General features: G+C 47.6%; 1 protein-coding gene, 1 long non-coding RNA gene and 1 pseudogene across 8 annotated transcripts; 1 reads left to right on the top strand and 2 right to left on the bottom strand.

Moving 5' to 3' along the window:
* Positions 1–89363: 89363 nt before the first annotated feature.
* Plb1 (phospholipase B1) lies at positions 89364–227844 on the bottom strand. 7 transcript variants are annotated; one of them, XM_063261536.1, is made up of 59 exons: positions 227507–227844; positions 212325–212545; positions 199318–199373; positions 198064–198136; positions 196982–197040; positions 190537–190583; positions 189999–190042; positions 187240–187333; positions 186884–186935; positions 184189–184275; positions 178986–179048; positions 178369–178448; positions 175950–176025; positions 175018–175116; positions 173849–173905; positions 168231–168302; positions 166548–166622; positions 164719–164782; positions 156997–157055; positions 155038–155111; positions 154367–154410; positions 151250–151358; positions 148858–148909; positions 147352–147432; positions 144707–144772; positions 144340–144440; positions 141772–141853; positions 141323–141427; positions 141129–141224; positions 140909–140980; positions 139895–139933; positions 139414–139474; positions 137380–137438; positions 136181–136254; positions 132001–132044; positions 131313–131421; positions 129696–129747; positions 129257–129337; positions 128674–128739; positions 127738–127838; positions 125976–126057; positions 125032–125136; positions 123535–123630; positions 122511–122582; positions 117969–118034; positions 114147–114207; positions 113635–113693; positions 111393–111460; positions 110836–110879; positions 110505–110604; positions 105911–105962; positions 104920–105000; positions 103767–103832; positions 103278–103372; positions 101814–101892; positions 100661–100765; positions 100076–100171; positions 93017–93091; positions 89364–91893 (listed from the first exon to the last, which is right to left on the bottom strand). In XM_063261536.1, exons 2-59 carry the CDS (start codon positions 212383–212385, stop codon positions 91729–91731), a joined length of 4353 nt encoding a protein of 1450 aa, XP_063117606.1. In that variant the 5' UTR covers positions 212386–212545; positions 227507–227844; the 3' UTR covers positions 89364–91728. The 7 variants fall into 7 exon arrangements, with proteins under 7 accessions (XP_063117606.1, XP_038967692.1, XP_038967688.1 ...); NM_138898.2 differs by lacking the exon at positions 227507–227844 and having other exon boundaries at positions 91527–91893; positions 212325–212420; XM_039111764.2 differs by lacking the exons at positions 156997–157055; positions 164719–164782; positions 166548–166622; ... (14 more) ...; positions 212325–212545; positions 227507–227844 and adding an exon at positions 156022–156044.
* Positions 95155–100388, top strand: LOC120103485 (uncharacterized). Its single transcript, XR_005505728.2, has 4 exons — positions 95155–95293; positions 96551–96706; positions 97334–97427; positions 99298–100388. It is a non-coding gene; the product is annotated as an uncharacterized LOC120103485 (long non-coding RNA).
* Positions 227845–259859: 32015 nt separating the features above from the next.
* Positions 259860–288358, bottom strand: part of Pym1-ps2 (PYM homolog 1, exon junction complex associated factor, pseudogene 2) — a 36056-nt pseudogene continuing 7557 nt past the window's right edge.

Below are 288358 nucleotides of genomic sequence, written 5' to 3' on the forward strand. Positions count from 1 at the left end.
ATGTACACAGGTAAAGAACAACTTAGTGGGGTTGGTCATCTCTTTCTACCTTTACATGAGGTCCAGGGATTGGAACAGCAAACACCTTTACTAAGTGAACCATTTCACCCCCAACACATGTGATTAATTGAAATAACCTGTGGTCTTTGTTATTTACAGAAAGCTTACAATGATCAGACTTTAAAATTAAATGTGTAACGGACCAATTGAACATTAAGAAACTGTGTTTAGGGGCTGGGGATTTAGCTCAGTGGTAGAGCGCTTACCTAGGAAGCGCAAGGCCCTGGGTTCGGTCCCCAGCTCCGAAAAAAAGAACCAAAAAAAAAAAAGAAACTGTGTTTAATTTTACACTGAAGGAGATATTTTGGGAAAGTCAGTGATCACATGAGGAAAAGAAAACTAAGCTCAAATCCAACTAAATTGAGTTGGTTTGGAGGAAAGGAATTGGCTTAAAGGTGTGAGACCAAAGAAGATGAAGGACTAAACTTGTGTTTCTGACTCGTGGTGTTATTATCTACGAAAGGTTTCTATTACTAAAGTCTTCAAAGCACCTTTGACTTCTGAGAATTATTTGATTCTAAGGCTCACAAATGAGGCCCATATATACAATATAACAGTGTACAAAGTGTCCCCAACTTAGGAACTGGCTCAACTCCAAAAGGTCAATTGTTTGGAACACAGAATATATTTTTCCACAGAGACCATGATGAATTTCCAGATTGGTCTGCAAAAACCATTTTGATATTTAATGCAGTTATAAGGAAAAGTTGATGGCTGTGCAGACTTCAACCAGTCTCTGAAACATCAGTGAAGAACATTCCCCTGGATTCTAACTGGCCACGGCAGAAAACACCTCTCAGGGGTTTCTACTGCCCTGCATAATAAGTATGAAGACTATTCTCTTCCAACTTCATATGGTCCTAGTCCAAAGCTTAGCGTTGTAGACTGAAAAGGCAGGGATGCTTTGATACCTCGGAGCCTACCCTAGGGTGGTGAACTCAGCAGAGCCATGGTGTCCAGGGATTTGGTTGCTAGGAAGAGGTTGGCTTCTGAATGGAAGGATAGGGATGGAAGGACAAAAGGGAAACGGCAAGTGAGCAGACTATGCTAAGAAGTTAAAAAAGAAAAAAGACGCAATTATTTTTAATTAAAAGTTGAGGTCTATAAAGGTTAAATCTCGCTGACATAATCTTGAAGCTGGAACCTGCTGCAATCTGGACCTTGCTGTTTCTACTCTTCTTTGTCTCTCAAGGATTTTAACACCACTCAAGGAACTCCTCTTTTCTGCGTCTCTTCTTCCTGCTCTGGGACCTTAGAACCTGGCATCCCCTGCCTGCCCACATTCTTTGTTTTTCAGGACAACCAGAACAACTTTCCTTTTGTCTCCATGGTTCGCTTTAATACCAGCAGCCCAGAGGATGCCATCCCACTTGCTCACCAGAGGCTGCTCTGATCTTTGCTCTTCCACGGAAAGCTTGCATAATCCACCTAGAGAGTGTGATGAGCAACCCAAACTCTAGCACTCTCACAGGGATGCTCTGGGTCCCAGTGCCCAAACCACACCCATTGTTCTTTTATTAGACGCCATAGGCTGGAGATGCCGAGTGCTGCTGGTTTTGTTGTTGTTGTTGTTGGGGTTTTCTGTTTTTGTTTGTTTGATTTGTGTTTTGTGGTATTTTGTTTTGTTTTAGGCGAGGCTTCTCGTAGTTAAGGCTGCCCATAAGCTTGTTATACAGCCGAGGATCATCACGTCACTTCTAGCCTCTAACCAGTCTACCTTTGGAATACTAGGATTACAGGCGTGCTCCACCACACCCAGTTTTATGGAGTCCTGGAAACTGAACCCAGGCTTGGTAAGAGCTCAACCCGCTGAGATACATCCCAGGGTCACAGGCTGAGAATGCTTACAATAAGTAGTTTTCCTTTCCTAGATTGGAACTGAAGGCTGAGGGGCGTTGATTGTCTCAAACTGCCTAGGGCTAGTTAGGTAGCAGCTCTGGAAGCTATAGTGAGAGGAAGAGGAATGTATAGGGACGACCTGGGGCTGTGGGGGCAGCCAAGTGGGTGTCAGCTGAGACTCACAGCAGAAAGGAATGCAGGCAATTCAGACAGTGAAGGTAGCCCTCTAGGAAGTGAACCACAAGAAGGATTCCAAGCCCCCTACTTGAAGAAGGACAGGAAGTCTCCTGTCTTGGCATATAGTTCCCTGGTCAGATCAATACTCACACAAGAGACCTTCATCTAGCTGGACAGTGGTGGCACAAATCTTTAATCCCAGCACTTCGGATGAAGAGGCAGACAGATCTCTGAGTTCGAGTTCAACCTGGTCTACAGAGTTAGTTCCAGGACAACCAGTACTACACAAAGAAACCCTCCCTTCAAAAACCAAAACTCAAAACAAACAAACAAACAAACAAACAAACAAACAGAAAAACCAAAACAAACCCAAGAAGCCCTTCATCTGTCCTTCTTTTGTGCAAATCCAGCAGGACTGCTTTGAGAGGTGTGAGTCAGTTCCTGAGCCTTTTTTAGAATTCCAACTAAAAAGAGGTCAGGGAGGTCAGGAAGGTCACAAAGTCTTCAGAGCACCAATGCTGAGAGAGAGGATTTGACCTGGCATGTGAAACACTGGGCCATTTAGATCAGCGACTTGCAGTTAGAAGTGGCTACTGTGTTTGCTCTGGTGGTCTACATTTATAACCCCAGCACATGGGAGGCAAAGCCAGTCCTATGGGGTGGGTTCAAAGCCAGACTCGACTGCAAAGTGAGATTGTTTCAAAACCAAGAATTACTTAGGGAACTTTCTCCACGATAATCAATGTTGTATTTTGAGACATTGCCCCTGGAAGTCCCCTCACAGCACTATCTATTCCCTCCCCAACTTCTCACGGATGTAGATTTCAAAAACCAAGCAAGAGGAAGCACAACAAAACTTATTAAAAAGACTCATTCTGGTAAGGAGCCGGAAAGGGCTCTTCACTGCCCCCGGTGAAGTTTGCACAGTAGTGGGGAGGCTGGACACCCCGGAGCAGATGGTGTTGTATAGGACTAGATAACAATCCTGAAGGACCCGGGATATGAAGGCAGGGGAACTGGATGCTCTTTGACCCAGGAAATGATCTGGGTGTGTTCATTTCATATGTAGTTATTGGGTATCCACTATGCTGGGAAGACAGCAAAGTCAGGTGGTTTTCCTCACCAAGCATCTATGGCTGGCAGGAGAAGGATAGTGTCAATTCATCTTCTTGAGCATGAACACTGTTCCAACTGTGTTTCCTCCTCGTTCCTCCGACTCACACTTCACCGGAATAGCACAATTGCACCATTTACCAGCTCCCATCCAGCCACTGCACTTCACCCTTGGGATAGCATCTAAATACCTAGCTGGGTGTACCATGCCTTGCCCAATCCAAGGTGTGTCTTTTGCCTTTTCTACATCTTGCTCTCCCTGATCTGGCCCTGCCCTCTGCTCTTTGCCCTTGCCAAACCTATAATTTCATGCTTCATAACCATGGCGGGTCTCCCCACCATCTATCCATTATTGGCGTTTTAACATTTCTATTTATTTTTGGTAGTTTAGCAGGTATCTGGTGATAGGCTGATGACATGTTAATTGTTTATTTTAATGAGCTTTATTGTGTTTACGATTTATGAACTTCTTGTTCACTTTTCTCAAGTACTTAAGGACGATGACTGGACATTGGCTATTCATACTTAAAACTATCTATTTGTTTCTGTTTCCATATTTTGGGTGGCATGCTGCTTTTCCTACTGCTGCAACTAATCAAAGCAATAAAGGAGGAAGGTTTATTTTTTGCTCACAGTTCAGGGTACAGTCCACCATAATAGAGAAGTCATAAGGGCAGGAGCTGGAAGCCACTGTTCACACTGCGATCAGTTGCAGAGGGAAGGGAATACGGATGCTCGACTTCCTTTCTCCTTTTTATTCAACCCCAGTAGCATTCCTTACTTAGGTCAGGTCTTCCCACCTTAATTAACTTTATCTAGATAACCATTCACAAGGCTATCCAGAAGCCTGTCTCCTAGGTGATTGCAGGTTCTGTCAAGCTGACAAGCGATGTGAGCCGTCACAGATGGGCAACTCCTACCATTTATGTTTAACATATGTATTTCCATAAGTCATTCTGGGCTTTCCTTATATAGGCTTTGGTTGTTTCAACTCTTCTATTTTGACCCCATGAACTTCATGAGCTGCATGAAGTGAAATAGTGAGATGTTAGAAGTTGGGGGGAATCTAAATGTCAGGACCCATCTCCTTGTTTCCCCCTTTGAACTGCTGGGGATTGGACTGAGTCCTAGCCCTGCCTATGCCATCGAGCTCCACCCCCAGCCCTTGGTTTTGATACAGTGATTCACTATGTAGCTCAGGTTAGCCTTGAACTCACAGTAGAGCATAGGCTAGCCTGCAACTGGCGGATATCCTGCCTCTGCCTCCACAGCAGGATTACAGGTGTGAGCCACCCTGTTGGGCTCCTTATTCTACGGCCTATGCCATAGAATATTAAAAATCTGAGAAACATGCCAAAAAATGCCGTTTTTAATGGCAGTTAAAAAACAAAATTTCTTCCGCTCATGGGCTGAGTAGAACATTTTCTAGCCTTTCACTTTTAGGAATCTGGAATTTTCTACATAGAATAGGTTTTGTGTAAGTCATGAAAAATGTCTAATATAATGTTTAGTCAGAAAAGAAAAAAATGTTTAAAATGGTTTAATCTTTTGCCAACCAAGAATCCAAAAAATTGTTTCTCTCCCTCTCTCCCTCTCTCCCTCTCTCCCTCTCTCCCTCTCTCTCCCTCCCTCTCTCCCTCTCTCCCTCTCTCTCTCTCTCCCTCTCCCTTTCCCTCTGGGGGTTGGGGTGTATGGGTGAGTGTGTAGGTATGTGAGGCTGGTTGGGTGGGAGGTCTTGTTTTTTTCTCCTCAGAAGTGTTTTCTTGAGGGGTTTGGTGAGACGGCTCAGTTGGAAAGTGTGAGCTGCACAAATAGGTCTTGGGTCTGAATCTCTGTCACTCACATGAAAACCTAGGCACAGTGGGTGCATCAGTAAATCCAGTGCTGAGTTAAGGGTCCACAGGTGATAGAGTCCACTCTAACTAAATGGACGGGCTCTAGACTCAATGGAAGCCCGTCTGAAAAATAAAATGGAGAGACACTGAGGAAGATGGCTAATTTCAACCTTTGGCCTGCATACCCATGCGCACACATGAGCTTGTGCACTACACGCACATATGCAAGCACCTACATGAGTGTATACTTACACCACACACGGGCACACATATGCAATCTCTTTTTAAAGTCTCTTTCAGGGCCAGGGATATAGCTCAGCCATAGAGTGTTGGCTTAGCTTGTGCAAGGCCCTGAGATCTGTCTCCAGCAGTATACACATTTGCACACATACACGCACACATACATTGCACATGTGCATGTACACAGACACATCCTTTTACACAGCAGTGCTTTTGCTCTGAGATAATTTGGAATAATTACTCTCTCCAAATTTCCTGTAAAAACAAACAGTAGAAACAAATGCCCAGTGTTTAGGGATGCAGTTAATTATGGTATTTCCATATAGTGGAATATATAACTCATTAAATGCAATGTTCTAGGAGAATCTTTAAAGACAGTTATGCATACATTAACACTAAAGTGAAAAAGGACCATGGTAGCCATAAGACTAAAGAAACAGAGCTATACATCACACTCATGTATAGGACCTGGGAAACACAGTATCAAGAAGTCCACCTAGGGATGGACATGGTGGCACACACCTTTATCAGAACTGGGGAGGCAGAGGCAGGCAGATTTCTATGAGTTCAAAGCTACTTTGATCTATATAAGGAGTTTTAACAAAGCACTTGGGATGTGAAGGCAAGAGAATCATTGGTCAATAATATTCTGACATTATCTAATCTTACGAAAAGAGTTTTGATCTCTACTTTATAGCCTGTGAAAATTACCTTGGAGTAATTTTTATGTAGAGTCCTACATAACAAAAAGTACAGCTTGTGAGTAACAAATCAGAGGATATATTCATAACTTTAGGGCCATCAAAGTTTCCTAAACAGTGAAAAAAAAATACTAACTATGAAAGAAAAGGCTGAAAACAAAAATTTAATTTAAAAAATAAGAACTTTTTAATCCTATTTAATTATTTATTTATTTTGGCTTTTGGAGACAGGGTTTCTCCAGCCCTGGTACTCACTGTGAAAACCAGGCTGGCCTCAAACTCACAGAGATCCACCTGCCTCTGCTTCCGAAGTGCTGGGATTAAAGTCTTGTGCCACCATGCCACTCCTTTCTTTATTTTTTAAATTAAAATATAATTCCATTGTCTCCCTTTCCCTTTCCTTCTTCCAAGCCCTTGAATGTACCTTATCTTGCTCCTTCCTAAATTTAAATTCATGACCTCTTTTTGTTTAGTTGTTACACATAATAATATAAATTATATTATTATACAAATAATGTAACCTGCTCAATTTTATAATTTATAATTCATCAATTGTATGTATATGATTTCAGGCCTGGCCGCTTGGCATTGGATAGTCACAAGGGACTTCTTCCCTAAAGAAAATGTGAGTGTGTGTGTGTGTGTCTGTGTGTGTGGGTGTGTGTTTATGTGTCTCTGTGTGTCTCTGTGTGTGTGTGTGAGTAAGTGTCTCTGTGTGTGTGTGTGTCTCTGTGTATGTCTGTGTGTGTCTGTGTGTCTGTGTATGTCTGTTTGTCTGTGTGTCTGTGTGTGTGGGTGTGTGTGAGTATGTGTCTCTGTGTGTGTCTGTGTGTATGACTGTGTGTCTGTGTGTGTGTCTGTGTGTATGTATGAGTGTGTGTCTCTGTGTGTGTCTGTGTGTTGTGTGTGAGTGTATGTCTGTGTGTGTATGTCTGTGTCTGTGTGTGTGTGAGTGTATGTATGTGTCTCTGTGTGTGTCTGTGTGTCTCTGTGTATGTCTGTGTGTGTCTGTGTGTGAGTCTCTGTGTGTGTGTCTGTGTGTCTGTGTGTGAGTCTCTGTGTGTGTATGTGTATCTGTGTGTGTCTGTGTGTCTGTGTGTGTCTGTGTGTCTGTGTATGTCTGTCTGTGTCTGTGTGTCTGTGTGTCTGTCTGTGTGTGTATGTGTCTCTGTGTGTATGACTGTGTGTCTGTGTGTCTGTGTGTCTGTCTGTGTGTGTATGTGTCTCTGTGTGTATGACTGTGTGTCTGTGTGTGTGTGTCTGTGTGTGTTGTGTCTGTGTGTGTGTCTGTGTCTGTGTGTCTGTGTGTATGTTTGAGTGTGTGTCTCTGTGTCTGTGCGTGTGTGTTGTGTCTGTGTGTCTGTGTGTGTCTGTGTGTATGACTGTGTGTGTGTGTCTGTGTGTGTATGTCTGTGTGTCTGTGTATTCACATATATATGCATATGTACATTCAACAACTCAACTCCTAAAAACCAATGAGAAAAAGTAAATAACCCAATTTAAAAACAGGAACAAGGATTTTACAGAGGATTCTAAATATTCATCAAGTATCTAAGAAAGTACAGAAGACACACGTCAGAGAATGTACTGAAAGCCACAACTTTGCTAGTGTTAAAAGACAGATAACATCAAGTGTTGGCGAGGATACAGACCACTAGAATTCCTCACATTGATAGTGAGAATGTGAACTCATATGGCTACTTCAGAATATTGGTACCATTCTGAAAACTAGATGTGAGCCGATCCTGTGGCTTAGCAGTCCTAGCCCTAGAAGGTATTGAAGAGAAATGAGTGCGTGCAACCACTAAAAGGCTCACTTTCGATTTTACTGTAATAACTGCCAAATTGGAAACAAGCTAAGTGCCACACAGTGAGCCCGTAACAAAACCACAGCAAGTTCGCACGGTAGATTTCCGCACAGTAAAACCAAACCCTACCTACTACATGTGACAGCACAGACGAATGTCACACTCGTGTAAAACTGGTGAGGGGCAGAGTTTCATTTGCATGGAATTTAAAAACAGGTCAAACCAAGCTGGGCACCTTGGTGCACACCTGCAATCTCAGCATTCGGAAGGCAGAGGCAGAAGGATCGAGAGTTCAAGGTTCCCCTCAGCTACACAGTGAGCTTATGGTTAGAATGACCCACGAGAGACCCCTTCTCAGAGCACCAAAACCAGACCAACAAGCCTTAAATGAAACAAATATCATGAAATTAATGAAAAGTCAGACATGGGTTTACTTCTGCGGCACATTGTGTAGGAAGGGGCAAGGGAGAGCTTGGTTTAATGCTGGAGGTCTTACTAAGTTAATGTGAGTGGTGATTAGGCAAGCATACACTTACATGCTTACACAAAAGTTCTTATGAAGAGTGTTGGCAGCATGTCCGGTTACAGGGCATTTCAGTTTTCTTCCTTTTGCTGTTTTCAATATGTGACCTTTCCTCTTGGCACAGTTTTTTAAAAAAGAAATCTACATTGAAGGCAATATCACTTGTAATGAGAGGAATAAAACAATTTGAAGAGCTGTGTTGTGTCCGTGTGTGTGTGTGTGTGTGTGTGTGTGTGTGTGTGTGTGTGTGTGTCCGTGTGTGCCTGCGCATGTGTGTATTTAACTAGATCTAAATCTCAGGTACCTATCTCCATTTATTGCCCTGATCTCTGAACCCAGCTAAAAATAGTTCAGAGTCCTGCCAGCTGGGAGCTGAGCTATGTTTAGCAGAAACTGAACTGGAGTAGAATGGGGTAGAGCAGAGCACACGCTTTCTGTCTGGTAGGGCTGATTCTCCACAGCGCTCTTTAAGCCAGGTTAGACCAGCCAAACGGAACCCCAGTTGTTCTAGTCTGGCCAGTATCACAGTATAGGAGCTCAGTTACTGGGAGGTGGGGGGTGAGGGAGGGACAGGAGTCCACTGGAAAGCAGACATACATAAAAGATCTCAGAGTAGCTAGACAAACCCCGGCTATTCCCCCAATATACCAGCCATACTTTCCTTTCCTCCTCCTGGTGAGACTAGCCAGTTTTTGTTTTTGTAAAAATAGATCAACTCTTCAGGAGGTCCCGGTTTTTTGTTTGTTTGTTTTGTTTTTATGTATGTGCAAGTATGTGTGTTTGGATACCGTGTAAAGGCCAAAGGACAGTCCTCAAACACTTTCTGCTTTAATTTTTAAAACTATGTTATCTATCTATCTATCTATCTATCTATCTATCTATCTATCTATCTATCCATCCATCCATCTATCATCTGTCTGTGTATGTATCATCTATCTGCCTACCTATGTATGTATGTAGGTATCTAAATATCTATCAGTCTATCATCTATCCCATCCATCCACCCACCCACCCACCAATCTAGTGTGTGTGTGTGTGTGTGTGTGTGTGTGTGTGTGTGTGTGTGTACCATGGCAGCACATGGTATGGAGGTCAGAGGATAACTTTCCAGAGATTTTTTTCTCCTAAATTTTAATTTAATTTTCTCCTAAAATATAATTTTAACCTCTGAGTCATCTTACCAACCCCTATTTTGTTTTCCTTCCTTCCTTTCTTGACAGGGTCTTTTACTGGTCTGTAGTTCTCCAGGTAAGCTGCTCTGTCCAGGCACGGGGCTCCAGTCATCTCCTTACCTCCGTCTCCCCATTGCCTGGACTACAACTGTGCACCCGGCCAGCTTTTAGGCATGGATCCTAGGGATTGAGTTCCAGGGGTTGAACTCAAGTCCTTGTGCTTATAAGACAAGCGCTCAATTAACTGAGCCATCTTCCCAACCCCCAACAGCTCAGTTCTAAATCTTATGCTGACATTTGGGGAAAACAGGTGCAGAAACAGTTGCCTTGTAGGGACAAAAGGTTGGCTGGGTGGTTTTGCTGCCGGCTCAACCAGGTCTAGGAATTTGCACCACTTATCTTCTTCCCTCTTTGGTTGGAGTAATTATCCAAGTCACAGCGATGCTTTGAGGCCTAATGAGAGTTCATAAACGGCTTTGAAGTGTTCCGATGAAGAGGCAGCTCTCCCTTCAAAGTCCGGCTAGGTTGGAAAACGCTGTGTGGCTCGCCCTCCAGCTCTGCTTGCACAGGACCTCCCTACCGCCTTCTGATTGCTGATCCTCAGCCAACGACAGGACTCTAATTTTAATTTTTGCTCGTTTTTTAAGGATAGTGTGAATCTAACATAGTGTGTAATTAAAGCATTTAGAGGCATGATTCTAAATAAGTTGGTATGTGGTTGAAGTCCATAAGGAACTTCCAGCTTGCAATTGGGAAGACAGCTCAGTCAGTGCAGCGCTTGCCTTCCAAGCAGGAGGGCTTGACTTCTGTCCTCAGAACACAGAAAGAACCTAAGCATGACGGCCTGTGCTGTTATTGTAATCTCACTTATGGGATGGAAGTATTCCTAGGCCTCGATGGCCGGGTAGCCTTACTTATCTGATGAGTTCCAGGCCAGTAAGAAACTCTTGTTCCCAAAAACAAGGCAGGGCAGGCATAGTGGTGCATGTCTTTATAAAGTCCCAGCACTTAGGAAACAGAAGCAGGCAGCTCTCTATGAGTTCAAGGCTATTGGAACCTGAAGAACAACACTTGAGGTTAGCCTTTGATCTCCACAGGAACACACACACACACACACACACACACACACACACACACACAAGAAACTTTCAGCTCAGAAATAGTATACCACTCATCTTCTAAGGCAGGGCAAAATATGTCAAGCTTTGAGGTCAAAGGTGAACGAACTTTAAGTCAAACTCTGTGGCGACTGCTAGAAGTGCGGTTGGAAAATGGCTTAGGGCACTTATGCCATCTTGTCCAGCCTTAAGAATCATAGCATTGAAATATTAATACAAAGCAATTTGAGAGACGATACTAAGAGTCGGACAAGAGTGTGATCTCTTGGTACTGTAACCAGTGAACTTGGGTGTGCTTGATTTTGAGAAACTCAAATTTGAGTGAACAGAATTGTGGTCGCTGAATAAGGACGTGAAAAACGGCAGCAAAGGAGGTCATAGCAACAGCAGTGAGCGAGCGAGTGCTATACTCTTAGCTCATACATCCTTTGATGCCCGAAATAATCCTAGAAGGCAGAACCTGCTGCGTTTCTGTTTTACAGGCAAACCGAGGCTCAAAGGAGTTTAGCAACTGCTTCAAGGCTATACATCTTGGCTACTAACAATGACTTTCTGAACATAAATGTTCACTATAGTCCTTCAGAGAACAGGGAGAAATGGATATTCCCAATCCAAAACCAGACGCTCTGGTTCAGAAGTAGGATAGAAAAAATGATGAATACACATTTACCTGCGGCTGTTTGTTTTTGGAGACAGTGTCCCACACCACGGCTTGCTATGTAGCCTAGGTTAGCCTAGAACTCTTGGCTGTCCTGCTTCATTAGCCTCTCCAGTGCTAGGATTACAGGTGTGGCTTAAAAGTCATCCTCCAGGCAAATGAACTGTGAATGACCTCTAGACTAGCTTTTGGGAATTGGGGTGCAGGCTTAGAGAAAAGACTGAAAAGAACACTTTGCCACTGTTTCTCTGGTACTGGCTTTCCCTGTCCAGATGAATTGACTGTCATTTGCCCAACTGGAACCATATTCCCTTGTTATGAGATTGGTCCCTCTCTCTTGGACTTGGGTGGCCGTTGCCTTCTTGAGTCAGAGCATCTATGACCGTTTGATTGAGATCCTCGTGAGATCCGACCTGTTAATATTCCCTCGTGGAGGGACTGGGTGAGGCGGGCTCTCACAAGGCTTACAGGCTCAGCAAGATTGGTAGTCTTCATGCGTTCCTCACAAGGGTCCCTCCCCCCTGAGGTTGTGTAGGTAGAGGCTGACTGCAGGTTGAACCCTTCAGTAGCATAGCTTCCTTTGTGGAGGGCTCGCCAGTGCTGTGACTGACTGTAAGCTGACCGTAACTGTAAGCGTTTTTACCTTTAAGTAACCTGTGTGCCTATCGAGCAACCCCGATAAACTCTAGAGTTCTGGACTTGGATGGAATCTTGTCTTGGGTCTATTTGAGCTTCTTTCCATCACCCCAGAAAATGATTGTCAACGTTCCCCATGATGAACAAAGGATGCATCAGCCTTCTATTGCTTGATGGAAATGCTCTGTAACACCAACGCTGTTCAGCTTGGTGGTGGTGATGACGATGACGACGATGACGACGACCATATCCCTACCAAAATTTCCCCTCTCCTCTCCTCCCTGTCCCTCCCTGCTACCTCCCCTCTGCTCCCCTCCCCTCCCCCATCCACTCCTTTGTTTCTCTTCAGAAAAGGGCAGGCCTCCCACGGATATCAACCAAACATGGCACATCAAATTGCAGTAAGAGAAGGCACCTCCCCTTGTATTTAGGCTGGAGGAGGCACTCAGTATAAGGAAAAGGGTCCCAAAGCCGCCATAAGAGTTAGAAACAGCCTGCTCCCACTGTTAGGAGTCCCACACAGAAACCAAGCTATACCGCTGTAACATATATGTAGAGGGCCTAGGTCAATCCAATGCAGGTTCCCTGGATGGTGGTTCAGTCTCCCATAAGCCAGGTTGATTCTGTGATTTTTCTTGTGGTGTTCTTTTTTTTTTTCGGAGCTGGGGACCGAACCCAGGGCCTTGCGCTTGCTAGGCAAGCGCTCTACCACTGAGCTAAATCCCCAACCCCTCTTGTGGTGTTCTTGACCCCTCTGGCTCCTACGATCTTTCTACCCACTCTTCCGTGGATTCCTCAAGCTCCACCTGATGTTTGGCCGTGGGTCTCTGCATCTGTTTCCATCGGCTGCTGAATGACCCCTCTGTGATGACACTTCAGCTAGGCACCAATCTTTGAGTATAGCAGAATATCTAAAATTTCAACTTCTTTTCAATTTCAACGGGAAATCCATTCCTCTTTTTCTCCTTTGCCCCCATCCCCACTTTTTTGGAGACAGGTTCTGGCTATGTATCCCAGGCTGGCTTTTGACTGGCTATCCTCCTTCAGTAGCCTCTGAGGTATTAGGAATACAGGGAGACGCCTCCTTTCTGGCCTTAATTTGGTTTCCTAACTCCATTGATCTAGCTGAGTACAGTAGTACCTGCTTGTAATTCCAGTTCTGGAGGCTGATGCAAGAGGATTGTTGAGTTTGAGGCCAGTCCACTTAGTGATTCTGTCTGGAAATACAAAATAAAATTAAGGATTGAGGTGTAGCTCTGTGGTAGAGTGCTTATCTGCCCTGTACTAAGTCCTGGATTCAGTCCCCAGGCCCTCCCACAGCCATAAATCCTACCACTGAGAGCCTGTGCTGAGCAACAGATATCAATAATGAATAAATGATATTGTACTTATTAGTCAGCTCATCATAATCTAATTAATGCTAATCATCTTTTCAGAGCCAGCTCTTTCTTAAATGAGCTGAGAGCGATGGAATTAGAAACCCTTGACCTCAGACCAACATACTACAGAAAAAGAATGTATTATGGGCGCATGTGTGTGAGAGTGTGCCTGTGCGCTATGTGTGCATGTGTGCGTGGAAGCCCCAGGTTAACTTTGAGTGTTGTTCCTCAGGAGCCAGGGTTGAGACAGGGTTTCTCACCGAGACCCGGGGCTCACTGATTTGGTCAGGATGGCTGGTCAGCGAGCCCCAGTAATCATCTTTGACTCTTCAGGCTGGGCTTACAAGTTTGTACCACCATGCTTTGCTTTTTCACATTGAGCTCGCGTTCTCATATTTGCTCAGCAAAGATTTTACACCTAGAGTTCTCTGCTTAGCTCCCCATTTTCTTTCCTCTACTTTTTCATTATCTCTCTCTCTCTTCTCTCTCTCTCTCTCTCTCTCTCTCTCTCTCTCTCACACACACACACACACACACACACACACACACACACACACACACACAGTCTTATAACCTTGGCCTTGAATTACCTTGAACTCCTGGCAGTGCTCCTGCCTCAGGTTTCTAAGTGCTGAGGCACATGCCTGGATCCAACACACATTTTAAAGCAAGCTCTATATTTCCATTAATTTGCACATGCACCAAATGGGAAGAAACGTAGAAATTCAGAATTCTGATGCTTCCATCCTTTCGGGGGCAGAGAGGGAGTTTACTCAGCTTACGAGAACTGTTCAGCCGGAGTCACTCCCCTGGGTCCTGACTTTTTCCCTTCTGCTTTTCAACACCTATGACCTCTGAGACACTGAGGCCCATGTCGACCCAGTTTAAACATCCCTACCCTTTTGCTTTTCCCAGCCACTTGTCATGGTTGGCTTGAGTCATACATAGCCTTGTAAATTTGGAAAAGATACACAGTGAACTTGGCCAGGGCCAATGTCATGAAGGCTGAAATAGCCCATATGGTCCACTCCTCCTTCCTTATCACACATTTTAAAAACAGGGCAAATAAAACAAGGCAGCATAAAGTAATCGCAGTGACCATGGTCTCTAAATGAGGAAATTATGGGTGGTGTTTGCCACGCACACATTTTATAGCCTCTTAATGGAAGATTGTTCCTCTTGGTCTCCTTCTCCTCCTGTCTTTCCCCAGATGGCCCCTACTGCTGAGCTCTGTCCTGACCTTTGCTGCCCCTGACCTCCTTCCCATCCTCATTCTCCTGTAATAGCACCTCCCTGCTCCCTGTATTGGGTGGGGGGAGGGATTAGCTCCTCTCTTGTCATTTAAGTTTCATCTAAAATGCTACCCTTCAGAGAGGCTGTCACTGATGACCTCATCTAATTACTCTCTAGCATATCCTTTAGAGTCCAAGCCTGGTTTAGGAGGCTCAGGGATCAAGCCCAGGCCTCATGTATGCTACATAAGGTCTTTACCAATTGAACAACATCTCCAGCCCATCCATTTTGTACAAAAGTCTGTCTTTCCAAACTAGAAAATAAATCAGTGTGCACGCGCGCGCGCGCACAGACACACACACACACACACACACACACACACACACACACACACACGTATATATCTTATCTATCTATATATTTTTGTTTTTGTTTTTTGAGACAGGGTCTCTCTGTGTCCCCCTGGCTGTCCTGAAACTCACTCTGTACCCCAGGCTGGCCTCTAACTCAGAGATCCATCTCCCTCTTCCCTCCATCTTCTTCTTCTGCCATGCCCAGCAGAACCAAGAACTTTTATAATATTATATTTTCCCTGTTCAGACTCCCCTAATGTATGGGGAGGAGAGAGAAAAGTAGAGAGTAAAAGGAAACAAAAGGGAGAGAGATTCGTCTGGCCTGAGACATTAGGGGCATCCAACTATTTCTTTGCTTAAGGGCAGAATTTTTTTTTCTACCTCCTTTGGATTTCTATCAGAGATTTTAAAGGTGTGCTGAGTACAAAGCTGACGAGTTAGACAAAGGCTCTCACCCAGTGTTTGTGAGCACTCACCCAGACCCATACTTTATTGCCATGTGAAATCAGGCAAAGACAATCTAAGTGCTTGAATTCAAGTAGCTGAGTTTAAAAAGCAGAGTTAAAAACACTTACACTGAAGTTGTTTTTGTTGGCAGCAGATGGGGTAGCAAAAAATATTTTCCAAAAAGGCCTGGAAATAGGAAGTAAAGTTACCTTCTGAGAGTTAGATCGGAGGAGGTGGGGGTGGGGGTGGGGAGAGAGAGAGAGAGAGAGAGAGAGAGAGAGAGAGAGAGAGAGAGAGCTAAGAAAGTAAACAGATGAATCACAAGGAAATCACTGTAACTTCAGCCCCAGTACCCTGAGGGTTATTCAGGTTTCGAGCACAAGAATGTTCTTATTAACTGCGAGAAGAAGCCTGGAAGATTGTAGGGGGTAGATGGGGCAGGGAGTTGTCAGCCTGAAGCCTGGGAGGCCTCACCCTAAGAAGCAGAGAGTTGGTACAGGCATTGCCTAGAACTGCTCGCCTAGAACTGCTCGGGAAGGCACGAAGCCCAAGGGCTTGAGCAACCAGATCTCTGAGTTAAGGCCATTCTTTGATAAATCACAAACCTGCCTCTTCAATCAGCCTTCATGCTTTACACACCGCCTGGGGACTCAGCATGGGGACTCAGCATGGGGACATACATACCTGAGGTCTCAGTCTGTCTAGAGGAAGCATGGGCCCTCATACAGTTACTTGAAATCTGTTTGTATTTACTGTTTGGAATGGGCTTGAGTTCTTGTGGTATAATAGTCTCTTTGAACTTGGGTTTGAATTCGTCTACCTCTGGATGTAATGTTCCAGTGACTTGTACCTTGCATGGGGTCCATGTCACTTGTCAAAGGGTAGACTAGAATTTACACGACTTATATAACCAGTTGACTCCGCCGAGGACTGGTCTAAGCTCAGTCCCTTCTTGAGCATACGTAAGCATCACAGTATCTACAAGACTTTGGGTATGAGAAAGTGAAAGGTCGGTAGTGATTATAGCTGAGCTCACCTCCGAGAGCTCATGCTGACCCGAGTATGCAGGACTTGAGACAGCTTTGGCTGTAAAGGGCCAGATAATAAACATAGTAGGTATTTTAGGCTACACGTAGCCACTGTTGGATTTTTGTTGTGCCTTTTCCTCATTCATTCATCCATCTATCCATCCACCCTTTCATTGTGGTGCTGGGAATCCAACACAGGACCACACCCCTTGGTTATTATTATCACTTGTTTATTGTGCCATAAAAACATAGGGGGTTGGGGATTTAGCTCAGTGGTAGAGCGCTTGCCTAGCAAGCGCAAGGCCCTGGGTTCGGTCCCCAGCTCCGGAAAAAAAGAACCAAAGTAAATAAATAAATAAATAAATAAATAAATAAATAAATAAATAAAAACATTCTTTGCTCTTAGTACAATAGTAGGCTCCCGATGGGGGGTTTCAATTGATAGCTGTGTAGTTTGACAAGCTCTGCTATAATCCTGAGCTGGCTGCTCATGAGTGGGGAGGCATGCTCTCTCTCTCTCTCTCTCTCTCTCTCTCTCTCTCTCTCTCAGTGTGTGTGTGTGTGTGTGTGTGTGTGTGTGTGTGTACATTGGTGTTTGGCCTACATGTATGTCTCTGTGAAAGTGTCAGGTCTCCCAGAACTGAGGTTACAGACAGCTGTGCCCAGGTCCCCTGAAAGAACAGCCAGTGCTCTCAACCACCAAGCCATCTCTCCAGAGAGTCTCCCAGACAATGAATTTATAAGCTGCCTATTCCTGTCCAGGCTCACGCTGAGTACCTTTGCCTGTCTGTGAGGACAGATGGTCTCACAGTGAGGAGGAACAAACTGGGTAGGAAACTCTGAAGAAGCTGGGGGTATGAGTGTTGTGTGCTGGCAGGGTGAGTGGAGGCCAGCCAAGGGGACAAACAGGTTTGAGGTGGCAGACTGGAGCTTCTGTCTTACCGAATACTCACAAAAACAAGGCTACAGGAAAATGCCCCTGGGTTGGAACAACTTTAGCTCTGGCTTTTGGCATCCCCACGATAGATCTAGCAAACACACTTCTCTGTCTTCATCCTGACAAAGGCAGATGCCCAGCAGTTTGTATAATAACTGAATTGCACCCCAGTGCGTATGCAGGGAAACCGGATCTTCCAGACCAAGCAACAAATGGTTTGCATCATTTCCTTCACGGGTGGGGGTTGGGGATGGGTAACAAGTCTTTCTGAAAGAATCCAATTCCACTACCTTCGAAGCCTTTGTGTGTGTGTGTGTGTGTGTGTGTGTGTGTGTGTGTGTGTGTCCAAGTAGTTACAATGGTTCTGGAGGGTGTCCCTGTTGATTTAGAAGTGGCCCACAGAAGAGCCATAGAGGAGCAAACGGTTCTTGAACCAACAACCCTGAGCTTGGCTGCATCACAGGAGAGGCCCGACACAGTGCTCTATAAGCCACTGGCCAGAGCAGGGCTTCTTCAGCTTCTGCTCATGAATTTTTTTTTCATCCCCAGTAACTTTTGCATGCCTGGGACTATATAGGCTGCTCTAGTCCAGGTTCTGTTGCTATGATAAAACACTGACCAAATGCAACTTGGAACAGGAAAGAACGCATTTGACTTAGAGGTTCCAGCCCATCGCAGAGGGAAGGAAGCCAAGACCAGAGCTCAAGGCAGGAAGCTGGAAGCACGATCGGAAGCAAAGGCCGTTGAGGGGTGCTGCTCCCTGGCTTGCTCTCCTTGATCTGCTCAGCCTGCTTTCTTACACAACCCAGAACCACCTACCCAGGAGTGGCCCTATCCACAGTGGGCGGGCACTCCTGTGCCAATGGTTAAACTGGAAAAATGTCCCACAGACACGCCCAGAGGCTTATGTCATGGACGCAGTCCCTCAGATGACTCTGGGTTGTGTCACGTTGACAAAAACTAACCAGCACATAGGTATCTTAAAAAAATCTGTGCAAATCAAACATTTACCGTTAGTCAATTACAGACAAATTTGTCCCAAAACAATTCTTTGGTTTACACATAATTTTACCACTTATAGAAGATTGAAGGAAAACTTGCACACTAGTTTTTGCATAATGATATTGATATTCTTTGTTTTATGACTTTACATAATATATTTATATATAGTTCTATACAAATAAATACCATTTACTTAAGTAAAATTATTTATGGGATATAAGTAATTATGTATTTATACAGTAGGTAACATAAATGTTAAAATATTTATTTTATTTATGGGGGCAGGCACATCACATATATGCCACAATGGGGGTCAGAGATCAGGTTGTAGGAATCAGTTCTCTCCTTCCACCATGTGGACCCTGAGGATTGAACTCGGTTGGTCAGCAAGCACCCGTGCCCTTGAGCCACCTTGCTGTCCCTTCTCCTTCATATTTACACATATAATTAACTCACGACTGAAAATATGCTATTGGTGAACACAGAGTGTCTTCAGTGCGTCTCAGAGTTGACTGATATTTTGATTTTATAATAGTCACCATTGAGAATGCCATTTAGTATCAGGACATGGCGCAGGATGCTACAAATATCTGCAGGCCATTGTTGGAAATTTTATCCTAATACCAAGCCAAGTTAATTTAATAATTTAAAAAAAAATAAAACACAAAGTTAGCAACCGTAACAGAAAATTTGAAAATCTAACATAACATGATAATATAATGCAATACTTTTATATAATCCGCTATATATAATATATATAATTTATTATGATATAATTTAATACTTATAATACTGAAGAATGATGGTAGGAAAACATTGCTTTTGCTTTCTATATTAAGCCATTTCTCATTGCCTCTACAGTCATGTGACCCTCACCTAGGGTGGAAACCTACAGTTGAAGAAGCTGGGAGTTAGGGCCTCTCAGGAGGAATGCATCTCAGTCTTGCTGAGCGTTCATTTCAAAAGGATCAAAACATCTTTCAGAACTTGAATCTGGGGCAAGTAACATGTCAGCTGATAAAGCCATTCTTCAACAAATGAGGACGGATTGAAGGCAAACCCATGACTTCGCCTTCTCTAGTAATAAAATGTAATTGTGGACTTTTGTTTTTTGTTTGTTTGTTTGTTTGTTTGTTTTGTTTTGAGACAGGGTCTCACCGTGGAGCTCTGGCTGGTCTGGAATTCACTGTGTAGACCAGGCTGGCACTGAGTTTCCAGAGATCTGCCTGCCTCTGCCTTCCTAATGCTGGGGTTAAAGGTGTGAGCTACCACCTGGCTCAGATGTGAACTTTAAGTAGGTCAGCAGTATCAGGAAAATAGAGTCGTGCCTGGAAAAGACCAGGACTCATATTGTCAAATATGCAGTGCAAGTACTTTATTTTACACCATCTCGCTGATGGACACTGTGTTTGAGAGGATACAGTGATAACCAAGAGTCCCCACCAGAACTGGAAACAGTTCAAGGTTTTGATAGACCCTAGAGAAACTGACCATGTGGTCTCTGACCATAACCACCTGAAACATGCCTTTGTCTCTTCAGAAGTACATCCAGTGAAGTATGCTGGACAGCCTTAAGTCAAATCGGCACAAGCTAAAGTCACCCCTGAGAGGGGGGAACCTCTATTAGGAAAATGCGCCAATAAGATCAGGCTAGAGTCAAGTCCCTAGGGCATTTCCTTAATTAGTAACTGATGGGGGAGGGCCCAGCCCATTGTGGGTGGTGCCATCCCTGGGCTGGTGGTCTTGAGTTCTATAAGAAGGCAACCTTAACAAGCCATGAGGAGCAGGGCAGTAAGCAGCACCCCTCCATGGCCTCTGCATCAGTTCCTGTCTCTAGGTTCCTGCCTTGTTTGAGTTCTTCTGACTTCCATCACTGAGGGACTACCTAAATTCAGAAGTATAAGCCGAATAGACGCTTTTGTCCCCAGCTTGCTTTTTGATTGTTGTATTCTATCACGTCAATAGAAACTCTAACCAAGTCACAGAAGAAGCTAAATCTATGCGCTAAACGAAAAACGTTGTGGGACAGACTAAGTCAGTAGCATTTCCCGATGTCCCTAGAGTAGCACAGGGCACAGATGGAGGGGCACTCATACATCTGAATTCTCAATCTCAATCTTCTCCCTCTCCTTTCCCCATCTGTCTGTCTCAAGGTCTTATGTAGGCTTGAACTCATCATGTGGCTGAGGATTACCTTGAGCCTTTTGCCTCCATGACCCATCGAAGACTGCGATGATAAGGATGTTCCGTTACACCTTGGCCTTCCTTTCTCCTCCATCCTTGCCTCTTGCTCTCTCTTCCTCCTAGGGTCTCATTAATAGTCCTGGCTGACCTTGAACTCATGATTTTCCTGCCTTGGCTTCAGAACGCTAGAACACTACTATGGTCTGCTAAAGACCACGTTTTGCAGCTTCATCTCCTAACCCAGTACAGCGTCTGATAGTAACTGTTCGGTGCCGTTGCTATAGCAAGCAGGAGCACGAGTCTAAATTCCAGCGTAGTGGTTTCCCATGTAGAATGAAATCTCCTTCTCAGTTCTTCCAGGGCATGGCGGGCAGAACCGTGCAGAAAGCAGAAGCAAGCTTGCTTTCCTTTTGTAAGGTGAATCCTCGGGTACCCACCCATCAAGTCAGTGTTGGGCGGATAGTTGTGCTACTCTTGCTTCCTTCCTGGTTACCAGCCACAGTGCCTTGCTTGTTGGAACAGGGTGTTAGGATGAAATCACTTCCAATGAAGCTCCCCTATTTAATTACAACAGAAGTAAAAATTAGGTAGGGGAAGGACTTTCATTCGGGTATTGCGGAAATAGTTTACTTTTGGAGTCTGGACTATCATGGGTCGATAAAAACAGCATCTTGTTTGGGGTTAAAAGTATGGGTGATCTCGGGTTGGGGATTTAGCTCAGCGGTAGAGCGCTTGCCTAGCAAGCACAAGGCCCTGGGTTCGGTCCCCAGCTCCGAAAAAAAAAAAAAAAAGAAAAAGAAAAAGAAAAAAAAAAAGGATGGGTGATCTCATCCTGAAAAAGGTGGGGTGTCATTCTATCTACCTTATGGTTATTGTGGTTCACTGGATCCAATAGCTGTTGGGAAACAGTCATCTAAATTATTTGGCTCTTTTCTCTGAAAAGACAAAAAAAAAAAAAAAAGACAAAAAAGAAAGAAAAAGAAAAGAAAGAAGAAAAAAAATCACCACAAACCTTTAACTCCCATAGCTCAGAGAGCTGTGTTATTTATAACCAGCCAGAGGACAAGAGAAGCCACAAAGAATTAAATGTCATACTCTCTTAAGAAATATTTTCTTTCAGTATTACATAAATATTCTTGTGTTCTTTTGTACTTTCCTTTTTAAATCGGGCAACCCCGTGACGCTTCAGAGTGAAATTACCACACACAGTTTTGATAGTGAAGAAGGATAGCGTTTGCTTTTTTTTTTTTTTAGAACCAGTATAATTAACCACAAACGACGCATTATTCATTGTCCTCTGACCTTTACGGTTTAATTTCATATTCTGGAAACATTCGCTTCTAAATTTAGTGATGAAGCTGCAGGATGCAATGGCGGCTTCTCACGCTGGAGGTTACGGTGGCGTGTGTAGTTAGCAAAGTTTTCTAACACGGATGCTAAAACAGCTATGTTGTATATCAGCTTGGTCATGTGAAAGGTTTGATAAAAGCCCAATCTTTTTTTTTTTTTTTTGGTTCTTTTTTTCGGAGCTGGGGACCGAACCCAGGGCCTTGCGCTTCCTAGGTAAGCGCTCTACCACTGAGCTAAATCCACAGCCCCTAAAAGCCCAATCTTAAGATACACCGGGAAGGGGGTTGGGGATTTAGCTCAGTGGTAGAGCGCTTACCTAGGAAGCGCAAGGCCTGGGTTCGATCCCCAGCTCCGGAAAAAAAAAAAGAACCAAAAAAAAAAAAAAAAAAAAAAAAAAAAAAAGAACCAAGATACACCGGGAAGACCCTGGAGAAGTCTACATAAACCTGGAGAGTTCAGTTGCCTGGGGTGGGCCCAGATCAAGGAGACTGACTGCCTCTGAGATAGTAGACAAGAGGCAGGGATTGCTGAAATCTTTGCTGAGCACCGCCCCCCTTTCTGACCCTCCCACCATCACTTCCGGAGACTAAGAGGTGACCCCCAAAGTCTTCCCAGAACATCTTTGACTCCTGAGGTGGCCAGTCTACGTTAGCAATTTAAAACAAGTTGTTATTCATTTGTATACTCCATTTTCCTAAAACAAAACTCCAAACCCTTCCTTTTGCTACAGCGGTGTGGAAGGGGCTTTCTGGGGTCCACATGTCGAATAGGTGGAAGGTCAAACCTAAGGGCTGTGAGGAATGAAGTATGGTACTCCCTGCTCTGATGTGCCACTGTTGGAGCTTATGCTACCTGCCCTCCCCAGTAGGACGGCCCCAGGTTAGGCCATACACGTTCATGACAGTGCAGGTTCTGTCCTGTGCTGGGTAAGAGCCAAGGGGACGACTAGCGGTTTGAACTCAGTTCCCAGGCGACATACAGCCGCCTCCTCGAGGAGGAGAAGGCCCGTCTGGAGTTTCACCTGCTCTGTGAAGTAGGGTTGTCTGAACTAGTTTACAGTCAGGAGTCAGAGATGCTCTGGGAAGACTTTGGGGGCCCTTCTTATCTTCCAGGTTCTGTGCATTGCTTCTGCCTGGCTGAGGGTCCCAGGGTTGACCCTAAGGGGTACTGTTACCAGGTCGTCAAGTCTTCTGTGGACCCACGTGAGGGAGGCTGTGAGTGGTTTCCTTAGCACCCACTGGAAAGTGTGAGCACTGGACACTCTACTGTGGAAACGAGTGTAGAATCTGGGTGCAAAATGTCCGGCCCCCAAGCTCCTCTCCCAGTTCCTCCCTCTGCCCATTCACTCCAAGAAGACCCACAGATACTTTCTTCTTAGGTGGAGTTTCGTTTTAAATTAATGTTTGTTTGCCTGTATACATATGTGCATACATGAATATGTAGCTATATATGTGTAGGAGTGAAAGTGCACATGTGTGTGAGGCCAGAGATCAACATCTCGGATCTTCTCCAATTGCTTTCTAGTCTGTCTTTTGAGATTTGGTATTTTACCAAACCTGGAAATGACCAGTTCAGTTGGAGTCACCGGCCAGTGAGCCCCAGGAACCTCCCTGTCTCTTTTTGCTGGGCACAGAGTTACAGGCTTGAACCGCCATGGCTTGCTTTTTTTTTTTAAATGGCTTTTGGGAGATCAAACTAGGCTGCCCATGCTTCACCTGCAAGTACTTTCCTGACTGAGATATCTCCCTAACCCCCGGCTTTACTTTTTTTTTATTAGATATATTTCTTTACTTATATTTCAAATGTTATTTCCCTTCCCAGTTTCCTGTTAAGTGTGACTACCCAAAGAGAAATCTAGAGTTTTAATTCTAGTTCTGGTGAGAAAGGTAAGGTAGTCTTTGGGCATTGACTAAAAACTACAACACAGCCCTTCGATTGGCTAGCTTCCCAACCTGGGGCTCCCTGGGAAGGAAGGCTGCATTCCAGCACAGGCAGAGCAAGATGTAAAGTAGGCTGTGTGTCCATCCGCATTTAGGAATTCAGGAGGTAGAAATCAAATCTACAATGTTCAATGGAATGCCCCACACACTTTAACATTAGCAAATCAATGACGTCCTCCACAATCATGTGTAAGCTGTTTATACGACACTTATATGGCATAAAGGTGTCTTAGTTAGGGTTTTACTGATGTGAACAGACACCATGACCAAAGCAACTCTTCTAAGGACAACATTTAATTGGGGCTGGCTTACAGGTTCAGAGGTTCAGTCCATTATCATCAAGGCAGAAACATGGCAGCATCCAGGCAGGCATGGTGCAGGAGGAGCTGAGTTCTACATCTTCATGTGAAGGCTGCTAGCAGAATACTAACTTCCGGGGCTGGGGATTTAGCTCAGTGGTAGAGCGCTTACCTAGGAAGCGCAAGGCCCTGGGTTCGGTCCCCAGCTCCGAAAAAAAGAACCAAAAAAAAAAAAAAAAAAAAGAATACTGACTTCCAGGCTGCTAGGAGGAGGGTCTCATTGCCCACACCCACAGTGACACACCTACTCCAACAAGGCCACACCTCCAAATAGTATCACTCCCTGGGACAAGCATATGCAAACCATCACAAAAGGTGTCTAAATGATGTTTATAGGATATAAAGGAGTCTGTATGATATTTATAGGATATAAAGGTGTTTGTATGATTAACCCATGTAAAGTAGCAAAGTGACTGAGTTTAGCTATTGTAATTTGTGTTCAGTTGACAGAACTCATTGGTTAAAAATAATTAGGGTCAGTCTAAAAGACTTAGCCACCAAGGCCTTTGCTGTCAGGCTGAGTTCTAAGAAACAGCACTAAGAAATGAACAATAACAAGTAACAATAAGATAGAACAGGTGTACTAAACCGAAAAGAAGGGGTTGCATTATGACACTCGCATGCACATGTGCCATGTGCTTTAATCATGTGGTCCCCCAACACCATCTCTTATCTGGCCTCTTTCACAGTCCCCTGTATCTTTCCAAATAGTTCCTCCAGAGTCTCAAGCAGTTCAGGCTGGCTTCATGCTCACTCTGCTCCTAAGGAGTCTTGAACTTCTGATGTTCACACCTCTACCTCCTGAATACAGGAGTCCCAGGCATGTACTGTACCACCGTGTCTGTTTGTGTAAGATACTGAGGATGGAGACTACGGCTTCAAGCATGCGGGGCAATCACTCTACCCTATATGTTTTCAAAATGATGTTTATTTATTCATTTGTGTGTTGATGTGGTATGTGTGTGTGTGTGTATGTTGATGTGGTGTGTGTGTGTTGATGAGGTGTGTGTGTGTGTGTGTGTGGTGTGTGTGTTGATGTGGTGTGTGTATGTTGATGAGGTGTGTGTGTATGTGTGTGTGGTGTGTGTGTTGATGTGTTGTGTGCGTGTGCGTGTGTGTATGTGTGTGTGTTGATGTGGTATGTGTGTATGTGTGTGTGTTGATGTGGTGTGTGTGTATGTGTGTTGATGTGGTGTGTGTGTGTGTGCATGTTGATGGGTGTGTGTACGTATGTGTGTGTGTTGATGAGGTGTGTGTATGTGTGTGTGCGTGTGTGTGTGTTGATGTGGTGTGTGTGTGTGTTGAGGTGTGTGTGTGTGTTGATGAGGTGTGTGTGTATGTGTGTGTGCGTGTGTGTGTATGTGTGTGTGTTGATGTGGTGTGTGTGTGTATGTGTGTGTGTTGATGTGGTGTGTGTGTATGTGTGTTGATGTGGTGTGTGTGTGTTGATGTGGTGTGTGTGTGTATGTGTGTGTGTGCGTGTGCATGTGCGTGTGTGTGTGTGTTGATGTGGTGTGTGTGTTGATGAGGTGTGTGTGTGAGCGTGCGTGCGTGTGCGTGTGTGTTCACTGTCACAGGGAACAGACGGAGGTCAGAGGACTTCTTTCAGAAGTTGGTTATTTCCTTCTACCAAGCCGTTTGGGGGAATCAAACTCAGAACGTCACACTTGGAGGTAAGTGCTGTGGCCTGCTGAGTCATCTCACTGCCCAAAACCACATGTGCTTTTGATTTGGTTTGTTGAGACAGGGTTTCTCTAGGTATCCTGTCAGTCCTAGAACAGGTCAGCCTTGAACTGACAGAGATCCTCCTGCCTCTGCCTCCGGAGCACCTCTTAGATGGCAGACAAGAAGCCTCTCACCACCAGCTTCCTTATTTCCTACTTTCCACTCTCCATCTCCTCTAATTCACACTGCTGGATTTCTCCTCAACATCCAGCCACATCCTTCCTGTTCTGGGAAAGTGTGGGCCTCTCTCTGGAAGCTGGGCTGGCCCCTCTGCTTAACACTCCAGCAGCTGTTCTTGCCTAGGATCCCTCCCTGCCTATATTCTGATCTCAGCCCAGACGAGCTTCCCCGCTGGCTCCCTGGAACAGCTGGGCTGCTTTGGGGAGGGTTCTCAGCATCTAGGGCAAGAGAGGCCCTGGCCCTCTGTGAATCTTTGCTGCATTGAAGCAGCTCCGTGAGCAGCCCTGGGTTGCATAATCTCTGCCATTCTGTGTTGGGCAAGAAAGAAGCTAAAGAGACAGGCAGTGGTGGCTCACACTTTTTAATCCACACTTGGGAGGTAGAGTCAGGCAGATCTCTGAGTTTTGAGGCTAGCCTGGTCTACAGAGTGAGTTCAAAGACAGAAAGGGCTACACAGAGAAACCTGGTCTCAAAAAGTCTCGGCCCCATCCCACACACACAAAGGAGTTAAAGAATGAACAAGGAAGAAAAGCTCTCAAGAGAGAACCAGGCACCTTTCAGGACACAGAACCAAACCCTTAGTTGGAGAGGAAGCAAGGAATCCAGGACCAGTAAAGACCGGGCTTACTCAGAAGAAATGGATTTTGTTTGTTTAGTTTTTTGGTTCTTTGAAACAGTTTGTCACTATGTAGCTCTGGCTGACCTGAAACTCCCTATGTAAATCAGACTGGCCTTGATTTGAGGCCCTGCTTGTCTCTGCTTCCTGCCACCGTGGCCAGTTAAAAGAGGCTGTTTTGAGGGACAATTCCTCCATTACTAGTCTATTCTTCTAGTCTTCCCATCTCGGCTTTCAGTTGTTGTTCCCCAAATAAAAACAGATTACATGGGCATCGATTCCCACTTCATGTTAAATAACAGGACAATCACTTAGGTTGGAAAAAAAAATCTGAGACACAACATACCTGCAATTTTGTCTGAAAGGATTAAAAAAAAAGAAGAAAGACAGTAAGACAGTCCTTTCCAAAGTGCTCATTGCCTTCTCAGACTTCTCCGCTACTCTCTAAGGTGTTTGCTCATAATTGAGTGAATTACCCGTCACGGTAGAAACCAGCAATGTACAAAAGATGTTCCAGCTCAGAACCCCATTGTGTAACTAACTGTTCATCATTTCTTTTGTCAAACTGGATCTTCTGCTTCCTTTGCCAACTGCAAGCCAACGCATTAGGTCAGAGCACTACCAGGGAATGGTCGCTGCACTTTTTCTCTCCCCTTTCTTCTCTTCTGTGTGTTACACTCGCCAAGTGAGATTGTCATTAAGTGAACGAGAGAGACAGAAGGAGGCAGCTTGCTAGCACCTGAGAGGCTGAGCTAGGTTTCTCTTGCTATGCAGACCTCCTGCTGACAGCCAAAAGGTCTTAGTCATGTGATTGTTCAGAGTGTGCAATCGTCTGAGACCAAAATGACCTCACTGGAGTAAATGACACAGAACACAACATACCTGTCATGCAGGATTTGCAGGGGAGAAGAAACTATTTATTAAGTTTCTGTCATTCTTCCTGACCACCCCCTCCCCCATTCTGTAGTGATGATGCTCTGTATGGAAGGGGAACATCTTCTAGCTCTTCCTAGTGTCGTGGCTTCTAGGGCTGTGCGCGTGTGAAATCATCGCTACCGTTTTTCTTTTTCCGTATAGTTAGAGCTCTGCCCAGGCTTCATGGCCTCACCACTGGCTTTCAGAGTGGGATGCTTCCTTGGTCCTCTCCCCTCTGCCCCTATGTGCCTGGTTATTTCTCCATTATCCTTCAAGAGCCATTTCAAATGGCTTCTCCTAAGTGATTTTTCTTAACACCTGCCCCCTCCTGATTTGTGAGCCACCTGGCATGGGAATTGAACTTGGTCCTCTAAAAGAACGGTGCATTCTTTATTCATTTCTATAGCTTCCTTGTTTATTTTGTTTTTACTCCCCCCCCCCCCCCATTTTCCATTTTTTTAAAATGTCCATTGGTGTTTTTCCTGCATGTATGTCTGTGTGAAGATTGGAACTCTGAAACTGGAGTAATGGAGACAGTTGTGAACTGGCCCGTGGGTGCCGGGAATTGAACTTCGGTCCCAGGAATTGAACTTGGGTCCTTTGGAAGAGCAGCTAGAGCTCTTTTTTTTTTTTTTTTTTTTTTTTTTCGGAGCTGGGGACCGAACCCAGGGCATTGCGCTTCCTAGGCAAGCGCTCTACCACTGAGCTAAATCCCCAACCCCTCAGCTAGAGCTCTTAACCACTGAGCCATCTCTCCAGTCTGCCCCCTTGTTTTCTGTTTCTGTCTTTTCCCCCTTTTGAGATAGGGTTTTACTATGTAGCCCAGGCTGTCCTGAAAGTTACTCTATAGCCCAGGTTGGCCTCCGATGCATGCCATTCTGTTTCAGTCTCCCGAGTGTTGGGGTTACAAGAGTGGGGCACAACTCCCAGTCTTCCCTGAGTACTTGGCCTTTTATCCAGTCTGAAGCATAAGTAAAAGTGTATCAAATTCAGATGATACACTGTTGAATGCTAAATGCATCTGAGTTGGGAGTATGCTGTGGCTCTGATTCAGGGGTATTGTACTTGCTTAGTGTGTATAAGGCTGTAGGGTTGGACCCCAGCACTGAAAAAAAAAAGGTTACAATTCTTGCACCTCTTTGATGAATGAGAACTTCCATTAAAATATACAGACTCATTTTTATCCTAATAATGCCTTTTGTTTCTTCCCCTCTCCTCTGCCCTTAGTTGAGACAGGGTTTTATGACACAGCCCACGGTGGTCTAGAATCTACAGTTGTCTTGCTGAAGGCTCCTGAGTGCTAGGACTATAGGTCCATGAACTACAGGTCCAGGAACTACATACTTTTCATCTTAAACTCACTATTGGATAGTAATAATAGCCACACTAGCTAGCTTTTAAGGGGCCATTTACCAGCTCAAATTTCCCCCCTTATATTTCTATTTTTTAAATGATTTTTATTTTTATTTTATGTACATGTATGTCTGAATGCACGTGTCAGGTTCTCTGAAACTTGAGTTACAGACAGTTGTGAGCTGCCATGTGAGTGCTGGGAATTGAACCAGGGTCCTCTGAAAGGCCAGTCAGTGCTCCCAACCACTGAACCATCTCTCCACCCTCCCCCTTATTTCTGTTTCCTGGCATTTTAGTCTTTAGATTCTTGTAAGACCCTTATATAAAATATATAGCTGGCTTTCTATGTTTTGTTTGTTTGAGACTTTGAGACTGCTTCACATAGACCAGAGTAGCTTGTAGCCTTTATACATACATACATACATACATACATACATATGTTATCTTTGAAATCTAACCTTTTATCTCCCCAGTGCTAAGCATGCCATGCATGGTATGTAAATTCATTCTCTCTCTCTCTCTCTCTCTCTCTGTCTCTGTGTCTCTGTCTATCTCTGTCTCTCTCTGCTTCTCTCTCTCTCTCTCTCTCTCTCTCTCTCTCTCTCTCTCTCTGGTGTTAGAGAAGGAACTCAGGGCTTTGTGTATGCCAGGCGAGTGCCCCAACACTGGGCTTTCCCAACACATCCTCTTCCATTGTTTCCTAATGCTAGACCACACATTTCCTTTTCCCTAAACAGGTCTGGACTGTTGCTTATGCGGGAAGATTGATGGAAACTCTCTTGTCTTGTTTCAGTTCTTTTCTTTCTTTCTTTCCTTCCTTCTTTTCTTTTCTTTCTTTTTTTTTTTTTTTTTAATGAGACAGGGTTTCTCTGTGTAGCCCTGGCTATCTTGCAACTTGCTCTGTAGACCAGGCTGGCCTCAAACTCACAGAGATCCACCTGCCTCTCTGACTTTTGGGATTAAAGGCCAACGCCACCCACGTCTCTGTTTTGTTTCTTAAAGTTTCTAGAAATTGGAAAAGGGGGAAGATTCCAGAGGTATTTATAATTATCCTCTGTGTCATCAGGAAAGAGGAGTAACTAAGGGAAGGGAAGGGAAGGGAAGGGAACGGGAGGGGAAGGGGAGGGGAGGGGAGGGGAAGGGGAGGGGAGGGAAGGGAAGGGAACGGGAGGGGAAGGGAAGGGGAGGGGAGGGGAAGGGGAGGGGAGGGGAAGGGGAGGGAAGGGGAAGGGGAGGGAAGGGGAGGGGAGGGAAGGGGAGGGGAGGGAAGGGGAGGGGAAGGGAAGGGGAGGGAAGGGGAGGGGAGGGAAGGGGAGGGGAAGGGAAGGGGAGGGGAAGGGGAGGGGAGGGGAGGGGAAGGGGAGGGGAGGGGTGGGAATGCTTTATTTTATAACAATTCCCACTGGCCACCAAGGCAGTCTGGTAGCCAAGCAGCAGGTTCTCCAAATGATGAGTCAACAAGGGGTGAAACTGGATCCAGAAAAATGGAATCTGTAGTTTCTGCTCCCAGGGGGGTGGGGGGTGTTAAGCCAGGGGAAGGTTCTTATGAGCTGCTGTGTGGGGCAAGACTTTAAGAGGAAGCCATTCTCCTGTGACTTGTCTCTGTTTACTGCCAAACCTTCCTTAATTTGCTGTGGCATGTAGAAACCGACTGTGAACAAACACAAAAGAAGGGCGGGGCATATCGCTCCATGTTAGACCACATACTTGAAGCCCCATTATTGGGGGGAAATATATAGATAAATAGGAAAGAAACAGGCACAGCATGTATGATGGTTAGTGCTTATAATCCATTCCTTGGGTGTAGGGGAGCCTGAGGGAGGACTCCTGTGAGTTTAAGGTTAGCCTGGACTACATAGCAAATACATACCCAGACACACACACTTCCCTTGGAAGCTTGCATGGAACCTTCTGACAGCATAAAAGCCAGTCCTCAGTCAAGTCAGTTCTAGCTCAGAGGCCTCCAGCACAGGATGCCTGTGTTTGACCAATTTGGAATGATTAATAAGAGACTAAATACAAGTGGGTGTGTTGATGCAGGTCTGTAATTCCAGCCCTTGTGGCAGAACGTGAAATGCTGTTACTTTTAAAAAATATTTATTTGTTTGTTTTAGTATGTATGTGTGTGTGTGTGTGTGTGTGTATGTATGTATGTATGTATGTATGTATGTATGTATGTATGTATAGCCTTCAGAGGACAACTTGAAGGGGTCAGTTTTCTCCTTCCAACATTTGGATTCCAGGGACTGAACTCATGTTGGCAGGCTTGGTGGCAAACGCCTTGACCTGCTGAGCCATCTCACAGGCCCAAGATAAAATAAAAAAGAAAAGATAAAGATGGTTTACACCTTTAATCCCAACACCTATGAGGCAGAGGCAGGCAGATCTCTGAGTGCAAGGCCAGCCTGGTCTACAGAGTTCCAGGACAGCCAAACCTAAACAGAGAAACCCTGTTAAGAAAAACAAACAAATAACAAAACGAACAAAGAAAAAAAGAAAAAAAAAGTAGATGTTGTTCCAGGAGTAGAGCTCTCGACTGGCATGAACAAGGCTCCACGGCTTCATTTTCAGAACTTAAACAGACAAATAAGCAAAACTACTACTGAAGCCTTAAAGACTCAGTCTCTATACCAACCTCTATAAATAGCATGTTTTCCTATGGGAAATGCATCCACAGCTCCAAGCGATTGCCCTATGACTAAAACACAGAGACGTGAATGTTAGGAATGCAGGGCGACATTCCTTCTCATGTCACTGTTGGAAGAGGAAGGGGACTGCCCAAAGGACAGGAACAAGTGTGCACTGTGAGCTTTTCCAAGCTGGGTGACAGCCAGCACAGGGAAGGAGTTTTTGTCCCAAAGAGCAGCACTAGCTCCTTCAGGACCACCGATGTCAAGGACGTCGGATCAGGTTTGGTCCCATGGCCACTCCTAAACCTGCACAGTCTGGATGCTTTATTGTTCCTTGGAGCAATTCAGAGGAAAAAGTCTACCTTTCTGGCCAGGGCTTTCTGGAATCCTAAATTGGGCTAGCTAAGATTAGCTTTCCAAATTCTCTTAGCCAGTCAACCTTCTCAGTCAGTCTAACCTCCGGCGTTTGAATACTCTAGGTAGGGATGCCTCATCATGGGTTGGTTGACACAGAGATGCTAAGAATCCACTGTTGTTAAGGTTTCCTCTAGGCTGTACAAAAGGCAAAAAAGACAGAATCTGTGCTTTCAGGGAATTTACACGTTAGTTTGGAGAACCATGTATCCTACACATTAAAACATGGGGCTCAGGGGCTGGGGATTTAGCTCAGTGGTAGAGCGCTTACCTAGGAAGCGCAAGGCCCTGGGTTCGGTCCCCGGCTCCCAAAAAAAAGAACCAAAAAAAAAAAAAAAAAAAAAAAAACACATGGGGCTCGCCGGGCAGTGGTGGTGCACGCCTTTAATCCCAGTGCTAGGGAGGCAAGAGGATCTCTGAGTTCAAGGCCAGTCTGGTCTACAGAGCGAGTTCTAGGGTTATACAGAAAAACCCTGTCTATAGACAGATAGACAAACAGACGGATAGATGCAAGTCAGCCAGACATGATTTAAATCTGCCATCTCTTAGCTCAATATTTTGAAGGTTTTGTTTGTTTGTTTGTTGTTATTTTGTTTTAATCTACAAAATGGGAATGAGGCCTCTGTTTAGAGTTGTCCTGGATATTATATCACATGATAAAGTACTTAGTACTCACATACAATAAGTGTCCAATAAATGTCAGCTCTTGCTATCACACTCAGGAAATCCAAAATGGGATCACGGACAGTCTGGGCTGTGAAGGAACTTGATACCACTCTGCTTCATTGTGTTCTTGTTGTGTTTGCTTGCTTGTTTGTGGGCAAGGAGGGGCAGTCAGGGGAGGTATTTTGAGATGGAATCTCATTGTATTGCCTAGGGTGTCCTCAAACCAAACCCAAGATTTTCCTGCCTGCTCTCAGCCTTCCAAGTGCTAGGACCAGAGGCCACCATGCCCAGCCCTACTCAAACCTGGAGGAGGAAACACTGCTCTCTGGGCCACAGAAAAAGCTGAGAACCGCTTAGAGGGGCTTTGGGGGCACATTAAGCATGCTAAAGGCATACTACTCTGCCTGTCTTGGCTCAGTTATGTACAGAACTCCTAGTTAGGTTTGGAAACCGAACAGCTGGGGCTTCCGCTTTAAAAGAACTCTCTAGAAAGACGATTCAGGACAAATGCAAGTTCTTAACTGTGAAGCTTCATGCGGGTTTGCAAGATCAAAATGATGCTTGTGTGAGAGACATTAAAAGCTAGACATGCATATTGACAAATCTGAATTATGGACTTTTTTTTTCTTGTGATAGGATCTCACATAGCCCAGGTTGGCCTCTCTCATGTAGCCCAGGTTGGCCTCAAACTGAATCACCAAGGATGACTTTACTGATTCTCCTGCCTCCACTTCCCAGGCATGAGCTAACACAGCCAATGTATGAAGTGCTGGGGGCTGAACTCGGGACCTCATGTGTTCTGTCCAATGGAACTACCCTCTGGGCCTCTGAATTTAGTGAGATTTCCTGAATATGTAAATTCTGCCTACAGCTCCAGGGGGGTTCTTCTTGGTGGTTGGCTAACAGATCCCTTGGTTCTTTGCGTCTGTCTCTTTCCCGGAGAAACCTAAACGAGCCAGTGAAATGTACTTCTGAATGCTGCCAAGAGCCCCAGGAGTCTGGGCAGAGCCTTGAGGGTCCCAAGGCTGGCCCATTTGAATGCAGGCACTGGTGAACTTGTACAGCCCCAGAGCCTTCCCTTTACGGCAGGGACGACCGCGGATGACTCCTAGCTGGGCTTCCGCTTAGGGTGGGGTTTACTTTGCAGACTTAATGACAGGGCAGCTTTCTGGACTTGTCCTAGTGAAAGATTCAGACAGAGGTCACTGTCAACCTCTTCTCTGGCAGGGCTGTTCCAGCTGGCATCTTGAGAACGGTGTCACTGAAGTTGAGATTTGTGTGTGAGACTCGGCGCTTCTCAGAAGACCAGGTTATATATAGTATAGTCAGCCCTCCGGACTCAGGTCTTTGGGACAACAAGTCGATCTCCTTGCCGCGTCTCTTAGTGGGTTACATAACTGTGGGGAAAAGACATAGAAGATGGAAATCGTGGCCGAGGGCCAGCGAGATGGCTCGGCTGGCAAAAGCGCTTGTGGCACAGGCTTGACTGACAACCTGGGCTTGAGCTCTGCAACCCTCAGCGCACAGAGAACCAACTCTACAAAGTTATCCCCTGACTTGGCATGGCACATGCGTAGGCTGTAATACACGGGCACCCTCCTGCCCCCCATATTACACAAACACTAAGTTTTTATGAAATTCAAAAAAGACTGGGATTCGTTTTCTCAAAAATGTTTAAGTTTCTGGGTTTGTTTATTATGTTTGTGGTGTGTGTGTGTGTGTGTGTGTGTGTGTGTGTGTGTGTGTGTGTGTGTGTGTATACCATGACATTCAAGTGGATATCAGAGGGCTATTTTTTAGAGTCAGGTCTCTCCTTCTACTCCATGGGCCCTGGTAACTAAACTCCGGGTCATCAGGATTGGCAGGAAATGCGTTTGCCTGCTGATCCCTACTACCAGCCCATTATTCTCATTTTAAAATGTCCTCGTGGAATGTGTAGGCACCTCGGAAATTACCTGTAGGTGGGAGAAACTGATACCCAGGGAAGATAAACATCTAGTCAGCACCACCCAGCAAGTGTGTATTTGGGCTGGGACTGGAATCCGGAATCCTGGGGTCCTGCTGGAAAGCTTTCACTGCTATTAACCTGTCTTCCCACAGTTGTGAAGAAGTCTTTTTCTCTTTCGTTGAGTCTTGCTTCTTTGCAAAACCAGGATGATCCAGGAACCTTTGGGAGTCTTGATTCACTTCCAAAGGCAGTTTGTCTTCTGCTGGCCGCTACATCAACTGCTTCTTCAATTAAGGTTTTCCACATTTCAAGTAAAAATATGCAAATTACCACCGACACTAAATTAATCAGTTTCAGTATCCAGGGTTTGTACATGCAGAGCACTGCCCCTACCCCTTCCCCTAACTCCCCCCACCCCCAATCCCAATTGCATTAACACGCATTCTAAAGTAAAAGATTTAGATGTGTGTTTTGGTGAAATCTTTTTTTTTTTTTTTTGGTGAAATCTTTAACATTTCCCTTTGCCTACATTTTAGATGGTGATCCTCACTGTGATGTTCTGTGATTATAAATCCTTTGCAAACTCCACACTATATTGATCTTGTAGAGAACCAGTCACAACGTTTCTAATGAGGAGGGGAAGGAGGGAGCCTGTTGGACGAGGCAAAGGAGGCTTTGGAAAACATGGCCCGGGCATGAGCGAGTGTACAAGCAGTGGGATATTTATGTGGCGCTGTGGGTGTTTTGAACTTTCTGGAAGCTGACAAGCTCCACACATGGACTTGATGGAAGTCCTCCAAACTTTGGACAACACAGAGGCCTTTCAGAAGTCTGAACACAGTCCAAGGCAAATTATAGCCCAGTGCAATGGTGTGAACGAGAAGCTGGGGAGATCAGAGGAAATAACACTGGTCCTGAACCCCAGGAGGCCAGGGCCAAGGGTTGCTTCTTCCAGGAGAGGTTGTTCCCTTGTCTACAAATAGCTTCTACCTCATGGGGTTGCTTTGATGATAAACATAAAACGTTATACCCAATGTCTTAAGCACAGGGCTTAGCATATGTAAGTGTGTGAGCACACACACACACACACACACACACACACACACACACACACACTGCTACACACACACACACACACACACACATTTACACACACCATTTATTGTATGAGATGCCAATGGCCTTCTGGAAAAAGACACGCAGGAACTAATGTCCCAGTACCTAGAAAAGGCCCCTCCTTGGGCAGTGAGACAGCAGGGTTGCAGCCACAGGCTTTGAAGTTAGCAGGAGCCGTGTTTAGACTTCAGCTTTAATAGTTTCTAGCTGTGTGATTGTGGGCTAATGTGACACAGCCCAGGTGGAGCCCCTGGCTCAGTGCGGGGCACGGAGGGGGTGCTGGGTAAATGCAGGCTGTTGGTTCCAGCTCTCAGGGAAAGGGGCTGTGAAACCAGAGGACGGAGGAAGATAGAACAGTAATTCGAGTAAGGCAGATAGAAAGCGAGTTGAGCCCTATGGGGCCTGTACGGGTTTCCTCTGGCTACTGCAGCAAATTGCCAGGGACTTGATGGCTTAAAACAAGATTTTATTCCCTCATGGTTATGGAGGCCAAATGTCTAAAAAACCAGTATCATCACATCAAAAGCAAGGTGTCCCCAGGGCCATGTTCCATCCGAGGCTGGAGGAAGGGAGCTGCTTTGTGTCTTTCTAGTTTATGTCGGCTGTGGGCATTCCTTGGCTTATGGTTACCACACTCCCTTGCCTTAGGTTATACAAGGCCCTCTCTGTGTGTACTCATCTGTGCTTGTGAGTGTGTGTGTGTGTGTGTGTGTGTGTGTGTGTGTGTGTGGTGTTTGTGAAAAATCTCCCTAATTTTTTAACTGATAGAGTCAGGATTATACTTATGTTTTATCTAAGACAATCTTGCCATTACTCTCTCTAATTAAAAGGATCTTAATTTTTCTCTCTTCTTCTTCCCCCTCCCCTGTCCTCCTTCCCCTCCTTTCCTTCCCTATTCCCTTCTCCCTACTCCTCCTCCTCTTCCTTCAAGGCAGGGTCTCATGGTGCAGCCCAGGCTAGCCTTGAACTCACTGAGATCTGCCTGCCTCTTTCTCCTGTGCACATTATGTGTCCAAAGCCTAATACTGGGGCAACCATTATCCTGGGAGAGAATTCTAGTTGTTTGGTTTTTTTGTTTGTTTTGTTGTTGTTGTTGTTTTTGCCTGAGTGATGGGACAGGACAGGACAGAAGAGTGATGAGGAGGAGAGAATAGGTGTCACCAGGGCAATGTCAAATCCAAGCCACGGCCAGCCTGTATTGTCAGAAACAAAGCAGGAAAGACCAGGGAGATATACATGAGGCCGGTGGCACTCTCACAGGCAATGTCTAGGGTGACATCAGAGGAGCTGTGACACAATGGAGCCCAGCAACAGTCTCTGGTCGGGGCATGAGGCTAGCCTGAGTACACGGGAAGGGCTCAGGGGAAAGGTGGGGTGTGTGAGAGGCCCAGATCCCCAAGACCTTGCCTAACCTTCCTCCCCTGGGCTAGGTTGCCCCACCTTGTAATAAGACGCTGTCCCTCCGCTGCCATCCACTAGTTGAAAGGCATTGGCTAAACCACTTCAGCCCCCTGGGCCCCATTTTCTTATCTGTAAAAGGAGGGCAGGAGCATCTTCCTGAGAGGATCTGTTGGAGGATTAATAATGCAAAGCAGATAGTCTGAGAACCTAGCTGCTCAAATAAACATTGACTTCTCGTCTTCTTAATAGGTGAGGCCGTTCGTCTAGCCATGAAGGGCAGTGTGCTCTTTTGCCCCAGGGTGAGACAACAGTGCTGTTTGGGACACAGGGAGAGGAAGGGTTGGCTACCTTACCAGAAATAAGGCTCCCCTGCCACAACTCTAAATGTTATTTCCTCATTCTTGCTGTCCCCTGAGCGCATGGGAAAACAGCCCGAGGGATGCTGCTTTGTTCCACTCTTTCCTTGTCGCCAACCTTTGTCCGACTGAAGTGGTTCAGTCCTAAATAGAAAGGTCTCCATGAGTGCGGTGGGCCTGACCCCACCCTCACAGTTAGCCCCCAACCCCCACCCCCACTGATCCCCCATTGCAAATAACCACCTTTGACTTCCAGGAAGCAAGACCAGCAGCTACCCACCCTCCTCACCTCTCACAGGCTCTTGGCATACAAACCTGGGCCAAGTGAAAGGTTACTTAAGGATCTGTTGGGAGCTTCATAGGAAGGGCTGTCAGGATGGGGCTTAAGGCAAACAGGAGCCTATCTTTGAAGTCTTAGTTCTGCTATTTGACTTTTAACTTCAATTTCTCTTTGCAAAATGCAGAAGTAATAGTACTTATCATAGAGGAAAGTTATCAGAGTTAAATAAGACACTTATTAATGACACAGCACAGCAGGTGGCTATTGTTAAGTAGATTTATTTATTTATTTATTTATTTATTTATTTATTTATTGTCTCAGATAGTCCGGGCTGGCTGACAATAACGCTGAACTTCTGATCCTCCTGCTGACACCTCCCAAGCAGATTGTGGGCCTGTGCTACCACCTCTGGTTTATTCTGATGTGGGGATCGATCCAGGGCCTTAACATACTAGATGAGCACTGAATTATGTCCTTGACCCCTATCGAGAGAAGGCACCAGGCAGTGTTGGCACACTCCTTTAATGCCAGCATTCGGGAGGTTATGAGTTTGAGACTAACCTGGTCTACCAAGACAGTTTCAGGACAGCCAGGGCTGATGTACAAGAAGGGAAAAGGTAAGTGACAAGGAAGCAAAGGTTATCTGTAAGAGATGGGGAAATAAACCAGAGAGCATTTGAAGCTTTCCCACGAGTCCTAGTAAAGGGGAAATAGGCATGAATCCCCTGAGAGCTACAAGCTGAAGGTAGGACTTCAGGAGAGTCCTCTGTCTTCTTTTTTTTTTTTTTTTTTTTTTGTTCTTTTTTTTTTTTCGGAGCTGGGGACCGAACCCAGGGCCTCGCGCTTCCTAGGTAAGCGCTCTACCACTGAGCTAAATCCCCAGCTCCTTTTTTTTTTTTTTTTTTTTTTTTTTTTTTTTTTGTCTCTGTCTTCTTTAGGGGCCTGGAAGGGCCTGGAATTATAACCTCTACACCAGCATTTCCCAACCTGTGGGTAATGACCCCTTTGGAGAACATTGCATATAAGATGCCCTGCATATCGGAAATTTACATTGTGATTCCTAACGTTGCAACATTGCAGTAATGATGCAGTGACAGAAATAATTTCCCATGAGGAACTGTATTACAGCATTAGGAAGGTCGAGAACCACTGCCGTGGCTAGTGACCCTCTGAGCAGGCACCCAAGTCTCTGGGCACTGTCTACTACAACAAGGAAGGGAACACAGTAAATCAAAGCATTGTTTCCTCCTAATATTTAACATCTCAGCGCCCATGGGAGGGAGGCATGGTGCAGTGGAATGCTAGTGAGTTGTAGCGAGTTGAATGTGAGTCCACAGACAGAAGTCAAGCTCCTGGGAGCTGAGAATTTGGAAAGAAGGTCTGTCTGCATACACACAAAGGTTAATCATCTAGAAGTGAAATTGCTCTATGGGAATTTCTGCAGACCCTAGAAATTAAGGAAATAGACCACCAGGGTGGGTGTTGTTTGTTTCTGTCTTGGTGTTTTAGCGGCTTCTTGATCCGGGACCTTCACGATTCCCTTTGTTCTGCTTCCTGGCTGGCACTACTTGAACAACTCTATTGTGCCATGCCCTTTTTCCCTTGATGGATTTAACTGTGAAGCCATGGGCGAGACAATCTCTCTTTCCTTAGGTTGTTTCTGTCTGGCAGTTTGTCCTGGAGACAGAAAAGCTAAGGCAGAGAGTGTTCTCGGTTATTTTAACAGGGTTTAAATCCGACGGAAACAGCTTTCCAAAGAGAGACACAGGGAAAAGAGGAGAGGACGCAGAGGAAAACCAACCTGGGGTCGGATGTGTGTGTGGGGGGTATCACATGACAAAAAACTTGGAGCCGTTAGAGGCTGGCACGAGCAAGAAAGGTGAGCTGTCTGGGGCAGCACAGTAGAGCTGGCCCTGGTGGTGTGTGCATGAGAACTGCTGACCGACTCAGTTCCACCCAGGCAGATCCAGGGCTTTGGGTTGGCCCATCCCAACACCCACCCCATCTATGAACTGGAGTGCACAAAGGGGCCGGTCCTGCAGATCCAAAGTTGCAGATCTCTATGACACAGGCCAACAACATGATATCTGAGAGGAGTCCGAGTGAGGATCCAGAACTGGAGTAGCAGAAGCCAGAGACCCTTGAACCAGACCAATGACTTACTGCAATGAACATTTGCCAGTAAAGATGTGTGGACAAAAGGGGTACCGTGTGACACACAGTGACACACTACAGCTTCCATGATGAGATTTTGTTTTTGTTGTGCTTTTTGTTTGTGTTTGAGGGAGAGGTTGCAAGGGCAAAGGGCAAACATGAAAGGATAGAGAGTTCAGTGGAATTGGGGTAGATGAAGTGAAATTCACGGGGAGTCAATAAAAAGTAAAAACAAAAACACAAAACAGGGCAGGGACCTGGAGGCAGGAGCTGATGCAGAGGCCATGGAGGGGTGCTACCTACTGGCTTGCTCCCTATGGCTTGCTCATACTTTCTTCTAGAACCCAGGACCACCATCCCAGAAGTGGCCCCACCCACAGTAGACTGGGCCTCCTCCTCCCACTCAGTAATACCTGGCCCATAGACTGGTCTGCTGCCTGGAGACATTTTCTCGGCTGAAGTTCCATCCTCTCAGGTGAGTATGGCTTTTCGTGAGTGGACAGAAAGCTAGAGTGTGCTTCTCAGTCATAGTTCTGCTTGCTTCAGCTTCAGCTTCCCTGGTCCAAGGTTGTCTTCCCTCAGCTGCCCTCCCTTTTCCAGGGCTGGCATTTGGCTCCCACTGTTGCCCACCTAAACATACAAAACCCAGTACCATCCATCCCTTAAAAACATCAATAACAACCTGTAAATACACAGAGCGGAATCTTGACGTCACCTGCCATGGCTTCTCGCCCTCTCCCTCCTCTCTTCTCCTTTCCGTTCCAGTCTCCTCCTCTTCCTTCAAACTTCTTTCCCGCCCATCCTTCCTTCTCCTCCAATGACAGGCCTCCTTCTATCCTGTACCTGCCCCTCACCTATGTTTTACAAATTCAAGGGGAGAAGGTTCTGGTGAAGTCACCTGAGTCCTGAGTACAAGACTAGGCAGCTGTCCTTGGGGCAGTGGAATTAGCATCAAAATACAGATAACTTCAGGGCAAACCACAACATCCCACCACAAGCCTGTCCCAGGCTGGCATGTCTGGATCAGTTGGTGCCCACGGTTCCATTTAGAAGCACGGTCGGGAACATCACCCCCAGCTTCCCATTCTGCTTTCTTTTCCTTTCTTTTTTCCTTGTTAACATAAGTTTTGTTTTGCTTTTTGTTTTGTTTTTGAGACAGGTGCAGGCCAGGCAGGGCACACACTAGACCTGTGTTGGAGGATATCCCTGAACTTCTGACCCTCTTGCCTTCACCCACCGAGAGCTGTTTGGGATTGAACCCTGAGTCTCTCACATGCTGGGCAAGTACTTCGTGTCCCCTGCCTTTCTGCTTTCTAAAGGAGGCTCAGGGTATTTGCCTTCCAAGTGTCGTTTCCCATTTGCTCATTAGACTTCTATCCCCACTTTTGCTCTATTAGTGTGAACCCAATATTCAGAGGCTGTCAGGAATACCCAGTTACTGGTCTGTCCCATCTGCCTGGCATCACCCAGAGAAGGTTAAAGGAGGCCATAGGGGCTGGGTAAGTATCTCTAAGTTATTATGCTCTTGAGATGAATGAATACCGACTGTGTGCTACCTGTCATAGACTTCTGAAGGAGATGTGTTTGCTGGGCCTTTCTTACTCATTGTAGCCGTGGTCAGGTTAATAATTACGATAGGGTAGACCATAAGCAATCTCTGGCCAAAACACTGTGTTTTGGTGTGTCTAACACATGACAAGCCCCACTCTGCGGCTAGCCCTTCAGGGCATCTTTCACGCTGTCTTGTCTTTTTTGTATGTAGAGAAGGGTGATTCTAGAGAGGACTTTAAGAAAGGACTATATCTAGGTCAGTTAGTGACCACACGCGTCTTGTTTTGGAACAGGTGGCACTGACAAATGACCTTTCTCCTATTTCTCTGCACAGCTTTGTAGAAAGGCGGCGTCAATAAGAGGGAGGAGCAGGGTGGGACACAGGAACTAAACAGACACCCGGTAAATATTATCTCATTTAAGGCTCAAAACAACCCCCAGAGTTGGGAACTATTATGTCATTTTCTAGATGAAGCCACTGAGGCAGAAAGGTCATGACCCCCTTAGGATTGGGGGTGGTGGTGCCTGGAACCCATACGTTAATGTAAGCGCCTAATACAGATGGGACGAAGCAGTCATTTGAAACCAGGTAGAAGAGTTGCTGAAACTGTGTTTCAGGCTGGGGCATGTGACCTCTGTGCTGGAACAAGGGCTGGCTTGGGCCTTAGAAGCCATTTCTTTCCTTCTTAACTTGCATTCTTTTTTTTTTTTTTTTTTTGGTTCTTTTTTTTTCCGGAGCTGGGGACCGAACCCAGGGCCTTGCGCTTCCTAGGCAAGCGCTCATTTCTTTCCTTCTTAATGGAGAGTGGTAGGTAGGAAAGAAACTGCCACTGGGAAGAGAGGGAGTCGCTTGCAAGTCTGCTGTCGTAGGGTAGGCGGTGTCTTGTATTAATTAACATTTCCAAAGCTCTTGGAGATACAAAGGTGAGAGATGTGAAGTGGGCTTGAAGCCTTTGATGGCTGAGCAGGAGATTCCAGCCATCACAACAGCCACGCTCTTGGGAGGTATTGGTGATCATCACTTGTACCTGAGTGGGAAGGAATTCCAAGTTTGGGATTGGCCACAGGGAAGAAAGGGGAATGGGAAGGCCACCACAATTTGCTTGGGGCACAAAAATAGAGCCATTAGAGGCAGGCTCTGTCCAAAGCCACTGTTTCCGCTTGCGATTGGACCTTACGATGAGATAGTATTACTTCCACAGGAGGCATAGAAGCAGCCTCAACTACAGACGAGGAATTGGGGTGGGGGGTAGTCACACAGAGAGACAGGAACTTCCAGGGAATGAGAGTAGAAGCACAAGGGACGATCAAGGCGCAGAGAGGTGTTTTAGAAGCAGATGGAGCAGGTGAGTCCCTACGACAGGGGATGGAGCCAGGAGAAAGCAGCCAAGGTGGTCACAGCTGCTGGGAAGAAGGCTTAGAACGATCTACTTTTTCTTTTGTGGTTCCGGGATTGAGCATAGTCTCATGTATCTCCCTGCTGAGGTATAGCACCTCATGTGAGCCCAGGCTGGCCTGAAACTCACAAGGTAACCAGAAATGACCTTGAACCTCTGACCCCCCTGCTTTCCCATCCGAAGTGCTGGGATTGCAGACACACGCCATCAAGCCCATTGCAGGGTACTTGGGATTGAACCCAGGCTTTTGTGGGTGCCACATCCCCAGCCCCAATCTAATGATGTTTAACTGTCTGCTCCAGACACAGAATTACTGTTTCCCTTCTGGTCGGTGACTTCGCTGCCATTTGGACACTACCCTCAAAGGTGGCACACATTACCCATTTCGCCTGGTGAGGGTGAGAAGGTGGGGGTGGGGAGGAGTTGAGACTCCGAGGCAAAGCTGGCACGTCCGAGGTTGCATAGCTAGCAGTGAGGCCTGGAACCCAGCTGTCCAGAGCCCGACTTCACAGTTTGAACGTCGCTACCTGTGCACAACGTTTCTGAGCTCCCCACACATAGCACAGACCTTACCAGGAGCTAAGGGACATGAATTCGATACACCAAGCTTTAGGCAGAGCAGACCTGAGTCAGAATCTTGGCTTCGACACATAGTTGTGTGGCCTTAGGCAGGGATTTGGCCTCCTTCGGCTTCATTCCATTTATTTCACGCTTCGAGCATAAAATAGGGAGAAGATGGCAGTGATTCTGATAGAAACCCCGGCTAACATTCCTGAGTAATTCACGTGCCAGATACTGTCCTAAGCACTTCGAGGCCATTTATCTGCTTAATGACTGCACCAGAGCTGTTAGAGAAACCCCTCATCTTATTGATGAGGAATCAGATCCACCGTGAGGTTAAGTCATATGGTGTCCCCAAGATACCAACTGGCCAGTCACATTCTCTAAGAGAGGGAGGTTCAAGGGGTCTCTTTGGGCTTGAGGAGATCTGTAGGTCTGACGAGGTCTGACTTTGGGCCACTCTTGTGCCTTTCATGGTTACACAGGGTGGGGCCCGGTGGGCATTGATGACCATTTCCTCCTCAACCATCTGTGATGACGAAAATATCTCCTACATTCCGAGAGACTGGAACCTCTTAGCAGAGTTAATAATACACCCAAGGTCAGACTTCAGGCGTCTGCCCTACTGTGTGTTCAGCCTTCTGTTTAACCTGCCTTCAAGGGAACTGTGTAAGAACCAACCTTACCTGCCTCGGGTTTCCCATGGAATCAACTTTTACAATGTAAGCTGGTGCTTGAAGTCACGTTCTCTTTCATGCCCCTGACTCAGAACAATGCATGCGTGTTCTTTGCTCACCGCAGCAAACACACAGACGTTGAAAGCAATTTTCTTAATTCTACTGCAAAGGTAAAAAAAAAACATCCATTTATGGTTCTTGGTTGACAAACAATGGTGTTTGTAGTACTATTTGCTTTCCGGGTCAGTTGAGATCAGTCAGAGCCAGTAAAACTCTTTTAATGACTTCCCGTTTCTTCCGTATGTATGTGGTGCTTTCTGTTATACAATAAGGTTAGTCCCCTTTGTGAGGGACAGACACACACAGTCACGTAATAGAGACACAAGACAGACATACGGACTGTCAGAACACACGGATGATACAGTCACACACAGGGACAGACAGATTCACAGGCGCCCTTCAGGCAAACAGACCCAAACTCATGCGATAGGAAGAGAAAGGGAGAATTGAAATCTAGACTCACTCTTGGTTAAACGGCTCCAAGGGGAAGTACTTTACTCCTTTCCCGATGCATTAGCAGCAACTCACAGGTCTATAACGTGCACAACCACCCAGCGTGTCCCCTCCCGTCTCAGGCCTTGTCAAGAGACACTCATCCCATCACTGCTTCGCATGGTAGCTGTGACTCAATTGACTTTCCATGTTAAGCCTCTTTCTTCACATTTTTATTGTCAATTACATGACTTTCAGCCATTCTCCTGCTTCCACCTCCCGAGTGCTGGGATTACCAGCATGTGACACCATGCCTGTTTTTAGGGAGTGCTGTAGGTCCAGTCCAGGCTTCATGAATGCTAGGCAGACACTCTGCTAGGTGAGCTATATCCTGACCTCATGGTAGCCATGTTTGTTAGACAGGTTAGTGGCCTAAAGCGCAATATTATGTGCCTACAACTACCATCAAATTCTTTTCTTTTCATCTTGGGAAATGGAAGAATTCTCTCCTTTAAACAGTAAGCCTCCCCTCTGCTCCCTCCTTAATCCCTGGCAACCACTATTCTACCTCCTGTCCATTGGTTTTGGCTACCCTAAGTATCTCACACCAGTGGATGTGTATAGTACTCGTCCTCTTGAGATCAGCTAACTTCGCTATTGAGGTACTCAAGGCTCACCCCTATTATTGCATATATCAGAATTGTCCCCCTTATTGAGGCTGAGTAATCGCCTATTGTGTGCATTTAGACATTACCTGCTTATCCACTTAACCATCGACAGATGCTGGATTGTCCTGATAGTTTAGCTATTGCGAATGAAGCTGCTCTGAACATGGACACACAGGTATCTCTTGGAGCCCTGCTTTCCATACTTCTTCATAGACACGAAAAACTAGATCTGTTGAGGGTATAGCAGTTCTTTTTGACCCACTACACTGCAAGATCTCATTCAAGCCTAGATCTCACCATCCTTACTGTCCTGGCTTGCACTCCACTGGTGTCCCCATCTCTTCCCCATCCTTCTTAGAGGCTGACCCTGGACAGCCATCTGCATCTCCTTCAGCAACCAACACTTTGCCTCCGGAAGCCCTGGGCCCAGAGAGACCTGGAGGAGCTTGTAGGCCTGACTGCATGCTGAAGTAGAAGGTAGGAGGCTTGATGCAGGTGACTTTTAGGTGGCTCTCTGTAACATCTATTTGTCTACAGCACACCCAGAACTTGCACGTGTGTGCACACGTGTGCGTGTGTGTGTGCATGTGTATCCATGGTAACAGAGTTGAAGACCCGGAGGCCACTAGTCCCAGAAAGTTCTGAACCCCAACACATGCACTGGGGACCACGCGGTGTCAAACTCAAATCTTTGTGAGTGGCACAGCCATCCCTTCACTCATTCTTGGTCTAAGAAAGCAAAATGAGTAACCGTTCCTGGACTCCTTATCACTTAGCTCTCCTCATAACATTGATATGAATTTGCTTTAAAAGCTACATTAAACAAAACACAAAACAAAACAGGAGCCTGGGCAACATGGCTCCGTGGGCAAAGGCACTACTGCCAAGCAGGGTCACCCGAGTCCCATCCACAGGACATGCATTAGGAGAGCGCTGATTCCCCAAAGTTGACCTGTGAAATACGATGTTGCACATACATGCTTCTATCCCTGGAATAGGAGTTACAATATAATCAACTGGGGTGTTTTTGTTATGTTTTGTTTTTACAAAGCAACTTTGTTTATACGAGGCAAATCCAGAATACTAGAGAGCTAGAAAAACCTGTGGTCTAAACACACATTAGAAGAATGACTGGTGAGCCAGGTGGTGCTGTGCACACCTTTAACCCCAGCACTCAGGAGGCAGAGGCAGGCGGATCTCTGAGTTCGAGGCCAGCCTCCTCTACAAAGTGAGTTCCAGGACAGCCAGGACTACACAGAAAAACCGTGTCTTGAAAAAGAGACAACTGAATGAATGGATGGATGGATGGATGGATGGATGGATGAATGGATGAGAAGTAAATGAGAGGGTGAATGAATGAATGCTTTGTACTTTCTACCCCAAACAGCAGAAGGGTCCTGTGCTACTGGCCTGAGATGGATGCCCAGTATCTTCTTGTGTAGCCTTGGTAAGTTGTATGCCCAGCTCACCTACACATCTTTAGATTCGAGGGCTGCCTGGGTTTTTGGTGCTCCATCCTGAGGATGTATGTATTTCATGCCTTTGAGGCTCAGGCCTCTCCCTGCTGCTGTCCTGTGCTACATTGCGTGGTTTGAACCTGCTGGCTTGGCCTGGAGGTAGAGCAGCACTCCCTCCCCACCCCACCCCCCTCACCCTCCTCATCATCCTACCTAGGGTGAGGCTCAGGGATCTGGGCCTGGAGGAGGAAGACTTGACTGATTGCACTGGCCTCCCCCAAAGCTCCTTTTAGCAATGAGCCAGTGCAGGCTGTTCCGCCTTCCTGTAACCTAGCAACTCCAGCCCCTGACAACTGATTTATTGGAAAAAAGCTTAACTCTCCCCAAGCAGGTTTGTTTGCTTTTTTTCCAGCTTTCTTTCCCTCCCTCCTCCTCTCACCCACCCCCTTTAGCTCTCATCCCCCTTGATTCTTCTTTCAGTCTTTGACTGACAAGAGGGAGGAGGGGCAATCATCTCGACTTCCCTCCTGTGATTACCACGCCCATGCTCCCAGCTACCACCCTCAGGTGGCATCTCTGGTGGGGTAGACAGAGCGACCTTGCTAATAACGCTCAGTTCTAATGAGCTTCCTACTATGACCAGTCCCCCAGATTCATGCGTTTGCTCCTAACCACCAAGGTGATCGCCTGGGAGGTGGGATGGGCAAATAATTGAATCCGGAGGGGAGGAAATAGGAGGAAAGAGAAATGAGACCCAGGAGAGCTGGCTTCCTCTTTCCCAGACAACCTGTGCACAGGGAAACGGTTTCCTTCAGAAGGGGTATGGGTCTGTTAGTGCCTCTGTGTTGGGTTTCCGGACTCTAGACCGTCGAGAGCACAGTGCTCTTGATTATTGACCACCCAAGTTATGGCATTTTGCAATAGGAGCTGGACTGGCTGAATATCCCCTGTGTCCATGTCTGTCCCTCTCTCTTCAGTACTGAAGACGGAACCCAGAACCTCACACACTCTTCACAACCACTGAGGTACATATCTAGCTCCCCCTTTTCCCTTTGAGACAGGGTCTTGTTTCATCGCCAGGCCAGCCTTGAACTCTAGAGCCCAAGCAGGCCTTGAGGTTTTCATCTACCTGCCACAGCCTCCCGAGTAGCCAGAATGACAGGCCTCAAGCCTTGACACACTCACATCTTGTGTCAAACCTTTAGCTCCCCAAAGAAATATCCTGAAAACCCTTCAACAACTAAGCTGCCTTTCCATTTCATGTGCCCCTCCCCCTCCTCACATTCTTACCCTCTGCCTGTTTGGTTGTAGTCCCTTTCTTTGTCCCCATGCCTTTGTGCATATTGTCCCTCGGCAAGGAATGTCCTATCTGCTCATTTCGTTTTGTGATAATCTTCAAGATTTAACTTCAGCATGGGCTCCCCTGGGAAGCTTTGCGTCCCCATCCCTCAGGCACAACTGGCCACACCTTCCTACCACCCACCTGGTACCTACTTCTAGGGGTACACGGGTGTGCTTGCCCTGTGCAGGCTGCTTTAGGAGATTGTCAGCACAGGGATTCGTGGGGAGGGTAGTGAGAATTTCTCTTTCTCTAACAAGTTTCCGAAGCTCGGCCTGATGCACATGGAGTGAGAGACATGAAAAGGGCGAATGAGAGACCAGAAGAAGGAGGTAGAAAAGGACGAGAGGAAGGAAGGAGAGGGAAAGGAAGGAGGGAAAGAGGGAAGAGAGGAAGGATGGGGAGGAGGGAGATAGGAAAGGAAGGGAAGAAAAGGGAAGTGGGGAAGTCCAGGAAGGGTAGAGGCAAGGGGGAAGGAGGAGGGAGGGGATGAGGGCAGAGAGGACCATGTGGTGGAAGAAGTCAGCATAAGCATCCAGAAGTCAGTGTTCAAAGTGGGCAGGGGGGTGGGTGATATAAGCCTTCAAGGATGAAAGTGCTCCAACCTGTGGACCAAAAGGCACAGTGGCAGCTTTGGAGTAGGACCTGGACATACAATGAGAGCCAAACCAGCTGGGCACACCTGCTCCTTCCTGGGCCAGCCCTTGCTCAGTACCCTGGGAGGGCTATCCCACCCTGCTATGCCAGCGCCATGTGGCTGGGCTTCACCAGTAAGACGTTCTTGTGGGAAACCAGGGGGTGGGATCTTCCCGGCCTTACAGCTTGGACGCATTACCCTGGCTCCTGCAGGGACATACCTGGCCACGACTCCCACATTTAGCAGGCCCTACTGACTCTGGACTTGTGTCCATTGCTGCCTCTGCCTCTTTTTCTCCCAGTTTACTGGGGGAGAGGATTGCTTTTGGCACCTCACCTCCTAGCTGATTTCCCAGTGGCTTCTGTGGCCTGTGTTCCAGTTTCCTGATTAAATCTTTCTCATCGGAAAGTTTCGAAAAGGTTCTCTCGTCTCTTTATTGGTCCCTGAGTAACACCGGCAGCTTAGTTTACAGAGGTGGGGTCACTGTTTATCTTGGAGGCGATGCTCCCCTCCCCCACACTCCAGACTGGTCTTGAACCTGCAATGCTCCTGCTTTTGCCTCCTGAGTGGAATAGCCCCACCAAACACACACCTAACCTATTATATAGTGAGGTTGTGTGCATATCTTAAATCACATGTGGGAGAGTGCTGGGGACGTGCTTTTGGTTGGTCAGGGCGTATTACTGGTTGCTTGGCATTCTGAGGGCTCACTGTGAAAGTGTGGGTTTTGGAGGACCTTGTGCACCTTGCTTCTCATCTACAAGGAAATATCTAGAGCTTTTGGCCTTAGTTCACTGAATTCCTAATGAGAAAAAAGCATAGAGGGAGATGTGGGGGAAGCAGGGGGCTGGTGAAAGAGGCTGACAGGTATGGAGAAAGGAAGGGAGAGAGAGGAAAGGGAGAGTACAGGCTGAGTGCCTGTGTTTAGCACAGGCTCTGTATGGGGTAGCTCAGTCAATATTGGTTCAAGGAACGAGTAACCAGGGGAACTAGAGGGGACAGGCAGAGTTTGCAGGCCAGAAAAGATTGGATGTTACGTGGTCTCTGTTCTTTCAGCTTTGAAGCTTCTCAAAGGTGACAGCACTCTAAGCTGTTTTCTGGTTTCCAGTCCTCCTGAGCATAGTCTCGGGGTGGGGGTGGGGTTACAAAATTAAACAAACGAACAAATAACATTTCCCATTTTAGTTGCTTGAGCCACAGTGATTCCATGGCCTTCAGATTACTTTCTATTATGTGTTTGCAAGCTTCATCCACTGAACACATTCAAACTTGGCTTCTCCAGTCCTTCCTCGATCCTGGGTATGAGTGTTGTGGGAAATGATGGTCATATGGAGGCCTCAGTGCTTGACCTCAGATCTACTCTCTAGATCTTTCTTTGCGTCCATCTTTATCCCTTTAAAACCTGGCAATCCTCCTCTCCTGGTTTGAGACAGGACCAAGGAACAGGAAGTTAGAAAGGTGAACTCAGATCTACAGTTGATCCCACCCCTCTTTCTCCTCCCATAAATTGCTTTTGGCACATGCTGGGCCTAGGGACCCCACTGCCATAGCCTGAAAGAAATTCACAGTTGCTTAGTTGTCAATGTGAGTTTCTTAGAGACACAGACTCCAAGGACACGAAATGACCCAGTCCCTTGACTAGTCTCTCTCGGAGAGGTCTTCTAACTATTGGCAGAGCTGGGCATGTCAGGACCTGCTTTGGGGCAGGTGACAAGACAAAGGAGCTGGTCAAGTTGGGCTTTACCAGCCCCAGCCCAGGAAAAGGCCTACACTCAGGGGACACCGCGTAGGAGAAAAAGACTGTACCTGTGGAATGGCTGAGGGTGATTGTGGGTATTCGAGCAGGAAGAGTCTGGCCCTCGAGGAGAGGAAGATAAGGGCGATTCTGGGCTTTCTAGCTGGAAGCATGCAGTTTCTAGAGAGGTGCTTAAGTGTCTTAGGGGCAGTGCTGTTCTTTATTAGAAGGAACAGTGTGGGGACTAGTTGCTAAAAGAGGCTTGGCTTTCCATCTTCATGGGTAGACCAGCTGAGGAGAAAGAGAGCCTAGGTCTGAGGCTCGAGAACAGCAAGAAGGTTGGACGTCAGGGTAGAGGGTCTTTCTGTGCCACGTTTTAGAGGGGGTCACCTGGAAAAGATGGGTGAGTAGAGGGGCAAGCCTGCAAGTCAGGCCCAGGCAGGGAAGAATGGCAGTTGGAGATGAGCCCTCCCATCCAAGGCCTGAGCAGGTCCAACAGTGTTCAGCCTCTGTAGCTGGTCTTTGCTACTTTGTGGGTTCTTCTCAGTTTCATCTCCTATCACTAGAGAGGAGAGAAGAAGGATGGGAAGAGGAAGAGAGGAAGAGAGAGAGAGAGAGAGAGAGAGAGGAGAGACACACAGAGAGAGACAGAGACAGAGAGAGACAGAGAGAGAGAGACAGAGAGAGAGAGACAGAGAGAGACAGAGAAAGAGACAGAGAGAGAGAGATCCCTGAATCCAATTTCTTTCCTCTTCTTCTTTGAGCTTGACTACTAATGAACCATAACCAACCCCTCCCTAGCATCAGCCAACAACCCCCCCCCCACCCCATCTCAGTGCCCTAGCACTTGTAAAACCTCTGAAAAGTATCCAGAATTCTAAATGATGCACAACAGCTCAAACCACACCTCTGCTGGAGCACAAGGCAAATCATAGTCAGCTACCGAGGGCAGTCTGAAGCGGCCCCATATCCCCACACTTGGGATCAAAACAAAAGCTTATATTCTGATAACATGCCTGTGTGTGTTTTTTTTTTTTTTTTTGTTTTTTTTTTTTTTAAAAAAGAGACCAAAGTTTCAGAATTTTCACTGCAAGCCTCCCAGCTCAGGTGAGACTGGGCACGTTCAGGTGTAGCTGTGAACTCCAGGCATGGATTCCCAGTCTTCCCATTTTCAAGTACTTTGGAACATTTGAGAGCCTAGGTTTTGATTGGCACTTGGCAGAGATTGGGAGGTCCTTATTCCACTTTTGGATTTACATACGCAAAATAGCAGTGAGCCCACCCTCTAAGAGAGAAGATTTTTGTGGGTGGGGCTTCAGTGAAGGCAGAGAGAGAGAGAGAGAGAGAGAGAGAGAGAGAGAGAGAGAGAGAGAAGCTGATGTCAGTTACAGCCTGGTGTAGGTAGACTATGACAAGTGACACCAGGCAGCAAGGAAGACAGAGGCCATTTCAGGAGGTAGGTGGGTTGGGCAGGGAGAGGCTGCTCCTGGGGAAATTTGGCTTTGCTGAAGGAAACAGCACGTGAACCTGACCTGATAGAGTGGACCGGGGGTTCACAATGCAGCAATATGCAAGGAATGAAGGGACTGGCGTGAGTTTTGGGGTGAAGCTGGTGGGTGAAGGAGCCAGATGATGAAGGACCCTGGATGCTGAGCTGAGAAGTTTAAATAAAAATGAGGGGATAATAGTACCTGGACATAGGGGACAAATTGACATAGATGAGACTCAAACTGGCTTTGAGATTTCAGAGTGAAAGTCCTATCTAGTGTGGAAAGCTAGAGGGACCCAAGAGGCTGTTCTAGCCTCGTGCTGACCCGAGCAGCTCATTTTCCTGATGGGCCCTTGAACCTCTGTCCCCAGACGCCTTGCAGGGCTAGACGGGGCCTCTGATAAGGAGGGCAAGGTTACACGGGCCAGCCAGTGGCCAGCAGCAGCTCAGAAGGTATGTTACACATAAAGGGGATCCTCTCTCTAGCCTGACCTTATCCAAGGCCACGCCTCAGGGTTGGGGGGGGGAGGATTACATCACTCCCTGTGGGCTCTTCCCCTTTCAGTGGTCTCTGCTCTCAAACTGAAGCTTTTCTGCTCTGGGTCCAGGGCCCCACCCTTCTGTCAGATCTCTTCTTCTGTTTATTTACTCTTGTCTTAAGGACTACCTTAAGGAATCCACCATGTAAACACCATGCTCTGCCCTGCACATCACAGGCACACAAGACTCTTGCCAACTTCACGCCTGTGTTCGGCACAACAAATTCCCTTCTGCTGTCCCAGAATCAGGCTCATCAGCACAACAGGGTCTCACTGAGGAGGACTTGGGATGGTAACCAGTTAAAAACATTCCCTGGAAGTGGCTTTCCAAGGACAGAGAAGGAATTAATTGTTCTCCCTGGTTGTGTTTGTCAGAAGTCTGGAAGGAGCTGAGTTCCAGCCCCCAGGGGGAATTTGCTACCAAGGCATCCCACCCAGAAGGAATGTGGAAGCCCAGCTGGGAAACAGGTTTCTCTCTAGGCTGTGAGGCCTGTGGCTGTCCAGAAGCAAGGAGACACAGGCCTGTCACTAGAGGCACTGGGTATGATGGGAAGTGTACAGCTTCCTCTGCCTGACCTGTGACTACCGAGAAGGGTGGAAACAGTAACCAGGTTCCAGTCTGAGGTGGGTGACTTAAAATAGTACTAATCCTCCCAGCTGCTGCTGGGGCTGACACCCTCTGAGCAGGCGCCCTGCCAATCACTCCAAACAAATGACCTCCTGCCAACTCCTCCCCTGGGAGGGGACACATGGCCATGGCGTCCACCTGGATTGTGAGCCCTCAAGCTTAGCCTATGCTCCTGGAGGGCTGACCACGGGTCAGACTCCTGTGAGTGTTCCACCAGGATGAATTCTTACCACTTTCTGGGGTAGACAGACATATTTGTCTCCATGTTTTTCTTTCTTTCTTTATTTTTGTTTTTATTTTATTTTATTTAGTTTAGGAGACAGGGTTAAGTAACTTGCTATAATTACCCGACATAGTGATAGAGCCGGGTAGGGATCAAGCCCAGGTCACAGATGCCAAACCTCTTTCCTTTGTGATCTCCTTCAGTCGCTAAAGTCCACTCTGGTCCTTGGACTCCATTTACAAAGAGCCTGGTTTATCATCTTTTGAAATCCCTTGATTTTGGAATTGCATCTTTAAGGCTTCTGGCCTGTTGTGGTCACCAGCCACCATTTAATGCTGTATCAGGGACCCTGTTTTGCTCTGCCTTGTAGTCAGGGGGATGTGGTACAGAGTGCATGGCCCTCTTCAAACCCTTCCCTTTTTGGGGACTACGTCATCTAATTGCACTCAGGGATGGGGGAAACGGCCTAAAGAGAGCTCAGGAGACAGATGGGTTTGGGGAAAGCTTCCTGTGAAAAGAGGAAGGCTCCGATAGACCTCACCTGCTGCTCTGTGGTCTGGAGCTACTCCTTAGGACTGCCTTTGGCCCGAGGAATCAGAAATCCCCCTGACAAGTCCGTGCCCCATGTCTCAGGCCCACTCAACAGGCATCCTTGCCATGAGGTTAGTTACAGGGTTGAGCAAAGTCACAATTTCATGTTGTCTCTCAGCCTGGCTAGTCTGTTCTGGTCCTGTTCCCATCTCTTGACCTCCTTGAGAAACAAATCTGAGAGCCCTGAGTCCCGCCCCAGCTTTAGCCTGAGGGGAGAAGCAGGCTTCTCCCAAAGGCCTCAGCTACACAGGAAGCTGGCCCATACTCACTTCTTTTGTCCCCTTGGGCTTGTCATCCTAGACTGGCTTTACCTCCATGTCTGTGTAGTTCCAGGCTTAGTCTCCAGTACTAGGCACGCAGTAGGGTGACCCATGGTGAATGGACTTGGCCCCCGTGGTTGATCTCAACACAAAGGGTACCATTCACTACTCATCTAATTTTACCTGTGAAAGGTGCTGGAATCCCTCAGCTTTTAGTAGATACACTGATCTCTTCACTCCCTGAGAGTTGACGCTCACCTCTTATAATCCTTTCCTCAAATGAAGACAGATTGTAACTGAGAACTGTCCCCACCCAGAGGAGAATGCTGGTTTGTAGACATCTCTTCCCATCCAAATTCAAATTAAGAGGAGTGTGGTTTCCACGGTTCCTCAGTGTTAACACTAAGGCAGAGGTGGGGGCATAGCTTAATGAAGACTTACTTAACCCATTCTCTTGGCTCTCTGTAATGTATATGCACATGTGGATAATTACACGGGGCCTGCTTGGCTGTAAATTGTTTCTTGTGTGAGTCAAAGTATTTCTTTTTCCTCTCCTATTTCATTCTCCTGTCCTCTCACTTCCCCCAGCAGCTAAGACCTTTTTCCTCCATGGAGGATAAAGAAAGAAAGGAAGATGGCTGCTGAGGGGCAGGAAGGGAGCAGTCATCAGAGACTGCTTGGCAGGGGCTAAGAGGACGCTAGTCCCGACTTGGCATGACGAATCAGAAGGGGTTAATCTTTAATTACTTCTAATTTCCTGTATGAAAACTTTGATGAAAGGCACAGCTATGAAGGCCTGTCCCCGGGTATGATTCTGGCACACGCCCAGTGGGGCGGCATGTACTGTATCCCTGAGTAGTGTCAGCAGAGGCATACCAGCTGGCTTTTACAGTGCTGGGACTGAGCCCTTAGCCTCCTGCATGCTGGGTAATCATCCTGCCACTCAGCTATGCTCGCTGGAGTTTACTTCACTCAAGTTATCCCGTTAGTGCCTTCCACCCTGGTGCCTTTACCTATCAGCCATGCTCAGTCTAATGTCCTTCTCTCTTTTCAGGATGATGTTGGGGAAGGAGACTCTAAGTAGGTTGGTTTGCCCTGAGCCGGTGGCAAAGTTTGATGCAGAGCTGATTAAGGGCTATAAAAAGCCTTTTCCTCTCCACGGGGTCACGGAAGGTCTTTCGTGAGGAGCATCGTATTGTGTTCGAAAGACCTTATACAGGTGTTCAATATTTGATGAGGCCTTGCGGGTGTGGTCCAGTTTGCTGGTCAGCTGTGTGACTGCAAGCAGGGCCTGGCTTGGCATGGCATGCCAGGCCTGGTCCCTCTTCCTCTGGGAAGGAACGACACATCACCCTTCAGGGCAGACAATGGGGTGGCTCCAAACTGGCCTGACCTTTTTTTTTTTTTTTTTTTTTTATCCCATGCTCTCTCATTTGAGAGGAAAATAATACATCTCTTGCCAATTACAGCTGCTTACTTTGGACCAGGTGTCACCTCCTTTGATTCTCAGAAGCCTTTGAGGAAGCACACTGCAGCCCGGGGAATTCACAATTGTCCAAAGTCAAATAGGATCAAGGTTCTGGGAAGTCTGGAGAAGCCAGCTAACTGGAGAGAGATGTACATGAGCCAATTGACCTAAAGAACTGGGGTTTGGAGGCTACATTTTCACAAAGTCAGGGCCAGGAAGCTTTAAAGAAACTTAAGGAAACAGGAAGGGGGTGGGGCGAAAAACCTTGCTCCCAAATGCTTGCTAGTCTCCCACAATGCTTTCGACAGGGTCTCATGTAATCCAGGTTGGCCTCAAACTCACTAGCTGAAGAGTATTTAAGTTTCTGCCTCCCTTCTCAATGCTGGGATCACAAGTGAGCTTTACTCCATCCAGTTTTCCTGTCAGTAAGACAAGCACTCTACCAATGGAACTACGTCCCCAAGCCTTCTACACTAGTCTTAACGCTCAGGAACCTTGGGAGTCAGACTCCTCCTTCAGTCTGAACTTGAATGGAGGAGATATCTGTGAGAACTGGGAGCATCCTCTGGGGAAGGGGGCGGTGAGGACACTTCTAAGTTGCACTCTGGCTTGTAGGTCACTGTGAATATCTATTTGTCAAGACAAAGTGATGGGATATTGATTGACATTTGTTGACTTAAAGACATTAGGCCATTGTACATGGGGTTTACTTTGTATCCTCCTGTCCTGAGTCCTGTGAGTCTTTAGGGGGTCCTTGGTCATCATGGTTTGAGAATCCCAAGAGAAATTCAAATCAATGAGTGTGGTGTATCCATTTCTCACTAGAACCTGGTGGATACGAGGACATGAATGAGTGTTCTTTTCCTTTTCCTTGTTTTCCCCAAAGGCCTTTGAGTGTTCAAACATGTCAAAAGCATAGATAACAGTATGAGAAAAGGAACTTGGCTACAAATGATAGCATAACATCCATTCTTGGAAAGAGGTGCCCACGTGACCTTCAGATCAATTTTACATTGAAACTGACCTTTCCGAAAATGCTTTAAATTTTCAATTCTGGGATTTTTCCAAGCCAGCAGGACCTATTGCCCATAGCACCTTACTCCAAGGAGTGTGTGTACCTTGTCTATAGATGTCTTCCATTTTCTTCTCCTATGAAAGTGTTTCTTGGGCTCTGAAGATGAAGGGATGGAGCCTGTCTTAGGGTTTTACTGCTGTGAACAGACACCATGACCAAGGCAACTCTTTAAAGACAATATTTAATTGGAGCTGGCTCACAGGTTCAGAAGTTCAGTCCATTATCAAGGCGGGAACATGGCAGCATCCAGGCAGTCATGGTACAGGCGGAGCCGAGAGTTCTACATCTTCATTTGCAGATTGCTAGGAGAAGACTGGCTTCCAGGCAGCTAGGCCTAGGGTATTAAAGCCCATGCCCACAGTGACCCACCCACTCCAACAAGGCCACACCTACCCCAACAAGGCCACACCTACTCCAACAAGACCACACCCACTTCAACAAGACCACACCATCAAATAGTATCTCTCCCTGGGCCAAGCATATTCAGAGTCCATGGGGGAAGGTTAGGATGCAGCTTTTCTTTGGTCCTATTGCTAGTCTAGAAGCTGGAAGCTGCTTGGCCATTGGCCCCTCTCTCTTGCTGTAGGTGACTATGTTCTTGGTGCTGTAAGCCTAAACTGCCAAGGTTATAGGAAGCTGCACCCAGAGCTCTGGTGCTGCCCTCCCTGTAGGCAAACTTCCCTTTCTTCCCACAATGGGCACAGTCTACCACCTCTATTTATTGTTCTGCCAAGCTGGTTCCCAGATTCTCAAGCTTCAAACAATGAGGCTTCTCATTCGGAGCAAAAGGAAGAGTTGCAGGAGTCACACAGGTCCACATGGACACACTTTCAAGATGACCTTGAGATGACTGTGACTGTCAGTTCAAGTTTGGCTAAAGCCACCCCGAGATGCTCAGGGTTCTGACTGTGCTGCCAAAAGGAGGAGGGTGGGACCTGCTCTGGCAAGCGCCTCGGTGGTACCAAACTTCAGCATAGAGTACCTTGTCTCCTCACCAAGTGCTGTATGCTATGTTGCTCTCCTGTTGTCTACACTAGAGAGCTGACTCTCAGCAGGATTGTGAGGTTAGGCCAGTGTGTGCTTGTCACTCTACAATTAATGCTTCTTCCCTAGAACTTGTATGGTGGCCTTGCTGCTCCTGGCCTCTCGTCCAACGTCAACCATATCACCTGGCTCCTAGGCTGGGCTGAACTCCAGCCTCTTACAACACCAGCCTCCCTTTTCCTTGACTACCCCTAAGGTTTACACATGCAGAAACATGAATGAGCATATTTATATACATCTACTGCATATGTATACATGTGCCCATGTATATATATTCTTTGTCTGTCTCTGTGTATGGGTGTCTTTCTGTGTCTTTGTCTTGTTTGTCTCTCCATCTCTGACTGTTTCTCTCTGTCTCACTGTGTCTCACTGTCTCTGTATCTCTCTTACACACACACACACACACACACACACACATACACACACACACACACACAAAATTCCAGAGCCAGGTTCCATTTACTAATGGCAGACAGGGTGACCTTTCTATTCCAGGAAACATTTGTTTACCTCAACACTGGTAGCTTGTTTTCTGACCTCCAGGTGAGGGATGTGGGGGCCAGCACAGCAGGTTGCCCTCAGTAGTAGAGAAAAACCATGCTCTCTCCAGGTAATCATAAACCTTGGGTGGAATTTGAGCTGAACTCCAGCCCAGACTTGCCTGGTGCCTGGACACCTTTACACAAAATTCTCTCAGCATTAAGGAGGGAGTCTCACGGAATGGGCATGAAGCTGAGGAGGAGAGGGATGCTTTGGGAACAGACAAAGTCTTGGAGTTGCTCGGGAGATGTTCTTCTATTTCAAGTACCCCAAGGGCTGAGGCTGCAGGCTGGGTTGTGCCTCACAGATGTAGCAGGATCAATTGCAAGGAGACCTAGAAGGACTGAAGCTCCTGCTATAGTTTGAATATGGTTGATTCCTTCTGAAATACACACTAGAACCTGATTGTCACTGTGGCTATGTTAGAATGTGGGACCATCAAGAATGAGAAGGTCATTGAGAGGGAGTGATAACTCACTCATGGGACTGGGTTACTTTCCATGGAAGTGGCTTGCCACAAAGCAAGGCTGTCCCTCTTGTTCAGTGTCTTTTGCAGATGGACATTTCCCTTCTTTCTGATGCCTAGAGGCTATCAGATGCTGAGTACCGTGTTCTCCCCCCCCCCACCCCCCCCCCCCGAGCTGAGGACCGAACCCAGGGCCTTGCGCTTCCTAGGCAAGTGCTCTACCACTGAGCTAAATCCCCAACCCCATAGTACCATGTTCTTGAACTGACTTGTTTTCAGAAGTTTAGGCAAGAATAAACTTCTTTTTTTCCTTCTAGGCTTTTTTTTTCTCCATCTTTATTAAAGTGGGTATTTCTTATTTACATTTCAATTGTTATTCCCTTTCCCGGTTTCCAGGCCAACATCCCCCTAATCCCTCCCCCTCCCCTTCTACATGGGTGTTCCCCTCCCCATCCTCCCCCCCATTACCGCCCTCCCCCCAACAATCACATTCACTGGGGGTTCAGTCTTGGCAGGACCAAGGGCTTCCCCTTCCACTGGTGCTCTTACTAGGATATTCATTGCTACCTATGAGGTCAGAGTCCAGGGTCAGTCCACGTATAGTCTTTGGGTAGTGGCTTAGTCCCTGGAAGCTCTGGTTGATTGGCATTGTTGTTCATATGGGGTCTCAAGCCCCAAGAATAAACTTCTTAACCTTATAAACTACTTAGTCTTCGATGTTGTGTTTTAGCAACAGGAAACAAACCAAGACACCTAGTTTTTGTGGGCCCTTGCAGTGAACAGTTTTTATAAACATGACTTTGGGGGATCATTTCATCACATTTGGTTAACCAAGGTTGTCTTGTGACAGCTCTGGCGAGTAGATGTGGCAAAGAGATCATATATGTTCTATAGATGAGAAAAACAGACTCAGATGAAGCGTTGGGTACAGAGTTGGAACTGCTACCCTCTGGTTTTACTGTTTTGACAACTCTGCCATACTGCCTTTGACCATATGGACTAGCAATGTCCAACTTTAGGTTTCATTTAATAATATGCACCTTTATCAAGTCCTTTACACTTCCTGCTAAGGTCTGAATAGGAAACAAACACAGGCTCATGTGGTCAGTGCTTGGCTCCCTGCTGCCATTGTTTTGAGAGGTTCTGAAATTTTTTAGGAGGTGAGACCTAGTGTTGGAGGAAGTAGATTACTGAATGTGTGATTTGAAGGTTACGCCTGGTCCCCACCCAGTCCCTTCATTGCTCCCTGCCTTTTGTCTACCACTGGGTGAACAGCCTACTCTTTACACGGCCCTGCTGCCATGATGCCAAGAGCTGTGGATCAGACTCTCTAAAACTGTAAAATAAAATAATCCTTCTACCCTTTCGGTTCTTTTTATCAGGTATTTGTCATAACAACAGAACATCAGATTAATTTACCTTTAAAGCATGGCCCATTTCCTCCCCACATTTTCTCGTGTTCCCATCAGCCATTTTGACTGAATTCTCCCAACCCTGCTCACATACTCAGTTCAGCTCTTCACGTTCTAAAGAGGCCTTTTCTTCCTCTTGATGGTTCTCAGTGAAGTGACTCCAACCAGGACAGACAAGCCAACAGTAAGCGACCAAGAACACAGGCGGTATTTACAATCGTAAATGATCAAGTACACATGCCTGGTTTGGGACCAGAGTCCCAGTCTTGTCCTTTTTAAACCCATTGAGCTTTCAACTTTATCAGGTTGTCTCTTCCCCAGAGGGTGAGGAAACAGAAGCAACTGCCCACAGGAAATATGCTGCAGCTTCCTCCACAGACACAGAGTTCTAGGAGAGCCTGACTCCATGGAAACGGCTGTGTGCACAGCATTCTTCTAGGCCCACTCCGACTCTCGACTCTTGTTGCAAGCTACTGCATCACTGTGGATTTTCAATGTGCCTGATCCTAATCCGAGTTTCCAGGGAGAAATAAAACCCTCCCAACGGATCAAATGCCCTCAGTGCACAGGTAAGGCTCATAGTAGAGTCATCGCTTGTTCAAGGCCACCCCATCTAGTTATGGGTAGAGGGAATACTCGAGTCTCACACTGAACTTGCTACGAGGTTGACATCGTATCAGTTGCTTTGAACTTGATTAAAGCTGGGTTTCTTCACCTCCCGTGGATGCCCTAAAACTTGGGAGAATAAAAAACAAGACAAAACAAACCACTTCTGGATTGATCTAGTTTTACTTTGACCTCTAGTCTATGCAGATTTTCACTTTTCCCTGGGGCGCACTGATCCCTTGACCAAGCACCCATTTCCTTTTTTGAACCAGGTCCTATGCTAGACCGGGTTACAGCTAATAAATAAGGCGGGCAGAGTCCCAGGGCTCAGCTAACAGAAGTAGGAAGGCTATTTACAATAACGAATTTTAGAATCGTTAGTTATGCGATTAGTCCTAGAACCACCTGTTTGGGATCCCGGGTTGACTCTCCCAGCATCTATTCCTGAAATGATTCCCTCTGTTTCCTGTGGCCATCCTTGGGCTCCAGATGTTGATTTGTAGCTCATGCTAGGACATCGCTTCTCAACCTATGGGCCATGACCATAGGAAATGACCCTTTCACAGATGTCATCAGAAAACACAGATGTTTACATCACAATTCATAATAGTAGCGAAGTTACAGGTATGAAGTAACAATGAAGATGATCTTATGGTTGGGGGTCACCACAACATGAGGAACTGGATTAAAAGGTAGTAGCCTTAGATACATTGAGAACCACTGCTCTAGGGTTTGGGATTTAGCTCAGTGGTAGAGCGCTTGCCTAGCAAGCGCAAGGCCCTGGGTTCGGTCCCCAGCTCCAAAAAAAAGAAAAAAATTAAAAAAAAAGAGAACCACTGCTCTAGACAGACAGACCCATGTTCTCTGGTAGTACAGGCAGTGTTGATCCTCCTTTTGGGTGTTGCATGGTCTAGCCTGTGCCATGGTCAGGGCTGGGCATTGCTTTTCTATTCCTGTGAATTTAGATTCGGCTTTGAATCTAAAATTCCAGGTCTTTTTACTTAGATGTCTTATTTCAGACAGGGTATCCTATAGCCCAGGCTGACCCAGAACTTTTGGTATAATTATCTCTGACCTTGAACTCCTGATTCTCTTGCTTCTGCCTCCTGAGTTCTGGGATTACGGGCATACACTGCCATGTGATTGACTCTCAGTTTTAAGAGCATCTGATTTCAGGTGTTTGGTCCTCAACTTTAAGAGTATGATTTCATGCCAGTATCTGCCCCTGGTGCTGACATTTGTGCCCACGATAGCTATATGTCTCCTCTCTACATGAACGGCCTCTCACCTGCAAAGGGCAACTTCCTACCCTAATGCTTAGCAGCTTGATACACCTTCTGTTCCAGTTCTGGCTTTTTCCTGGCACGCTTCATTAGAGGCAACCCATGACCTGTAGCTGATCCATCATCCTAACAGGCCTTTGATAAATATTTATAAAGTTGAATCAACTTAGGAGTGGCTCAGAAATTCCAGGAGCCTCTAATAGAATCCAGAGGCCCTGGCTATAGTCTAGTAGTTCATTCCATGCTGAAATGCTCTTCTTCCGTCCTGCTTCTCTCTGCTCCAAAAGTTTGGGAGAAACAGATGTCTTGATGGCTGTATCATGGTAGGCTGGGAGCAATCTTCTACACAGGACGTGTGCATCTAGCTGTAGTTGGAAGCTTTAAGCCCAGTGCGTTGTCCAGTGTTTGTCCAGCCCTGCATTTGGAAACAGGTCATCCTGTCACTGGCTGGTCTGGGAAGTATCCTTACCTCTCCACCTCTATGTAACAGCATCTATTCCCATAGAAGGTAGAGGCAGAGCCAGTCTTGGAGGCTGTTTGCCTTAGTCCTTGTCTGCTGTAAAAAGACTCCATGTCTAAGGCAACCCTTATAAAAGAAAGCATTTAATTCAGGACTTACTAACAGTTTTTAAGAGGGTTCGTCCACTATCGTCATGGTGGGAAGCATGGAGGCACATATAATATTGGAACAATAGCTGAGAGCTTTAGATCCCGACCCACAGGCAGAGAGAGAGAGAGAGAGAGAGAGAGAGAGAGAGAGAGAGAGAGAGAGAGAGAGAGAGAAACAGAGGGACAGAGACAGACAGAGAGACAGAGAGAGACAGAGACAAACACAAACTGGTCCTGGTGTAAGCTTTTCGAATCTCAAAGCCCACCCCCAGTGACATTATGTCCTCCAACAAGGCCACATCTCCTAATCCTTGTCAGACAGCTGTACTCCCTGGTGACTAAGCATTGGAATAGACAGGCCTGTGGGGTCATTCCTATTCAAACCACCATACTGTGTTTTCCTCTCATGCTTCTCTACATCCCTAAGTGTGCTCTGCATTCTAGACTTGAAATTTTTGTTGATTTTTAGGAACTCACACTAAGGAAGCCTCAGAAGACTCACTTGGGGCCGCAAAGCTAAAGCTTTGTGAAGCAGAGAGCCAGGCTCTCCCCAAGGGACAAGCCAGTGCCATCTGCTGAATTCAGCCACCATGCCACTGCCTGCGCATACTGTCCCTGTGTAAAGCAAGTTTAGAACTTTTCCCGAATTCTTCCTTTGTATCTGGAATACTTTATTTGTAGGATAAGAGAAAGTTTTTTTTTTTTGTTTTTTTGTTTTTTTTTTTTTTTTTTTTTTTTTTTTTTGCCTCTTCAAGAATAGTTAAGGGGCGGGAAAGATAGCTTGGCTGTGAAGAGTGTTTCTAGATCTTTCAGAGGCCAGAAATTCAGTTTTCCAATGTCCATGTTGGACAGCACACAATCACCTACCTAACTTCATCTCCAGGGGATCTGACCTCCTCTTCTGGCCTCTGCAAATAACTGCACACAAGTGCACAGGGGCACATGAATAAATATAGACAAAGTCTTTTTAAAGGGATGGCCAAGTCTTTATCTCCTCCTAGGCAGCCTCCGAGGTGACCCACATTCATCCTCACTCAGTAATGCCAACAAACAGAATCCAGCACAGGGGATGGGATGGCTCTGGATAGTGGGCTATAGTAGGCTTCTATTGTGTGTTTCCTTCTTCCCTCTGTCCCCTGCCTCTCTTTTTCTTGTATTCCACATACTGGAGGAAGAAAGCTGCCATGTTGTGAGTAGCTGTCTAGAGACACCCTCATCCCAGGGAACAGGGGCTTCCTAGGTTCCCTGTGACAAACTCGGAACCCGATCCTCTATCACCTGTGAAATCTCTGGATGAGTGAGGTCTTGGGAGAAGCTCTGAGCTGGGTCACTCAGTTGCAGGCATCTGCACTCCCTCACAGAGCCAGGAGGGAACACACAGTCAAGGTTTGAGCGATGCGTTAGCCAGAAGGTAAATAGCACACATCCCCACTTTGGCACTCCAGACACTCTGTCTGAATTTCATCACTCACTCCTCATTTACAGCCTTCCTGCCACATTCCTCAGTTCCTGGCCTGGGTTGTTGCTAGTCCAGAAGTCACCTTTGTGCCAATTTTAAGGAGAGGCCCATTCCTTCACAAATACTGGACTGGGGAGTTTTCATAAACATCCCATCAGTGATGACAAGTGTCAGAGCCCTTTGGACACACTGCCTTTGCGCGGTGTTCAGTCCGCACCTGCATGGAGCTTAAAATTTCCCTTTCCTCGGGGGCTCGCTGCTTTACAAGCTGCTGACTTCCCTGATTTCCTTCTTTGAGCACTGACCTTCCCTTGCCGCTGTGGCCGCTCCCTTACCCTTACAACCATGCTATGTAGGATTATAGGAAATGGGCCAGCAGTAGAACAACTTTACTGAAAAGTGCAGACTATTATGGTGACCATAAACCCTGGCAGAGCCAAGCTGGTCATTCTAGAGGTAGTCTTCTTGGTCATTTCTAAGCAATAAAAGCTTACTTGGCTCATGGCTTGGGAGAGCGGGAGATCTGGTAGCAAGGCTCCAGGATTTAATGAAGGCCTTTGCACTGCCCTGTCAGGTGACTGAAGAGCAAGCAAGAAGGCTATGCCCACCTTGTATTGCTAGGCTCCCACTCCCTCTAGAACAGCGTTAGGGACTGCCATCATAGTCTAACCATTTCTTAAAGATCCTACTCTTATTCCTGTCTCTGTGACATATTGGTGTCAGTAAGCACCTTGTAGGGGCCACCCAAACCACAGTGTTAGACTTCCCTGGGTGTTGTCCAGGGTCTTCCCTGGTCTCCTGGTCATCACTGTCTCTCACTTCCTGTCCACATGAGCTCTTACATTCCGAAGCCACCTTCTTTTATCCGTCTATTTTTAGACAGAGGTTCATGGATGGCCATAAAGTCTTGCTCCCCTTGCCTTCGCCTCCTGGGTTCCGGGATTACAGGTGTGATCCACCCCACCTTGGCTGGAGTCACCTTTATGGCTACCTTACTCTTCTGCCAACCTAGAATTAACTCTGCCTTACTTTTGGCCCAAATCTCTCCACTCCACTACGGCCTCCCCTAAGGACAGGTGTGCATTTTCAGTAGAGGCACACACGATGGCCGGCCGGAGCCCTGTCCTCTCAGCCTCTCTCTTATAAACGCAGTAGTGCAGGAGCAGCTTGTCTTCGTGAACACACTCCCCTCTGAGCTGGCCCTGTTCCCATTGTTCTTCATGTGACAGCCCCTGGGCTTGAGAGTGACAGTGACAAGGGTAACAGTGACCAGGAAGGAAGAACTGCCCAGGCCTTCCTTCATACAGACCCTGTGGTCCTGCCACATGGGGGCTTCTCTTTGGCTAACTTTCTCCAGTTTCAATTTCAGCCTTGTGCTCTGTGCTGACCCAAGGCTCCTGCTAACAAGGCGCCATGGCTGGGGTGGTGGAGTGTCTTTCCATAGTCCCAGGCTGGCACCATTTTTTTCCTAAGAAGAGCCTTTCAATCACCTCATCCATTCTCTCCCTTACTGGCTTTCCTTCCTCCCAGCCCTCTGACCCCCATCTTTTTCTTTGCATCAACATCTTCTGTTCCTTATATGTGAGTGCTTATGCTTCCTTTTGACCCCTCACATACACTGGGGATTTAGCTGTTACTATTTTTTTAAGCTACTAAATCTTCTCATGCCTCATTCATGTATGTGTTCATATGTTTGTATTTTTACTGTTTCGAATAAACAGCTCAGTGGCATTGTGCGCTTCTAGATTGTTCTGCGGTCACCACCACTGTCATTCATCTTACCAAACTGAAAGTGTCCCCTTAGGTAACTCCCGCCCCTTCTTCCTGTCACACACACGCGCACACACACACACACACACACACACACACACACCACCACCACCACCACTACCACCACAAATCTACTTTCTGTTCCTGTGAATTTGGCTTACAGGTACTTCACATATGTTGAAACAAGCAGTCTGTGTGCTTTTGAGGCTGGCCATTTCCCTTAGCATAGACCCAGAAAGGTTTATCCATGCTGGATCAGATGCATGATTATCATTGCGTGAATGGATGCAAACCTATAGCTCCAGGACTTGCTTTTCTCTTACCGCTCGCTCCTGCGTCTTCCATTTTGCACACACATAACAGCAACTTTTAAAACATGAATGGAGGAGCTGGAGAAACAGCTCAGGGGTTACGGCTCTTCCAAAGGACCACCCGCAGGGCAGCTCACAACTGTCTGTGACTACAGTTCCAGGGGATCTGACACCCTCACCATGGTGCAGGCAAACACCAATACACGTACAACTTTTAAAAATGAAGGAATTCCAGTTGCTTCGAAGTTCACAAACCTGAAGCCATGCGTGTCACCTGGAAGGGCCCATTTTCACTGCCAGCTTGACTGGCTTTGGAGCTGATTCTGGGTGTGCCCGTGAGGGCGTTCCCTGAGAACTGTGAGGAGAGAAGGCCAGTGTGGGCGGCACCATCCCAGGTGCTGGAGTCCTGGATGGAATTAAAAGGGGGGAAAGGGAGGAGAAAGTACCAGCACCCTCCTTTCCCCATTCCCTGATTCACCCAGATGTGAGCAGATGTGAGCAGGCAGTCTCTCACCACCACAGCTGGGGCTGCTCCTGTCACCATGCTTTCCCTGCCCCTCCTCCGCCCCCACTGCTTCTTGTCATATATTTGGTTCCAGCTGGAAAAGTAACATGGCGCCCTCGGGAGCCCCTCTTTCTATCAGTGGAAATATGCTCCCAACGTCTCTTTCAATCTTGGACTGTTTCCATTCTTCATTTCTCTACTCACATCAAGTTACACCACAGTTCATAAACCATTTCTTGTTCCTTATTTCCTACAGAATGAGGTCAGAGACCTCAGGCCACTCATAGCCCAGCTTTGAAGTGGCTGAGATTGCGATCGGCACACGTGTCAGTAACCAGAAAAGAATGGACTTTTAAAATAACATTCAAGTCTGCTCTCTCTTATGTTAACGAGTCCCGGGGATGACCTGGAATTGGTGCAAGACATCGACAGCTGCTTTGGATCCAGACTGCTTCAAGTTCCCTGGTTTGTCGTCTCAGGATCCTTGCTGCTCTCTCTCAAGATCCTTGCTGCTCTCGTGGTTGAAAATGCAGTTGGAGGGCTTGTCTGGTGACCCAAATTTGACCACTGAGACACACATAAAGGAGAGGCCACCTCTACAGTTTTCCTCTGATCTCTACATGCCAAGCACACCCTGACACATGTGCCCCTATGCATACTCCCCCTCTCTCTTACGCTTGCACAACGTACATGCACATGCACAGGGTTACAAATAAATACATGAAATGCAGTTGGAGTCCCTGTTATCACATCTTAATTCCAGCAGCAGGCTAGAATACGAGGTAAGAAAGGACATACACCAACTGCCATTCGGTCTGGTTTCTAGGTGGCTCTATAACATGAAAAGTTGGGAACTCCATCACTAAGGAAGAGGGGAAACTAGAATTGGAACCAGCCTTCTGCTGCACTCCTTCCTCCCACTCAGTATGTCTTCAGTGAACTCTCCAATGATAGGACACAGCCACTAAGGGATCCTTTCTCAGTTGCTGTCACTCAACTACACTGACAGCTCTTGTGGGCTGCCCATCCTGTCTGCACCTTCATCTGTGTCCTGTGGGTACTTGCTGTGCCTGACAAAAAGGGGTTCAACCAGGTTTGATAGAGAGATGCTTTGCGAAAAAACTGAGAAGAAGCAGGGGACTCGGGCTGTGTTCCTGTGGCTTCCCCTACCCTTCCTTGTGTATGGGTTTAAACTCAAGAGCAATTTAGAATCTGAACCTAAAACAACAGGGCAGGCACGCTGGAGATCTGGGCAGCTGCTGGGAGGATGAAAATGGATTAGAGAGAGAGAAAGTCAGGCTTCTGAATTTAGAGGCCAAGAAAGTGGGCAGGCTGAGCAGTGGAAGCCGGCAAACAGCTGCCAGGTGTGAGGGTGTGTGTGTGTGTATGTGTGTGTGTGTGTGTGTGTATGTGTGTGTGTGTGTGTGTGTGAGAGAGAGAGAGAGAGATGTAGAAACCCACACAGAGACAGAGTGACAGAGACAGACAGACATACACACAGAGACAGACAGACTGAGATATCGAGAAACAACGAAACAAAGATACAAACACACTTACATAGAGACAGAGACAGACAGAGATGTAGAGATACACAGAGACAGAGGCAGACAGTCATACAACATACACACATAAAGACAGACAGAGATGGAAACTTAGAGACAGAAAGACACAGACACACATACATAGAGACAGGGACAGACAGACAGAGACATAGAGACCCACACAGAGACAGACAGAGACGGAAACATAAAGACAAAAAGACACAGACACACATACATAGAGACAGGGATAGATAGACAGACTGACAGACAGATACACACAGAGCTACAGGTTTAGCAGTGAAAAGGGAGAGAATGGGTGAGTTTAGCAGTGAGGATCTGTAAACAACCACAGCCAGGGAGAGGATTCTTGAACATGCATAGCTCATTACACAAATGGTCATTTGTCCCATCAAGAGAAGCTGCTCTTGGAAAAACAGTTCTGTCCTCCAGGGGGAAATAACAGCAACTGTAATAAAAACCGATCCCTCCATACGGGCCATTGTATAACTTACAATAATACTGAAAGTCGAGTGGGTTTGTCTAGATTTTGCTTTGCATTTTTCTTTGACAGAAGCATCAGACTGAGTGATGCTGAGACTTTACTGACATCACATATCTAACCGATGACCAGCAGGTTTGCATCCATGCGCCTTCCCTCCCAGCCTGGGATCTCCCTAGGGGGATGAGAGCCGAGTCTGCAACTGCTTTGTGGAAGGAGGCATTGGGAGGAAACAGAAACTTAGAGGAGGCTCAAGGAGGAACTTGGGGATGTGCCTTCCCCAGGCGGGGCAGCCCCAACAGGTTCATACCCAGGAAGCCAGTGACCTGACTGTGTCTTCGTAAGAAGCCTGTCCCACGTGGGATGAGCTGTTGAAGTACCATAAAGGTCTCATTCAGTTTTGGACTGCCTCAGAATGGAAACCGCAGGACTCTGTGGCAGCCAGGGCTCTGAACCGGCTGAATCAGGTCTTGCCCTCATTTGTTTTGTATACGATTATTTTGTCTGCACGTATGTCTGTGTACCATGTGTGTGCAGTGCCTCCAGAGGTTAGAAGAGGAGGGTTAGATCCGCCGGAACTGGACTCATAGAAGTTCGTGAGCCACGATGTGAGGGCTCGGACATGAATTCTGGTACTCCGAGACAGCAACCAGTGCTCTTAACCTCTGAGCCATCTCTCCAGCCCCTTAGGGCTTGTACTTGATAGATAGTAGAACGTTTAAGGTATTTTTCTGCCTTCTTCCTTCTGGGGTCATGGGAATTAAGCTTTATAAGTTGAAAAGGCTTTGGTGGGTGCTATAGAATTCAAAGCTCAGTTCAAAGCCCCCTCAGACATCCTCTTGCTTGATGATTTTCCTGGTTGGTCCCCACTCAGCAGCACTGGTACCAGCACCTGTTTGTAACGGGAATCTTTGGCTCTCCCCCAAGACCTGATTTAAACAGATCCCAGTCACCGTGTTTTTAAAAGCTTCCCAGGCGATTCTGAGAAACTACTCCAGGAAGGGCCCAGGCGGTAGTTGAAAGGGTAGGAAACTAGGTTGCTGGGAGGGCTGAGTAGAGGCTGCCACGCCCCCTAAGTGTCTTGGCATGTTGAAGTATTGGAGTGGCAGTTCATGGAGGCCTCCTCTCAGTGTGTGCTGCTTTCTGGGAGGGGGAAACACATTTGGAAGAAGGCGTTACGGACAGCAGGGGACATGGAGTAAGTGCTCCATAGGGAGATGCTGAAGAGGGGCAGACAGCCAGAAGCAGAGTAGGTATCCGTGGTTAACACATGGGCAAGGACATAGTGCATTCTGGTCTCCTGGACGGCCCTCTTTGTTCTACCCTGGCTCAGGTCAGCTAACCCAGACCATCCTGCTGTCTGTGAAACATTGGTTCCTGACTGGTATTGAGCTGAGGCCTTGGCTATCTCGCACGGGTCAGCATGGGAGATGATTTGAGTTTGCCATTGCTTAGAGTTAGTTGGTCCCTCCTTGAATTCCCCATCTTGTATCCTACTGGTAGCGTGTCATGGCTGTGTGAGGCAGCAGGTCTTTCAGAGGGGTGCAGGTAGACAAGATGCCACAGGTACTTGAAGGGGCTTGGGGGCTTCTGTTTCAGAACTCTTTCCTTCAGTGTGTAGTCGTTCTGGTGACCAGACTAGATCGAGATAGTCACGTTGTCAGGGAATGCTTGCAACAGGTGTCTCAGTGAAGTCATACGTCATGTATGAACTCCCTGCTGAGAAGACATGAACTGTCCGGGGCAACAGTTAAGTTCTTGGTTTGTCCTGCCAAGTAGAGAAAGTTCAGTCGTACATGTCTGGTTTTGCATATTAAGCAGTGCGTCTGTCTTCTGAATCCTGTCTTGTTCAGTTAGCCATCAGTGAGAAGGCAGAGCAACGCAAATTAGATTAGAAGATGTTGGTGGCCGCTGAGGTGAAGCCGAGGAAAAGGGGTCACGAGGCGGAAGGCTTGGGAGACTCTTCTCGGAGCTAGATTCTTGGGGTGGCCAAATCATTATGTCTCGATCGGTTTGATGAATGTGGGTTCTCAGGGCTTAGCTGTGGGACCCAGGAGACATCTTCAGGATTGGGATGGAGCCAGTATGGTTGGGCAGACAGCCACCCCGAAGTCTGTCCCAGCAGGATTAGGGTGGGGCATGGTGAGACTTCTATGAGGGACCAGGCAGGTTGTACCCAGAGGAAGGAGCACTTCAGGAGGGAGGACGGTGACCAGGAATGGCATGAAAAGGTTGGTGGACATGAGGGTCTGATGCAAGAGAGCTGTGGATGGGAGGACAGCTCCAGGGCATACACCTGGAGGGGTTGGCTTTGGAGATGAGAAGCAGCTGGGCCTGGAGGAGGCGGGCCCTCCAGGCCTGAATCCCCGCCCCAACTCCGCCCCTTTGCCTCATCAGCAAATACACAGAATCCTCAGCCCCAGTTCCCAGGGCCGTCATGGGTCTTCCAAGCTTTAATTACAAGCCTATCTTCTGCATCTACGCCCCTGCACTCACTGCCCCAAGGGAAACTTCTAGACTTTTGTTGTCTCTCGAAAGCATGGTAGGCCACAGAGGAAATCAGACCTCTTGGGTGCGAGATGTGAACTTGGGTGTTTTGTGGAAATGTCTTTTGGCTTTACTGGACCTGTTTGTCTGCAGAATGGCCTGCATCCTGCAGTAGGAGAATCGTTCCAGAAAGGGTGGGGTTGATAAGGTCACGTGCTGACCGTGTCCCTGAGAAGGCTGGGACCTGAAGTCAGTGTTCCTGTTTCTTACTCTGCATCCCATGCCCTGCAGCTCATACTGCCCAGGCTGGAGAGCCTCTCTTATTTTGAAAGCCTAGCTGTCTTGGGGTGACTACATCTTGTATGTCGGTCTGGCTGCTAGGGTCTTAAGTGAGAGAGTCCCGTTTTCCTTCCACTTGAAAAGCCAGCGGCAATTTTTGTTCCTTTCCCCGAGAGAGAATCCTTGTCAGATACTCCATTCTAGAGATCAAGCTCCATGCTTGGCCACTGAACCCAGTCCTTGATACTCATCGAAGTTACGGGAAAGGCAGGGATCTGGCCTTGTCTTAGCCCTGATCACAGACAGAATGTGGTCTCACGTCTGGGATCAAAGTGTGCTCAGGCCCGTGGACAGGACATTCATTCTGCACCAGTAGTTTGGGGCAGCTAGTGATTATCTTCTCTTTCTCCCTGAGCCTCAAGCAGTCTGAGCAGACTTCAAACATCCCATATAGCCAAAGGTGGACCCTGAACTTCAGCTCCTTCCAGCACCTTGGAGGTGAAGGCACAGTTAGGGGCACGTGCCACTATTCCTGGGGATCAAACCCAGGGTTCTGTGTGTGATAGACAGTCTGGAGCTGGAGCTCCAGTCCCAAACTCGGGTTTCTTCCTCTCTATTGACTATATTTCTGATATTCTTGCCTCACCTAAGACAGGGATCTTGGATAGTCACCCCTCACTCCCCCCATACACAACTCTGTCCTTGTTCCCTTTGTTGTCTCTGAGTTTGAGCTGTGCCCTCTGCTGTAGTAGAATCTGTCAGAGGAAGGGGAAGTCCCTTGACCCTTATGTAATCCAGCTGCAGGGTGAGCTCACAGCTGCAGGCGCTGGAGGCCTCTCTGCAGCCTGGCAGCTGTAGGAGGGTGCTTGCCCTGGCTTGCTGGACTATGCATCTGAGCTACCCAGTACTCAAGACAGAAAGCTACTCTTACCACACTTACAGGGATGTGGATGTCCCTTACAGCTTTGTGGAAGGGCTGTGCTGTGTGGAAGGGCTGTGCTGTGTGGAAGGGCTGTGCTGTGTGGAAGGGGTGTGCTGTGTGGAAGGGGTGTGCTGTGTGGAAGGGAAAGGGTGTACTATGTGTGCCTGTCATTAAAGCTTATGCAGAAACTGTGATGTTGAGTCCTCAATGTTTTCTGCTACATAGACTAGGTAAAACATACACAGAGATTTATGGAGAAACTGGGAAAAGAAAATAGCAGGAAAGGGTAAAGGAGGCCTCTTAGTGGGTAGAAAACTCTTGGAAGAAAGAGGGAATGAGACAGTAGGAAAGGATAGGTAGCCATTGCTCAGCAATTTGGCTCTCTTTCTCTCTCTATTATGCCCCTACTGCATACCAGGTATGAACTTGGCTATTGTTCCAACGCCCCCAGCAAGGTGCTTTAGCCACTCAACAAGGTGAAACAGCTGTCTTTAGGAGCAGATAGGTGTCACCAGCATCCACTGCAGCACCTCGGGTGCAGTCTGGGAGGCATCCACCTCAAAAGACTGCCTATGGTCATGACCTTGGCTTCCATTCCTTTTAAAGACATCACCAGAAGCTCTTGGGAGACCTGGATAGTGTTGTTAGTGACTCTGCTGTCTCCTAGAAGGATGCTGGGCAGGGGAGAGCATAGTAAATTAATGTCGCAAGGATCTGCTGATTGGCAAGGCATGGAGATTCAATTGAAAAAAGAACACCAGAGACCAAGGAAGGTTTCCGGCCCAGACACAGTACATATGATACCAGTGCCTTTGAAGTTTAAGATGCACATTAATGTCCGGAGGATCTTGTTAAAATCCCATAGGGACCATACCAGAGAGGCTGTTAGGAAGGTGGGTGTGAGGAACTATGGAATGATTCAGTTGGTAACTTACCAGGTAAGTATGAGGACTGGAGTGCAGAATACCAGCACACATGTAAAAAGCTGGGCGTGTGTCTGTAACCATAGTACCAGGAGGGTCGAGATGGGTAGATCCCTGGAGCTTGCTGGTCAACCAGCCTAGCCGAACTGATGAGCTCCAGGTTAATTGAGAGACACTGTTTCCAAAAAAAAAAAAAAAAAAAAACCTGTAGAATGACCGAGGAGCTCACCTGAAATTGAGCTCTGACCTCCATACATGTGTATGCATATTCAAACAAACACAGACATATGCACATACAGATACGTGCGTGTGTGCATACACAGAGAAAGGAGGAAGTGGAAGACTTGTGTAGGACTCAGGCATTATCTGCTGTCTGCTGAGCTGCCTGGCCCAGCAGCCACAAACTCCTTCTAAAAGAAGTAGAAGAGAAACCAAGTTCTGTGATGTCTGAGGTCTCATGGCCGAAAGTGACAGGGCTGGAAGTCAGATCCAGGTCTTCTGACTCCATAGCTGTCACTGTTGTTGTCTGTCCCTCAGTTTTCCGGTCTCTTTCCTGTTCTGGTGGCCTGAACTCTGGTCGGAGGGCCTGTTCTGTGCAGAGGAGCAGACCCCCTTCTATAGCAGGGGCCAAGCTCCTCAGCCAGAGAGAGATAGGCGGGTCTGATGTCCAGCCTTTGGCCTAGTTTGTGGCCAAGTTTGGGTACCAAAGCAGCGGACAGAATGGGCCTCTTCGTTCAAACAAACTCTGAACTCAATGAGATGGATGGGGTACGACCGGGCACGCCACTGCCACTCTATAACTTGGTTTTCTGTAGAGTCACCCTTTGAAAGGCTTTTATTTGTATATCTATAAACAGAGCAAGAAGCCCCCTGCCCCGCCCCAGTCTGTGATGTGTCAGAAAGATGCTAGGCCATAAAATAACAACAATGAACATCTGACATTGTCATGGTGATGTAGGCTTTCAAAGCCCTCATAACGCCTCCTCTCATCTTCATCCCCCTAGCCCCCTTTTAAGGTAGGCGGGACAGATATTATGTTACATTATAGATGAGAAACAAGGGCTCAACAAGGAGGTTGACTTGGCCAAGGTCATAGATCTAGATGCAGAAGGCAATGGTTTGGTGTTAGATCATGCATGTCACCATGCAGCAGAAAGAGTCTCCGTTCTGACAGATTTATTACCAGCAATTTATCATTTGCTTATTACCTAAGGGGGGGGGAAGCCAGGCTTTAGAAAAGTACCCCAAAATTGCCCAACAAAGCACCCAAGAAACTGAGCTGGCATCGAAGTAAGGTCAGGAGACGCCACCCAGGGGAGGGACCAGGAAAGATACATGGAGAAAAGCACAGGAGTTGGAGCCTGGCAGATCAGAGTTCACACCCAGCAGCAGGTGATATGTAGGGAGAGGTGTGCCAGCTGGTAAGCCAGGGTCAATTCTAGAAGAGATGGAGAGGAAGCAAGCACCAGTCAGAGTCCGGGTGTTAAGAAGCAAAATCTAGAATTCTGGAGGAAAAATTATCAGGGACTCATGTCTGGCAACAAAGTTGGTACCAAGAAAGGGTGTGTGTGTGCAGTGGGCAAAGCATAAGGAGAAAGAGGGCAAGAATAAGACAAATCGTGCAGGTTGGTAAGTCAAAGCCGAACAAAGCAGACATGTCCAAGGAGAGCTAGGTTCGTGTGTTTAGATTGACCGGGAATGCCGGGGAAGGCAGGCAAGCAGGTACTGTGGTGAGAAGCCAAGGATGTTCTTGAGATGATGTATTAATCTAGAGAAAGGGTCTCTAACCCAGGCTAGTCTCAAACTCCCTAGGTAGCCTCAAAGATGACCTTCTGACCCCCTGCCTCCACCTCCTCAGTGCTGTGGTTACAGAGGTGTGCCACTGTACCCCATGTTTTTGGTGTCGGGATTGAACCCAGGTCTCTGTGCATGCTAGCCAAGTGTTCCATCACGTCCCAGCCCCTAGCACGATTTTTAAGGAGCTGTTTCTTCAACTGACATCCGACAGAGCAGTTCTCTGTAGGATGCCTCTGAGGGGAGGGAGAGAGGAGAGGCTGTGTTTAGTAAAGACTGCACAGCTCAATGGGTGCCTCTAATGAAGATTCCATGGGACCTTGAACAAGCACACGTGTGACGCCTATTCCACATGGGAGGGACTGGAGCCATTTTCCAGGCTTTTTAAATCCTGGCTTAGGTTACTATCTCCTGGAACACAATCCAGCATTTCATCAGCCAGGCCAGTGGCCATACCCACAATACTTGGGAGTTAGACATCTAAATAAGACAAGATACTGTCTTGTATAGCCTTAGCATTGGTGTAGCTTGGCTGTTACCACAAACTTAATTAGCCTCAAGCTCATGTCCAGCATTTTGTCCCTTGGGGATTACTCACTTGTTCCAACTACTGTGACAATCTAAAGATCAACAAAGCCTAGAGATCCTCCTCCTTTCTCTGGCCACTCTGCCCACCTTGTTTGCTCAGGTGAGCAGGAAGCAGAAAGGTAGCCTGGCTCAGATTCTGCCAGGCTCTGCATTGTCCCTTTGTATCTGCTATGCTCTTGCCTATGGCCACACCCAGCTGGGCTTGTCCTGGCAACTCCACCAAGTTTTCTGTCTGGACTCTGCTTGCTCCTCTCCTTATTCCTCCAGTAATGGAAAGATCTAACGACATTGGTCTGCTGTGGCCTCCTAGTGGGCAACGAACTTGAGCAACCATCAGAATTATCAGGAGGCATGGGATAGAACCTTAGAATTGCCTTTCTAGTAAGTTCTGTGGGATTGCAGTACTGTTGACCTGATGGCCATGCTTTGAGAATTACAGGACTGTCATTTCGAAATGTGAGATGTTTGGGAAGTGTGGTAAGTCATATTAGCTACTTGGGCTCACAGTTTTGAAAGACCCCAGCTTAGCAGCAGTAACGCCATTTTGCAAGGCTGTACTTAAGATGACTGGTTCAGGGAAAGGTTAGAACACTGAGTACACAGTGGCTGCCAAGCAAGATGTGTTTGGTTGAAGGCCTGGCAACAGGACGACTTCGGTTGAGCACCTGACAATGAAAAAAAGCCCCGGGAGAGGTCCCACACCCTGGTGGGGGGGCCGAGTCAGTCGTTATGTTCCAAGAAGGTAGCTAAGAAACTTGCCCCCGGGCTGAACCCTTGGGGGGCCGAGTCAGCCGTTATGTTCCAAGAAGGTAGCTAAGAAACTTGCCCCCGGGCTAAACTCTTGGGGGGCCGAGTCAGCCGTTATGTTTCACGAAGGTAGCTAAGAAACTTGCCCCCGGGCTGAACCCTTGGGGGGCCGAGTCAGCCGTTATGTTTCTGGAAGGTAGCTAGGAAACTTGCCCCCGGGCTAAACCCTTGCCATATTAGAATCCACCAATTATATCCCTGTAACCATGCATCTGCTTCTGTATGCTTGCTTCTGCTCCCCAAAATCCTATAAAAGCCCATCCTTGGTTCCGTGGGGCGCGCCAGTCCCCCGAGTGACTGAAGCGCCCGCAGGTGCCTGTGCCTGTGTATCCCGACAATAAACCAAATCTTCTTGCTGATTGCATCCTGTGGTGTCTCGGTCTGGTCTTTGGAGTTGGAGGGTCTCCATCCCGAGGGAAAGTTCTCCCTGAGAGCTTTTCAGTTTGAGGGTACAATCTATTATTGTGGGGGAAATTCTGACAGCTGGATTAAGAATCCTGGTCACATTGTATCTACGTGCCCTTGTTCAGTTTGGTTCTTTCTTTTTATTCTGTCTAGGATCCAAGCCTAGGGAATGGTACCCCCCATTTTTAGGTGTGCCTTCCCACTTCAATTGAATAAATTAAGATAATCACAAGTATGTCCATATATATGCTTGTCTCCTGGGTAATTCTGTCCAGTAGGCAATCAATATTAGCTCACAGAAGTGTATGTTTCTGGGGCTCACCTCAGACTTATTGAATCAAAATTACCAAAAGCCATGACAGTTCTTCCTGCTTGGCTCTCCCTCCTTGCCCTGGCCCAATGCTGGCTGGTCAGTTCTTCTACCTTTCCTATTCTGATTGTGAATACTTGTATTTGCTTGCTTTAAACCCCGTCTCTGGCTTCTTTCCCAGCTTGCTCTGTGTGCATTCACACCTTATTGCTGAGTGGGAACTTTCTGTCAGCTTTGCTTCTCTTACAAACATATTCTTTGATTTAGGATGGCAAGATGCCCAGGACAATGTAAGATTCAGAAGAAACAACAAATATATTTTTGTGGAGCATTAAAGTTTGGAAAAGGGTCTCTATGAGGATCCATGTTGGCCTAGGATTCATGTGTTTTCTTGCCTTAGCCTCCTGACTATTGGATTAGAGGTGTGTGCCATCCTCCTGCTTCAAATAAGTTCTTAGTGTATGTCTTACGCAGTACTTGTGACATAGTTAATTAAAATATTGCTGCTTGGGATTGGGAATCTGGCTTAGTGCTTACTGCATAAGCATGAGAACCTGGGTTTGACACCATATCAAATCTGGCCTGGTGTGGTGGCACACGCCTTTAATCCCAGCACTTTGGAAGGCAGAGGCAGGTGGGTCTCTGAATTCAAGGCCAGCCTGGTCTACAGAGGGAGTTTCTGGACAGGCAGAGCCACACGAGACAAGTGTCTCAAAACAAAACAAAGCTAGGCATGGTCAACTGTGCTTGCCATCCCAGTACTGAGGAGCGGAGACAGGAGGAGCCTAGGGGCCTGATGGCCAGCTAGTCCAGTTGAATCTGCAAGCTCTGGATAAAAGTGACATACTCTGGTTCAGAAAAATGAGGAGGAGTTTGAGTAAGGAAGACAGTTAAGGATAGCCTTTGGCCTCTACATGCATGCACACACTCAAGTACTTATACCCCATACACACACACACACACACACACACACACACACACACACACACACACGAACAACTACCCACCTATAAACATTTATATAAATAAAAATTTACCTGAAGTGAAAATTTTTATCAGCTCTCCCATATTTTCTCTTAACAAATCTAGCTGCCCCCTGGTATACCTCCATTTTTGTTAGGATAGTTTTGACAGAACCTTCAAGAAGACAGGCTCCCTAGGAAGCGAAATAAGATTTATTCTTCGGCACTCGCTCACTAATGTCTGTACCATCCCATCTGGGTTTAGCCTCCATGCTGGAGGGTTTGCCCTTGGTCTCTCTTGGTCTCTACCCTATCCTTTGTCTCTTTGCCTCTAGGTCACTCACCTGTCACCTGCTATTCACTCATGGCTATATCTCACTATCGTGTTTGATGGTGAGTTTCTCTACACTTATACCCGATGTCTCTTCTCAAATCCAGCTTGTCTGGGTACATCTCATGTGGCTAACATCAAGGCCTAGTACACACAGCCGTCATAGAGTTCCACTCCCAATAGGGGCCTTATACATCCGAGCTATCAGAGCTCTCTCTATTGGGACCAAAATCAAGGTCTACCACATTCAAGCAATCAGAAACATATATGTTCAACTGGGACCAAGGTTAAGATGTGGCACATTCAAATCGTCAGGGCCTTTTACTCCAGTTGGGGCTAAGATTAAAGTCCACCAGAGCCTTCCACTCCCAACAGGCCCCACAGACAGCAGCTCAGTGGTTTTACTCATCCATTAATTTCCTCATGCTGTCCATGAGTTACTAGGATGGGTTGAAGTTCATTGTCAGGCTCAGAATTATGCATAGGTATCTGACTGACTAGGCTGTCCTGAGGAGTGTGCTTGACAAAAGGAGTTAGAAATCTATCCTCAGTTGGCAAAGGGCAAACCATTTCATTTCTGTCAATACAATTACAGTTCTTCTGCCAAGGAAAGGGAAGCTTCTTTTAGAATGTATTTTTTAGTAGTGTTTTAATTCATTTTTGAACAATTTTATACATTGTTTCTTGATCATATCTACCCTTCACTCTTCTATGGAGCTGTCTACTAAGACAGCTTACAATTCTTCCTTTTCCTTTGAGGTGTGTGTGTGTGTGTGTGTGTGTGTGTGTGTGTGTGTGTGTGTGTAGGAGACAAGAACACATACTCGTGAGCCACTTTGGGCTTTGGGAAGCAAAGCAAGAGGCTGTCAGTGGGGGTGGTTGGTTAGTTTACGGCTCCAGCATTTTATAGAAAAAAAGCATTTGAGTTTTCTGTGGGTGTTGGTTCAGAGGCAATCGTGGGATCCCATCAGCCCACCACTACATCTTCACTGCCTAGCGTTAACAGCAGTTAAAACAATCCACTCAGACAGCGGGGCATCCCACAGAGTAGTCGGGAAACAAGACAGCAGTGTGTGCAGTGAATCCAGCTGTTTAATGGACAGCCGTGGTAACAGGCGAATCCCAAGGCTGGAGAGGGGAGCAGTAATCCTGGCTGAAAGCAGTTAGAGGTTAATTAAAGACAGGGTGCTATTCGATGTTGGATCTGAGTGACTGAGAAGTGTACGGTTCGAGAGAACAGAGATGTGTCCTCCCCTGCTCTCCAGAGGCCTACAGTGCACAGGAAGAGACAGGGTGGGGGCCAGGCAGTGTTGCTGTTGGTCCTGACTTGTACTCCTACAGGGAGTTCAAGTTTCATGGTGTGTGTGTGTGTGTGTGTGTGTGTGTGTGTGTGTGTGTGTGTACACATATGTGCATGCATACATGCATCTATGCTGTCCTTAAACCATCTACGGAGGTGGCTGTCCTTACAGCCCACCATGAACTTGATTTTAATGTTCTCAAGTTTAAACATGTTCCTAAGTCGTCTGGGGATGAAGTGGTGGTGTGGCTAATGTAGGAGAAGCTGGAGAGTTTGTCAGAATACAAATTGTTATCTGTATGCATCCTTGGAAATTGAGGTTCCTAAGATGGGGGTGGCCCAGCAATCTGCCTTTTTAAAGAGTTTGCCAGGGATTTTGACGACAGGGGAACTTTGACAATATCCGAACAAAACCGTGGCAGATAGCTCTCCATGCTACACCCCTGCTTTGAAGGACCCTCTCTGCTGCCGAGAAGAGAATAGTCAAGTGCATCCTGGATGGAGGCCGTTCCTTTAAGCTCTTTCACAGTCCCAGACCCAAGTCTTAGGGAGGAAAACATAGTAAGAGACCCTGTCACACCACATTATTGTCTCTTAAGAATGTGCTATGTAATAGGGCTGGAGAGATGGCTCAGCAGGTAAGAACATTTTGCCTCTCTTGTAGAGGACCTGGGTTTGGTTCCCAGCTCCTGCATAGAAGCTCACTTCCATGTAACTTCCAGTTCCAGGGTAACTTTTTCCATAGGCATACAGGCATCATACATGTACATGGGACACATACATGCAGGCAGGCAAAATACTCATGTAAAACGAGTCAAGTACATAAAATATAAATCTTACAGAGAAAATAACCCTGTGCAAAGTTAATGGGGAGAGTTCGTATTCTACGTACTTAGTAGAAATGCTTTTCACTCCTCGTAAGCTCTGCGCATCACGATGTTCCCCAAACATGGACAAGCATGTTCATGGTTTACCCATAAGTCCAGGGACAGGCAGAGATGCTGCAGCTGCTCTTTCTCCTTCCCACTGGGCTTCTCCTTGCTCATCTCACAGGGCTCCTTGTATGAGCCTTTATCCCAGTGTCGACGTCATTTGATGACATGTCAGCTTCTCCCACCAGTCCAGATACTCCCCCTGTTTATGACTGGGCAGAGGGTGCTCTTGAGATACTCCCACCATCGTGTCCAGCGAACCAGGGCTTTGGAGACAAGCTCTGACGTCATACATTCTCTTTCATCGGAAACTCAGGGGGGTTAGGAGTAGAGTGGTGGGGTGAAGCATGCTTGTGGCACATCTGTACACTGCACACTCCCAGGACACAGCACATCTCGGTGGAGAAGCCAACCCCAGTTTGGAGTATGTGGGAGGGTCCAGTAGGAGAGGGGAAACAATACCAGCTTGACTGTGTATGCACCTTTTTCAGGTTGGGAAGAATTTTGCCTTCCTAGTATATTGTGGGGCAGCGGACTGTGCCACCAGACAGAAAACGTGGCAGTGTCGAGAGATTCAGAAGCCCGGTTCTCTCATACCTGAGAACACTAGGCATTCCATCTACTTCCGACCAGGTTCCTGTCCTGGAACATGGTGACCATGACATTCCAAGGAGAGGACTGTGACAATCAGTCATGTAGGAACAATGCCTGAAGCCCTTTTGCACATGCAGATGAGGCTTCCCTAACATCTCAGACCAAGTCAATAGAAAGCATCTACCTTTAGACCCCAACCCACCCCAAAACATATATAAGACCCTACCCACAAAGAATAAAACAAACAAGTTATTTCCCTAAAGACGTTCTGACAGCGTCTGTCTTTTAGAACTGAAACACTTTGAGGAAGAGAATTTTCTCTGAAGCTTTTGTCCGTGGAAGCTGCTTGAGCCTACGACAGTCACTTCCCACTCAGTGGCCTTGGCTAACCACCACCCCCAAGCACTCAAGAAGCAGAGGCAGGCAGATCTCTGTGAGTTCAGGACCAGCCTGGTCTATAGAGAGAGTTTCAGGACAGCCAGGGCTACACGGAGAAACCCTGTCTCGAGAAAAAAGAAAAAAGACGTCTTTTTATTTTTATTTGTTTAGAGGTTTTGCTGGCTCATATATTCCAGAGTGACCTTTAGGACACTGTGTAGCCAAGGATGACCTTAAACTCTGGCTCCTCCCACCTCCACCTCTCAAACGCTAGGTTATAAGTGTGTGCTGTCACTCCCAGTTTTATGTAGTGCCAAGGACCAAATCCAGGGTTTCATGAATGCTAGACAGCCACCCCACCTGCCACCTGAGCTACAAGCCCAGCCCTGACAGTGACTTGCGTGTGCGTGTTCATGTGTGTTTGATATGTATGTATGGGCACATACCTGCCATGGAGCATATGTTGGGGTCAGAGGATCCTTGGGCATCAACAGATCTCATTCCTCCTTTCCATGGGCATACTCTCTTCTGTTCACCCTTGGGTAAGAGTCTAACTGGCCCACGAGCTCCCAAAACTCCTGTTTCCGGCTCCTATTTTGGCATAGGTATGCTAGGAGTTTTACATGGTTTCTGGAGATTCGAACTCTGGTCCCCATGCTCCTCATTGCCAGTGCTTCATCCACTGAGCCTCCTCGGCCCCTAGAGGTGGATTTTTAAGAAGAAAAGTAGGGCAGGAGTTTGGAAATGCTGCTGTTCCTAATGCCATCCGTGTACATTCAAGCAACTGCAGAGGAGATGCTCTGAGACTGTTCTACAGGTGAGCTTGGTGCTACAGGTTATAATCCCAGCCATTTGGGAGGCTGAATCAGGAGGAGCAGAAAAGCAGTCTGTCTGGGCCACAGAACGAGTTCAAAGCCTCCTGTGCATCGAAGACTCTCAAAAACTAAGGGGAAAGTAAAACCCTGTCCAGTCATGCAGCTCAGTGGCAGGGGGTTTTGTTTTGTCTCTGCAAATATACAGCCCTTGGTTCAATAATTCACAGAGGCACTTTAGTGAAAGTCTTTGGAGAATTGCATGAGAATCATGATTCTGCTAACCGGCAAGGGATGATTATGGCTACCATTGTTGTAAGGAGTCTTTCCAGCTACAGCATTCTTTAAAATCAAATGTAGAAGGGTTAGGTGGTTGTAAAACATAGTGAAATCTATCCCATCATAATGCTCTCCCCCACAAGAGTACTATTTTGGCAAGAGCCAAATGCTTATTTCATCTGTAACTTTAATTATAGTTATTATACGGTCATTACAACTATACATTCTATTTTCCCTTTAAAAATTATATCTGTAAATCTGCCTCTATATTTATATGTGTATGGGATTTTTGTGGGTATATGTATGTGGGCGTACATGTAACACAGAACATGTGCAGGGGTCAGATGGCAAACTTGTAGGCGTTCTCTCCTACAATGTGCATTTCCTGGACTGAACTTGGATCCACACACTTGGTAGCAAGCACCTTTACCCAGTGAGCCATCCCGCCAGCTCTGATCCTATTTTCGTGACCATTCTGTCTCAAAAATAACACACATAGATATAGATATGCTTATAGATTTTATATTGAGGTACATGTGCTAGGAGACTTTGCTAGGTGGTGCATAGTGGAAAAGTTAGGATCCCAAGATGGAGTCCCATCCCTTTGATGGCAGGCCTGCGGCAACAGTGTCAACTCAAGGAGGACAGCCACACTGAATCAACCAACATTAGCAGAGCAACAAAAGCAATCATAAAATGTCAATAAAGCGGAAACTGAGATGCTTCCCATGACTAGTACTAGTGATAGCTAAATCCTGCATGAGCCTTGTGTGCCAAGCGGTGTCTTGTGCCTCCCCTCACACTGCCCTACATACCCACCGCAGCCACACCAGGTTCCAGTCACAGCGGGGAAGGCCACAGGGTTGGTTTCACAGCACCCACGATGCCTTCTGGAAGGGGTGGGCTGCCCTTTCGGACAATTTAGGAAGCTGCTTAGGTTTCTTTGTGTGTCAAGGGGATTCAATTCCACAGAGAGCCTGGTCCTGTGCTTGTGCCCTGCTGTGTAAAACTACAAAACTAGAACTGGGGAAGGAAGGTCAAAGCTAAGCCTCTGTACATAAATGATAATTGATCCTCACCAGTCCCCAGAGAGGTGCTCCGAGCTATTTCCCCAGCGAGTGGAAACAACCCTCACTGCTCTGCTGGCTTGCCTCCTGGGCTCTGCCTCTGGCTAGGCACCTTCCTCTCTGGAAAGTTGACCCCAGTGCCCAATTTGTCCTGACTCTATAGAGGGAACAGAGATGCAGTGATGGCCTGCCACTCTGGGGCTAAAGGGTCCAGGCATGGCCAGCTCCGTAGGCGTGTGACCCGGGAGCAGGTTCAAAGTGACACCTTCATGGCACTTCCTGCTCAATTTTTTCATCAGTTTTTTTTCCCCACAAAAGACTCTGTATCCAAATTTTGCACTAAGCCTTATGAACTATGAAGTTGGTCTTAGGTCTAGCCAGAATGGAGTAGTCCCTATGGGATAGCTTGGGGACATTTGACTGAGCTGACGACCAACTCCAAGGTCCACCATCAGGATGGAAATCAACTCTAGAAGTAAGCAAAGCCTCAAACCAGACTTTGAATGTTGTATTACAAAGTTCCTTGGCCACGTGGACAGGAAAGGCAGCTGAATCCTAGGAGAGGTTTGGGCGCTAGGGAGTGAGACCCGCTCCCCCTTTCCCCTTTATTCCTGGACCCAGAGTTTGGCCACCCATCATGCCATCTCATAGAATTGTACCACTCATCTCTGTCATTGGCCTTCTAGGACTCAGCAAAGGCAGACCTGTCCAAAGTGAATCTTAGCAGTGCTCACAGAAGCCCGCAACACAACTGGCCTGTTCACCTGGTGTGTGGCAAGCAAGCTGCTGCTTCAGTCACCCCACTCAACAGAGGGGCCTTCCTGGAGGCACTAGTGCAAGACTGAGCCTTGGCAGGCCTCCTAAAGGGCTGGTGGTTCTATTCTAAGCACAGGCTGGAGACACATGGACAGCACAGGCAATGGCTACAAAGGAGGTGCGGGGAGGGCTGCTGGATGTGTGCTCAGCTCAAACGTGTACACAGGAGGATGATCGAAGCTTATTGGTCAAGCATCTCTACCACTCCCTGTCAGGCAGCTTCTCATTTAACCCTCCCCCAAACAGGCTTTATGGGCCTTCTTGCTTTTTTAAAATTAGAGTTGAAAAACAGGCTCATCTGATAGAGCTGTCTCCTGAGAGGCTCTGCCAGAGCCTGACAAATACAGAGGTGGATGCTTGCAGCCAACCATTGAACTGATAACGGAGTCCCCACTGTAGGAGTTAGAGAAAGGACTGAAGGATGCGAAGGGGTCTGCAACCCCATAAGAACAACAATACTAACCAACCAGAGCTCCCAGGAACTAAACCACCATCCCAAGAGTACACAGGCATGGACCTATGGCTCCATCAGCATATGTATCAGAGGATGGCCTTGTTGGGCATCAGTGGGAGGGGAGGTCCTTGGTCCTATAAAGGATCAATGCCCCAGTGTAGGGGAATGTCAGGGCAGGGAGGTAGGAGGGAGTGGGTGGGTGAGGGAGCACCCTCATAGAAGCCAGGGCGGGGGTGGGGGAGATGGGATAGTGGGTTTCTGGGTTTCTGGAGGGGAAAACGGGGAAGGGGATAACATTTAAAATCTAAATGTAAAAAATCCAATAAAAGAAAAAAAAAGAAATAGAAAAACAGGCTCATTCCTTATAACTTAGGATTAGAACCTCCTCTTCACCTCGTCTAACCCCCAACTACCAGGAAGTGCGACAGTTCAGTCAAGGAGCCTGACTGCACTTGAGATCTGAATTTATCAGGACTAAAATCCAAATGGTTAAAGCACCACTTGTGGGAAATTCATTTAGGGGACGCTTCTTTTTCTTCTTGTCTGTTCCTTGAATCCCGTGAATCCAGAAGCATCTCTGTTGCTGGGGGAAGCAGACAGGGTTCTAAGGAGTGGACTACAGGCCTTCCTTTCCAAGAGGATGAGAGGCCGTGGGCAAAAGGCAGAGCCTGGGGCCAGATCAGTGAAACAAACTTCTAAGATTGAGTCTTCTGTTTAGAGGACAGGGAGGGTGAGGTAAATCTTTTTGCTGAGCTGATAAGCGGCAACACTCTTGCCAAAAGTTGCAAAACCGATCGATGCTGGCAGTAAACAGTGTTTTATGGGCACTGAAATCACCATAAGGTTATGTTTGGTTATTAATATATTTATTATGGTTTTTAGAGACAAGGTCTCTCTGTGTAGCTCTGGCTGTCCAATAATTTGTTTTGTAGATCAGGTTGGCCTTGAGTTTAGAAATCTGCCTGCTGCTGCCTCCCAAGTACGGGGATCGAAGGCGTGTGCTACCAAGCCTGGCTTATTGTTAGTATTTTTAAATCATTCTTTTTCTAAAAAAGATTATTTTATGTATATGGGTGTTTTGTATGCATATATGTTTGCACATGCCTGGCCAGAAGGTGTCAGAACCCCTGGAACTGGAGATACCGATGATCGTGAGCCGCCATGTGGTGCTGGGAATTGAACCCAGATCCTCTGGAAGAAGAGTGGTGCTCTTAATTGCTGAGCCATCTTTTCAGCCGCCTTTTAAAACTAACTTTTTGTTTTGTTTCATCTTCCTGCAAGATGGGGTTTTTCTGTGTAGCCCTGGCTATCCTATCCTAGAACTCTCTTTGTAGATCAGGATGACCTCAAACTCAGAGATCTGCTTGTCTTTGCCTCCTACATGCTGGGTTTTTTGTTTTTTGTTTCCAATTTTTAAAACCAGAAATCCGTAAGTCAACATAATTTCATAGTCAGGCTCCAGTTAAGCTCTGGTTGACTGCTAACAGTCCTGGTGTGCAGTCCACACGAAGACGTGTCAGTCACCGAGTACCCCTCTTGCTGTTTGAACCTTTAACTGGCATATTTTTCTCTAGTAGTGATATATTTCATGGAAGTTCTATTTACTTCTCAGTTCTTTCATAAAAGCACCACGTTGCAGGGGTTAATATTAATAAAAGAATCTCCACCATCCCATGCTAGAGCTGGCTCCGGTGGGCCACACGGCATCTGCGGGGTATTTTCATCTCAATCAGCAAAGCTCTCAAATGCTCAGCTCCCAGTCTCCATCCCATGATGCTGCTGGCTACTCTCTTGAGCCCCATGGCGGCCGCCCTCTTGCAATTCTATCCTCTAGTTCCCAAGGTGGGCCGCCGCCACCCCAGTTCCACACAGAGTCTGCCTGTCTCTTTCTGTTCACATTCCCAGCATCTGCCTCCAATGGTTATAGCCACAACTCCCAGGAACCTGTTAAAATCAAACTCATTAAGCTTGTAATTCAGCAATCAGATTTATATCAGTAAATTCAAACTCCACAAAATGTCTGCACAATATCCTCTGAACCGATAGATAATGATACAAACTGCCCAACTGGATAAGACAAATTGTCCTATAAAAATCCATCCCTTATGAAATACTTATAACACTCTAAGGCCACACGGATCTGGGTCATCGTCGTCCTCCTCCTCCTCTATCTTGGTTACTGTCCCATTGCTGTGATAAAACCATGGCCAAGGCAACTGTATTGGCTAGTTTTATGTTAACTTGACACCAGCTAGAGTCGTTAGAGAGAAAGAAGCCTCAACTGAGAAAGTGCCTTCCTAAGATCTGGCTGTAGGCAAGCCTGTGTGGGCATTTTCTTAATTAGTGATTGATGGGGGAGGGCCCAGCCCATTGCGGTCTGGGCTGTTGGTCCTGAGTTCTGTAAGAAAGCAGGGAGAGCAAGCTATGGGGAGCAGGTGAGTAGACGGTACTCCTCCATGGCCTCTGCATCATCGGCTCCTGCCCTGATTGGACTCCTGCCCTCACTGCTTTGATAACAAACTGTTATATGAGCTGTGAGTGACATAAGCCCTTTCCTCCCCAAGTTGCTTTGGTCATGGTGTTTTCATCATAGCAATAGTAACCCTGACTGAAGCAGCAGTGTATACAAGGAGAGGTTTATGTGTGCTTGTGGTTCCTGATGTATAAAGTCCACACCACCACCACCACCACCACCACCACCACCACCACCACCACCACCACCACCACCACCACCATCATCCGGAAGCGCGGCAGCAGACAGGCATTGTGGCTGGAGCTCAGAGCTCAGATCTTAGACTTAATTCTGCCTAACCAGGGAGCAGAAAGTGTGAACTGGGAACGGTTTGAGGTTTTGAAGTCCCAAAGCCTTCCCTCAGTGACATGCTTCTTCCAGGAGGCCGTATCTCCCAAGCTCCCAAACTGCATCAACAACTGGGGACGAAGAGTCAAACACGTACCTGAGCCTGTGTAGGACACCCTCATTCAAACCACCGAGCGTGTACATGTGAATGTGGCTGCACACACATGTATGTGAAGGCCATAGGCCAACTTTGGGTGTCTTGCTGAATTGCTCTCCACCTTATTTTTTTAGGGTAACTGTTTTTGTCATTTGGGTTTTCGAAACAGGGTTTCTCTATATAGCCCTGGCTGTCCTAGAATTAGCTCTGTAGACCAGGCTGGCCTCAAACTCAGAGATCCACCTGCCTCCGCCTCCTGAGTGCTGGGATTTAAGGTGTGCACCACCACTGCCTGGTTCCACCTTATTTTTGAGACTCGGTCTCTCATTGAACCTGGTGCTCATCAGTTCTGACAGGGGAAGTGGCCAGTGAGCTCCAGAGACCCTTATGGCTTTGTCGACTTCCTCCGAGCACGGGAGTTATAGATGCTCACCTCCACACCCAGCATCTCACACGGGGGCTTGGGGATCTAAACTCAGGCCCTTTGCTTACACAGCAGACACTCACCTACTGACCCATTTCTCCTGCCTCAGCTCAGCCCTGCTGTCTTGGTCCGACACATTACTCATGTGTTGTTAGTGTTCCGGGTGCAAACACACATATGATATGCTAACGGTGGTATAATACTTAATAAATATACAATGTTACTGCTTTATACACGTACTACACCATATTATATATTATTTTGGAGTAAACAGTATGCCATGATACATTATCAGGAGCCTCATACACTGTAGGGCTCCCCCACGCCCCAATCCATCTCCTTTTCTTTTCTTATTGAGAACGTGTCTTGTAAGGGTTAACCCAGGCTGGCATGGAACTTGGGACCCTCCTCCTACCTGAGGTTCCCCAGGGACTAGAGGCATACACCACTATACCCAGCTTTTCTGCATTTCTTGGTTGGCCCATCTAGGCTTGTGGAAGCACGCTCCGTGATCTTGTGAAGACAGAGCCACCTAGCTACATAAATCTCAGAGCCCGATTGTCACTAGGTGACACACCTGTGATCCTTCAGTGCCAAGGTCAGGGGAAATGTCACGCATCCAATTGTTACATCTGAGTCTCACTTACTAGAATAGTTTAGTTTTGCCTATGAAAGGATTAGCTACAAATCTTACTCCAAAGTTAATTTTTAAAATCACCGTGGGTCTCCCTGCACCTGTGGACTGTCAGCTGATACAGTCCACTAAGGTAGTGGGAGCAGAGACTTAGTCGGGGTGGGGGTGGGATGGGAGTGGTTCGGAAGCCCTGTGAGTACATAAGTGAATGAACACACCAGGACCACTTGTCAGTTGGCAAATCAACTTTACTTAGGGTGACTGAAGGTTTATAAAGTTTGGGGGCGGTGGGCTGAAGGTAAAGACATCCAGGATGGTCAAAGGTCATTGGCTGGAGGTTCAGGGTACCTGGAAGGCCTCATTAGCATAGAGAAGCATTTCAGGAGCCTCAGGTGCTGGCTGAACAGGTTTTATCAGGAGAAAGAAACTGATCCTGTAAACTAATTGACATCCTCAGGTAGAGGCCAGCATGGGAGCTTAGAATTCCCCAGACAAGGGTAGGGAAGGAAAAACTCTGTTAACGAAGGGAGTCTCCCATTATGCGGCAAGCCCCAGAAGGCCATGTGGCCAATGGTAGACTTTGACCTTAATTAGCAGTTTCCCCACAAATCACAGATTAGTAGTCAGGTGAGTTCTCCTGCCCAGGGGAATGGTAGAGCTGTCATTATGTTAGTCATGTCCTACTTTCTAGATTTTTTTTTTATATAAACTAGATTTCATTTGCAGTTGGGTTCAATTCATGACCATTTTCTTCTGGAGGTTATTCTTGTAAGGTGGGTTAATGTTCCACTGTGTAAGGAAAACATAACCAAGCCAATTCCCTCTTCCCTCGATCTTAGTTTCTTTCTCTGTGCGAAGTGGGTGATACAGGAAGGGGTGGTTTCGTTATTCTGTACGAGAGTGCCTGTGTGTCCTGATGCTGGGGCTAGCCTGATGTCAATGTCCTTTTCTTTCTTCCCCCTCCTCTTCCTCACCATATCTTTCTTCAAGGTCGAATGTAGCCCAGGCTGTCTTCAAATCACTAACTTAGCCAAGATAACCTTGAGATTCTGACTCCCCTGTCTGTTATTGCCATCACATAGATGTGTGCCATCATGTCTGGCTCATATGGTGCTGGGGATTCAAGCCAGGGCTTCACTTGTGCTGGGCAAGTGCTGTGTGTCGAGTGACAGTCCAAGACCTCAACCTTCATTAGAACGTTTTCATTTGAATCTTTCTTCCACTATCATTTACAGTCCCTAGAGGCAGTCTGATACTGCCACCATCATACCCCCAGACCCTTGCTAACCCCTTGCCTTTTCCAAAGTGGTCCTCCACCCTTATAACCCAGACCAGGCACTCCCTTTTCTCTACCTACATGGAATTATCAGTCTTAGTGGCTCTGTTTCCCTTGGACCTCTAATAAGATCATATCTTCATCTTTCAGAGCTCAATTGGCCTTCCAAAAGCCTTGATGAAGGATTTTTGACTAAGTTTAATCCACCTTAATCTTTCCTTTATGAATTTAAAAGCCTCTATGGGTGGATAACAGAGTGTAGCTTCCCTGGAAACTACTGGCTTTGTTCATGATGTGGCTTTGCATATAGTCCTGTGTTGGGGATTGATTCTAATGCTTAGTCTTAATTCAGCTCCCCGAATCACATTGGAATCTCCGTGTTCAGACACTGAGGGTCCCTAATTGGTTTTTGATTGATCAATAATGAGCCAATAGCCAATGGCTGGGCAGGGAGACAGAGGCGGGACTTTTAGGATTCCTGGGGGGAAAAATGCAGAGGAGAGAAGGGCAGAATTGCCATGACAGGGAAGCAGAGAGATCAGACCTAAGATCCCCCCTGGCAAGTATGAGTGAGGGAAGTGGCCCCAGGGTTCACTCCTCCAATTGGGTCTGGGGTAGCAAAGATAAAAGAATAGATTTAGAAAGTGTTAACTCAGGAATACCAGAGGGGAGTACGTGCTCTCCATAAGGAGGTCAGAAATGGCCCAGCCATTGAGCAAGTTCAGGCTTATTCAATATAAAGGTTGTGGTTGCGTGTCTTTCATTCATGAATCCAGAGCTCCTGGGCAGGTGCGGAGACTGGCTTCCACCCAAGGGGAACTCAGAGCAGCTTAACAGTCCACCACTACAGTCCTAACTGTTTACCTAAAGGACATGGCACACCTCCAGTGCATACAGGCTCTGCACCCCTCATCCAGTGTATTAGATTGTGCGTCTTTTGAGTAGTTGCATATATGTATATGTATATCATGTTTCTATATATGTAGTTGAGATGCCCTGAGGATGGAACCCACGTCTAATGATGCGACCCACTTCTGTTTCAAATAGACCAACAACTACAGATGGTCTGCAGGTAACTCCACAAAGTGTTTCAACAGAAGCCCAGAAGAACATGGATACTGAGTGTAGCCACTCTTTCTTATTTATCTTTCCAAAAGAAGATGGTGAACTCCCAAGAGAGAAAGGCACGCAGTCCCCATCCCTGAGATTACGTAATTGCTGTCTGGTACCAAGGGTCAATCTCTGAGCTTCTCCTCTGAAACAGCATCCTGGGTCAACTCAAGGTCCACACTTGTATTTGGAAAAGTCTCCTCCTCCTTCTATTGGACGAGTCTCACAGTTCTCCACAACATCATTCCAAGGATGCCAACTACCAGGCCACCTACTGCAGCCACTGGCACTGCCCAGTAGAGTGTATTGGAGTTTTCTTTAGCCTTGTCTAGAAGAATCTGACTGTTCCGGACAGTGTAGAGGAAAGGGTTTTCCTGGGGGAGGAGGCAAGAGGGTCAGAGATTAAGGGCTCTATTCACCCATCCATCAGCCCAAGTCCTGTCTCTACAAGAGTACAATGACCTCACGCATCTCCCTAGTGTGTCCTTGTGGAACTTTCTTCATCCAGTGTGTGAACCTTCTGATGAGCGTGGTTCTGTCTAATGATCAACACCTAGCTATAACCTCTCATTGGTTCCTGGCCAGCATTTCCTTTCAAATGTGATTTTGAAAGGTGGGGGAGCTGGTAAGCTATTGTTGGAAAAGCTTTGGGGTGCATCTGCGCCTGCCTTCTTGGAGCCTTCTGTTCTCAGTAAACAAACACTGAGCACAGCTGCATGGCCCTGAGGAGATCTGATGAGCACCCGAGGACCGAGGTAGGATATCCTCACATTGCCCAGGAATAAGGTACAGGACCATGTTAAAAAGGAGAGGGGTGCAGAGAGAAGGGTGAGCTCAACAGAGGGGTATGTCTAGAGGCAGGAACAGCAGAAGATGACAAGATGAGAGAGGGGCCCAGGGAGTAAGGGACCAATATGGAGTCAAAGCCAGTAGTGAACAAAAGCGAAACTTTTGTTGTGGTGGGACTCATCTGGAAAATGAGTCCATTTGCCTAGGGTGTGTAGTAGTAGCAGGAGGCAGGTGTCCCCCTTGGGCAGTGGTGACCAGATAAGGATCCCAGCATCCTTGACAAGACTGGAGTAACTTTCCAGGACAGTCATTCAGTGCCTAGAAACAAGTGGAGGATGAGGAGGAAGCAGAAGAGGAGAGCTGGAGGGACAGGTAGGCATCCAGGGAGAAAGGACAGGAGCACGGACTCTGGGAGCAGATGGTGTCTTCATAATCACCTCCCCTCCCTGAGCTCCTAGTGTAGGGCTCGGCACCACAAGATGCTCGACTCTTCTGAAGTAGCGAGTAGTTTAGCTAATACTCTCAAGACCACCTTCCAGCATGACTCCTCTCTGCCACTGGAGTTGTCGACTACTCCCAGCCCTATTCTGTGTCGGTCACACAGGACAGTTATGATGCATCGAGCATAGTATGATAAAGTCCTGCCCCCCCACCTCCACCCTATCCAGTCAACTTAGGTTACCAGATAGGGTACCCATGTTCACTCACAGGCGAGGGACACTTGAGTTTGGTCCGGTTGTATGTGAAGTTATTGGAGGTTGTCTTCTTGCCCACTGGTTCCAGCTGAAAAAGAGAAAAAGGACACCTTGACTGTGTGGGAAAGTTGGGAGCTGGCATACTCTCTGGGAAGGGTACATTCAGGCCAGCAACCTATTGAGATCCACCACACAGCTCTGGCCAGAGCTGGAGCTGTCCTTTGACTCATGGGACACGAGCTGTCGGAACACGGTAGAACTCCTGAGTTGATGCCTCTGAATTTACCCAGAAGGACATCAAGGCCTCAGGAAAGAACAGTCAGCCCACACTGAATCTCTTGAAGGGCTGGGACTGGAATGCCCCGTTGCCTCTCCACTTGTGGGTGGCCGTGATTGCAGACAATATATCTGCGATGTTATAAAATGGTGATCATATTTACCAACTTGTCCAAGTGTGTGCAGCTAGCTAGTCAGTTTCAGGAGCACTTTGAAAGCATATTGGTTACCATGGCATTCTTACTACTACACTTGGCTTGTCAACTCTGAAGAAACTGGAATCTTACTGGAGCTGCTCTCTGGGTTGTCAAGCAGAGGAAAACATTTACTAGAACTATCCCAGGGAACAGCTGTGGTTTGGCGGGGTGCTGCTCAATGCTTCCACAGCAGACCGAGGAGCAGGAAGCTGCTATACCCCCCAACCCAGCAACTTTAGGTACTCGAACTTGTGCCCCGAGGGGGAGAAAAGATCTGGCATTCATCCCCTGTACAGTTTGCTTCTGGTCTTTTCCTGGCCTCCAAGCCTTGATGATGGAGGAAGTAGACTCTTCCCTGTGTTGGTGGCAGACCTGGGCCGTGATATCACTGCCTGCTGTCCAAATACCCTCCACACCCATTTCTGAGGAACTTAGAGGAGGTGGATAGCTCTGAGCTTGGGAGGGATGCCTTCCCCGGGGCAGCCGGATGGCTGGTATTAACAGTGGTAGGGTTTTTAGGACACGCATCTTAGGGCTTTCCGAGAAACGATGATGTGGAAGCCGTGTATGAACTGGGATGGGTTCTAGATGGAGATCTGCTTCTGCTTTCTTACAGCCAAGGAAACACAACTGTGCTCTGGCAAACAGAGCCACTAGGGACAGAATAGAGGCTAAAGGTCAGGCTGGCTGTTTCCCAGGGATGCTCCAGGGACCGGGTTCGGTAAACCTATCCATGTCTTCTTCCTGTTGGTTCCCATCAGAGTGCATCCACTTCATTTTCCCGTCCTTCACCTGCCCCAGTTTCCCTCCACCTCCTTGGCTTTGGTGACCTCTTTTGCAGTCAGCTGTAACCTGTAATCACCGTCCCTTACCTGCTGCCCCTTGGTGCTTGGCCCCATGCTCCCCACTGCCTGCTCCTCCCCTAGGGCACTCGGCTACTTCCGTGGTTTGGGGTACTACATTGGTACTGATGTCTCCTTTCTGTTGTGGTTGTCAAGTCTCACCCATTCGAGCGCCAGGCTCTTACGTGTGCCAGACTCCATGCCTCTTTATGGGTATCCATGAGGCAGTCATTACTTCCCATGTCTGACATAGAATGCAACTTCCATTCCAAACAGAATGCCGTCTGACCATCGCTTTGGTGTCAGGAGCCCCTCCCTAGTCACCTCCCTCAGCCAGTTTGAAACACATCCCAAGTGACCACAGCTCTCCTCTCAGGGCTGTCACCAGGGCTGGTCCCAGCCACATCCCACTCATTCAATCTCACCTCTTGGATCTTTGATTCCAGCCATGTCTGCACAGTGGCTGGAGGACCAAGGGGAACATGTCCGCCCCTTGTTTAAAACAGCTAAGAACATGGTCCTTGCTTGTCTTTCTGACCTCGGTCCCTGATTTTGGAGTATCCCATGGGCCTGTGTGTTCCTCAGAAGCCTCAAGTCCGTTCCTGACTCCATGCCACATGGGTCTTATTTCTTCTCCCTGGAACACTGTGGCCCAGAAATCTGCCTGCCTGGCAACCTCTTGGCATTCAGTTCACATGCCATCCATGAGGCTGCTTCTCCCTCACCACTACCCTCCGTCCCACCTCCCTGCTTTACAGCTTGTAAAGTCCCATGTAGTCGGTTGTATGTGACCTTGTGTTGACCTGTCTAACTTGTGTATCATCTGTCTCTTCCCGGCCACACTATTTATACTCCATGAGAGCAGAGGCGTCCTTTATTCTGTTGTTAAGTTTCTGGCACCAGGACTGGTACCTACCACGTACTGAAGTTGTTTGATGAATGGATAGAGAAATACAAGTCGGCAGGACTGGAATGGTGAGAAGGGAAAAGGCATGGAGCAGCCCCAGAGAGGGGGAGTTGTTTTTCTAGAACAAACCTTTCTTAACACAGGCACTGTGGGATACCAATGATGCAGCCCACCTTAGCACTAGGCAAGGTGCCACAGAGCAGAGAGTACTGGCCTTGCTGGGGAGGTAACAGGCCAGTGGTAGTTGGTCTCTTGAGTGTATAGAGTAGCCAAGGTAAAAGGACAGTAGTGCATGGGCTGGACAGGGATTGCCAAACTGCAAGCACGGTGGCCAGAGAAAGGAACTAGGGCCAAGTCCTATGGCAACAGTGTCTAACCTGTCTCCTTTCTTTGGAAGGTGAAAGATGGGGACCCTGGAAGACTGAAGGCAAAGGATGATTTAGTCAGATTCTCTTTCATACAGATTGTTCTGCTGCTCTGTGGAAAACAGATCTAAGGCAGTAGTTCATAAACCCTGTCTGTTAAAATCATCTGTAACTCCAGACCATTCATAAGGGTACATGACTTTAATCCCAGTAATCAGGCGTGCCTCTGTCAGTTCTAGACCAGTGTGGTTTATATGGCCAGTCAGGGTATATAGTGGGATCCTGTCTCAAAAGAAAGAGAAGAACACCAAGTCTAATACCTACCCTAGACAAATTTATCTATTTGTCAATTATATATGTACACACACACACACACACACACACACACACACACACACACACACACAATGTATGTCTTTGTGCGACTGCCTGTGCTGGATAGGTTTTTGTCAACTTGACGCATGCCTCTGAGAAGAGGGAACCATAATTGGGAAAATGCCTCCATGCGACAGAACTGTAGGAAGCCTATGGGGCATTTTCTTGGGGATTAATGTGGGAGGACCTGGCCCATTGTGGACAGTGTCCCTCTCAGGCAAGTGGTCCTGGATGATGTAAGAAAGTAGGCTGAGCAAGCCAGTAAGCAGCATCCCTCTATGGCCTCTGCTTCAGGCTCCTGCTTGAGTTCATACTCTCACTTCCTACACTGATGAACCGTGCAGGGAAACTGAAAGGTGAGAGAAACCCTTTTCTCTCCAAGTTGCTCTTGAATATGGCATTTTGTAGCAGCAAAAGAAACCTAACTAAGACACTGTGTGACATAGCTGGGAACTGAAGTTGGGAGCTCTACGAGAGCAGTATGCACTTTTAAGCTATGACACGATGTCTCTCCACTCACTGCTGTACTTTAAAAGCACTATTTGTAGAAGCTAACAGAGGCAAACAATAAGTATTCATGCGCAGATCGTTTGGTAAAGAGAACATACCAGCAGGGTATCAAGAACTAGAACATGACCAATACTCAGAAGAGCTCCTCCTGCACCTTCCGCACCTAAAGAGAAACCATCATGAAAGACGACGCTGACTTTCAATGCCTTACGTTAGCTACGTGCCTTTAAGGTAGGTGAGTGTGCGTGCGTGTGTGCACGTATATGCTGCACGTATGCATATGCTGCTGAGGTTTACTTCTTATTCTTGGTGTATGAAAATACCCTGGCTTATGGATGTACAACAGTTTGTTGGTGGACATCTGTGAAATTCCCAGCTTGAAGTTAACGATGGGTGTGGTGCTGCTATGAAAATTGTAGTATGTATCTTTTTAGTGGACTCTTCTTTCTAGGAGAATATTGCTGGGCCTCAGGAAACACAGGTTCAGCATCGTTAGATACACGAGAGCGTGCCAAAATGGTTGTAAACACTCATTATATTAAGTCACCAGAGGATGGGCTGGGGAGATGGCTCAGCCATTAAAGGCTCCAGAGGATTCTCATATGAGCAGTGCTGGGAACTGTTATACAGGGGGTGTGAGTCTGGGGGCAGGGATGCTAAGTAGGAGGAGATGTGACCACTATTGGTGTGGGGTTGGCAGATAAGGGCTCCTGGGTAGCAGTGGTAGAACTCAAAGAGAGAAACGGCTCCTGGTCTTGACCTTTGCACAGGTCTCTAGAGAAGAACTGTGGTTTATGGAGCCAGGAGACACAAAAGATACGGTGACAGTGACTTAACGTGCATCTGTTGCTCCTTTAGAGTTTCCTGGGGACATCAGCCAAAGCTGCAGACACTACGTCATGGGAATCTAACTGTGAGACACAAATTCACTGGCTGTACGTGTGTTTATCAGGTTGGTGTTATGGTTGGGCCACCAGAGGAAGACTTGGAAAACTGGACTCTTGTTTCTGTGGTGCCACTGATGGGCCGTGTGAGGCTAGGCAAACTGTGCCATGTCTCTTGTTCTTAGCTACAAAGTGCTCTGGCTTGATGACCTCTCAGATCTGTTCCAGCTCTAACAGTCTATTTTGTATTTGCTGTGACTCTAGGGTAGGCGTTCCAGTAAGAAGACGATTGGAGAGCTCGCAGGATGCTAGAGCTGTGTGTCTGAGATGGTTTGGGATGAAACATGGGACTCTGTAATTACTCCCTTAAATTATACAGGACAAGGGTGTGGTTTTAGGTTTCTGTTTTTTTAGTTTAGTTTTTTTTTTTTTTAATTTGGGGTATGGCTGGAAAACCACAGTTGTCTTGTGTTCCAGTGTTTTAGCTTTTGTTTTTACATCTAAACCCCTTCTGCCTGACCTTATGGAACAAAACTCTCTTGCCGGGGTAAAGAAAGACTGACTGTCTGCTTCAGAAAAGACAAGAACCTTACATCAGAGACCAATGGGCCTGAGCATTTATCTGGCTATTGAGACTCAGGAGACCCTGGAGAGGCCCAGCTAAAAGCAGAAGTAACTTGACGGAAAAGCTTAGGGAGGCAAGAGCAAGAACTTTGTCTTTCCTGGCTCTTAATGTGGATCCCCCCTAAGATCTTTGGGGGGATGCAAGACAGGAAATAGATTTCCATTCTGTGGAGGGATGTTTAAAGAGACAGGCTGTGACAGAGTCACTGGAGGACGGCTGTCCTTCAAGCCAAAGAAACAGAACTAGTTCTAGGAATTACAGTCTATAAATGCCAGGCTGAGAGTGCTGGCCATTGGGAGATTGAGGCAGAAGCATCAAATGCTCAAAGCCTGCCTACACTTCATAGAGAGGTGAAGGCCAGACACAGCAGCCTGCAATACGCTGCTTTTAAAAGAAAAGTAAACAGAGTCCTGTGGCTACAGATCAGTGACAGAGAACTTACCTCATATGTGTGATACTCTAGGTTCCATACTCAGTAAGAAAACAATAACACACACACACACACACACACACACACACACACACACACACACACACACCAAAGCCAGATACAGTTATAATTCTGGCATTCGGAAGGCAGTTTTGAAATCATCAGGCTAGCCTGGGCTACAAGAACCAAGAAAGTCAAGATAAACCAAGGAGACAGGTGGAGGGAAACTCAAAGATATTTTGATGTCAGTTTAGAATCCTGTGCAGGAAGAATATGATGAAGTTTTAATGCTGTGCAGATGGGTGACGTCATTGGGAGGGGAGCTGAGCCTGCAGGTGAACAGGCGTATATGTCACTTTGGATGCTACAGAGGGGGTGGCGATGTAGCTAAGAAGAAAGTCATTGTCTCGAGTCAGCTGAGGAAAGCGTCAGGCAGCATGGGGTTGCTGACAGGTGTGGGAATATTTGCCCAACGGTGATTGGCACAGACACCCTAGGCCTGAAACTGCAAAAAAGACCAGAGATGTCGACGGTTTGGTCACCAAGGGAAACATGCAGGCCAGGTGAGTTGTAATAGAGCCTAGATCAAGGACCGTGAAAGCACTTCATTTGCTGAGGCAGATGACATAGGGATCAGGGTCACTAGGCAAGACCTAAGACAGCTGTCCCTGTGCACCCAGAGCTTCACGCTCACTCCTAAGGTTCTCTCCTCCGGTGGAAAGGACTGGAATAGGTTTCCACAGGTGAGAACAGGCTGTGTGGATGCTGCCTGTAGCAACACTAGTTGGAGATGTTGAGACGGGCTGCCGAAAGGGTAATGGGGCTGACATTCGTCTCGACTGATTTTTGTGCTGACTTTGTATTCTGTATCGTTACTCCACAGACGCTGATGCAGGTGAACAGTGACACTTTGTCCAAGGATGCACAACTGCTACTCTCGTCCAGTCTTATTCAGTCTGATTGCAAAGCTATTCTCTTCACAATTCTTGGGAGGCTGTGATAAGTGTGCAAATGTGTGTATATGTACACACCCCCTTTAAAAGGCACGTATACATGGGGTGCACATATAAGTACAAGAGCTTGCAGCCAAGCCTGATGGCCTGAGTTTGGGGCCCAGCGACCACGTGGTTGAAGAGAAGCGACTCCCACGAAAGTTGTTCTGACCTCCACATCTATACTGTGTATTATTATACACAATAAGCAAATCTAATGTCTTAAAATGTTTTCACATCAAGGGGTGGGGTAGAGAGATAGCAACTTGCCATCCAAGTCTGAACTTGATCTCTGGAACCCACAGTGGAAGGGGAGAACTGATACCTGAATTTGTCCTCTGATCTCCATATATTCCCACACTCAGATATAATAAAGATCTATGTCAGGGGCTGAGCAGATGGCTCCGAAGGGAAGAGCGTGCTGGCCATTCATACTAAGCATGAGGTCATGAATTCAAAGTCCTGGAATCCATGGAAACAAACAAACACCAGTACGGTTGTGTGTGGAACCCCAGCACTGCAGGGGGTAGGCAGAGATGATGAAGTAGCCAAGCCAACGTGGGCCCTGGCACATGTACGCCAGCATTAGCGGCGGAGTTTTAGGGAGAAAGAAGCCAGAGCAGCGGTTTGTCCTCTTGTGGGACTGAGCCAATATCCACGCCCACTTACCATGTTGTTCCAGAGGGCAATGGCCATCTCAGCATGCCCACGGACTGAGAAGTGGAAACAGTCTTCAGAGAAGAAAGTGAGGTCGAGGCCCCCACGCTGTGACCGAGACAAGGAGGTTAACATCTGGACTCAGCTGCCAGCCTTCCCGCCCAGTGGGGACACAGCAGGTCCCCTTTCATCCTTTGGATCCTGTTTCAACCTGCTTCAGACACTGGTGGGAATCCCCACCACCACCACCTGGGGTTTTGAGTTTTGTTTTGTTTTGTTTTTAAGAAAACATGAATTATAGCATCCGTAGTTCTACCCTGTCCTGAAAATGACACTATGATAATTTTAGGAAGATCTCCATTCTGGAGTGGGAGGTGACTTGGGACACGCACGGGGTAGGAGAGTGGGGTGGAGGGGGTTGGGGGGGTTGGTCATTATTATTCTATTGTTTCTAAAAATGTCTAAGTTCTAATCTCACACACACGCGCATGCACGCACAATGGAAAGGAAAGCTCTACCTTTGGGAGGCTTCCTGGAGGAAGGTATTAAAAAACGAGTGCTACATTCATAAGCTTCCTGGGAACAGCTGCAGCTCACCTCATCCAGTGGGACAAAGGTATTCCGGAAGAAAGGCTGGACAGTGACTGCAAAGTCCTCACGCTGCATGTACCGATGCCAGTAGGAGAGCTCCGAGAGGGCACTCTGCGGATGGAGAGGCTGCTCAGTCCAACTGGCATGGCTAGACAGGGTCTACTTTGGCTGCTGCGGGTTGGCTGTGCAGGAGTGGACTCACCGTAGACTAAAGGGACTTCAGGGAGTACACTGGCCCCCACAGGGATTCATCCTGCTTGTAATGAACCACTGTATCTTACTGCCCTGTGCTGACAATGGGATCAGAGTCAGGGGGTCTCTGGCTGGAGAAGTTCTCCATCCCCGGGTTTCATTAGTTTTATCCTAAGAGGCTAAGTCTAAGCCACTGATGTTGAATTGGCCACGGGCCTGGCTGCCCTCACTGCATGGTATAGTCAGTGAGGCCTAGCTCACACGAGGAGGATCTCATCAGTTATTCAAAAATGCCCAAGAGTTTAGGATGACAGGGATAGAGCGCCCATGGGTTTTGGACTTAAGTACTAAAACATGGAATATTAAAGGATTAAACTCAATATACTCATAGTAAGGACCTCACGATTCACCTGAGAAACCTAGATAACTTGTCAGGTTCAGACCTCACTTGCTCTGGGAAGGTTGTTGAGGTGAAGAGGGCATGGGGGCAGGGGGAGCTTCTAAGAGGAAGATCACTTGCCCCATTAAAAGGAATTAGCTTGCAACTAGGCTCTGGGTGGGCTTGTCCCAAAGCAAACATTGGTAGCACTGAGATGCCGGAGTGTTAGGGGAGTAGACAGAGGCGGAGGAAGTAAATGTCAGTAGAACTAATTAGTAGGACTTCCTCTTTCTGAGGGGAAGGCAGCGGAAGCCAGGTACAGTGACCCTTCCTCTCAGGAAGGTTAGAGGTTAGCAGTGCCCTGCTGTGTGGCATCTACTCTGAAGGCTGGGTTTCTCCCAACTGCCCTCTTGGGATCTGCATACCATCTTACCCCAGGTAAATACTCTGAGGGATAGGATCTCCTTTTAGGGAGCCACTTGCTCTTAGCCAAGCCCGATGGAGCACACAAGTTCTGAGTCCTCACTTTGGGAGCCCAACATGGACTCCCATTAGGAGCACCCGGGAGGAAGAGAGGTCAAGACTCACCTGGAGGTTCCCGTTGACTTTCTTCAGCTCCTGCATTGCCATGAGGTTTTGAGAGCGTTTAAGGCAACTGCAGTTTTTCCTATAAGACAAGAAATCTTGTCTGGAAGGTACCTTGGCCCTGTCACACTTTCCTGTGTTTCTGTTCACACAGCGCAGTCTGTGCTGCTAAATGGAGGTGGGCGGGGCTTGACACACAAGTACGCCTGCGACACTTGGGTCCAAGTCACAAAGCCCTAACTCAGGAATGTGGTTGAAAAGGTGTGCCACGGTTGGGACGGTAAATGTTCCCTAAAATCTCAAGTGTAGACTGAAGGCTTGGTCCCGAGCTTTGGCACCGTTAGTGGGTGGAGCCTAATTGAAGGAAGTAGTCACGGGAGTCACACTTGCTCTCCCACCGGCTTTGCTTTCTAGCCTCTGTGAAGTGACTGGCTGCGTCCCCCCACATTTTCCCACCCAGAACAGTCTTGTCAAAGAGCCAAGAGACCACGGACTGAAAAGGGAAGCCCACAACCAAAATTCCCCTATTTCCATAGACCGACACAAGATAAATCGTTTCCAGTTGGAAGGGTTAGAGCCTGAAGCAAGGTCTCTTTCCTCATGTGTAGACCCTCCTCTGTGATGACTGTGTCCCAACTCTGAGGGAAGGCCCGGGTGGAGTTCTGGCAGGACTCTGCCTCTGGACTCCTCCCCACAGTCCTGAAGCTTCTCACCACTGAGCACTGGGGAGTTTCCTTGGGGTCCACAGAGTGAAGACAATTGGACGGCCCGAGATGCCCTTGACAAGGTGAAATGTGATACCAACATCTATGGAATCGGAGGGGCTTTCCTTGCTAACCATGGCCATTCCACCTGGGGACCTGATTCCTTAGCCACCTTTAACGGGACATTTGTCATCAGATAGGACTTCTCAGTCACAGCTGTAGAAACAGAGTCCCTGAGGCCCCCAGAGGTAGCAAACGTCTGTCCTTCCCACAGTAATTCCTTCCCATTAGAACCTCCGACCCCTGTTTTTGAGGATGGGATAAAAGCTACGTAGCCTGATCTAGCCCCATACATAACCTTCCTGGTGATGTTGCTCTTAGGGAGGGTTTATTCCTATTTTTATAGGCAAGTACCCAGAGGTGCAGAGACACTGTAGGTTCAGGTCCAATTGTCCCTCAATAGCAGAGCCAGGATTTTAGGGAAACCCAAGGTGTCCTTGGAGCTCATTGTCCTCTGCAGAGAGTAGACTTGCCAGAGTGGACTTTAGAGTCAGAAGTGCTGGGGAGTCTTCTAGGTCATTTGGTGCGCCTCGTTTTATAGAAAAGGAAGCTACCATCCAGGGAAGGGAGTAGGTAGGCATGTGGTTCTCCAGGCATATCCAAGTGTGTTCTAAGTCCCTGGCTTCTAGCCCTGCCCACACTTTTCCTCCTAGTGTGCCTATGAAACCCTGCCTACCCCGGCAGCCTTGCCCTGCACACTTACTGGACAGCCAACGGCATGGCACATTTCCCGCCCTGGTCGTGGAGCAGACCGGACAGCTCCATGACTTCCACCACGTTGATGAAAACCCTGGGAAGCTGCAGGAGGCAGAGGGGTGGGGTTCATGAGTTTGAGGACAGTCTTCAATGTGACCTCACCCTCCCCGTCACTACCACAGAAGAAATGGATACCCTGGGAGGGGCCTGCGTGATTGCATGGACTCTTCCTAGCGTTTCTCTTTGTTAGGAGGAAGAGCTGAGACCCAAAGAAGTCCCAGAGCTAATAAAAACCACAGTGTTGCCTTCAAACCCAGGCTAGGTGGCTCCAGCAGGAGTTCTCTGCCGTGCCACTGTCCAGCTTCAGAGCCGGTCAAAAGCTGTTTTGCCGAGAATCGAATGCAACTTGCCTAGAAGCACCCAAGGTGGTGCTCCACACACGTCAGTAGTGCGAGAGCAGGGGCCAGGGAGCAGACTGATCACTACCCATTCCTACCTCCTCATAGAAGATGTCCAAGGCATGCTGGATGTACTTGACATACTCCCTGGTTGAGTAGTTCTCCTGTATAGGGAGAAGGAGAGAGACTCTCTTTGGCTTTTTACACTGGAAGGAAGAATTAGGGGATGAATTGGGTGACTGCTGTCCCTAAGAGCCTGCCTTCTTGCATTCCTCAGACTTGGCCTGAGGGACCTGGCGGTGTCCTTTTTCAAAGATATACACCCTCAGGAAGAGAGATAAAACTGTACATGAGGGGCAGGTGAGCTGGAACTCAGAGAGGCGTTTCCCCACACCGTGTATCCCCAGGGAGCTCTGGGTATCTTCTGGTTTCCAATGATCCTACAATGCAAGACCCAGCACGATTGAAAGCTCCAGGGGCGAGGTCCTATGGGCACCCCTGAACCCCAGTTCTTAACGGTAAGGGAAAGGACTGAGGGAAGGTTCTAGAACAGCTGAGCTTGCATGGGGGAAGATAGTGACGCCGGGCTCTTGATGGTTATTCTCTGAGAGCCACAAGGAGCTACGAGCTGCCTGCCACCCCAATGTGTCAAACATTCTACCACCTCTTCAGAGTCCTGGCAGCTGCCTCTTCCTGGCAAAATAAAATACAGGATGTCCCCAGCTTAGAACAAGATGTATTCTGAAAGGCACAGGTTCCAAACGCTTGTGAGTCTGGACATGTTTCCCCACAGAGACACATCAGGAATGGGGTCAGCTCCCAGGCCAGCTGGCTGTGGTTGGTTGCTTAGATTATCATGGCCCTGAAGGGCAACAAGGACACTCTGTGTGGTTCTCTTTTCTCCAACTCCATTTCGAAGATAGGATTGCCTCCCCCTCCAAGAGAGGGCAGACTCCAAGCAGGCACAAGACACAAAACCACTAGCCATCTACCCACCAGAAAGCTCCATCTGTATGTCCCAAAGAGGCCACCACCTCAGTGTCTGAAGACTGGATCCTTCTAGACCTGTCTTCTGAGTTGGGAAACCACTTAGGAAAGCTAAACCAGAGGCTGCCTGGGTAGAATCAAGCGCCTGGAGCCCAGGCTAGTCTGGCATTCAGACATGAAGGACATGAGTCAGAGCCCAGGATGAGGAGGATGGGGCCAACAACTTCATTCTCAGGTCCTCAGTGAGGCTTGTCAGGGGCTTACCGGATCCTCACAGTAAAGACACAGGTCGTTGTTCCCGATGAGGAGTGTAATCAGCTTCCAGTCTTCCTGTATGTTGATTGTCTGAGGGGACAGGTCCTGGGTTTAAGATCTGGGAACAGTTGCTGGTGACCCTAGTCATGCTACCTAGTCAGTCAGCTTCTCAGATATTGTCATGTTTTCTGTGTCACACAAACTATGAGGTCTGGCCTACTCCACGATCCCCTGAAATGATGGGCATGCCCCTGTAAGAAGCGCGCGTGCGTGTGTGTGTGTGTGTGTGTGTGTGTGTGTGTGTGTGTGTGTGTGTGTGTTCTGCTCACACATAGAAGACAGGCTACTTTCTGCCCCCCTCACTCCCCTGAAATCCTCTTAAGGAGCTAGAGTGGGTACGTTCCACATTTCCCCAAGGTCATGAAAGGCCTCGTGGATTATCGTGCTCCTCCAATGTGCTCTGAGGTGTTCAAAGGGGTCTGTGTCAAAAGATAGAACTTAAAGACAAGGTCAGGGCTTTTAGGACCTGGATTCATAGAGGGAGAACCCAGTGGGTTCAGCATAGTAGGGTAGGTCCAGGACGGCCCTGGAGCTGTGGTTCCCTGCTCCTTGTCTGCCATAAATGGAGTCCCTCCAGTAGCTGGAGTCCACAGCACAAGAACACAGCGTTAGAAAAAAGTACAAGTGAGAGTCTGAGGGCTTGGGGAGAGAGAAGAGGGGAGGCCTGGAATGGGAGGCCTATTTTTAGAACCTGCTATTTATGGAAGGCGGCTCTGGGAGGCCAGCTCTGGGATGAAGGCCCCAGGCCTATGATCTTGGCCAACTCCCCATTCTACCTTGCTCTCCTGCAGCCCGCCCCAGGGCAGGGTGCTTGCAGGCAGTGTTCCGTGAACTCCCTTGAAGACCAACTGAAGGCAAGCTGTGGGGGCCCTGGAGGGGTTCATCAGGGCCTGTGACTCCCCAGTTAAGGGAGGAACGCCTTTAGGGGGTCTGTACTCACAGGGGTGCTTTTCATCTTCTTCACCAGGGCCTGAGCCTGGGCCGGCATGTCCCTAGGGAGAAGGGAGAAAAAGATTTCAGACTCGCTCAGGGTGGAGAGAGACCCTAAGCTGGACTCCAGAAATGCTAACTCCGTGAAAGTCATTCTGCGTCAGTCTTTGGGAAGCTGCTCGGGCCTTTTCTCATCAGGGAGCTGCTGGGGTTACACTGATCCAGACCCTGATGCCCACAGGGCAGAATGGGGGACTTTGACACTATTGTTTTCCCCCTCTGTCCCAACAAGACTGGAGAGACAGTATGGGCAGGACTGGGTCTTCCTTCTCCCCGTAGTTTGTTGTAAATTAAAGGTATGCTATTAGGTTCCAGAGACTCAATTATGAATGGAGTAGTATACAGCAATGAAAAGGAATAAAGCATTGTTATTCTCAGTAGGGATGGACCTGAGAGAGCTCTGTTGTGAGTGACAGGCCTGTTCACTGCATGATAGCAGTGATAGCCTCATGGGAACACAGGTGTCAAGACTCATCAAACTGTATTCTTCTGAATATCCGTGGTTCATTGTGGGTCAATATAGTTCAATGAAGCCAATTCCTTAAAAAGACATGAACAGGGTTGGGTGTGGTAGAGCACACCTGCAATCCCAGGACTTGGGATACAGAGGCAGGAGAACTGGGAGTTGAGAGCCAGCCTTGGCTACATAGTAAATTATAGGTCAACTTGGGCTACCTGAGACCCTGTCTCAAAACAACAAAATTGAGAAGTCAGGTGAGGAAAGGACACATGGCCAACATGAGGAGCTAACACAAGATGGTTACAGTCTGTGGGCGGGCACTGAGCAGCATGCATGGTGCCATCCCTGACCCTCACATGGAGAACTTACCCAGGATTGTAGTGATAGGTGCATAGAGGTTATAAAGTAAAGGCACCCACAGATATGCTGTAACATTTAATAGGCCCAAGGCAGCCTCCAGGGCATTCATAGTGATGGGCCTCTAAGGTTCTCTTGGGAGGTGGGGTACCTCTTCCACCCCCTCACTCCCCCATTCCCCCTGCAAGCTTCTTCCTGTCCCTCAGGCTCCCCCTCTCCATGTTCTTTTCCTGTGTCCGCAGTCTCATCTCCCCATCCCCACAGGCCCAGGGCCTCTCCTCGCAGCTGTTTCCACAGCTCTGTGAGTCCACACAGGTCCCAGGCTGGAGACAGGAGCCCCTGATATTCTCCTGCCTTCCTAAGCACTCGATGGGCCAGGACCGGGTGATCCCAGTCTCTGGTGTTGCCGTGAGCAACATGGCCTTCTTGCAGAGTTAGCCGCTCTTTGTCTAGCCCCCTGACAGAGTCATTCTTTCAGAGTACAGGGCTTACACCTTTTGAGTCTGTGATCTCTTAGTAACTCAGAGAGTGAATCAGTTTTCCTTGCTGATTAACAGAAGGGAAATTAGCTGTTGAGCAAAACTGTGAAACTAAATATCCCAATAATAGCAAACTTTTGTACGTGTGTAGATTGCACACGTCCTAAATTCTTTCTAAAGCTTGTTTATCTTCCTGAATCCTATGTCAGCTCTGAGAGACCAGGTACTATGATTAACCTCATATTGGAGGAGAAAACCAAGACTCAGAGATGCTAAGCAACTTACTTGGCCAAGGTCACATAGCCAGCAGGTTTGAGGAAGGCGTTAAACACAGAAGATCTGACCTCTGTGTACCTAGTGTGTATATGGGTGCTGGGGATTCAAACTCGGGTCCTTCTGTTCTCTCCTCCCCACCCTTTCTAGGTGAACTCACACTTATCAATGCTGAAAAATGACAGAGTAGACATAAGGAAAAAAGAACAATTCTCAAACCTTACTGAAGCCAATGGCTTCCCTTTGCTTCCCCTGACCCTGGTCACTTGGTGTCAATGATGCCTCCTATCACTGCCCCTGCTCGGGCAGAGGTGCTAGGCAGGGAAGGGAAGGGAAGGGAAGGGAAGGGAAGGGAAGGGAAGGGAAGGGAAGGGAAGGGAAGGGAAGGGAAGGGAAGGGAAGGTAGGACCCTGGAGAGAGATGGCTCAGCAGGCAAAGTGCTCGTTCTGTAAGCAGGAGGACCTGGATGTAAATCCCCAGTGCCCATGTAGAAGCCAGGCACAGCAGCGCACCCCTGTAATCTCCTAGGAGGTAGAGATGGTGCACCCCTGAAAATCACTAACCAGCTAACTAGCCGTATCAGTGAGCTCCCGGCTCAGAGGGAAACTGCGTCTCAAAATACAAAGTGGGGAGGACAGTGAGTTGGTTCAGTGAGGGAAAGTGCTGGTTACATGCAAGCCTGAAAACGGAGTCTGAGTCCTGGAAGCCATGATGGAAGGAGAGAACTGGCTTCTCAAAGATGACCATGCACCTCCCATGTACACACACACACACACACACACACACACACACACACACACACACACACACAGAGTAAATCTTTGAAAAGAAAATTGAATGGTGATGAGCTATTGATTGGAATATGAGTGTCTTCTGGCCTCCACGGGTAAGAGCACATGTGTGCACACATACCTGAATGCACACACCCACACATGTCGATACCCCTCCCCACCTAAGAGAGGGGAGAAGGGGAGAAGGGAGGAGTAGAAGCATGGACAGACTGAGGAGCCTGTGATCAAAGTCCGAGCTCCATGCATATGACGGTCACTGGGTGGAGGAGGAGTGGGAGCACTGACAGACTGAGGAGCCTGTGATCAAAGTCCGAGCTCCATGCATATGACGGTCACTGGGTGGAGGAGGAGTGGGAGCACTGACAGACTGAGGAGCCTGTGATCAAAGTCCGAGCTCCATGCATATGACAGTCACTGGGTGGAGGAGGAGTGGGAGCACTGATAGACTGAGGAGCCTGGTGATCAAAGCCCGAGCTCCATGCATATGACGGTCACTGGGTGGAGGAGGAGTGGGAGCACTGACAGACTGAGGAGCCTGGTGATCAAAGTCCGAGCTCCATGCATATGACAGTCACTGGGTGGAGGAGGAGTGGGAGCATTAATAGACTGAGGAGCCTGGTGATCAAAGTCTGGGCTCCATGCACATGACAGTCACTGGGTGGAGGAGGAGTGGGAGCACTGACAGACTGAGGAGCCTGGTGATCAAAGTCCGAGCTCCATGCATATGACGGTCACTGGGTGGAGGAGGAGTGGGAGCACTGACAGACTGAGGAGCCTGGTGATCAAAGCCCGAGCTCCATGCATATGACGGTCACTGGGTGGAGGAGGAGTGGGAGCACTGACAGACTGAGGAGCCTGGTGATCAAAGTCCGAGCTCCATGCATATGACAGTCACTGGGTGGAGGAGGAGTGGGAGCACTGACAGACTGAGGAGCCTGGTGATCAAAGTCCGAGCTCCATGCATATGACAGTCACTGGGTGGAGGAGGAGTGGGAGCACTGACAGACTGAGGAGCCTGGTGATCAAAGCCTGGGCTCCATGCATATGACAGTCACTGGGTGGAGGAGGAGTGGGAGCACTGACAGACTGAGGAGCCTGGTGATCAAAGTCCGAGCTCCATGCATATGACAGTCACTGGGTGGAGGAGGAGTGGGAGCACTGACAGACTGAGGAGCCTGTGATCAAAGTCCGAGCTCCATGCATATGACAGTCACTGGGTGGAGAAGGAGTGGGAGCACTGACAGACTGGGGAGCCTGGTGATCAAAGCCTGGGCTCCATGCTCAGGACAGTAATCCCAGCAGTCACTAGGTGATAAAATGGCCCAGTGTTTTGTAGACAAATAAGTCCTTCCTCATGTGACAGCGAGGAGCTATCAATGCTTCTGTGGCATGGAGATTCATGCCGAGCCCCGGGCCCTGGTTAGTCTTCCAAAAGGAATGTTCTCTGTAAGCAGAGTGAGTCAAGCCTGTGCTGTCTCCCTGGTGACAGGAACGCAGCAGCAATCCTTCTGCAAAGCAAATACCCAGCACACTCTGCGTGCTCTGCTCTGTGCAGGAAGTCAGTGAACCCAGTCAGGCATTTCAGCTTTCATTACCTGGGTTCCTGTCAACAACAGAGAGCCCAGAGCAAACAACCACGGCCATGCTATGTGAGGGCCCTGACATCCAACTTTCCATCGTCCAATACAGTTTTGTTTTGTTTTCGTTTTTTTTTTTTTTCCCAAGTCAAGGATATGAGACAAAACAGGGACGCGCAGAGGAAGCAAATGAGTGCTAGGAACCACTCTGCATGCGTGACTCAATGTCTCTGAGAAACAGGAGGTAGAACTGGAGTCAGCAGGGACAGAGGCTGTCTGTGTAGAAGTAGATGGGCTCCTCTTGCCTCTTTAGCAGTGCAGTGGCCAGGACTACATTCAGGAATGGTCTGATCTAGGTCTTTCCCTCATAACTTTCTAGGTGACTCGGCTCTTCAAGAAACACTCTAGCCACAAAGCCACATCATAATACCTGTGCCCAAGGGCATGAGGACTACGGAGACAATTCGCAGGGAAGGTGTAATGCAGGCCCAGCACTCAGGGATGCTCTGGGTATCTAGGTTATGACCCAGCTGGGTCCTAGACACTGTTTCCCTTGCCACTCCTGAATCCCACCTTAATCTCTTTGCTGGTCCCCACATCAACTCACTGAGCTCTGGCGCCTTCTTCTGCCACATTTAATCCTGCCGTGTTCTCCAGGGTACCGGTGGAGAATCCAAGGATGGAAGGGTTGAACTTCTTCAGGATGTCTTCAGAGAGGGACGAAGCAGAGAGCACAGGTGAAAGGAACTGAGGTGGGCATTTAGTTTGGAGGCACTGGTGTGTGGTGCGGTGCAGGGGGTTGGGGGGTGGGGAGGTCCTTATCTTCCTGGGCTGGCTGAAGACAGCGCCCTCTTTCCCCTACTCTAGGCAGAAGCCCTTAGCCTCAGTGAGGGCTATGATGGTTGTGGTACTAGGAAATTTTGGTGTGGGCTACTCACTGGGCAGTGTGGTATGGGTCTCCAACGTTCCATCTCCTCCAATGCTGAGGAAGAGAAAGTAACTGTCAATCAAAGTTGTACTGACCTGCTGCCTCCTGAGCTGTCAGGCCAGAGGGGATCCTACCCTTGAGGCATTTCTCCTTCTACCCTTAGGGCTAACACAAGCATCCCCCCCACCTCCACTCCCACCTCCACCCCCAGCCCCACCCCCCACCCCAGTCTCCTTGGATATCAGAGTTGGGCCATGGGGACCTAGGCCTACCCCGGAGCAGGTGGTGGGGAACCCACTTTCTATCTTCCTTCCTTTGTTTGTTTGTTTGTTTTGAGACATTTATTTATTTATTTATTTTTGTTTTCTTTGTTTTGTTTCTGTTTTTAAAGTAGCCCTGGCTATCCTGGAACTCACCGTGCATATCAAGCTGGCCTTGAACTCACAGAGATCTGCCTGCCTCTGCCTCCCAAGTGCTGGGTTTAAAGGTGTGTGCTACCAGTGCCTGGCTTCTTATACCTCTTTAGGGGACTATTATCTGCAGAGAGTGAGCCAAGAGCACCCTTACCTCCAAGACAGCCCCCTCCAGGGGGTGTCTAGACTGCTGGACTCACTTGGTCGAGCTCCGGTGGCTGTCTGTGAATAACAAAGAGAAGCTTTGAAAAGGTTTCCCTGTGGTGATGCAGCCTCGTGGTGTAGCTGGTCCTGAGATTAGCGTTTGCTAGGGAAGGTTCCACTCTTCTCTACATCTACTCTCTTCTCTGCTGTCTGCCTTCCTCCCAGACTCTCACTCGGTTCCGCCGATCCCTTCCAACATGCTCCCCCAGCCCCAGTGAGGTCCTTTAATTTGTTCCTCATACCCTTGGAGACATTCACATGCCTGCAACGGACAACACTGCATCCCGTCTGACCTCATAGGTGCCACATGCTCCCTTCCTGCCATCAGGACTGCCTTGCCTTCTACACTTCTTTCTACCATTTGCCCCTGACTCTGATACTTCTACACATCTGTCTTACCTTCACCATCTAAAGCAAAACACTGTCTCCAGCATGGGCACCGTAATCCAGCATCGGCTTTCTGTTCCTCTGTTCGCCTCCCACTTTTTTTTGTTTTTCAAGACAGGGTTTCTCTGGGTAGCCCTCGCTGTCCTGGAGCTCACTGTGTAGACCAGACTGGCCTTGAGCTCAGAGCTCTGCCTGCCTCTGCTTGCCAGCGCTGGAATTAAAGGCGCGAGCCACCATCTCCTGGCATTTGCATTTCATTTGCATTTCATTTGCATTCATTTGCATTTCATTTGCATTCCATGCGAAGCCTCAGATGCAGGCCTGTCGCTGAGTCCAAAGCCTGGAGGCCTTGAGGTGCTCTGCTCTGCCATTGCCCTCCCCTTCCTTCTCCCTTCCTGGACTGTTGGACCTCCTCCTCCCCAGCCCTCGACCTCTAGTCTATTCTCTCCTACCTCTGACCACACCTCTCCCTGCTGTCCCCTCCAACTCTGGGTCAAAGCCAAGCCCCTCCCCATCGTGGACTCTGTCAGACTCTGCAGCCACCTCCCCTTTTTGCTTCGTCTTTTTAAATTTCTTTTCTATGAAGATTTCTGAAGTTGCCATCTTTTATTTTTCTTAATAAATAATACAAAAGAAGCATTCTACCTTTGAAATTTACCAAAGTAACATGTGTTCACCATAACCAGTTAAACAGAGATTTAAAAAACAAACAAACAAACAAACAAACAAAAGAACAACTTAATCTTACCATGGGAGTCTTTCCCCAAAGCTTGGGGTACAACTCAGCTAATAGGGTACTTGCCTGGTGCGCACGGGTTCTCAGTGCTGGGTTCGGTGATATATACCCATAATCCAGAGATGGAAGCAAAAGGGTTGGGAGTTTCAGGAAGTCTGAGGCTAGCCTGGGCCACTTGAGATCTTCTCTCAAATTAAACAATATCACCTCAGTTGGGCCTAGTAGCTCATGCATGTAGTACCAGCACTTGGAGGAACTAAGGCTTGCTATGAGTTTGAGGCTAGCCTGGGCTACAGGGCAAGCTGGAGGCAGTCAGGACTATTTATTGAGACCCCCAACTCACAAAACAAAATGGAATGAATCACGGTCCCGACAGTCTCCTCCTTGTATTACATCATCTTTCCCCTGCATCCATGCATATGCCCTACCAGGGTGAAGTCATGGTTGATCCGGCCTGGGTCAACCCTTCTCTACTTTCCCATGTCCACAGTACAATTAAAATGCCATCATTTCCACGTGGGGCGGTTTTGTTTCCGCAGGAATGGACATGAATTGTGAAAGCACCACATGTCACCTATTCACTCACGAGTCTCCTCCCTGGAAGCTTCTTGCTGTCTTAGCCAGAGGGCTATGACAGTTCCACTCTTCCTTTTAGAGTCACTGACAGAGCATGGTGCACACAGCAGTAGCTACACAGCAGACTAATGTAACTGTGCCAGGACTGGGCTGGGTTTCCCTCTGTCCCTGAGGAGCAAATGCTTCTATGTGGGGGGGAGGGGCTCTGGGCGATGTGTAGATAAGACCTATTGTTCTTTAGGACTGGGTTGGTGGTGTTGCATTCAGGCAAGTTTGGACATGCGCATAATACTGACAATGTTAGGGAGCAGTGGTGAAGGTAGAGGGAGACTTTGCGCATAGGGCGAAGTTCAAGTAGGGCGAAGGAAGGGGGACTGGGATACAGGACTCCCTTGCTGGACCTCAATGTATCCTTGGTGCTGAAGCAGAGCTGACTCTGCACAGCCAGGCTAAACTCTGTGGAGCCCATGCTGGCCCATGGTTTAGTACTCACCGTCAGAAAGTCACCCATTGCTGCCACCACCTTGATGTCTGATGGTCGGAGCTCATGAACTAGGAGAGATAGACAGGCAAGAGGAGAGCTGGATGTTGGCCTGTTACACTGAGTCTGCCCTAGCCCACAGGGTTCATGCTGCCTGCCTCTTTTCGCTCAGAACACTAAGGCTCTGAGTAGCATGGGCTTGATAGCTACCACCCAGTACCCTCCAGGTGGTCCGGCAGGGCTTCAGTGTGGGTCACAGGGAATAAGCAGCCAGGACCATATCGGGCTGTACTTGTCTCACCAATCAAGGAGGCTCAAGGAGCTGTGTTGAAACTTTAAAGACACAAAAGTCCCCTCAGTAATGTAGGAGCTCAGCAGTAACTCAGAGCAGCTTCTTGGGACCTCTGAGCAACTCGCTGTGCCATGTGCTGGAATCAGCAAGGGTCACTCAATGCTCCAGGTGCGCCTACAGGTCTGCTACCCAACGTGGGATTCAGTGTAGGAGGTGTGGTGGTCCCACTTACCTGAGGTGGGTACCTTGCTGGAAGGACTCTGCTCTGTGCACAGGAAGTCACTGCCCCAATTCTAAGTCAGGGAAAAGAAAAAGGCCATCACTCACAAGTAGGCAAGGTGCACCTAGGAAGAGTCAGCCAAGGACCCTAGAAGTACGTACACCCCTGGGGCAGCTCACAGAGGGATAGGAATACTTATTGGTAGGTGTGGAAGAAGGAAATCAGGGAGAAGAGGGCTTCTGTTTACACACATACACACACACACACACACACACACACACACACACACACACACACACACCCTTTCCCTTCCTGACCTATCTACATTTGAATGAAGCCAGAAGCTACAAAGGAGAGAAAACAGTGAATTCTTGCAGAAAGTAGCCCTGAAAGGACATGGTTTTTTTTACACATCTAACAGGAGAGACTCTACATGTCTAATATGAGATGTTTTCTATGTCTCACATGCGTGCTTTGGTGGGTGTTATTAATGTTAAGCTGATTGACATTAATTATGATGCTGGAGTCTAAACAACCATCCGTTAAAATATTTTTAGAAAAACGCCGAAGTTGTGTAATTGCTAAGCTCCTCGCTGAGGCACAGCTTTGCTACAGACTGTGTTTTCCCTGTGCCTATTTAACCTGAGCCATCAGTCCCTGTACAGAAATGAGTGCCTGCCACCCTGGACATGTTAGTCAACTGCCCTTGTCTCTAATACAGAGTGGATTCTCCAGGTGCCAGGGGAGTGGGTGTGTGTGTGTGGTGGGGGGTGGTAAAGTATACAGAAATGGCAACCCAAGGAACCTGTGGAGAACTGACTTTCCCCAGTGGCAGCAGTGCCTCCCCACAATGGTTTGATTGATTTTCTCAGAGTGTGAGCGACTGCCTCCAAAAGGTCACCTGAAGTCAGGCCTTCTTAAAGCAACCCTACCGAGCAACCGAGGAGAAACTGTCAATCAAAACACACTTTCGCTTTGAAGGGGAGGGAGTGCAAACTGTCAAAGCACAACTCTCACCTCAAAGGGATTAGGAGTTAATTGTTCAGCCACAGTACGCCCCCACCCCCCCCCCAAAAAAAAAGGAAGAGAAAAGAAAAAAAGAGTGAGCATGGCCCAGGGGCGTAGATTTTGGTTGCCCCAAATAAAATGTTCAATGAAGAAGTGGTTCTGTGAAGTTTTTATAGTCACAGAACAAAAGAAATACATCAATGAAAACATTAGATACTTGGGCTATGGTAAAGGAAGAAAATGTCCCCTCAGATGCTACCTGATGACATTTTTAGCTTTTGGGTTGATGGAAGCTGGTGATCTGCTTAGCTAATGTGGATTTTTTTTTTTTAAGTCTTCCCTATTAACCACAAGGATTTTGGTTGAGCATAGAATTAGAAAAGGAATAGCTACTAAGAGGACTAAAGATAGCAGGAAATAGTTGTCTCTGGTTCTGCAACATTCTAACTCTCTACATTCCTGAAATTCTGATCATTCAACCTTGAAGAATGTTTAACATAAGTGTGGCTTTGCTGTGTGTGTGGTGTGTGTGTGTGTGTGTGTGTGTGTGTGTGTGTGTGTGTGTGTGTGAGTGGTGGTGGTGGGGCTTTAAATAATCTCTTAAACATTTGCTTCATCTAGTAGATTAGTTTATTCCATGGGCCTACTCAGCAGATCACAGTGATGTTACCAGGCTGTTTAGATGGTTCATGGGAGTTAAGAAAAGAAAAAAAGAAAAACAGGCAGATGGGAAAGTTGCACTTGGGAAATGTGAGTCTGAAAAAGAAAGTTCTAGAGTCACCGGTGTCATAGAAATCTCTAATAGTCGAGCATGTTCTATTGGGGTTGACTTATACAGACTGGACCTGTCACAAAGGAAAGGACATTGTGCTGTAACCTTAACAGAGACTTCCCAAGGTACTGCCATCTTGCTGCAGGTACACTACAAGTAGGTGCAGAGTAACGCCTTATAACAAAGGTAGTGTTGATGTTACCTACTTTAAGGAACAATTTATCAATACAAGCACATACCCTTTTTAAAGCTGGCGAACAGCGGAAGGAAAGATCCCTGAGACTGAAGAACAGGTCCAAACCCACCCTGCTCACTACTGCCCATCCCCCACTCAGCATGGTGGCTGTCCCTCTTGGATTCCACAAGGAGAAGGGAAATAAACAAATGAATGCCAGGTTGACAAGACTTTTTAGGTCACACAGGAATTTGGTCACTGGTTCAAGCAGGACATCCTTTGGGTTCCTAGAGGGGACAGCTCCCAGCCACACTGCTGCAATGGTCTGGATGTCACTTGACAGCCCCTTGGCACCTCCACAGAGGCTACTCTCCGAGCTTCAGTTGGCTTATGAAAGATCTTTTTTCTAGGTGTGGTAGTTCCCACCTCTAATCCCAGCATTTAGGGGGCTGAGGCAGAAGGATCACTATGCATTAATTAGAACACAGAGATCAGATTTAAAAAACCAAAGGCTTCAAAGGCTAGGTGTGGCGGAACACACTTGCACTCCAGCACTTGGGCAGTGGAGGCAAGAGAACCAGGGGTTCAAGGTTGTCCTTGACTACGTAACAACTTTAGGTCTGCTGGGACCATGTGCGACCCTATCTCAAAGAGCAGTTTCCCCCTGTCGCTGAAGTCTGAAATAGTCTCCATGCTGCAGCTAGGGAAGCCTGTTAAAGACGTGTACCAACTCCTCCCATGGCTTCTCTTCACTCTGCCAGGACCCTAACCTCCATTCCCAGGCGCTCAGCTCTGTGTGGGCTGGGTCTGAGCACCACCCCCAATGTCACCTGTGTGCCTTGCCCCAGCCTCTGTACTCTCTTTGGCCCTCCACACAGCTGCCGTCTTTCTGACCTGCATGTTCAAATCCCCACTTCTCAGATAGGCTCAGAAACTATGGTGCCTCAGAATCGGCCACCCTTCTCTTGGCTCTGAGCAACAGCTCTTTGGTTCTCTGTCCTGTTCTCTCCACCCTCTGGGCATCGGCTGTCCCTATCCTAAAGGATCATTTTAGTTATGTCCTAGATGCCTGGACTCGGCAGATGGGACTCTGTAAAAGCTAAGTCCCATCTGTGTGGTCTACTCTAAGTCCCTGAAATAATGTATGACACACATTAGCTGTTTACTAAACAGCTGTAAACTCTATTGGGCCCTAACTATCAAAGTCAGGACCATGCCACATGTTTCTCTGAATCCCCAATCAGCTTTCAGCAATCTCTGTCCTGGTGGACCAGGCCTAGGCCCTTCAAGGTGTGGTGTGGTCCAGGATCTGGCAAGCCATCTTTAGAGTGCCAATCCTTAAAGCCACAGGGCTCTGAAAGCTCAGAGTGGGATTGATTGATTGATTGACTGATTGATTCATATCCAGTAATTGGCTGGATCCAAGTCAACTTCCTGTCAGACCCCACCCCTAGCACAGAGATTCCTTCCCACTGAGTTTAGGGTTCACTTCAGGAAGTTAGTGGCACTTCATGCCCCCTGCCCCACCCTCAACACTAATACCCACCTCTCCTTATCCCGCTATCTCAACTCTGTAAGGCTAAGCTGTTTAATTAAAAACAACGTCTCTGAGGACATCAAAGGTCAGTGCACATGGATCCCAGCACTTCCTCTGCTTGGCCACTGACGTCAGGTAGGCAACTTGAGAACATGTCAGGACTATCCTGGGGCCTTAGTTCCGGATCACTTTTTTTTTTTTTTTTTTTTTACATTCCAATTCCCAGTATGTAAGACGGGTATATTTGTGCTTTAACTAACAGTGAAATCTGCACCACGCCCCAAGTCCCTGGCAGGTAGGACTGAGTGTGTCTGAGAGACACAGACATGAGTCAGAGGTTACCTCAATGGCTGGCTTGATAGGGTACGTGTAGTTACTGTTCCGGAAGGTTCTCAGGAAGGGCTTGTCCTAGGAGAAAAGAGAAATCGCACAGAGGTTATCTAACATGAGGGCTGCCGATGAGCTCAGCACCCTGCTGCCTTCTAGGTCTCCTTAACAGGGCTCTGCATTGAAGTGGAAAGAGCTGCATAGACAGAATTTCAGTCCTTCCCGGAAGGGTTTCTGTGAGTGCTTGTTAACCAAGGAGGCACAAATAGAAGCCTTAGGGAGAGTTCTCCACATCCTGCGGTCTGGGCTCCATGAGCTCACATAGACTTTAGCAATCACTCATCTTCAAAGTCCTCTGGCTCACATATTTTCTTCACATTTTTTTTTTCTGGCAAAAGTGTCACAATCCAGCACCTTTTCTTCCTGAAGAAAGGGTTATGATAATCGATGTATTTTATTATCTGTCATTTTTCTCTCTTCTCTGTGCTGTTACCCCTTTCAAGTTGACTTCCTGTTTTCAGTCATTTCTTTTCCTCCCTGACAAACCTGCTCTCCGGGCCTCTGCTCCACACCTATCTGCTGTAAATCAGTGCTGAGACATGCCCTGTCAACATTCCCAGTCCACCCAGTTGCAGGTGATGGGTTAACCAAAGACGGGAGGAGGAAGCTGCAAAGGAGAACCGGGGGGGGGGGGGGGAAATAAACCAAAGAAGGAGGAAATCCAACATCGAGTTGGAGCAAGGTCAACTTAAGTAAGATCTGGACTAGCAAATACTGAGGTAGACCCAGAGCAGGGGCGACTGGGGGAACATGCTTGTGGAGTAGAAAGACCAAGGCTGTAATAAAGGGAAACCAAACAGGAAGAGGTAGGAGGACGTGAGATGGGGAAGCAAGATTGTTGGGAAAGATGTCTTTAAGAGATCAGTTTCAGGTGTTGTTAGTTAAATCTCCTCGGTAAACTCAGCTGTAAGAGGCTTTATTTTGGCTCAAGGAGGGGTAAGAGGCGAGGAGGAGGAGGAAGAGGAGGAGGAGGAGGAAGAGGAGGAGGAGGAAGAGGAGGAGGAGGAGGAAGAGGAGGAGGAGGAGGAGGAGGAGGAGGAGGAGGAGGAGGAGGAGAGGGTTAAAATGACCGGGCCTGTCTCCCCTTTTCTTCTGAGTGGCAGCATTCTCATCTGAAACAGAGGCCAGCCATACTCAGGTGATGTCACCGGTGCAAGACAGAGAAGCTTGTAGTGGCACACAGCATAGTTAATTAGGCTGTCTCTGATCAGTGTCATCAGCATCCTCTTGGGAGGGCAACCTGGGTGCCTTGCACAAAAGACAGACTTATACCCCTGTCCAGTTCCTGTGCCCGGAGCAGTTCTGAGCGGAGGGTAGCAGATTTGTCCCCTAGGCACAAGGGAGAAAGAAGGACATGAGATACTTCTAAGCAATGAAGAGCTGAAGGCCTAGGAGTGCATAATTTGCAGAGGGACTGCAAGACTTGGGGACGTACATCCCTCGGGACAGGACTGGGCGTGGGTACTAATTATGATTCTCCCTCTACAAAGAAGCCCTGGCTGGAACTGGGACTAGTGTGGCCAGGACAAGAGAGAGCAGAAGCCACAAACAATTTTCACCTTTCTGGAAGAGTTAGGAGTCACATAAGTATTTATCTGACCATAAGATCCATTAGTTAAGGGTGAGGAGAGGGTGCTGAAGGGGTCAGAGGACAAAGAAACCTTGGAATTCTGCCTCTGTCGGCTCCTGGTTGCTTGGTGCACGTGAGTCAGACTGGTTTAAAGGCCTGGGGTGGAGCTGACTTCATGAGAGATTCCTGGCGGCAAGCCTGAGCAGGTAGAAGGGACGCTGCCTGGTTTCTGTGGGCTGCCATGGAGGCAGAGTCCAGGGTGAGAGCCAGCAGTTGAGTCAGCGGCTGGTGAGCCAGGCTGCTGCACGGTTAGATGGGAAGTTCTCCAGAGAAGGAAGGGGTCTTTCCTCCTGGGCACTGGGCTCTGTAGACCACCACCTCCTCCCCTTTTGGTAGGAGCAGTAATCTTATACCATATGTAGTTTCCAAGAGGAAATGTGTTTTAAGGGGTAGGAAATTTAAGGTTGGTGTCTGGGTGGGGAAAAAATGGTGGTGGAGTGAGAGACAGAGGAAGTGAAGTTCAAGGTGGGGTGGGAGGTGTTGGGGGTGGGATGGAGCGACTCTAGAAATAGATCAACTTCAGTGAGAGGGATGCACACATGGGGAGAGAAGGCAATAAGACTGAGACAGCAAAGTCTGAGAGGAGCTGCGTTTTCAGGGTTAGACATAGGAATGCCCCTGGGAGGTGGGAAGAGAGGCGATCAGGAAAAAAAAAAAAAAAGAAGGTGCTTTAGGCTTCCCAAGTCCAGGGAGGAACAGATTCTAAGGAAGAAGTTAACTGTGACAGAGGACAAGACGAAGAAAAGCTGAAAGAGGAGGACAGAGCTCATTTTCCAGATGGCTCTGGAGAGAAACGAGGGGCCAGACTGTAAATGCAGAGAGGGAGAACTGTCCACAGAGCCAGTCAAGACTCAGCTCTAGGTAGTTCACCCAACCTGCAAATACATCGCCAAAGCAAACCCAGGGTCATCGCGAAGTCCCCCTACTTGGCACAGCAGAATGAGCTTAACAGTGAGGCTGGGGACCAGGGAGGGGAAGCGTACTAGAAGTCCTCACTTCCAGCTTGCTGCCCGCCCCACCCCCACCCCATCCTGCTTGTTGCTTCTATGTTTAGACACAGCCTGGATAGAAATATGCAGTGCCTGGCCCCCGCCAGCTCACACGGAGATACGGTGGACTTTTGTACGGCTCGGATGGCAGATGGCACCTGAGGCACTGTGCAGTGAAGCCGGTCTGGTCAACAGACCCTTTTGGAATGGGCTCCACGGTTGCTTAGCAACAGCTTCTTCTGGGCTGGGCTTTTTACAGGCTCTACGAGGCTGGATCTCTCTCCTCACCTAGGTCAGAATGTCCAGACTGGAGGAGGCAAGCTTGAGATTCTAGGTAGAGCATCTCCCCCCTTGTGGGGCTCCTTGCCTGAACTGGGACAGAGAGGGGCCTAATCTGCTTTGGGGCTCACAATGAAGGGACTCTCCCTGACCCAGGGCTGGGTTACCAATTTGACAAACAATATATTTGTTGGGAGGGAGAGCTCGTGATGGCTGAGGGTTGACACACTGGAGGGGACTCTCATGGTGGATAACTCAGTGTGGCTATAGTGATTCAAGTGCTGGGGTACACAATTATGGGCTGGGAGACAACTCAGTTGGTAAAGCGTTTGCCACACAAGTATGAGGACCTGAATTTGGGTCCCACAGAGCCACAGGGCAGCTGTGAAAGTGTGAGCCTGGAATCCTAGAGTTGAGGAGGTGGAAACGGGAGGATTCATGAAGTTTTCTAGTCAGCCAGTCCAGGCAAATTAGGAGAGCCTGCCTTGAAAACTAAAGTAAGGACCAAATTGAAAACATCCAACATCTACCTCTGGCCTCCCTGTGTGCATGTACGCACACCCATACAAACAGGGGTGCACATGTATGGAAAATGAAATTATTATGGTACGATGGTTGCTTTGAAGTCCTCAAATGCTTCTCACTGCCTAAGTTCTCCAGGCCCCTCCCACAACACCGCTGGGTAGCCTCAGCAAGTGGACATGTTCGCACATGGCACAGAGGGGCTTCATTCACCCAAGCTCCTTTACCCAGCATCTGATCGACTGTTGGCACTTGAGGCACCCGGGCACACTGACATCACACGACCTGACTCTGCTTGGACCACCAGATCCAGCCACTGGACTCTGCTACCGTAGCTCTTATCCCAAAGACTGAGACAGAAAGGACAGCTGACAGGGCGCATGGAACGGGATAGCAGCTGCCCTCGTCTTGGGATCCCCAGCAGATATCCCAAGGGAGCTGCAAGCCTAGGCTGAGGCTTTGCCTGGTAAGGAGGGTGGGAAAGGCTGGGGGCTGCCTGACCCAGGCTGGAAACCCAGCCTCCCAGATTAGGTCAGGCACTCTGCTTTTATGGCCACTACGGGCTCTCTAGCCTTGGCCTTATTTGGTTAAAAAGCCAAAAGACAAAACCAGAAACGGGAGCTGAAGGCGATGGGAACATGAACCCGCCCCCACTCCAGGCCTGAAGTCACGTTTAATATCTTCCTCCTTAAAAGGAAGCCTGAGTTATCCCTATGCCAGTCCAGGCTGGTCCTTTCCAGCCCTCCTTGATGGTGGCTTAGGTGCGCTCCCTTTGCGGCTTCTGTTGTGGATCCTCTTCACAGGAAAAACATTCAGTCCAGGTTCTAGGCTCTAGTCCCTCTCTTAGCCCTCCGGCCACATTCGCATCTGCTCGTCCCTTTGTCACACTCCTGGCTTCTGCCGCCAAGGCTTCTTTCTCTGTGTGGACACTTTCATCATCCATCTCAAGGAAGCCTCTCCACCCCAACACCCCTTCCCAGTCCATCTTTAGCCTAGGGGCTGAGTAAGCCCTACTGAAGGAAGGAGAGGGGAGGGGGAGAGGGAGGAGGATAGGCAAAGCAGTCTCTCTCTTATTACCTTGGTGGGGCAGGCCAAAGCTATGAGTTCTTTCGGGTCCAAAGTATCCATTTTCTTTCCCAGGGGTTCAAGCTGATCAGGGAAGAAAAGAAAAAACACACCCAGTTTGTTTCTGTTGAACACTCCCTGGCAGCCTCCTGCAGCAGGGAGGCTCAGAACTCCATTTTGGCAGTAGGGCTCAGAGCAAGTCAGCTAGCTTTTCTGGAAACTCAAAAACATTTCTGAGGGGCTGTGCAGGGGCCAAAAGGAGATCACGAGGTTTCAACTGCTAGCGTCAGTATGGTGCACAGGAAAGGTTGAGCGAGGGGTTTCTGCTGGTATGTTTTCGGGGCTGAGTATGTGGGACAGGTGAGTGTAGTAGTAGTAGTAGTAGTAGTAGTAGTAGTAGTAGTAGTAGTAGTAGTAGTAGTAGGTTATGTGGTGTGTTTATGTTTGCATGTGTGTGTGTGTGTGTGTGTCTGTCTGTCTGTCTGTCTGTCTGCATGTTTGTAACATGATGGGGGGATGTGGTATATATGTATATGTGGTATGTGTGGTGTGCACGCACAATTATGAGTGGGTGCTTGTAGTGCTCATGAGGAGGTCAGAGGACAAGGGTCTTTACTGCTCTCCACCTTCATTTTTGAGTAAGGGACTCTGACTGAACTTGGGAGTCAGTATGCTGTTCTAGCTAGACTGGCTGGCCAGCATGCTCCTTGGATCTCTTTCCTGAGGCACTGGGGTTATAGAGGAGTTCGCCCCTGCTTTTACATGAGCCCTAAATATTTGAACTCTGGTTTACCCCCTGAGCCATCCCCCCAGCCCTCAGATAAACTTTTGTGTAGACAGCATCCCTCATCACAGCTGAGAAGCCCAGAGGACAGCGGCAGTGTAACCCGGCCAGGCTGATCTGCAGTATCCACTGTGGCCACTCTGCAAGACTAGCACAGCTGTGCCAGCTGCTGATCCTCTAGGCCTGTCCCACAGTCTGCAGGGCTGGTGCTTTTCACTAGGCTACCCTACCAGGAGCAGTCCTTTATCTTACCATATTGGCCCAAAGGGCTCTCGCGAGCTGAGTGTGGAACTTCTGGCTTAGGAGGATGCAGTCTGGGGCAAAGAAGGATGTATCTGGATTCCCATTCTGAAAGAGATAAAACATACTTCCTCAAGGTTCTGGGAGGTTAGAGCCATGAACTATGTGATCCTCGAGACTAATCATGAGGTAGTCTTCCTGTGGGAACCCCTGAGGAACATGAGGGCATTCCCACAGATTAAATAGCTTTGGATGACCTCAAGCCTGCACCTGGTCTCCACATTCTCCATATTTAATTCTAATAGTGTTCTATGTTTGAGCACATCTGTAATAGTGTTCTATGTTTGAGCACATCTGTGTAATGCACTCATGCTGTAATGAAGAAGGACATTTCTCAGTTCCCCTCGCGGGGGTGGGGGTGGGGAGTGAGTTTTGGGTAGCATATTGACATCAACACAACAGGATCTAGAATCCCCAGAGACACCTCCCAGCATGTTGGTGAGGGATTTTCTAGGTTAGGTGAATCGGGGCAGGAGGACCATCATTGAATGGGTTGGGGTACTGAGCTTCCACAGTCCTGATTCTCTGCTTCCTGATACAATGTGACCAGCTTCCTCCTGCTCCTGCTACTATGGCTTCCCTGTCAGGATACACTGTATCTTCTTAAACTAAAATGTAAGCCAAAACAAGCCTGCCTTCCTTCCTTCCTTCCTTCCTTCCTTCCTTCCTTCCTTCCTTCCTTCCTTCCTTCCTTCCTTCCTTCCTTCCTTCAATTGCTCTGCCAGGGATTTTGTTACTATCATGAGAATACTAAACTAGCAAAGGGTGGGGGGGGTGGGGGCGGGGCTTCCTGCCTCAGCCTCCGCCTCCACAACTAGGTAGAGAGGATGGATGTGGGCACCCAGCAGAACTGGCCAGAGTTGGCATCAGGATAGCTGGGCACCCTAGTGCAGCTCTTTTCTCTGCAGCATCTGGACACAATGCTCTGTTCTTTCAGCTTCCCTGAAACTGGACAAGGTCTTGGGCTAGAGGCATTACCTACTCTGCCCACAGAGCTCTTCTGCGCTGAGAGGAAGTGCCAAAGAGCACGGCCAATGGGCGGGAACACAGTACCAGAACTCTCCCTTATCACCGCAGGGCCACGGCGGGGGGGGGGGGGGGGGGAGGAGACATGTGTGACCCGAAGTCACTGGTGTAAAGTTGGATACCTGCCGGTCTTCTATGCTCTATCTGATTTCGGAAGCGTATGTCACATCTCCGCACTTTTGTTCTGTGAGGCTCACCATATCCCCAAAGACAGCTGTGGCAATCTTATCTGTGCGACTCATAATGCCTGGGCTCAGATGTTAAATGTGCCTGCTAGCATAGCCACTGCAGATCTCCCTGTGGTCTTCCTGCCTTATTCTCAAGCCGTAGAGGCACATGCATTCTTCCTGCCTTCTTGTACTCTTGCAAGGATGGCCACAGCAGTTCCTCCAGAGCTCAAGATTGGGGGTGGGGGAAGCATACCTCTAGGATGGGGAGCCTGATGTTGAAGAGAAAGGGCTGCAGTACCACAGAGAAATCCTCCCGGGTGTCGTAGCGGCCTGACTCAACCAGTTGAAGCATGCTACTCTGGGAACACACACACACACACACACAAACGCAGGTTAAGGGCAGGTGGCACATGGAATCTCTGTCCCCATCCTATTGGACAGGGAAAACTGACTCAGCCTTTCCTATGATGTAAATGGATTTTTGATAGCAAATCCCATTCCAGAGAGTTTGGAAATGGTTTGTTTTTGTATATGTATTTGTTTTGTTTTGTTTTATTTTAAACCTGCCATCTCTAAAGGTCCGAGTAGAAAGTCCCACAAAGAACAAAAACCAGAGAAGATAGTCTAGAGTTCATCACCCTCCTAGCATGCAATCTCTTTTGTGGCCTGTCTGTGAGGACTGGTATGAGAGTCAGGGCCAGAGATATGGGGAGAAGGTGGCTCCCAGTGTGGTTTCACAGAGCGTCCCAGGCCTTTTGGCTATCAATGAGAGCTGTCCTGCCACCCCCTCTTGCCACACCAGTGTCGAAATCACACCAGTTTTGTCAACCTTGGATGTCACTGGGCCATTTACAACCAGGAAAACTGAGTCTCTTAGCCAGGTTGGAACAGCGAGAGCCCAGGATGGCTGATGTCTTGCTCCATTCCCTTCATGCCTCCCCTGCCTAGTGGGGGCTCTGGGCTGATGTGTGAAGAACACAGGAGGAGGAGGAGGAGGAGGAGGAGGAGGAAGAGGAGGGGGAGGGGGAGGAGGAAGAGGAGGGGGAGGAGGAAGAGGAGGAAGAGGAAGAGGAGGGGGAGGAGGAGGAGGGGAAGAGGAAGAGGAGGGGGAGGAGGAGGAGGGGAAGAGGAAGAGGAGGAGGAGGAGGAGGGGGGGAGGAGGAGGAGGGCATAAGAAGGGGCTCCCCTCTGCCTTACCTGGTAGGATTTGGTGAAGGCCTCCAACCTTGCCAGCTCATGGGAATCCTCCCCTGGGGTCAGAACACAGTTGCACAGGACACTGTATAAAGAAGGGGAGGCAAGAAGAACCATAGCTGAAGCCCCATCGGGGACTGCTTCTGGCTGGGAGGTTTAACAGGGTTCACTCAAGCCCTGGTTTGGGAGCACAAAGTGCCTGGAGGATTTGAGGCACCTGTCCTAGGTACTAGAGAAAGAGCAGAGGAGTTTGAAGTTTGAGTGAGTTCTGGTCACATGTTCTGTTGAGTAAATGAATCCAGGCAATGAGAATATGATATTTAGTTAAAAAACAAAACCTCCATGCATCCTCTAGTATTGAAACAAGATACCAGGACACTGATACTCATACCCTGAGATGCCTCTTCCCATGCTATTCCAACCCCTTTCCTTTGACTATGAGATATATATATATATATATATATATATATATATATATATATATATATATATATATATTGAAGATCTTTGGCTTATGGTGGAGATTACATTCCAATACACTCGTGGTAAGTTTAAAATACTGTAAGTTAAAATTCATTTTTCTGGACTGGGGAGATAGCTCAGTGGTTAAAGTGCTCACTGTGCAAGTGGAGGGAACCGGAGTTTGGATTCCCAGAATCCCCAGAAAGGCCAGCTGGAGAGAGCAGCCCGCCTGTGACTACAGCCCAGGGAAATGGAGACAGAGGATGCTGGAAGCAAGCTGGCTAGTGGGACTTGCCATAGCAGTCTGGATTTGACTGAGAGATAGTGCCTCACTGAATAGAGCAGAAGAACCATCAAGGATGACCCCTGGCATCAACCTCAGGCCTTCACAGGTGCACACAAGCATGTGCATGTACACATGCATACATACATGTGATCATACACTACTCCCCATGGGAAAAAGAATCATTTGCTATATCCACCAAATATTGTATCATATACCATATATATATATATACATATATATATACACACACATACACACACACATACACACACACACACACACACACACACACACACATATATATATATATATATATATATATGTGAGTTGGCTGTTTCCCTTTGTGGTTGGGGGTCTTTCTTGGGGCATTGGATCCCTGCTGCTTCCAGGGTCACTTAAGAGCATGGCACTACATATCTCCAATCCAGGGAAAGACTATATTCTGTACATGTTTATTCTTGCATGCACATTATAAAGGTCAGAATCCTAAAGTCAAGGCTATCTGTATTCCTAAAGCCTTCAGGATTGTGCACTGGGCACAGCCAATCCCATGGGACTGTCAAGTCATTGGGTGCACAAAGAAGGTGTGAAGAAAGGGGGATCACACCTGTGTACCCTCCACCCAGTTAAAGCAGAAAAACACTAACCCTTTCCATCCCCCACCCCCACCCCTTTCTCTCTTCTTCCTGACAAGGTGCCTGGCTAGGGTGGTCTGTCTCTTGCTCTCTGTGGCAGTTTAAATACACACAAATTGCCATTTTCAGTTTGGGCTACTCAGTCTCTCCAACAGAAGCCCCAGTGGCTCTTGCCACTACTCTCAGAAGTCCCTGCCTGGCATTTAGGATATTGTAAGGGATCAGACCGAGGCTCCTGACCTCCCAGGAGAGAACGAACAGTCCTTGTCTATAGGCACAGGCAGACTACGTGGCTGAAACGCCCCAGAGAGGCACTGCTGAATTCCAAGGCCAGACTAGGGCTTGGGATATCTCTCAGACAGGGCAAATGGTGCCTGCCTACCTGGTCTGATTCACAGGGCACTTGTCTGGGTTCTTCAGGAACACTTGCCGAATGATACTGGGGTTCATGAAGTCCACAAGGTTGACCAGGGCTCTGGGTACCTAAAGAGAAGGCTGCAGGTAGGACAAGCTCTCCCAGGGTTTGGATAGAGGCTCCCTTTAGACTTCCAGCTCAGCTCATCCCTGAAGTTCAAGAGACAGGTCCGCTCGAATGGGAATACTTCATGGGTGTCACTCAGCCCATGAGTGACATGATTACAGCAGTGGGGGGGGGTGCCCCACACAGCTTCAGCAGAGATGGTACCTCAGGAATGACAATACATGCTAAGAGCATGGCTCTGTTCAGCAGTCATTTAGTGAGCCAAACTATGGCATGATAGACAACTTATTTTTTTTTTTTCAGAGCTGGGGACCGAACCCAGGGCCTTGTGCTTCCTAGGCAAGCGCTCTACCACTGAGCTAAATCCCCAGCCCCGATAGACAACTTATTTGCCAGGTCATTGGCTCCTGACCAAGTTCTCCCGGCTTGATGTGGGTCAACTTCTTCTGAGGAGACACGGGGACTAAGATACCCAGCAGGGCATCTGTGATTAGAATGCTATTTCCAGCAGTGGGGTAGAAGTGAGGCTAGGTATAGAAGCTCATTCAAGATATACTCTGTGGCTCAAAATGCAATGCCAAACCTGGGTACTGGCTATCTTCTAACACCAACAGTTGTCCAGGACAGAAACGGAAGTGCATAGTACCCTTCTCTCTTCATACCATAGATCTCTGGGGACACATTTCAAATGGAATGCAGCTGACTTGGGAATAAGACTGCAGCCTCTGGACAGGGGTAGAGCCCCATGCCCTTGGCGGGCTCACCCCTTCCCCTCCACTCCCACCTGCACCTCCACTATACTGGAGCTGTGACCAAGTTCTAGAAGCCCTCACTCACCTCCTTATGCAGGATGTCCAAGGCATTGCGGAGATGGTCAGAAAAATTGGCTGCAGAGTAACGATTCTGGAAAGAGAAATGGGAGGAAATGAAGGAGTCGTTGGTTCCAGTGAGAAGGCAGAAGGGCCACGTGTGGGTTTCACTTCTGGGTCCAGCCCCAAGGACTTGTTTCCCTCCCACCACCGCCTGTGAGTCTATCAGCATGCTAGCTAGAATCTGAGCTCAGTGCCGGACCACTCACTGTTGTCATAGATGGGCCAGCTACAAGACTGGAATCATTAACCAGAGTGGAAGATGGAGACACTCTCCCAAATGCTTGGGGTCTACAGTTTCTTCTCATTCAAGAGTTGTAAGAAGGAGAAGCAGCACCATATATGTCTACCTTCACTGCTTGGGATATGCATGTGGTGCCAGACACCATAAGGAGTGTGGATGCATGAATGTGTGCCTGAGTTAGGTGTACAAGTATTCAATGTGGGTAGAGATGAGTGTCCCCTCGGGAAAGCTGAAGGGATCTTTCTCAGAGAAGATCTCCAAGCTGAATAGTCCAAGTCAGGGTCAGGCCCAGACCCTGTCTCATTACCGAATCCTTGCAGAAGTCACACAAGTCGCTGGCCCCAATCATCACAGTGATGACCTTCCAGTCTTGGTGAAAGTTCACTCTCTGGATGAGGAGGGAGGAAAAGGCTCATTGTTTCAGATACACCACCACAGCTCTAGGAAATCCAGCCAGCCCTTTGTGACTTCCTCATCCACCTGAAATAATATGGTGAGAACCTCGAAGCTGATGGCATTTTAGAGACTTATTTATAGACCCAGATCTTGGCGACTGAAGGGACTTTCAAGGTCATCGTGACTGGCAGCCACTTTCTCCCTGTCAACGTAATGTCCTCTAGATGGCCTCAGGCAGGGTCTTCCCTATCTCTGCTTGAATGCCTCTAGCTATAGGGTGCTCAGTGCTTTACGTAGCAGACCATTACATTTGGGAAAACCTTAGTGGGCTAGACATCAAAAGCACTCACGGTGTCATTCTTCATCTTCTGAATCAGAGTCTGGACTTGACTTGCAAGGTTCCTGAGGAAAGAAAGTCAGTTGTTCCCTCGAGAGAGTGTGCACATTTGTCCTCTAACTCTACAGGGTCTGGACACTACAGGTTTCCATGACACCTACAGGACCCCGAGTTCCACAGGCCACAGGGGCTACTATTGGAGGGACCGAGTAGACCAAACTGAAAAGGGCTATGCAGAGGGGTCTTTATGTGTGGCTAAACCACAATGGAGAGCAAGAGACAGACCACCCAACCCAGCCACCTTGTGAGGAAGAGGAGAATTGCCAGGAATGGAAAGGCTGAGACACATGCTTAGAAATACATCTCAATACATTCTAAATTAATATTGAGAAATGGCCTTGTGAACAGCAAGCTGGGAGGTTGTCCTAAAGTCGTCAAAGCCACTCTCTGGTCTCATTTGTGCTCATGACATTCTTAGGGTCCCACACTAAGAATCCATTTGCCTTTCTTGTTCAATTCTTAAGCAGGTTTCCAGTACATAACCCAGGCTGGTTCACACCCTTCACTGTGTGGCTCACTTGTCTTGAATAGCTGGGACAGAGCATGCAATTGGATGTTTGAATGTTTAGAAGGTTTCCTTTGCATCCTAGCTGCCTGGAGGCTGACGGTTTGATGCTCAGGTACGGTAACCTCGAGAACATTCATGTTGGCCATGTTGGCACAATCCCTTCTCGTTTGTCACGATGGTTGTAATTCCTCACGTGTGCCTGTATGCACATGATACCCACCTATGTGCATACATATATGTCCTTTATCTGTCACATGTGTAACTTGTTTCGAGAGACACTTTCCGAAAAGTGGAGAGTAAATGCATGACCCACACATGCCTGGGTCTCTTACTTGTGGCTCTCAGTATAAGTCTGAGTGATGGAGCCATAGCATTGTGGTCTCCTTAGCAGGACAGTGGGACTGTATATCATAAGCTATTATAGAGACCAGCACACAGGTATTGGGGGCCTGCCTACCAACTAGAGATGTGGAGGCAAGAACTGTGTGTAGCAGGAACCCCAGGATTCTGGGACCTCTAGGAGAAGAATTAGTGCCCCCTTGAGAGACCATCCCAGGAGACTAGACAGTTTTGCCTCAGCACTAGCTGAACATCTCCAGTGTGCTTTTTGTTAGCTCTACTTCAGGGCTGAGGAGAAGATGAGATTTTCCCAGAGGCTTCCTTAAGTTGGAGCTCTTGGCTTTGATACAGTAAGCCTTCCTCTATCATACAGGGCAATTGCTACCTTGAGGCTCTGGGGACAGAGGGATTCTCTAGCACCATTATTTGAGACTAAGCTTCAAAATGTGCCAATATGCTGTCAGATCAATTCTTAGATGATACGGTGTATGAAAGCCTGACCTAGGAGTCGGGTAACAGATATGGAGACACGACTCCTCCCCATGTCCAAAGCAGCTCTATAAACTCCATGCTATAGCTTTGGTTGTGGATGGACAGGAGAGAGCACCCTTAAAATCATCCCTGCAGAGAGGCAAAGTGCTCCTTTGTAGGTCTCTGTGGGGTATCAGAGGGACTGACCACATGCCTCTCTTCCCCTTTCTATAGCTCCCCCAAATGTCATACTCAGCCTTTGCCCCAGGGACAGCCTGGTTAAGGAACGCGCTTGCAGAGTTGACGTCACCGGTTCCGACTGAGTAGCCTGTGAGATTTCCATTAAATTCCCGGAGGATGTCTGGAAGGGGAAAAGTAGAGTCTAGCACATGTGTCTGACAGAAACTCTCTAGGTTGGAATGACGCGATGACAAAACAAGGTTGGAAAAGTCTCACAGAGGCACTTTTCTTTGCCCAACTTTCAGAGAAGTGAAGGCCCTCCCCCAGCATTTCTTGGGCCAAACTGAAAAAAACTCAAGTTTTGAGGAATTTTGTCCTAGGCCAGTGGTTCTTTAACTTCCTAATGCGGTGAGACTTTAGTACAGTTCCTCACGTTGTACCGACCGCCAAGACGTAAAACTATTTTCATTGCTACTTCATAACCGTAAAATCCTAGTGTTACCAACTGTAATATAAGTTTCTGATTCGCAGGGTGACCCCTGTGAAAATGTCACTCAACCTCAAAGGGGTCTCGGCCCATAGGTTGAGAACCACCGCCCTAGGTCACCTCACAAGAAAGAAAAGGGATTGAACTCAGGTTTGCAGACTCCATGCTTGACGCACATCCCATCCCTTCATGCTGGCAGTCGAGGCCTCGTCTCCCACAGATGCACTCATTTTTCCTAGAACAGTCCCACTCAAGCCCTTGGTATCTACTTACTGGGCAAGGTGGTCACATTCTCCAGGAACTTGTCCCCACCAGCACTGTAGAAGTGAGCAAGGCAGGGAAAGAGAGAAAGTGAGTCAGTATATACACTTTACCAAAGAACAGTCCCCCACTGTCCTTAGATTTGCGGGATCCTGAGAACATTCTAGATTCACCAGTGGACTGCTCAGTCCAGGATTTGAAGCTAAAGGACTTGTCATCCTCTTTGGAGGGGAGTACTTAGCTGAGGACACTAAGTGCCCAGTATGGACTGTATTGTAGGCCTTGGCCCTCCTGTCCCAAGCTTAGGAGTTAGCTGTGGCCATCTCCACAAGACAGAGTAGAGCTGAGGTGCCAGGAGAGTCATTTCTAATTTAAAGCCAGCTTGAGCTGTGACCCTTGAGGGCACAGATAAGCTTTTCCTGCTCACTATCAGGTAGATTCCAGTGGAAGATTCAGGGGACAGAAGGAAGCTTGTTACCATCGAATGCCCCGTCTCATTTTATCTGGCCTAACTGCAAGACATACTGCCTAAGAGGAGGCCATTTCCTCACATGCTTAAAGGAGACACTCATTTCTATCTTTAAGACGAAAATCTAGATGCTCAAATACTTTGTCTTCACTGTTTGGTTTTCCCCCGTGCCCCTTTGCTCAGTCCCGGCATGCCGTTTCAGGCCAGGAGGGTTTGAGGAGGCAGCCTTACTGAGCATCTAGCCTCCCAAAGATGGCCCTAAATCCAAGTCGCTCTTCAGTGAAGGAATGTTTGGAGTGAAGGCCACTGGTCTGTACCTGGGTGATCAAGGGCTCAGTAAGACAAAGAAGTTTGGACGAGCTCTGCCTGCCATATCACTCTGTTCTGTCCTAACCCCATGGCCCATCAGATGTGTGGCCCTTGAGCCAGTGACTGGGCTTTTTATCAGTCGTCACGGATTCTTTTCTAGCTCTACGTGCAGTCATTGCTTTGGAATCCTCTCTTCTCCCAACCAAAGTCACCACATTGGAGCATTTTAGGCTTGGGAGGAAATTATAAACCCATTTACTGTCCCATCTGTTGTCTTCTGCATGTTTCTCTCAATAAACAAGATAACACACATAGACACATATATATACCATGTACCTCCCACAGTCATTTCTTAAAGGTAATTTGGTACTAAAAAAAAAAAAAAACCCAGAAGGTGGCAGAACAAGACCAACACTGTTCCTGGTGCCATTTTAGAACAGTATATCCAAAAGAATGAAAGACACCTACACAAATAAACCCAGGGAGGTTCAAAAGTATGCATGTCGCCATTTTGATCAGAGCTACGTGAACATGAGAGGAAACAGTTGCGTCAAACATCTGGTCTATGTTCAACTCTTCATCGAACGCAGTATGTGACACACGGGCTCAGGGCTAGACTCTCCTCAGTCATTGTCACCCAGAGCACAGAAAGGTACAGATGTTTAGTGATATGTGTTGGAAGAGTTAGAACAAAAACAACGAGATGCAATTTTGCCTTGGGAAAGTCAATTTTATTTTGGTCCATGAAAAAAAAGTCCCAAACAAATCAATGTATTTCTACCAAAGAAAAAGCCACACTCAGAAAGCAGTGGTTATCAACCTGTGGACTGTGACTTCTCTTAGAGGGTTGAAAGACCCTTTCACAAGGGTGGCCTGAGACCATTGGAAAACACAGATGTTTACATTATAATTTAAGAGTAGCAAAGTTACAGTTATGAAGTGACCATGTAATTGTATGGCTGGAGGACACCACAGCATGAGGGACTGTATTAAAGGGTTGTAGCATTAAGAAGGTTGAGAAGCTGTATGAAAGCTCTCTGACTGACACACTGGTAAGTTAGCTGACGACGATGAAGAGACCCCCAGGCACAGGGTCTCAGGCCAAGGGACCCTGGAGCCAGCCAGACCTCTCCAGGTCCTGGTTACAACCACCCATACCCCAAGAGCTGTGGGACCCTTTCTTTCCTGTCTGTATGAGGTCCATTCCCCCTACTGTTTCCTTGGAGGAAAAGGCCCAAGGTACTGTCTTAATTTTCCTGGAATCATTTAACTGCCTGGTATTTCCAGTTTAGTGAGCTCCAGAAAGTCGTTTTTTTTCTCCAGTCAGTCTACTTTATACTCATTTCCCAGGGGTTGTTAACAGATATTCCAAACAAAGAGAGTTCTAGAATTAAGGGAAAGTCAGGATCAAACATAAAACATAAAGAGAGGTTTCCTTTGCAGCACCTCTGAGAGCCCTTTCGATGCTGGTCTGCACATGAAGGAAATAGTAGGTAATGTTCTACCTCAAATGCAAAGGAAGCCCCCTGTTGGACAGCTAACGTCCCAACACCTGTCTGCACCTGTCCATTGCTGTCACTCAGACTCTAACCTCACACTACCTTCAACACAGGAGCACTTGGAAGAAGGGGTTTGGGACATTTAAGGTAAGTTCAGGGTTTTTATTCCGAATGGCAGTCGTCATTAGCTGGGGGTGACTGGGCTTGTAACTACAAAGTTGGGCATCTCATTCTTAGGAAAGACCAGACTGAACGTTTCCATGGCTGCGCAGGAAATCTAGCGGAAGGCTGACTTTGTGTCTGGATTGGGAGCCCCACTACCTCAGCTACCTGGAAGGCTGCAGCAATCACTTTGTGCCCCCTTGCCCCTCCGCCTCTCCCCCACCCCGGGGGGGGGGTGTTCCTCTGGAGCTGACATTTGTGTGTGGTTTCCCTCACAGGATGATGATGACAGTGGTGGTGGTGGTGGTGGTGGTGGTGGTGGTGGTGGTGGTGGTGATGGTAGTGGTGATGGTGATGATGCCACTGCCTGAGGTGGAGCAGCTGTTGCAACCCGGGCCTCTTCTGGGTTACAGTTAAGCCCTGCTTCCCCCACTCCACTCCATTCCCCCTTTTCCTCACAGTTTCAGTAACATTCGGGGAAGGGCTGAGTAAATGAGGTTCAGTTTTGTTCCAGGCAGCCCACTGGAGACCACTGACCTGGCTAAGACATGTGGAAATGTGGGGTCTCTGCTGAAAAGAAGTTACCTCACTCTGGGAGGAGAGATGGCCGTCACACTGAGGCCACATCGGAACTTCCGGGCAGGTCCTGCCTCTCTCTTACCATCAGGTCTCTCTGGGCTCTCCTTAGCTCTGGCCACCCCCACCTTCTTCCCTGTGTCTTTCTTAGGGAGTATCCTCGAAGTGAGTGCATCCAGAAAAGGGAAGTGCTGTGTGCTTGCCGGTGGCACAAACAACTGCTCATTAAAGCTCTGCCCTCTAGTGGCAGGCTTGGGTCTAGCTTCCCTGGGTAAATTCTTAATTACTCACTAATTACTTTGAAGCATACAAAACCAGAAACTTTATTAGGAAAGAAAGGAACACAACTCACACTCAATTGTTCACTGGATGTACCCCTTTCCAACCCTTCCCTTGTCTGAGGGCATGCCAGGTACCCTTTCTGGTTCCTCTTCTCCTGTGTCCAGTCCTGCACTCAGGAAGTTTCCATTTCTCAAGAGCACTAGCCAGGTGAGCACACAGCTAACATACTCCCCTCCCCCAGACACCCAACTCAGTTCCTAACTCCGTGCCAGCACACAGGAGTTGCTCAAAGTCACCCGTGGATTGCCACTTGCCTCCAGCATCTCCTCGGGAAGTGAGTATGTGTACATTATTTATACAGGCAGAGGTGTGACTGTGAAACAACATGAATACATACACGCAGACAAACACAGTAGCATCAACATATGAAAACAGACATGCAAACGGACAGGCGAGGAATCAAGGACTTGGAGCTTTTCGGGTACATTTCATGGTGGATTTTCTGACCCAGGAGTTTGGTAAGAACCTTGGTTTACTTTTTCTGCATAATTTAAAAACAGAAAGATCATTAACAGTAAGATATCTTCTTCAGTCAGTGTTCACAGTTTGCAGAAATATATAACTGCCCCTCTGAAAGTCCCTTCTAGACCTGGTCCTGGCTCTCTGGGATTTGTGCCTTTGTAGGAGCTAAGCCCAGCCAGTGCAAACTGGCAACTCTGGGAGGTAGACATGGGGTGGGGGTGGGGGTCAGAAACTCAGCGTCATCGTCCCTTTTGTAGAGAGTTCAGGGTCAACCCAGATTCCCTGAAACCCTGGCAACAAAACAAACCCACAAACCCAAAAAGGTAACAAAACAAACAAGCCCTAGGAAGAGAAGGTGAAAGGTCAACATTACCTGTAGGACAGTCCTCGATACTGTGTGGTAACATCAGCGAGATCACCTTCTTGGGAGCTGATTCCATTGCCAGCCTTTGAGGACATCAAATGTCACAGGAAAACCAATGATCAGAGAGAAAGTGGGGTCTATGGTCCCAGTGCACTTAGGGCAGCAAGAATGACATTAAGATTGGGAGCGAGGGGCCTAGTCTGTGACACCCCCCCTTTCCAGTTTTGTCTTCCCTTGCTATAGCTGCCCAGTTATAGAACTGAGGAGAAGCATGACTTTCCACAGGAGAGGGCAGGGGTCCAACTGGGATCACAGTTGTAAAGACTGGAAGTTTCTCAAGTGCTTTACAAATGGGAGAGAAATCGACAATATTGTTAACGTTAATACCACACAGGTCTTTATAGACATGGGCCAAAATGTTAAGCTGCAGCCACTGTGGTGGAGAGATTTCCAATGAAATCCCTCATTTCAATTTTTTTTCCCCTTAGAACTAACCTCCAAGAAGGCATTATAAAGGCCCCGCTGTACTGTCAGGAGGCAGAGCCCCGGGGAGGAGCATAGACCAGTGTTAAAAGTGAGGAGCAGGGGCTGGAGAAATGGCTCAGTGGTGAAGAGCACTGTCTGCTCTTCCAGAGGTCCTGAGTTCAAATCCCAGCAACCACATGGTGGCTTACAACCATCTGTAATGGGATCTGATGACCTCTTCTGGTGTATTTGAAAACAGCTATAGTGTACTCACATACATAATATAAATTAAAAAAAAAAAGAAAAGAAAAGAAAAATAAAATCTAAAAAAAAAAAAAAAAAGTGAGGAGCAGAGCCTTATCCACCACTGAAGGAGAACGCTAATTTGGAGGAACAAAGAGGGGGTCTGGGCAGATCAAAAGGGAGGGAGAATGGCATCCACACAGGCATTTTTAAGAGAATTTTGAGTCAAAATGATGTAGTTTTGCATGTGTCAAAAAATATTGTTGGGTGTTCAAAAATATTCAGTTCATTTCTGAAAATACTCTTTCCTGCACACCTACGTGACAGAGCAGTTGTAGAAACATCACATTATTGCCATTCTCTTGGATGGACAGAATTAAAGCAGGAGAGTAAGAGGTGACAGAAGATGGGAGCACAGGCTTTGAAGTTAGGAGGGCAGACTTGGAGCTGGCCCCACCATACCACAGCCCACTCCCACCCCCAGGGCTCACAAGTCTTACAGTCACAGAGTCTCCCAGAGCTGCCACAACTTGGATGTCTGCAGGTCTCAGGGTATGCACTGAAAGACAAGTGGCCATGCTTGAGTCTAGGAAGAGAGCTGAAGGAACAGTCTACTGCCTTTGCATCATGCCAGCACCAGAAACAAGACTGCATGTGTGTTTAGACCATGCAGAACCGGGGAGCCTAAACAGTCTTGGCAGAAGTTTCATACAAGAGTCTCCTATAAGAGACACAAACAATTCTTAGGCTTGTGTCAGGCTAGACGATAAACAGATGATAAAAATGTTGTAAGACACAAAGCAGGGATGGAGAGGACGATGCAGAATTCCACCTTAGTGCTGGTGGTCATGTGAGGAGAAGTCAGCTGTGGCCTAAGTGTCCAATCAGACAAGGCACTGGCTCACATGTAGGCCGCTCAGAGCTGGGTTTTAGATTTCCACACGAATCTAAGAAACAGTTATAGCAGGCCCTTCCCTAACCTCAAGTCCTTTTTTTGAAGAGCCCAGAGAATTTTCTAGACCCTTCCACAGGCAGATATTGATACAATTCCATAGAGCCATCCATTTCATGGGACTCCCTGGCCTCATTCACCTCCAGAGGACTGGGACAATCATAGGCAAGCAAGCTCCCAGGTCTTCTCTGTGCCCCTGCTTAGATCCTGAAAGCAGGAGGATGGGAAACAGCACAGAATTCCTTGGGGCCTTGGCATGACATTGCCAAAGTTGGGCAAGTAGCTTACCCAGGATAGGAAGCAAGCACTGGTCAGAACTGTGTTTAGTGGTTATCATATGAAGCCTTAGCAGATTACTTAGTGGTTTGTGAGCCTTTGTGGGGCAGTGTTGGATCCTGCTGGGTCACAGGGGCTGTGGTAGTCTGAAAGAAAATGGCCTATAGGGGAGTAGCACTATTAGGAGGTATGGCCTTATGGAGGAGGAATGTTTGAGTGTGAGTGTGTGTGTGCGTGTGTGTAGGGTGTGTGTGTGTGTAGGGTGTGTGTAGGGTGTGTGTAGGGTGTGTGTAGGGTGTGTGTAGGGTATGTGTAGGGTGTGTGTGTAGGGTGTGTGTGTGTAGGGTGTGTGTGTAGGGTGTGTGTGTAGGATGTGTGTGTAGGGTGTGTGTGTAGGGTGTGTAGGGTGTGTGTAGGGTGTGTATGTGTAGGGTGTGTGTAGGGTGTGTGTAGGGTGTGTATGTGTAGAGTGTGTGTAGGGTGTGTGTGTAGGGTGTGTGTGTAGGGTATGTGTGTAGGGTGTGTGTGTAGGGTGTGTGTGTGGGTGTGTGTGTGTAGGGTGTGTGTAGGGTGTGTGTAGGGTGTGTGTGTAGGGTGTGTGTGTAGGGTGTGTGTGTGTAGGGTATGTGTGTGTAGGGTGTGTGTGTAGGGTGTGTGTGTGTGTAGGGTATGTGTGTAGGGTGTGTGTGTGTAGGGTGTGTGTGTGTAGGGTGTGTGTAGGGTGTGTTTGTAGGGTGTGTGTGTGTAGGGTGTGTGTGTGTGTAGGGTGTGTGTGTGTAGGGTGTGTGTGTAGGGTGTGTGTGTGTAGGGTGTGTTTGTAGGGTGTGTGTGTAGGGTGTGTGTTTGTAGGGTGTGTTTGTAGGGTGTGTGTGTAGGGTGTGTGTGTGTGTGTAGGGTGTGTGTAGGGTGTGTGTAGGGTGTGTGTGTGTAGGGTGTGTGTGTAGGGTGTGTGTGTGTAGGGTATGTGTGTGTGTAGGGTGTGTGTGTGTAGGGTGTGTGTGTGTGTAGGGTGTGTGTGTGTAGGGTGTGTGTGTAGGGTGTGTGTGAGGCTTTGAGGTCTCAGAAGGTCAAGCCAGGCCCAGTATGGCATTCCCTTCTTATTACATGCTGACCCAGATATAGAACTCTCAGCTCCTTCTCTAGCACAATGTCTGCCTGCCTGGATACTGCCATGTTTCCTGCCATGATGATAATGGACTAAATCTCTGAACTGTAAGCCAGTCCCAACGAAATGTTTTCCAAAGAGATGCTGTGGTCATGGTGTCTCTTCACAGTAAAAGAAACCTTAACTAAGACAGGGGCTTACCTGAGGTTGGTGGTGAGGCAGAGGGGGCTTTCTCCTCACAAGACATCGAAGTTCCATGTCCCTAAATACAAAGAGCCAATCCTAGAATCTTAGAATTAAGTGGGTGGGAGTCGGGCAGCAGAAAAGCCAGATGGGTGTCAGGCTTACTCAGCAGAGCCCTGGGGCCTAATCCTGGGGAGGGGTTTCCAGGGACACTGAGTAACAACCAAGCTGAGATGTTATAATTCTGACCTCACTTTCATCCAAGGCAAGATTCAGGGCCGTACAAATGACCCACCCCACCCTCTGCCTTCTCCTTCAGCTGTGTAAAGGGAAGGTTAGGTTGATTTGTTCTCCCCCACAGAAGGTACGGGTGGAGAGATGGCTTTAGAAAAGGGAATGGACCCTCTGTTTTCTTTCGGGAACTCTTACCCATCTCCCCATCAGCAGAAGCTGCCCACCCCATTGCCCAGGGAACCAAAGGGGAGCCATAGATAGATACCAGGTTGCTGTTCTTGGTGGTGCTCAGAAACGGTGAGGTCTGTGGGAAGATGAACAATGGGAGGAACCACACCAGACTAGACATGTTCTTTCCTACCCTTCTCCGGGCCACAATCAGAGCTCAGACCCTTCCAGAAAGTCTGACCACCAAGTGCTCCCACCCAGGATGCTTCAGGGTCTTCTCTGCAACCTGAACCGGTCCCAGAACTCAGATGTAACCCTTAAGTAGCTACCAGGAACATGTGCTCATTCTTTCTTGCACTCGGCCTATTGGCTAAGGATGTTGGGCCTTGTTTCTTCACCCTACCCCTTCCCAACAGCACCCCTGTCACCCCGGGTGCCTGCCATTTGACACCTACTTTGCCCTATAGCAGGGCGAGTGAGTTCCATTTTGCTTAAGCAAGAAAAAGCAGATCCTCCCTGAACCCCCAATGTCTTCCCCACATGAGCCCTGCTCCAGTGGTTCATAGTGAGAATCTGAGACCATTTTGGGGACCCAGAATCTAACATTTTGTGAGTGGAATTGGGGTGGTCCTGTGTTTCTCCCTTTGGGTGAAAGAGCTGCTTTCCTAGCTTTGTCTTCTATCTTAACAACACGCCTGCCTCCACTCTCCATCCACACATGCATCGTTCGGATGCTTACTCTCTTGCTCTTCCCATGAGCCAAGGGCTGCACGGAAGCAGGTTATCCCTCTGTCTCGTTTGCCCCAGAAAACCTCCTATCCTTTTCATAAAAGCCACCACATCACTCCTGCCTGCCCCCCAAAGAGGGGTAGCCTGTCTAGACTTGTGTTGATGTCCTTGCCATTCAGAGATGAGGAAAACACTAGAGGGTTCAAGTCACTGTGGGTCCTACTACTCCTCTCTGTTTAACCAAAGTGGGGGATTTGGATTGTCAACCTGGACTATTGATGGGGTGGGCGGGAGGGCGGAGAGGAGCCGAGATGACGGCCTGGACTGAGTGGCCAGAGAAGATGCTATACTCAGAGGGTGTGGTCAGGAGAGCCCACTCTACCTGGTTTGGACACATGATAGGGACCTTGATTTCAAAATTCTGATGTCTTGTCTTGCGGCCCACAGGTTCTAGCTAGACGGGAAAAAAAAACCGAGAAGACACGGAATGAGAAATAGGCAGACCAAGTGGCCTGGTCAAGATGCTTGGGGTGGGGGGATGGGGAGGAAGGGAGATGCCAGAGCTGGACCAGGAGCGAGGATTCTCACCCTGTAGCCCTTACCATGTTCTTCCAGAGGGCGATGGCTGAGCGAGCGTGAGTCTTGACATTGAAGTGGAAACAGTCAGGGGCAAAGAAAGAGCTGTCGGGCAAGCCCTCCTAGTCACCACAGAGAGGGAGAGGCAGGTGCAGTGTCAGAGAACTCAGCTGCTCTCCCTCTGGGGCTGCCCCTCACCCTCGACGTGTCATTCCTTTACCAGGGTCCGTGGCATGACGACATTTTCAAACATGGGCTGGAGGACCACGGTGAAGTCATCCCTGGTGTCGTATCGGCCACTCTCAATCAGTTTTCCAGTTTCTTCCTGCAGGAGGAGACGGAGACAGGGGATGGGATGGTTGGGAATACACAGTGAAACCAGTCTCGAGTCTTACCACCTACTCTTAACCAACACTGGAGTGCCTTCCTAAGGGAGGAGGAGGAGGAGATAGGGGAAAATGGGGTTCAGTGAAGTGTGTTCTGTGATCTCATGCCGAACGCTTCATTCAGAGAAGCTGCTCTCTGGCCCCTGTCATGCTTGAATGTGCTTCCGTTGGCACAGTCACCACTCCCTCAGCCAAGGACGAGATGCTTAGCATCAACTGACTCTACCTGGGGCCCACAGACCTCTGAGAGTCCTGCATGGCGGCAAAACCTCTCCAGGCTTACCTGATACTGCCTGTTCCTTTCCACAAGTTGGGCAAGTTCTGCTGAGTTCTCACCAAGGTTCAAGACACAAGGACACAGGCTCCTGCCAACAAAACCAAAAGAGCCCCCAGCCCGAGGTCATTATCCTTGAATGAGCAACACAAAAGGCTCTGGCCCGAGACTCAGTGTGTTTCTTCTAAGTCGAAGGGTATTAGGGATCTGAAGCTGGATCAAAGGAGAGCATCCATGATCTGAATTTGCTCTTGGAAATAAGACCTTCCACCCGATGCCTGTAGGAGTGATTTTATGGAGCTGAGTCACGCAAAGGTTGTGTGAAGATGTGCAGAGACACACCCTTCTCCTAAACGGTAATGACAATACCATTTAGCAATCTCTAGGACACGTTACATGTTAACGGTGCCAAGCCCCATGTATTACTATGCTTAAATCTCTTAGTCACCCCAGAAGGGTCTATTGTCCCCGTGTTACAGGAGAGCAATCTGAAGATGGCACACTCCATCATCCCACTTATATTGGCAGCTGAGGAAGAGGATCATGGGTTTGAAGCCAGTCTAGACAACTGAACAAGATACTATCTCAACATAAAAAATAAAGGGGGGGGGGGTTGGGGATTTAGCTCAGCGGTAGAGCGCTTGCCTAGCAAGCGCAAGGCCCTGGGTTCGGTCCCCAGCTCCGAAAAAAAGAAAAAAAAATAAAGGGGGTTGGGGAATGCCTGTCTAGCACGTATAAAACCTTGGGTTCTGTCCCCAGTATTAAAAAATAACTGGGTGTGGTGGTCTGGGCCTGGTGGGTAGAGGCAGGAGGATCAGAAATGTAGACATAGGTCATTCTTAGCTGAAGCACAAGTTTGAAGCCAGCCTGGGAAACACAAGACCCTCCCTTTAAAAAAGGACAAAAGCAAAAAAAGGGCCAGGGACATAGTTCAGTGACGGTAGACTTCCCTAGCATATGCGAGGCCCTGAGTTTACCAAGGACATCAGGGAGAGGAGATGACCAAGTTTCAGTGGTTAAATAACTCCCTCAAGGTCACACAGCCGCCATATTGATGCTGGTGGGAGCTAGGACTCGAACTCTTAGTCGCTGAATTAAACTGCTCTGTCAGTCTGCAGCCCCGCTCTGGTTTGCCCAGATCTGGCCAATCTGGACTTTTGGCCCAGGGGATAAGGTGATAATAGCCTAGGTTAGGTGGCTCTGTGTAGATGCAGCAATGTAGAGGAAGCTTGGCCACTGAGACAGAAAGGCAGAGAGGCAGAGAGGGCAGCCACAAGACAAGGAAGTTCTTGATCTTATCTTACATGCACTTGGCAAGAGACTTCTCCAAACTGGTTTTAGTGGCCTTCAAACCTCTGCAGTGACCAGTAGCGGGAGGCTTTTTGGTGGGAATCTATTCTGAAGTGGAATGAATACATCGAACCAATCCTCCCTCCCCCACCCCCATGTGTCCCAGTGATTGGAGAAAGTGGGATCCAGTCGATGAGTCAGCATTGAAAATAGCAAGACTGGCACTGGCCCTGGCAGGCAGCCTGTATCTGCTCACAGTATCCCAAGCCTGTTCTAGGGAACCTGTGCAGTCTGCCCTACTCCCCGAGGAAAGACTTGGCATAGTTCCCCAGGGATCAGCCAGTATACCTCCTTAATTTCCAAGAACAAGATCAGTCATTCAGTTCATCTGCACACAGCCCCTGAGCCCCTATGCTGTGGTGGCAGTGACTCAGCGCTCACAGTCTGGAGGATAATCACCACACTGAGGTGACTAATGACCACCTGGTGTGCCCAGGAACATGGCGGGGGACAGAGGGCAGGGGAGGACAGTTTGCACAGACACCATGACCAGTTAAAAGAACATCCTCGGGATTGGGGATTTAGCTCAGTGGTAGAGCGCTTTCCTAGGAAGCGCAAGGCCCTGGGTTCGGTCCCCAGCTCCGGAAAAAAAAGAACAAAAAAAAAAAAAAAAAAAAAAAAAAAAAAAACCAACCACCCTCCAAGGGATTTGTCTGGTGCTAGAGAGGAACCCCATCTTTGGTTGGTTCTGGAGGCTAAGAGTTAACGCCAGCCCCCTGGGAGCACCCTTCTGAGGACCAGAGCGCTCTGTTCTCTGAGAGGAGATTCACCCCTGGGTCTTGCCAATTCTGACCTCACGTCCTTCTCTTCCACATAGTAACAGTAGCCCTGGGTTTGTGTTTGTCTTACCTGGAGCACACACATGCCAGTCAGAAACACTGTCTGTCCTGGGGACCAGCCTCCAGGAGGTGGTCATGCTGTGGGATAGATCTGAGCAGTGGGCTGAGTAATCCTTTTCCTAATACTTTCTCTCTCTTCCTCGATGAAGGGGTCATGTGGCTGACTTGGCAACAGGCAAGAGATTTCTATGTGCTGTCTCAGAGAGGTTGCTGAGGTCTATACTGAAGTTTACAGAAGATAACCTGCCCCCCAGACAGATCTTTTCGGGTTAAAAATAAGGGGCAGTTCTAACCATAACCATCCTCACACTCTACCCTGGGGGGTTCTTAAAAGAATCTGCCAAGGTCCACAACCCTTTGAGGAGCATGGGTGAGGTAGCCGCCAGACCTGAGGATCATCCGTGGGCAGCTGACTTTAGGTTCATTGAACAGTTCTCTCAAGGGGGTGATCTCAATCACCGAGACCATGTTCACAAAGGCCCGGGGAACCTGCAGAAACAGAATCAGTCACCAAGGTGATGTGGTAAGATGATATGGGCTTCTCACTTCTCCCATGGAGCCTGGAGCTCAGAGCTTGTGACTTCCTCCTGGCCCCACCCACTTCCTCTCTCTCTCATTTCTCCTCTCTGAGGATGTCAGAGCATATATACATGAGGGCTTCTGCCAAGTAGCTCTCAGAACGTCTGTGAGGCCTCTGAGGTCACAGACGACAGGTCCGAGGGAGCAACTCGGAGGCCTGTGTGGTTTAACCATACCTCTGCATGGAGGATGTCCAGGGCCGTCTTGATGTTGTCTGTGAAGGTTTGGGGAGAAAAGCGAGCCTGTAGGCAGAGGAAGAATCTCATGAGCCCCACGCATCATACCATCTCCCCCTATAAGCAGGACTGCTTCCTAGCTTGGCTTTTCCTCTTTCCGTATTCTCATCAGAGTTGGCCATATTGAAACAGAGGGTTAACCTCTGGGGGCCCTAGCTACAATGCTTGCATTCCCTATGACCCTCAGGAAAGGGTCTTTCCTCTGGCCTGGAGCCAGGGAAAACTCTGAAATGATCTCGTATTGACTAGGGTTGAGCCTTAGCTATCCTGTGTAGCTCCTCCGAAATGGGGCTACTGAAGCAGATGACCCCAAGTCTGCATTGTATACACTGTCCGGTTCTACCACCTCTTCCAGGTCTCGGGTGCACCAGACACTTCTAAGTGCCTCAGGATGCATGGGGGCTATGAGGGACTTTGTGGAACCTCCAAACAGAAATAACACTTGGATTTTTTTAATCTGTGATTTTAGAACTCAGAGAGAGAGAGAGAGAGAGAGAGAGAGAGAGAGAGAGAGAGAGACAGAGAGACAGAGAGACAGAGAGACAGAGAGACAGAGAGACAGAAACAGAGAGAGAGAGAGACAGAGAGAGAGAGGGAGGAGGAGGAGAAAGAGGAGGAGGAGGAGAGGAGGAGGAGAAGAGGAGGAGGAGGAGGAGAAGGAGGAGGAGAGGAGGAGGAGGAGGAGGAGAGGAGGAGGAGAAGAAGAAGAAGAAGAAGAAGAAGAAGAAGAAGAAGAAGAAGAAGAAGAAGAAGAAGAAGAAGAAGAAGAAGAAGAAGAGGAGAAGAAAGGGAGAGGGAAGTAGGGAGGGGATGGATATATACAGGTGACATCCATGTATATGCATATGGAATCCAGAGGCTCACATCAGATGTCTTCCTCAATGGCTTTCTCCCTCATTTTTTGGGACAGTTTCTTCTACCGGATTTGGAAGTTTATCTGTTCAGCTAGACTGGGTTGGCTAGCAAGCACCCAGGAATACTTTTGTTTCTCCCAAGCACTGGGGTTACAGGCGGGCGGGCGTGTGCGCGCACGCGCGCGCGCACACACACACACACACACACACACACACTGGGTTACAGGTGTGCACACACACAAGCACACTAGGTTACAAGAGTGCACACACACAAACACATTGGGTTGCAGGTGTACACAGACACAATTGGCTTTGTATGTGGGTGATAAGAAATTTATCTTCAGGTCTCCACACTTGACTAGGCCATTTTCAGAGCATTGAAAAAAAATCAATGGAACCCTTTCTCTGGATGAAGCATATCCAAGAACCCTGCCTCACAACAGGTTAAAGCTGTGTCCCTCAGGAAGCTGGGAGGGGGACCAAGGTTCCAAAGCTTCACCTGTCCCCAGAAGTCTGTCAGTTCTCCTGTGAGATCTTTAAATCTCAGCTTTAAATTCCTAGCCCTAGATGACTCTGACATCAGGAAAGTGTATTGTAAGGGCTTGGGGACAGGTCGTCCTCTGGGCATGAGCCCTGCCTTACTCTGTTAGTTCCCTGTGGAGGTTTGAATATTCTTGGCCCAGGGGAGGCACTATTAGGAGGTGCGGCCCTCTTGGAGTAGGTGTGGCCTTGTTGGAGTAGGTGTGTCACTGTGGGCATGGGCTTTAAGACCCTTAATCCTAGCTGCCCTGAAGCCAGTATTCTCCTAGCTGCCTTAGCCTTAGGTACATGAGGTAGAACTCTCAGCTCCTCCTGGACCATGCCTGCCTGGATGCTGCCATGCTTGACACTGGACTGAACCTCTGAACCTGTAAGCCAGCCCCAATCAAATGTTTTTAGAAGAGTTGCCTTGGTCACGGCGTCTGCTCACAGCAATAAAATCCTAATCAAGACATTCCCTGCCCAACATAGCAGGTCTTCTGCATGATGTGCTAAGAAACCCCTTGCTCTCCACATGCCATGGCTACTGGAATTGTGGAGTTACTTGTTTATGTATCATCAGAGCCCAGTGGTGGTGTTTCTCCTGTGCTATAAAGAGTTGCTTGTTTCTGGCCCCCAGCTAAGGGAAACCCCAAGGACAGAGCTTGTGTCTCATTTGCCATTGCTCACCTCTGGGCACAGCATGTGGTATGGGTGTGGGTGTGGGTGTGAGACTCATAGGTGGTTTGGTTTAAGGGATCTCCTTCAGAGGGACTTGGGAAACCAGGAAGAACACACGTGGCAGTCATAGAGGAACTCCACTGTGAGTTTCCCATCATCCCCAAGAGGTGCTGACCTGAACCTTGCCTACTCACTTTCTGGGAAATCACTTTCTCTAGAGACAGCACAAAGGTGCAATTGGCAAGGCCAGTAAGTAATGCAGACAGGAGCCGACCTGTGATTAGCTACGAAAACAAGCAAGACATCCCCAGATAACACAAGGTTATCTAGTTTTCTAGAATGATACACCCAGGCTACCTCTGTAGGAAACTTCATCAGGACCAATCTTCCTGATGAGTACCCTCTGGGTCTTAAGGTTAATGAATCCCCAGCTGGATCCATGCCAAGCCATGTCCTGACCCAGCTATGCTATTCCAGGACCCAGTGGCCAACTATGGACTCTTTCCTGAGGGTGAAGGGCTGAAGACTTACCAGGTTATTGCAGGAGCCACAGAGGTCGTTGCCTCCTATAAACACAGTGATTATCTTCCAGTCTTCCTGAAAGTTTATTGTCTACAACGAATAGAAAACAAATAGGGTTAAGTAGGAAACTCTCTTAGAGGCAGTCGTCCCCACATGTCAGAATTCAAACCAGTTTTTGGCACAGTAGGATACAGGTCTGTCCCCAATCACCCTGGTAGGAGGAGCTCTTTTGAGTTTTGCATGGGAGATAGGGGATTAGGTCCTGGCCCCAGAAAGGGAAGGTTGCTCTAGAATCTTCTAGAAATCTAGAGTTCTAAATTGCTTTGCAAAAGAAGGACCATCTTCCATTAAGAAGGGACTTTCCTAACCCATGAGTTAAAGATGCCTGTGAGAAATCCCAGCTGGATCTGGGCATTGTGGCGTACAGTGTTATCACCAGCACTAGCAATGCAGAGTCAGGTAGTTCTCTGAGGTCAAAGCCAGCCTGGTCTACAGAGAGGGTTCCAGGACATCCAGAGCTACACAGAGAAACCTTGTCTCAAAAAACTCAAGAAAGGAAGGAAGGAAAGAAGAAAGGGAGGGAAGGCGGGAGAGAGGTCGGGAAGAAAGGAAGAAGGATAAAAGGAAGGAAGGAAGGAAGGAAGGAAGGAAAGAAGGAAGGAAGCTTGATTCTAGCTGGAGTGGCAGGAGGATCCAGGAGCTTACCACCTCTAGAACCCCCTGCAAGAGACACCTAGAGCAGTGTTTGAAGTCATAGGGTTGCATGGAAGGACATGGGCATACACATTCCATACACCATGGCCAAGGGTGGCTGTGGTGCTCACAGCCTCTTACATTGTCTCTGGCCTCTGCTTCCAAATGAGTGTGAAAGAAGAACGGGGGCTGGGGGTGGGGGGTGGGGATCAGGAAGACCTGACATTAGGCATAGACATATTCTGAAATGTTCCTAACAGTGGATTTTGGGGTGATGGTGGTGGTGATGCATCATATCACATAAAAATAACCAGGCACGACCCCCTACTTTTGTCCTTTTATCCACCGGATACCACCTTTGTTCTTTTATCTGAGAGAGAATCTCACACTCATTTTTTCAGAACCCAGCTCAAACACCTGTTTTTCCTTTCTGAATTCCCCCCAATCAGGGGTCCTGTCCCCCACCGTGGCCGCCTCTAATCTATGCACAACTCTTAACAAAATAATGAGTCAACTGATTCATCATCTTGCTTCTTCATGTTTGTCTTCTCTTAAGAGCTCCTGCAAGATAAGACTGTGCTGTATCTTCCTCCCATATCTACAGCCCCAGGCTTGACTGGCCATGCATGTTTACTCTGTACAGTTGGCTAATGCAGAGAGTGAGGACTCTATCTGCAAAGGAACGGAGGTGCAGAGGCTCAGATTCTGCTAGAAACCTGGCCCGAGTCCTTCACCCCTCTCACCTGACTGCTGACTTCTCTGAGTCTATGGGTTTATCCTGCTGTGCTAGGAGTCCTTGACGCTGCCAGATCCCGGACTCACCTTGTCATCCTTCATCAGGCTCACCAGCTTTTTGGCCTGGGCAGCTAAGCCACTGTGGGAACACACAGTAAGGAGATGGATGAGAATCAAAGTCTAGAAGGGCAACGTAGCAGAGAGAGAAGCAATTGACAATCGACTTAGGAGAGGAAGGTTGGGGGCAGCACTGAAGCTCACCACACACAGCTCTATCCATATCTGGGCTTCACTGGGGAGCACGGACTGTCTGAGAGGGGTAAAGGCCTGCACGTTTGAGGGGTTGACTCTCACTGCATTGATTTTCATGTTGGTATTTAATGATAAACTTTTGGCTTCTCTTCCAAGCCGGGCTTGTTCAATGCAAACGGGCGGCTGCGTATTTATTTTACGTCGTGTGCCACTCAACTCAAGCCCATGTGGATAGATGTCATGGCCTACTTATGCACCCCCCAAAGGTGACGTCAGTTTAAAGCGACCACAGAACTGGGGGTATGTTCAGTGGTAGAGCGCTTGCTGAGTGTGAACAGGGCCCTAGGCTCAGTATCTATGCTGTAAAGCAAGACAGTAACATGACGGTCAACCTGCTCATGGAGTCATTGTGGGTGCCAATGGGATCCAAACAGCCCCGTGAATAAGAGCTACGGCCCTGCTGGATAACAAGGGATTGAATGCCACATCCACCCACGACCACCTTGGAGACCTTTACCTTACAAACCCAGTACTTTCCTTTGTAAAATAAAGCAAGGGCTGGGCCTTCTTCATGGAGTTGAGAGAGTCACAGCAAGAGTCATGTGAAGGCCTTAGTGACTACCACAAGGCAAGCAGCCTTAGAACAATTTCTATTGTCACTGTCACCATCCCCAAAGTTCCCCAGCACCATGCCCAACACAGCTATCTATAGCCTGGTTGCTCTGATCCTGGCCCTAGAACACTGGGTGTCAGATACCTGGGAGGGCGACCATGAATCAGTCACTTAACTTGCCATGACAACCCCTCTTTTCTTTGGATCAGAGTTTGGAATGCGTGCTTCACCACTCAGGGGCTTAGTTTTTTATTCACTGATAAAACAGGGAGCCAGCCCTCTACATGGTCCGCCTGACAGAGTTACTGTGTAGGACACAAGGATGACAATCATATTTACTGTGGCTACCATAGGGCCTTGACTCTGGGGGTCCATTCTTACCTATGTGTCTCCCTCATCTAACCATGCTTAGAACTGCCTGACTTCTGGTGCTACCCCCTGGTAAAGAGACCATTCAGTTACTGTTCAAGCAACCTTTACCTTGAAAATGGCAGATCACTTCCATCCCTATCCTCACCAAAGGGAGAAGCAGCCTTCGAATCCATTCTGAAACCTCCTGCGTTTGCTATTATGATCTGCCTTTCTTGTGGGGCATACATGCCAAAGCCACTTAGAGGTGGCTTATAGCTCCAGGATGGCCTTGAAAGCTGGGAAAACATCAGGGACTCCAGAAACCAAACTACAAGAACCTTAAGACCCATGTGGACAAATGTGGCCTGGGCTAAATCTGGAAGAAAAATCGGTCAAACAGAATGGGGTGTTCTTCCCCACACATTCCCTTGAACTGGATGTAGTGTTGTATGTTCGTTGGCTAGGAAACAAGGCTCCAAGGAGCACTCGAGGCTTTGAATGTGCCTTGAGTGTGCAAGCAGAGATGGAGGAGGGTGGATGGAGACAACAGGACCAGGAAGGTTGACCTGATAGTTTTAGGGACCATCAGGTCAGCACCGTGGGGCGTGATCTCTGAGGCACTAGGAGAGTCCTGCAATCCTGGTGAATTAGTGCTGGGCCCACCATCAGTGTGTGCAGGAGTGTAGCTCGCCAGGGCTTTCACACCTAAGATGGGGTCAACATCACAATGTCCACTAGAGAGGCTCACAACAGCCTGAGCGCTTTGCTTCAGAGGTTCACCGAGGCCACGGAAGATATGTGGCTGACACTGAGGGTCTCCTCTCCCCTGTGAGTGTTCTCCCTACGACACAGGAAGCTCACAGACTACAGAGCCCCAAATGCCCCTCTGATGAAGGCAGGGCACATAAGATTCAACACCAGCAATAGCTAGTTAATGAGCAGGATTCACCATGAGCCCTTTTAGAGCCACTGCTTTGTAAGGGAATAAGGTCTACATAGGAGGCCGCGTGATCTGCTCCAAGTGTATGCACGGCATCAGAGGAATTTGACTGGTTGCTAGGGGAGGGTTGAGTGTACACTGGCCAGGTCTGTGTGTCTGACAAGCAAAGAATCCTCCCAGGAGAGCCCACTCCAGTTTCCAACCCCAACTCCTTACCAGGCCAAGCCTACACTGAAATCCAAGGCTATACACAGCAAGCTTTTCCAGCAACCTCACCTGTGTCCTCCCCCAACATGCACTCCCTCCAGGACACCCAGGCTCACTCAGATTTGGCTCCTGCTACGGCCTGGTTGAAGGATGCTCGGGGAGTGTTTTCTTTCCCAGTGCCAACAGAGAAGCCCTTCAAGGAGGGGTTGAATTCCCGGAGGATGTCTGGAAAGACAAGGGACATGTTTACCAATGGTCCCAAAGCAATCCTCCCAAGCTCCTCCTTTTGTTGTTTTGCCACAGGGACATCTATATAGCCCAGGCTATCCTCAACAGGTGATCTTTGTACCTAAGCCTAGTGAGTGCTGGCATCACACAGCCAACTGTCAAGTTCCTTTGAGCACTGAGTGTGGAGGACAGAGCACAGCCCCAACGCCACAGAACAGAATGGTGAGCAGGCTGAGACGCTACACCAGTGGCTCTCCACCTTCCTAATGTTGCGACCCCTTAATGCACTTCCTGTTCTTTTGTTGCTACTTTGTAACTGGGTTTTTACTACTGTTATGAACTGTAATGTAAATTTACAACATGCAGGAATAACCTTTGGTGGCCCCTATGAATGGGTTCTTAATCCCCCAAAGGGGTCAGGACCCATAGGTTCAGAATATGTATAGCACATAATAATTCACTACACTCAGGTCCCTGTTACTTTTGGATTTTACCGCTGAAGTCTTTTCCTGCATCTACGGAGATGATTATGTGACTTCTGTCTATACTAATTTGTGTATGATGATGTATCCTTGTATCTCTGGAAAGAAAGAAACTAACTTGCATATGGTCACGATGTGTTCTTGAATTTAATTTACAAGTATTTTGCTGACAATCTGGCATCTATAATCACAAAGAAAACGGACTTTTTTTTTTTTTTTTTTTTTTTTGCTACTGTTGTGTTCCGCAGTGTTGGTATGAGACCGATGCTTGCCTGTGGAACGAGTCAGGTGTGTTCTTGCTCTCTCCATGCTATGGAATGGTTTTATGACAACTTTTAGCTCTGCGCCAAAGGCTTGGTAAAAGTCATTAGTGAATCTTTCCATTTCGGGGCTTCTCTTCATCAAAGTTAGTTTCTTCGTTTTGTTCTTAGAATGTTCTTTTTAAATTAAAATTTAAAGATGGTTTTGCTGATAGAGCAATTTTGTTTGGCAGTTATTTACCTCCAGGGCTTGAAATATATTATTTTATGCCCTCCTGACTTTTATGATTGTTAATGAGATCTGCTGCTATTCTGTGGCTGCCTTGGTGGGTGGGTTAGCCTTTCATGCTTACAGTTATTAATATTGTTTGCTTTTAACACTGATACACTGACTATAACACAGTGTGGAGGGGGTCTCTGGTCGACTCTATTCTGGGTGTCGAACACATGACTCTTGTGCTTGAATATTTTTCTCTAGATTTGAAAAATCTTGTACTATAAACTTAACTGGATGATTCTGTTCGCCTTCAGAATTTATCTTGTCTTCTATCATATCCATTCTTAGGTTTGGCCTCTTGATCATATGCCAGAATTCTTTGACGCTGTGGTCAAATTCATTTATTTTTTAATTGATATTTGATCAGAGAGTTCATTAGCCTTGCCCTCTATGCCTGGTGCTTTGTTTGGTTATAGCTATTGGCAACGCTTTCATTAGGTAATTTGGCTCAATAAGTGTTTGCATTTCTAACATTTCTGTTCTCACCCCCAATCTCAATCTCTTTGCTGATTTTTTTCCCCACGTTGCAGACTTTTTCATTCACACTTGTTGATGATCAATTCATGTGTCTGTCTTCGGGGTGGCACACCTCGCCCCCCAGAGACTTGCTGATCAGGGCAGAGGTCTGTCTCTCACACTCCCTGAGCTAGAGCAGCTGCTGGGTTAAATAAAACAAGGCACTGGGGATAAGTTCTGTCCTGACCTTGTATGCATTTTACCTGTTTACACAGCTGTTGTGCCCTGTACAATCAGGTTGCCCTCCCTCTTCTAGGAAAGAAAGCTGAACAGCTAAGCTAAGTGTATCAGGGGACTCCACCTGAGTGGGTGACACTGTCACTGTCATTTGTAAATCACTTTGGTGGATGATCTTGAACAATGTGATGACTAGCCATCTTGCTGGGCCTTCTGAAGGCCAAGTTCATCACACTCATAGGAGCAGTCTAAGTCAACTCCTAGCAAGGGAACAAGGACTCACAACACAGAACCTATTTAAATTCAGCAAAGCTTTCTAAGAACAAAAATAGGTAATAGACCTGAAATCTGATCAGTGTGGACATTAAGTCTCCCTATTATCTAACCTTGCTGGCTTAAAACTCAAATTGTGTCTTAGCTCAAGATAATGTACCAAAGGGATATATATGAGAAAAAGTAGTCATAATAACACCAGCCAAGTCCCTCCCAAGTAAAATCTTTAAGAGTTTCTAAGAAGCAAAGAACATACTGTAAATGTTGTTTAACACCTTATTAAAAGAAATTGTACTTTAGGAATAAACATTGAACAGGGCAGTACAAAGACAATGAATCAAATAACAACACAATGGGAACCATTTGCAACAGCTATAACCAAAAAGATCAAAGGCAGACCCGACAGAAAAATGTAGCCAGGCTTAAAAAAACCAAAACAAACCAAACCAAACAAACAAACAAAAACCCAAAAAACAAACAAACAAAAAACCATCCAAGTAGGTGTTGGCAAAGCAATTAAGGAAAATATTGAGTCTAAAACGTGTTTGCACAGCCCGAGCAAGGTAGCTTCATCTCTCACCACTGCAATCGCTGCGGGTTTACACAGCAAAATCTTGTGAGCAGAGACACTTAACTCTCCCACCTACCCCTCACCCTAGGTGAGTGGTATGTCCAGAATGCTTTCTTTATTGGATTACTTTTAAATTATCTGTCTTAAGATTTGGTTTAAGCTCTCTTTTCTTTTTTCATGCAATTCATTTATTGGATAAAGGCGATTTCCCGTTGGGAGCAAACCAAACCAAACCAAAACAAAACCAAAAAAAGAAACACACAAAAAAAGCAAACAACCCTCCGAGGTTTTAATTAGCTCAGGAGTTAAGCCAGGACGGCAGCCTTGGGGAAGCAGCGCCCCCTAATGCACACAGCTGCATCCTGCTGCCTTGGGAGACTGGCGGCCGCCAGCGGGAGGCGCAGTGTACTCAGGCGTAGCCTACGAGCCCAGAGCACAAGGGTACTCACTGGCTAGGGTGGTCACGGTCTCGATGGTCTCATCTCCGCCCACACTATCGGTGAGAAGCAAGAAAGAAAACGACGGTTTAAAATGCCAAGCAAGACAGAGTTCCCTCCTGAACCAGAGCCCCGTGGACTCACCCTTTACCCATCACGGAATTGCAATTCCTTTCCTCCCTGCCTGGACACCGGAGCCAGCAGACAGAGGAACTTAAACTGCTCCTGTTATCTTAACGCTCAGCTTTGAGCCCTGCTCTGATGTGGGAGCAGGGAGAACTAGATCTCTTTCATTTCATTTTCCAATTCAGAAGGATTATTTTGGGGCCACCAGGGGACTACTTTGCCTCTCTATTACTGTCGATAGCTTACCCTGGGCCTTTCTCTTCCTGCTTAGCTTGGAAAAGCCCTTGTTCAAAGAGTGCCTTTAGGAAAGTCAGGGTCTCCTGACCAAAGAGAAAGCCACCCCCCCTTTTTCTAGGTACAAAACAATTGTGTACTTTTTACCCCAGAAACCCCTGTCCAGGCAACACCCACTACCTCCTGTTACAGGGATTATAGCCTTTTGGGAGGGCAAATAAAATTGAATTTAGAAGTTTGTTATAGAGTCAAACTAGATGACCCATCCCCCACCTTGAGGTACTGTTTTCTAGAAGGCTTGGGGCCCTTGTGCGCCCACTCACCTCCACGACAGGCCTCGGTATTGAGTTAAGACATCCAAGACATTCCCAGGGCTGGACCCTGCCCCGTTGCCTGCCTGAAAGAGAACTCAAATAGCTGGTGGCGTCCATGCTTTCCCTCAGGGCCCACGGCTCTCCGGGCAGGAGACATGAGCCTGTAGCATGTATTTTTTTTTTTTTTCAAAAGCACACACTTGCAGGTGCTGGATCCATTTTTTAAAATTGGGACATATAATCAGGGGAATCACGCCTTTGACATCATCACATCCCACGCATATGCAGGTGAGAAAGAGCCGGAAGATGGACTTCATATTCAGGGCACCGTCTTCCCTGAAGCATATATTTCTAAACTCCAGCAGAAATCCCTGGGTTAGGTTCACTGCAGTTCGGTGCCTGTCAGGGTTCCCATCGCTGGGAACAGACACCATAACCAAGGCAACTCTTATAAAGAACAACATTTCATTGGGGCTGGTTGAGGTTCAGTCTTTGATCATCATGACTGGAAGCCTGGCAGCATCCGGGCAGGGATGGCACTGGAGGAGCTGCAAGTTCTACATCCTGTTCTGAAGGGAACCAGGAGAAGACTGGCTTCCAGGCCACCCCCACAGTGACACACTTCCTCCAACAAGGCCACAACCCCTAATGGTGCCATTCCTGGGCCAAGCAAATTCAAACCACAATACCTAACCGCCACCACATCACACATGCTGCCTTCCCACAAAGTCCTGAACACCTTTGTGATTCGCTATGGCTTTCTGTCCTGAGAGCATCTTCCCAGAGACCATGGGGGGAGGGGCAGGTATCATTCACCATATAGTGACTGAGATATATGGCTGGTAAGGTGCCAATGACCAGCCTGCCAGTCTCTCCCAGGGATAACACATAGTAGGATCTTTGGGATAAGGAACTGCTGGGGGTCTCATGGTGAAGACTGCTGTGGGGCTTACATTCTAGATCCTACATTCTGGGCCTGGCTTCTAGACTCACAGCAGAGTGACTTGGGCACTCACTGCACCTTCTTTATTGGCCAAATGTGAGGAGTGTCAGACCTCACAGGATTTCTGTCATGGGGCTACACAGTGAGCTGACTTCACTGTGATGAAATCACAATCGTGGCCAGGTGTCTGCTCCTTGGAGAGTTCAAACTTGGCTGTAGGAGGAACAGAAAGGCCGCTGCTAAGGCCATAGGTGACCGCTGGAGACAACAGCTGGACTCGCCCTAAGAGTGACCTTAAAGTCTCGTTTCTTGAAACTTCGGGGGACCAACCCCCTCGGGCTCTCTAGGGATTTGATTCTGATTCTTTTTAAAGTGTGCTTTCTAAGAGGTCTGGAGTATCACCTTGGGACAGCTTCACAAGTGGGTTTGTTCACCCCTGGAGCCTCAACTTCTTCCATTGATCCTCCCTTCTTACCCATCAGCCCTTGCTCCTACCTCGTCCATCATCTCTGTATGCCCATCTGAGTGGGCATCTCTTGGCTTTTCTACATGGACAGACAGGAGTGGCTGGGTCTTTGGAGAGATGCTGCCCTGCCCCAGGCATGGGCTGTAAAACTTCACTTTGTCACTCATGCTCCCTCAGGGTCCCTTCTACGTTGTTGTTTTTTTCACTGAAGCATGGCAAAGGAGTGTAGAAGTTGGAATGAAATCACACTGGGTGAGGCACACTGGATGCCAGGAAGAGAGAATAGGGAGCCCTTGAGGACTGGGACCAGAAACAGTCTAAGAGTAAAACCTCAACTTTCAGTTTCATGTTTCACAGTCTCCTTGTAATGGGCTAGCTGGACGTGGTAGCCCACGGCTGTAATCCCAGCACTTGGGAGGTAGACACAGGAAGAGCAGACGTTCAAGGTCAGCCCCAGGTACATAGTGAATTTGAGGCCAGCCTGATCTACATGAAACCCTGTCTCAAAAGCACACGCGAAATCTCCTCTCCTCTTTCTTCTGCAGTTGAGGTCACCTACCGTGAGCGAGTCACCCATGGCTCCGATGACCTTGATGTCAGCCGGCCTCAGCCTGTGAACTGGAAAGCAGATCTGGGTGAATGGAAAATGAGGGTTTCCGGGAGCCCCTGGGCCTAGCTCCCTGTGCCTCCAAGAAACTTAGCCTCCCAGTGGCATGCCTTGCTTCCACCAGCCGCCAACTCAGGCTTCTCTACCACTGTCACACTGCTTGCTTGTGGAATGGCAGCTGCCACGCCCACTGAGGACTTGCACTGGGAAGGAAAAGTCCCTGATGTGTCCCAGGGCAGGATGCAGACTGGCACACGCATGGCTCATGAATGGACTGGACAATGGAATCCACTGTCAGCCCCACACCGCCAGGAGCTTCAGACTCAGCAGGTCTGTGCTGCGTCTAAGAATTTTACGTCTGATGCTCAGGAACCGTGGCCACCCAAGCCTTGTCCGGGTACCACATTTTGAGAACCACCAAGAAACATGATTTCATTTGGAAGCCATGGACAGTGGTTCACTCCTGCATTCATAGGAGAGACCGTAACTGTTTCCTTCCAGGAACAAACTGGCTCACACAACTGTGGCTGCTGTTGCAAAGACTACAGCAGTCTTGTTTCTTAGATTCTAGAGCCACCAAGTGTCTTTCTTTATTCCTCCTTCTCCCATCATCATGTCTTGAATTCATCACACACACACACACACACACACACACACACACACACACACGCACGCAACACATTCCCTTTTACATGATTACAGCCTACGTGGCCTTCCCAGCTATTCTATGCGGTTAGAAGAACAATATCAAATCACAGACCCAGCTGCACACATTAACACACGCCTACAGGGCTAAGCACGAAAACTTTAAAATGACCTCTTCCCAGAGAAATCAGGCTATGGGGGTGGGGAAGCAAAAAAAATAAAAATAAAAATCCCTTCCCTCAACTCCGAAGTGGTTTATTTTAGCTTGTGGTGCCAGTCAATCACTATACTCTTAGGGCCATAATAGTGGATTCTCTGAATGCTGACTGTTACACACAGGCTGGGGAAGGTCTTCGCCATTGGTTAAATATAAGGGGACGGACAGACTCGTCTGCAAAGCTTCAACATTTATTATAGCTGGGAGGAAAAGCAGTCCGGGTGCTCAGGATGGCTCAGCCGGTAAAAGCTCTCGCTACCATGTCTAAAGACATGAGCTATGTCCTCAGGATCCACAGGGTAGAATGAGAGAACCCCTGTAAGTTGGCCTCTAACCTCCACATAGGCTCTACAGAATAAGCAGGCCCACATACATACACACATGTGTACAGAGAATAAAATTTAAAGATGTATAAAAAGCACCTCAGACAGCTCATACCTACCTCTTAAATTTGGTAAAAAGGAAACCAAAAATATGCACACATACAGATCTTCCCCACTCCCGTACTGTGTGTGTGTATGTATGTGTGTGCATATGTGTGTGTGCATGTGTGTGTATGTTTGTGTGTATGTGTGTGTATTTGTGTGTGTATGTGTGTGTATGTATGTGTGTATGTGTGTGTATATATGTGTATATATGTGTATATGTGTGTGTATGAGTGTGTATGTGTGTGTATGTATGTGTATATGTGTGTATGTATATGTATGTGTATGTTTGTGTGTGTTATGTGTATGTATGTATGCGTGTATGTGTGTGTATATGTGTGTGTATGTATGTGTGTATGTTTCTGTGTGTTATGTGTGTATGTATGTGTGTGTATGTGTATGCATGTGTGTATGTGTATGTATGTATGTGTGTGTTATGTGTGTATGTATGTGTGTGTATGTATGTGTATGTATGTGTATGCATGTGTGTGTATGTGTGTGTGTATGTGTGCGTGTATGTGTATGTGTGTGTGTATGTATATGTGTATGTGTGTATGTATGTGTGTGTATGTGTGTATGTATGTGTATGCATGTGTGTGTATGTGTGTGTGTGTGCGTGTATGTGTATGTGTGTGTATGTATATGTGTATGTGTGTATGTATGTGTGTGTATGTGTGTATGTATGTGTATGCATGTGTGTGTATGTGTGTGTGTGTATGTGTGCGTGTATGTGTATGTGTGTGTGTATGTATATGTGTATGTGTGTGTGTGCACTCATGGTTATGAAGTTTGTTTCTGCAGTGGGGATCTCTAGTTGGCCATCTGTAGGATTCTCAGCCGGGAGATTAGGCACGTGAGGAAAGGCTTGGTGGGAGGGTTGACTTGGCTAGTATTTTACTGCTGAGACTGAGCCCGTGCTTAATATTCTGTAGACCTTGGTTTGAGGTTTATTAATGCCATCACATATGTCAAAGACACAGCCTGGAAATCTAGGGGGAAAAAAAAACACTTTAGCAATTGCTGTCTCTGGAAAGACAACTATTTCCAGATAAGATTGGATTTATGTGGGTTGATTAGATAAATGTTATCTGGAACGAATAGTTCCCTACCTTGAAAGAAGTTTAACATTCATCATTGACTCATGGACATTTCAGAGCCCTTATCAGGCACTGGGTTATGAAGAGAGAGCAGCCTGTACAGAGTCGAGATGGGAACATAGCCTCAGCCCACAACGCGCCATACCCCTGAGCCGCAGGCAACAGGCTGCTGCTGTCTTGTTCTTGTGTAGCCCTACAACTTGAACTATCCAGTGCCGGACTCTAAAAATTCGATTTGCTCGGTAAATTGTTAGCTAGGCATCCCAACCCATTGGTCCTCCAGTTTTAAGAATTTTATGGAAAGATTTCCACAGTGATGGTAATTCACTGACATTAGACTGAACCATCAGTTCTGCCTTTGGAGGATTTAATCTAAGTGTGGATAAATGGAACCTCACACACATTAGGAGTACAAGAAATGTATGGGCTGGAGAGATGGCTCAGCGGTTAAGAGCACTGGCTGCTCTTCCAGAGGTCCTGAGTTCAAATCCCAGCAACCACATGGTGGCTCACAACCATCTGTAATGGGATCTGATGCCTTCTTCTGGTGTGTCTGAAGACAGCTACAGGCTACTCATATACATAAAATAAATAAATAAATCTTAAAAAAATGTATTAATTTCACTAAGAAATGCTATAGGTTTGAGGTGATGTAAGTGCCAGTTCCCTGGCTTTGGCTGCCATACTTGTATCCATGTATTGAAAGGCCACTTTGCTCCTGAGAAGCACTGATCATTCTATGCATTCGTTATAGATATGTTAATTAGACATTAGCTTGAATTAAAGTGTGAGTGGTCTTTTACAGATTTCAGAAGTTTAATAAACTTGGTGAGAAAGGAGAGGGTATACAGGAGGGCTTGAAGGGAGAAGAGAGAGGAGAAAATGAGGTTAAAAAAAGTTATAATCGGGGTTGGGAATTTAGCTCAGTGGTAGATCGTTTGCCTAGCAAGCGCAAGGCCCTGGGTTCCATCCCCAGCTCCGAAAAAAAGAAAAAAAAAGTTATAATGGATGGATTAAGAGATAACAAAGGAAAGTGAAGCCACAGTAGATGGAACTCTCTCTCTTTTGTCCTAAACATTTTCGAGCTGTCCTTGTTCGAATCTGCTGACCTGGAGGCTATGCATACAGAGGCTGACTCCATGAACGTAGCTATAAGACCTTCTCATCTCCTGCCTTGTTCCGCTCACCGGATGCTGACATCCAAATAATGTCCTTGCATCGACCCTCCAGTTCACTGACTCCATTTCCCACCCTTCTATGTCAGCAGGGGTCCCAGTTCCAAGTCCCACAATCCTCCTCTTGTATTTAAAAGTTCTACTCTACCCTTTAGCACGCAGGTGCTCCCTTCATCAAATCCTCAATTCATATTAAATGTTTTTTTTTTTTTTACTAGCATAAAAAATATCACGGAGGGAGGAAAACACTGAGATGGAAGAGCCTCTTGGGGAAGAATTTGATATTGCTGAGTAGGCTGGACGTGCTGAAGGACAGGCAGGCTCTTAGTCCCCATGGGGCAACACTTCTTGCTGGTGCCAGGCAATACCAAGTCACAATTCCTGTGAACAGGTGGCTTCGCAACCTCCACTGGCCCAGGCAGTTGGGTCACAATGAGGTGAAAGGCCTGTGAAGGATAGCCTACTGCTGGCACATGGCCTCTTTCTCACCTTAGCTTTGGGAGAGCTCAGTACAATAATAGTTTTTGGGAGTCTGGGAAGACTCGGTGACGGAGGTAAAGTCACTCTGTCTGCCCCCGCTGCTGAGAGCCACACACAGGCAGCACAGCGGTGACTTCTATTTTCAAAAGCTATGTGTTGTTTCCTCTGCCTGGAATCAGAATGAGCAGTTTAACAGATAACCAAGGAGCCACATCCCCTCCCACTCCTCAGGGACACTCATTTTGGGGGAAAAAAAACCAAAAAACCCTTAACTCAGCAGTAGACCCCCAAGTAGATATTTAAGCCATCTCAGATATCCGATAGCAAGAATCAAAATATTGCCTGTGTTTACAAAAGCCACGAAGCGCTTTGTAAATCCTACATGCATACGGAGCAGGAGGGAGACTTTGTAAGACTTTATCCTTTATTGAATTCCAAATGCTGATTGGTTATAAGAAGTTACTTGCACCAGCTTTCCATACCTCATCCTGCACAGCCCCTCCGATGGGCGGGTAGGGGTTCGTTGCCCACAAGCTCTGGTGTGTGATGAGAATAGACACCTAGACCACCAGGGACCATGACCAGTGATGACTGGCAGTGTCCTGCTCTGCAACACTAGTTTCTGATCGTGCACATCTGTGGGTTGAGGGACACACTAGGAAAGGGTTTTGAAAATAATGAGCATTTGGGTGGTGGCACTGTGGCCTGGTTTACATATCAACTCTGAGAATCATTGGGCGAATTCGAGATTCTCAGTTATTCAGTTATTCCGTAAGTATTTAGTGGCTCCTCTCAATTGCTAAGCCAGTGACGATGTGAGAAGATGGCCAGATCTAACAGGATGGGTACCACATTTTCCCATTTCAACTAGACACCATTAACAGGGTTTCCAGAGAGGGAAGAATTTACCAGAAACACAGTAACACTTAAAGGACAACAGTAATGTGCTCCTTTGCTCGGGTTTTCCTTTTCCTTCTCTTATTGTTTTTAAAACATGTAACGACTTCAGGTGCACATATGGTTAGAAAATGCTCAGTCACAGATCACTGACATAAAAATGAAAAAAAATGTTCCTTATTGTTTATGTCTCTGTGGTTCTTTTCCTGAGTGATATTTCCCAAGAGACTCAGAGGTACACCCCAACACTCTTAAGCGAGTGTGAATTTCACCGAACGGGCATGTGTGGTTTAGTCATAGGCCATCTGGTTAGCTCAGCGGAGGCTTGGGTCGACCTATCTGTCTGTTTACTTAAACAGTGCCCGACACTGAAGTCTCTCAGATCGCAAGGCCTTGAGAGCGGCTCTTGAATTCGTCAGGCACTAATAAACACAATAGTCACCAGGGTCAGGGAGTAAGGAAGAGACCGTACTTTATCTGGGTTTTAGATGTGGAGATACGTTCTAATGGATGGTTACCATGACAGAAACACAATTTAGGGAGGTTGCAAAATACTTTACAGATCATCCTCTCTCAGAGTGATAAGGTTAAGTATGGCTATTAAAGTCTTCAAACTGATACTCTATCTATCTAGATATATACAGTATCTCCATACACTTACCTCTATCTATGTCTTAGAATAAGGGTTTTTAACTGGAGGGCACCCATATCAAGATGATCATCTCTTTCTGTTGTTAAAGTCCAACCAATAAATACATCAATAGAAATGCAGTGTCATCAATCAGGAACAAGAAGTATGAAGACTAAACTCTTAGCTCATCTTCATGTAAGAGTTGTATCACTTCTGTGGGCTTTGTGGATGTGGTGTGGTCCCCCACCCCCACCCCACCCCCCAAAGACAAGTTCTGGAGGCTTGGTCTTTAAGGTAGATGGGCTTAATGCAAGGTAATTAGGTCACTGGGGGCTGGGGGGTGCCCGTGGACAGGGTTAATGCTGGTATTGTAAGGTGAATTAGTTTCCATTAAAATGTGCAGTTCAAAGGAAGGCTACCGCAACACATGGCCCGTTTTGGCAAGTCTCTTCCCGTTATTCTATCATGTTCTAACTTTGCCACAGGGGCCATCACCACATAAGCAATCTAATATCAAATACCAGGCTTCAAAGCCAGAGACTAAAGAGAGTATAAATACTTTTTAAGGTCCCAGATTCAGGTTATTTTCTTACAAAAACAGGCAACAACAGGTAAAGGATTAAATCTAATTGTCTATTTTGTTACACTGTAGCTTTGAAGAAGAATAAATTTTGTATCAGGTTCTAGTGAAATGTTTGTTTGTTATTTTGGCTTTTTTGAAACAGGGCTTCTGTGTAGTCCTGGTTGTCCTGGACCTTTGTCTGTAAACTATACTGACCTTGAACTCAGTACTTAGAGAATGCCTGCCTCTGCCTCCTGAGGGCTAGGATTAAGGCGTATACCACCACTACCCAGTAATGTGATTTTTTAAAAACTCACTTGATAATTATATGACTTAATCTGACGTGCAAAGCCAAGATGCCTATGGAGGCAAGTTAGTCATGGTGCTCATTTGCTTGCCTCACAGGACAAGGAGACAGTGTTACTACAGATAGACAACTCCTTACAGGTATCGTGGCCTCTCCAAACCTGATTTTCTCTTTTCAGTAATCCAGGTCAGAGGTTAAAATAGATCAGCTAGGACAGAGACCCCCAAATGGCTTCTAGGAGAGATCTAACAATTTACCAACAAGTGAACTGAGAAGTAATCAAATCTAATCCTCCAATGCCAAGCATGAGGGCCTATAGCACGGCCATCATAGCAAAGGTGCTGAGCCACCTGGGTCCCACTGTGACCTTCATGTGACTTTCCATATGTACCGACATCATTTCCCAAGCTGCTTCACCGCAAAGAAAGCTGCAGTGGTCATGTGGTTTCCTCTTTAGGAGGATTGCTGATGCCTGTCTAGAGCATTCTGGGAGTCTCATATTCAGAGCCCAGCAACATTTTAGAAAATAGTGAAGCCAGTGGTGGCACACACCTTTGATCCTAGCACTTGAGAGGCAGGGGCAGGTGGATCTCTGTGAGTTCAAGGCCAGCCTAGTGCACAGAAAGCCAGAGCTACATAAGGAAACCATGTCTTGAGAGGAAGAAAGGAGGGAGGGGAGGAGGGAAGGAGGGAAGAAGGGAAAGGAAAGGAAAGAAAAGGCTAAAGAAAGGAAAGGGAAGGGAAGAGAAGGAAGGGAAGGAAGGAAGGGAGGGAAAGGAAGGAAACACGGTTGAGAGAACGGGAATGGTACATTTATAATGTTCTGTGCAGCCCTTGAACACATTCTGCACCTTCCTCGGGTAAGAAGTATGAACTGGCTAATTTTGCTTCCTGTTTAAAAGTTAATTTTTATTTTAAAAAACAAATTCACCTATGAAGGCTTGAAGGCAGAAGCATAGCACTCATCAACCCTCAGGCTCCTTGCACAGCGTGGCCTAACTGTGGGGTCAATGCTCAATAAGTGCTCTCTGATAATGATGTTATTATTTTAGTTAAAGAATAATCAAGCACAAACGTGACCTTGTTGCTTCTCCAAGAGCCATAAATACTTTCCTAGGCCTTCTCGCCCATCTTGAGTTCACATCTTGGGAATCTTTGGCATTTTAAAGTTGTTCTGACTTGAAGTTCAGACCTCAAGTTGAGTTGACGCTCACACTGAACAGGACCGGCCATGTTACCTGTTGTGGGGATGGAGTCCGAGGGGTCTTTGTCAGGACAGGTGAATTTTGTTCCTTCTTTCATCTGAAGTGAGACACACAAGGAAGTTAGCAGTAAATGCACACACTGGGATAGAAGGCTGCAAACAATTAAAACTGAATAGAACTTCGATGTTTGTCAAGATCTCGCTTCCTTCTGTCTCCTCCACTCCAGGGCTGCTGCTCCCCCAGCTGAGCTCAGGCCTTTAATACTCTTGCTTGGAACTGGAACCCTCAACAGGGTCACCAGCTCCAGGCTGGAGGGACTCCTCCTCTCCATTTGCAGTGGTCTCTCTCAGCAAGCTGTAACTGTGACCCTCCCCTGCCTAAAATCTCAGTGGAGCCAGGCTGTTCTGTCCATACTGTTTCTTATGGTGACCCCCAAGGACCAGAATGGTGCCAAGCATCACAGAAAATTAACACTATTTGTTGACTGAACAAACAAATGGCTATCATAAACCATCCTCAGCATAAAACCATGGATCCCAACATTTGTCTACTCTCGTCTGTCCTTGACCGAGGTCTCTGTCTCCCCCCCCCCTCCATGCCTTTGTGTAAACGGTTCCCCCTACTCTTCTATTCTCTCCATTTCATATCCTTCTACATACTAGGCTCATTCCTATTCATTCTTCAAAACTGAGGCCATGGGCACCTTTAGGAAGTTTGTCTTTAACCAGGTGAGTTGATTTTTCTTCCTGTGGTTCTCCAGAAGACCCAACACAAATTTTAATTCCGGCTGTTAATACAGTGCATGCAATTGCTGGCTGGTGTGTCTGTTCCTCTACCTAACTGTATTCTTTTGGATCGGCAGTGTATTTTATTTATGTCTTAAGTCTCATGTCTAAAGCCCATCTAGCCACTCCACAGATCACGCCTGAGCACTGACGGGAGTCCTTGCCTCTCTGAGCTTGCATTTTAGTGGTGTAGAAGAGACTTGATAATGTAGCCTAAGAGAGAATAGCAATGTAGAGAAAACAATACCAACACCTCCCTCGCAGTCACTGCATGCCAGATGCTGCAATAAATGCTCTCTATTTCTTAACATGCGTTATAACTCTCTGTGGCAAAACCATTACACTCACAGCCAATACTTCCTAGATGAAAACCCAAAGGCACAGGGAGGCCAAGGCCTTGCTTATTGACACAGAGCCAGACTACGAGAGCCTGCTTCCTTCTAGGTTTATCTCTGATATCAGAAAACACAGGGCCACTTGTCACCTGAGAATCTTTCACTCCGGGTCTCTTAGGGGAAGTCCAGATTGGGGTGATCTTTTCCATAAGATGGGAAGAGAAGGACACAATTCACCTTTATCTACCTACCTTTGTCCTGAATGGAAGATACCAAGCTGTAGGTGTCCCTTGAGGAGTGTAAAGTGCCCTATCTAATCTCAGCAGGAAGAAAGCAACTGTGATCACCCATAATCAAGGTGCAAGTGAGAAGAAAACAGTGTGGGTGTGGATTAACTCCCCAGCTATCTTGTCCCCAGACTCAGACAAGTTTTTTTTTCTTTCTCCTTAGAATAAAGGTTCAAAAACTAGCCAGAGATCTGTGAAGGGTCTGAGGTATCTCATCACAGTGCCATGGACCCCCAACACCTCATGACCCTTCAAGAACTGCACTGAGACAGGTCTAAGGACTGTGTTGATCCAGACCACCAAAGGAACACTCCATGCACGTTCCCCCAGCCAGCCCTGGCGGAATTTCAGGAACTTGTTACAGTTTCCATAACATTACAGCCTTCAGCGTATCCGGAGACAACACAGAGAGTCAAGTAGAAGGTTACAAAGATTCAAGGCTATGCTTTCCTTACCTGAAACTTTCCTATGGGTTTCAGCTGTCTGGCCTGGTAGTTGCTATTTCTGTAGGTGAACAGATAGGGGCTCTCCTGCAGAAAAAATGGTAACATGTAACCGTGACCCAGAGCTCTCCCTCCATGAGAACCAAGCATGTCATCATTGATGTGGTTAACTGGAGCATTCATGTTGAAAGGTTTCAGATGGTGGGATGGGGTTCAAGAGAGAACTGAGGAGGATTATTGGGGAATAAGGAGTTTATCTAAAAAAGTTATGAGTGTCACAGACAGGCAGACAGAAACACAGTGTCATGGCATGGGCTCTGAGGATAGCCCCGACCTCAGTACCAGAGAAAGACAGCACGGTGGGGACGCTGAAGAGATATACAAAGCCCACATGGCAGAATAAGAATGGGGACATTTTGGGGTTGGGGATTTAGCTCAGTGGTAGAGCGCTTGCCTAGGAAGCGCAAGGCCCTTGGTTCGGTCCCCAGCTCCGGGGGTGGGGGGAAGAATGGGGACATTTCGGGGCTGGAGAGATGGCTCAGCGGTTAAGAGCACCCGACTGCTCTTCCAGAGGTCCTGAGTTCAATTCCCAGCAACCACATGGTGGCTCACAACCACCTGTAAAGAGATCCGATGCCCTCTTCTGGTGTATCTGAAGACAGCTACAGTGTACTCATATATAATAAATGAATAAATCTTAAAAAAAAAAAAAGAATGGGGACATTTCACAGCATAAGCCTGTAAGCCAGACAGGAGCCAGGAACAGAGCTGGGGAACAGGATGTGTGCGACTAATACCCTCTTGGCTGTAAGTTTACTTCTCATGAAACAGATCCTAGCCCCAGAGGTCTGTAACTAGGGGCTCAGGAAGTACCTGTCAATTCGTGATTGAGAAAAGGCTGCTCAGGTGTTATGGCCTGGATGGTGGCAAGATTCTAACAGTGTGTTCTCACGCATATCAATGAAGCCAACTCTTTCCCCATCTCTTTCCTTCTAGTTGCTTCTTGGCCCTCTGAAGAAGTTCCCCCAGGGCTCTGAAATGGCTCATTTGCAAACCAGCATCAAGGTCTGTATCGCTGGGCTAAGTACATGTATCTCAGCCAAAAAAGAACCTCATTTTAGACTTTCTGGAAGCCATAGTGAAGAGGTGGGAAAGGTGAATTATTGCTTCTTACTGCATTTTGCGTAACATAATAAACTTACTAATTCATCAGGAAGAATCAACTTGCATTCCATGATAGAAGGAATTTCCATCACTAATGTTTGGTTATTTCTTCATCCATGTCTTTGGAATGATTGATTATATATATCTTATTACATGTTGGGCACATATTTAGGATATGGCCTTCAAGACCCCTTAGGAGCAACTCATGAACTTTGCCTCCTGAAGGAGAAGAAGGGTACCTAGGACACAAGACCAGGGCCCTGAGAAGGTGAATGGGACCATAGCTGGAGTTCAGGAGAGCCATGGTTTTGTTCCTGTGACTTCCATGGGTTTGGAGGACCTTCCCTCTTCTAGTCTGCCCTCAAAGTCCACGGGAATATGTTTTAGGGCAGCTACATGTACAATCTAAGCTCAGGCCTAGAACAACAGACCCAAGACTGTCAGGGGGCTAACGTCTGAGTAAGACCCCACTTTTCAGTAAATTCCATGCATCTGCCCACATCCCAGCTCACCCAATCCAGTGTCTCCTACCTGAGAGGGACATTTCATTGTTTTTCTCTCTGCTTCATTGAGTGTCCCATCCTTTCGACCCACTGGTTCCATCTAGAAAAGAAAAGAAAGTGATGTCTAAACAGAGGAGCCTCCCTCACACGGGCAGCATCCCTCCATTGCACTCTTAGATGCCACCTCTCCCCGTAAACCAGGGAGTCTCTCAAGAGTTTTACTCTTGGATCAACAGCCATTGGGGGCATTTCCAGCTCTTAGACTTGGGGGTCAGAAGTTTAACCCTCGGTGAGGTGCAGCCCACTGCTCCCCGGGGATTCTGCAGCTCTCATTTGAGAGTGTGAGGGTTTAGTGGGTTTCTTGGGTTTTGTTTTTTTCATAGGCAGGGCTGCCCACCTCCCCAGTAGCACAGGAGGAGAAAGTGAATATTATTTGGGGCAGGTATCCAAGGCAGAGCGACACTGGTATTCTGAATCCAACCATAAACTGCAGCAGGTCGCACGGCTTCACGCTCACCCTAGGGTGGTTGTCATGGCCTCCCCTCTTAGCTCTTAGCTGGATCACTGATAAAGATTTCCACAGCCGACAGTAGAGGAGAGGAGGAAGGGCAAGTCTGAGGCAGTGTGTGAAATGTATGTGTCCTGTCCCTGGTTTCTTCTTGTCTACAACTATAATCTACATCAGAGGCTTTCAATCTTCCTGTTGCTGTGACCCTTTAATATTGTTCCCCATGTTGTGATGACCCCCAACCATAAAATCATATCATCGATACGTCATAACTGTCATTTTGCTATGTGACACCCAAAGGGGTTGAAGCCCATAGGCTGAGAACCACCAATCTACATGCACATAAACCCAGGTCCAGTTTAAAAAAAAAAACAAAAAACCCATAAAACACATCTCCACACTTCTGCATTGAAGTTTACACAGCTTCACAGGAGTCCAAACAGGCCCTGGTCTTTAACTGGGCTGCAGAGCTAGAGTGACAGGGAGTGCAGCTTGGCCCCCACACTCACTGACAAGGCTGTCCAGAGACTTGAGAACGAATACCATAACACTTAACCACAAAGGCCACCGAACAACAGACAGATGTGGCTGAGAGTAACAGCAGGGGAACCACAAAAGCACTGGAGACCAGGAGCAAAGGAAAGTGGAGAATTAGATGGAGCTGTTTTGTTTGTTTTCTTTTATGCTGGGCTTCAGGAACAGGGCCTTCCACATGCTAGGCAACTTTTCTATTACTAAGCCCCAGGTCAAGCCCATGGGGGATGCTTTGAAAACTTTGTATGGACTGGAGATGAGCCCCAGCAGAGTGCTTGCCTGGTCTGCTTGCTTAAAGCCCTGGGTTTGCTCCCAGTACCAGATTAAGACATAGTGTGGCGGTACATGCCATGCCGATAACCCTGGTACTGTGGAGGAAGAGGTAGGGACATTTACGAACTCCAAGTTCAAGGCCGCACAGATAAGAGAGGGAGGGCAGTGAGGGGGGAGAGGAGAGAGGGAGAGGGAGAGAGAGAGGAGACTGGAAGGGGAAAGGAGAGGGGAAGGAAGGGGGAAGGAGGGAGGGAGGAAGGGGGTAGAGGTGAAGAGTGGTTTTGAGGTTTTGAGGGAGCAAAGCATTCTTTTTTCTTTTTTCTTTTTGCACTCTCCCCCGTGCGCCCTCCCCCTCTCCCCCCTCCCGCTTGGGAGCTTCCTCAACTCTGCTGCAGCCAGAGTTTGAAGCTCAGGTAGCAACTTTGCCTTTCATTTTACAAGGACTTTGACAGGGACGCAGGTGGTCACATCTATCTGTCACACATATAAACCATGAGGACTTCAGGTTCCCCTCAAGACTTAACCCTGTGTTTGTGCCCCAGATCCCAGGAGCCAAAGGAATGTTCAGGGACTGGTGTTTTGTTCTGAGCCAATGGAAGGAGAGTCAGATAAGGGGGTATAATTACTGTCACTTCTGAAGGAGTGGCAATCTGGGCTCCAGGCCCCCTGGAGGGGGTGGTAGGAAGAGGGGGTGGAGGAGGAGGGAGGAGGGGACTGGGCTCTTAAACCTCTCAAACTCCTTTCTGTTTTATTTTGACAGTGGCCACTCCTAGAACCCTGAAGTGGAGTTGGCTCCTCACAAAGGGAGTGCCCAGGGGCCAGCCTAATTGCCAGGGTCAGGTGGTCAACAGCAAAGCATCTTTCTCCTCCTCAGTCTTTCAAGAAAGTCAGCACCCATGAGAGAATCTGGGAGGAAACCACATCTATCCTAAGGGAATGAATCCAGCAGAACCTTGAAAGATATTTCAAGGCCCTCAGAGAAGGAGAATTCACTGCTACCCAACAAAACTGTTGAGAACCGTATTTTTATATGAGCACGATGGTGCCCCCTGAAACCTCAACATTTGGGAGACTGAGGCAGGAGGATTTCTTTGAGTTTGAGGGCAGCCTGGTTACAGAGTGAGATCCTGTCTCAGGGCTAAGGCAACAGCACACCTTAAGATAAGTGTTCCTATATCAGTCACCCAGTTTTCCTACACCAGTTCTGGCCCTGAATCTTCAAAGGAGAGAGAAAGCCCAATACTTCATAGAATCTCCCTTCCTCCCACCAACCAGAGCAGCACACAGTACTTCCCTCCCTGGGAACATCTCATCCTTGCTTTTGCTCTATCTTCCGGCCTCCTCCACTCTGCTCTCTGCCACCATGAAATTAGCTAGTACGCGGGGATGGATGAGGGTGACCTTAAGAAATCCTCTCTGTGGGCTGGTGAAATGGCTGAACGAGTAGGGCATTGGTCACTGAGCCTGATGTGAGTCACATGTATACCGTGGCCCAGTCCCCTCCCCTCAATAAATAAACATAATAAATTAAAAAAAATCAGATCTGGAAAGAGTTCTTCTAAAGTATGAACTCTTCCCGAGTTCTCTCTCCTGCCTGGTAACTCTAGCATCTGACATCGAGGCTTCATGTAGGCTGTCATGATTGCTGGGAGGAGCTGAGATGTATGTCCTCGAGGGTGCGTCCCTTTCACTACCACTCTACAAGAATTTCCAGAATTCGCTGAGGAAGCAACAGAAAGGGCCCTGAAAGATTGAGTTCTGCTCAGGCACAAATGCCTCTTCAGCTTCTCACAGGAGGTGCGAGCTGCGGTCAGGGCTGGGGGTGAGAGAGCATGTGCCCAAGAGAGTTCTGGTCCAGGTGTGTGCAGACAAAACTCTGCATACGTGTGACTCCCAGAGCTCACACCCACTGTCTTAGAGCAGGGAAGGACACTGTGGATGTGGCCCCTGCATAGCCTCACGTGGTTCTGTGGACTGTAGAGATTCCTCTGGACACAGTTATGCGCTGGGTCTGTAGTCAGGAGGACTGCAGTTCAGAGTCCCTGAGATCCCAGCAGCTCCTCTGACCCTCTCTCTGTCGCCTGCCTAGGAAGAAAGCCCTTCCCCAGGGCTCTGTGTCGGTGAATGTGGCATATAGAACAAGTACCCTGGAACCATGGTGGTGTGGGGTAGGCAGAGCACATCAAACCAGGGGCTCCAGCCTCCCCTGTGGAGACAGAACTGGAAGATGTGTTTCACAAGCCCTCTGAGGCTGTCTGAAGGTCATCATAGTCTTGAAACAGAGAGAAAAATGTTACAGAAGTGGGACTGGAGCCAGAACCACTTTCTGACAGCCTTCACCTCACCCTAACCTGTCACATTCCTGATCCTTCACGGGCAGATTCAAGCCTGCAGGAGCTGTGGGTGGGTTCTAGCAGAGTTGTGGGTGGCCTGGTATTTTGCCAATGAGGAAACTGGAGGACTGACACACTTGGGGGACTCCCTCTCCCTTTCTGGGCTGCAAGGAGCCTTGAGGGACTTATTGGGAAACTGGGCTTGTGGGTGTTGGGACAAGTCTAGAGAGAGGCAGGTGACTTCCACATAGGACAGCTGTTAGCTCCTTGCTATACCCCAGGCCCTGGGCCTTAAAGGGGACACCTTCTGCTTCCCCCTGGGCACTGGCTCCTCATGGCCCCTGAGCATGTGAGAAGAAACTGGGCAGAAGCATGGGGATGTCGCTTGACCGCCTGAGAGAAAGGAACCCAGAGCTGCGGGCTCTCTCCAACTGTTCTCCCTCTCACTTCCAGGCCTTGACTGTGCTCTAGGTCCCATTGTCCCCAGTTTCTGGCAGATCAGCCTCCCTCCTTCCTGCCTCAAACCCTTTGCTCACAATAGGCCCCTTACCAAGGACGTCTGCCCTGCCCTCTGCCTATACACCACTTCAAATCCCATCTTCAGGGCCTCTCCTGACCTCGTGGTCATACACTTGTTGTCTGAGGAGGCATGGTGTGGGTAGAGGCCCAAGGTTTGGCTGCACTGGCACCCTGAGAGAAGGTTATCGGAGGGCAAACCCCTTCTAGGCAGCCCGGTGTCTGTTCTCTGCCCTTCATGAGAGAAAGGCTAACAGTGATTCTCAACCTGTGGGTGAGGCCACCTTTGGCAAACTTCTATCTCCAAAAACTATTTACATTCCGATTCATAACAGGAACAAAGTTACGGTTACGAAGTAGCAACAAAAAACTTTTTTTTTCAGAGACAGGGTTTCTCTATGTAGTCCTGGCTGTCCTAAAACTCACTCTGTACTCCAGGCTGGCCTTGAACTTGCAGAGATCCGCCTGCCTCTGCAGCACTTTAATCCCAAGTGCTGACATCAAAAATAATCTCTTGGTTGGGGGGGCGTCACCGAAGCATGAGGGACTATATTAAAGGGTTGCAGCCTTAGAAGCTTGACAACCACTGGTAAGGGATTGTCCCATCCAAGCACCCATTCCACCTGCAAGTGCCTTTGTCGGTGAAACCTGATGCCTTCATCGAAGGGCACACATGGGGTCCCTTCTACCCTCCCTAACCTCCCTGCTGTGACCTCCACAGACCACCTTGGGCTAATGTGAAACTTTGCATGCTCCACACAGCTGACCAGTTAGAGAGAAAGCATGGAATATTTCTCATTCAAGGAAGAAGAAAAACCAACTTCTCTTCCTGGGATTCTATAGCTTGGGTAGCATGGATGGGGTGGGGGTGGGGAGTAGTGGAGGAGGTGCCCAGCACCCTGAAAGAGCATCAAGCTTTGGGGTACCTACCATCTGCTATGATCTCGATGGCCCTGGGGAATCTTTGGGGACCTGGGAAAGTTATCATTGCTCCCCCAGAGATCAACGCATTCTGTGACATCAAGGATGAGATACACTGAATGTGTAGGGTCAGGGGGGTTGTGTCTTGTGTTGTTTGGGGAGTTGATACCCTGAACTGATGCGGGTATGAAAGGAAGAATCTAAACTGAGTCCAGATCATCTCTCTGAAGACAACGTTGGCTCTGGGAACCACCCTGCATGGTACCACCTAAGTGAGGAGAGTGAGTAGGAGCTGAAGGGGAGGGAGCCTGTGCCCCGAGATGTGCCCTGAGGTGAAAGGAAGCAAGTCAACCACCCAATCTCTGAGGACATGACTGTGCCTCTGGGGGAAGTAGGCTGAAGCTTTCCCCTGTGTCCTGTCCCAGGTGGGGTCAAGCTTCTGGGCACTGAGCTTGACCAGCATTCCTTGGCTAACCTGCACCTCTCCCTGGGTGCAGTGGCAGCGGCTGTCCCTCTGCGAATCAGCCCAAAGGCTGGCGTGAGCCTCAGTTCCACACTTACCATGCTATTCCAGATCCTGAGGGCGAGCGTGGTGGAATCCTGGGGCGAGGGCCTCTCCTGGAAGAGATGTGAGAAGGGACTCTGTCAGCATCTCAGGGTATGACCCATGAGAGCAGGGCTGTGACCCATCCAGCTCTGTCCCCCAGCCCTTCCCTAACAGTGAGTTTCTAGGAGCGCTGTCTGGGGCAAGGGTGTGGCAGTCAGAACTGCAGGGGACAGGGTAAGTCTCCGATTGCTCTGTGTGGGGACAAAGCCTCTAAACCTAAACTCAGAACAGGAGCAGGTGTCAGAGATGTGGTCTGAATGGAGAAGGAAGGCATGGTAAGTAAAGCCGTGAACTGTGGTTATAAACAGGAAGTCGTGGAGGAAGCCAGTGATGCCAACAGAGAGGAGTTGGAGCTGTTCCCAGCTACAGCCCCGAAGGCTCAGAGGCCACAGAGACCCTGGTCCCTCAGTGCCTTACAATCCAAGTAGCCCATGGACCAGCGACCTTGGGGATGAAGATGAAAATGCCTCTCTTCAGAGATGGAGGTAGAGGAACATACAAAGGGGAAAGCTAGAGGTGGTGGCCTTGAAGACCCTGCCCCCGGTAAGCACAGAGGCAAGAGGTACCCAGGGCTTCCCGGCCCCAGGCCCCGAGTTCTTTCCATGAGTTAACTCATGGGATCTCCACACTACATCCATTCTAGGTGGACGGAATATGTGAAACCGAGGCATGGAGAGGTCAAACCGTTTTCCTGAAGTCACACACTTGGGTCGTTCCAGAAGCAGGGCTTTAGGCTACACTATCAGCCCTGGGTCCCTGCCCTTTACTTTGGAGCTGCCCTGTATCTCAGAATCTGCTGCACAGGGCAATGCAACCCTGTGAGGGAACTGGGTGAGAAAAGCTGAGAGATTGCTGTGGTATTGACTCTGAGACTATACCTCTCACATTCAGTAAAGTCTGGGGTTTCTGTGGAGGAGGGGGAAGAGGGGGAAGGAAGGAAGAAGAGGAGGAGGAGGAAGAGGAGGAGGAGGAGAAGGAGGGAGAAGAGGAGGAGGAGGAGGAAGAAGAGGAGGAGAAAGAAGAGGAGGAGGAAGGGGAGGAGTTGAAGGCAGGTGTGTGGTGTGGTCCAGACTTCCTCACCATCTATCTTCCACACTCTTAATGCCTCACATAGCTTACTCACCAAGGGTAGTTCTACCTCAGAGAAGAAAGACTGGAAAACCACAGCGAAGGTCTCATGCTTATTGAACTTGCTGGAGGCCAGGAGATCTTCCCAGGCTTCCTGAAGGGAGAAGAGAGTGCATATCAAGAGCCCACGTCAGCCAGAGTTGTTTAGGGCACCAGGACCCCTCAACTCAACCACCTCCACGCACGGTATACAATCATGTACTTGGAAAGAGCCCCCTTGCCTTCTGCTCTGGGTCTCTTGAGAACTAAAACTGAGTTTTAGTTGTCTCTGAAGTACCAGACAGAGAGCTTGAAACTTCTCTCTGGAAACTCAAAAAGTTCCTGAATGCCAAGGAAGAGCTCCTTAGGGGCGGGGTCTGCAAAGGCACCCTCTGCCCTAGTCTGCAATCTCCAGATTAGACAGTGTCACACATCTGCACTTCCAACCATTATGTGAAGATAATGTTATGCGAGTCAGCAGGCCCTGGATTTTGAGCTGTTCACCAGCTCAAGTGTAAGAATGGTAGCTCTCCCTGAGCCCACTACACTACTTGGCCTCTTTGGTTAACTTCAGGAGCAATGGCTTGCCTCACAGGCAACATCTGAGTGAAACAGACCACAGGCCTAGCAGTGACAGCAACTGAGGCAGCAAAAGACATCTCAGAACAAATGGGCAAAGCTCTTTTTACTAGCTGCTGTCAGCACCATCCCATCCCTCATTACACATGCTGTGGTGTCTCCCCTCTATTGTAACAGTATGTATTCATCACAAGGAGTATTGTCAGGGTACCTCTCATTGGCACCCAGCAGTCCCCAATTCAGCCAAGGCTTACTGGAACTAACTTAGCCACCCTCTCCCAGCATCCTGTTCTCCTCCTCCCTCCTCCTCCCCTGCCACTCCCGCCCCCACCCTGAGAGCCAGCAGCCCAGGTTCCAAGCCAGACTCACCTGATAGGACCACTGCATGACAGCCTTGGATAACTTCGTTATTTCCTCTGAGCATTTGCAAATCTCTGGTGCAGGGCTGCAGGTCAGAATGAGACAAGCATAAGGGATTACATTGGTGGGATAGGGCTCTGGAGAGAGTGTAATGGGGGTGGGGGTGAAGAGAGTTGCTTAGGAAAAAAGGAAGTTGCAGCCTTAAAGGGTGCAAGAGAAAAGAAGGTTGGGTGCATGTCTTGTTAGGGTCATTAGTGAGGTGATGAAAGGAACTTGGGGAGGAAAGGGTTTATTTGGTTTATCTATTCCGAATCGCAGTCCACTGAGGGAAGCCAAGGCAGAAACTCAAGGTGGAGGCAATGTGGAGGCAGGAGCTGGTGCAGAGGCCATGGAGGAGGGCTGCTCATTGGCTTGCACTCGTGGCTTGCTCAGCCTGCTTTCTTACAGCACCCGGGACTGCTAGCTCAAGGGTGTCCTCATCCACAATGGTCTGGGTCCTCCCTCCCCCCACCTATCGGATGACCAGAACCACAGAGGCTTAATTCCAAATATGCAACGGCTCAAGAGAGTCAAGTGACTCTCGGACTCCTTCCGAGATCTCACAAGGCAGACCTCTGCCCTGCTGTCAGGTTCATTCGCCAACCTCTGAACCCTCAATGGCTTTTCTAGCCCCAAGTTCCAAAGTGATCCCTCAATTTCCCCCAAAAAACAACATGGTCAGGTCTACGACAGTGATACCCCGCAAACCTGATACCAATTTCTCTCAGGGTTACTACTGCTGTGACGAGACACTGTGACTAAAAGTGCAGTGCAGAAAAAGGAGAAAAGGGATTTATATGGTTTACATATCCCGAATCACAGTCCACTGAGGGAAGTCAAGGCAGGAACTCAAACAGGGCAGGAACCTGAAGGCAGGAACTAATGCAGAGGCCATGGAGGATCGTGGCTTGCTCAAGAGGCTAAACAATGTCCTACAGGCTTGTCTGTAGATTGGTCTAACGAAGACATTTTCTCAATGAGGGTTGCTTCCTCTCAGAAGACTCTAGCTGTGTCAAGTTGACACAGATGGCCAGCTCAGGGCAGAAGGCACGCCCTAGAGCCCTTGTCCACAGGGTCAGGATATGCTATGAAGACATTCTTTCTCCCCTTCCACACTGCTCCCCACTTGCTGGCCACCCCAGAAACCCACCCCCCATCCTTACGATCCTGTTCTCCTTCCCCTTCAGGACCCCTCTTTCTTTTCTCAGCTGGCTTTGCTCTGACCTTCCTCACATGAGCTTCTTTCCAGAATCAAATTCAAGATTCTGAAGCTAAAGCAAAAGTCCTGTGAAAGCTTTCAGAAATACTTGACAATCAAGTTCTGAGGCATTCGAGTCCACTGTCATTTTTCCCTGGTCATTTTCCAGAGTAATACTTCTTATCACCAGAGACACGCTCCGCCAAACCTGTGTGTGTTTGTTTAAGGTTTAAGACCGTGTCTCGTGTAGGAGCCCAGGCTTGCCTCAGATTTCTTGTAGACAGCTTTGCCCTCTGACCCCGACTCTCTCTTAAGTGCTGGGACAACTGGTATGTATCACCACGCCTAGTTTTATGCAGTCCCGGAGACTGACACCAGTTCGTGCGTGCTAGGCCAACACTCTTAACTTTCAACTGTGGTTTAAACTCTCGAATCATTTGGGGTGGGGGTGGGGGTGGGGCTCTGGCTCCATCACTGTGTCGACCATATTAAATATTGCAGCATTCTCACTGACTCTGGCGCTGACTGGGGTGTGAGTCACACAGCTACTGCACTCTCCAGCCTCCATGCTTGGGTCTCCCCCAGGGGGATCCATGTGTGTGGAGAGCCAATGCATACTTGAAAGGACTCTAGCCAGGCTGAGCACAGCAAAGATGGCTCTGGCAGGCCTTGCCCTTCACTATCCCCCTTGTCTTCCTAAAAACTACCAGATTGCATTCCTAAAGCCAGCCCCCAAGGCCCATTCCCTTATTAGGCCACTTCCTAAGACCTCTTCCTGAGGCTGACCACCAAGGTCCAGCTATTGAAATATTGAGATCCAGCAATCAAAAGTCCCACCTTGGCTCACCTAATTGACAACACCCAATTAAAATTAAACACCTCATCCTAACACAGGGTTTCCCCTTCTGCCTTTATAGTGGCCATTTTCCTATGGGCCAGGTCTGTCTCCTCTCTATACAGAGGCAGTCCTTTGTCCTCTAGGACAAATACCCCCCTTCCCCTTCCCCTTGCCCCCTTTCTTTATCCCTTATCCCTGCCCTTTGTCCCTCTGGGGTAAATTAATCTCCTTTGTCCTGAGACCACAGTCTCAGAGGGTCTTGACCTACTTACTTCAAGGTCCCTACAAACCATACAACAGAGGATGATCCTACTCTGTCTGTCTGTCTGCCTCCCCCCCCCCCCCCATTCTACCTGAAACCAGTCTCTTGATGCTGCTGAGCCATGGTCAAAACCTCAGAGAGATCCACCAAATTCACAAACGCTCTGGGGACCTAAGAGACAAAGAGACATAAGAGATAGGAGGAGACATGTGCATGTGCCAAGCTGCCTCTGGGCCCCCTGGAACCCTGGGGGCCTTGTTTGGGGACCACACTTTGGAGGGTTTCGATGAGGTTGGTCCAAAGGTGTCACTCCTTCAGCTGTGCATCTTAGAACGCACCCCTTGCCTCTCTCAGTGGTCAGTGAGGCTCAGATCCTGGGGGAGCACGGTGTAGGTGAGTCATAGCAGCGTTCTTTGACTCTCAGAGCCTGCAGCTTCCAGAGAAGCCAGCCCCGTCAGAAAGCACGTGCGTGCGTGCGCGTGCGCTTAGCTCTCTGAGAGTGCCCAGCCCCCACCCCAAGAGCATCCCCTTTCAGGACGGGTGAGGAGATGGAGTCCTTCAAGCTTTCCATCTTCAGGGTCTTGGGCTCTTACTCTCTAACAAATGCCACCTCTGTCGCCCCGGGAAGGGCCCCCAGGGCCCCTAAAACGATGCCTGACTCACGTTCCATGTTCCAAGACCCCAGGGGCTTGGGAACCATTGCCTTACCTCACGATGCAGGTAATCCAGCACCCCTGACAGCATCTCCATGTGCTTCATCAAGTGCCTTTTCTGTGAGAGAAGAACTGGGGTGAACAAGGGCAGTAACAGGGAGGACACAGGCCCAGGGACCCAGACTCAGACGGCCCCACAGACACCATGGCAGATGCTTGATGGAGGCAGTGCTTGCCCACCACCATAGAATCTCAGAGCTGCTTGTTTTGGTTTGGGCTTTGGGTCCAGTCTGTGTTTCTCTAACCCAGCTTCCACCAGAAAACAAAAACAAAAACAAAAACAAAAACAAAACCCAAAACACAAAAAACAAAACAAAAACAAAACAAAACAAAAACCGCCAACCTTCCACCTGGGAGGCGTTCCACACCACAGAAGGGCAAGCTCAAGACTGAAACAAGATGGGGACCACTATGGTGGTTCTGACGCTCCGGGCCAAGGGCTGAGAGAGCCGTTTTTATCTGGAGAAAATAAATCTGAAGAGGCAACATGATCTACCTGGATTTAGGGACCCAGTCAGACCTCAAAGCTTCCAAAATGGGACCTTTGTGGGTGAAAGGCATCTGCCACTAAAGCTGGTGACCTATTTGATCCAAGGATTGTTCTGAATCGCCACACATCGTGCCATCTCTCCCTCTTCCTTTTCCCACCCCTCTCTATGTCTCTGTCTCTCTGTCTCTCTGTCTCTGTCTCCCCTCTTCCCCCAGCCCAAGATTAAAAAGAAAGGGCCAGCATCTGGCTCCTTGGGTAAAGGCACTTGCTGCCAAGCCTGATGACTCAAGTCCCTAGACCCACACGGTGGAAAGAAAGAAGTGACAGATCCTCAGATCCTCACATGCACACCTTGTAGTCTTGTGTATCCAGAGAGAGAGAGAGAGAGAGAGAGAGAGAGAGAGAGAGAGAGAGAGAGAGAGAGAGAATAAAATAAAAAAAAAAAAAAACCTCAAAACTTCATCAGAGCACAGGCTAAATATTCCTTATCTGGGAGATTTGGGACCAGAAATGTCTGTCTTTGGAGTCTTTTGGGTGTGGGGTATTCGCACAGATTTTATCTATCAACTGAGCATTTAGTATCTGAAAATCCCAAATCTGAAATGCCCAAAAGTCTTTGGATTTCGGATTTCTAACCAGAAATCCAAGCTGGGCTGTTTGCCAGATCCCTCCTTCTCCACCTCCCACCCCTGTGCCGTAGCTGCCCTGGGTAAGGCAAACGGTCTCAGAGAGTTTCGAGGGCCCCATTACTGGGATGTATAAAACCACCCACCCCCACGCAGAGCAGCCCCTCTCCCTGTCTCTGCAGGTGAGAAACTAAGCTGATGACAGAACGTCTAAATTCGACCCCTGGTTATCATTTCAATGTGAAAAATAAAATGTACAAGACAAACGCCTCAGCTGGCTGCAGACTAGCTGTCCCCTGCAGCAAAGTGGCTCAGACAGCAAGACGAGGAAGGGCAAGACGTTGTGCTGTTACCTGGGGGGACAGGGACAGGCACTCTAGAGGCGGCTGCCAATCATCAGATGAGGGCTGCAGGGAGGGCTGCCCCCCAACACACACACAGCCCAGGAGGAAGTGCCTATGTCTGTCTCTCCTCTGCTCCTACTTCCGTGAGGGGCTGGCCTCCCAGCCCATCTGTTGGCAATGGCCTGTGATAAGCACTGTCTGGATTCTTCCGAGCAACACACTTTCCTTCCCGAAGAGCCCTAGGATATGGGTCCAGAAGGGTCCCAGCCAGTCATTTGTACCACATTCAGGGCATCCATTCTCCCTCGGGGACCTGGAAGAGCATGGTGTTCCCACTCCCAAGTGTGACCTTCCTTTAGAAACCCTGGGTCAAGGGTTTGTCTCTAGACATTGTCATTCAGCCATCACAGGCGTGGAATGGTTGGGCTCAGCAACTATCCTGTGTCCAAGTGGAAGGCGTTATACACCTATAATGACTATTACAGACACTTGAGTCAGCATGCTCTGCTTCCCGCTGCAGTCCAGTGCATGTATGCAGAGCAAGAGCTCTGGAGCAAGTCCAGTGCATGCGTCCAGAACGAAGAGAGCAAAGGGCTCATGAGTTCACAGCCCCCTTCATTCACAGCAGTGTACCAGAATGTTTTATATTCAATCCCATTCCCTCTCCCTTCTTTTATTTTACAATTTTTGTGGCAACCTTTCTGACTTACTCATGAGCACTCACTAATGTCCCGGCCCCCATGGCCTGAAAACCTAGAAATTTCTGTGCGTTTAGAACAGTGAAAAACTTGAAAGGGATAAATGGCCATCACTGTGCCAGTGGGTAATGGCGTGCGTGCGTGTGTGTGTGTGTAAATGCACGCTGGAAACGAGAGGGGGTAAATCCACACGGGGGAGCAGATCATTCAGCAAGAGTCGGTCTAGTCTGCAGGTCTCAATGTGACAAGGCCTTGAAAACATATGGTTGTGAAAAGTACACACCTATATGGGAATGTCACAGTGAATTGTGACCAATGGCGACATGCACATTAAATACATTTTAAAGAAAGCAAAGAACAATAAAGGTTAAAAAGAGAGTTTCGTATCACTCTCGGAACTAAAAATTAATTTAAAAAAAAGTCACGTACATGGGGCACACGTACTTAGAACGCATAGTGTGCTCAATAATACTTGAAGGGACACATACATTAAAATCATGTAAGATTGCTTAGCTGTGAGAGTGCAAAGAAGAAATCTCGGATGAGCGTGAATGCACTCTCCCACGCAGGGAAAAATAACTGAATGCCATTCTGAGCAAACGCATCACCGTCAACGATAGGACGAATCTGAGTCTACATGTGAGTGGGCAGATTTATATACGGGCTTGGTGGTGTGCGAGCGGCTAGAGAGCAAGGGGTGGAGATACGGAGGCACGCGGCAATGTGTGAATGCACGCTTGGATATGTCAGTGCATGGATGCATAATTCATGAGTTAATGTTAATATGCATAATGACCCCAGAGAGAACAAGCAGAGCGTGTAGATTTCATTTGGCCCTAGTGAACAGAGACTGTCTGAGTCTGTGCACAACATACTCAGGAGACCTGCAGAAACAATGGGCAGTGAGAGCTGGCCAGGGAAGGGGTTTTTAACCACTGTTCTCCTGGGGTCCTACGGCACCAAGGACAGAGAGCTTTGATAGTGGCCCAGAGATCATTTGGAAGAAGGCAAGACGTGGCAGGGGAGGGGCACACCAAAAAAACTTAGCCACACCTGAGCCGTAGCCTGACAGAGGCCCTGAGAGCTGGGCTGAGGGAGCAGTAGGCAAGTCAAGGTGATTGACAGAGACAGGTTGGTGGCAGCTGGACTTTAGACTCACAAAGAAGAGTGTATATGTCATTTACAGTGCCACAGCCTATATTCCCTGGCTATTCCACTCACCCTCAGCTGATTGGAGCTGGTCTTGATAAACGCTGAAGTCACAATCTTTGATATAGTTATCTCTATGTATAATAAGTGAAACCATATGTTTTGTTCCAAGGAAAACCATAGAGCCTCAAAGATAAGATCCACAGGTCATTTGCCTTTGGTAAATGCCAGTGTTTCCACCCAAGCTGGGACTCAGGGTTAGTGTGAGGAGAATGTATGTGTCCTACACTAGTCAGGGGAAGGCCAGTGTATGCATCCTGCACTAGGCCACATAGTCACTGCTCACGTGAAGGCAGAATTGAGAGAGGCAAAACAATTCTTAGCTTAGTAAGCTGATTCTCTTCAGATGCAGAAGGACAATTGACTCAGTTTCTCTGGGCCCCGATTTCTTCTCCCAATAAGAGAGATTGGAAAGCATAAAGATTTGTCACATCAGGATCATCTTAAATGTAAAATCCTCAGCGGGGTCATATTAAAGGCAAAAGCCCCTGAGCAGCAAAGGAAACAACATCTGGGTGAAGCCAGGGCCTAGAAGTGAGAAAAAACAATCTGCCCATTTTCCAGGGGGTTAATATTCACAATATATAAGGGACTTCACAAGTCAAACACCAAGAAACAAATAGTCTGATCAACAAATGGCCACATGCCCTGGATACAGCTCTAGAGAGATGTGTAAATAGCCAATAAATCTGTAAAAAAGTAATCAACGTCATTAGTCAACACAGAAACACCAATCAAAACCACAGGGATGATCTATCACATCCCACTCAGAAAGACTCTCATCCAACAAATGACAAGAGCGGCAGGGGTGAGGGGGAAGGAGCTCCTTGCAGTTGACTGGTGGCAGTGTGAATTAGTGAATTACTGAAACATCAGTAGGGAGGTTCATCAAAAAGTGCAAAGCAAAACTACCATAGGACCCCGACATCATAGTCCTCAGAATCCCAAAGGATCCCAAGTCAGGGTAACTTAGTGGCATCTAGACATCCATGCTTCTCATGACACTGTTAGGGAATCAGCCTGGGTGCTCACCACAAATGAATGGATGAAGACACTATGGTATGTCTACACAGTGGAGTACTATACACCCATAAAGAAGGATGAAATTGTATCATTTGCAGAGAAGTGGATGATCTGAAGATCATCAGATAAGCAAAATAAACCAGACCCAGAAATACAAATAAATTTTCTCTTCTACATAGAATCTAGATAAAAAAAGACATTAAAGTAAGAAAGAGGAACTATTTGGCAAGAAAGGAGAGGAAAAGCAGAAGGAGAGAGAGAAGGTAATGTGTGTATGGAGGTAGGTGAAAGTACATTGTATACATGTATGACTGGGAGGGGCAGTGATTGTGATGTAAAAATAAATAAATTAAGGCAAACCCCCCACAAGACCCATTATTTTAAACAATGGATATAATATTAGATGTTCTTTTACAGATCTAAAACACAGAATGTAAAGCATTCTTGGCTCTTGTGATGGTTACAAATGCACAGCTTTGGGCACACACTTACAATGGCATTTTATCCCACCCAAGTCATAACACACCAAAATGGTTCAGATGGTCAACTTTATGTCCTGTGCACGCCATCACACCGAAATACAGGAGGAAAAGAAACAGCCACCTGCTGTTAATTTTCGTATGTTTTCTTGAGAATCTATGCACCCACCCATCCATCGGTCCATCCACGTGCCCATCCAGCGGTTCACTAATCCACCCGTCCTAATTCTGAAACAGGAGGCCTCATCCTGAGCCCGGCAGACAGTGCTCAGACAGGGTTAGCCCCTTGCCTCCATACCAGCATCTCAGCCTCCCAGCCTGCAGCTTACCTGCTGATCAGAGGAACACAGGTGGCACTGGCTTGTGTTACTGAAGAGCACAGTGATGAGTTTCCAGTCCTTCTCAAAATCAAGTTCCTGCAGCATGAAGACAGAGAGATAAGAGCTCGGGCCAGACATCTGTCTGTCTGTGTTTCTCAATCTCACACCCCAACTGTTACCTTAAATCACGGTTAGGGCTGGTTCTGTTGATCTCAAGCATCTGATCCTCCTGCCTCTGCCTCCTGAGTATTAGGATTATAGGCTAACTCCACTAGCACGAATGTCCTTTCCTTCCTTCCCTCCCTTTCTTCCTTCCTTTCTTTTTTTCTTTTGGTTAGAATTATTTTATGTATGTGAGTACACTGTAGCTGTCTTCAGACACACCAGAAGAGGGCATCAGATCCCATTACAGATGGTTGTGAGCCACCATGTGGTTGCTGGGAATTGAACTCAGGACTCTGGAAGAGCAGTCAGTGCTCTTAACCGCTGAGCCATCTCTCCAGCCCCCTTTCTTTCTTTCTTCCTTTCTTTCTTCCTTCCTTCCTTTCTTTCTTTCCTTCTTTCTTTCTTTCTCTTTCTTCCTTTCCTTCCTTCCTTTTTTCTTTCTTCTTTGTTTCTTTCTTTCTTTGTTTCTTTCTCTCTCTCTCCTTCCTTTCCTTCCTTCCTTCCTTTTTTCTTTCTTCTTTGTTTCTTTCTTTCTTTCTTTCTTTCTCTCTTACTTATTTTTTTTTTTTGTCAAAAGTAGCACTTGGTAGTCTAATGTCGAATAAACGTTCTATAGGTCATCTCATATCTTGTATTAAGGGGCACCTTGATAAAAAAGTTCTTTTGCAATGTCAACTTGAACCTACAGTCTTGTGCGTGCTAAGTAAGTACTCTATCACTGAGTTACACACACATCCTTTTTATTCTGACAAATAAACTTTACATTGTCACAGAATTTCACAGCCTAGCCTTAAACTTACCCTGTAACCTGGCAGGCTTTGAACTTGTGATCCTCCTGCCTCAGTCTATCAAGTAGCTGTGTTCACAGGCCTGCAGCACCAGCTCTCAAAGAATATTTCTAAGGAAAGGAGAGTCATACAAGGTGTACTACGATGACGCCCTGTCCGTAGGAGTGGGAATGAGTAACCAGCATAAACATTGGACGTAGTATACTATTGCACAAGCTACGCTACACTCATGTAAGCAAAGTGCTACGTGGTTGTTAAAATGAAAATGGAAACCTCGATTAACGTTACCAGAAAAACTGAGAAACATTGATCACAGTGAACATGTGGCACGCACAACAAACCCAGCTTGATTTCTGAGGCAGCATTGTGTTGTCAGGGAGCACTGAACTCTGATCTGTGGGATTTGGCTCTAACTGACTGCTTGAACTTGGCCTTGTCACATGACTTCTTGGAATTTAAGTTTCTTCATCTTTAAAATTACAGGGTTAGATTCAGGACCGCCCAGTTCTTACACAGAACAATTACATTCTTATTATCATTATCATAGCCCAACATCCATTGCCAGGGAGACTGGATTTGTTTTGTTTGTTTTGTTTTTGTTTTTGTTTTTTTTTAGTACAAAGTCTAACTCTGTGTTCCAGGCTGGTACCAAATTGCCTAGGAGGTGCCTCCTTAGCTTCCTGAGTGTTGGGATCATGGCTGTAAGTCACCATCCCTGGCTTTGACAGGATTTAGATTTACCTAGGAGACACACTTCTCTGCTTGTCTGGGAGGGCAGCTCTAGAGAGGTTTGAGAAGGGAAGAGTCGCCATAAACATGGCTAGCACTGCCCCATGGTCTAGTGGCTTAGACTGAATAAGAGAAACGAGGAGAAGCCAGGGGGCTCCAGCATTCTCCATCTTTGTCCCCAGACTGAGACACACAATGTAATCAGATGTCTCATGCCCCAACCAACATGCCTCTCAACCATGGTGGAATGTCCCCCATAAACCATGAACCAAACTAAATTCTTCCTCCTGGAGTTGTTCCTTGTCAGTTAATTTATTCCGTGTGTGTGTGTGTGTGTGTGTGTGTGTGTGTGTGTGTGTGTGTGTGTGTGATTTGAACATATTTCCTTCAACAACTGTCTATTTTTCTGAGGCAGTGTCTCTTGTCTAACCTAGTGCTCTCAAATTTGGCTAGACTGGCTGGTCAGCATGACCCAGGGATCCTCCTGTCTCCTCCCTCCCCAGTGTCAGGGTTAGTTAGAGGCACATACCATCCTGCCTAGTTATTATGTGGGTGCTAGGAATTGAACATGGGTCCTCGAGATTACACAACAAGGATTTTCTTCCGACTGAGCCATTTCCCCAGCACTGTGGTAGTTATTCATGATAGCAATCACTGCTTCGATGACAATGATAGCTACTGGCTTTTATCGAGCTTCGACTGTGCCTGACCCAGCACCACACAGCAATAAGTGGAAAGTCCAGGTCATATGCAAGCCAGTCTCTCTCTCTAGAACCCCACCACCTCTCTATGGAAAGGTCATTTAGTCCATCTGCTGAGCTTCTGTGGTTCCACACAGGAAATCATCCTAAATAAATCTGAAGTGACCTACAGAGTATTACGGTGGAAGGGGCATTTCCTAAGAGGCCAGGACATGTGAGTTGAGCAACAGGACCATCAGCACTCTCTATCTTGGGGTCGTTGTCTTGCAGCAAACCTAGACAGCCCACCCACACCAGAGTTGGAGTTCGAAAGCCTCTTACCGGGTTGTCTTTCAGATGCCTCACCAGCTCTTTAGCCTGAATCCACAAGTCTCTGAGGAGTGGAAAGCACAGTTTAAAAAGTCATATATTTAAGGTTCAGGAAGTTGATGCCCTCACCCCAGCACAGCTGCCACTATCTGAACCAGAGGCTACCCTGAACTGCCCTGGCTTCTGAGGGGCAGACTTGACCTAACCTTTAAAGCCAACTGAAATCAGCAGGGGAAAGGTATTTGGGCATTGACTTAATGAAGACCTTTATTCAAAGCTCTCTGATCATTGTCAGTCCCCTCAAGTCCCTACATACCCAAGGCTAACAAGAGTGCACAACCCCAGAGAGGGAGAAGAAGAAAACTTACTCGGCAATAGTAGTGTGGCCTGCAGTACCCTTCCCAGGAGAACACGTGGGCATCAGAACAGAAGGGTTGAAATGTCTGATGATATCTGAAAGGGCTAGAGAGAGAGCCAGGGGTCACCTTAAAAGATTAATGACTCCTAGTGTGCCAAGACAGCCTTGCTGCCTCCATGGCAACACTTAGCCTCCATACCATGCTGTCAGGTCAGCCCCGAGGCGGACCCTGGAAAGCGAAGGAGCTAAATTGAGCATCTGTCTAGGTGGGCCAGGCCCAAGGTCGACTGCTCTTCAGGCATACTCATTTACTCCTGAGGAGACTGAGATGGAGACATCAAGCAAGCCGTGTCAGGTCCCCCAGCTGACAGAAACGACTGGGATTAGAACCAGATCTCTGGGCTGCCTTCCCGCCTTCTCCCTTGCTCCTCGTGAGTGACAGCAGGGCGGGAAAGCTCCGGGGAACATGCAGAGAACATGTCGCCAAGCTGACAGCCAGAAATAAATAGTGCTAAAAATAGTGCTGTCAGGAATGTTTAAGACATGTCTTGCTCCTCAGAGAGGACAGGGCGGAGCAGGGAGGGAGGGCTTCAGAGGGAAAGGCCTCTTCCCCCTTCTTTTTGCCCGATCCTCAAGGACCCCCGGGGTTTGTGGAAGCAAGTTCCAGAGGGCTTCAGGAGAATTCTTTATGGGTGTTCACACTTGCGGATGACAGGCAGGGAGAGAAAACTGGGCAGGAGGTCAAGGGACTGGTTCATGACCTCAGGTGGTCACCGAACTCACACAATTCAGGGTCGCTGTCCTTACCCCACACACATAGACCAGGTTTTCTCATCTGTGACAAGCTTGCAGGATCCCAGGCCCGTGGGTAGGAAATGCAGAGCTCCGGACTCAGTTCAATGTGATAAGAATGGCGTGCATGTGTGCATATGTGCATGTATGCATGTTTGCATGTGTGCATGTGTGTATGTGTGCATGTGTGCATGTGTGTATGTGTGCATGTGTGCATGTGTGCATGAGTGCATGTGGGGACTTCATCCCTTGTGGGAGGATAAAGGTTGGTGAGAACACATGTGTACTAAGTCGTGCTAGGAGGTCATTGGGAGAACTGCTTTCCAAAGTAAAAATGATCAAACTTTCCCTTAAAACTTTTCACAAAACTTTGTCCATCAATTTGTCTCATCTGCATGGGGGCTTGGTTTATGGTTGCTTAGTCTTGGGGTTCCCTGATTGTAGGGGACAGAACAAAAGGCAAGGCAGAAGGGGCAGATGCCCTGGGTTTGCAGGGATCCTGCTACTTACTGAACACACAATCTTGGAAAAGAGTCTGTTTATCTATTTTCAACACTCGGTTTTTCCATTTGCAAAAATAGCCTCATAGATGGAAAGGTGTGGTTTGATGTGGAGGTCACTAGAGTACTCTGAAACTTTGGTCAGAAAGTAGAAGAGTTGTGGCTGGGTCAACCCCATCATGCACTGAATGGGTGTGGACCGTTTTCTCTGTGGAACTCCTGCCACAGCTGTCAGGAATGGCTGCCAGCCATTATGTGTTTCCCCCTACTCAGAGCACCCTCAGTTTCAGAAGTCCTGATGTCAAGGACTTCAGGAGCAAGATCAGCCCTCCCTGTCACCTCTGCTGCCCTCTGCCTGGTTGGGATTCCTGATTGTGATTAGACATGGTGGGCTGAGGAGAGATAGAGGGAAAGGAAAAGCCAGGCAAAGAAACAGAGTGGTCCCAGGGACCCTAGGTCCAAAGAGCATCCTCACAGAATGGTACCAGGGGCTCCAGGGTCCAAGGAGCATCCTCAGGCATTCCTACACTGACCACCTCATATCTTCTACCATTTGAACAGAAACAAGTCCAGGCCTTGGCGTAGCTGTGACAGCCACCAAGTTAGTGACCACTCTGACTCCTGCCTTGGAGACACCCCTTCCACCCTAATCTTCATTAGCCCCTTACTGGCCAATCAGGTGACAGGAGTCCTGGATAGTAACCTCAACCTTCCTTACTGAATCATGAGCAAAAGAGGGACAGGTTCCTCATCCCTGTCCTTTCTAAGAACAGAATACATCACAAGCCCTTCGTGTCAATTTCCAAGTGCAACTGACAACAGGGCCCCAGCCACTCTCTGCTCATCGCCGCAGGGTGGCAGCTTGGCCCACTCGTCTCACAAGCAGCAGGATGGGACACTCTACCCAGGCTAGCTCAGTAGCATAAGGGATTCAGGGTGTTAGGGTAGCTTAATAGAGTCACAAAGGTCCTCTGGCATCAAACGATGATCACAGAGAATGGGTTCATCTGTATACAGAGAAGCTCACACATTAATCCAAATTATTATTTCCTTTCACTTTCTTCACTTCACTTCCCAGAGCCCAGAATAGGTTTTTATGGCAAGTGAAAGAGAGGTTATAGAATAAGGCTTTATTTTACAAATAAATGGAAAATTTGGCCTGGGTCTTCCTCTTGGGCAGGAGGAAGGATCCAGGACATTTTCCCCAGATAATTCACCTCTGAGGTAGTCCCATGGGAACAAGAGCCCACAGGTTTTGGTCCAGTTCCCCCCAGTTCCTGCTAAACCTATACATTTCTCGTGCTTTCTATTCAGGACATGTGACCTCCTATCTCCTGCCTCCCTCGCCTGTCTCCCTAGCATGCCTTCCCCTCTTTCCAGGCACTAGTGATGTAATGAATTTTCCTTATTAAAAAAATGTCTGCTGTGTCTCAGGGGGTGGGATGGTTTGGAGTCTGGCTGGAAACCCGAGACTCACCTGTCATGATTCCTATGCACACATTCTGTAGTTCGCTCTCGAGGCTGTAAGAAGTAAGCACGCAGGATCAGATAATGTTTGCCATCCATGGGAGCCCTTTCCTTGGCCATCAATGGCCATTTCCTAACAAGCTGTGGCCTACTCTTGCTGTGGGGGTGGTGAAGGACAAACAGGTCCCCCTGGGTCCTCTTCCCAAGCTCTCTAGTCCCACCCAAAGCTGAAGAGGACACTGAGTTCAGTGTAAAATGACTCTGGTCCAAACCCTGGAAGGTCCCCCAAGAGCAGAGGGAGGAGGCCCCATGGCAGTCACAGGAACTCCATTTTTCTGGTCACTTCTCTCTCATCCACCTAGACGAGCCACAGGAGTCATAGATTAGGGGGATGCGGGGAGGTGGGAAGCAGTTCTGGTCACTACTGTCCCCCAACCCTTAAGCAACGACTTTGAACTCTCTGGTCCTTGGTGTCCCCCATCAATGGAGCAAGGAGTTAGAGGAGGGTGTGTGTGGTGTCTCCATTAGCTGTGCTCCAGGACGGGTACCTTTGAGGTTTCTCCATGTTGACCACGCCTGAGCCAGGGGCTGGAGGCTGGAAGAGACAGATACTTGGTGTGAGTAAATCAGCCAGTGGAAGCCGGCACAATGCAAGGAGGCTACGAGTGCATAGGAAGACCAAGTCCACTTGCTCACTCTATGGGGAGGAAGGCACAGCTTGTCTGCCAGGCCCTCATAACAAGATGGCTGACTGCTCTCCTCAGGGCATAGATTTAAACACAATGTAAGTCACGCTGTGTTCTCCTACACGGAATTAAAAGGTTGATTTATAAAGTGAAACCCTCTACAATCTCAGGGTGACCTCCGCTCTCCCTTTGACTAGTAGGTCAGAGCCATCCCAGGCAGTTTGCTCTCTTTGGCTGTATTGCTTTGACCTAGTTCAATGCCTGGCATGTCGTAAGCTCTTGTGAATGTTGAACAAATAGTTATTTTTCTTTTTTTCTTTTTTTTTTTTTGGTTCTTTTTTTTTTGGAGCTGGGGACCGAACCCAGGGCCTTGCGCTTCCTAGGCAAGCGCTCTACCACTGAGCTAAATCCCCAACCCCTATTTTTCTTAACAAATGAAATGAAATTGGTTTCCCCTTGATGAAATACTGGGTAATGCAGGTTACTCCTTGTTGGTAATCACAGCGGAGAAAGGAAGGTAATTTCATCCTATCCCAAGGGAGACTTGGAGCTGTGGCCAAGACATTGAAAACACCCACAAATATTAGCTATTATTAGTATTTTCATAGTTTTTAACATACAAACACACATTACGTTTAGATCTGTTTAAGGTTAGATGTGTCAAGTTTACTAGAAGGTAGAAGTAGGCAACTAGGCGATTAGTAAGTAACCAGGTGACTAGTAGGTAACTAGATGCTAACTAGTTAGTAACTAGAAGGTAACAGGTATAGTGGCAACACGTAGACAGTATGTCCTCATTGTCCTAGCCCAGGGTGTTTTAATGAGCCCAGCTATCCTAGCCACTAGCTCCAACCTGGCCAGCCTATGGAACTGGGTGACTATTTTAAAGCTCTCTAGGGAGCATAGGCTGACCATAAAAATCTCTCCCTGGGGGCCAAGTCTCTTATTTGTCAGTAGGAAGGACTTCAGAAGGTCACTCTTCCAGGGAGAAGTAACAAGTTGAGCAGAAATCACTAGACTGTATATGCTAGGGGTTGTGACGCTAAACTATGGGTTAGGTATTCAGGGAAGTGGACCTCTTTGGCTCTGCAAGTTGGGCAGTGTGGTTCAGACCAAAGGGGACACTGCCTGCCAGCTTGAGCATATAGTTGTCTGAGGGGCAGGGAACGTACGGCTGCGAGATCTTATAGTTCAGATATGGAAACACAAGTATTTGAAACCTGGTTTCAATGTTGGTGGCTGATCAAACTAAACACACACAGTATTTTAGGACCACAAATTTGTTGCTTCTGTAATTGGCTGATGGAGAACGTATCTTGACCCTACAGGAGAGGTGGTGGTCAAGAGAAGGAAGAAAGAAGGAAGAAAGAAGACAGGCCAGGAAACGGGTAAGCTCCTCTAGGAGGTCCCAGAAACCATGAGAATGGCCAGAGTTCTTTCTCCTTAGTTCTCATCTGCTGAATGCCCAGCCAGTACTATGACATCAAGGTCCCGAGTCAAATAAGACATGGATCTCCCCTCAAAGAATCTAATAGAGTAGATCGTGGATCCCATTATTTGGCATGGAGATGTCTTTGATAGTTAAATATGAAAAACAAAAACAATTTTGAGATGTACTGTTGCATTATGACACTCTGTAGAGTTCACATGCCATCAAATGGATTGGAGTGTGTGTGTGTGTGTGTGTGTGTGTGTGTGTGTGTGTGTGTGTGTGTGTGTTTTCTTATCGCACAACCCTAGCTGAGTACACATCTGGCTCTCAGGCAGACAGAGAAGGGTGGCTTACAAGGAGCTGGGCCTTCAAGTCTCATCCTGAAAGTAGAGGGGCCTAATGAAGTCATCGTGGTCTAAGCTTGTTTTGTCTCTGTGGCCCCAGCCCCCACCGAGGAGGCAGGGAGAAGTGACAGCAGACAATGTCACCATGTCATGAGTGGGACATTTTCAAAACGAAGGTGGAAGGTCCAAGCCCTTGAGAGCTTTAGATTAGAACATGATCCCATGGAGACCTCTCTGCCCAGAGAGGAAGAACCAGAGCCCCCCCAGGAAGTGGGCTTCAGTGTGTTCAGCGCAAGCCTAGCAGAGGCCAGCTGTCACCTGCCACAGGTGATCTCTGCTCTCTGCTTCCCACTTTCCACCTTGGCATGTTCCTGCGGTAAGCCTCCTCTACCCCATCAACCTAGTCACAAGGGAAAGCATTGTTGGTCAGATGACAGGGCGCCAAGGCTACTTCCTAAAGTTGAGCCTGCATCTCTATCCACTTCTACTGGCCTCAGTCATTTCCCCAGCTCATGTCATTCACAGTCGCTCCCTGACTAGAGGGGGTTCTGGATCTGGCAGCTCTCGCACACTGTTCAAGTGGAGGTGGTACCCGCAAATATGGCAGGGTGAGCATCCCAGGCCTTCAAGAGGAGTGGGGAGAGAGATGTGGGACTTTCAGGAACTCTGAGGGGCCCTGTTCTGCCATAACTGAATGGGTTGAGCCAGGAAAGGGCTGTGGCCGAGGGAATGCAGGCTGGGATAGAGGAAGAAAAGTCTTCTGGGAAGGGGAGAGCTTCTTGACTCAGCTGTAAAAGGCACGGGAGAGATCTGGGACAAAGCGTAACTCATGACAAGTCCTCTGCTCAGTCAGGGTCATGAGGACTTGAAAGCCATAGGATTCTGTTTCTTGCTAACTCCAGGTAGGTGATGTGGGGGCAGAGAGGACTGATAAGAGCTTGTGACATTGTCCTATGCTGTCTAGTTTTCTCTGTTTACCCTCTTCTTGGCCTCTTTGCATGGCCATATAAGACATGCCACTTAGAGTTTATAAACAAAAAGCAAGCAAAGGGTACCCATGACAGTTTGTATATGCTCGACCCAGGGAGTGGCACTATTAGGAGGTGTGGCCCTGTTGGAGTAGGCGTGTCACTGTGAGCAAGGGCTTTAAGATCCTCATCCTAGCTGCTTGGAAGGCAGTCTTCTCCTAACTGCCTTCGGAACAAGAGCTGGAACTCTGAGCTCCTCTAGCCTCATCCATGCCTGCCTGGATGCTGCTGTGTCTTGATGATAATGGACTGAACCTCTGAACCTGCAAGCCAGCCCCAATTAAATGTCCTTCATAAGATTTGCCTTGGTCATGGTGTCTGCTCACAGCAGTAAAACCCTAAGACAGTACCTAACACTACTAATCCTTAGAAAAATCAAAGCCAAAACCACAATGACATGTCATCTCATGCGTGCTAAACAGTGAGCAAACATGGGTCTGAAGAGACGGCTCAGTTGTCAAGGGCACTGACCACTTTTCCAGAGAAGGCCTGTATTGAGTTCCCAGCACCCATACTGGCTGAGTTCACCCATACATATTGAGTTCACAGCCCCCTGTAACTCCAGCTCCAAGGGATCTTTTCCCTCTTCTGGTTCTGAAGCCATTCCCATGGTAGCTATATACACTTGGACACATATGCATAAAATAAAGTCTAAAAAAGAAACCTTAAAAAAAAAAACCCAACAACAGTCTCAAACAAAAACGGGAAAATAAGTGTTGAGACTATGGGGAGGGGTGGAAAGATGGCTCAGCTGTTAAAAGCTAGGCCCACAGCCAAAACTAGAAGAGAATATGGAGGAACAGGAACTCCGTATATTACTGATGGGAATGTGAATCCTGTAACCTCTGTGAAAGCCAATATAACACATCCTTAAAAGGAGAATTTTTTTTTAGACAAAACAGCACTATATATCTTAGCCTGGCCTAGAGCTTTTTAACTAACCCAGGCTGGCCTCAAATCTGTTTGACCCTGCCTCAGCTTCCTAAATGAAGATTACAAGTACGCGTCCTCACTTTCAACTTTCTTAAAAAAGATCAAAGGTATAACTGTCATGTAATTATATTTCAAGGTACCTTTCCAAAAGAACGGAAGTAGGATCTCGAGATGATTATTTGTACTGAGTGTTTTTGGCAGGATTGGCAACAGCCAAAAGGTGACAAAGCCTCATCCCCATGTGTGAACAGATAAACAAAATATGGTATGTTCACGGGTACAATGGAATATTAGTCACCCTTAAAAAGGAAGCATCTGTCACAGGAGGAAATTATGTTGAACAAAATAAGCTATTTACATAAAGACAGATACGACATGATTTCAAGGATGTAAAGTCTCTAGTTAAATTCACAGAAACCAAAAGTGAAAAGTGGTTTTTGTGGGCTGAGAAAACCCAGGGTGAGTTGTTACTTAATGAGTGAAGAGTTCCGGTTTTGTAAGACGAAGGATGTTCTGGGGTAACATAAAGTAAGCTCTCATTCTATAACTGGTCTCCAGAATGTCACCAGTTAAAAATGACTCAAATGGAAGCTAGGATCTGCATAGGAGAGAAGACACACTATTCGTCTTGCAGGCCTGGGTCATCTCATTTAGTATTTCCCAATTCCATCCACTCTCCTGCAAATTTCACATTTTCAGTTTTCTTTGGGACTGAGTAAACTTCCATGGTGTATAGGCAGCACGTGTCCGTCATCCATCACGTGACGATGGGCCACTAGGCTGCTCCCATTTCCCTGCTACTGTGTGGACAGTTACTTAAACATGGATATGTGAGTGTTTCTGTGGCAGAGTGCAGCTCCCATTTATGTCCGTGGAGGGCTGTGGAGCAGCTGAAAACCAGAGAGGGGAAAGAGGCTTTCAGAAGTGGAGGAGGGAGCAACAGGACACATGATATAAGTGGGGAGGAGTAATTACAAGAGGGTGGTGGGTGCAGTCAGGAAGCGGCGAGGGGAGTGAGGAAGCCACCAAGGGCTGTGTCCCTGCCCGGTGTGGACATTTTCTTGTCACTACTTCCTGTATTTACTTCCTTCATTATAAATGAATTACAATCATATGAATATAATTAAATGAATTATAAATTATAATGTATTCCTTCATTATAAATGAAGACATAAGTGGCTAGGATGGTAGGCTGTATAAACTCATATTCACTGCAATTATACATTTTTATTAAAGTCAATGTATTTTTAAAACTACTCATGTGTGTTTTTGCATTGCTGTGGTGGCCCAGAGCTCATCAAGGTCAGGGGTCAGGAGGCTGGTCAGTTCCCTGGGACGAGTCACACATGGTTGTAGGCTGCTTTGCGGGTGCTGGGAATTGAACCTGGATCCTTTGCAAGAACAATACGTGCTCTTAACCAACACTCCAGCCCCTCCATGTATTAAAAAAAAAAAAAACATACAAAGCAGACATGGAGTTTCCTTTATCTCATAAACGCAAGGCTTAAGAGATTACAAGTTCTGAGCAATGGCTATGAGATTCAGTACAGAAACTTCAAGAAGTCTTCTCATGGCCCACCACATCAACTCCTGAGTATTTATCCAAAGGATTCAAAGCAAACACATCCAAAACACTTACATTTATCCCTGACGATTACAGCAGCATTTACAGCAGTTAAACTATGGGACCAACCTAGGTATCCAACATAGGGCAACGGGTAAAGAAAATGTGGTTTATATATACAGTGGAATTATATTTTTCAGTTCAGAATCAAGGCACGTTGTTGAAAGAAAAATGGAAGTGGTTGGAGGCCATCCTACTGAGTGGCTTAGGCCAGTGTCAGCAAGACAAATGCCATGTGTTTTCTCTACTGTAGTTCCCATATCTTCTATAGATACACGAAATCATTGATGAACATAGGAAATGAAAGTAGAAACAAAGGGGAGCCCAGGGGACCAAGGGTGACTAACGGCAGAAAGAGAGGCGAGAAATAGAACGAGATAATGTAAGTATTAAGAGATAGGAGATAGGGGTTGGGGATTTAGCTCAGTGGTAGAGCACTTGCCTAGCAAGCGCAAGGCCCTGGGTTCGGGCCCCAGCTCCGGAAAAAAAAAAAAAGAGATAGGAGATATAAAGGGAATTGCTCAATAAAAATCAGTACCTTGGAGGAAACTGAATAAATTTCAAAACTTTTGGCAAAGATTCTGGGCAATGCTTGTGGATGCATTTAACTTATTAATGAGAAACTTCAAACATCCCGTTCCTGGGGATCCTTGGCATTCATTTGATGTTTTGAAAAACTAGATCCCCCTAAGATCTTAGCATACAACGCTCTCTCCCAAACGGAGCACTGTGTGAGATAGAATCCCACAGCCTTCACGTCATTATGCACTTGAAGATGACCTGGAACTTCTCATCTTTCTTGTACTCCCACCTCCCAAGTACTCAGACTACGAGTCCGTGCTACCACCCATGCCTCCAATGGGACATTATGCCAAGACACCAGGGACTGAGTCAAGGTGTCACCAGTACCAAATGGTCTCCTGAGCCAGGCATATGGAATACTCACAGTTTCTAGGTTGCCGATGGCTGCCACGAGTTTAATGTCTGAGGGTCTCAGAGAGTGAACTGCGAAGAAAAGAGTTCCCAGGGCAAGGTCAGATCTACCACTAGGTAGGCAGAGAATGCCTGTGGGGGTACACAGAGAAGACCCACACCCTACAACCTCAGTATACCACCAAGACTAGATCTGCTGGCAAGTTCAGGACCCTGTACTTACTGTGACCCATGCTCAAGGCTCCCTGCTCTGGAGGCCTCACTATTAACCTGGACTTGTCCTCTCCAAGCCAATGTCCCACGGCTCTTGCCTAGCCCTTTCCTCTCGCCTCCCACTTACCTGTGACTCTGCAGTTTTGATCTACCATTAATAGGCGATGAGCCAAGAGACTAAAATTAAGGTCATCTGGATACCCAATGGTTAACTGTAGCTTGTGGTCAGTGACTACAAAAATGCAAATCATATGCAAACAAATTATGTGCAACTCTTTAACCCACATGACTGAATTCCTAGAAACCCAACTTCCTGGCTGTGTGATGGGAGGATTTAGATGTAAACTAAAAGATGCCATTTTCTAGTTTTCTTAAAATAAGTTTTTAAAGTGGAAACCTGAGTAAAGTCACGTGTGTGTGTGTGTGTGTGTGTGTGTGTGTTTAACATCCATTAAACCCAACCAGTCACTTAAGATGTAAAGCAATTATAGCATCCAGGTCTTAGAAGAATCTAGCCCATAATAGGCCAGGATGACTAGAATGGCCAATGTGGCTACATGGCTGTCCAAATACTGCAGCCCTTTAATACAGTTCCTCATGTTGAGGTGACCCTCAACCACAGGATTATTTTCATTGCTACTTCATAGTTCTAATTTTGCTACTGTTATGAATCGTACATGTCTGATATGCATGATATCTGATATACGACTCCTCAATGAGATCATGACCCTGGTTGAGATCATGATCCATAGGTTGAGAACGGCTGAGACAGTATGGCGAAGGGCTAAGGGAGAAAGGAACGACCAAGACGTAGAAGAGAGAGGGAGGCAGAGCCTCTGTTGGCCACAGAGCCTTTACTGTTCATGGCCTGTGGGCACATACCTGACTTAGAAAGCACACTCAGTTCTAACTTCTTTGGCTTGCAAGGGAATGAAAAATTCTTCAGGGTCCGAAACTGAAACCAAACACACAAAACATCAGTTTCCACGCACAGAAGAAGTATCGCCTGCTAAAACGATTGGTGTGGAAATGACCTTGCCCTTGGCTACCTAGGCTCAAAATCCAGAAGCAACACTTGTGCATGGTCACATTTTCCCAACTTCCATACTCGGGTCCCCTGGCGAGCGAGGGCACGTCTCTCTTAATGAGGATTTTAGCAAGCAGCATGTGCACGTCTTGGAATAGTGCGGTGGAGGGGGAAGGCAGACGACGAAGGAGAACAAAATGAAATCTTCTGGAGGACAGCCATGGGTGCACAGCAGCAGTGTTCCCAATGCTGCTCAAGCCATGTAAATATTAATGTTTCTTATGGAGTTTTTATTCCAATTTTAAAAGAAGAAATAATTGAAGGACCTAGTTTATTGAGACTAAATATAAAAAAAAAATCTCAGCGCCTCCTCGTTCATTAACAAGCGTCCCTCTGTTATTTGGACACAGGAAAGACTGTGAGGCAGTGCTCATACTTGCGGCTGCAAATGGGTAAACATGAACCCAGGCGCCTCCTGCATCCCCTCCAGACTGGCAAATGGCTCACTGAGAGCGGAGGGGAGACACGGCGGCCAGTATGCAAGTCTTTAGGGCAGCATTGGCCTCTCTGGGTACGGGTGACAGGAATCCAGAGGGGCTTCTTTGTCGGAATAACACAGCAGGCTTTAGGGACACAGGAAGTGCTGGGGTTCCTGACAGGAGAGGCAGGCAGAGCATGAAGCCCTCGCCGTATCTCCCAAGCGTAAGTTAATTTCTTGTGAATTACTGATTACAGTAAGAGATGTCCAGCACTTATTCTCATCTCTTATCTTGTGGACCTTCTGGGAAGACCTCACCCAGATGCCTCCGGATAACTTACAACATCTGCTTCAAGGTCCACAGTGATAACACACCCATTTATAATGCTGGCAGGGCACTTCTGGGAACCACCCATCCATCTGTAAGGATGATGAGCCCCAAATTTCAGGAGCCAGGGTAACGTTCTGCCAGGCAGCCTGACTGGCCTGAGGAAGCAGCTCCTATGGCCCGTTCTGTTAAGGCTTTAATGAGGTGTCACCAACCAGCTCAGAAATTTGGATTTTGTTTTTCACAAGAAGAGAGCCCGCCTTCTCCCCTGCCCCACACCTCCCACCAGGGTGAGAGTCTTACCACTTGCTGGGGCTGCGATGTGTTTTCTCCAGAAGAGCCGTGGATTTGGGAGGGCCCTAAAAAGACATACACAAGCAAGTAAACAGAAATGATTCAATTCTTACCACGTGTGTGTGTGTGTGTGTGTGTGTGTGTGTGTGTGCGTGCGCGCGCGCAATGGTACCTTCCCCAGTCGTTCCCTGCCTTATTTTGTGAGATGGATCTCTCACTGAGCCTGGAGCTTAGATTGGTTGGACAGCAAGCCTTGTGGGATCCTGACTCTGCCTCCCAGCACTGGGCTTACAAGTGCACCACCATTCTCAGCTTTCTTACACAGGCTCCAAGGACTGAACATATCAGTCTTAGACACAGACTAATCTCAAAGCACCACTGACATGGTTTTTAAATTTGAACTTAACTCTTACCCAAACTTTATATCCTTCCCCCTACAAGCCCAATTATCTACATGTCTGCATTAGTAATGTCCTTTATAGAAGAAAAGCACAGATTCCATTTCTCTAGCTATCATAGTTTGGGATAACGTGATTCCATTAGTACATTCCATTATGGTAGAATAAGCCCCAGGTCAAGGTACAGAAGTATTGTCTAAGATAGGCCATCACCCCATGGCCCACATGGGCACATTATCAGATTGTTGTACTCCTTCCTTGCCAAGAATCTCCCAGGATCTTAATGTTGGACAGACAGCTGCCGTCGTGTGGAGACCTAGGACAAAGCAGGGAAGGCACGTGGCATACTAGAATGCTCTGAAGGGCACTGATTGAGACGGGGTCATCTTGGGGATTCCTAGAGGCCACGGCTGTGCTAAGTACCTAGGCACAGCTGTCAATTCTCAAGGGGTCTTGTTGAGTTAAGGCACAAGAGAAGACAAGATAGGCACATAGAGCACAGAGACACACTCCTTCTCCCAGCATACTTCTGGCTACATAGCCCTTGCTGGCCTGGAATATATATAAATCTGTCAGGCTTGGAGCTCACTACATAAAGCAGGCTGGCCTCCAACTCACAGAGATCTGCCTGCCTCTGACCATGACTGCTGAGATGAAAGGCCTGTACCACTCTGCGGACCTCTGCATGATTTTCCTATTGCAACACAATCTTGCTGTCTGTCTCAGCAGCTCCACAGTACATTTTTAGCTTGATACTTGATCCTGGACTGAGATCCCTTTCCCTCTGATGCCCCTTCTCCTACCTCTCTGCCCAGTGTGCACTGTGGATCTGAAGAGACACTAGGAAAAGCAAACGTGACCTGAGAGACAGAGCCTGACCAATTTTCCACCCCAGCCTTCTCCTGCAGCTTTACTTTTTGACCCAGAGAATGATTTATCTCAAGTTGCATGAGGGAGAAGTAGTACATTTCCAGTTCCTACCCCCGGAGGGACCAGTTTCCATGAACAATGCCTGCAACCCATCTCCAGAGCTCATTGGCTCTCAGAGTTCCCAGAAGCCCGTTTTCTGAGCAGAGAGAGCTCTATGGTAGGAAATCAATGAGGTATGGACAAGCATGGAGTGCTGGAAAAAGCTGGGACACCAGGTCCGTGACTGGAGGGCAAGAAAGAACTGGGTAACAGAGAAATAGAGGGAGCTGGACTTGAACACCACACATGTCATGCTAAGCCCTGGGTAATGAGCCATGACCAGTCTCGAAGAGATGATTTGAAAGACGCTGTTACTACGGTGGCGGGAGAGATGAGTTGGCAGGGTAGAGAGGTGAGATCATTCAGCCTATGCTATTCCCAGACCAGGATAGCAAACGTAAACTAAGTTGTAGCCACTGCTTCCGTCCAGCTCCTAGGTAGTCAGAATGGGTACATAAGATAATTGTTTCAATCCTTCTGATAATTCTATGAGATGAGCATCACAATTTCACCTTATAAGCAGCAAAGTGCGATCCAGAAGGTTCAAGTTACATTGAAGTGGACACAGGTAGCGAACAGAGAGTGGAACAGGTAGTGGCCGAGAGGTTCAAAACAGGCAGCCTGGCTCACTTAGCTACATGGGTCATGTTTGGAAGCAGTCAACAGAGTAGAGAAGCCACATGCCCAAGACCTAGACCAGGCCTTACAAATGCTTTCTGCAAAAGTCAGATGGTCCACATTTTAAGTTCTGTAGACCCTCAGGTCTCCTCGCTGACGTGACCACTCCATTCTATCTACGATTTCACTATTGTGAAAGTGTCTGCAGCGGTGTCCAGATGCATTAACTGTATCTGCAGAGACGACAGTTTCTATCCTACACAGTGCTCATGTGTGGTAAGGTGCTTTTCTCCCTTTCAGTATTCAGAGCCATAGAAAAGTGTAGAACTCTTCGTGGTATCAGCAAACAGACCCTAAAGTTTCCTTAGAGGTGCAAAAGACCTCAAAGAGCTCACACAATGTGAAAGATTACTGAAGAGTCCTGTAACCATGACAGTGTGGTCCTAGCCAAGGGTAGACGGATCCACGGGGCAGAAGAGAGTCCAGAGAGGCTCAGAAAAATAGAGTCAACCAAATCTAACAATGAAACAGAAACAATATGGTAGAGAAATTGCAGTCTTTTAGTGCTGGAGTTGCTGGACATAGATATGCTCCCCCAAAAGGTTAAAAATGACTTTAGCTCATAAGTTGCACAAAAATAGACAACAGGCCAGATTTGACCCATGAGCCTAGCTTGCCAACTAATCCATGACTTTCACTGGCTCTGAAGAGAGGCCATGGGGTGAAAGGGAAGTGTGGCCCTTTATGATGCCACTAGCCGTCTCAGGGCGCTCAGAGTGGGTGGGAGACTGGAAGGTGGAAACACTGCATTTAAAAAGGGAGGAAGGAGGGAGAAGAACCAGAAACAGACGGTGCCCTGAGACATAAGTAGGCAGATATTACACTCAAGCACAAAGGGAAGATTGGAGGTAAGAAGTGAAGAGTTTAAGAGACTACTCTCAACACCTTCAGGGCTGGATGTCGGGAGAGCTGACGTGGCCAGGCAGCTCCCAAACCAGGACCAGCACAGGAACACAGCCTGTCCCCTGGTAGACTAGCTGCAGGCAGCAGTTAGACAAGAGTAGGCTGTCCGGAACCCTGGTCCAAGCAGCAGCTTTCAATTTCAGACAGAGCTAAGAGCTTAGACACCCTGAGTCTTGTCAACTTCCCCAAGTCTTGGTGTCCTCATCTGTAAGATGGGTGTGATAGTGCCAGCCTTGAGCAGCTGTGGCATGGACTCTTGAGGCTTTAGTCCTCCCCAAAGAGGTTAATGGGTAATGGTTACTGGCCAAGGGGAGTCATTTTCTTCAGTGGTGTAGACCCTGGTAAGGCATGACCCATGCTCTTTAGATAGCTGCTCCCCACTACCCCCGCCCCCAGCTCACCAAAAAACCATATTTAAAGCCAGTGGGTCATAAAACCAAAGCAGACATGAGAGTAGAAAGAAGACTGGTTAGGAAAGGGGAGGAAAGGGGAACGGAGGGGAAGGAAAGGGAAGGGAGGGGAGGGGAGGGGAGGGGAGGGGAGGGGAGGGAGAGATGGTAATGGGGAGGAATATGACCAAATACATTATGTGCACATGAACTTGTCAACGAGCAAACATACATTTGAATTTTTGGATATCTGTTTTTATTTTACGCATGGGTGTTTTGTCTGCATGCCTGCCTGTGCATCACACGCATGCCTGGTACCCAGAGGCCAAGAAGAGGGCATCGGACACCCTAGAACTGGAGTTACAGACGGTTGTGAGCCACTGTGTGGGGTCTGGAAATCAAAGCAAGGTCCCCTGGAAAGACCAGTCAGTGAGTGCTCTCAACCACTGAGCCATCTGTCTAACCCCCAACCCCTAAATAAATACATTTTTAAAGGCAGGACACATGGCAGAAGTACGGCAGTGAGTCGTTGTATTGGCGAGATCAGCATCAAGGAGACCACTCAGATAGATAATCCTTCAGACGCTCCCAGTCTGAAGCCTGAGATTATCCATGCATCTTTAGACTCTAGAGCCTGCATTTTCAACCTGATAATAGAGACGCCAGGGTAACTACGCTGAGCTGTCAGAGAGGCTGTGCCTTGGATTGAGAGAGCAAGTCTTAACTCTCATGGAAAGTTACAGCCCTTTGTCCTGTCCCCACTGACTCTTGGGGGGGCGGGGGAGACTTAGGAATCATTCGCTCATTCTTATTCTTTGCTTTCTATCAGGTATGTGAAAAGGAAATTCTGTCTGTGCTCCCCAGTGCCTGAGGCCTTGTGGCAGAAACCATCAAAGCACTTGCAACATCACTGACCTCCAGTCATGGGGTCTCAAGGGAATGTTTGCCTTCTGGAAAGTTGTTTATCATGAGTCTGGTAGATCTGTAAACAGCTCCCAGGTCCCTGAAAAACTCCCACCTCAGTAAGGTCAGTCAGGGAAAAAACATGTATTTTTCCACCCTGCTGTTAAGTGAGGGAGAAAACCACCTGTGTGTGCTCTGAGGCCCAGGCCTGGCAGTGATCAGTCATTTGCATTAGAGCTGCAACCTTTGGGGTTGGAAACTAAAAGGGATCATGACAGGAGGCCTTGATGAGATGGAGTGCACAGAGATATCTCCCTCAGAGACCCCCTTTTAATGCAGCAGCTCTCTACTCCTTCCTCGATATCTAGACACTGCTCCCCACCCTCCAAGAAAATCCAGGTTGCATCGGACTATAAGGGGTCTAATACACAAGGCAACCATTACAGAAGTCCCATGGGTGGCACTCATGTTCTTCCAAGGAAGAACCTCTACAAGACAACCCATTGGTGCTAGTCTAGCAGCTGGCCACAGTAGGTGGGGTGATTTTTTTTTTTTTTACCCAAATCAAAGCATGATACACACTCTAACTTGCACATTTCCTTGATGTCTGTCCACTTTGAGTGTGCCCGAAACACAATTTCCCACAATCCATCTCTTCCTTGAGGAAGAACAGCCCCATCTGGGGACCTTGATCACCACGCATTCAACCTCTCTATCTCTTGACTTGCTCATCTGTAAAATGGGAATGAGCCTGGCTTCCTCACTTTCTCCCTGGAGTTTCTGTGAGTATCAAAATCTCAGTCCAAATAAATTGCTTAAATTGCTTCTTGTCCATATTTTGTCACAACAAGAAAACTAACATACTGTCCCCGAATTGTCACCATATGGAAATGTGTCCTGGGGCTACACCTACAAGACCACAATTTTCAGCTGCTCTTCCAGTCAGTGTAGATTTGCCACCACACTGGCCAGCAAATGAACAATATAATTCCATTTGAGGAGACAGAACCTCTAGTCATGGGCCATGAAAGTCATTAGAGATAATCTGTAAAGTCCTGAACCAATGTTGTCTAAATATTCAGTGTCTAATGACAGCGGCCAAAGGAAGACCCTGCCACCTGCTCGGGGTGGAGACCAGTATGCCTTCCCTATTTCCTCACTCTTCTTAGGGCCCCCCCTTCCAACACCACACACCCTATTCTCTAAGGGATGACAACCGTGCTCGTGGGACAGGGCATGTTCACAGTTGACTGGCTGTTTTACGGTTGACCTATATATTTTACCCTTGGCCTATATATTTTTCTTGACTTTGTTTTGCATCAAGGGAGCTCTTGAGGTCAGAACAGAAAGGCCATTGAGGTCCCTCAAAGCTAAATGGTGGTGTTGGTAGGGAAAGAATGATAGTAAGGGAGCCCCAAGAGGAGAGGAATCTTAAGGAAGTGTGGGGGTGCCACAGGGTATCTCCATGGGAAAGGTCTCCTCCCAGAGATGGGGTTAGGGTTCGTGATATGAAAGAAAAGAACCTTCCATTCAAGAGCGAATGGGGGCCAAAGTTGGGAAAATTGCATTGGTCCCTTTCGGAGTCCACCAGTGCTCCTGCTCAGAGGCTAGGATGTAGCTTGGTGGGAGAATGTTAGGAGTACTTCTCTAAGGACACCAGGCTCCAACCCAGCCAGCCCACTCGGTAGAGGGATGCACCTTGCCCCAGACTGGACATGTGTGCCTCCCTTCCTTTGCACCCCTTGTCTGTTCTTCTGGCTTTATTTCAAGCCAACTAGTTCTGTAGCACATCCCACGTCAGACTTCTCTTGCACTCATCCAGTCCCTCAGTCCTCAGAACCTACAGCTGCCGTCACATCTCTCTGAGCCTATGCCGGGGCTTCATTCTCCTCCGGGAATTCTGTGAGACCCAAGCTCTCTCCCTAGAGGGTTCCTAACATTTTCTTTAGTATCTGCTAAACAGACTCAGCCTGACTTGGGTTCTCCCCAGGGTGCTCAGACAGTTAATTGACAGCGGCAAAAACTCCACGTTGAGGGAAATGATGATTGACAGAAAGTCCTACAAACCTACAAGGTACAGGTGACATTCCGGGAAAGTAGACTCTGGAGCCCTGAGAGAAAACTTCACACCTGTGCTAGAGGCTCAGAGCAGGGATGTGGAGGCAAATGTGGGTGACAGCGAGGAAGGGGACAGGGACAGAAGAGGCAGAGATGGAGGGAAATGTGTGGCTTCAGGTTCCCAGGATGAGTGGCCATGGCCTTGGCTCTAGCCTTGGACTTGATACTAACTTGGGTTCCTTTGTTTGCTAGCTGAATGTCTCTTGTTAAGCTACTGAGCCTCTCAGAGGTCTCATCTTCACCACGGGAACAATGGCAGAGTCCATCCTCAAGGCAGGTTGCTATGGAAAGTCAACCCTCGTCAGCTGGATGTCCCGCGTCCACCGACCACTGCGGGCTGGAAATACTTGGAAAGCTGTATCTGAACTGAACAGGAGCAGCCGCCACAACTTCCTACATTCGCAGCTCATTTGTGTTGAAATCTACCCAGATACGGTTAAAAGGCCACTGGTGCTTACTGGGGTGTCTAGACCAATCCACACACACATTATACAAGGAGGCTGAGCACTCTCACATTGGAGTATTCTCAGAGGAGTGGTCTCTGGGAAGCCACTCCCTGCTAGGACCAGGGGCAAGCTGTGTGAATGCTTGGCCTAGGGTTTACCTCTCTCTTCTAGGGAAATTTAGTTTGAAGTGAGTCTTTATTGGCAATGGTCTCAGTGTCTGAAACACGAACCTTTTATGTTTATATTTTCTATAAAATTGATCGCCTTCAGTTTAGGCCCCAAAAGACTATCATGGGGAGACTTTTCAGGGAGGCTGATGCAGTATGCAGGAAGCATAACCAGCCAAACCAAGCAGGGAAACATGCAGTCCCATAAGTGAGCGATATCACGGAGAAAATAGAGCAGGTATCACAAAACTTTGTATGCTGAAATTATCAGCAAAAATCATGTGACTTCTTTTTAAAACTATGTTTTCCATACTCGAGGTTTTCATAAGAAACCAGAATAACAAAGTTATATTTATATGATAATTAAAATGTGGCTTACTATACTATATATAGTATAGTAATACACACTGCATATTTAAGCCAAATTAAATAAGTTTATGAAGAACTAACTGTAAAATAAAAACAGCAGTTTTCAAAATCATTTTTTTAAATCTGTCTTAACAGCAAATTAGATGCAACTGAAGGAGAAGGGAAGACATAGGTGGTACATGTGTGGGGATAAATCCAGTAAGTACCTAAAGGGACTGTGGCATTGGAAGAGAGGTGACAAGGCAAAAGCCCTGAGGAAAAGGCAGAAGGATTCGGCAGCAAGGCAACGTGGGTGAAAACCATCAAACCACAACTTATGGACACACCAGGAAGACCAAGCAAGGTGAATGCACAGAAATCCATAGGATAGGAAATAAACAATCAATGTGGGCTTGACGTGTGTATGCACACATGTTTATATTTTGTGTGTGTGTATGTACATGTTTGTAGGCACATGCGTATGTAGATGCGTGTAGACACTGGAGGTTGACGTCAGAATCCTCCTCTATCATCTTTCCACCTTACTCTTTATTGAGGATCCTGTGCATTTATTTTGAGGCAAGGTCTCTTGCTGAACCTCGAGTTCACTGGTTTTTAGCCAAAACTAGCTGGCAGCAAGCCCTCGAGAACCTCCCAGGCTACCTCACTGGCACCGGGGTTACGGGTGTGCTGCTTATGCTCTCCTTAAAGGTACAGGTTACATGCCTGGCTTCTTATGTGGGTTCTAGGGATCCTAACTTAGGTCCTCATGCTTGAGCAACCAGCAATTTCCCAACTGAGCCATGTCCCCAGCCCACACCATGGACCGTCCCCCTTTGCACATGCTGTGTGGAGTGACTTCAGCTTCCACCCAGCTGCAAAGTCCACCTCCATTTCCTTGAATCAAGGCCAGCCCTGAAACCTGCTTTAGCTCCCAAAAGCAGCAGAAGTGATGTTGGGGCCTGGGTATTAGCAAACCTCTTTGGGAGGCTGGAGAGATGGCTTAGCGGTTACAAGCACTGGCCGCTCTTCCAGAGGACCCAGGTTCAATTCCCAGCACCCACATAGCAGCTCACAGCCGTCTGTAACTCCAGCTCCAGAGGCTCCGACACCCTCAGCAGACATACTTGCATGCAAAGCACCAATGCACATGGAATGCAATTTTTTTAAAAAAGGAAAAAGGAAAACTTCTTGTGGATTTTCTTTATGTTCTCTGCTAGAGGGGGTCATTATGTAACATGCAGGCTGCCCATTAGAAATTCCACAGGCAATGTGGAAATATAGCAAGAATGCCAAGGACCCAGACGTGTCATTTTAGATCAGTTCCAGATCAGTTCCAGACAGCACTATTGGGCTCGAGGTGAGAGGCTCTTGATGGGAGCTTCCCAAGCTGCAGATCCCTGAACTGTGAGAAAACAAAGCCAGTGGTTGCTCTGAGCCACTGAGATATAGTGTAACTTGGCACGCAGAGAAAATAACTGCTATACAGAAAACTGCTCACCGGAAGTGGTCCTTCAAGTGGACAAACTTCTGGTACGATAAAGCAGAGAAGAGGGAATTGCTTGGGAAGGGAGCTCAGTGGTAATGTAGTCCGTGCTTAATACATACAGGACTCTGGGTTCAATCCCCAGCACTGCCAATAGATGGGGATAAGGAAATGGACTAAGCCTCAAATAACCAACACCAACACTCCCACACACACCAAAGAGGGCAAGCCGACTCAGTGGGTAGAGGCAACTGACAGACCAGCCTGACATCTGGGTTTGCTGATGACAGTCCGTGTGAGAAGACAACAGAGATGTACATATAAAATCCCACAACTCTTCAGGAAGATGGGGGCCGGAGACAGAAGATTCTCCCAGCAGCTCATAGGCCAGCTAGTCCAGAGTACACAGCTCTGCAGAAACGGGGCCCCTACCTCAGATACAAGAGAGAAGAAGGCAACTGACTCCAAGAAGCTTATTCTTTGACTCCCATACACCCTAGCACAGAGACAGAGTGTGTGGCAGTATACGTGTCTGTCCATCTGTTTGTCAGCCAGCCAGTCTGTCTCTGTCTGTCTTTCAGTCCCTCTCACCACCTATACACGATGATGAGGATGATGGTGATAAATTATTTTAAAAGGAGGGGCATGAGTATTGAAGCTGTAGGTATTTAAAAGATGAAAGCAGGGGTTGGGGATTTAGCTCAGTGGTAGAGCACTTGCCTAGCAAGCGCAAGGCCCTGGGTTCAGTCCCCAGCCCTGAAAAAAAAAAGATGAAAGCAGAAAATCTGATTTTAAAATGATTTAACTTTAGCCATTGCTTGGGGACTGGGGACATGGCTCTGTTGGTCAAGTACCTACTGTGTAAGCGTGATGCCCCACACCCATTGAAAGCTGAGTGCACAGCACACATCTGTAACTCAGAACTGAGTGGGGAAGGAGGGTGTGGAAGCAGGAGGATTGAGGATTGGAGGAGCTCCACTTCCAACCAGCCCAGCTGGAACGATGGCTTTCAGCTCCAGTAGGACATGCTGTCTCAGAACAATGAGGTGAAGAAAGATTCAAAGATGACACCCCAACACTGACCTCTGCTCTACATGCATGCACACACGTGCACATGCCCACAGACTTGTAACACACTCACACACTCACACACACATATACACACACTCATACACACTCTCATACACACACTCACACACACTTATACACACACTCACACACACACTCATACACACACTCACACACACTCACACACATTCACACACACACACTCACACACAGATTCAACATTCACTAATGATTTTTAAAAATTAAAAATTTTTTTTTTTTTTGCATTTTAGGAACAAGGCAGAAGCGTCTCAGTCTCACGGAAAGCACAAACTGAGTCACTGTTAAGATGCCCAGAGTCAGATGTGTTTGAAATGTTGGTCTCAAAAGGATTTTTTTCTGAATCCTCTGCCTCATGATCCCCCAAAACCTTTCATTTTGGTGCATTTCAGAGACATTCAAAGTGTACTTACAAACAAACCCATAGCTAGCATCACACTTGCTGATGAAACTGTATAGACTTGGGGGTCTGCTTCATTTGGGCGTTCTTATTTATTTGCAAGTTCTTTTTATTTTTAAACAAAGTTTATAAAATTAAAGAGAAGAAGAAAACACTTCCTGTTAGAACTTGGAAGATAACAGCGCCTCCAGCATCTCCTCTGTGCGGAAGTGTAGACAGAGTTTCAAAGACCTCAGAAACACATGCACACAGAAGAAAGAAAGATGGAGGGGCTGGGAGGGAGAAGAGAGGCCCAACCACGTTGTGATTAGAGAAAGTTCCCACAGAGAGGCAGATAAAATATATGAGAATTTAGTTGGGCTCAAAACTCAACATGTAAAAACCAATTTTTACTACTTTATGTCTATAATAAATACTTTTAAAATTAAAAAACTAAATCCATTTGCCACACAACATAAATATCATCTACCTAGGGATGAGTTGATCAAGATACATGCAAGACTTCAACAAGAGAGCTTGGCGAACTTTGAACTAAAATTTACATACATAGTCATGATTTGTATGACCTAGTACTGTAAGCATTCTTTATCAAAATCCCAACAAGACTTTTTAGAGTAAAAATGGACGAGCCGATATATTTATAAAACGATTCAAAACCAAAACTCTTCAAAAGAAGGAGAAATGGAAAGAAAGTTACGTTGTAAAATTGTAGAACATACCTCGTGCTACCAAGTGATGGCAATGTATTATGGGTAGAGAAATAGACAAAGAAGCTTGCCAAGCCTATCTGACCCTGGTGACCCCTAACCTGTGAAACAAATGGCTCATCAGAGCAGTGGGAAACAACTGACTTTTCAGTAAATGGTACTGAGGCAACTGGGGATCTGCACAAAGGAAAGCATAACAAACACGAGACACAAGAAGAAATCAATCCCAGCTGTACCAAGACTCAACTAAACAGAACAGCAGAGACAGAAGGAAATGTGAGGAAATCTTTGTGACCTCAAGGTAGGCACTCTTAAGCAAGATGCACACAGTGCCAACGGTATAGAAAAGACTTACTATTCATACCTTAGGAATCGTGGCAGAGTATACAAAGACACTGGCAGTCTGACTGCCATCCACAGCCTTCAGACCTCATCCTCTGTCTCTCTTGTAACTGATTCCAGCTCAGGATCAACTCGAGCAGTGGCTCTCAACCTTCCCAGTGCTGTGACCCTTTAGTCCAGTTCCTCATGTTGTGGTGACCCCCAACCATGACATTGTTTTCATTGCTCCTTCGTAACTGTAATTTTGCTACTGTGACGAATCGTAATGGAAATACTTTTGGAGATAGAGGTTTGCCACACACAGGCTGAGAACCACTGGACTGGAGAAAACCAAAGATGCTCAAGTTAATTGCCGAGGATGTCCTATTTCTTAGCGTGCCTCCAGCATCGTCCAGCCAACATCCCCCAATCATGGCCGGCCTGACCACCGTTAAGCCTTCCCACTCCCTTGACATCCTTTGAGTCTACAGAATGCAAATTATGGCATCTTCCAGCAAACTCTGAGTAAACAGCTTATAGTTTCCATTGGGTGCTAATCACCTATTTCCACAAAATGAACTCTGCCTCTTCCCATGAAGAGAGCAGAAAGATGGTCTTGAGGAATGAAGAAGACTGTCGCCATATACGTCCACTCATCAAGTAGCCAACAGACAGCACGCATGGGGAACCTGAGTAACCCGTGAAAAAAGGCAAAACTACAGAAAAATGGACAGACCGAGCCCACCATAAGAAAAGAGCCTGGTGATCAATACACACGAGCTCTTTCGTGGGTCTCACTACAGACCACAGAAATGCAATCCTAGTGGGCACTACTGGTCTCCCCAGAGGCTCACTGAGCAGCAGGACTCCTGGGGTGCCGGGGAGTGTGGCCTTTGTCCTGTCTATACCCCCTCTGTTCTTAAGGTGTCTCCAGGGCAGTTGCCTTCTGCTCTAGACCCAGGCCTCGGGTGAGGAAAGAGCAGGAGATGGTGCTCAGGGTCCTTTACTGCTTTAAAAATTCTGCCTTCCTAAATCAAGGAGGACAGGCAGAGAGAGGAGGGGCAGGGCCTGTTCACACTCCCAGCATCAGAAGAAACAGGAAGCCCTGGTTGTTGCCTAGGTGGCTCAACTAAAGCTAAGAACATCAAACAACTAAAACCTACGGGCATCTTTAGGATTTATGGCACTGGTCCTCCTTCATCTGTCCTTGACAGAAAAAGCAGAGGCAACCGATGACTATAGCCACGAGTTAACATTGACACACCATCCTAGTCTATCTTTTGAGGTATTTGGGGATTGGACTCAGGGTCTCATACTGATAAACAAGCATTCTCCGTGCATCTCCACATCTCCAGCCACCACCACCCATTTTAAAGAAGAGGAAAAGTGAGGTTCAGGTAGATAGAACCATTCCAGGCCACAGAGCACAAAGTAATAGAAATCTTGGTGAGTCAGCACTCACAGCTTCCCCCCACCAGAGTCCACAACTCACCTATGTTTCTCTCTCCCAAGACCCACCCTCCCCCAACAGCCCATAACTCTCAGCTGTTCTATATGCAGCCCCTGCCTCCCATCCCACGAGAGGCGAACTAAGCCCTCGTGTGTTTTTGCTTTACACTCAGAGCTTCCTCTCAGCAGAAGGGGACGTTCAGTGACTCATCGAATGTCACACTTACCTTGTCCCAGCAGTAGCAGCAGCAGCAGTCCCACCAGGGAAACGCCTGGCCATGACTCCATCCCTCAGTCTTGCAGGTGTCTGGGACCTCTGAGTAACCAGCTTCCTTCCACAGACGGATGAGTTACCACTCTCCCTCCTGCTTTTATGCCCCTCTGGGATCTGATAGCACACCTGTCGTAAATTTTACTGTGTTCACCTTTGAAAGGGGGCAGTGGCTGGCTGTAAATGATAAATATTAACATTTAGGCAGACACTTGACAACAGGGTAGCGTGCTCTCATCGCAGACACCCAAAGATCAGGACTATATATGGTGGCCTCTCTGCTACCTCCCATGATGTCAGGAGTCCAGAGTTGGCTGGTGGCAGAACTACGGAAAGGACAGATCTTGGCATCTCATGTGTTGAGCAGGGATTCCTCTATGTAAGACAACCCTGGGATCTTGGGCACATCCCCGATCTGACCTCATCTGCCTTTACTTCCTGGTTCACAGAAAATAAAGGACAAAGAACCAAAGTGCTTTGTGACCATTGTAGACCCCTCAAACCTGCTCCAAAAGGGAGCTTTCCTAGTCTGAAGTATCTCTCCACCCAGTCTCAGGGGCCACCAGGTTCTCTAGTTGGGACCTCAAGGGGAGGTTTCTTTCTGATGTCCCCAAGCCACCTCCAAACGCACCGATGGCCGGAAGCGGCAGGCAGCACGGCGCACAAGCATTGTCTGGATGTCGAGCTATGAGATGCAAAAGGCTGAGAGGTGAGCCAGCATGGAATCCACTCTGACCCCATCAGCAGTTTCCACTGGGCATGTGAAGTGGGGGCTGCCGGGCTGAGACTATGCTGGGCAGACCGAGCTCGACTGAGCTAGAGTTTAAAGCCCGAGTGACAAAAGCTGTTGAGGGTGACACATTCATCCTTTCCCCCGACAAACACCACGGAATGATTGCCCTGTGATGCAGCCTCTGAGCGCTGACTCCACTAGGAACCCAGACATGGGAACCTGGTCCCCATGACCCAACTCAGATCTTGCTCTCCATTCTCACTTAGATTTTTCCCCCCTATAGATAACTTCACTGTGTTGAGACTAAAGTAACGGTGAGCTGTGTGGTTCTTAATTTATCAAGTCCTGATCTAGGATATTGTCATCCCTTCTCGGCTGCTCGGAAATATAACCTGGGGGGACCGTGAATCTCGGGATTAGTTGCAGCCTTCGGACTTTGCATGGGTGAGGAGCCATGTGGTGGAGTGTGGACACGGACACACTAATCCTGTTGGCCATGCCCCGTTGACCATGGCTAATCCTAGGACCTTGGAAAGGAGGACAGGCTCAGAAAGGATGAAGAAACTGTACACGGTGACAAGGTCTGTGGGGGCTGTGTGAGCACAGCCCTCAAGCACCTGGACACTTGTCACCAGCACTACACGGCCCACAGATGCAAATTCATACTCACAGCTGCTGCCCCACTATGGATGCCAGAACCACCCACTCTGTGCCACCAACATAACGTCACCAAACTTCCTTGAATGTAACAAGGGTCCATGAGACTCTGCTCATGAGAAGGCCAGAAGTAGGGGAAGCATGACTGGACAGAAACATGTGTTCCCACCTCTGGTCCTGCCGATGGGCCAGAACCTATCTTATATCTGTTCCCACCTCTCCTGCCGATGTGTTGCTGGCCAGAACCCATCCTATAAGTCTCTTTTACTTATAGAAACTTGAGATACGACTTAATCATTTTGATCTCTGAGGACGTTTTGGCATAGGACAGTCTGAAATGTCTTTTAGATCAAGGAAATCTTGGAGTCCCAACAAAAGTAAGGTAAGGGAAACATTTCTTTCTTCCTTCCTTTTTTGGGGGTTGGAAGCTGGAGCAAGACACGGCCTCATACTGTACTCCAGGTTACTCAGAATGTATTCAGTGTATCTCAGAATGTCCTCAGACTCACAATAATGCACAGTAGCCTTCTGGGTAGAGCATTGATTACTGGTATGAGCCATCACCCTTGGCTTGGTAAGTAACATTGTGGTAAGCATTCTTGCCAACACCGTGGAGACATCTGTCAGTTTGAATGACACTTGCTATCTATTGGGTCTCTTACAGCTGATAAAACAAGGAGAAGGCAGTCCTCCACAGACAGAGGCGAGCAACTGCCAACCTCATCTCTTCCCCAGAAACTGTTGTTCTCTGTTGTTGTTTTGCTATGAAATCTGTTAAGAGGACAAGGCCTAAAAGAGGGGACGTGTGTCACTGCCTGCTTTAGCAAAAGTCTCCGGGTGTGCCCTCTAAGGAGGAAACAGGCCTGTGAACTCACGTCTTCAGAGTTAGATAGAATTTCTTGCTCAGAAGACTTCTTGTAGACGAAGAAAAGTAGTTGCTATTTCCCAAGGACCCACTAGGAGGTGCTAGACCAAATCTCAGACCCAAGGCCCACACAGACCAAAGCAGCCCAGGACTTAGAAGTATAATTTTCAAACTGACAGACATAAGTGATTATATTCTCGTGAATGTAGTTTGCTGAATGAATATGCCACTTTAAGAAAACAGATTACAGAACACCTGAGAGTACTGAATATGATAGTGGTAAGAAAGGTGCCTGGGAAATTCATTTTGGTTACATGTTGTGAAGAAGTGTGCAGTTCTCAATGTGGGTCACAGTCGATATTTGAAAACCACTATATTAGTAGAAAACAGAGGCCTGGTTTGTCTTCTGGCTGGTGATGCAGCTAGCCACAATTCATCTGTGTTACAGAGAATCTAGAAGCAACATCTGAGGTTGGTTCTGGGCCTTGGGAAGGAGGGTAAGTGGGGTCAAGCTTTTTGAAGATTGTGAGTAGAGCTTGAGGTAGCTTGTCTTACCTCAGTAAGAAAACCAGGCTCACTTGAATGAGCTGGGACCACATGATAATAAGTGTGTATCATCCAAGATGAGAGCCCATCATCTCGGATGTGGATGCGGTGCCTGTTTCCCTGTACAAAACTCAGGCACACAAAACACTATCCAATGCTCAGAACTAGCCTCATTCAGCTGCCCGTGAGCAGAGACCATCATGAACCAAGATACTAAAGACATGGACTTCACTAGGGAACAAAGAAGGGATCAACACTGTAGATCAGGAGAAAACCCACGATTTTTAAATATCTCATTCTTATTAGTAAGGAGAGAAAGATTGATGTGGCAAATCCCAGAGTAGGTGGAGGTGACACCTAGTCTGCTTTGATCTCTGCTAGCTGCCCAGAAGCTAGCCCAGGACTACTGTAGCAGGCATTCACTGGGTTGGACGAATAAATTAATGATTGAACGTTGGAATGAAGCAGAGACCAAGACTTACTATGCAAAGATCAGCTCACAGAACAGACTAGAGACAATGAAAGGAATACACATCATGATTGAGGACAGCGATCTAAGGACAAAGAAAATGTATCCCTTGTGCCACTAAGCGCAAAGACACATGGGTGGTGGGTCATGGCTCTGCCAGTATTCATCCACATAGTGGTTCTCCATCCTGGCTTCCTTTTGGAACCTTAAGGCACTACCTGGCAGCCAGCACTGACAAAGACAACTCTCTAACTTGCACAAGTCAAAAGTCCACCTGGCAAGAGGACAGGCCGCTAATGGCTGGCAAAAGAGGCTGACCTTGTGACCTCTCTAGAGAGAAATCCACTGGAAGATACCACCTGGAGAGATTCTGGGGCTTATTTTTCTGGGGTCAAGGGGGTAGGTGGAAAGAAAGCTGAATTCTGGTGCCTAGAAAAGCCCAGTGTCTGAGACCAAGGTGTGTAAGCTGGAGTTCCAGGTCAGTTATGATGCCTGCTGTCACTTGAAGTCTCCCTCTCCCCCTCCTCCCTCTCTCTTCCTCTCCTCCCTCCCTCCCCCTCCCCCTTCCTCTTTCTTCCCTTCCCCTCCCCCTCCCCATCTCTCCCTCCCTTCTATACTGTGAAATTAGTTGACAGCATGAATTTCATTCTGCAGTGGGTACACAGACACATTCATGGTGTTTAAAGGAGGACCGATCTGACTTGACCACTTCATGCACTCGGGATACTCTCTTTCTACACCAGGCATTAGTGCAAAGAAGGTACTATGGCTGGCTGTCCACCGTTTATTGGGGAGAGGGGTGAGCAAATAAGTCTCTACAGTATGAGCCCTGGTCCTCTGCAAATCACTTGGACACTAATTATGGGTCTTTTTTCTCTCCACACCTTACGCCCTTCGACTCTGAGGGCTCTCCAGACTCTCATGTTCTGGAGGAACGTAGACAGGAACACTTACTAGAGCCATGCCTTCCCAGCACACAGAAAAGGGTGTTTGTACGCAAGGAGCCTGAGATGATCAGTCAGGGTATTTTAAACAGCCCAACCCAGTACCTTTCTGTAAGTCCAGAGAGGACATTCTGGTTGCCTATCTGTGGCTCATTATCACCTACATCCAGGTTCAGATTTAAACAGCATTCACTGAAGCCTACTGAGTAGGAGATAGGCACCTACTAAGCTACAGGCCTCATGTAGTTCAAATGCATAAATGTTTTATTTCATACTAGTGGGATTCTTCTGGGGCAGGGGTAAAAATTCCAGCCAAAGTTCACCCAAGTGTAGAAGGAGGTGCTGAAGCCACCTCTCCCGTTCATTTGTCCCCAGCATTACTGGGAGATATACCTAGCGCAATGGCCAGTCATCCTTCAAGAGGGGAAGTGAGAGGGGGTCTTGGTCCTGAGTTGTAGGGGCCTGGCCTTTGGCTCTTAAACCAAATATGACAGTAGACTTACCAGTGTGATTCTTCTTTCCTGGATGCTGAATCTGAAAACTAGGGTGCTGGAGAACCTGGAGGTAAAGTACCCCTCTTTCTGACACCACAAGACTCCTCTCTCTGGCTCTGTTTCAGAAGGACCAGAGAACTTAAGAGCAGTCTACCACCCACCATAGGAGGGTTGATGCCAGCTTCATCCCTTCTCCCCTTCCCAAGGACAAGTGGGACACCTTAAGAATGCTTCGGAAAGCACTCAGTCCTTGGCAGTCACCTGGACCAGGCTTTCTCCTCCCCTCCCCTACACCGAAGAAAACTGAGGCAAAGAAAGAGGCTTTTGTGAGGCCTGTCCATGAGTAAGAACAGCGCCGGGGGTGGGACTCTCTGGTCCGAGTTCAATGTTCCTTCCCACTCGTTGCTCAGGGCTGAATCACTGTGACCATGGCAGCGACGGTGTGTTTAGTCCAGCTTTATCAATAAGAAATTTTAAACCCACATAGGACTAAGTAACTGGCTCAAGGTTGCTTAGCTACTAGGGGTAGAGCCCAGAACTCTGGAGAGCCAACCATGGCCAGGAGTGGCTGAGTTCAAGCTATGAATTCAATGCAAAACCTATGGTAAATGACACCAACATAAGCCTAACGCCCATCATCACGCCCTCCCTTATTATGGCATGGAGTCCCTGGGATGATGCTGGGATGGGAAGCCCTTCCCTAGACCTCCCAGAGCTGAGATGCCTATATGTGGTACCCATGACTTCACAGAGCAAGTCTAGGGAGCCAGGTGGCATCAAATTTGATGCCCTGCCCATGAAGCTTGTCTTTGCCTCACTCCCTGCAAGAGCTGTGATGTGTCCTTTGAGTCCAAAAAGAATAAGCAGACATCCCAAGGTTTGCCCGGGAATCTCAGTGCTTGCTACTACACTTAGCAGGTCCTGGATCCCATACCCCGAGCATCCACACAGAGCCCACCCACCTCCCTGGCCTGCATTCATGGTAGAGCACCTACCCAGATAGCATCCCTAGGTTTTAGAACAGAGACAGGGACAGGAAAGCAGATTAGCAGTTGGTGCACATAAGAGGTGTCTCTCCCCTGGCTTCTGGTAACAGTTCCTGCAGACTGACCCGGGGCAGCTTACCAGCCTGGACGTCCCTCTATTCAGAGCACAGCAGACACAGAGCAGAGCCTCTGGGCCTGTGGTTGTTGGCCAGGGGATTACTGTCCTTTATGTCACCAGCCTGGTCAAGGGCTGGGTTGCCAACACCCAGGACACCAAGGCAGCCTGTGGGTGTTAATGGCACTGGTGATAATGTACAGACCTGTTTATATGCCTGCTCCATTTCAGGCTGTTTACGTTTGATGGCACCACCTGGGCAGAGGGCTGTGAGGGAGTAGGCGAGAGAGGGGGAAGTGCTGACTGAGAAGGGTTCTTCCCTGGGGCCCTGATACCAACCAGTCACCAGGTCTGTGCTGGGCTCCAGCCGTCTGGACATCTAAGGTGGGGAATGGGTGGCTCAATGAGGGACTGTCCCCTCACCTTTTATTTCCTCAGAGACTGCAGAAACACCACTGCCTCCAGGAGATTCTGATTGACATCAGCCTGTCAGCTGTGCTTTCTTCACTTCAGAGATACAGGAAGGGCGTGGCTTTTTTGTTTTTCCACAGAAAATTGAATTCCTAAACTCTGCATCCTTTCTATCCTGTTTACTTTCAGACTATGGCATTTCTGAAAATAGACTGTGTGTGTGGTGTGTATATGTTGTACATGTGTGTACGTGTGTGCATGTACGTATGTGCATGTGTATCTGTGTATCTGTGTGAATGTCTGTGTCTGCATGTTTGTCTGTGTGTGCATATGTGTGTGTGTGCATGTGTCTGTGTGTTGTGTACATGTTGCATGTGTTTGTGTGTACATGTGTGCCTGTGTGTGTGCACATATGTGTCTGTGTGTGCTGTATATGTGTCTGTATGTGTATATGTATGTCCATGTATGTATATGTATGTGCGGGTATGTGTGTGTATGTGCATGTGTGTCTGTGTGTATATATGTGTGTACGTGAGTATGTGTTTGTGTCTCTATATGTGTATATGTATGTGCATGTGAGTGTATGTTGTATATGTGTTGTGTGTTCTGTGTGTATCTCTCTGTGTGTTGTGTATCTCTGTGTGTGTTGTATGTGTCTCGGTGTGTTGCTCATGTATGTGTGTGTATGTGTTGTGTGTGTCTGCATGTTACCTATGTCTCTATGTGTATTATGTTGTGGATGGTAATGTGTATGGGTGTGTATGTTGTGTGTATTGTGTGGGGTGTTCATGTGTACATGTATGAGAACAACCTTAGGTGTTGTTCATCTGGCACTGTGCACTTTTATTTTGAGGGAGAGTCTCATTAGCCTGGAAGTTGCTGAGTAGCTGGCCAGTGAACCTCAGGATCCTCCTGTCTCTACCACCCCAGCAATGGGGCCACCAGCTTGTACTGCCACACTAGCCTTTCAGATTCTGGAAATCTACAGGGATATTTAGAAACCTTCCTGAGACTGGGTGTAAAAGCAAATTTTATTTTATTTGTATTTGTTTTGAGATAAAGTCTTGCTATGTATCTCACTCAGACTAGCCTTGAACATGAGATCTTCCTGCCTCAGGCTCCTGGATCCTGAGATTACAATTGTGTGCTACCATTCCCAGCTTTAGAGCTGTGTTTGTTTTGTTTTATTTTTATCTCCGAGTTTCTGCTCCCAAGACCGGTTACGTTAACTTAAGACACAGAACTTCCTCATTTTTGTCCCTTTGAGTTTGACACTAGATTGACATTTGGAACCGCCTATGGGCATGTGGGAACAAGAACATACAGCTATATGTTTCTCCGGGGGTGGCTAGAATTTCAGTACGCTCCTTGTGAGACTCACGTAAACTCTAGTTCCTATTCCCTTTCTTCTTTGCTTCTGAGGCAGAGCCACATCAGGCCAACAGCTCTCAATTCTCTCTGGCCAGGGAGACCTGTGTCTCCCAAATCCTTATAAGGCTCCAAACTCTTGCATTTCATCATCTGAATCCCATAAGAATTCCTGTAGGCCGACCATCCCAACTCATTGTCAGGTGGCATTTCTAAAACTCCTTTCACTCACCTGTTCCCGTCCTTCAGTGTGGCTTCTGTTCCCACCACTCCATGAAAAGTTCTTGAAGGTCAGTAGTTTGTTGAATCCAATGGACGGAAAAGGATTCTCATACCTCCTTGCACTGGGCGTCTCTATAAAGTGTGAGCGGTGGCCTCAACTGCTTTCTTGAGATACTAGCCCTGTCTGGGGTTCCTGGTTTCTTCTGGCCCCTCCTCCTCTGACCTGGACCCTCCTCTGCTGGTTCTCAAGGCAACCATAGCAGCCCTTGGCTTTATTTAAAGCCTGTGTGTCAATCATTCCTACATTCCCACTTCCAGACAGACCTTTCTTCTCAGCTTCAAGCTCCATAAACTCATTCACTGACTCAATACCCTCCCTTTGATGTCTGTGGGTTCTTCATGCTCTGGGAGTGTAGAACCAGCCACATCATTCTTCTGCCATCGTTTTCAACCCTACAGGAAACAGCAGTGGCCATTGCAGACAGACCCAGACAATATCCAGGGGACCTCCTCTCGCTCCAGCAGGTCACCAGTGGCTGAGTCCCATCAATTTTGTATTGCAAACCATTCTCCAGTTGTGGGACTAAGCTTACAGTCACCCACAACTGGCTAAACGTCGCCGGCTATATTTCTGCTCCTTATGTTTTCCTTTCCTTTCTTTAACTATATTAGTCTGAACAATCTTGTCAGCGTGCAAGCCTAATGTCTCATCCTGTATAAAACCACTCGGAAATGTTCCTATTGCTCCTTAGTCAGAGACCGTTCACCTCAGCAAGATCCATAAGACCCCGTGTGCCTACTCTTCATTCTCAAATTCCACATTCTCTCCTTGTTTTACACACACACACACACACACACACACACACACACACACACAACCATACACACATACACATACAATCATATACCCATATACACACACACACACACAAACACACACCACTAGGCTCCTGTCTGTCATACGTGTTCACAGATTATCCTGTCTGACTAACCTTACGTCCCCAGAGGACGCTGCTGCTGTGTCCCCACTACACAGCATAAAGCCTGACGTCAGTAACTGCTGTATAAATCTACTCCCACTCACGTCATTCCTCAGGGGCCACAGTAAGAAGAATCAAATTTTACTTCTCAGTAGCTTAACTACCCTCACCCTCTCTGGTAGGTTGCTTAAGGCTCTGTTGCTTTGGCTACTTCACCATGATGGGGAACAAACAGTTGGCCAGTTGGAGCTCTCTCCTTTGCTGAAAAAGGCAGACCCTGTATTTCATTCAGCAATGGGATTCCCATAGGGCTCCTAATACAATAATGACCCAGTTGGAAGCATGGTCGTCAGAGTTGGTCTCTTGAGACTAAGAAGAATACACTGCCTCATGAGGAAAGAGATGCTTCTGCTGCTGGACCCAAATATGTCCCGTTGTCCTCCAGAGAACTCTCTGAAAACGCTCCCCTGAGAACCAAGAAAACCTTCCATTTCCCTGTCCTGTAAAATGAGGATAATGGATCTGCCAGGTCAGTGCCAAAATTCCCACCCTGGCAGAACACTTGCCATGGAAACCATGTTCCTCTTCTCAGGTACCGTGTAACCCTGAGGGTTCAGAAGCGCCTGCAGATGGTTCCCTCCCAGCTGTAAGTTAATAAATACACTCTGCTAATCTTGCCAACTCGGTCTCGTACTTAGCTGGATTCTTCCTATAATCCTAAAACTGTAGCTGGCATCCGTTTCGCCTGCCTGTCGCCGAGCTCAAGCTCGTGGCTCTCGGTGGATTGATTGCAGGTCCCACTTAAGAACCCCGGCCAGCTCCCTCTGCCTTGAATCATTTGACTGCAGTGTTGACTTGTCAAGTCCAGGTATTTATGTTTGGGTTACCTTGCCCTGGGGCTGCGTGCTTGATGACTTGCCTTCTGCAGCTCCTCCTTTCATTCACCCTGTGTCCTTAGGTGCTGTCCTGTCATGTAGAGGATCACAGTGGAAGGCAGACATGATTCCTAGCATCTCACCTCCCAGAGTGGAGAGCTGGCAGCTTCCTTTAGACTAGCCTCCCACCCAACCAGGACAAACAAACCCAGAGAAAAACTGTCCTTTCTGCCTGCTCACTTGACCTGAAAATTTGATTCTTTCAAAGATGTTGTTTCTCTGACATATTCTGCCTGTAGGAGGCTGGGATTACTGAGTTCCCAGGTATTCTGACAGGTCAGGGCTCAAACCAGGGATCCACTAGGTAACCTCAGCTAGAAGCAAGCATGAATCTGAAGGATGAAGGGGAGGAGTCAGAAGAGGAGAAAAGAGGAGGAGGAGGAGGAAGAAGGAAGGAGGGGGAGCAGGAGGAAGAAAAAAGAGGATGGGGAGGGGAGGAGGAGGAGGAAGGAGGAGGGAGAGGAGAGAGGAAGATGAGAAGGTGGGAGGAGGGGAGGAGGAGAGGAAGGAGGAGGAAGGATGGAGAAGAGGGGGAGGGAGAGGAAGAGGGGGAAGAGGAAGAGAGGAGGAGGAAGAAGAGGAGGAGGAAGAAGTGGAGGAGGAAGAAGAGGAGGAGGAAGGGAAGAGGAGGAAGAGGAGGAAGAGGGAGATGAGGAGGAAGAGAAGGAGGAAGGGAAGAGGGGGATAAGGAAGAGGAAGAGGAGGAAGAGGAGGAGGAGGAAGAGGAGGAGGAGGAAGAGGAGGAAGAAGGGAAGAGGAGGAAGAGGAAGAGGAGGAGGAAGGGAAGAGGGGGATAAGGAAGAGGAGGAGAAAGAGGAGAGGAGGAGGAAGGGAAGAGGAGGAAGAAAAGGAGGAGGAAGAGAAGGAGGAAGGGAAGAGGGGGAGAAGGAAGAGGAAGAGGAGGAAGAGGAGCAGAGGAGGAAGAGGAGCAGAGGAGGAAGAGGAGGAGGAAGAGGAGCAGAGGAGGAAGAGGAGCAGAGGAGGAAGGAGAAGGAAGAGGAGTAAGAGGGGCAGAGGAGGAAGAGGAGGGGGAGGAAGAGGAGGAGGAAGAGGAGGAGGAGGGAGGAAGAGGAGGAGGAAGAGGGAGGAAGAGGAGGAGGAAGAGGAGGAGGAGGAGAGCTAAGACCAGACCTGCCAGGCTTAGCAGAACAAGGATGTCTCTAAAGATGTGGACCCTGGAGAGGGACCCAATAGGGAGGGGTGAAGCCATTTAGGAGCCTGGGAGATTCTCCATGACCAGCTGACTGAAGCATCATATGGGTCAGAAAAACACAGACAACAAACCTGTGCAGTGAGAAAAGTCCAAAGCCACCACAGTCCCCCCTCTCCCGCACCCCAGCATCAGGGCAGAACCCTGATCTTCCATGCATCAGGCCCTGGGAAACTTAATGATGTCAAAGCTCGTTTGCCCAGATTTCCCACCCCAACTCCCCAGTGCTGGAGCAGCCTGACTTTCCCAGCTAGGGAGACAGGGGAAAGCACTGTATGACTCAGCACCAAGGCCTTCCCCAGCCTTGGAGGGTGGGATAGGGGTGCATTTCCAGTGGAACCCGGCATTTTGTTATCTGTGCTGGCTGGTCTGTGTCAGCTTGACAGAAAAACTACAGTTCTCCGAAAAGAGGAAAACATAATCAAGAAAATGCCCCCATGAGATCTGATCTTAAGGCATTTTCTTAATTAGTGGTGGATAGGGGAGGGCCCAGCATATTGTGGGGGGGCACTCCGGGGCTGGTGGTCCTTGGGTTCTATATGAAAACAGGCTGAGAAAGCCAAGGGAACAGCCAGTAAACAGCAGTTCTCCACAGCCTCTGCTTGGCTCCTGCCTCCAGGTCCTGCCCTGTTTGAGTGCCCATCCTGATTTCCTTTGATGATGAGTAGAGACATAGAAGTGTAAACTGAGGGCTGGAGAGATGGCTCAGGGGTTAAGAGCACTGAATGCTCTTCCAGAGGTCCTGAGTTCAATCCCCAGCTACCACATGGTGGCTTCTAACTATCTGTTATGAGATCTGGTGCCCTCTTCTGGCCTGCAGGCATATATACAGCACAGGATGATATATATATATATATATATATATATATATATATATATATATATATATATATATATATATATATATATATAATAAATCTTAAAAAAACAAAAAAGTGTAAGCAGGTAAATCTTTTCCTCCCCCACATGTTTTCTGGCCGTGGTTTTTTGCCACAGCAGTAGAATCCACAACTAAGACAATATCCTAGGAGCTGGATATTTTATCCTCTGGGAGTTGTCCCTGTGAGAATGGATCCAGACCACTTACTTGTCAAAAGCAGGCTTATAAACAGCTCCTCAGAGCCAATACCTATGCTTACACCTGGGTAGGTCAGCCAGTATCCCATATCCCGAGTCTTCCGCTCATCCCTCTTAATACTTTCTTTTTTTTTTTTTTTTTTTTTTTTTTCGGAGCTGAGGACCGAACCCAGGGCCTTGTGCTTGCTAGGCAAGCGCTCTACCACTGAGCTAAATCCCCAACCCCTCCGCTCATCCCTCTTGAAGGCTTGCGACTGCAGCTTTCCATCTCATAGGTACAGTGCACACCCACATGGTTGGGAACCCAACCTATTACATCGCCCAGCCCCAGGCCCCTTTCCCTTAAGAGCTCAGCGACGATATTCTCGCTATGATGTGCACAGCTCAAAGTAGCAGGCTTCTTCCCTCGCCTCTCTCAGCTTCTTCTATCAGTAAGAGCCCACCCGTTCTAAGACCAAGGGGCCCATGTAATTGGCCCAGGAAGCAGATGTCTTGAAAAGAAGGGCCCCCTGAGTCCCAAGGTGATAGTAGTTTAAAGAGGGCAGCCACCTATTAACAAAGCACAAAGGCTTCCCCATCCCCTTCTCTCATACGGTCAGAGAATGAAACGATTCTTTCTGCAACTCAAAGCCGACTCCCCAAGTTAGCATCTCTTTTCTTTTTCTCCTTGGAGGCTGGTGCTCCAGGTTCATGCGCTTCTACTCACTACCCTACATAGGGACCAACATACACCTGCCCTGTATGACTTGGTGTTCTGAACCCAGAGGAATCATCCTGGCAGAGGCAGGGAGTCGGTACACACTCTCTGAGCTACTTCTGCCTGCCGAGTATGGCCTCTGATCACGGAGCTTCAGTTGTTTCATCCGTGGACATCGGATGGCAATGGGCAGGCATAACCATTGCCTCTTGTGGGCTCATTTCACTGCGCTGTGGTGAAGGGTCCTGGAAACTTCCAAGAAAGGACAAGGTGATTTCGATGTAGAGTGGGGAGAGGCTGGAGTGGACTAGCAAGCTCTCAATGCCTGGATAACCATGGGCCTTTATCCCAGGTAAAAAGGGGAGCAAGTAAAGAACTGTCAGGACCTCTTCATGGTTTGGTTTTTTTGAAACAGAAGTCTCAGTCAGCTCACAAGGCTTCAGACTCACTATGTAGCTAAGGATGCTTCTTCTTTTTTTTTTTTTCTTTTTTTCGGAGCTGGGGACCGAACCCAGGGCCTTGCGTTCGCTAGGCAAGCGCTCTACCACTGAGCTAAATCCCCAACCCGTTAAGGATGCTTCTTACACCTTAAGCCCTTAAGCTTGAACCCTTAAACTGGATTTTCCCGCTTCTGCTTCCTGAGTTCTAGGATTCTCAGGCATGTTCTGCCACCCCTGGCTGATGTGGTGATCGGGCTGTCTGGTAACTGGGTCATACCCCCATGTTCCCCGGTTTTGATGGCTTTGTGGACCATAGATCTAGGGAGATAAGGATGGCTGTTCTGCCGCCACTTAAGACCTGAAGGAGGTTTACCACAGTGAAGGGGGAGGCATGTTCATGAAGGAGATGGACGTGCTGGCCTAGACATTGTCTTGTGCCTTGAGTAAGGATCCGAGGACCTAGCTGAGGGGTTTGCAAAGACTGCAGAGGGGAAAGCAGAGTGTGGACTTAGACACCACAGTAAGCCCTTCCCTTGAGAGACTGCAGTGACAGGTCAGAACATAAATCGAAGAGTCAAAAGTGGGCTCTGGGAAGCCAGTGGTGGCAGCTCACCTGGAACTCAGCCTTGGGAAGCCTGAAGCAGGAGGATTGTGAGTTCAAGATCACCCTTGTCTCAAGAGAGAGAGAGACAGCATGAGAGACCATGCAGACGTGTTCTGGGCTAGAGCAATTTGAGAGTTCTGGGAAGCCAATTAGGCTGTGGCTTCTGTCTCGGGACAGACTAGAGAAGAGAAAATACCAACACCCGCTACCTGAAGAACAACTGTGTCATTACCTGGCCGTGAAGCAAAGATCTACAAAGCAACCATAAAAGTAAAGGCTTCGAGAGATGGCGCAGTAGGTAAAAAGCTCACCATATAAATGTGAGGATCTGGGTGTAGGTCCCCAGAACCCACTTCAAGCCAGACATGATAGCATATGTCTGTAATGCCAGGACTTCCTATACTCAGAGAGGAAGTAGAGACAAGAGTCCTCTGACCATACCTCGGCTTGTGCTCACACAGATGCATGCATGCATGCGTGTGCTCACATAGACAAAAGGCTTGGTTATGGGGGATTCAAGGATCAAAAGCTTGGAAAATGGAATCTTAACCAAGACAGGAGCACTGCAGCTCGAGTGAGGCTCCTCGGAATCTCAGCTCAGCTCTGCATCCACAGACAACTGCTCTCACCTGAGCATCCGAATGCTCACATTCATTCCATGGTAGGGCCGTTTTTAGCTCCTCCCAGCTCACACTCCCGGAGGCTCCCTTTTTTGTTTTGGTGTCACTTTCCCAAGGTATGGGTCCCGTGTGGGCAGAAAGAACTCCTGACTCACCCAGCATTCTGTGTATGTTGGGATTTCAGTGTCATCAGGGAGGGGGAAAAATGTGAGGTGTGGTCCACGCCCTCAAAGACTTTATCATCACCTCTTTGGAATCACCAGCAGCAATAGAGTCTAGAAGCTTTAAGAAAGAGGAGAGGGCAGTGCATAGGGCTGCTGAGAGCAGAGAGGGGCCATCCTGAGGGAAGCCAGTTGGAGCAAAGTCAACTTCAAGCCCCATCTCGAAGAAATGACGAAGTCTGACTGTAGGCACCTGAGTAAAAGCAGGGCCGCCAGCTGTAAGCACACAGATGTGGGCCCGGCCTGGCGGATCTGACTAGATGGAACAGAACTCATTCAAAGAAGTGCAGCCATGGTGCTTGGTGGCTTTCATTTAGGTCCACAGACACTGGGCCAGAACACGGCCAGAGTCCCGTGAGCCAATGTCAGAGATGACATATATTCTGTGAAGACTTAGTCCCCAAATGAGTGTGTCACTTGAGTCCAGATAAAGACATTTAGCCACATGGGCTCACCACACATCACGTGCAAAGCTGTAAATAATAGTGCTGACGTTGTCCCCTCTCCATCCCCCTGACCGCAGCAATAAAAGCTGATTTCCCACCTTGAGATGCACATTTGTCTTCCTCTTCCCACTCGCTTCCCTCCTAGGTCTCTGAGGTCCTGATTGTTGCACAGGCTTCTCTGGAGAGCATCTCCCGGGACACCCCATTACCCACGTGACAGAGGCAGGCTCCTCCCTTTGTCTTCTGGCCCCGCCCACCTCTCCACACACCTCATTTCATTCATCTCCCAGCGTTTTATTTCCTCGGTTGGGCTTTCCTCTCTTCATCCAGGGTGTTTCCTCAGTGCCAAAAGGTCAATCATGTCCTACTTAGAGTGATACTATTATTCCTGTGGCCTTGCAGAAGGTTACAAGAAGTGGTCACAAGACCGTCTTTAGTCCTCCCCTACCCCCACCTCCAAAGCCCTCTACAACGACTAAGACTAGATCTTTGGCCCAGTTAGTTAAAGGAACCCCCACCCCCATCCCCTTGACCTAGATAAGCAGCCCTGGTTCCTCTCTCCGTCATCTTCTCAGTCATATCCTGGCCAGAATACTTACCTCCACCTACATCTGACCAGTTCTGTCCCAACCCCTAGGTTTTCCGCAAGCTCCACCCATCTCAGATAGCAGAGAAGTAAATTCTAAGCCGGAGACCTCTGACCCTGGTCCCTGCTTTGCTCTCTTCGAGAGCGCCCTGATCAAGCCACTGCAGAAGCTTCACAGTAGAGGGAACCCACGCTTCTCTTGAGGAGGTGAGAGCGTGCTGCGATCAGATGTGTGGCTCTTGCCTCCATTACTCTGCAGGAACGCTTACTCCTGGGGTTTGTTTCCAGGTCCTGCCCACCGGCTAGGAGCTCACCCCCTTTGAAAAGCTAGATCTAAAGTACAGGTTCTCAACCTGTGGGTCAAGACCCCACCCCCCACGGAGGCCGAATGACCCTTCACGGGGATCGGGGTGGGGTCGTCTAAGAGTATCCAAACAGCAGATACCTCTGACGCAGCACCCTTCTTTGGACCTCGTTGGTACACAAAAGTTCTTGTTAAGGAAGATGAGGCTCCACCTGCCCTGAGAACATACCCTTTGCTTTGACTGGAGGTGCCCCGGGACCCAGAAGGCTCCGACCCGCAGCTCTGAGACCTTGAATCGCTTTCCACAGTGGCCTTCTCCTTGCTTCCTCCTGTCCCTCAGCATAATGGCCATGGCCAGGGAGAGGCCTAGATGAGCAGAAATGAACTTCAAGAGGATCAGAGAAGCAGCTGCACCCCGTGAAATGATCCAACCCCACCAGCCTAGCCACTCCACTATACAAAATAAATGATGCCTAAATATTTGGGGCGGACTCTGAGGCACTGATGTGGTAAGAGGCCAGAGGTAAGATTACCGGGGTTTAATTTTTTTTTTCTCTAAAACAAGATCAAAACCTGCCTGAAAGAGTGCTTTCTTCTTTCCTTTCTTTCTTTTTTTAAATCAAGAAAAGCAAAGCAGGGCTGGGCAGCGGCTAACTCTCTGTAACGTGCTTGCTGTGCCTGCAGAAGGACCAGACTCTGACCCGACAGAACCCATGTTTTGAAAACAAAGCTGGGAATGGTGGCATGTTCTGATTATCCCAGTCCTGAAGAAGCAGAGGCAGGAGGATTCCTGGGGTTCACTGGGCAAGCTCTGGTCTCAGTCAGACGGAAGAACCAGAGAGACGGCTACTCTCCAGAGCACTCGCTGCTCTTTCAGAGAACCTCGGTTCAGTTCCCAGGACCCACAACCACCCAGTAACACCAGATCCAGGGTCTTTGACACCACCTTCTGGCCTCTGAGGGTACTGCACACATGTGACACGCATAGTACACGCAGGGAAACTACTCAAGAGCACAAGACAGAGTAAATAATCTTCTTAAAAGTATGCTGGCCACATCAATTAAACTAATTAAAGGTACAGACCTTTAATCCTAGCACTTGGGAGGCAGAGGCAGAGGCAGGTTGATCTCTAAATTCAAGGTCAGCCTGGTCTCCACAGCAAGTTCCAGGACAGCCAAGACTACACAGAGAAACTGTCTTGAAAAACAAAAAACAAAAAAAAACAAAAAAAAACAAAAAAAAACAAAAAAAAAAAACAAAATCAAACAACCAACCAACCAAACAAACAAAAAACCCAAAACAAATAAACAAACAAAACTCACCACCACCACCAAGAACAAGAAAAAAGGAAGAGTCAGTTAAAAACAAACCAATATACCAGAAAGAGATTGAGGCAGACTCCCAGTGTTAACCTCTGACCTCCAGACAAACACATACACACACATGTGGGGCATACCTGAACACACAAACAAACGAACAAGCAATCTGCACACAAAACAAGAAGAACAAAGAAGGAAGCCAAGAGCAAACTCTGAATGTTTTTGTCTGCACAGAGAGCCTCGCTGCCCTGTTATTTTTAATCCTGGTGATTCCAGAGGAGCAAGAGTAGAGCTGAGCTTTAGGGGACAAGGGGCTTTTTACAGATGTCTGTATTAGTAAAAGGTTTTCAAAGAGATACATCTTTTCAAAGCAAGTAAAGAAAAAAATGTCCAAGTAAATAAGTAAATAAATAAATCGTTTTAGCCTAGACTTGACAAAATCTGCATTTTCACTGAATACAGCTTCTCTCTGGACTTACTACAATCTACAGTTTACTCTCTGAGAGAGAATTTAGGCCAGTTGATAACACTAGAGGATGGTCGTGCCATCACACCACAGGGGCACCCCTGGGTCCAGCTGGTGTCCAGATTGAGACAGAGCCATCCATCCATCAGGCCAGAATCCCTCCAAGGAAAGGGAGAGAAGCCCCTCAGGGTCCTCTGGAAGAATCTCACTAGCCCGGGAACCTTTCTCATCTTGGCACCTCCTTCTCTAACCCCTCCACCAAATGACCTCAGAGGGAGCTGCCCCGTCCCTTGAGACAGTTGTGTTGTCCTCATATGAACAGAATGCTTCTTGTAAGCCACTGCCTGCACATGGGTTCATCTCCTAGAGTCTGCCTACATGGGAGGTATGGCCTAAGCTGTCCCCTATTACCTATCCTTGGGACAGAGATGGGACAATAGATGTCCACAGAACTCAATGTTCAAGGTGGGGCAGGTAGAGTCCGTCTTCTTCTGGAGAGATCCAGCTGTTAAACGGAGAAGAGGTACCACTCACATCCAGAGACAAGGGGGAACCCTAGTCTCAGGAGGTGAAGCCTTGTCAGAATCCCAGTAGATACATCGATTGGCAACCCAGCAGTCTCCTAGCTAAAGGCTCCTCCAAAGGCTGGGACCGTTGTAGGTGGGGCTCGGCGTTCCAGCCACCTTCTACCCACATTGCCGCCCAAGTCTTGCGGTCCAGGCGCTGTCCGTTTTAAGGCTTTCTTGTTCTCAACAGAGAATACTCTCCTTCCTATATAACTTCTCCTGACAAATGTGCCCTGTACCCTAGAAAACCATGTGCCACGCCCCAACCCCCTTGGTGTTTTCCCTCGACTAGGCCTGGTAGCATCCCAGAAGCTCCTCTTCTCCCCAGCAATTATGCCTGCTCTCTGGCTGGTCATAGATCTGTCAGTACAGACAGAGCTCTTTGGAAAGCTTAGCCTCTGTAGCCCAGTTGTCAGGATCTGCTGTCTCAGACTAGCGTTCAATAAAACTGCCCTGAAACAAAGGCAAGAACTGACACCTGACTTTAGCCAATAGGCCAAAAGGCGGTGAGTTAGAATGTATCGTAAGACCCAGTATTTAAAGTCCCTGCAGAAAGTGAAAGAGATACAATGAAGGTTCCCTGTCCCAAAGTCCATCTGCCACCCAACAGTTACCACTGTCCTTCCTTTCCAGACCCCAAGCCTCTAGTATCTGACCCCTCTCCCATTCACCCTGAACCCCAAAGTTCTAAGACCCCCCCCCAAACTAGAATCCACACAGAGAGAAAATACAGCATTTGTGTTTCTGGGTCTGAGTCACCTGGTTTAGTATATTTCCCTGAAAGTTTTACAATTTCATTTTTCTTTATAATTGATTATATCTGTCCATTATGTCCGTGTACCACATCGTCATTCACCAAAACTGGTAGCTAATCCTGAGAAGAGAGGAGCGGCTGCTGGGGAGAAACCAGGATCCCTCCCAGACTACACTGCTCGCCAAGCCAGCTCAGATTTCCATTCCTCCCGAGGGCTAATAATGCCTGCCCAGTGCAGACAAGGCTGTTCATTCACAGAGATGTATGCAGAATCCATGAAACTGGGACTGGGGTGGTGGGGGACTGGCCTCGCTTTAGACCTGAGTTCAACTCCTAGGACTCATGTGAAAAAAGAAACCCAAACAGGCGTGGTGACGTTTATATATAATCTTAGAGCCGGGGAGGTGGAGACCGGCAGATTCCTGGGCCTCTCGGTCTAGCCTACTTGGCAAGCTCTGGGCCGATGAGAGACCAATGAGACAGCAAAAAATGGTGGACAACACCTGGGTGACAACACTTGAATACATGCATGCGCGTGCACGAGACAGACAGAGAGAGAGAGAGAGAGAGAGAGAGAGAGAGAGAGAGAGAGAGAGAGAGAGAGGCTGTACACACAGGTTTGTGTAGGTGAAGGTCAGCCCTCACAGCACTTTATAGCAGCCTCCATCGAGGGCCAAGAGCATGATGATTTATGATTTACTTGCCTGCCAAGTTTAAAATTCATGCAATTTGTGAAGACTTTTTAAAAATCTCTGGAGGAACTCACGCTATGTCGTTGTTGCCTATAAATCGAGGCCTTATGAACATTTCATTAATATTTTTTAATACAATAATATCTCAAAACATTCTTTCCTTCTTATGGAAATTTCGGGTTTGCATAAAATACCGAGCTCTCTCACAAGTGTGCGACTGGAGTGTGAGTGGGCGGAATGGGGTAAGAGCAGGCTACAATTTGTTTTTCTCAGGGCACTGGGAGGGTTCCCTGATCAAGTCAGCGAACCAGCAGAGAGAGACACTAGCAACTTACCCATATTCCTTCTCTGATCCCAACGCTACTGCCAAACTGCTGGATAAGCACCTCCACCTTGTCATCACATGCTCGCTTTTTAAAAAAATCTTATTTATTCTTTGAGAACTTTATATATGGCGTGCCTTCTATCAGAAGAGACAAAACCTTTTCAGCCATCCTTGTTCCCTACTTTGCAAACAGGTAAGTGAGTGACAGATCTTGGGAAGGAAAATCGGACATCATTCACAGAGCCCAAGGCTAAGGCAGGGCTGAGGTGGCTGGCTTGTTTGCCGAGGTAAGCTGCCCTGAGAGGGTGGAGGCTGGGTTCCATTCAGAGGCCTCCATGACCCCGCATTCCAGGCTCAGCAGCTTTCTCCACCTGCCAGGAAAGAACAAAAAAGACTTCCACTGGAGCTTCACGTGTGCTTGCTCTGTCTTTTTTCCACGTTTGGCACTGGCTAGAGAAGTGGCGTAACTATCTGGAAAGACCAGCCTGAGAGATAGGCCTTGTCCACCAGCTCCCGGCCCTGGGGCCACAGAACACAGCTCTGAAAGATCATCTTTGCGTCATCGCCCTCGTATTAAGCCTGGACACTATCGGTTCGCACGGTATTCTGAGGACACGTTGAATGAGAAGACATTTAAAAATGAGATGATTCTGTACTTTTAAATGCAGGCTTCTGGCTTCTTTTAAACTGCACACAGAGGCCCATAATCCTACTCAAATAGAACTGGCCATCCTCACACTGTCTTAGCTAGAGTCTCTATTGTCGTGACGAAACACCATGACCAAAAGTGCCTTGGGGAGGAAAGGGTTTATTTGGCTTATACTTCCATATCACAGCTCATCAACAAAAGTCAGGGCAGGAACCTGGAGAGAAGAGCTGACACAGAGGCCATGGAAGAATGCTGCTTACTGGCTTGCTCCCCAAGTCTTGCTTAACTTGCTTCATACACACAAGGACCGCCTGTCCTGGCATGGAAACACCTACAGTGAGCTGGGCCTTCTCACATCAATCATCAATCAAACAAAAAAAAAATTGCACCACAGGCCAATCTGGTGGGACATTTTCTCAGCTATCTTGTGCCTAGTTGACATAAAACACCCAGCACATCACCCTTCTCTCTTGTTTCTCTGATAAAGAAGCTGGGGTCAGTTTCCAGCTAGCATCTTGCCATGGTACTGGGGCTATTTACTTCTCAAACTCCACTGGGTGCTGAACTCTTCCTGAGTAGGCTGTATGCACTTCTGTAGGTCTGATTCCTTCCAGAAGACGAGCTTGTGAGCTCACCCCTACTAGAGTAAGCTCTGGAGCCAGGGTCCCTCCTGTTCCTCATTATTCGTTGCCGCATATTCCTGTTTCTCTGACGTGACTATGATCATGCAGTGCAGTGTGATAAACTCTTGAGCAGCCTGGTCTTCACGGGTGAGAGTCTCTGATCTCCCCTCTCGTCCTGAAAGGGGAGATTTGGTGCCCAATTCTGAAGGTTGACATTTTCCGAGGAACATCAACTGATTAGAAACCTGTCTGTATTGTAAAATAGGAAGTGAGGGGTCAGGAAATCATGTTGGGACAAACACACAACACAAAACTTCCCGGAGGGTTTGTTTTGGCTTATGGCTTGAAGGTACAGTCCATCGATCCAGGAAGGCATGGCTGTGGGAATCAATGGCAGCTGCTCACATTGCACCCTTAACCAGGAAGCAGAAGACGGTGGGCGCATGCTGGTCTGCCGCCAGCTTTCTTCTTTGTATTCACTCTTGGGGCTACAGCCCATGGGATGGTGCCACCCACGTTCAAGGTGGGTCTTCCTACATCGACCTAATCTAGAAACTCCCTCGTTGACACACCCAGAGGTTTGTTTTCCATGAAGACTCTAAATCCCACGAGGTTGACAGTCAGGGTTAGCTATCACACCCTAGGACAAGAGATTGATGGAACCGGGGGTGTCTAGTATAGAGCAAAGAAGGGCTACTTCCCTGCCTCATGTGCGAAGTCGTGAGGAAAAAGTGGGTTCAGTCATCCAGGCCTGGTACAGCACTCAAGGTACAGTATAATATACAACCATAACATTTGCAGCATGGACTCACTTGGTGCCTGCTTGGCCATATTCCAAGCACGCATACCCTCTCGCTAGTTTTAACACAGTACATTTAATCAATTGAAACCATAGGAGTTCAGGTCTTAACCACATTAATGTCTTCCTGTAGAAGACACTGCCTTGGGGGGAGCTCTGTGGGGTCTCCGTGGCTGGAGGAGTGCAGCAGAAACTGCCGAATGGGCTTTCTAAAGGGACGGGCATCTCAAATGACTCCTACGGTCTCACCTGATCAGGTATTCTGGGATTCAGGTAGTTTAAGTTCAGGGCTTCCCCTGCAGAGCTGAGGTGAGACATAGAAGATTAGAAAACCAAGAAAGGAAGTGGTGAGCTGGTGCTGCAGCTCCTTCTATGCAGAAAAGTGAGTCGCTTTGATACCGGCTGAGGCAGCCATGCTGGTGGTTTGAGTGAGGATGGCCCCCATAGACTCATACATCTGAATACTTGGTCCCTGCTTGGTGGAACTGTTTGGGCAGGATCAGGAGGGTGTGGCTTTGTTGGAGAAGGTGTGTCACTGGAGGTGGGCTTTGAAGTTTTCAAAGACTCAACATCATTCCCAGCGTGCTCTCTACCTCCTACATGTGCATCAGGATGTGAACTCTCAGCTTTTCCTGCTACTGAATCACCATGGACTCTAACCCTCTGGAACCGTGAGCCCAATTAAACGCTTTCTTTCACCAATTGCCTTGGCCATGGTGTCTCATCACAGCCGCAGAAAAGTGGCTGATACAGCAGGCAAACTGCACATTTACATAAACCTGCCATGAGGCTCCTATAGACTGATCTAAGTTGAGGAGAAACACACAGAGATGATCAATGGTGCATGTGATGGTGGACAGGCTCTAGAATCATCTAGGAGACAAGCTCCGAGCAGGTCTTTGAGGTATAATCTAGATTAGATTAGCTGGGGTGGGAAGATTCACTCTGAATGTGGACAGTAGCTCCCCATGGGCTGGGGTCCAAGGCTGAATGAAAAGGGAGAAAGTAAGCCAAGTTCAGGCGTTCATTCCCTCTGCCTTCCGCTGCCATACCTTTCCCACCGTGATGGACTGTATCCCCTCAAACTGTGAGCCCCAGGAAAACCCTAAGTTTCTTCTGTCATGGACTTTGCCACAGCAGAGAGGAAAGCAACAAATACAACGTATGAGGTTTCTTGGGGGTTCTTGAAGGCCAGGGGCCAATGCTGGGTGTCTCTCTCTCTACTGTGTTCCACTTTATTTTTTGAGACAGAATCCTCACTGAGCATGGAATTCACTGATGCAACTAGGGTAACTGGCCAATTCGCTCTAGAGATTCATCTGTTTCTGCCCCTTGCAGAATTGGGGTTACAAACATGCGGGACCTTTCAAAAAATTATTATTAAATATATTTGTCATCTGTGGGTATGTGCTTGCATGGGGACATGTGTGCAGGGGGCACTTATGTGCAGCTCAGAGGACAGCATGCAGATGTTGGTTCTCTCTTTCCACCATGTGGGCCTCAGGGTCAAAGCCAGGTCACGAGACTTGGTAACGAGTGTCTTTACACACTAAGCTATTTTGCCAGCTCAGTACCTGGCTTTCCATGGGTCCTAGGACCTCAAGTCAGACCTAATGGTTATGTAGTAGGCATTTTACCAACTGAGTCATCTCCCCAAACCCTTTATTGAAGTTTTGATACTATGGGAGTCTACGTTTCCTATCTCCATATGCACCCAACTGTGATGTAAAACTCGTGAAAATAATTGAGCTGGTTATGGTGACTGACACACAGCATTCAAGAGGTGGAGGCAGGAGGATCACTCCGAGTTCAAATGCAGCCTGGTTTCAAAGTGAGTTCCAAGACTGTTTTGGGCCACAGAGTGAGAGCCCGTCTCAAAACAAAGGGAAGAAAAGGGGAAGGGAAGGAATAGAATGAAAAGGTGGAGTTGGAGGAGGGTGGGAAAAATTAATTTGAAAACCAAGATCAGAGACAGAGAAGGAAACCGCTCCATGGTCCAAATCCAGACTCCAGTTAATGTTACCTGGCGAGGCCTGAGCAAGATGGCCACCAAACGCTGTCTTGGCTGTAAGGGGCTCCATTCTTCTGGAATGAGACCATGACAAAATGTACTTGAAGGCGCCAGACTCGGTCTCAAATGATACCTTGGTGTCCATTCTTAGATCTGCCTCCCCACAATGACAGCCACTGTCTTGACACTCACTCCAGTCACACTCTTCACTCCACCTTCTGCACTCACTGTGCCTCTGGAGTCAACCCCATGGCCAGTGTTTGCTGTATCCCTTAGCACAGGATCTCTTTAGTGAGTGACAGTAATGAGAGGGCAGCATGCTCCCCCATCTCTACCCTTCACATGCCTGAATAATTTAGGTCTACAAACAGATTCATCAGTATGATCTACAGATCTCTGTAGAAGGCTTCTCTTTGCTCCCAGCCACAACTGCCACCCAGCTGCTGCCAAGATAAGGACAATCACTCACTGGGACAAGCTGGAGCTCCCCTTCCCCACCCTCTCCATCCCCACACCCCCTACCCTGTCCCCAGCCCATGGCCCCCAACTCGTTCTCTGCTCTTCCTCAACTCCCAGTGGTGCCTGGATATCCAAGAGTCTGAGAACCCCATGGCCTCAGCCTCACAGCAGGCCCAGGGACCCTACCCCCAACCCTGGAACCAGCTCCAACTTTCGACTTTCGCACATCTCAGACTTCACTTCCTATCCCCGGAGGGGTGGCTCAGTGCTCCCCCCCCATCTCCTGGCATGTGATAAGCGCAGTCAAACTCCCTATGTTCTGCCTCCCCAAGTGGCCATGCCCAGCGGTGGAATGGACTCAGGTCCACAAACCTACAAAGTGAATTAATACATACATTTTTAAAAAGCGGGCAGTTTCTGGAGCTTAGTCAATGCCAGAGTAAAAAGAATGTCTAGAATGGATTTCCTACTTTAAGAGGATTTTGTAAAATAGGTAAGATTGCAGTAGAATCCTGGTCCAAAGAATCAAAGGCTTGCGTTTGAGGCTCCTGAGGCCATGGACGTGAGGAAGGAGAGAGAACTCACAGAAAGACCATAAACTATGTTTACATTCTGGATAAGTCCTGATCCCAGCATGAAGTGCGCTCAGGCAGGTCATCAAAGAGTAGACAGATGTAGCTGAGACTTAACGATGTCACCCAAGAGATAGCTTACACTTGATGAAATCCATTGTCTACCACGAAAATGTGAACGGATGCAGCATTTTGTAGGATCTGCTTAACAGAGTCAAGGTTCTGCAACCAAAGAATCGTGGTGTGCAGCATATAGGAAAGTATTAAACCTATGGAAGAAACCATGACAACGAAAAAGTGACCTAATCTTAAGGGGGGGGGGGATTGTTGTGATGTCGTTTCCTATGTACCAGACAGCCAGGAGTTGGGGACAGGGGTCCCCACTCAGCACTTCCCCTGAGGACATCTATTAGCCAAGCAGGAAGGGGAAGTCTTAGTCCAGGACAGGGGCGGAGCCTGGTTTGGTACTGAGAGTCCTGGAAGGGCTGGGAGAGAGAGGGCCTTCTTGAGAGATTTAGACACAGCTCTTTACGATGAAGGCCTCCTTCTGCAGCAATCCTTGATGCAGAGATGACCCTTGCTTGTCCAAACCGTGTCACTTAATGGTGGATGTAAATACATACATCTTACTCAGGTAAACCAGGGATTAAACACCTTTTGTGGTTTAAGGAAGGCCCAGGAAGGGAAGCTCATTGGCTGACACTCTGCCTATCTAGGCACCTCATTAGCATGGAGAACTCCAGGTTTTTATACTAGGTGACTGATTGCTGTGATCCTCTCAGTGGGGTGTCATAGTTACAAGTTCCAGAACTAGTAGAGCCTGTCTGGGAGCTGGCTCCACTCCTGCCATTCTCAAGTCTGAGACTCCTCAGGGTCTGGACCTGCTCAACCTTACCAGTTCTGTCTGGTGGCATGGTCAGCTTACCCCAGAATGGTTCGCTGGCTAGATGTCAACTACTACCCAAGCCTAAATCCAGAGCACTGGGTTCGCCCACCCCCAAAACCTGTCTTAGCTTATCTTTGTTGCTTAGCTGCAAATAGCTTGGACACAGAAAGGGCAAGTCCTGCAGCCCCAAAGCTGCAAGATCTCCATGACACAGGCAACCACAGGATAACTGGGAAGAGTCCCTGTGGGGATCCAATGTTGTCAGCGGCGTCACAGAAGCCAGAGATCTAGAACCAGAACACTGACACATTGCAATGAACATTTGCAAGGGAAGATGTGTGGACAGAGGGGTGTACGGTGGGGCACACTGGGACATACTACAGCTTCCACGATGAGATGTTTTCTATGCTTTATTTTTGGGGCTTTTTGTTCTTGTCGTTTGTTGGTGGTGGGGGTGTGTGGGATTTTTTATTTTGGAAAGGAGGTTGCAAGGGTGAAGGGCAGATATGAGGGAGTGGGAAGATAAGTGGAACTGGGGTGCAAATGATCCTCACAAAGGATCAATAAAAAGTTATTTTAAAAAAGTTAAAACCTGTGGATGGAAAGGTGGCTCAGTAGTTAAGAGCACCTGCTCCTCTTTTTAAAGACCCTGGGTTGGTTCCCAGAATCCTGTGCTGGTTTCACTACCGTCCTTAACTCCAGCTCTATGGATCTGATGCCCTCTTCTGGCCTTTGCAGGTACTGCATGCACAAGGCGGCTTACATACACACAGGAAAATACCCAGATGCATAATTTTTCAAAAGAAAACTTAGATTCAAATCCTCTAAAGCCGAGAGAGAGAGAGAGAGAGAGAGAGAGAGAGAGAGAGAGAGAGAGAGAGAGAGAGAGAGGAGGAGGAGGAGGAGGAGGAGGAGGAGGAGGAGGAGGAGGAGGGAGGAGGGTAGGAAGACGGAATGGGTGTGTGCAGTGACACGGAGGGGCCTGTGGTTACAAATGACCTCTAGGCAAATACAAAGCCACGGATGCTACTTCTTGCCCAGGGTCACTCACACCCGCTCACACCGGGGATCCCTAACTGACCTTACCATTCTCCGCTTGTCCCAGCAAAAGTCTTGGCTCTGTCTTCGAATGAAAACCCGCAATGAAGCCAAGGAGTCAAAGTCAGAGTGGACGAGAGCATGAAAGAGCTGTCCAGTGTTTACAGGGCCCCTTTGGTTGGTCCGTGGAAACACGGTAGGAAAGGAGAAAGGGTGGAAACGGGGAGGGCGGCTCACTGAAGACCAGCAAAGGACAAGAAAGGCTGGGTCCACCATTCCTGCAATCCGGCTTCCGGTTTCCACTCTGGCTTCTTTGCAAATCTATGCTGGCTCTGTCACTCTCCGTCCCACCTTCTCTAGTGACATACTGCCTCAGGAAGGGGTAGATGGGAGAGGCAGTGCCTTACTGTAGTCACGTGACACGGTCCCTGCCACTTCTCTCTTCTATCCTACATCCGCCATCGCCTGCTCTAACCACTTGGATTCCTGCTCGTCCCCTCACAGGCTGGGTTCTTGGCTCACAACTGCTCCTTGGTGTCTTTCTTTGATAACCACAGGGCTCACTCCCTCAGTTCTACTACTCAAATGCTGATTTTTCAAAAACTACCCTAAATAAAACAACAAAGTAAACCCCTCCCCATCCTGTTCCAGTTCCCTTTTTAACACTCGGGGCCTTTGCTGTCCTTAAATCCGTGTTAGGTGAGTGGAAGAACATACAAACGTCTGAGATTTGAACCAGAAAGTACAGACACAGCTCTGAGAGCTCAAAGGAACAAAACTGTTACCGATTCAACTGCCCGCATGTTTAGCCAGTTATGTTATAGCATTTATCTTCATTACCACACTATTAAATAATATTTTACCATTCATTTATAGGCAGATGTTAAAGCCCTGTGAAGTTTAGCATTGTGCCAATATCACACGTGCATGTTAAATGGTAGCAGGAAAATTTAAACCCACGTCTTTATAACTACATATATATTATATATCACATATATAATACACACACACACACACACATATATATATGTATATATATATATATATTTTTTTTTCACTCATTTCTCCCAAAACTCTTTTTGGCTCAACTGAGGGGTGGAAATAGAGTCTCTTTGGGAAGACTTTCTGAAGAAAATAACACCTCGTTCTTCAAGAAGGTCTAGTTACATGGGGACTCCTAGATCCACAAGAAAGAAATATAAAAAGGAAAATCTTGATAAAAGAGGAACATATCCGCAATTTGTACAAACTAGGGATAAGCCAACTCCAGTTTCCCCTGCCTTTTCTGTAGCCACAGTTTTATAGAAAAGTTGGGAAGGAAGCCAGGGAACACACATGTGCTAATTTGCCAAACCTGAGATCTCTGCTTAGGAGGCAAGTTCCTCCTCCAGCTGGTGTTCAAAGCCAGCTCCTCCTCGCTCACGGAATTCCCACAGAATTCCTGGGAAAATGTTAATTCTTTGGGTCCTTGTTTCAGTATCGTGATAACTGGAGGGACGGACACAGTGTCTCCTTTAGATCAACTCCTCTCCTGTTAGAACCACCGCTCTCCTCTTTGTTTGAGATGCCAGTCCTGGGGATATGGGATAATATGGTGGAATTAGTATGCAAATTACTGGACTATGCCTGTGCCCAAAGCAAATATAAACAGAGCTCTAGTAGGAGCCAAGGCCAGAGGACGGTCGGTGCCAGAACCATGAATAAGAAATTCTTTCAGTATAACCTCTTAGCTTTAAGTAAGAGCTGGCATAAGCGACTCCATTTTCGCTGTTGATTTAGGTCCGGGGTCAAACTATGAAGCTCGTGCTGGCCTCAAAGTCAGGATCCTCCTCCTTTAGCCTCAGTGATGCTGGGACCCAGGAAGCATGTTGTCCACTTGATTTCATTCTGATAACAATTTTTTTCGGAAGGCGTTGCGGTTTCACTCTGTGGTGGTTCTGGTTTCAGCCGCCCTTCATCGCCGAGATAAGTTCAGCCCCAGTTGGTCTGATCTGAGCCCATGTGGTAGGCGGTAAATGACAGATGTCAAGGACTTGATGCCAATAAAAATGTTCATTAGGTAAATCTAAGTAAGGAAGTAGAGAGAGATTAGCTCTCAGGCCAAGTCCACCCAGCATCCATTGTTGAGTTTAGCTTTGCATCTTCTATGGATGGTTTCCTTGTTAGGAGTCCTTCTGTAGACTGCTGACAGATGACAGAAACATGTCCTACAAGGAGAATGCAAAACACAACGCCAAAGGAAAGCACAGACCGAGAAACTAGTTTGGAACATAAGTGCTCGTGGCAGTTCTTCTCCTGGGGTTGAAATTCTCAAGAAGGAACAGAGTTGAGCATGTCAGGGAGACCAGGGTAGCCCAGGGTTAGAATTTTCCAGACAGCCCAGCAATTGCTGGGTATTCCGGTTGCCTTTGCTTAAAGATGAAAGTTATGGCACAATTAGGAACCCAGGCACATACCTGGGAAAGGACCAGATCACTCACCAGTCTAGTTTGGAGGACACCATCTTGGTCAAGTGTGCTCCTAAGTGCTGTGTTCTGGGAGAAACATGAACATACCCAGCATACAAGAGGGCCAGCAGCTGGAGGAGGAAAAGTAGTCTCTTCCAGCAGGGATGAGCAGTCTTAATGGTTATGTACTGCACCAAATGTGTGTGTGTGTGTGTGTATGTGTATGTATGTTTATGTGGGTGTGTATGTGTATGTATGTTTATGTGTATATGTGTATGTATGTGTATGTGTGTATGTATATGTATGTGTGTGTCTGTGTCTATGTGTGTAAATGTGTGTGTATATATATGTGTATGTATGTGTGTATGTGTGTATGTATATGTATGTGTGTGTCTGTGTCTATGTGTGTAAATATGTGTGTATGTGTGTATGTATGTGTGTGTATGTGTGTATGTGTATGTATGTTTATGTGGGTGTGTATGTGTATGTATGTTTATGTGGGTGTGTATGTGTATGATTGTGTATGTGTATATGTGTATGTATGTGTATGTGTGTGTATGTGTGTATGTGTGTGTATGTATATGTATGTGTGTGTGTCTGTGTCTATGTATGTAAATGTGTGTGTATGTGTGTATGTATGTGTGTGTATGTGTGTATGTGTGTGTATGTATATGAATGTGTGTGTCTGTGTCTATGTGTGTAAATGTGTGTGTATGTGTGTGTATGTATGTATATGTGTGTATGTGTGTGTATGTGTGTGTCTATGTGTGTAAATGTGTGTATGCTTGTATATGTGTGTATGTGTGTGTATGTGTGTGTGAGTGTGTATGTGTATGTGTGTATGTGTGTATATGTGTGTGTATGTGTGTATGTATTATGTATAACAATAATAATCAAAGAAAAAGAGAGGAGCAGAGAATAAGAGGGGTTCAACGGGGGCAGCCAGGATGGGCTTGAGAGAGGAAGGGTGGGAAAAAGTGATGTAATTCTATTCCAATGAAAAACATATTTTAAAAAACAAACCCAGCAGCAATTAGCACAGAGGTACCTAGAAGTTGTGAGTCTGTGTCAAGGTGCATTCTACTTTTAAAGCAAAGTTTAGAAGATTGGGTATTTAACTTCATTGCCCTACTATTAAGTATGCTCAGTAATTTTGCTGGCTAGTTTTATGTCAGCTCAACCCAAGGTACAGTCATAGAGAGGTGAAGGTCTCAATTAAGAAAATGCCTCCAGGGGCTGGGGATTTAGCTCAGTGGTAGAGCGCTTACCTAGGAAGCGCAAGGCCCTGGGTTCGGTCCCCAACTCCGAAAAAAAAAAAAAAAAAAAAAAAAAGAAAATGCCTCCAAAAGATTGGGCCTAAAGGGCATTGTCTAAAATAGGGGAGGACGGAGCCCATTGTGAGTGGTCCATCCCTGGGCTGGTGGTCTGCTTCTATGGGAAAGCAGGCTGGGCAGACAATGAGGAGCAAGCCGGGGAGCAGCGCCCTCCATGGCCTCTGCGTGGAGGTCCCCCCCTTTGAATTCCTGCTCTCACTTCCTTCAGGGATGGCTATAGTGTGAAACCATGAGCCAAATCAAGCCAGTCCTCCCAACTTGCTTTTGGTCAAGGTGTTTCATCACAATGGCAACCCTAACTAGGTCAGTAATATAAGAGGTGTTTAGCACTGACCAAAAGCAAGACTCTTACATATCTCTTAGAAACTTACGTAGGTAATGGTAGTGGCCACCCACGGACCAGCTTTCTGATGTACAAGAGCTCGTTCAGTCAAAGCTAATAGAAGCAGGCCAGGGTCTAAACAGCAGGGAAGCCCCAATGTCGGGTTTTCATCCGAATGGTGCTGGCTGAAAGAGCAGAGGATGGGACCAGAGAGAGGGAGGGGTCTGTGGTAAGAGACCTGCAGAGGACATGGATGAGTCCCAGCTCCCATCTCAGGTGGCTCAGAATCCCCATGTAACTCTAGTTCCAGGGATCTCACACTCTCTCTGACCTCTGAGAGCACTTGCTTGTATGTGGTATGTACACATACACACTCAGGCACACACACATACACACTCAGGCACACACACACACGCATACACACTCAGGCACACACACATGCATACACACTCAGGCACACACACATGCATACACACTCAGGCACACACACACACACATACAGACTCAGGCATACACATACACACTCACACACACACACACTCACACACACATAAAGACTCAGGCATACACATACACACTCACACACACACACTCATGCACACACATACACACTCAGGCACACACACGCATACATACTCAGGCACACACATGCATACACACGCAGGCACACACATACACACATACAGACTCAGGCATACACATACACACTCACACACACTCACACACACATACAGACTCAGGCATACACATACACACTCACACACACTCATGCACACACATACACACTCAGGCACACACATACACACATACAGACTCAGGCACACACATACACATACACACTCAGGCACACACACATACACACTCAGGCACACACATACACACATACACACTCAGGCACACACATACACACTCGGCACACACATACACACATACACACTCAGGCACACACATACACACATACACACTCAGGCACACACATACACACACACGCATACACATACACACTCAGGCAACACACATACACACTCAGGCACACACATACACACATACACACTCAGGCATACACATACACACTCATACACTCACACTCACACACATACTCAGGCACACACATACACACATATACACTCAGGCATACACACATATACACACTCATACACTCACACTCACACACATACTCAGGCACACACATACACACATACAGACTCAGGCACACACATACACACTCATACACACACTCACACACATACACACTCAGGCACACACATACACACATACACACTCAGGCACACACATACACACACATACAGACTCAGGCGCACACATACACACACACTCTCACACACACTAAACTAAATTAATAAATACATCTTTAAAGACAAAGATGCCATTTAAAACATTTAGAAGCCCAGATGTAAAGAGAAGACTTACATGGTCATTTTGCATATTTCTAACACAGCGCTTTACCTCTGTCAACCTTTGAACTTTTGCATAGTATTTAAGGTTCAGAGAGTACAGCCCCACCCATTCCTAGTCACAGACACAGAAGACAGTAAGTGTCCTAGAATCCCCTTAAAATAACAATTTGGTATCCAGGTAATTGGAAAACAAAACAAAAGCTCTAAAGCAGGCACTCATCCCAAGGATCCCCAGATTCGTTATGACTTAGTTCCTTACCTAACCAGACAGAGCCCGACCGAGTCAGCAGAGAATGTAAACAGTTACCTTACGAAACACAAAATCTCATCCTCCATGGTAATTATGCTTGCAGTGCTCGGGACACAGAGTCTGGCTCGGTGTTACTTTGGTGCGTTAAGTCTTGACCTCAGAGAGTCCCATGGGATTCCAAAACATCATTTACAACGTGGTTTTGAAAATAGTGCTGGTATCATGGCCAGACATAATGCTTACTGCAAAGGGTCCCTCTCATGCCATAATCCTATTTAACCAGGGCTAGAAAGTGGTTGTGGAAGATTTCAGCTTAAATATGTAAATGAGGGCCAGGCCTGTTGTTAAAGCCTGAGAGAAGCAACAGTGGGTAGGGGAGAGACAGGTCCATGGGCAAGCAGTGGATGAGGGAGAGACAGGTCCACGGACAAGCGCTTGCTGCCCAAATCCGAAACCTCAGTCTGGATCCCTAGGATCTACGTAAAACCCTTGCTGTGGCTACAACCCCAGCACTGCAGGGATGGATACAGAAGGTTTTCTGATCTTGTTGACTAACCAGTCTAGCAGAAACAGCCAGATCCAAATTCAGTAAGACTTTGTCTCAAGGGAAAAAGAAAATTATCCAATGGGAGACCAGGACACAATGTTCTCTTCTAGTCGTCATGCACACACAGACACATGTAAGCATATCTACATGTGCCTATACACTACATGCACACACACACACACACTCACATGCACATACTCACACACACAGACACATACATACACTCACACACACATATACACAAACACACACTCACACACACATATACACACTCACACATTCACTCACATACACATATACACACACACTCACTCACATACACACACTCACACACATATACACACTCACACACTCACATACACACACTCACACACATACACACTTACACACTCACTCACATACACACATTCACTCACACACACACTCACACACACTCACACTCACATACACACACACTCACACACACATACAGACTCAGGCACACACATACACACACACGCACACTCACACGCACTCACTCACACTCACATGAAAGACAGAGAGAGAAAGAGAGAGAGAGGAAACATCAAATATTATTAAATCTAGCCCTTTTAGCTAGGTGAGAATGAATCTCTTTTGAGTCTGAGGCCAGCCCAGTTTATATAGAGAATTCTAGGCCAGTGAGGACTAAATGACATCTTGTCTAAAAAACAAAGCAAAAATAGCCCTTATACGATTTTACAAAAAGTACAAATCTGAAAATCATAAAAAAATCTTCGAATGATGTTTTCCCCAGGTTGGTGCTATCTTAATTTTATAACTTATATACATACCAAGTCAGATAATAACATGTTTGAATGTTGTAATCATTTATAATAAAATGCATTACTGATGAGCAGTGAATTACAGTTGAACTACTTTATCATCCCAACATAAAAGGCAGCCCACCTTAACAATGACAAAATATTTTTATCTTTTTAATTTACTAATTTTGGCTAGCACAAACACGCACCAACAAAGGCTTATCTTAGTAAAGTTTTTTTCCTTTTTAAATACCTTATTGTCTGGGGACGGGGCATCACATGTGCCACAGCACACACACGGAGGTCTAAGGACAACCAAAGGGACTGGGTTCTCCTCTTCCATAACCTGGGCCCTGGGGACTAAACTCAAGTCTTCAAACTTAGTAGCAAGTATGTTAACCCACTGAGCCATCTGCTAGTCCCATATTTTGACAGCGTAGTCACCTCTTACTGCAAGATATCAGCTATCTCTCTTTGGGTAAGACTTAATTACAGAGACTATTAACATTAAAAAAAAAAAACGGTCACTAAGATCCTGAATGTTCCTGTTTGTAGAGATTGGAATTTCCTGTAACTCCATCATGACAAGGAGATTGGACATGAGGCTCTTTGACAAACATAGACATCCGTCATTTTGTATGTATCAGTGCCTTCGTAAAAATCTCCTGTTTACCAGTTCTATATACGAGAATTCCTGGGAAAAAACCCATAGGTATAAGAAATGCCCTTCAGAAGAGGATTTATAATACACATGATTTAAGGGTATTTTAACTAACCTACTGCGTTCTTAGCTCCTCTCAAGGGTAACTTGATTATTCAGAAAAATGAATAAAATTTTTTTATTACATAACCAATCTACATAACCAATACGAAATTTTGTAACAAACAAATGTAAGACTCAGTGAATGCGATTTTACATGAAGAACATCTTTATTTTCAGTATTAGATGCTTACCCTCCTTCTAAAATCTGATGCTTTCAAAGCATTCTTAATGTTTTTATAACACATACCCGATAGCCCCCCCAAAGACCTTTTTTGTGTGTTTGTTTGTTTGTTTCATTTTGTTGTTGGTTTGTTTGTTTTTGAGACAGGGTTTCTCTGTGTAGCACTGGCTATACTGAAACTCGTTCTGTAGACCAGGCTAGCCTCAAACTCAAAGAGATCCAACTGCCTCCCAAGTACTGCCACCATGCCCAGCTCATAATACCATTTTAATAGGTTTTATGGAACTAAGAGTACCCGTGTGTGAGAGGCCGTAAAGGTCTTTGAACAAAGAGTTAAATCCAAACTGGATTTATGTCAAAATAAGAACATCTACTTAAAACAAAAGCAAAAACCTTTGTTGTGAATTGATCTGTAATCTGTTAAGAAGGGTTGGGTTGCTTGCCTTATGCTCGGCCTCAGTTAACAAAACCAGCATTTGAAAATGTGTCCTTTATGTCAAGATCAACAGACTGTGGTGAGGCCAGCCCAAGAGGATACATACATCCATCTGCCTCACACCACCGTACATCTTAAGAGGGGATAAAAGAAAGACTGTAAGAGTCAGAACACGGAAGCCTGCTGTGAAACACTCTCTCCTAGAATGGACTGCGTACACCAGACTAGAACACTAGCAATGTCAGTGGACATGTTAATGTGGAAGGGGGGAATGCTGTGGGGTCCCACCTCTGCACAAAGAACTGCAGCCAACTATGGACTGCTGAGAGGGGGGGATTAGCCTCTCCCAGGGATGAGAACCCACTTCAGCTGTCCAACATAGCGTGGTTAGTCTTGAAACCAGCCACACCCACAGACAACAAAAACAGACTCAGTGGATTATATTTATATGTATGTGTGTGTGTGCGTGCGTGTGTGTCTGCATGTGCATGTGCGTGTGTGTACCAAATATCATCAGAGTAAAAAAGACTATCAACTTGAGATTGGAGAACGTGGGAGTGGTTCGAGGGAAGGTAACAGGGGTTGGGGAAGCTGGAGAAAGGGGAGAAGTGATGTAATATCACTATCAATTAATAATCTATATCAATTAAGAACATTTTTAAAAGGAAGTTCTGTGTGTTTACCATTCTACCAAAAGCTCAAATTTAGTATTTCAATATCTACAGTCCAATGAGCTAAGAGAAAACCCTTTATAAGGCATGCGGTTTAGGAATATTTTAATTAACACAAAGTGGTTTTAGGTTCGAGGGCTGGGGAACCAGACGCAAACGAGTGGTGACCTAGGTCCGAATTTCAAATATTTTAAAGTAGGTGTGCCGATAATTATAATTTTTAGTGTGCAATGAGTTTTCAGTAACGTTTAAAGGTGGACAACCACAATGGTTAATCTTTACGGTTATCTTTAGGAAACTTGAAGGTGGTTTGCCTTGGTGGCTAAAGGGAACGTCAATGGCAGAGTCTGTGCCTGTGCCTGTGCCTGTGCCTGTGCCTGTGCCTGTGTCTGTGTCTGTGTCTGTGTCTGTGTCTGTGTCTGTGTCTGTGTCTGTGTCTGTGTCTGTCCATCTGTGCTGCTTGATGGGGATTCCTTTCCAGAGTGTGTGCAGTGGGAAGATTTCCTCTCTTACATGTCCAGGAAGCCCCAACACCCCAGTTATGGGGTGACTCAAGGTGAGGGGTGACCTTATGATATACCCAAACAAACTATTAGAGTTTTTCCAGCCTAGAAATGAGATGTGTTCTTCTTATGTGGTTTACTTTGAAGCCAAGGCAAGCTACTTAACATCCCCCAGGGTAGGTCAGAGGGAGCTTTTGTCTTTTCTCTGGAGTCCAGAGAATGTCTATGTGTTTAAAACCTCTAATGGGTCCATTGGTACAGCCTTCGTGAAGTTGGATGTCGCAGACACAGACATCACAAGATGAGCCTTAACAAACAGATGTGTTAATTCAGAGAGAACTCATGAGAGGTTTACTTGCTGAAGAGTCATCAAACAAGCCACACCAAGGTGTGGACTTACTACTTTAGGCCTACACAAGTTATAGCAGGGATGTCTCAAAATTTTCACTCAAATTTAAATGCAAATGGACAGTGTGTTGTGTGTGTGTGTGTGTGTGTGTGTGTGTGTGTGTGTGTTGTGCACATTTATGGGAATATGAACACACATGTCCACATGTCCAAAGGCCAGAGGAGGACGCTCTATGTCCTGCTGTATCACCCTCCACTGTGTTGCCTTGAGACAGGTCTCAGGAGCACAAGAACAATTCAGCTAGTAGATCAACAAGCTGTCACAACAGCAGGCAGTTTAAATGTACCTTTTACAAAGTGTACCGAGAACAGGAAGCAAAACAAGCTCCAGACTGTGAGAATTAACCCTGGTTCAAAAAGCTGGACAAGGCAGGTACTCTTCATAAGTGAGGTCTGGTCAAAATCCAAAGGCTGTCCTGAGTTCTAAGCACAGGAATGGGCAAGCCATGGGGGCCACATCCTGGCTAGTGCTCCTAACTTGTAGAGCACTTAACCACTTTAAACCAGGAGACAAGTCAATATTTTTCCTTTAGGGATCTATTTCCATTTTGGCCAAAGTTAGGCTAGAACAACTCCTCATTTCTTCTCTCTGCCTTTTCTCTACCAGTTTTACAGTGTTATGGGAAAGACTAACACATCCAGGAAATAACCACATTAATCCTGCTATGTGATAAGCTGTCAGAGCCCTGTGAGATCCTGCAGCAGGCTTTAGTCCCTCCCCTTGCCCTAGCAGGTAACCCTCTGAAGTAGAACTCCCGGTTTCTTTGGAAAGTCAGTTCTCTCAAATGATATTTTGCTGGGGCACATGGGTGAAAAGATGTTTGGTAAAGCAGACATGGATATTTTGCTGAAGCAGACACAGGTGAAAGGGTGTTTTGCTATGGTAGACATGTAAAAGGACCCGTGATGTCTAGAAGGAATAGAAATATGACCCCTCAGACAGTAGGAGCTCGAGCATTGATCTGCTTTGGGCTGCCTTGCTATTCTTCACCGACGTCACACATGTATTGCTTTGCCTTACACTGCGTTGCTGAACTCTGCTTGTGGTGACGCTTCAGAGAGAGATTCATCAAAGAGCTTCTTGTGAGGTTCCTCTGACTTCTTGCCGCTTCCATGGACTTGGGCCAGTTGGTTTCTTCTGGATTGAACTGCAGGTGCTGGTTTGTGTGTGGTGTCTGCCGAGTGGACTAGACTGAGAACATCAAAGATTGGAATCACTGCCTAAAAAGAACTATTTCAAAACAAGTCCACTTCCCCCATATCCTAATAACCTTTCTTTTCCATGACCTCTGGGGAGGTTGAACCCTTATTAAAGTAGGTTGAGAAAAATGTACGCCTACAACCCATTGAACCCATTGTTCTAGGATTATTGTTTCTACTGCTGAAGGGACACTGCGGGACAGAGTGTCTCATTTTAGAATGTCTATCCCTGGAGGGCCTTAGCACAGGATCATGGTGGCAGAAACATTTGCCCTATGAACTGTCATGAACTCACAATAGACCCGGTTGTGACGTTTCCACTTTATAATGTGCATGCAGTATAGACTGTGTTAAGGAGTGTTAACCCTACCCTGAAACACTGGTGTGTGTTCCTGTCCTCTCTTATGCTGATGAACAGTGATAGGAACCACAGATCCCAGTTGGCCCTCAGAGACCACAAAAGGAAGGGATCAGCCCTGTACAATGGTGTTGCTTAGGCTCTGATGTTTTTCTGGGTACATCAGATAAATTCATTTCCGACACACATTTAACTTACAACGAGTTCATCAGAATGTGGCTTCCATGATAGGTTTTGGTCCCCCACATGCGTGTATTCACAAAACACTTGTGGGCTGTACGGCTATTTGTGTGTTTGCCCATGTAGCAAATGCCCTTGACATTCATATATGTCACAGAAAGTGTTGGAATTCCCTTCTCCTTCAGGGATGAATAATATTCCACTGCATGGACATACCACGTCTTATTTGCCCATTTCATTGTTGCCATGGTTTAGACTTGCTGGCAAAAGGCAACAGTCTGGTTCACCAAGAATCTTTCTCATGTAGGCTGTTAGCCTTTCCCATCACACGAGTCTCTCTCTGCAGGTGGAGTTATATACGCATGAGCTTCTTCATCCACACTCAGAGCTTTGTGCACAGGAGAGCACCTACTTGAAATCAGGGGCTACTGTGAGGACCAGGTTTCCCAGAAGTCTCGAGTCTTCTAGGAGGCAATACTGAGTAAGCCCCCAAAAGACCTCTTTGAAGAATGGAAATGGTCACATATTTCAGAGACTCATCCTTTCCCAAATCACAAAATGTATTCCAACAGTCGAAATCACCTGCGGGAACAGAAGAGACAAGGAGCCTATAAGAACTGCAGCCATAGGGTTGGGGATTTAGCTCAGTGGTAGAGCGCTTGCCTAGGAAGCGCAAGGCCCTGGGTTCGGTCCCCAGCTCCGAAAAAAAAAAGAACCAAAAAAAAAAAAAAAAAAAAAAAAAAAAACTGCAGCCATTTTTCTCTTTTTTTTCTCCCACAATTCCCTAGTAAGCCATGCCACTGATTTCAGGCCCACCAGCTACAACAGTGCAAAGCAGAGAGGGTGGCCACCTGTTGGTCACAAGGAGAAGTGCAGCCTGGGAGCCCTGGAAAGCCTCACCCTCTCTAGAGTGCATGCCCTAGCCCACAGATGAAAGTGTTGATATCTCTCTAGAATAAACTAGATGAAAACCAAAATACACAACGACAACAGGTAGCCCTTACATCCGTAAAATGGCATTTATTCAACGCTAGCAGGAAAGAAGTGACTGAGTTGTCAAAAGACACAGGAGAGCCTGATAAACATAGATATACCTGCAGAGTGTGTGTGTGTGTGTGTGTGTGTGTCCACACGTGCATGTGCATGTGAGTGAGTGTGTGAGTATGTTTGAGGGTGCATGAGTGTATGTGTGTGTGAGTGTGTGCAAGTGTGTGCCAGTGTGTGAGTTTGTGAGCATGTGCAAGTGCATGAGTGTATGTGAGTGTGTATGTGTAAGTACGAATGTGTGTGGAGTGTGAGTGTGTGCATGAGTATGTGCATGAGTGTGTATATGAGTGTGTGTGCACACGCATGTGAGTGTATAAGTGTGTACAAGTGTGTGAGTGTACGTGGGTGTGTGAAAGTATGTATAAGTATATGAGAGTGTGTGTGAGTGCGTGTGTGAGTGTGTGTGAGTGTGTGCATGAGTGTGTGTGAGTGTATGAATGTGTGTGAGTATATGAATGTGTGTTAGAGAGTGTGACTGTGTGACAGTGTGTGAGTGTCTGTCAGTGAGTGTATGAGTGTGTGATTATGCATGAGTACATGGATGTGTGAGAGTGTGTGAGTATGTGCTTGAGTGTGTGTGAGGGTGTGTGTGAGTGTGTGTGTATGTATGTGTTACTAAATGGAAGAAGCCAGTATGAGAAGACTATATCATAGGGTTCTTACGCGATGGACACAATGAAAAGATCAGTGGCTGTGGCTGCCAGGGCTGGGAGGAGGAGTGACACGTAAAGGGTTTTTAAGGAAAGAATCAACCTTGGGATCCCATCAGGATGGATAACTGCCTGTGACATACATTATGCTGGTAAATCATCGTGTGCTACTTGAGCTTATGAGGAATCTGGCTCTTTGCCTCCCTGCTTTATACCCAAACATCTTTATCTCCAAGTGTCCTCCAAGACCACCCCACCCTGTCCTAGAGCAGGCTCCCCCCACCAACTCTGAAACAGAAAAAGTGAAAAACAGCAACAGCTGAGGGTCTTAGAAACATTATGTTCCCCTGGGGGGAGGCTTAATCATAGAAGCAGAGAGAGAGAGACATACAGAAGAAAAAGGAAGGAGAGTAAACAAGAGGAAGGATTCTGGGACATGTATATTAGCTACATACCTAAAGTCACATATATGTTGGTATATAAATACTTATACACAGTTCAAATGGGATTTTCTCATCTGGGCTGATAATGGTCCTTCTTAGAACCATACATAGATCATCTAACAAAAACTCCAACACTAAGCATGCAAAGGCCCCATTAGATTTGTTGGTCAGGGTTGTCTAAGAGACTCCCAAAACATTACAGACTATTGCATTGCCCTATGTTTGCCTCTCAGAAGTGAAAGTTAAGTCCCATAGCTGAAGATACCATGAACTTTGGAAACAGGATCCAGAGGATCAAAAGGCACACTCAGGCTTTTAACCAAACTGTGTATTGAGATGCTGATTTCTGTGTCCAGACATCCAGTTACAGTCTAGCATGGTCAAGCATCTCCGGTCCCAAAGTTATGTGAAAATTGTTCCATCACCTTTGATTGGTTAATAAAGAGCTGGGCAGCCGATCAGCTGGCCAGAACTGAGCAGCCAATCAGCTGGCCAGAAGAGAATAGGGTGAAACTTCTGATCCCAGTGAAAGGGTCCCGAGAAACCAGAGTACAAAGGATCATGAGAAGGTGTGGAGAAACCATGCAGATCGACCAGGGGGTTCATCATTAGGTCGAGATGAGAGAACAGCCCTGAGAACACATGTGGACCAGAGAGGACCAAGGCAAGAGCAGTTGACAAGTAATGGGGCATTTGGCTGGGTACTCACAGCCTAGACAGCTTAGAATAGATCAGAATCTGCCTAGCTTAATGCTAGCAGCTTGTTAAAAAAAATACCAGGTCTCTTTCACTCAGGAGCTAAAATGGGCTAGGGGAGGTGTGAAAAAGCCCTGCAGTTATTTGAGAGCAAGAAAGGGCATAGGAGAGGCTGGGGATTTAGCTCAGTGGTAGAGCGCTTACCTAGGAAGCACAAGGCCCTGGGTTTGGTCCCCAGCTCCGAAAAAAAAAAGAACCAAAAAAAAAAAAAAAAAAAAAGAAAGGGCATAAGAAAACCTACAAGAATTACTCTTTCATCTACAAGAATTACTTTTACATCTAAGGGAAGGAAGCAATCACCAGTCTTACCCAGCCACGACACCTGTGAACCACAACAAAGACCAGCGTGGCATGATCACTCTAAGGACGCAAACTTCCACACACACCTTGCTAGTAACCAACAGCTCTCTCACTGGACTTAAAGCTGGCTCACAAGAGGGAGATCATGCCTGGGACTAGACAAGTAGCCAACCCGATGGAGACCGAGAAGTCATGGATCTCGCAGAAGAACCTACAACTGACACTTTACTAAACCGGCACAATCCCTAACTACATTCTAAATATTTGTCCTTATATCCACAGGTAGCTCGCACCCCTCTTCCAGGAAGCCTCTCTTGACAACAGACGAAGACCCATCACAGAAGCAGCAACCATGAGAATGCAGAGAGCAAGGCACTATGTGGAGCCCAGGCCCAGCTGATGTACGTACAACACAACTTCCCCACCTACAACTCTGGTATCTGCTGAGGAGGCACAGAGAGATTGTGAGGGCCAGAGGAACAGGAAGTGAGCGATAAGATTGTGTCTCCTAGAAATGCCAGAAGCTACACCCGTGAAGTCTCTCTCGTCAACATGAGTGTCTAAGATCTGAACAGCGACTCATCGACTGGCACGTTAACAAAGGGGAAGCTCAGGAGAGGTGGCCCTGAAATCATATGCACACAAGGAACATTAAACAGAGCAGGTTGCATTTATATTCTGAGGAAAGTATAAATAGACATATACACATACACATGCATATACCTGCATATACACACATGCACATATATATGCATATATATGTCTATATACGTATATTTACATCTATCAACAATTAAAGAAAAAGAGGCCATGAATTTGAGAGATAAAAAGGCTGTCCATAGGAAGGGTTGGAGGGAGGAAAGGGAAAGAATAAAGTTTTGTAATTATATTGTAATTTTTAAAAATCATTATAAAATCACCATGTCCATGAGAACAGCCAGAAGAAAACTGTTTCTGTGTTCATGAGAACAGCTAGAAGAAAACTGTTCCTGTGTCCATGAGAACAGCTAAAAGAAAACTGTTCCTGTGTCCATGAGAACAGCTAGAAGAAAACTGTTCCTGTGTCCATGAGAACAGCTAGAAGAAAACTGTTCCTGTGTCCATGAGAACAGCTAGAAGAAAACTGTTTCTGGGCCATTGCTACAGTGTATTCCATTATCTAAAGCTGTCTGGGATGAGGATGGGAAGTTGGAAGCTCATCACAGAGAGAGCAATCAGAATTCCAGCTTACAGCCTCAACGTCCTCAGCTGGTTTCAACTGGATGGATGCTCTAAGCACTGCGTCTGATGTTCCTCTCTACTTGCTACCCACTGTTTTCTTGCCTTTGCTTGCTACGAGCCTGACAAACTCATTCACTGAAATCCACAACCATGGCTCCCACAGACCACTCAGAATGCTGTCGTTACAGTATCAGTGAAACTCAGAGAACATATGTCAAGATGAGCCCTGAGATGCAGACCTTTGGTGACCATGATGCTCCCACATAACTTCACTGACCGAGACACATGTAGCACACATACAGAAGAATGGAGAGTCTCCCGAGTACCATCTGTACTTGGTAGTCAGTTTCTCAGGGCCTAAAATTGCTCTTTAAAAAGTAGTTTGGGCTGAAGAGATAGCCTTGTCAATTAAGTGCTTGCCTTGAAAGCTCAGAGATTTGAGTTTGAGGCCTGCTCCCCAAAACCCATGTGGTAAAAATTAGACATGGGAGTGAATGCTTTTAACCCCACTGATGGGGTCACACAGTCAGGTGGGATCCCCAGTGTTTGCTGGCCAGGTAGTCTGGCCTACTTACCAAATTCCAGGCCAGTGAAAGTCACTAACTAATTAACTAACTAACTAAGAAAGAGAGAGAGAGAGAAAGAGAGAGAGAGAGAGAGAGAGAGAGAGAGAGAGAAAGAAAGAAAGAAAGAAAGAAAGAAAGAAAGAAAGAGTTCCCTCTAATACACATATACACAGAGTGGGGAGGGAGGAGGGAGAGAGCAGAGAGGGACAGAGAGAGTGACAGAGACACAGAGACAGAGACAGAGATAACGAGACTATTAAAAGGAACAAAGCAGGGGCTGGGGATTTAGCTCAGTGGTAGAGCGCTTACCTAGGAAGCGCAAGGCCCTGGGTTCGGTCCCCAGCTCCGAAAAAAAAGAACCAAAAAAAAAAAAAAAAAAAAAAAAAAGAACAAAGCAGAGGACTTCCAGTGCACTTTTTGACCAGTTACTAACTACAAGGTTCAGAAAAATCTCTTCTCTTCAGGAGGAACCCAGCCTCCAATCTCGTTAGCTTTTTAGGTGGGTGAAAGGGTCACCTTTAATCTGGGTCACCCTTTAGGGCATTTTGCAGGTAGAGTGACTCAGCTTAAATGCCATCTTCCTGGGTCTCCCTTGAACACCCTTCTCCCACCCACTGTCTCATCCAGACCGTGATATTCTGCCTAGAAACACACCACTCTCTAAAATGCTTTTGTGTACAGGCTCCTGAAATTCACACCGACAGAATTTAATCACCACAGAAGGCAGAAACTCTGTCCCTGATGGCTAGAACAGCAGGTGGCACAGAATTAAGGTAGGAACTCAATAAATACTTGTTGACTGAATAACCCTGTTACTGACCAGCTGTATCGCCAAGGGTAAGGCAGTTAAACCTTCCTGGTCCTCAATTTACTCATCTGTAAAATGGGCAATTACACTTAATGACTGCACTCTCTTGCCTCAGCACTCTGCGTGTCCTAGCCAGGATCAGAGTGACCTTGTTTTCTGACTCAAGGGCTTCTTGGGCCACAGGATGACTGGGAGGTGTTTAGGAGTTGCACCTCTGGTGGCCTGAAGTTACCACACCTTCCTGCCTGAGGGTCTTCAGATCCAGAGGGCTGGTGGGAATGTGTGCTGGCAGATGGGTGTTGTTGGGGGTTCCTTCCCTGGAATGGCATCTTCAAGAGGGCAGGCATCTTGGATTGCACTGACTCCTATTGCCACATAGGTAGAATAGTGCACAGCACCCAGCAGATGGTTCTGGAATGAGTAAGGAACAACACATGCCAGCCGTGCGTGTTTCCATTCCTGGCTAAGTGCCCTGTGGTATGTATGCAAACTGCACTAGTAGATCCCCTCCCACTGGCAGAGCCCTCTGTGAGCTGTTTGTACTTGCCTCAGCTCCTTCGATCCTCATGACAAGTCCATGAGATAAGCGTCATTAGGTCCCATTATCCCCAATTCACAGATGAGATAACTGAGGCACAAAGGGTTCGAACTGCCCAGGGCCACATTGCAGGTGAATGGCAGAGGCCGAGCTCAACCCCAAGCTCTCTCTCCAGACTCAATGCTTACAGGCACTTGTGTGAGGCTGGCTATGCAAAGCTCAAGGATGAGTGTGAGAGTGAGTGTGGGCAGGAAGACTCGTGTCGAGCCAAGGCACTGAGGAAGGGGCAGGTGGGCAGGAAGAAAACAGAGCCACCTGCTATGGTGTGAGGTTCTGGGCTGCTCTGGTGAGCAAAGACCAGGAAGAAGGTCCTCGAAAGGGGCCCCTGGTGACCCCAGCAGGGGAGCATCTGCAGGAAGTGCATGGCCTCATATATGACTGCCACTCTCAGGCCCAGACATGCCTAGCTCCTTGCAGGTTCCTCACGGGGCACAGATGCCAAAGACGTGGGCAAACAGGTTTGAGGAACACAAAACCAACCCGAAGCTTTCTCCTCTCTCTTGGACAAGGCACCAGGCTTGAGCCATCTCCCCTAGGCTGCAAGAATTCTTTCTAAATGGTGTCTGTCCCCCTCTTGTCTTTGCTAAAGTCACTTACAAGCCTCTGGATCAAACCTACATACACACAATGTTCAAGCCACACAGACTCTGCCCTCCCCTACCCCTGGAAGCCCATGGTAATCTATTTCTATCATTCCCCAACTCCCACCTCTGCCTTCTGAGATCCATATGGGGGCCTTCTGAGTTCTGTCCTGCCATTTCCTGTTTCCTCTTCCTGAGGCACCTTCATACTCTGCTCACTGTCTGAGGTGGTCCCTCTACCCTGGCTCTGGTCACTAGCACCTTCCCTGTGATTGGCAGCTTCACAGGGTGGACCTCAAGGCCCTGTACCTGTACCAGACCTCACTTGGTTTTAGGGGTATCACAGCTGCTGGTCATCCTGGACCAATTCCCATCAGAGATCCCTGATCCTGCCAGAAGCCAGAGGTTGATGGGGATGGAGGCTTCGAGGAGGAAATGGAGGGCGGAGTGTGCAACAGAGGCATGGAAGGATGCTCGCCCACACCTGCTGGACACTCAGCAGGGAAAAGGTCACCTCAGTTAGCATCAGGACACGGCTAGTGGACAGGAGGACCACTTCAAAGGCTGACACCAAAATGGTCTTGTCTCAGCGACAGTGAGCTTTCCCTTGTCTACTCCCTGCCCTGGCAAGGTCCTAAATTGCCAGAGGAGGGATATCTGGACCATTCACAGGCCAGAATGCTGAGTTTGCTGTTCACGCCACATGACTGAGCCCCAGAAGCACCCTCCCAGCCCATGTAAAGACCAGACCCCTCGTTCCTGCTTCATTGACAGCTCTGGGTGCACCTTATCCTGTCTGAACCCCTGGAAATGGGCTCCCAGAGCAACACCAGATTGCCGACTGCTCCTAAGAGAGACTAATAGTCAATCATTGACCACATTAGCCAATGACTCCTTACTCTTTCCTGCTAAGCACTTACATGTTATCTTGGTGTCTTCACCAGGCTGTTTCCTGAGAGGGTTCTGGAGGTTACAGCGAGATGGTTCTAAGCTTAGATAGAATGACCACATGACTTACCCAGCCTGGAATAGTCCCATCTTGTGTCTGCCATCCCAGAGTCATTACTGACATGCTCGGTGTCCTAATCTGATTCTACATTGGGTGACCCTCTCATGGGCCCTGCTCAGAGAGAACACAGTGTGATGTTCCCTAGAGGAGCAACGGGGCCAAAAGAGTCAGACACCAGAGGGCACCAGTGAGCTGTGTTTGTCTGGCTTGTCTCTGGCAGGGCCCAGGTCCTGCGGGAGGGTAGGTGGAGACCAGCTGAGGAAGTGCCCAGCCAGCTTCCTGACAGAGCTCCAGTTCAGGCCTGCTGCAACCCAACTGGGTCCACCTCTTCCATCTGCCCTGAAGAGAGAACCCAACTAGGCATGAGAGTCCAGGAGGGAAGGGAGACACTAGTCCCAGTCCATCCAGCCTGGCCAGCCTCCTGTCAGACCCACCTTGGGCTCCACAGTAGGCTTAGAACACTCTGACTTAGATGGAATTGGATGCAGCTGTATTTCTGTTATTTCTGTGTGACCTCAGGCGCATTATTAACCCCTCTAAGCGCAGTTGACTCTCTTAACAAGAGTGTCTCCTTCCTTAGGCTGGCGTGAGCTCGTGCTCTAAAGAACAAGAAGCCTGTGGCTCCGTTCCTGGCACCGAGATGAATATTTTTGGCAAAGAAGCAGGCAGCTGTATGACAGAAGTCACCTCAGTGTCAGACAGAGCCTCGTTCAGATGGACAGACACCTATGCATAAGGTAGAGAACAGACAGACACCTGTTTGTCCAATATGGTTCCAGATGGCACAACTATTAATAACACCCTCTTCCCTCTTGTGGTGTCCCAGTTTGAGGATCAACTCCATAGTGCTACCTACAAGGCATCAACTATGTGCCAGGGTTGGTGACAGGCATGGGGGATGAGGAGGGAGATGGTGTCCCAACTGCCAGATCTCACTGCTCCTCGAGGACACAGACCAGGAAATGAATCGGGAAGGTGGGGTTGGCCATACTGCTGGAAGTCCCCACAAGAACCTGCCAAGAGACATCTTAGGATAGATGGACCTGTCTTGGTTTATTCAGAATCGTAGTATTTTAGTATTTTTCCAGCTGTAGAAGCTACATAAAAAGAATCACTATGTAGCTCATGGCAATCCTCCTGCCTTGGGTTCCCAAGCACTGGGGATTTTTTTTTAATTACATGTATTTATTTGTCTCTGTGTATGCTGGACAAACAGGCGTGCGTTCTCTACTTTGTTATAGGGGTGCAGCTACGGGTGCAGGTCAGAAGGGGACAACTTGTAGGAGCTGGTTCTCTCCTCCTACCCTGTGGGTCTCTTGGTCAGATTCAGGTGGTCAAGCTTCATGGTAACTGCCATTTTAGGCTGAGCCATCTGGTCAACCAGCACTGGGATTATTACAGGCATGGGCCATGTCCAACTAGAAGTGGTGCTAATCCATTTTCTGCAACACACACATACACACACACACACACACACACACACACACACACACGTTAAAAGAATTACTTTCTTATAGACATCTTTTTCCCCCTTTGGTCATGGTTTCTGTCCTCTTGGAAAGTGCAGGAACATGGTTGTGGTCCAGGGCCACACTCTGAGAGGAGCTACCTCTTTGCTCCACACTAAGGCCAGAAACACCTCATGACATTGAGGGGGAAGAATGGGGGAAGGGAGAAAATGATGGACGAGGTTATAGTGTGCTCTGAACTAGCCAGGATCCTCCTGGGCATCTGAATTGTTTTACAGGAGGACAGTGCCCTGATCCAAGGTCTAGAGACAGTCACATGCCGATCCTAGAACCAGGGATGCTTGCGAGGTGCAGGCATCTCAGGGCCAAATCCCTTACCAGCATCCCACAGTGGACTCTCCCAAGCCCCTGCCTTGTCTGGACGCTTCCTTGGTCCTTCTGAGCTAGGTCCTCTCTGAGTCCTGCTCAGCTAACTTGAGGGCACCCACTGCTGGGCAGCAAAGTCTCCTTGTCCATCCACCAATGTCACTGGGGAACTTTGTCCTGCTTCTCAGCAGAGCATGTCCTGACCCCATCCCACAATATCCTGGGTGACTGCATGAAAACCCCAGAGCTCCCCAGCACTGGAGGAGGTTTGCCTTATTTAGACATGGTGCCCTGGAGGAAGGAGAAAGGGAAGGAGGGGGAGGGGATGACAAGTAGATAGGCACGACGGAGAAGGAAGGAGGCTGGAGGATTCTGGGAACCAAGGGTCATGATGACATCATCACAGGAGGGTTTTGCTGGGGTCAGTGGGTGGGGGCGGGGTCCAGTGGCTGGGGCCCGTGGTGACTCATTTATAGGAATGGGCTTTGTGTCTGCAGCAGTCATTTATTTAGTAAGCCATTAATTGTTTCAACACTCGTTTATTGAGTTGTTATTATGCTTCAGGCCCAGGACCAGGCTTCAGAAGACAGATCACTGCCAGGGCCAGGAGGAAGCTCACGGCCCAAAGGGGAAAGATGAGGCCACTGCTATGTGTGGGTGTGTACAGGATTCGGAAGGACCTGAGACAGGCATTCTAGTGTGTGGCAGACAGAGGCAACAGGAGGTAGTGGCCAAGAAAGACTCCAGCGGGAGGGAAGGTAGGGAACGGGGGAGGCCTAGGGTATAAATATAGGTGGAGGGGGAGAGGGAGGAGGACGGAAGGAGAGGTGAGCAGGAGGAGGAAGAGGAAGAGTACATACTGGAAGGCTGGAAGGAGGGCTCAGGAGGCGTAGGGAACTGACAGGCACCTGAGACATGGTGACAATGTGACAGGGGCTCCTGCTGCCAAGCTGCTGGCCTGAGTTTGATCCCTAGGAAAGAGAGTCCACCCCGATAAGTGGAAAGGGTAAGCCTTAATGGAGGGCAGAGTTTGCCAGACCCCACAGTCAACAGCAGTGGAGTCAGAGCGACTGTAGCTTGTGGCCACCTGGAAACCCCCTCCTGCCACACCTGAGGATCCCCTGCTTGATGTCTGCACCCAGCTCCTGAGCTGTCATTGCTAGTACCATGGTCCTTAATAGCAGGCAAGTCCAAGTCACTCATTCCTGGCCAGCGTCAGTTCTCAAGAGAGTCATCTGACTCCAGGGCTCCTGGCTCCCAAATGGAAGCCTGCCTGCTTCTGTGTAGAGCCTGCCATCTTTGTCAGTCTTCCACATATCTGGGGAGATCACTGGGCTTCCCTTCTAACAGTCAGACCACAGGAGGCCATAGACTCCAGGAGGGACTTTCAGCCTTGAGATTCTTTTCTTCGAACAGGAGACCAGGCGTGAACCTTCCCACAGGCCCTGGGTGTTATGGTGGCTTCTGCAGGGGCTTCCCCAGACCCTGTTCCTCCAGAAGCACGAAGCCACCCCCCACCTGGCCTGGGTCACCATCACTGCCCATTTCTTCCAGTCACTGAAGTCCCAAACATATTTGTGCTTTCCCTGCTGTCATTAATTCGAGTCTATTTCAAGGGAAACGAGGTAGTCTGCCTGCTTCTGATTCATGCCCATTGAGCTCATCAAAACCAGAACAATTTGGTAATAGCTGTTGGGTTTACTGGACGCCCTCTGGGATCTGTGAAGAAAAAAAAAATCTCTGTTCCTCGGAAACAGGAAGTTTCAACAGAAGGAAGGACAGTTGCAAAAATCAACATTTGAATTGTCTCTGCCTGTTGGAGAGGCGTGTTCAGTGTTCCAATCTGCTAGCCGGCAGACAATCCACACCTATGTGTGTAGGGACTGGGAGCAAGGGGATTTTAAAAGAAGAGCTTCTGTTTGGGGAGAGTTGCAGTATTTCCCAGAATGCCATCCTGAGTGCAGAGGGGAGGGGCTGGGGGTTGGGGGGTTGGGGACTGGGGGCTGGGGACTGGGGACCTGGGAAACTGGTTGCAAATTCACACAACAGAAATTTACTTTATTGAAATTCTGGAGGCTGGCTGACTTTCCCTTTGTCTTCCCCTGGTTGTTCCCCTGTGTCTAAACCACAAGCTATATGCGATAGCTCACTCCTGTAATCACAGCACTGGGGAGGCAAAAGTCAAACACCGAACGTCTGAGCCAGCCTGGGCTACATATAGCAAGCTCCAGGTTAGTCTGGGTTACACAGTGAGAGTTCATTTCAAAAAAAAAACCAACAATACAATAAAAGCGTATTGGTCACATTGGAGTAGGGCTTATGACCTCATGGTAATTATCTCTTTGAAGGTCTTTTCTCAGCTAGGCACAGGCCTGTGATCCCAGCACTCAGGTTGATAGATGTTTAGGGCCTTCTTCAGTTATACATTGAGCTTGAGTCTAGCCTGGGCTACATGAGACCCTGTCTCAAAAAAAATAAGTAAATAAATAAACCATAAATACAAAAATAAATGCCCTTTCTCTAAATATTGTCACATTTAGAGGCCCTGGGGGCTTTGGTCTCAATATGTAAATCTGGAGGAATGGAATAGCAACCCCCGGCCATGTCTTTCTCTTTGGTTAGTGTCTGCAGTTAGAGTCCTGAATGAGGTCATCACAGGGCTTTGTATAGAAGAGCGGCTGCCAGGCCACCAGGCCACCAAGCCACCAGTTCTGGTTCACACCTTGCTCCTTCACGTAAGTATCGAGGTGATAGAACCCCAGTGCCCTCAGAAACATGAGAAACATATTCTCTGTATCACAGGCAGCGTAAGTGAGGACCCAGAAAGTTCTTCAGTGTAAGAGGCAGGGTCAAGCCCAGAACACGCAGAGTGCTCACGAGATTCAAGTTCTCTTCCTAAGCATGTTTTCCTCCTGGAGATTCTTCCCACAGGAAACTAAGGACATTTCCCAGGACCTCTCTAGGGAGGAATCAGGTACGAAATCTAAGAAGTAAAGACTAAGATACCAGGTCCCCTGACAGCCCACAGCTGAACACCGATGGCTGGCCCTTAGTTCCTCAAACCTGGGGGCACTAAGACACTAGGGTACCTTGCAGACTGTGGAATTACTAACCCTCATCTGACTCAAGATCTTCGGGATCAGTACTGTGTCCAAAGGGCTCTAAGCTAGATGTGGTGGTGGTTGCTTATAACCTCAGAGTATTGGATTAGAAGCAACAGATTTAAAAGTTCAAGGACAGCCTTGGATGTTACAGGAGATCCTGTCTCGAAACCCAGAGGACCATGGATGGGGGTGAGGTGGGAGTTGGGGGTGGAAGGGAGGTGGAGATGACTCTGTTTCAAAGGCATCCAGGTCTGTCCTAAACTTGAAGTCCATCTACGATCACTCACTCTTGGGATTTCAAAGTCTGACAGAAGAAACAGGGTCGGTCCAGGCTGAGGCCAATTTGGAATCGTGTCAGAGGAAATCTTCCCATCCCACAGCAAGGCTGGACTGGGACGCAGGGCTCTGCATTCTAACCCCAGCCTTATACTTCCTGCTGATGAAACACCAGGAAACCTATAGGCCAAAGTGGAAATATTGTGCTTGATAGCATGAGGTATCTTGTTACTAAGTCCAAACAGAGTCCCACTGGCCCCTCTTCTGGCTAACACACTTCCCTGATTACCTGGGGGGCAATGTAAGGCGATAAGTCCCAGCAGCTTTGCATTCTGCTGCCCCTACATTGCCAGCACTCGATGCGTGCCCGCCCACTTCAGAACAGAGTCAGAGTGCATCTTTTCTTAAGAAGGGGAGCATTTCCTGTTTTGGAGGAAGAGGGATGGGGTTCTTCCTGGACCACATTGTCTCTTCAACCTCCCCCTTCACCACCACACCTCCCTCCCCAAATTACTCACTCCTGGAAATATGACTGATGACATCAAGATGACTAAGAGGCTCGTGCACGTCACGGCCCGACTGCTGGGAGGGTGAATGAGTTCAGTGCTCCCTAGACCACAGCCGCATAGATGTGCACCAGGAGTCCAAGCAAGACAACAGGCCTGGTGTGTGTGTGTGTGTGTGTGTGTGTGTGTGTGTGTGTGTGTGTACATATGTGTATGTGTCTATACATGTGCATACGTGTGTATACGTGTGTGTATGGTGTATAGTGTGTTCATGTGTGTACATGTGTGTATACTTGTGTATACATGTGTATATGTGTACATATATGCATGTGTGTATACATGTGTGTATGGTGTATAGTGTGTTCATGTGTGTACATGTGTGTATACCTGTGTATACATGTGTGTATGTGTGTACATATGTGTATGCATGTATACATGTGCATATGTGTGTATACGTGTGTGTATGTGTATAGTGTGTTCATGTGTGTACATGTGTGTATACTTGTGTATACATGTGTGTATGTGTGTGTATATGTGTGTGTACATATGTGTATGTGTTTGTATACCTGTGTATATTTGTGTGTGTGTGTGTGTGTGTGTGTGTGTGTGTGTGTGTGTGTGTGTAGCATGCAGGGGTAGGCTGACCTTTACTTAACATACAAGCCCTCCCCCATTGCTCTCTCTTCCTAGCCCCTTTCTTAACATCAGGTAACAACCATAATGCCTTTCTAGGTGAGTGGGCTCAGAGGACTGACTCCTTGGACCTAACTGACCGCTCTTCTGATCCAATTACCCAGCTCTGCCCTCGCACAGCAAGGTATAGCAGCAGTCCTGAAGTTGGTGGTCCAGCCTCAGCTGCTTTAGAAGGACTCCAACCCCAGGATTACCCTTGTAGGGGTGCGTGTGTGCAGTGGGTGTGTGTGTTTATACTGTGAGGGATACCCTAATTCACAGTGTCAGCCAAACAAATGGCTTGGGTCTGTTTCCCGTTTTCCATGTGTCTCATTTTGGAACATTTAGCGGACACGGGATCAGAGCAAAGGAATGTATCAATTCAATGCATTTTGAAATGTCTCTTTCGCATTCCTGGAGTTACAGAGCAAGCTGAGCACACTAATAGAGGCAAGACAACACACAAGCTAGACTCTCCTGGCACTAGGTAAATAGGGCTGAAGCACCAGTTTCCCCATACCTAACATGGGTGTAGCCAGGACATGAATGGCATGGAAAATAACACCCGGACCGTGAAGCATGCAGCAGCCCCACCTCCAAGTTCCCTCTTTTGCACTCCCGAACAGCCATTGCTCCAAACATTGTTCCTCACAGACCGTGAGGACTGATGCTTGGGACCTTTAGGATTTCCTTCCGGTTGATCTGGACGTGAATGGAAAGGCATGATCTAAGCCTTTCAGGACGGCGGGACTAGAATTCAGAAGGACATAGTTTGATATGGGGTAGTTTGGGTGTGGGGGCCATACACCTGTGCTCTTAGCACTTGGGAGGCTGAGGAAAGAGAATTATTGATTTGAAGTTGGCCTGGGCCACACAGTGCGACCTCTCTTCTGAAATGGTTGCTTGATGGCGCTTTGATATCTCAAGCATGGGCTGGGACAGCAGAGAGGCCGAGGAGTCCACTATCCATGGCTCCCCTAGTTTGGTGCCATTAGCTCCAGTGCCATCTGAGGGGACAGATTGTCTCCCAGCTCACATTCTCCAGTGTCAGGCTGGGTTTGCTAGTAATGTCCTACAAGGTGGGAAGGAACCTTGAATAATCTACTCAGTGTATAAGAGATAAAGCTTCCCCCTCATAACTCAGCAAGGATTCCCGATGCTAGAAAAGTTAAACAAACAAAAACCTTCACTGGTAGACTTAGGATCCCTCATATTTCTTTGTGTAAAGAGTGACCCTTTAGGAGTTCTCAAAGCACCAGATCATTTCTACTGGAGTGGCCACTGTTTCTATCCAGTGAGTCTTCAGAGTGTGGCGTTCTCTGGGTTGAGCGGAGATTTCGGGACTGATCATTCTACTGAGCCAGGGCTATCTGGGTGAGTGTGGGTCTTGGAGGTTGCTCCGTGTCTTCCCTGAGTCTCTCAGCTCCTGAACTAGACCCACAATTGGACGGCTGCTCTTCTTCCAATTCTCCCCAGCTCCCTTCTCTCCACACATCCTAGGAGCCCTCTCTCCAGTCCTGGAAGAGTTCCTGACTGGAGGACAAGAAAGCTATGCTCTCTCATGATCTTTTCCCTTGCTGCCTTAAGGACTGAGGTTCTGGAAAGCAAATCCAAGACAGCCTTTCTTTGTTGAGTGCCAGCCCCGAGCGAAGCAAGCCCCAAGTAGATACTGAGGGGAAAGAGTCTCAGGTTCACGCAAACACAGGGAGCTGTGGCTGCCTGATTTAGGGCCCTCGGGAGAGCTGCAGGAGTCACAACAATATGCTATTGACAGAAGAGCCAACAGGAGGATGGAGGAAACCTAGTGGAGGTAGAGGTGGCACCTTAGACATGCACAGCGCGGCACTGTTCGTCAGCAAAGGCACCAGCGTGCTGTTGTGAGCGGAAGAAAGTCCCCTTTTAATTAAAGGCTGCTAGAGCCACTGCATATCTAAAAGTATTACCTCGCCTCACATCCAAACGTTGTTTTAAGATGGACACAGGCTTGTAGAAAACTCTAAAGATTGAAGTCTTGTCAATCTTTGTAGAAATAAAAAGGAAATATTGAAACCAGGGCCTCACAAATGCTACCCAAGTGTTCTACATAGACCCAGAGCCACCCACCGCTCCTTTCCAGGCGGGATCTCACTGTTAACCAGATCAGCCTGGACCGTACTCTATACTTCAGGAAGAACCCGAACCTGCAATTCTCCTGCCTCAGGCTCTGCAGACTACAAGTGTCTATTACCAGTCGTCGCAGAAGTCAAAAGTTTCTTAAACAGGCCCCCAAAGAATCCAAATTGGTAAAATAAATAAATAAATAAATAATAAATAATAACAACAATAATAAAATAAAGGCTGAAGTTGGGAGGTGGCATGAGAGATGACTCAGTAAAATACTGGCCGCATAAGAGTTGGAGTCTGATCCCAGTAGTCAGGTAAAAAGCCAGTCATGGTGACACACGCTGGTGATTACTGTGCTGGAGAAACAGAGGCAAGCAGATCCCTGAGCCAGCCTGTCTAGCCAAATCCACCAGCTCCAGATTGCATGAAAGACCTTGTCCCAAAAGACTAATATGAAACGTGATTAAGAAAGAGATCCAACATTGACCTCTGGCCTCCATACACACCGTGCGTGCGTGCACACGGACACATTCATGCAGATGTGTTCACGCACACACAAACATCAGAAAGCCTGCCGGTAACTTGGATGCTATCAACATTTCTGCTAATTTCCAGCCTTATCGTTCAAACCAGACCTTACTATCTGTCCGGGCTGGCCTTAAATTCATTATCCTCCTGCCTAAGGGCCTAAGCCCCACTCAGAGTCCAACACTCCCCATCCAAAGTCATATTTTAATTGTCATCGTTTCATTCTTGTATGAGGTATGATTCATAGAAATATCTTCATTTGGGTATCTAAAAAATTTACAGTTTTTTTCAATCAAAAAATATTGTCGAGCTTGGTGAAATGGCACTTGGGAGGCTGATGCAGGAGCATTATGAAGCTGGCAAAGGAAGACAAACAGCCAGGGGTGGCCACGCGTGCCTGCCACCCAGCACCAGGGAGGGTGAGGCAGGAGTATGGTGAGTTTGAAGATAGCTTAGACTATAATACTGACACTCTGGTTTAAAAAAATAAGAAAAGAAATTAAAGGAGAGGCTAAGACGTGAAGGGACGCCATAAACAGAGATTAGAAACTGCAGGTGAGCAAATGAACATTGGTCAGCACCTTCGTGCTCACCAACAAGGTGTGAACAAATGCAGAGTGTCGTCACACACTCACTAGCGTGGCTAAACGTAAGATCAGCGATCCCAAATGCCAGTGCGTACCTAGAACAACGATTACCCATGCCTCCTTGCTGGGGGTATAAAGTGAAGACCAGTTTGGAAAACTAGCAGTTTCTTTCAAAGATACACATCTACCTACACTATGAGTCACCCATTCTGCTCCTAAGTATCCCCCCCCAAAGAAATCAAAGCATATTTTCACCATAAAAACATACCAAAAAGGTTCAAAGCGATTGTATTCATAAGACAAGAGGAAAAAAAAAACAGAAAAAGCTCAGGTGCCCATCAAGGGATAGATAAACGAAGATGCCGTGACCTCGTCATGAGATAGAATATTACTCAGCAGGAAAGAAGAACAGACAGCCAAAGGAAGCAGCACGCACACCTCAAGTGTTCTGCTGGACGAGGCCAGCACAAGAGACTACTTGCTCTTGAAGCTCTGAAGCAGAAGAGACTAATCTACCACGATAGAAATCAGAACACTGGTTGCCTCGGGGTGAGAGCTGGAAACTGTCAAAAGAGTAAAGGGAAGGCTTTGTTGGGGGTGGAGGCTTTGTCTCGCAGCGGTGGTAACTTGGGGTTTGCATCTGTCAAAGCTCATTGGGTTTTACCCTTAAGATGCACCCACGACACTCTCCATAGACTATGCCTTGATAATAAGGAACTGTCAGAGAGTTCGTTTTCTTGCTAGACAGCTCCAGTTTTACAACATGGAGGAGTTGTGCTGGTTGGCACAGAATCAGGACTGTACTTAGTATCAGTGAACTCTGTTCTTAGAGATGGTCGAAAAGTATATTTTATCACCATAAAACACACAACAACCACAACAACAACAGAGAAATATGTTACCACTCACCCAAGTCCTATACCTTAGGCTTCAAAATGTGGCTTATACTTTTTATTAATTTGAGACAGAGTCTCACCCTCAAACTCTATCCTGCCTCTGTCTCCTGAATACTGGGATTACATGTATGAGCCTCTATATCTGATTCACAATTTGATTTCTTAATTCAATACTTATATTATGGGGGTTGGAGAGATGGCTCAGCGGTTAAGAGCACTGACTGCTCTTCCAGAGGTCCTGAGTTCAAATCCCAGCAACCACATGGTGGCTCACAACCATCTGTAATGGGATCTGATGCCCTCTTCTGGTGTGTCTGAAGACAGCTACAGTGTACTCATATATAATAAATAAATCTTTAAAAAATATTTATATTGTCTCATAAAATAAGAGAGGGAAATGTCATATGAGGTACATTTTACCATAATATACTAAAGTAAAATACTGCCATTACATGGGCTTGCAGGCACCCATGGCTCAGCCCTGTTCTGACCATTGGCATCTGTGTCTCTCGGTGGCTTTCCATACAGTTTAGAGGAAGACCTTAGCAAGTGGCTGTACGGCTTTTGTTCCTTACCCAGTGGAGCAAATTCTAGAACCATGTGCTGATAAATTCTATCCCAGGGATGCTGGTTTCTTTTGTGTCTCCATATTAGGTCTTTCCCATAACTGACCTCTCCTGTTCCAACGCCACTCCCAGAGAGTTCAGACAGTAACAGGTACTGGTCAGGATAACTATGCTCTCCCCGCTACAACTTCCTCTGACCCACCAAAGCCCTTCGGTGAAGGGGTAGCCAGTAAAGACACAGTCTGAAGCTGCTTGGGCTCATTTGCCTTGCGAGTCTTTTTGACAGGGTGAAGGGTGTACCCTCATGCTCTTGACCTTAATCTCGGCAGAGAACAAGGTCCATCTGTGTGCCTGGCTGCTGTAGTAAGCATCTCATCCGCTTTCTGGAATATTCAGGAGGAAGGGACAAAGGATGAGGAAGTCTTATTTTTTCCAGCGGTTAGACTGGCTTCCAGCCTTGAAAACCAACGTCCCTCTGTCCTCAGCATGAGCAACTGCAAGCGGCAGTAGTCCCAGCCTAGTGTCAGAGTGTTGACATAGTAACCAGGGGTGGTGAAGACAGCAATCGTGGGTACTAGAGCCATCCGTGCTAAGACGGATACAACAAAGTCTGGATTTCTCTGCAGGACAGCCGAGTCGTCAGACTGAGAGATGTCGTAGGCCTTTTAAATCTTTTGTTGTGTCTACTCGAATTCATTCTTACTTTCTTTATGAAGGGGCGGGGGGTTGGGACGGTCAGGGAAGTAACTCATAAACACTTTGAATGGGAACCGAGATTCCGAGACGTTAGGCACTCCCTGTGCCTCGGCCTCAGATCTCTAACAGACTTCCACCCTGTTCTCGTCTCAACGAAGCATCCAGAGCAGCAGTAGAGACAGCTAGAGTCATCACTCAGATTTTGAACACTGAGAATACAAGGGGGTGGGGGGGCGGGGAGTCCAAAAATAGGAGCTGAGAAGAAAGGGGAAGGAATTAAGGGGCGCTTAGACTGTGGAGGATGGAGTTGGGCCACAGGGGATGGAAGTGAGCCGGTTTGGGGGTGCCCTTCCCATTCTCTCTGGACCTCACCCAGAGCATCCCACAGGTCTGTTCTGTGGTCCATTTCCCTACTCCTGAAGCCTCACAGTTTCAGTCCTCCAAGTCCTCCGAGTCCTCCTCCAGAGCCCACCCTCTGCTGGGCCGGCTTCTCCAGCTGCTCACCGATGGACTGACTGACCTCGTCAGCCTGGATGCTCTGCTCCAGCTCCTCTGCCTGCCGCTGCTTCTTCCTTAGGTTCTCGGTCTTCTTGGTCTTCTCTGTGGTGGCAGCAGAGTCAGATGCATCAGGGTGGGCTGGGAGCCTTGGAGAGCACTGGGTGTTTGGGCTGTGTCTCCCAGAGACACCTCATCAAGAGTCCTGCTCAGGACCTCGGCCTCTTTCTCTGGCTGCTGCCTCCTCTTCTCCTTCCATTTCAGGCTCCATTTGGCTGTTAGAAAGGCCCACTTCATCACCTCACATCTGGATGAGGCGACGGGTGTGGTGGCCTCAAGGCTCAGCCCTGGGGGGAGTTCTAGTTTGCTCTGGAAAAACTTCACATCCTTGCTTTCATAGAGTGGCCTCCTCTAGGGACACCCATCCTTCTCTAGCTCCCCACTGGTTGCTCTAGGATGCCGAGCCTCTCTGGTGAGGCATGTACTTGCCTATTTCATGCACCTCGGGTTTCATCCTCTGGCCTCGATGGTATCCAAGGGTAAAGTTGAAAAGAAGGGAGAGGTTTGGCAGTTCCCACCCCTATCCCTCAGGAGTGCCAGAGGTTTTCCTTGAAGGGTCTGCCGGTGGGATTCAGAGGCAAAGTGACTTCTTGCCCTCTGCTCTTAGACAATAATAGTCCCTGCCCTAGCTTGTTTTCTAGAGAAAGAGGCAAAGATTGGAAGACTATCTGTGAGACCTCTGAGCCCAGGGGGATCCCTAGAGCAACATCCCAGAGAAGAAGCTCCCCTTGTTGTATCCAAGTATGCTTTATATTGTGCTAGGACCAAGGGAAGGAAGTGTGGTGGCCCTGCTTCCCTGGAGCCATGCTGTGGGAGGCCTGAAATCTGTCTCTCTCCTGCGCTATGGCCTTTCCCCCATGACCTCTGTTCTATGGCCTTTGCTCTATGGCCTTTACTCTGTGGGTTTTGCTAAGCCACTATCTGTTAAGATGTGAGGAGCTCTGAGGAGGGTGTAGCGCTGGTCATTCTATGATGAGCTTCTCAGCCCCAGCCAGGACCATCCATAGTCCCCCTGGTTCTGACAACTCATAAACCAAGAATGGGCAGGGTGGAGGGACACGAGAGGCTGAGAAAAGTTGACCCGGCAGGTAGGTTGGGCAATGATGTAGATGGTGGACGATGGAGAGAGAGAAGACTCTTATCCTTGGCAACATGATGAATTAATGAACTCAGCCAGTTACAAGACAGACCTATAACCTATGCTGAACTCTCATGACACCCAGTCTTTATGGTTCCCTAACCCCTGCTGACCAGACCTTCCGTCTGCTCTCGGACTAAGAACACCCTAGGGCAATGGTAGGACGGGGCCTTGGACAGCAATGGCTGCTCTGGAAAAGAGGAGAGGTGATAGTTAAGCTACACTATCCACAGGTCAGGACCACACTGAAAACTCTCCTAAGGATGACGTCATTTGTTCCTCACAGTATACCAAGAGGTTCATTGTTCCTACTTCATGGATGGGAATGTTGAGTCGCCCTCACTGAGCCTGGAAAATATGGACTGAGCTAGAGAACCCACCTACATTCGGGGTCCCGCCCCACCCCACCCCAAAGTCCTGTGTTTCCAAATCTCAGTGGTCTGTTGTTAGACCTCACTGGCAGTCACCCTGGGTAGACAGAATCACAATTCTCACAAAGCCCGGTTTCCTTCCCAGACTCCCCTCCCCCATCGTCCTCTGCCTGGTTTTCCCATGAAGGTCTCTGAGGACCACAAACCAGTCTTTCTACCCTAAACCCTAAGCCCTCACAGCCTGGAATGCAGGCTCCAGGGACAGATGTGGGCATTTCAGTAAAGCAACAAGTGTCCTGGCCCAACTCCTGCCTTGGTAAACTGGTGCACAGTCTGAGGCCGGCTCTCTCAAATAGAGAAAGGACCCACGGAAGGTTCTTTTGGTCCATGGACGGTACCGTGAGTTCATCTGGCCTTTATTTGGAAGCCACCAGACACTCACACCTTCTTGTCAAAAAATGGGAAGAGAACCCAGGCAGGAAGGTCATGGTTTCATTTCCCAGGAAGAACATCAGAGGGAAGGGAGTGCTCCTCTCACAGGAGTGAGGAGAGGGAGGCTCCCTTGTCCACCAAGACAGAAAAAGGCCCCAATGTCTTACTTTTCACAATGGTGGAAAAGGGTGTGTGGGGGTGAGGTGAGGGGTGGGGGTGGGGGGAGAAGCCTGTTGCATTTCCAGCATTCTACCTTCTTTGCAATTGGTGGAAGCTACAGATTGGCATCAGCTTTCTTCACACAATAGATTTGGAGGTTCAAAAGCACCAGCACAATGACTTTTATATATTTAGAAATAGTCCCACCCCCACCTCCAAAGCTGAGCACTTGTTTCTGTAAAAATAAATACAGGGCAAGAATGCTGCATGGCTTCCTAGCACCCAGGTGACTGTTGTGAAAGCTGCCTGCCCACCTGCGTGGGTGGGGACCTGCCCACAGCTGTCACCCCCGGCTCTTAACTCCTATGGGCACACCCAGCTCATTAGACTGTGGCCACACCCAGCTGCCCCATTCCTGGTTTAACCAGAATGCCAGGAGCCTAAGGCGGCCCCTTGAACTCCACACAATGGGCTGTGCTGTAGTTAACCAGGGCCCAGGGCCTCAGGCCCCAGAGGGGGAGCTGGCTCTGGTATCCTCCCTCAGGATGCCAAGAAGCCTTTGGGTCTTGTGAGATGACCTGGCCCCCTGCTCCCCAGTGAGCGCCACAAGCAGGCAGGCACCCCATTAGAAGCAGGACTGAGTTCTCAGTGTTAAAAGTAGACAGTCTGGATCTGCCTTCCTGGTAAAGGGTGAGTAGCAGCAGACATTATCTCACGCCTGTTCAATGTCCCCCTGGGGCAGGCAAGGGATAGGACTTGTTCCTACTTTATAGCTGGGGAACCCAGGGAGGATGGGTCAGGCAGAAAGGAAGTTGTCAGGCACAGCACAACACCTGTCCCATACATGAAAATACCTCTGCTGGTCAGGCCACCATCCCTGGGGATACAGGACTGGCCCTTGGAGTAGAATGTACACACACACACACACACACACACACACACACACACACACACACACAGAGAGAGAGAGAGAGAGAGAGAGAGAGAGAGAGAGAGAGAGAAAGAGTACAGACAGACAGACAGACAGAGACAGAGAGACAGAGAGAGGCACACACATACACACACACAGAGAGACAGAGAGACAGACAGAGACAGACAGAGGCACACACACAAATCCAGACCTCTTTGCTCTATTCCCTTCTCTCTCCCAAGGCCCTCTGGGTAGGGTCCCTCATTTGTGGCATTGCCATCCTTGAGACACCATGTAGCATGAGGAAGGACAGGGTGCCTGGCCCAACCCCACCTGGGAAGTACATCTCCCAGGTAGTTCTGCTAACTCAAGACAAACCGGATTGAGGTTAAGCGAGTAGTGACACACTGCCAATTGTAGAGGCTCCTGGCCATCTGCTCCTGTGACACTGGTTGGTGAGCATGGCAGCTGTCCCTGCCTAGTCACGAGACTGGTGAGGCCAACATGGAGTTATGGATGGCCAGCTAGAAGGCACAGAATCTGTAATAGAGAGCCAGGGTAGCAGAAAGAGCCCTCATTTAGACAAGAGATGCAGTAGCCTGAACCCAACCACCGACAACCAGAAGGCTGCCCCCCACCTCGATTTGTGTGCCTTTTACAAGAGCCTCTTACTTCGTGAGCCTCCATTGCCATGAGGCCGTCTTTCCTGGTTCCCGGTTCCTACTTGCTTCTCTCTACCGACTGAGCTATCCGGGCTCCTCCTACTTGCTTCTCTCAATAAAATACATTCTAATTGAGGATGAGAATTTATTCTAAATTAAAATCAGAACAGGGGCGATGGTGGTGGTGATGAGAAAAGGCTTTGGGACGTCAGAGCAGGTAGCCTTGGGCCTCAGGAGAAGAGAGAGAAAGAGAGGAAGCCCATTATCAACCAGGAGGACCTGTCTCAAACCCATTGCATGAGGCTGGCCCTACTCACCCAGGTCTCCAAAGCCAGGGTGGGACACTTGAGCTCAGAGCCATCTCCTGGACCCACATGCAGATGGGTCACAAGGATGGGGAATGTGAGTACTGTCCTTGCAGGCCTCAGGTTACCAATGTCTTCTTCCTTAAGGACAACTCTGCTCTGTACTATCATCCCTTAGGAGGGCCTGGGACAAAAGCATTTCTACAAGCTCCCGGTTTACTTATTATTTACTCCTTATTCACTCTGGTTAATCATTTACAGGGTGTCATTTTGGCATACAAAGTATTTGGCACATTGGCGACGTCATCTGAGCATCCTAACAACACAGTAGGGACGCCTTCACTATATGGGAAGCTAAATGAAGTCCAGTGAGTTTTAGCAGATTGCCTTAGAGGTCTGTATTAGTTCTACCTGCTGCAACAGAATACCCAAGAAGGACAATGCAAGGGAGGGAGGGTTTCTTTTGGCTCAAGGTTTGAAGGTACAGTCCACCGTGGCCACGGCAGAGAAGGCATGGTGGTGGGCGTGGCCCTAACTCTAGCAGCTGGAGCCTGAGGTAGCTGATCACACAGCTGCCATAGTCAGGAAGTAGAGAGGGTAGAGAGCGCTAAGCTTGCTTGCTCTATTTTAGACTGTTCGAGACCGATGTAGGTCAGCTTTCGTCCACTTGACACAGGCTGGAGTCACTTAGGAAGGGAGAAACTATAGAAGAGGTGCCTCCATTAGATTGGACAGTGGGCTTGTCTGTGGGGTATTTCCTTGATTGTTCACTGATGTGGGAGGGCCCAGCCCACCGTGGGTGGTAGTCCTAGGTACTATAAAGCAGGCTGGGCGAGCTGGGAGGAGCAAGCCAGTAAGAAGCATCCCTGCAAGTTCCCTCCATCCGTTCCTGCCTCCAGGTTCCTGCCCTGATAAACGATTCCTCCGTGATAAACTATTACTTGGGAGTGTAAGATCAAAATAAATACTTTACTCCACAAGCCGCTTACTTCTTTTCTTTTCTCTTCTTATTCTTTTTCTTTGTTGTGCCATACCATGTGTTTATCAAAGCAACAGAAAAAGCAAACTAGTACACCAGAAACTATCCTCAGTTAGAAAGCTCTCACAGACACATGCAGAAGTGTGCCTCCTGGGTGATTGCAAGTCTGTTCAGCATGCCAATGAAGCTTCATCATCACACAGTCCCAACTTGGAAGTGGTTAAACCAGGCCTGGAAGTGTGGTGAATTAACGTAAAGGGTAGTCTGTGCTACCCCACATGGTGTCCCTCTCTCCAAGACTGGAAACCTGGAGATACTCCACCAGGGTCCACACAGTGAGGTGAGGCCCTCTCATAATGAGGGTATGACATCCGCTCTCAGAGTTGCCTATAAACTTGCCGTGTGATTGGCCCATGGCCACTTGCAGATCCACAGAAACTCAGGACAAACCTCTCCTGGAGGTGGATCTCTCTGCTGCAGCACTTCAGGACGAGCCCCCTTTAAGGAAGGAAGTTTTCGCCTGCTTTCAAATACCTGAACAGCCATGAAAGCTAGCAGTCACCTGGGAACCCAGCAGATGGGTTCAGGTGGGTCAGTATAAGGACAGCTTGCTAGTCACAGGACCTGCCTGAGGATGTTTCCTGCTGCTTTGGAAGGTGGAAACTTCCCATCAATGGGAGAGTTCAAAGACTGAGTAGCATTGTGCCTGGGAATGGTATAGAGCAAATTCAACCATGCATAGGTAAGTGGGAGTAATGGGATGTATGGCATTCATGTGTTATCATACCAACAGCCTATGTATAAAATGAGAACTTGTTTCTTCTGTTTGAGCCCCTGATGTCTCTCCCTGGGTGCTAAACTGGAGCAAGACAGAGCTCTTCCTGCTACTACATTTGTTTAAGAGATAAGAATAGAGGGGGCTGGAGAGATGGCTCAGTGGTTAAGAGCACCGACTGCTCTTCCTGAGGTCCTGAGTTCAAATCCCAGCAACCACATGGTGGCTCACAACCATCTGTAATGAGATCTGATGCCCTCTTCTGGTGTGTCTGAAGGCAGCTACAGTGTACTCATACAATAAAATAAAATCTTAAAAAAAAAAAGAGATAAGAATAGAGATAAACTCAGGAGGCAGAGTCAGGTAGGTCTCTGTGTGCTCGAGGCCAGCCTCATCTACAGAGAAAGTTCCAGGACAGCCAGAGCTATAGAGAAAGCCAGTCTTGATATCACCCAACCCCACCCCACCCCACCAAAAAAAGAGAGATGACAAAAATGGGTCTACAATAAGAATAGTGTGAGTATGTATGTATGTGTGTATGTATGTATGTATGTGAGTATGTATACATGTGTGTATGTATACATGTATGTGTGTATGTATGTGTGTATTCATGTGAGTATATATGCATGTATGTGTTTGTAATGTACATGTATGTGTGAGTATGCATGTGTGTATTATGTGTATGAACATATGTGTATGTATGTGTGTATGTGAGTATGTATATATGTATGTATGTGTGTGCATGTGTACGTGTATATGTGAGTATATATATATCTGTGTATGTGTATGTATGTGTATATTATGTGTATGTATATGTATGTGTGTATGTGTGTATGTATGTATTGTAGGTATGTATGTATGTGTATGTGTATGTGTGAGTATGTATGTGTATATATATATGTATGTGTCTTGTTGTATGTGTGTGTATGTATGTGTATATACGTGTATGTGTGTGGAGATGTTTGAGTATGTATATGTGTATGTGCATGTATGTGTGTATGTATGAATATATGTGTATGCATATGTGTGTGACCATGTGTGTATATGTATGTGTGTATGTGTGTGTGGCATGGTATTCTGCCTCTCTCCTGGGGATGTCTGGACACCATCGATATACTGACCTGGAGAAGGCAGGGCAAAGTCCGAAACGGGGAGTCCCCAGCCCATGTTTCCCTTTGGGGCATCAGATGCCACTGCAATCTGGAGGGGTTAAGTGGAGTCTGAAATGAATGCACTGGTTCCAGGTCTTCTCTCAGGGTACCTGGTGCTTTCAGTAATACCTGCCCTAAGAGGACGTCAGGAATGGAGGGCTGAGGTCCACGTTTCCCCTTGTACCGTGTGTACACCAGGCAGGAAGGGGAAAGCAGAGATCATATGAGCAGGATCCAGTCCTAATGGGAGCGAGTGCAGTACCAGAGAGATAGGAGAAGAGAACGGCCTTCTTCAGGAGTCTTAGAGTCCCGGCTCTTTTAGGCAAAGACCTTTCCCATGGCAATCACTGAGATGATCTTAGCATGCTCATATTTCTTTATTGGGGGTGGATGTGAATGCCATACACTTTGTTGGGGGTGAACCAGGGATTCTATACTTTTGGGGGGGAGGAGTATGAGACTATCCAGGAAGGTTATTGCCTGAGGCTAAGGCTATCTATATACCTCACTAGCATGGGGGAAGAGCTCCATGTGCTATGCTACTGTGACTGAGTGCCCACGGTTGGTCCTTCCAACATTGGAGGCTGGGAGGGGGCCGCTCTGCCCCCACCATCTCAGATCTCTGAGATCCCTGGAATTCGAGCATGCCCCACCTCACCGGTTCTTATGCCTGTCTGGTAGCTCAGTCCCACATGCCCTACATTTATGGGTGTGTATGTAAGTGAGTATGTATGTGTGTGAGCATGTGTGTATATGTTTGTACATACATGTGTATGTGTATGTATGTATTGTGTATGTATATGTATGTATGTATGTATGTATATGTACACATGTATACGTATGTATGTGCTGCTCCTGAGCTGCAGCAAACTCGACCGATATGGAATTCACATCTCAAGCTCCACTCCTCTGAGGGATAAGCACTCTGAGGCAACCATTCCCTGCCCTTTCTGATGGGCACCCTGGACATTCCCACTGAAATGTTCCCACAGCCAGCCAGAGACCCGCCTAGGCCCTGAGAGTAACTGTGCCCTTTGCCACAGTGATCAAAATGAGTTGTTGGACTGGGCAGAGGCTAGTCTCCACTTGACGGAGGTTGCCAGCCAGCCACCTGCCTGCAGGATTCAGCTGGCCATGTGACTACTTGATCCTCCTTCCTATGCAGTCTTGCCCAACCGTATCCTTCTTGTTGAGAAGTGTTCTCTCTGGACATATGAGTACCTGGAATTCAGAATCTGGTATTTGATAGAGGGTTTGACAGCAGCTCCCGGCATTGTCTATGTAACACCATAGTGGACCACATCCACGTGCCTTGAGAAAGCCTCTAGAGCTGTGCTCAGTGGTGAATAGAGGGTGAAACCCATTTCTCCCAAGCCCTCTCTTTCCACCCATTTTTTTTTTTTTTTGCTTAGTGTCTGACTTTTCCACATAGGCATACTTGGCCAGTCATGGGATAGTGTACCAGGCTTAGTACGGCTTGCTCATGTTCTAAGAGTCCTGGAAGCTGTTGTTCCCCCTTTCTATAATTAATACCTACTGAGTACCTATGTCCCCTACCCCTACTGCCCCCCACAAAAGAAACAGAAAGAAAAATGGTGAGAATCACAAGCCTGTGATCTCTGGGAGGCTGAGGCAGGAGGATCACAGGTTTAAGACCCAGTTGGTTGTATAAGTCAAGTGCAAGACCAGTTTGATCATGAAGACTTCAAAAGGGACTAAAAGGACTGGGTAGTTCAGTGATAGAGCACTCACTTAGCATGCGTAAGACCCTAGGCTCGCTCAGGGTACTGAAGGGAGTGGGAGAGGAAGAGGAGGATGAGAAAGAGGAAGAGAAGAGAAGATTAAATTCCTGAACGTGACTCAACTCTTTGCTTGCTGTGTGAATTTGGGCAAGTAACAACTTTGTGACTCAGTTTCCTTAGGTGTTCTGCTTTGATAGGTTATTGTAATCAGTGAACAAGACAGTCCATATGGAATGGGCACAATTGTTCTCCTTAAAATCCATATTCTGGAACACTAACCCTCCCTCAGGAGCTCCTGATGCAATGATGTCCAGAGATAAGATCTTTAAAAAGATGGCTGAGTGAAAAGAGTGCATTGGAGTTGACCCGAATTCAACCTGACTCATGTGAAAGGAGGAGGAGAAGGGGAAGAGGAGGAGGAGGAGGAGGAGAAGGAGGAGGGGGAGGAGGAGGAGGAGGGGGAGGAGGAGGAGAAGGAGGAGGGGGAGGAGGAGGGGGAGGAGAGAAGGAGGAAGATAATGGGGACCCACATGAACACAGAAAAAGACCATGAGAATATTGAGGGTATGTGAGGCAGCCACACAGTAGCCATCTACAAAGCAAGAAAGATGCCACAGAAGCGAGTCCTACCCACACCCTGATCATGGATTTCCAGTCTGTAGAACCTCGAGAAGATAAATTCTGTGCCTGAAGTCATCAGCCGTCCCACATGAAGCATCACAGTACCTGGCATACAATACTCAACTGACACTAAGGTGCTATCATAAACACGACATCGTCTCAGCGCTATATCAGCCTCCTGGTGCTGCTATAACAAATTACTGAGAGACTACTGGCTCCTAAGTCTGTGAATGTATTGCTCTGTAGTCACTGGGTACAGTCACTGTGTCACCAGGCGACCTTCCTTCTGGAGGCATCATGGGAGCGGCCATTTCCACGGCTCTTCCTGCATGGCTGCCTGCTTGGCTTGGCTGTTGACTTCCTCCTCTGGTCTCAACAGCAGCCATATTCAAATGTGTTCTTTATTGGTTTTCCTCTTTTAGGATGACACCACATTCATTCAGGTAGTATAGGACGGCTTCCTGTCTTAGGAGCCTTAATCACATCAGCAAAGTTCCTTCAGCCATGTTAAGATACCAGCCACACATCTGCAGGAGCAGAATGGGAATGTGTTTGGGGGAGCATTATGCTGCCTACATGTAAATATCAGTCATTATCTGTTTTTTCTCATGAGACAGGGTCTCACTAGGAAGCCCAGGCTGGCCTTGAACTCATGGAGATCCTCCTGACCAAACATTCTAAATGCCATTATGGTTTTGATACGCAGTTGTGAAAAGGGGGAAAGCAAGAAACAAACAATAACAAAAAAAGAAAGGTAACAAATACAGATCAATAGCATGCATATAAAAATAATAAGTAACCCATGCGGAGAGAAAACACAGAGCAAGGGAGGCAGGAGGGGAAGCTGTGGTGGGACGATGGTGAAGGAGGCCGCACGGAATGTCTACAGGAAAACATCATAATGGGAAACGTCATGGCAGCCATTATCCTTGAGTGCTAACTAAAAATTAAATTACAAAAGAAAATATGTGAATGCTATGGTGGGGGACAAGAAGATGGGGGAGTAGGAAGGAGGGACAGAGAGAAAGGGAGGGAGGGATAATAGCACTCAGGCTGTTTGAAGAATCCATAAAGAAACATTTTCTTTCATCTTGGTGAAAATAACTGTAACGTACAATGTATATTCATATATATGCAAACTTGATGAAGTAATGCTATTTGGGGCGACAGTGATCTCTCCAAGAGTGACAGACTAAGAGAAACCCCAGTGTCAGCATGAGAAATCCCTCCTCCAGTTGCCGGTTAGCTATTGCTGCTGCCCTTGGCTGCCTTCCAGAACTCCAAGGTGAGCCTGTGGCTGAAGTCACACCACATACATCGGACACAGGATCGAGCGCCAACTGGCCTGGACGCCTCCTTCCTCCCCGAGGACCAGCTCTCCTACTGTCCACAGAAGCTGTGTAAGCTGCTAAAGGAGAAAGTAACCAATAGTCCTACCCAACTATGATGTCTACAAACCACAGTGATGAGCAGCTTCCCACGATATCTCAAGGATGCGCCAGTGGTACCAACGCTGTCTGCATGAACTTAAGGCCCATTCAGTAAGAGGGAATGTGTTCCTGGTACCCCTGAAGCCAGCCGACTGCTCATGCCTGGTAAAGTCATGGACCTAGAGGAGAACCCACGCTTGTACCTTCCAAACCCAATGTGATGTCTAGCTGCATTTTATATCCTTAGACTCACAGATCCATGCGTGTGTGTGTGTGTGTGTGTGTGTGTGTGTGTGTGTGTGTGTGTGTTCCTTACCTCATCAAAGAAGCTTCTTTTGCAGCAGATGAAGAACTCAGGGGCACCCAATTCAACCAGAATATCTGCTGTGAGATAGTGTACCAATGAAATCTCAAAAATTATAGTCACCTACACAATGAGACCAGCAGCCGATATGCCATCGTGGCTGGAGTAGATCTCACAAGGCCCTACCCCACCCCCCAGGATGAAGTTAAAGGCAGTTCATGGCAGCTGAGAGAGCTCCAAGCAAGAGCTCCCTGACAAATGATCCAGTCTCAAGGGTCAGCCTAGATACATATACAACAAAGGAACACCAAAGAGACTAAGCAGAGTACATTTATATATACATGTATGTGTGTGTGTGTGTGCGTGCGAGAGAGAGAGAGAGAGAGAGAGAGAGAGAGAGAGAGAGAGAGAGAGAGAAAGAGAGAGAGAGAATAAAAGAGGACATGAATTTGAGAGAGAGTCGGGGGAATGATAGAAATACAGTACTCAGATATGAAAGTATCAACAAAAATTAATTTAAAAAAGAAAAAGAAAAATACAAAATTACACCCTAGCATTTTGGGTCAGGACTTAAATTCTTTCTTTTTCTTTTTTCGTTTGTTTCTCTTTGTCTCACATATCCCAGGCTGGCCTTGAACTCAGTATGTAGCCAAGGATGGCTTTGTACTCCTGATCCTCCTCCCAAGTGCCAGGATTACAGATGTATGTACCATTTATTCATTTTTAAACTTATTTTTCAATATACACATAGTCACGGATCACAAAGTACATAGTTTTTTAAAGTTAAAAGATATTCAGTGTTTAAAAAGAGGGTCTATGCCAATCTCTTTAGGAACTCTTAGGCCAGGGTTACACCATGAATTTACAGCACCAGGAGCTCTGAGGAAGCATTCTACAAGTGTGGGCAGAGCTCGGTGGGGGCTGGGCAGGGCACTGGCTATCAGGGGAATACCAGCAGGCCTTTGAGGAGGTGGCAATTCTGTAGAATTCATACAGAAAAAGAAAGTCAATGAGGAGAAGATCAATGCCAGTGACCCACAGGCCAATGAGATCTATCGGTCCTGCATATCCCCGTGTGGGCACTCTGGAGGAGAGGTTGGAGGTGGGAGTTGTGGAGAGACTGTACCAGCCCCAGGCAGAGGTCAACACAAAAGGGCAGCAGGCACCTGGTGAGAGGCCACCTGTCAGGCCCTGTGCCCAGTGGGTGTATAGGTAATCTTTTCTTATTTATAAGTGGAATTGGGCGGTGGGGGGGGGGTCTTGACTGGATGAGAAAGGACATACGAGAAGGCGTCTGAGGAGGTAAGGTAGGGACTGCTCCTGGGTTGTTCAGTGCACATAGAGGAGGAATGAGGAAGCAAGCAAGTAGGGCAAGAGTAGGTGACAACACCCTATAACCCCCTCCCTAACTAGACACACGCTTCTGGGCCTCTCACACCCTCATTTCCCACTTTGGCTTCCCTACCGATCCAAGTGGCAGGGTCTCAGGCACTCCACTGGGGCTCAGGTTCAAGAGAGCTGCCCTACTGGCTTGACACCAGACCTGGTGCCTCAGGACAGACAAAGCATCTCCAAATGATGAACAAGGAAGCTGGCCACGGACCTGACCCAGAACATCCTGGTAATACGCTTCAAGGTTACACAAGCCAGAGTGGGCAGGGTCTGATGCAGGGGAACAGGTGTGGACGTTCAATTCACAGCCTTACACTTTCTGTGCTCTTGCTTAGCAGAGAGGTTCTGCCCTGAGGGTGTAGCTGTGGGCCTGACAGAAGGACAGTGGTTCAAGACTCAAGTTCCATGTTTGCCAGTGTCAAGCTATGTGACTTTGGACAAGCTCTATAGTCTCAATTTCCCTATCTCTCGCTGGGTCAATGATGACAGCTAAGTGGAGGTTGCTGCATGTGACATATTGGCACACAGTGAGCCACTGAGGTTCTGGTGGCCATTCTTTATGGATACTCTATAGGTCTCCCAGCTGGGCCTGGTTGGCAAGGTCGTCTTTGGGTCTCCCTCAACCAATATCCTGCTCACACCTACTCCAGGGACATGGTGTGGTGCGTAGCACAGGGGTGATGTCCTGAGGTGGTGATGATAAGGTTGGTAGCTCTATATGATGGTAACTGTGGCCTTTAAAGGAAGGCTGGGTCAGGCAGGAACATGAGCTTCAGAATAGTAGACATCCTATCAGGAAGACCTGCCTAGGATACAGACAACTGGGCACCCCTGCTAGCCCTAAATGTCCAGGGTTAAGGGGTCAGAGATGGCTTAACCTGCACAGAAATGTCTAGCATGTGCTCAGGGCTTGTTGGGAATAGCTCTGTGTACCGGACATGTGAGCACCTTGGAGTTCAGAATCTGGTATTTGGAAGGAAAATTTTGACAGTAACATCTCAACACTGTCCCACACTGTGGTTACACGATAGTGGACCAAGTCTACTTTCCTTGAGAAATCCTCCAGGCTGGACTCAGTGGGTGAGCAGGGTGTTCATCCTTTCTCTCAGTCCCTCTTTTCTTCCCCTGCCTTCTGCTTGGTGTCTGGTCTAACTCCCTCTCCCTTGTAGGCGTACATGGTCACCCATGGGTTAGAGAAAGGCAAGGTCAGGTAGGTTGGCGCATGTGTATGTGTGCACATGTATGTGTGCACATGTATATGCACATAGAGGCTGAAGGTTGGCTCTGTGTGTCTTCCTGCCTTACTTTTAAAAACAGGGTCTCTCCCTGAACCTAGAGCTTACCAATTTGGGTAGGCTAGCTTACCAAAAGATTCTCAGAATTCTCCTGCCTCCACCCTCCCAGTGCTGGGTTATAGATGTGCATAGTGCTAGTTTTGTATGTGTGCTGGGGACCCTTGACACTCACACTGTGCAGTGAGTGGTTTACCATCTTCCCTGGCCCTAGAGACCTAACTTTCTTTTTTTTTTTTTTTTTTTTTTTTGGTTCTTTTTTTTCGGAGCTGGGGACCGAACCCAGGGCCTTGCGCTTCCTAGGCAAGCGCTCTACCACTGAGCTAAATCCCCAACCCCGAGACCTAACTTTTAAAAGCAGTTTTAAGTTTTACAAAACAAACAAACACGAGGTATAGAGTCCTTGCCCCTACACACACTGGGTCTCTACTGTCAGACCCCTGAGCAAGAATGGCCAGTTACTTACATCTACAAGCCCAGATTGGTCCTCATTGTCATGTGCAGCCAAAAGTTTACATTGGGGCTCACTTTTGGAGTTGTAGTCTCAAGGGATTTGACAACTGGACAATCCACTGCTGTATCATATAGAATAGTTTCCTCGCCCTGAAAATCCTCCACAAGTCTCCACACATCCTTTATTTCCCCACCCCTGGAAACCACTGATCTTTTGACTATTTTCATGCCTTTGCCTTTCCCAGAACATTATGTAGTTGCAATCACGCAGCGTGTAGCCCTTTCAGACCTTCCTCGTCATTGTGATAGAATAGCCAGCAAAACAATTTAAGGTTATTTGGCCCATAACTTCAAGGGAGGCATGGAGGAGTGGTTCCAAAGAAGTGAGAGTGAACACACACACACACACACACACACACACACACACACACGCTCACACATTCACCCTCACACACTCATACACTCATGCACACATACAGACACTTACACACACATACTCACACACACACATACACACACACACACACACGAATGCACACATGCAGGCAAAGCAGGTATATCAGCTGCTTGTTACATGCTAACAATAAAGGAGCTCAGTGTGGAACCCAGTCAGGTTACAACTGTTCAACATACAGCCTAAAATCGACACCAACCTGGGACATTTCACATTCCAATCCTGGTGCTCCTTCCGTTTAGAAGTATGCATTTAGGGTTCCTCCACGGCCTTTCGTGGCTTAGTGGCTCATAGCTCGTAAACAGTGAATACTATTCCATTGCCTGGATGGACCACAATTTATCCAAATTTCTAAAGATTATTCCAAGTTTGGGCACAAATGAACCAATAAAGCTTCTATGAAACATTGGTGCAAGCCGGGCACTGAGGTGCACACCTTTGATTCCAGTTGTAACCTGACTGGGTTCGAGAGACAGAAGCAAGTACATCTCTGTGAGTTCAGGGTTAGTCTGGTCTACAGAGGGAGTTTCAGGATAGACAGAGCTGTGTAGAGTAACCCTGTCTCAAAACAAAACAAAAAACAAAACAAAACAAAACAAAAACTGTGGGGGCCTACTTTTGTGTAAATCTCAACTTCCGATTGCCTTGGAGTAAATACAAGAAATGCGACTACTGAATCATTCAGTAAGAGTATGATTCGTGTCATAGGAACCACCACTGTATCTTCTAGAGACGCAGGGGCGGTACCATCCACCTCTGTGTCTTCTAGAGATGCAGGGGTGGTACCATTCCCATCCTTGCCAACAGAAAGGAGGAAATGCGATTTAATGAAGACCATTTGGCCAATAGCTGCTATAGCACGAGCTGCCTGTCGCTCTTCCACTTCTCTGCTTAAGTAGCTGCTGTTTGACCACATCTGCCCCTCACACTGAGCTCATACCCTTAACATTCCCACGAACCTTGGGCTTGAGAGTTAAGTCCGGGGGCAGCTTACCCACCTTCCTCTCTTGCCACACATTCTAGTTTGCATTCTGTTGCTGTAATAGATGCCATGACCAAAAGGAACCCAGGGGAGGAAAGGGTGTCCTTTGGATTGCAGCTTACAGTGTCCTGTTGAGGGAAGCCAAGATAGGAACTGAAGCAGAGACCATGGAGGAAGTGCTTACTGACGCACTATGGGCTCACACTCAGCTCCTTTCTTATGTTCCCCAGGACTTCCTGTCCAGGGGTAGCATTGCCTACAGAGGGCCGGGTCCTCCTACGTCAACAGTTAAGACAGTTTCAGACAATCATGCCCACAGGTCAGTGTGAAGGAAGCAACCCTCAGCCAAGGCACTCTCTTCCCAGCTGTGTCAAGCTGGCAACCAATACTGTAGGTCAGTAGACTCATAATTACTAATACCAGTTGTCGACTTTACCCACAAACACATTGTCCAGCTTTGAAAAATCACAGTCTTTAAAAAGTTCCGTTGCTTTAAAAGTTCAAGTTTCTCTTTAAAAATCCCAAGTCTCTTAACTGCGGGCTCCTTTAAAAATCCAAAATAGGAAGCTGGAGAGCTGGCTTAGCGGGTAAGAGCGGCTTGCTTTTCTAGAGGTCCTGAGTTTGATTCCCAGCAACCACTGGGTGGCTCACAACCATCTGTCATGGGATCTGGTGTGCTCTTCTGGTGCGGATATGCACATGCAGACAGAGCACGTATGTACATAAAATACCTAAATAAATAGATCTTATTTTAAAAATCCAAAATAAATTACATGCTCTCTTCTCCGGAGGGGAAGAACCAGGGCACACCTACAATCAGGGCCGACCTAAGCCAAAACCCAGCACCGTAAACAGCGCCCACGGGGCCTCGTGGGTGCGTCCTGGCAGCACCTGGCCTGTGCCCTGACCCACACTGACCCCAGTCCAGGTGCTCACGCCTCGCTGTCAGTGGCTTCCTTCAGCAGCCCCAGGCATCCCACGCTCTGAGGAGGAGTCATCAGGACCAGATCAGTCAGGACCAGCGGGAGAAGAGAGCAGACCTCCTAGTTCTCCTTTGTCCCTCTTCCCTCCTTCCCTCCTCCCTTCCACTCCCCGTCCAGCTGTCCAGCTCCTGTCAACTTTCCTCCCTTCTTCCCCTTTCTTCTTCACCCCCTCTGCCCTCCCTTCCTCCTTCCTGTGTGTCCCCTTTCTTTTTCCCTCTCCCTCTGTATAATGTGGAATTCAGATAAACCGTTTTTGAGTGAA

This window comes from Rattus norvegicus, chromosome 6 (assembly GCF_036323735.1).
Source record: "Rattus norvegicus strain BN/NHsdMcwi chromosome 6, GRCr8, whole genome shotgun sequence".
In the NCBI taxonomy this organism is placed as follows: domain Eukaryota; kingdom Metazoa; phylum Chordata; class Mammalia; order Rodentia; family Muridae; genus Rattus; species Rattus norvegicus.

Coding starts and splice junctions, on each gene's coding strand:
- Plb1 (XM_063261536.1), bottom strand. CDS start 212,385: ATGGAGTCATGGCCAGGCGTTTCCCTGGTGGGACTGCTGCTGCTGCTA. Junction 139,934..140,908: donor CTATCATGTGTCCAAACCAG/GTAGAGTGGGCT, acceptor ATCTTCCCACAG/ACCTCACCGTTTCTGAGCAC. Junction 139,475..139,894: donor CCACCAAGAACAGCAACCTG/GTATCTATCTAT, acceptor CTTTGTATTTAG/GGACATGGAACTTCGATGTC.